The sequence below is a fragment of the Genypterus blacodes genome, unplaced genomic scaffold (assembly GCF_046128005.1).
Source record: "Genypterus blacodes isolate CSIRO-AG114 ecotype Tasmania unplaced genomic scaffold, CSIRO-AGI_Gbla_v1 ptg000083l_1, whole genome shotgun sequence".
NCBI lineage: Eukaryota > Metazoa > Chordata > Actinopteri > Ophidiiformes > Ophidiidae > Genypterus > Genypterus blacodes.
In genome coordinates this window covers 1-288,358 of record NW_027466888.1, presented here as the reverse complement: position 1 = coordinate 288,358, position 288,358 = coordinate 1, and the positions used below count along the sequence as shown (strand labels likewise).

Genomic DNA, 288,358 nt, shown 5'->3' with positions numbered 1-288,358 from the left:
CATGGCACCAGGATTCTTTGGTACAAGTTTGGAGTCATTTTGACAATTTTGACCAAAATCCAATTGCTTTAAAAGCCCATATCTTGGACAAGGAAGAAGCTAAAGAGCTCAAAAAATCCACACACACACTCTGGGGGGCACGATGATTCATCGGTATGAGTTTAAAGAAAATTTAAATTTTGTTAATTTTTTTCAGAGGAGGTAAGGGGGGACCCTTATCCACTTTGACTTTTTTTTTGATGGGCCATATCTTGGCCTAGGAAACACACAAAAAGCCCCAAATTCACACACAACATCCCCATGGCACCAGGATTCTTTGGTGCAAGTTTGGAGTCATTTTGACAATTTTGACTGAAATCCAATTCCTTTAAAAACCCATATCTTGGACAAGGAAGAAGCTAAAGAGCTCAAAAAATCCACACACACACTCTGGGGGGCACGATGATTCATCGGCATGAGTTTAAAGAAAATTTAAATTTTGTTAATTTTTTTCAGAGGAGGTAAGGGGGGACCCTTATCCACTTTGACTTTTTTTTTGATGGTCCATATCTTGGCCTAGGAAACACACAAAAAGCCCCAAATTCACACACAACATCCCCATGGCACCAGGATTCCTTGGTGCAAGTTTGGAGACATTTTGACAATTTTGGCCCGAAATCCAATTTCTTTAAAAGCCCAAATCTTGGACAAGGAGGAAGCTAAAGAGCTCAAAAATACACACACACACTCTGGGGGGCACGATGATTCATTGGTATGAGTTTAAAGAAAATTTAAATTTTGGTCATTTTTTTCAGAGGAGGTAAGGGGGGACCCTTATCCACTTTGACTTGTTTTTTGATGGGCCATATCTTGGCCTAGTAAACACACAAAAAGCCCCAAATTCACACACAACATCCCCATGGCACCAGGATTCTTTGGTGCAAGTTTGGAGTCATTTTGACAATTTTGACTGAAATCCAATTCTTTAAAAGCCCATATCTTGGACAAGGAAGAAGCTAAAGAGCTCAAAAAATCCACACACACACTCTGGGGGGCACGATGATTCATTGGTATGAGTTTAAAGAAAATTTAAATTTTGGTAATTTTTTTCAGAGGAGGTAAGGGGGGACCCTTATCCACTTTGACTTTTTTTTGGATGGGCCATATCTTGGCCTAGGAAACACACAAAAAGCCCCAAATTCACACACAACATCCCCATGGCACCAGGTTTCTTTGGTACAAGTTTGGAGTCATTTTGACAATTTTGACCGAAATCCAATTGCTTTAAAAGCCCATATCTTGGACAAGGAAGAAGCTAAAGAGCTCAAAAAATACACACACACACTCTGGGGGGCACGATGATTCATCGAAAGAAAATTTAAATTTTGTTAATTTTTTTCAGAGGAGGTAAGGGGGGACCCTTATCCACTTTGACTTTTTTTTGGATGGGCCATATCTTGGCCTAGGGAACACACAAAAAGCCCCAAATTCGCAACATCCCCATGGCACCAGGATTCTTTGGTGCAAGTTTGGAGTCATTTTGACAATTTTGACTCAAATCCAATTGCTTCAAAAGCCCATATCTTGGACAAGGAAGAAGCTAAAGAGCTCAAAAAATCCACACACACACTCTGGGGGGCACGATGATTCATCGGTATGAGTTTAAAGAAAATTTAAATTTTGTTAATTTTTTTCAGAGGAGGTAAGGGGGGACCCTTATCCACTTTGACTTTTTTTTTGATGGGCCATATCTTGGCCTAGGAAACACACAAAAAGCCCCAAATTCACACACAACATCCCCATGGCACCAGGATTCTTTGGTACAAGTTTGGAGTCATTTTGACAATTTTGACCGAAATCCAATTGCTTTCAAAGCCCATATCTTGGACAAGGAAGAAGCTAAAGAGCTCAAAAAATCCACACACACACTCTGGGGGGCACGATGATTCATCGGTATGAGTTTAAAGAAAATTTAAATTTTGTTAATTTTTTTCAGAGGAGGTAAGGGGGGACCCTTATCCACTTTGACTTTTTTTTTGATGGGCCATATCTTGGCCTAGGAAACACACAAAAAGCCCCAAATTCACACACAACATCCCCATGGCACCAGGATTCTTTGGTGCAAGTTTGGAGTCATTTTGACAATTTTGACTGAAATCCAATTCCTTTAAAAACCCATATCTTGGACAAGGAAGAAGCTAAAGAGCTCAAAAAATCCACACACACACTCTGGGGGGCACGATGATTCATCGGCATGAGTTTAAAGAAAATTTAAATTTTGTTAATTTTTTTCAGAGGAGGTAAGGGGGGACCCTTATCCACTTTGACTTTTTTTTTGATGGGCCATATCTTGGCCTAGGAAACACACAAAAAGCCCCAAATTCACACACAACATCCCCATGGCACCAGGATTCCTTGGTGCAAGTTTGGAGACATTTTGACAATTTTGGCCCGAAATCCAATTTCTTTAAAAGCCCAAATCTTGGACAAGGAGGAAGCTAAAGAGCTCAAAAATACACACACACACTCTGGGGGGCACGATGATTCATTGGTATGAGTTTAAAGAAAATTTAAATTTTGGTCATTTTTTTCAGAGGAGGTAAGGGGGGACCCTTATCCACTTTGACTTGTTTTTTGGATGGGCCATATCTTGGCCTAGGGAACACACAAAAAGCCCCAAATTCACACACAACATCCCCATGGCACCAGGATTCCTTGGTGCAAGTTTGGAAACATTTTGACAATTTTGGCCCGAAATCCAATTGCTTTAAAAGCCCATATCTTGGACAAGGAAGAAGCTAAAGAGCTCAAAAAATCCAAACACACACTCTGGGGGGCACGATGATTCATTGGTATGAGTTAAAAGAAAATTTAAATTTTGTTAATGTTTTTCAGAGGAGGTAAGGGGGGACCCTTATCCACTTTGACTTTTTTTTGGATAGGCCATATCTTGGCCTAGGGAACACACAAAAAGCCCCAAATTCACACACAACATCCCCATGGCACCAGGATTCCTTGGTGCAAGTTTGGAGACATTTTGACAATTTTGGCCCGAAATCCAATTCCCTTAAAAGCCCAAATCTTGGACAAGGAGGAAGCTAAAGAGCTCAAAAATACACACACACTCTGGGGGGCACGATGATTCATTGGTATGAGTTTAAAGAAAATTTAAATTTTGGTCATTTTTTTCAGAGGAGGTAAGGGGGGACCCTTATCCACTTTGACTTTTTTTTGGATGGGCCATATCTTGGCCTAGGAAACACACAAAAAGCCCCAAATTCACACACAACATCCCCATGGCACCAGGATTCTTTGGTACAAGTTTGGAGTCATTTTGACAATTTTGACCGAAATCCAATTGCTTTAAAAGCCCATATCTTGGACAAGGAAGAAGCTAAAGAGCTCAAAAAATCCCCACACACACTCTGGGGGGCACGATGATTCATTGGTATGAGTTTAAAGAAAATTTAAATTTTGGTCATTTTTTTCAGAGGAGGTAAGGGGGGACCCTTATCCACTTTGACTTGTTTTTTGGATGGGCCATATCTTGGCCTAGGGAACACACAAAAAGCCCCAAATTCACACACAACATCCCCATGGCACCAGGATTCTTTGGTACAAGTTTGGAGTCATTTTGACAATTATGACCGAAATCCAATTGCTTTAAAAGCCCATATCTTGGACAAGGAAGAAGCTAAAGAGCTCAAAAAATCCAAACACACACTCTGGGGGGCACGATGATTCATTGGTATGAGTTAAAAGAAAATTTCAATTTTGTTAATGTTTTTCAGAGGAGGTAAGGGGGGACCCTTATCCACTTTGACTTTTTTTTGGATGGGCCATATCTTGGCCTAGGGAACACACAAAAAGCCCCAAATTCACACACAACATCCCCATGGCACCAGGATTCCTTGGTGCAAGTTTGGAGACATTTTGACAATTTTGGCCCGAAATCCAATTCCATTAAAAGCCCAAATCTTGGACAAGGAGGAAGCTAAAGAGCTCAAAAATACACACACACACTCTGGGGGGCACGATGATTCATTGGTATGAGTTTAAAGAAAATTTAAATTTTGGTCATTTTTTTCAGAGGAGGTAAGGGGGGACCCTTATCCACTTTGACTTTTTTTTGGATGGGCCATATCTTGGCCTAGGAAACACACAAAAAGCCCCAAATTCACACACAACATCCCCATGGCACCAGGATTCTTTGGTACAAGTTTGGAGTCATTTTGACAATTTTGACCGAAATCCAATTGCTTTAAAAGCCCATATCTTGGACAAGGAAGAAGCTATAGAGCTCAAAAAATCCCCACACACACTCTGGGGGGCACGATGATTCATTGGTATGAGTTTAAAGAAAATTTTAATTTTGGTCATTTTTTTCAGAGGAGGTAAGGGGGTACCCTTATCCACTTTGACTTTTTTTTTGATGGGCCATATCTTGGCCTAGGAAACACACAAAAAGCCCCAAATTCACACACAACATCCCCATGGCACCAGGATTCTTTGGTACAAGTTTGGAGTCATTTTGACAATTTTGACCGAAATCCAATTGCTTTAAAAGCCCATATCTTGGACAAGGAAGAAGCTAAAGAGCTCAAAAAATCCACACACACACTCTGGGGGGCACGATGATTCATTGGTATGAGTTTAAAGAAAATTTAAATTTTGGTAATTTTTTTAAGAGGAGGTAAGTGGACCCTTATCCACTATGATTCATCGGTATGAGTTTAAAGAAAATTTGAATTTTGTTAATGTTTTTCAGAGGAGGTAAGGGGTGACCCTTATCCACTTTGACTTTTTTTTGATGGGCCATATCTTGGCTTATGAAACACACAAAAAGCCCCAAATTCACACACAACATCCCCATGGCACCAGGATTCTTTGGTACAAGTTTGGAGTCATTTTGACAATTTTGACCGAAATCCAATTGCTGTAAAAGCCCATATCTTGGACAAGGAAGAAGCTAAAGAGCTCAAAAAATCCACACACACACTCTGGGGGGCACGATGATTCATTGGTATGAGTTTAAAGAAAATTTAAATTTTGGTAATTTTTTTAAGAGGAGGTAAGTGGACCCTTATCCACGATGATTCATCGGTATGAGTTTAAAGAAAATTTGAATTTTGTTAATGTTTTTCAGAGGAGGTAAGGGGGGACCCTTATCCACTTTGACTTTTTTTTGGATGGGCCATATCTTGGCCTAGGGAACACACAAAAAGCCCCAAATTCACACACAACATCCCCATGGCACCAGGATTCCTTGGTGCAAGTTTGGAGACATTTTGACAATTTTGGCCCGAAATCCAATTCCATTAAAAGCCCAAATCTTGGACAAGGAGGAAGCTAAAGAGCTCAAAAATACACACACACACTCTGGGGGGCACGATGATTCATTGGTATGAGTTTAAAGAAAATTTAAATTTTGGTCATTTTTTTCAGAGGAGGTAAGGGGGGACCCTTATCCACTTTGACTTTTTTTTGATGGGCCATATCTTGGCCTAGGAAACACACAAAAAGCCCCAAATTCACACACAACATCCCCATGGCACCAGGATTCTTTGGTACAAGTTTGGAGTCATTTTGACAATTTTGACCGAAATCCAATTGCTTTAAAAGCCCATATCTTGGACAAGGAAGAAGCTAAAGAGCTCAAAAAATCCACACACACACTCTGGGGGGCACGATGATTCATTGGTATGAGTTTAAAGAAAATTTAAATTTTGGTAATTTTTTTCAGAGGAGGTAAGGGGGGACCCTTATCCACTTTGACATTTTTTTTGATGGGCCATATCTTGGCTTATGAAACACACAAAAAGCCCCAAATTCACACACAACATCCCCATGGCACCAGGATTCTTTGGTGCAACTTTGGAGTCATTTTGACAATTTTGACTGAAATCCAATTCCTTTAAAAGCCCATATATTGGACAAGGAAGAAGCTAAAGAGCTCAAAAAATCCCCACACACACTCTGGGGGGCACGATGATTCATTGGTATGAGTTTAAAGAAAATTTAAATTTTGGTCATTTTTTTCAGAGGAGGTAAGGGGGGACCCTTATCCACTTTGACTTTTTTTTGGATGGGCCATATCTTGGCCTAGGGAACACACAAAAAGCCCCAAATTCACACACAACATCCGCATGGCACCAGGATTCTTTGGTGCAAGTTTGGAGTCATTTTGACAATTTTGACTGAAATCCAATTGCTTTAAAAACCCATATCTTGGACAAGGAAGAAGCTAAAGAGCTCAAAAAATCCACACACACACTCTGGGGGGCACGATGATTCATCGGTATGAGTTAAAAGAAAATTTAAATTTTGTTAATTTTTTTCAGAGGAGGTAAGGGGGGACCCTTATCCACTTTGACTTTTTTTTGGATGGGCCATATCTTGGCCTAGGGAACACACAAAAAGCCCCAAATTCACACACAACATCCCCATGGCACCAGGATTCTTTGGTACAAGTTTGGAGTCATTTTGACAATTTTGACCGAAATCCAATTGCTTTAAAAGCCCATATCTTGGACAAGGAGGAAGCTAAAGAGCTCAAAAAATCCACACACACACTCTGGGGGGCACGATGATTCATTGGTATGAGTTTAAAGAAAATTTAAATTTTGGTAATTTTTTTCAGAGGAGGTAAGGGGGGACCCTTATCCACTTTGACTTTTTTTTGATGGGCCATATCTTGGCTTATGAAACACACGAAAAGCCCCAAATTCACACACAACATCCCCATGGCACCAGGATTCTTTGGTGCAAGTTTGGAGTCATTTTGACAATTTTGACTGAAATCCAATTGCTTTAAAAGCCCATATCTTGGACAAGGAAGAAGCTAAAGAGCTCAAAAAATCCACACACACACTCTGGGGGGCACGATGATTCATTGGTATGAGTTTAAAGAAAATTTAAATTTTGGTAATTTTTTTCAGAGGAGGTAAGGGGGGACCCTTATCCACTTTGACTTTTTTTTTGATGGGCCATAACTTGGCTTATGAAACACACAAAAAGCCCCAAATTCACACACAACATCCCCATGGCACCAGGATTCTTTGGTGCAAGTTTGGAGTCATTTTGACAATTTTGACTGAAATCCAATTCCTTTAAAAGCCCATATATTGGACAAGGAAGAAGCTAAAGAGCTCAAAAAATCCCCACACACACTCTGGGGGGCACGATGATTCATTGGTATGAGTTTAAAGAAAATTTAAATTTTGTTAATTTTTTTCAGAGGAGGTAAGGGGGGACCCTTATCCACTTTGACTTTTTTTTGGATGGGCCATATCTTGGCCTAGGGAACACACAAAAAGCCCCAAATTCACACACAACATCCGCATGGCACCAGGATTCTTTGGTGCAAGTTTGGAGTCATTTTGACAATTTTGACTGAAATCCAATACCTTTAAAAGCCCATATATTGGACAAGGAAGAAGCTAAAGAGCTCAAAAAATCCCCACACACACTCTGGGGGGCACGATGATTCATCGGTATGAGTTAAAAGAAAATTTAAATTTTGTTAATTTTTTTCAGAGGAGGTAAGGGGGGACCCTTATCCACTTTAACTTTTTTTTGGATGGGCCATATCTTGGCCTAGGGAACACACAAAAAGCCCCAAATTCACACACAACATCCCCATGGCACCAGGATTCTTTGGTACAAGTTTGGAGTCATTTTGACAATTTTGACCGAAATCCAATTGCTTTAAAAGCCCATATCTTGGACAAGGAGGAAGCTAAAGAGCTCAAAAAATCCACACACACACTCTGGGGGGCACGATGATTCATTGGTATGAGTTTAAAGAAAATTTAAATTTTGGTAATTTTTTTCAGAGGAGGTAAGGGGGGACCCTTATCCACTTTGACTTTTTTTTGATGGGCCATATCTTGGCTTATGAAACACACGAAAAGCCCCAAATTCACACACAACATCCCCATGGCACCAGGATTCTTTGGTGCAAGTTTGGAGTCATTTTGACAATTTTGACTGAAATCCAATTGCTTTAAAAGCCCATATCTTGGACAAGGAAGAAGCTAAAGAGCTCAAAAAATCCCCACACACACTCTGGGGGGCACGATGATTCATTGGTATGAGTTTAAAGAAAATTTAAATTTTGGTAATTTTTTTCAGAGGAGGTAAGGGGGGACCCTTATCCACTTTGACTTTTTTTTTGATGGGCCATAACTTGGCTTATGAAACACACAAAAAGCCCCAAATTCACACACAACATCCCCATGGCACCAGGATTCTTTGGTGCAAGTTTGGAGTCATTTTGACAATTTTGACTGAAATCCAATTCCTTTAAAAGCCCATATATTGGACAAGGAAGAAGCTGAAGAGCTCAAAAAATCCCCACACACACTCTGGGGGGAACGATGATTCATTGGTATGAGTTTAAAGAAAATTTAAATTTTGGTCATTTTTTTCAGAGGAGGTAAGGGGGGACCCTTATCCACTTTGACTTTTTTTTGGATGGGCCATATCTTGGCCTAGGGAACACACAAAAAGCCCCAAATTCACACACAACATCCGCATGGCACCAGGATTCTTTGGTGCAAGTTTGGAGTCATTTTGACAATTTTGACTGAAATCCAATTCCTTTAAAAGCCCATATATTGGACAAGGAAGAAGCTAAAGAGCTCAAAAAATCCCCACACACACTCTGGGGGGCACGATGATTCATCGGTATGAGTTAAAAGAAAATTTAAATTTTGTTAATTTTTTTCAGAGGAGGTAAGGGGGGACCCTTATCCACTTTAACTTTTTTTTGGATGGGCCATATCTTGGCCTAGGGAACACACAAAAAGCCCCAAATTCACACACAACATCCCCATGGCACCAGGATTCTTTGGTACAAGTTTGGAGTCATTTTGACAATTTTGACCGAAATCCAATTGCTTTAAAAACCCATATCTTGGACAAGGAAGAAGCTAAAGAGCTCAAAAAATCCACACACACACTCTGGGGGGCACGATGATTCATCGGTATGAGTTAAAAGAAAATTTAAATTTTGTTAATTTTTTTCAGAGGAGGTAAGGGGGGACCCTTATCCACTTTGACTTTTTTTTGGATGGGCCATATCTTGGCCTAGGGAACACACAAAAAGCCCCAAATTCACACACAACATCCCAATGGCACCAGGATTCTTTGGTACAAGTTTGGAGTCATTTTGACAATTTTGACCGAAATCCAATTGCTTTAAAAGCCCATATCTTGGACAAGGAGGAAGCTAAAGAGCTCAAAAAATCCACACACACACTCTGGGGGGCACGATGATTCATTGGTATGAGTTTAAAGAAAATTTAAATTTTGGTAATTTTTTTCAGAGGAGGTAAGGGGGGACCCTTATCCACTTTGACTTTTTTTTGATGGGCCATATCTTGGCTTATGAAACACACAAAAAGCCCCAAATTCACACACAACATCCCCATGGCACCAGGATTCTTTGGTGCAAGTTTGGAGTCATTTTGACAATTTTGACTGAAATCCAATTGCTTTAAAAGCCCATATCTTGGACAAGGAAGAAGCTAAAGAGCTCAAAAAATCCACACACACACTCTGGGGGGCACGATGATTCATCGGTATGAGTTTAAAGAAAATTTAAATTTTGTTAATTTTTTTCAGAGGAGGTAAGGGGGGACCCTTATCCACTTTGACTTCTTTTTGGATGGGCCATATCTTGGCCTAGGGAACACACAAAAAGCCCCAAATTCACACACAACATCCCAATGGCACCAGGATTCTTTGGTACAAGTTTGGAGTCATTTTGACAATTTTGACCGAAATCCAATTGCTTTAAAAGCCCATATCTTGGACAAGGAGGAAGCTAAAGAGCTCAAAAAATCCACACACACACTCTGGGGGGCACGATGATTCATTGGTATGAGTTTAAAGAAAATTTAAATTTTGGTAATTTTTTTCAGAGGAGGTAAGGGGGGACCCTTATCCACTTTGACTTTTTTTTGATGGGCCATATCTTGGCTTATGAAACACACAAAAAGCCCCAAATTCACACACAACATCCCCATGGCACCAGGATTCTTTGGTGCAAGTTTGGAGTCATTTTGACAATTTTGACTGAAATCCAATTGCTTTAAAAGCCCATATCTTGGACAAGGAAGAAGCTAAAGAGCTCAAAAAATCCACACACACACTCTGGGGGGCACGATGATTCATTGGTATGAGTTTAAAGAAAATTTAAATTTTGGTAATTTTTTTCAGAGGAGGTAAGGGTGGACCCTTATCCACTTTGACTTTTTTTTTGATGGGCCATAACTTGGCTTATGAAACACACAAAAAGCCCCAAATTCACACACAACATCCCCATGGCACCAGGATTCTTTGGTGCAAGTTTGGAGTCATTTTGACAGTTTTGACTGAAATCCAATTCCTTTAAAAGCCCATATCTTGGACAAGGAAGAAGCTAAAGAGCTCAAAAAATCCACACACACACTCTGGGGGGCACAATGATTCATTGGTATGAGTTTAAAGAAAATTTAAATTTTGGTAATTTTTTTCAGAGGAGGTAAGGGGGGACCCTTATCCACTTTGACTTTTTTTTTGATGGGCCATAACTTGGCTTATGAAACACACAAAAAGCCCCAAATTCACACACAACATCCCCATGGCACCAGGATTCTTTGGTGCAATTTTGGAGTCATTTTGACAATTTTGACTGAAATCCAATTCCTTTAAAAGCCCATATATTGGACAAGGAAGAAGCTAAAGAGCTCAAAAAATCCCCACACACACTCTGGGGGGCACGATGATTCATTGGTATGAGTTTAAAGAAAATTTAAATTTTGGTAATTTTTTTCAGAGGAGGTAAGGGGGGACCCTTATCCACTTTGACTTTTTTTTGGATGGGCCATATCTTGGCCTAGGGAACACACAAAAAGCCCCAAATTCACACACAACATCCCCATGGCACCAGGATTCTTTGGTACAAGTTTGGAGTCATTTTGACAATTTTGACCGAAATCCAATTGCTTTAAAAGCCCATATCTTGGACAAGGAGGAAGCTAAAGAGCTCAAAAAATCCACACACACACTCTGGGGGGCACGATGATTCATTGGTATGAGTTTAAAGAAAATTTAAATTTTGGTAATTTTTTTCAGAGGAGGTAAGGGGGGACCCTTATCCACTTTGACTTTTTTTTGATGGGCCATATCTTGGCTTATGAAACACACGAAAAGCCCCAAATTCACACACAACATCCCCATGGCACCAGGATTCTTTGGTGCAAGTTTGGAGTCATTTTGACAATTTTGACTGAAATCCAATTGCTTTAAAAGCCCATATCTTGGACAAGGAAGAAGCTAAAGAGCTCAAAAAATCCCCACACACACTCTGGGGGGCACGATGATTCATTGGTATGAGTTTAAAGAAAATTTAAATTTTGGTAATTTTTTTCAGAGGAGGTAAGGGGGGACCCTTATCCACTTTGACTTTTTTTTTGATGGGCCATAACTTGGCTTATGAAACACACAAAAAGCCCCAAATTCACACACAACATCCCCATGGCACCAGGATTCTTTGGTGCAAGTTTGGAGTCATTTTGACAATTTTGACTGAAATCCAATTCCTTTAAAAGCCCATATATTGGACAAGGAAGAAGCTGAAGAGCTCAAAAAATCCCCACACACACTCTGGGGGGAACGATGATTCATTGGTATGAGTTTAAAGAAAATTTAAATTTTGGTCATTTTTTTCAGAGGAGGTAAGGGGGGACCCTTATCCACTTTGACTTTTTTTTGGATGGGCCATATCTTGGCCTAGGGAACACACAAAAAGCCCCAAATTCACACACAACATCCGCATGGCACCAGGATTCTTTGGTGCAAGTTTGGAGTCATTTTGACAATTTTGACTGAAATCCAATTCCTTTAAAAGCCCATATATTGGACAAGGAAGAAGCTAAAGAGCTCAAAAAATCCCCACACACACTCTGGGGGGCACGATGATTCATCGGTATGAGTTAAAAGAAAATTTAAATTTTGTTAATTTTTTTCAGAGGAGGTAAGGGGGGACCCTTATCCACTTTAACTTTTTTTTGGATGGGCCATATCTTGGCCTAGGGAACACACAAAAAGCCCCAAATTCACACACAACATCCCCATGGCACCAGGATTCTTTGGTACAAGTTTGGAGTCATTTTGACAATTTTGACCGAAATCCAATTGCTTTAAAAACCCATATCTTGGACAAGGAAGAAGCTAAAGAGCTCAAAAAATCCACACACACACTCTGGGGGGCACGATGATTCATCGGTATGAGTTAAAAGAAAATTTAAATTTTGTTAATTTTTTTCAGAGGAGGTAAGGGGGGACCCTTATCCACTTTGACTTTTTTTTGGATGGGCCATATCTTGGCCTAGGGAACACACAAAAAGCCCCAAATTCACACACAACATCCCAATGGCACCAGGATTCTTTGGTACAAGTTTGGAGTCATTTTGACAATTTTGACCGAAATCCAATTGCTTTAAAAGCCCATATCTTGGACAAGGAGGAAGCTAAAGAGCTCAAAAAATCCACACACACACTCTGGGGGGCACGATGATTCATTGGTATGAGTTTAAAGAAAATTTAAATTTTGGTCATTTTTTTCAGAGGAGGTAAGGGGGGACCCTTATCCACTTTGACTTTTTTTTGATGGGCCATATCTTGGCTTATGAAACACACAAAAAGCCCCAAATTCACACACAACATCCCCATGGCACCAGGATTCTTTGGTGCAAGTTTGGAGTCATTTTGACAATTTTGACTGAAATCCAATTGCTTTAAAAGCCCATATCTTGGACAAGGAAGAAGCTAAAGAGCTCAAAAAATCCACACACACACTCTGGGGGGCACGATGATTCATCGGTATGAGTTTAAAGAAAATTTAAATTTTGTTAATTTTTTTCAGAGGAGGTAAGGGGGGACCCTTATCCACTTTGACTTCTTTTTGGATGGGCCATATCTTGGCCTAGGGAACACACAAAAAGCCCCAAATTCACACACAACATCCCAATGGCACCAGGATTCTTTGGTACAAGTTTGGAGTCATTTTGACAATTTTGACCGAAATCCAATTGCTTTAAAAGCCCATATCTTGGACAAGGAGGAAGCTAAAGAGCTCAAAAAATCCACACACACACTCTGGGGGGCACGATGATTCATTGGTATGAGTTTAAAGAAAATTTAAATTTTGGTAATTTTTTTCAGAGGAGGTAAGGGGGGACCCTTATCCACTTTGACTTTTTTTTGATGGGCCATATCTTGGCTTATGAAACACACAAAAAGCCCCAAATTCACACACAACATCCCCATGGCACCAGGATTCTTTGGTGCAAGTTTGGAGTCATTTTGACAATTTTGACTGAAATCCAATTGCTTTAAAAGCCCATATCTTGGACAAGGAAGAAGCTAAAGAGCTCAAAAAATCCACACACACACTCTGGGGGGCACGATGATTCATTGGTATGAGTTTAAAGAAAATTTAAATTTTGGTAATTTTTTTCAGAGGAGGTAAGGGTGGACCCTTATCCACTTTGACTTTTTTTTTGATGGGCCATAACTTGGCTTATGAAACACACAAAAAGCCCCAAATTCACACACAACATCCCCATGGCACCAGGATTCTTTGGTGCAAGTTTGGAGTCATTTTGACAGTTTTGACTGAAATCCAATTCCTTTAAAAGCCCATATCTTGGACAAGGAAGAAGCTAAAGAGCTCAAAAAATCCACACACACACTCTGGGGGGCACAATGATTCATTGGTATGAGTTTAAAGAAAATTTAAATTTTGGTAATTTTTTTCAGAGGAGGTAAGGGGGGACCCTTATCCACTTTGACTTTTTTTTTGATGGGCCATAACTTGGCTTATGAAACACACAAAAAGCCCCAAATTCACACACAACATCCCCATGGCACCAGGATTCTTTGGTGCAATTTTGGAGTCATTTTGACAATTTTGACTGAAATCCAATTCCTTTAAAAGCCCATATATTGGACAAGGAAGAAGCTAAAGAGCTCAAAAAATCCCCACACACACTCTGGGGGGCACGATGATTCATTGGTATGAGTTTAAAGAAAATTTAAATTTTGGTAATTTTTTTCAGAGGAGGTAAGGGGGGACCCTTATCCACTTTGACTTTTTTTTGGATGGGCCATATCTTGGCCTAGGGAACACACAAAAAGCCCCAAATTCACACACAACATCCCCATGGCACCAGGATTCTTTGGTGCAAGTTTGGAGTCATTTTGACAGTTTTGACTGAAATCCAATTCCTTTAAAAGCCCATATCTTGGACAAGGAAGAAGCTAAAGAGCTCAAAAAATCCACACACACACTCTGGGGGGCACGATGATTCATTGGTATGAGTTTAAAGAAAATTTAAATTTTGGTCATTTTTTTCAGAGGAGGTAAGGGGGGACCCTTATCCACTTTGACTTTTTATTTGATGGGCCATAACTTGGCTTATGAAACACACAAAAAGCCCCAAATTCACACACAACATCCCCATGGCACCAGGATTCTTTGGTGCAAGTTTGGAGTCATTTTGACAATTTTGACTGAAATCCAATTCCTTTAAAAGCCCATATATTGGACAAGGAAGAAGCTAAAGAGCTAAAAAAATCCCCACACACACTCTGGGGGGCACGATGATTCATTGGTATGAGTTTAAAGAAAATTTAAATTTTGGTAATTTTTTTCAGAGGAGGTAAGGGGGGACCCTTATCCAATTTGACTTTTTTTTGGATGGGCCATATCTTGGCCTAGGGAACACACAAAAAGCCCCAAATTCACAGACAACATCCCCATGGCACCAGGATTCTTTGGTACAAGTTTGGAGTCATTTTGACAATTTTGACCGAAATCCAATTGCTTTAAAAACCCATATCTTGGACAAGGAAGAAGCTAAAGAGCTCAAAAAATCCACACACACACTCTGGGGGGCACGATGATTCATCGGTATGAGTTAAAAGAAAATTTAAATTTTGTTAATTTTTTTCAGAGGAGGTAAGGGGGGACCCTTATCCACTTTGACTTTTTTTTGGATGGGCCATATCTTGGCCTAGGGAACACACAAAAAGCCCCAAATTCACACACAACATCCCCATGGCACCAGGATTCTTTGGTACAAGTTTGGAGTCATTTTGACAATTTTGACCGAAATCCAATTGCTTTAAAAGCCCATATCTTGGACAAGGAGGAAGCTAAAGAGCTCAAAAAATCCACACACACACTCTGGGGGGCACGATGATTCATTGGTATGAGTTTAAAGAAAATTTAAATTTTGGTAATTTTTTTCAGAGGAGGTAAGGGGGGACCCTTATCCACTTTGACTTTTTTTTGATGGGCCATATCTTGGCTTATGAAACACACAAAAAGCCCCAAATTCACACACAACATCCCCATGGCACCAGGATTCTTTGGTGCAAGTTTGGAGTCATTTTGACAATTTTGACTGAAATCCAATTGCTTTAAAAGCCCATATCTTGGACAAGGAAGAAGCTAAAGAGCTCAAAAAATCCACACACACACTCTGGGGGGCACGATGATTCATTGGTATGAGTTTAAAGAAAATTTAAATTTTGGTAATTTTTTTCAGAGGAGGTAAGGGGGGACCCTTATCCACTTTGACTTTTTTTTGGATGGGCCATATCTTGGCCTAGGGAACACACAAAAAGCCCCAAATTCACAGACAACATCCCCATGGCACCAGGATTCTTTGGTACAAGTTTGGAGTCATTTTGACAATTTTGACCGAAATCCAATTGCTTTAAAAACCCATATCTTGGACAAGGAAGAAGCTAAAGAGCTCAAAAAATCCACACACACACTCTGGGGGGCACGATGATTCATCGGTATGAGTTAAAAGAAAATTTAAATTTTGTTAATTTTTTTCAGAGGAGGTAAGGGGGGACCCTTATCCACTTTGACTTTTTTTTGGATGGGCCATATCTTGGCCTAGGGAACACACAAAAAGCCCCAAATTCACACACAACATCCCCATGGCACCAGGATTCTTTGGTACAAGTTTGGAGTCATTTTGACAATTTTGACCGAAATCCAATTGCTTTAAAAGCCCATATCTTGGACAAGGAGGAAGCTAAAGAGCTCAAAAAATCCACACACACACTCTGGGGGGCACGATGATTCATTGGTATGAGTTTAAAGAAAATTTAAATTTTGGTAATTTTTTTCAGAGGAGGTAAGGGGGGACCCTTATCCACTTTGACTTTTTTTTGATGGGCCATATCTTGGCTTATGAAACACACAAAAAGCCCCAAATTCACACACAACATCCCCATGGCACCAGGATTCTTTGGTGCAAGTTTGGAGTCATTTTGACAATTTTGACTGAAATCCAAGTCCTTTAAAAAAACCCATATCTTGGACAAGGAAGAAGCGAAAGAGCTCAAAAAATCCACACACACACTCTGGGGGGCACGATGATTCATTGGTATGAGTTTAAAGAAAATTTAAATTTTGGTAATTTTTTTCAGAGGAGGTAAGGGGGGACCCTTATCCACTTTGACTTTTTTTTTGATGGGCCATATCTTGGCTTATGAAACACACAAAAAGCCCCAAATTCACACACAACATCCCCATGGCACCAGGATTCTTTGGTGCAAGTTTGGAGTCATTTTGACAGTTTTGACTGAAATCCAATTCCTTTAAAAGCCCATATCTTGGACAAGGAAGAAGCTAAAGAGCTCAAAAAATCCCCACACACACTCTGGGGGGCACGATGATTCATCAGTATGAGTTTAAAGAAAATTTAAATTTTGTTAATTTTTTTCAGAGGAGGTAATGGGGGACCCTTATCCACTTTGACTTTTTTTTGGATGGGCCATATCTTGGCCTAGGGAACACACAAAAAGCCCCAAATTCACACACAACATCCCCATGGCACCAGGATTCCTTGGTGCAAGTTTGGAGACATTTTGACAACTTTGGCCCGAAATCCAATTCCTTTAAAAGCCCAAATCTTGGACAAGGAGGAAGCTAAAGAGCTCAAAAATCCACACACACACTCTGGGGGGCACGATGATTCATTGGTATGAGTTTAAAGAAAATTTAAATTTTGGTCATTTTTTTCAGAGGAGGTAAGGGGGGACCCTTATCCACTTTGACTTTTTTTTTGATGGGCCATATCTTGGCTTATGAAACACACAAAAAGCCCCAAATTCACACACAACATCCCCATGGCACCAGGATTCTTTGGTACAAGTTTGGAGTCATTTTGACAATTTTGACCGAAATCCAATTGCTTAAAAGCCCATATCTTGGACAAGGAAGAAGCTAAAGAGCTCAAAAAATCCACACACACACTTTGGGGGGCACGATGATTCATTGGTATGAGTTTAAAGAAAATTTAAATTTTGGTAATTTTTTTCAGAGGAGGTAAGGGGGGACCCTTATCCACTTTGACTTTTTTTTTGATGGGCCATATCTTGGCTTATGAAACACACAAAAAGCCCCAAATTCACACACAACATCCCCATGGCACCAGGATTCTTTGGTGCAAGTTTGGAGTCATTTTGACAATTTTGACCGAAATCCAATTGCTTTAAAAACCCATATCTTGGACAAGGAAGAAGCTAAAGAGCTCAAAAAATCCACACACACACTCTGGGGGGCACGATGATTCATCGGTATGAGTTAAAAGAAAATTTAAATTTTGTTAATTTTTTTCAGAGGAGGTAAGGGGGGACCCTTATCCACTTTGACTTTTTTTTGGATGGGCCATATCTTGGCCTAGGGAACACACAAAAAGCCCCAAATTCACACACAACATCCCCATGGCACCAGGATTCTTTGGTACAAGTTTGGAGTCATTTTGACAATTTTGACCGAAATCCAATTGCTTTAAAAGCCCATATCTTGGACAAGGAGGAAGCTAAAGAGCTCAAAAAATCCACACACACACTCTGGGGGGCACGATGATTCATTGGTATGAGTTTAAAGAAAATTTAAATTTTGGTAATTTTTTTCAGAGGAGGTAAGGGGGGACCCTTATCCACTTTGACTTTTTTTTGATGGGCCATATCTTGGCTTATGAAACACACAAAAAGCCCCAAATTCACACACAACATCCCCATGGCACCAGGATTCTTTGGTGCAAGTTTGGAGTCATTTTGACAGTTTTGACTGAAATCCAATTCCTTTAAAAGCCCATATCTTGGACAAGGAAGAAGCTAAAGAGCTCAAAAAATCCCCACACACACTCTGGGGGGCACGATGATTCATCGGTATGAGTTTAAAGAAAATTTAAATTTTGTTAATTTTTTTCAGAGGAGGTAATGGGGGACCCTTATCCACTTTGACTTTTTTTTGGATGGGCCATATCTTGGCTTATGAAACACACAAAAAGCCCCAAATTCACACACAACATCCCCATGGCACCAGGATTCTTTGGTACAAGTTTGGAGTCATTTTGACAATTTTGACCGAAATCCAATTGCTTAAAAGCCCATATCTTGGACAAGGAAGAAGCTAAAGAGCTCAAAAAATCCACACACACACTTTGGGGGGCACGATGATTCATTGGTATGAGTTTAAAGAAAATTTAAATTTTGGTCATTTTTTTCAGAGGAGGTAAGGGGGGACCCTTATCCACTTTGACTTTTTTTTTGATGGGCCATATCTTGGCTTATGAAACACACAAAAAGCCCCAAATTCACACACAACATCCCCATGGCACCAGGATTCTTTGGTGCAAGTTTGGAGTCATTTTGACAATTTTGACTGAAATCCAATTCCTTTAAAAGCCCATATATTGGACAAGGAAGAAGCTAAAGAGCTCAAAAAATCCACACACACACTCTGGGGGGCATGATGATTCATCGGTATGAGTTAAAAGAAATTTAAATTTTGTTAATTTTTTTCAGAGGAGGTAAGGGGGGACCCTTATCCACTTTGACTTTTTTTTGGATGGGCCAAACCTCGGCCTAGGGAACACACAAAAAGCCCCAAATTCACACACAACATCCGCATGGCACCAGGATTCTTTGGTGCAAGTTTGGAGTCATTTTGACAATTTTGACTGAAATCCAATTCCTTTAAAAACCCATATCTTGGACAAGGAAGAAGCTAAAGAGCTCAAAAAATCCACACACACACTCTGGGGGGCACGATGATTCATTGGTATGAGTTTAAAGAAAATTTAAATTTTGGTAATTTTTTTCAGAGGAGGTAAGGGGGGACCCTTATCCACTTTGACTTTTTTTTGGATGGGCCATATCTTGGCCTAGGGAACACACAAAAAGCCCCAAATTCACACACAACATCCGCATGGCACCAGGATTCTTTGGTGCAAGTTTGGAGTCATTTTGACAATTTTGACTGAAATCCAATTGCTTAAAAAACCCATATCTTGGACAAGGAAGAAGCTAAAGAGCTCAAAAAATCCACACACACACTCTGGGGGGCACGATGATTCATCGGTATGAGTTAAAAGAAAATTTAAATTTTGTTAATTTTTTTCAGAGGAGGTAAGGGGGGACCCTTATCCACTTTGACTTTTTTTTGGATGGGCCATATCTTGGCCTAGGGAACACACAAAAAGCCCCAAATTCACACACAACATCCCCATGGCACCAGGATTCTTTGGTACAAGTTTGGAGTCATTTTGACAATTTTGACCGAAATCCAATTGCTTTAAAAGCCCATATCTTGGACAAGGAGGAAGCTTAAGAGCTCAAAAAATCCACACACACACTCTGGGGGGCACGATGATTCATTGGTATGAGTTTAAAGAAAATTTAAATTTTGGTAATTTTTTTCAGAGGAGGTAAGGGGGGACCCTTATCCACTTTGACTTTTTTTTTGATGGGCCATAACTTGGCTTATGAAACACACAAAAAGCCCCAAATTCACACACAACATCCCCATGGCACCAGGATTCTTTGGTGCAAGTTTGGAGTCATTTTGACAATTTTGACTGAAATCCAATTCCTTTAAAAGCCCATATATTGGACAAGGAAGAAGCTAAAGAGCTCAAAAAATCCCCACACACACTCTGGGGGGCACGATGATTCATTGGTATGAGTTTAAAGAAAATTTAAATTTTGGTCATTTTTTTCAGAGGAGGTAAGGGGGGACCCTTATCCACTTTGACTTTTTTTTGGATGGGCCATATCTTGGCCTAGGGAACACACAAAAAGCCCCAAATTCACACACAACATCCGCATGGCACCAGGATTCTTTGGTGCAAGTTTGGAGTCATTTTGACAATTTTGACTGAAATCCAATACCTTTAAATTCCCATATATTGGACAAGGAAGAAGCTAAAGAGCTCAAAAAATCCCCACACACACTCTGGGGGGCACGATGATTCATCGGTATGAGTTAAAAGAAAATTTAAATTTTGTTAATTTTTTTCAGAGGAGGTAAGGGGGGACCCTTATCCACTTTAACTTTTTTTTGGATGGGCCATATCTTGGCCTAGGGAACACACAAAAAGCCCCAAATTCACACACAACATCCCCATGGCACCAGGATTCTTTGGTACAAGTTTGGAGTCATCTTGACAATTTTGACCGAAATCCAATTGCTTTAAAAACCCATATCTTGGACAAGGAAGAAGCTAAAGAGCTCAAAAAATCCACACACACACTCTGGGGGGCACGATGATTCATCGGTATGAGTTAAAAGAAAATTTAAATTTTGTTAATTTTTTTCAGAGGAGGTAAGGGGGGACCCTTATCCACTTTGACTTTTTTTTGGATGGGCCATATCTTGGCCTAGGGAACACACAAAAAGCCCCAAATTCACACACAACATCCCAATGGCACCAGGATTCTTTGGTACAAGTTTGGAGTCATTTTGACAATTTTGACCGAAATCCAATTGCTTTAAAAGCCCATATCTTGGACAAGGAGGAAGCTAAAGAGCTCAAAAAATCCACACACACACTCTGGGGGGCACGATGATTCATTGGTATGAGTTTAAAGAAAATTTAAATTTTGGTAATTTTTTTCAGAGGAGGTAAGGGGGGACCCTTATCCACTTTGACTTTTTTTTGATGGGCCATATCTTGGCTTATGAAACACACAAAAAGCCCCAAATTCACACACAACATCCCCATGGCACCAGGATTCTTTGGTGCAAGTTTGGAGTCATTTTGACAATTTTGACTGAAATCCAATTGCTTTAAAAGCCCATATCTTGGACAAGGAAGAAGCTAAAGAGCTCAAAAAATCCACACACACACTCTGGGGGGCACGATGATTCATCGGTATGAGTTAAAAGAAAATTTAAATTTTGTTAATTTTTTTCAGAGGAGGTAAGGGGGGACCCTTATCCACTTTGACTTTTTTTTGGATGGGCCATATCTTGGCCTAGGGAACACACAAAAAGCCCCAAATTCACACACAACATCCCAATGGCACCAGGATTCTTTGGTACAAGTTTGGAGTCATTTTGACAATTTTGACCGAAATCCAATTGCTTTAAAAGCCCATATCTTGGACAAGGAGGAAGCTAAAGAGCTCAAAAAATCCACACACACACTCTGGGGGGCACGATGATTCATTGGTATGAGTTTAAAGAAAATTTAAATTTTGGTAATTTTTTTCAGAGGAGGTAAGGGGGGACCCTTATCCACTTTGACTTTTTTTTGATGGGCCATATCTTGGCTTATGAAACACACAAAAAGCCCCAAATTCACACACAACATCCCCATGGCACCAGGATTCTTAAGTGCAAGTTTGGAGTCATTTTGACAATTTTGACTGAAATCCAATTGCTTTAAAAGCCCATATCTTGGACAAGGAAGAAGCTAAAGAGCTCAAAAAATCCACACACACACTCTGGGGGGCACGATGATTCATTGGTATGAGTTTAAAGAAAATTTAAATTTTGGTAATTTTTTTCAGAGGAGGTAAGGGTGGACCCTTATCCACTTTGACTTTTTTTTTGATGGGCCATAACTTGGCTTATGAAACACACAAAAAGCCCCAAATTCACACACAACATCCCCATGGCACCAGGATTCTTTGGTGCAAGTTTGGAGTCATTTTGACAGTTTTGACTGAAATCCAATTCCTTTAAAAGCCCATATCTTGGACAAGGAAGAAGCTAAAGAGCTCAAAAAATCCACACACACACTCTGGGGGGCACAATGATTCATTGGTATGAGTTTAAAGAAAATTTAAATTTTGGTAATTTTTTTCAGAGGAGGTAAGGGGGGACCCTTATCCACTTTGACTTTTTTTTTGATGGGCCATAACTTGGCTTATGAAACACACAAAAAGCCCCAAATTCACACACAACATCCCCATGGCACCAGGATTCTTTGGTGCAATTTTGGAGTCATTTTGACAATTTTGACTGAAATCCAATTCCTTTAAAAGCCCATATATTGGACAAGGAAGAAGCTAAAGAGCTCAAAAAATCCCCACACACACTCTGGGGGGCACGATGATTCATTGGTATGAGTTTAAAGAAAATTTAAATTTTGGTAATTTTTTTCAGAGGAGGTAAGGGGGGACCCTTATCCACTTTGACTTTTTTTTGGATGGGCCATATCTTGGCCTAGGGAACACACAAAAAGCCCCAAATTCACACACAACATCCCCATGGCACCAGGATTCTTTGGTGCAAGTTTGGAGTCATTTTGACAATTTTGACTGAAATCCAATTGCTTTAAAAGCCCATATCTTGGACAAGGAAGAAGCTAAAGAGCTCAAAAAATCCACACACACACTCTGGGGGGCACGATGATTCATTGGTATGAGTTTAAAGAAAATTTAAATTTTGGTAATTTTTTTCAGAGGAGGTAAGGGGGGACCCTTATCCACTTTGACTTTTTTTTTGATGGGCCATAACTTGGCTTATGAAACACACAAAAAGCCCCAAATTCACACACAACATCCCCATGGCACCAGGATTCTTTGGTGCAAGTTTGGAGTCATTTTGACAATTTTGACTGAAATCCAAGTCCTTTAAAAAAACCCATATCTTGGACAAGGAAGAAGCTAAAGAGCTCAAAAAATCCACACACACACTCTGGGGGGCACGATGATTCATTGGTATGAGTTTAAAGAAAATTTAAATTTTGGTAATTTTTTTCAGAGGAGGTAAGGGGGGACCCTTATCCACTTTGACTTTTTTTTTGATGGGCCATATCTTGGCTTATGAAACACACAAAAAGCCCCAAATTCACACACAACATCCCCATGGCACCAGGATTCTTTGGTGCAAGTTTGGAGTCATTTTGACAGTTTTGACTGAAATCCAATTCCTTTAAAAACCCATATCTTGGACAAGGAAGAAGCTAAAGAGCTCAAAAAATCCACACACACACTCTGGGGGGCACGATGATTCATTGGTATGAGTTTAAAGAAAATTTAAATTTTGGTCATTTTTTTCAGAGGAGGTAAGGGGGGACCCTTATCCACTTTGACTTTTTTTTGGATGGGCCATATCTTGGCCTAGGGAACACACAAAAAGCCCCAAATTCACAGACAACATCCCCATGGCACCAGGATTCTTTGGTACAAGTTTGGAGTCATTTTGACAATTTTGACCGAAATCCAAGTCCTTTAAAAAAACCCATATCTTGGACAAGGAAGAAGCTAAAGAGCTCAAAAAATCCACACACACACTCTGGGGGGCACGATGATTCATTGGTATGAGTTTAAAGAAAATTTAAATTTTGGTAATTTTTTTCAGAGGAGGTAAGGGGGGACCCTTATCCACTTTGACTTTTTTTTGATGGGCCATATCTTGGCTTATGAAACACACAAAAAGCCCCAAATTCACACACAACATCCCCATGGCACCAGGATTCTTTGGTGCAAGTTTGGAGTCATTTTGACAGTTTTGACTGAAATCCAATTCCTTTAAAAGCCCATATCTTGGACAAGGAAGAAGCTAAAGAGCTCAAAAAATCCCCACACACACTCTGGGGGGCACGATGATTCATCGGTATGAGTTTAAAGAAAATTTAAATTTTGTTAATTTTTTTCAGAGGAGGTAATGGGGGACCCTTATCCACTTTGACTTTTTTTTGGATGGGCCATATCTTGGCCTAGGGAACACACAAAAAGCCCCAAATTCACACACAACATCCCCATGGCACCAGGATTCCTTGGTGCAAGTTTGGAGACATTTTGACAACTTTGGCCCGAAATCCAATTCCTTTAAAAGCCCAAATCTTGGACAAGGAGGAAGCTAAAGAGCTCAAAAATCCACACACACACTCTGGGGGGCACGATGATTCATTGGTATGAGTTTAAAGAAAATTTAAATTTTGGTCATTTTTTTCAGAGGAGGTAAGGGGGGACCCTTATCCACTTTGACTTTTTTTTGATGGGCCATATCTTGGCTTATGAAACACACAAAAAGCCCCAAATTCACACACAACATCCCCATGGCACCAGGATTCTTTGGTACAAGTTTGGAGTCATTTTGACAATTTTGACCGAAATCCAATTGCTTAAAAGCCCATATCTTGGACAAGGAAGAAGCTAAAGAGCTCAAAAAATCCACACACACACTTTGGGGGGCACGATGATTCATTGGTATGAGTTTAAAGAAAATTTAAATTTTGGTAATTTTTTTCAGAGGAGGTAAGGGGGGACCCTTATCCACTTTGACTTTTTTTTGGATGGGCCATATCTTGGCCTAGGGAACACACAAAAAGCCCCAAATTCACACACAACATCCCCATGGCACCAGGATTCTTTGGTGCAAGTTTGGAGTCATTTTGACAGTTTTGACTGAAATCCAATTCCTTTAAAAGCCCATATCTTGGACAAGGAAGAAGCTAAAGAGCTCAAAAAATCCACACACACACTCTGGGGGGCACGATGATTCATCGGTATGAGTTTAAAGAAAATTTAAATTTTGTTAATTTTTTTCAGAGGAGGTAAGGGGGGACCCTTATCCACTTTGACTTTTTTTTGGATGGGCCATATCTTGGCCTAGGGAACACACAAAAAGCCCCAAATTCACACACAACATCCCCATGGCACCAGGATTCCTTGGTGCAAGTTTGGAGACATTTTGACAACTTTGGCCCGAAATCCAATTCCTTTAAAAGCCCAAATCTTGGACAAGGAGGAAGCTAAAGAGCTCAAAAAATCCACACACACACTCTGGGGGGCACGATGATTCATTGGTATGAGTTTAAAGAAAATTTAAATTTTGGTCATTTTTTTCAGAGGAGGTAAGGGGGGACCCTTATCCACTTTGACTTTTTTTTGATGGGCCATATCTTGGCTTATGAAACACACAAAAAGCCCCAAATTCACACACAACATCCCCATGGCACAAGGATTCCTTGGTGCAAGTTTGGAGACATTTTGACAACTTTGGCCCGAAATCCAATTCCTTTAAAAGCCCAAATCTTGGACAAGGAGGACGCTAAAGAGCTCAAAAAATCCACACACACACTCTGGGGGGCACGATGATTCATTGGTATGAGTTTAAAGAAAATTTAAATTTTGGTAATTTTTTTCAGAGGAGGTAAGGGGGGACCCTTATCCACTTTGACTTTTTTTTTGATGGGCCATATCTTGGCTTATGAAACACACAAAAAGCCCCAAATTCACACACAACATCCCCATGGCACCAGGATTCTTTGGTGCAAGTTTGGAGTCATTTTGACAGTTTTGACTGAAATCCAATTCCTTTAAAAGCCCATATCTTGGACAAGGAAGAAGCTAAAGAGCTCAAAAAATCCCCACACACACTCTGGGGGGCACGATGATTCATCGGTATGAGTTTAAAGAAAATTTAAATTTTGTTAATTTTTTTCAGAGGAGGTAATGGGGGACCCTTATCCACTTTGACTTTTTTTTGGATGGGCCATATCTTGGCCTAGGGAACACACAAAAAGCCCCAAATTCACACACAACATCCCCATGGCACCAGGATTCCTTGGTGCAAGTTTGGAGACATTTTGACAACTTTGGCCCGAAATCCAATTCCTTTAAAAGCCCAAATCTTGGACAAGGAGGAAGCTAAAGAGCTCAAAAATCCACACACACACTCTGGGGGGCACGATGATTCATTGGTATGAGTTTAAAGAAAATTTAAATTTTGGTCATTTTTTTCAGAGGAGGTAAGGGGGGACCCTTATCCACTTTGACTTTTTTTTGATGGGCCATATCTTGGCTTATGAAACACACAAAAAGCCCCAAATTCACACACAACATCCCCATGGCACCAGGATTCTTTGGTACAAGTTTGGAGTCATTTTGACAATTTTGACCGAAATCCAATTGCTTAAAAGCCCATATCTTGGACAAGGAAGAAGCTAAAGAGCTCAAAAAATCCACACACACACTTTGGGGGGCACGATGATTCATTGGTATGAGTTTAAAGAAAATTTAAATTTTGGTAATTTTTTTCAGAGGAGGTAAGGGGGGACCCTTATCCACTTTGACTTTTTTTTTGATGGGCCATATCTTGGCTTATGAAACACACAAAAAGCCCCAAATTCACACACAACATCCCCATGGCACCAGGATTCCTTGGTGCAAGTTTGGAGACATTTTGACAACTTTGGCCCGAAATCCAATTCCTTTAAAAGCCCAAATCTTGGACAAGGAGGAAGCTAAAGAGCTCAAAAAATCCACACACACACTCTGGGGGGCACGATGATTCATTGGTATGAGTTTAAAGAAAATTTAAATTTTGGTCATTTTTTTCAGAGGAGGTAAGGGGGGACCCTTATCCACTTTGACTTTTTTTTGATGGGCCATATCTTGGCTTATGAAACACACAAAAAGCCCCAAATTCACACACAACATCCCCATGGCACCAGGATTCTTTGGTGCAAGTTTGGAGTCATTTTGACAGTTTTGACTGAAATCCAATTCCTTTAAAAGCCCATATCTTGGACAAGGAAGAAGCTAAAGAGCTCAAAAAATCCCCACACACACTCTGGGGGGCACGATGATTCATCGGTATGAGTTTAAAGAAAATTTAAATTTTGTTAATTTTTTTCAGAGGAGGTAAGGGGGGACCCTTATCCACTTTGACTTTTCTTTGATGGGCCATATCTTGGCTTATGAAACACACAAAAAGCCCCAAATTCACACACAACATCCCCATGGCACCAGGATTCTTTGGTGCAAGTTTGGAGTCATTTTGACAGTTTTGACTGAAATCCAATTCCTTTAAAAGCCCATATCTTGGACAAGGAAGAAGCTAAAGAGCTCAAAAAATCCCCACACACACTCTGGGGGGCACGATGATTCATCGGTATGAGTTTAAAGAAAATTTAAATTTTGTTAATTTTTTTCAGAGGAGGTAAGGGGGGACCCTTATCCACTTTGACTTTTTTTTGGATGGGCCATATCTTGGCCTAGGGAACACACAAAAAGCCCCAAATTCACACACAACATCCCCATGGCACCAGGATTCCTTGGTGCAAGTTTGGAGACATTTTGACAACTTTGGCCCGAAATCCAATTCCTTTAAAAGCCCAAATCTTGGACAAGGAGGACGCTAAAGAGCTCAAAAAATCCACACACACACTCTGGGGGGCACGATGATTCATTGGTATGAGTTTAAAGAAAATTTAAATTTTGGTCATTTTTTTCAGAGGAGGTAAGGGGGGACCCTTATCCACTTTGACTTTTTTTTGATGGGCCATATCTTGGCTTATGAAACACACAAAAAGCCCCAAATTCACACACAACATCCCCATGGCACCAGGATTCTTTGGTGCAAGTTTGGAGTCATTTTGACAATTTTGACTGAAATCCAATTGCTTTAAAAGCCCATATCTTGGACAAGGAAGAAGCTAAAGAGCTAAAAAAATCCACACAAACACTCTGGGGGGCACGATGATTCATTGGTATGAGTTTAAAGAAAATTTAAATTTTGGTCATTTTTTTCAGAGGAGGTAAGGGGGGACCCTTATCCACTTTGACTTTTTTTTGGATGGGCCATATCTTGGCCTAGGGAACACACAAAAAGCCCCAAATTCACACACAACATCCGCATGGCACCAGGATTCTTAGGTACAAGTTTGGAGTCATTTTGACAATTTTGACCGAAATCCAATTGCTTAAAAGCCCATATCTTGGACAAGGAAGAAGCTAAAGAGCTCAAAAAATCCACATTCACACTCTGGGGGGCACGATGATTCATTGGTATGAGGTTAAAGAAAATTTAAATTTTGGTAATTTTTTTCAGAGGAGGTAAGGGGGGACCCTTATCCACTTTGACTTTTTTTTGATGGGCCATATCTTGGCTTATGAAACACACAAAAAGCCCCAAATTCACACACCGCATCCCCATGGCACCAGGATTCTTTGGTGCAAGTTTGGAGTCATTTTGACAATTTTGACTGAAATCCAATTGCTTTAAAAGCCCATATCTTGGACAAGGAAGAAGCTAAAGAGCTCAAAAAATCCACACACACACTCTGGGGGGCACGATGATTCATTGGTATGAGTTTAAAGAAAATTTAAATTTTGGTAATTTTTTTCAGAGGAGGTAAGGGGGGACCCTTATCCACTTTGACTTTTTTTTGATGGGCCATATCTTGGCTTCTGAAACACACAAAAAGCCCCAAATTCACACACAACATCCCCCTGGCACCAGGATTCTTTGGTGCAAGTTTGGAGTCATTTTGACAATTTTGACTGAAATCCAATTGCTTTAAAAGCCCATATCTTGGACAAAGAAGAAGCTAAAGAGCTAAAAAAATCCACACACACACTCTGGGGGGCACGATGATTCATTGGTATGAGTTTAAAGAAAATTTAAATTTTGGTCATTTTTTTCAGAGGAGGTAAGGGGGGACCCTTATCCACTTTGACTTTTTTTTGGATGGGCCATATCTTGGCCTAGGGAACACACAAAAAGCCCCAAATTCACACACAACATCCGCATGGCACCAGGATTCTTTGGTGCAAGTTTGGAGTCATTTTGACAATTTTGACTGAAATCCAATTCCTTTAAAAACCCATATCTTGGACAAGGAAGAAGCTAAAGAGCTCAAAAAATCCACACACACACTCTGGGGGGCACGATGATTCATTGGTATGAGTTTAAAGAAAATTTAAATTTTGAAAATTTTTTTCAGAGGAGGTAAGGGGGGACCCTTATCCACTTTGACTTTTTTTTTGATGGGCCATATCTTGGCTTATGAAACACACAAAAAGCCCCAAATTCACACACAACATCCCCATGGCACCAGGATTCTTTGGTGCAAGTTTGGAGTCATTTTGACAGTTTTGACTGAAATCCAATTCCTTTAAAAGCCCATATCTTGGACAAGGAAGAAGCTAAAGAGCTCAAAAAATCCCCACACACACTCTTGGGGGCACGATGATTCATCGGTATGAGTTTAAAGAAAATTTAAATTTTGTTAATTTTTTTCAGAGGAGGTAAGGGGGGACCCTTATCCACTTTGACTTTTTTTTGGATGGGCCATATCTTGGCCTAGGGAACACACAAAAAGCCCCAAATTCACACACAACATCCCCATGGCACCAGGATTCCTTGGTGCAAGTTTGGAGACATTTTGACAACTTTGGCCTGGAATCCAATTCCTTTAAAAGCCCAAATCTTGGACAAGGAGGAAGCTAAAGAGCTCAAAAAATCCACACACACACTCTGGGGGGCACGATGATTCATTGGTATGAGTTTAAAGAAAATTTAAATTTTGTTAATTTTTTTCAGAGGAGGTAAGGGGGGACCCTTATCCACTTTGACTTTTTTTTGGATGGGCCATATCTTGGCCTAGGGAACACACAAAAAGCCCCAAATTCACACACAACATCCGCATGGCACCAGGATTTTTTGGTGCAAGTTTGGAGTCATTTTGACAATTTTGACTGAAATCCAATTCCTTTAAAAACCCATATCTTGGACAAGGAAGAAGCTAAAGAGCTCAAAAAATCCACACACACACTCTGGGGGGCACGATGATTCATTGGTATGAGTTTAAAGAAAATTTAAATTTTGGAAATTTTTTTCAGAGGAGGTAAGGGGGGACCCTTATCCACTTTGACTTTTTTTTTGATGGGCCATATCTTGGCTTATGAAACACACAAAAAGCCCCAAATTCACACACAACATCCCCATGGCACCAGGATTCTTTGGTGCAAGTTTGGAGACATTTTGACAACTTTGGCCTGGAATCCAATTCCTTTAAAAGCCCAAATCTTGGACAAGGAGGAAGCTAAAGAGCTCAAAAAATCCACACATACACTCTGGGGGGCACGATGATTCATTGGTATGAGTTTAAAGAAAATTTAAATTTTGGTCATTTTTTTCAGAGGAGGTAAGGGGGGACCCTTATCCACTTTGACTTTTTTTTGGATGGGCCATATCTTGGCCTAGGGAACACACAAAAAGCCCCAAATTCACACACAACATCCCCATGGCACCAGGATTCTTTGGTGCAAGTTTGGAGACATTTTGACAACTTTGGCCCGAAATCCAATTCCTTTAAAAGCCCAAATCTTGGACAAGGAGGAAGCTAAAGAGCTCAAAAAATCCACACACACACTCTGGGGGGCACGATGATTCATTGGTATGAGGTTAAAGAAAATTTAAATTTTGGTAATTTTTTTCAGAGGAGGTAAGGGGGGACCCTTATCCACTTTGACTTTTTTTTTGATGGGCCATATCTTGGCTTATGAAACACACAAAAAGCCCCAAATTCACACACAACATCCCCATGGCACCAGGATTCTTTGGTGCAAGTTTGGAGTCATTTTGACAGTTTTGACTGAAATCCAATTCCTTTAAAAGCCCATATCTTGGACAAGGAAGAAGCTAAAGAGCTCAAAAAATCCCCACACACACTCTGGGGGGCACGATGATTCATCGGTATGAGTTTAAAGAAAATTTAAATTTTGTTAATTTTTTTCAGAGGAGGTAATGGGGGACCCTTATCCACTTTGACTTTTTTTTGGATGGGCCATATCTTGGCCTAGGGAACACACAAAAAGCCCCAAATTCACACACAACATCCCCATGGCACCAGGATTCCTTGGTGCAAGTTTGGAGACATTTTGACAACTTTGGCCCGAAATCCAATTCCTTTAAAAGCCCAAATCTTGGACAAGGAGGAAGCTAAAGAGCTCAAAAATCCACACACACACTCTGGGGGGCACGATGATTCATTGGTATGAGTTTAAAGAAAATTTAAATTTTGGTCATTTTTTTCAGAGGAGGTAAGGGGGGACCCTTATCCACTTTGACTTTTTTTTTGATGGGCCATATCTTGGCTTATGAAACACACAAAAAGCCCCAAATTCACACACAACATCCCCATGGCACCAGGATTCTTTGGTACAAGTTTGGAGTCATTTTGACAATTTTGACCGAAATCCAATTGCTTAAAAGCCCATATCTTGGACAAGGAAGAAGCTAAAGAGCTCAAAAAATCCACACACACACTTTGGGGGGCACGATGATTCATTGGTATGAGTTTAAAGAAAATTTAAATTTTGGTAATTTTTTTCAGAGGAGGTAAGGGGGGACCCTTATCCACTTTGACTTTTTTTTGGATGGGCCAAACCTCGGCCTAGGGAACACACAAAAAGCCCCAAATTCACACACAACATCCGCATGGCACCAGGATTCTTTGGTGCAAGTTTGGAGTCATTTTGACAATTTTGACTGAAATCCAATTCCTTTAAAAACCCATATCTTGGACAAGGAAGAAGCTAAAGAGCTCAAAAAATCCACACACACACTCTGGGGGGCACGATGATTCATTGGTATGAGTTTAAAGAAAATTTAAATTTTGGTAATTTTTTTCAGAGGAGGTAAGGGGGGACCCTTATCCACTTTGACTTTTTTTTGGATGGGCCATATCTTGGCCTAGGGAACACACAAAAAGCCCCAAATTCACACACAACATCCGCATGGCACCAGGATTCTTTGGTGCAAGTTTGGAGTCATTTTGACAATTTTGACTGAAATCCAATTGCTTTAAAAACCCATATCTTGGACAAGGAAGAAGCTAAAGAGCTCAAAAAATCCACACACACACTCTGGGGGGCACGATGATTCATCGGTATGAGTTAAAAGAAAATTTAAATTTTGTTAATTTTTTTCAGAGGAGGTAAGGGGGGACCCTTATCCACTTTGACTTTTTTTTGGATGGGCCATATCTTGGCCTAGGGAACACACAAAAAGCCCCAAATTCACACACAACATCCCCATGGCACCAGGATTCTTTGGTACAAGTTTGGAGTCATTTTGACAATTTTGACCGAAATCCAATTGCTTAAAAGCCCATATCTTGGACAAGGAAGAAGCTAAAGAGCTCAAAAAATCCACACACACACTTTGGGGGGCACGATGATTCATTGGTATGAGTTTAAAGAAAATTTAAATTTTGGTAATTTTTTTCAGAGGAGGTAAGGGGGGACCCTTATCCACTTTGACTTTTTTTTTGATGGGCCATATCTTGGCTTATGAAACACACAAAAAGCCCCAAATTCACACACAACATCCCCATGGCACCAGGATTCTTTGGTGCAAGTTTGGAGTCATTTTGACAATTTTGACTGAAATCCAATTCCTTTAAAAGCCCATATATTGGACAAGGAAGAAGCTAAAGAGCTCAAAAAATCCACACACACACTCTGGGGGGCATGATGATTCATCGGTATGAGTTAAAAGAAATTTAAATTTTGTTAATTTTTTTCAGAGGAGGTAAGGGGGGACCCTTATCCACTTTGACTTTTTTTTGGATGGGCCAAACCTCGGCCTAGGGAACACACAAAAAGCCCCAAATTCACACACAACATCCGCATGGCACCAGGATTCTTTGGTGCAAGTTTGGAGTCATTTTGACAATTTTGACTGAAATCCAATTCCTTTAAAAACCCATATCTTGGACAAGGAAGAAGCTAAAGAGCTCAAAAAATCCACACACACACTCTGGGGGGCACGATGATTCATTGGTATGAGTTTAAAGAAAATTTAAATTTTGGTAATTTTTTTCAGAGGAGGTAAGGGGGGACCCTTATCCACTTTGACTTTTTTTTGGATGGGCCATATCTTGGCCTAGGGAACACACAAAAAGCCCCAAATTCACACACAACATCCGCATGGCACCAGGATTCTTTGGTGCAAGTTTGGAGTCATTTTGACAATTTTGACTGAAATCCAATTGCTTTAAAAACCCATATCTTGGACAAGGAAGAAGCTAAAGAGCTCAAAAAATCCACACACACACTCTGGGGGGCACGATGATTCATTGGTATGAGTTAAAAGAAAATTTAAATTTTGTTAATTTTTTTCAGAGGAGGTAAGGGGGGACCCTTATCCACTTTGACTTTTTTTTGGATGGGCCATATCTTGGCCTAGGGAACACACAAAAAGCCCCAAATTCACACACAACATCCCCATGGCACCAGGATTCTTTGGTACAAGTTTGGAGTCATTTTGACAATTTTGACCGAAATCCAATTGCTTTAAAAGCCCATATCTTGGACAAGGAGGAAGCTTAAGAGCTCAAAAAATCCACACACACACTCTGGGGGGCACGATGATTCATTGGTATGAGTTTAAAGAAAATTTAAATTTTGGTAATTTTTTTCAGAGGAGGTAAGGGGGGACCCTTATCCACTTTGACTTTTTTTTGATGGGCCATATCTTGGCTTATGAAACACACGAAAAGCCCCAAATTCACACACAACATCCCCATGGCACCAGGATTCTTTGGTGCAAGTTTGGAGTCATTTTGACAATTTTGACTGAAATCCAATTGCTTTAAAAGCCCATATCTTGGACAAGGAAGAAGCTAAAGAGCTCAAAAAATCCACACACACACTCTGGGGGGCACGATGATTCATTGGTATGAGTTTAAAGAAAATTTAAATTTTGGTAATTTTTTTCAGAGGAGGTAAGGGGGGACCCTTATCCACTTTGACTTTTTTTTTGATGGGCCATAACTTGGCTTATGAAACACACAAAAAGCCCCAAATTCACACACAACATCCCCATGGCACCAGGATTCTTTGGTGCAAGTTTGGAGTCATTTTGACAATTTTGACTGAAATCCAATTCCTTTAAAAGCCCATATATTGGACAAGGAAGAAGCTAAAGAGCTCAAAAAATCCCCACACACACTCTGGGGGGCACGATGATTCATTGGTATGAGTTTAAAGAAAATTTAAATTTTGGTCATTTTTTTCAGAGGAGGTAAGGGGGGACCCTTATCCACTTTGACTTTTTTTTGGATGGGCCATATCTTGGCCTAGGGAACACACAAAAAGCCCCAAATTCACACACAACATCCGCATGGCACCAGGATTCTTTGGTGCAAGTTTGGAGTCATTTTGACAATTTTGACTGAAATCCAATACCTTTAAATTCCCATATATTGGACAAGGAAGAAGCTAAAGAGCTCAAAAAATCCCCACACACACTCTGGGGGGCACGATGATTCATCGGTATGAGTTAAAAGAAAATTTAAATTTTGTTAATTTTTTTCAGAGGAGGTAAGGGGGGACCCTTATCCACTTTAACTTTTTTTTGGATGGGCCATATCTTGGCCTAGGGAACACACAAAAAGCCCCAAATTCACACACAACATCCCCATGGCACCAGGATTCTTTGGTACAAGTTTGGAGTCATCTTGACAATTTTGACCGAAATCCAATTGCTTTAAAAACCCATATCTTGGACAAGGAAGAAGCTAAAGAGCTCAAAAAATCCACACACACACTCTGGGGGGCACGATGATTCATCGGTATGAGTTAAAAGAAAATTTAAATTTTGTTAATTTTTTTCAGAGGAGGTAAGGGGGGACCCTTATCCACTTTGACTTTTTTTTGGATGGGCCATATCTTGGCCTAGGGAACACACAAAAAGCCCCAAATTCACACACAACATCCCAATGGCACCAGGATTCTTTGGTACAAGTTTGGAGTCATTTTGACAATTTTGACCGAAATCCAATTGCTTTAAAAGCCCATATCTTGGACAAGGAGGAAGCTAAAGAGCTCAAAAAATCCACACACACACTCTGGGGGGCACGATGATTCATTGGTATGAGTTTCAAGAAAATTTAAATTTTGGTCATTTTTTTCAGAGGAGGTAAGGGGGGACCCTTATCCACTTTGACTTTTTTTTGATGGGCCATATCTTGGCTTATGAAACACACAAAAAGCCCCAAATTCACACACAACATCCCCATGGCACCAGGATTCTTTGGTGCAAGTTTGGAGTCATTTTGACAATTTTGACTGAAATCCAATTGCTTTAAAAGCCCATATCTTGGACAAGGAAGAAGCTAAAGAGCTCAAAAAATCCACACACACACTCTGGGGGGCACGATGATTCATCGGTATGAGTTAAAAGAAAATTTAAATTTTGTTAATTTTTTTCAGAGGAGGTAAGGGGGGACCCTTATCCACTTTGACTTTTTTTTGGATGGGCCATATCTTGGCCTAGGGAACACACAAAAAGCCCCAAATTCACACACAACATCCCAATGGCACCAGGATTCTTTGGTACAAGTTTGGAGTCATTTTGACAATTTTGACCGAAATCCAATTGCTTTAAAAGCCCATATCTTGGACAAGGAGGAAGCTAAAGAGCTCAAAAAATCCACACACACACTCTGGGGGGCACGATGATTCATTGGTATGAGTTTAAAGAAAATTTAAATTTTGGTAATTTTTTTCAGAGGAGGTAAGGGGGGACCCTTATCCACTTTGACTTTTTTTTGATGGGCCATATCTTGGCTTATGAAACACACAAAAAGCCCCAAATTCACACACAACATCCCCATGGCACCAGGATTCTTTGGTGCAAGTTTGGAGTCATTTTGACAATTTTGACTGAAATCCAATTGCTTTAAAAGCCCATATCTTGGACAAGGAAGAAGCTAAAGAGCTCAAAAAATCCACACACACACTCTGGGGGGCACGATGATTCATTGGTATGAGTTTAAAGAAAATTTAAATTTTGGTAATTTTTTTCAGAGGAGGTAAGGGTGGACCCTTATCCACTTTGACTTTTTTTTTGATGGGCCATAACTTGGCTTATGAAACACACAAAAAGCCCCAAATTCACACACAACATCCCCATGGCACCAGGATTCTTTGGTGCAAGTTTGGAGTCATTTTGACAGTTTTGACTGAAATCCAATTCCTTTAAAAGCCCATATCTTGGACAAGGAAGAAGCTAAAGAGCTCAAAAAATCCACACACACACTCTGGGGGGCACAATGATTCATTGGTATGAGTTTAAAGAAAATTTAAATTTTGGTAATTTTTTTCAGAGGAGGTAAGGGGGGACCCTTATCCACTTTGACTTTTTTTTTGATGGGCCATAACTTGGCTTATGAAACACACAAAAAGCCCCAAATTCACACACAACATCCCCATGGCACCAGGATTCTTTGGTGCAATTTTGGAGTCATTTTGACAATTTTGACTGAAATCCAATTCCTTTAAAAGCCCATATATTGGACAAGGAAGAAGCTAAAGAGCTCAAAAAATCCCAACACACACTCTGGGGGGCACGATGATTCATTGGTATGAGTTTAAAGAAAATTTAAATTTTGGTAATTTTTTTCAGAGGAGGTAAGGGGGGACCCTTATCCACTTTGACTTTTTTTGGATGGGCCATATCTTGGCCTAGGGAACACACAAAAAGCCCCAAATTCACACACAACATCCCCATGGCACCAGGATTCTTTGGTGCAAGTTTGGAGTCATTTTGACAATTTTGACTGAAATCCAATTGCTTTAAAAGCCCATATCTTGGACAAGGAAGAAGCTAAAGAGCTCAAAAAATCCACACACACACTCTGGGGGGCACGATGATTCATTGGTATGAGTTTAAAGAAAATTTAAATTTTGGTAATTTTTTTCAGAGGAGGTAAGGGGGGACCCTTATCCACTTTGACTTTTTTTTTGATGGGCCATAACTTGGCTTATGAAACACACAAAAAGCCCCAAATTCACACACAACATCCCCATGGCACCAGGATTCTTTGGTGCAAGTTTGGAGTCATTTTGACAATTTTGACTGAAATCCAAGTCCTTTAAAAAAACCCATATCTTGGACAAGGAAGAAGCTAAAGAGCTCAAAAAATCCACACACACACTCTGGGGGGCACGATGATTCATTGGTATGAGTTTAAAGAAAATTTAAATTTTGGTAATTTTTTTCAGAGGAGGTAAGGGGGGACCCTTATCCACTTTGACTTTTTTTTTGATGGGCCATATCTTGGCTTATGAAACACACAAAAAGCCCCAAATTCACACACAACATCCCCATGGCACCAGGATTCTTTGGTGCAAGTTTGGAGTCATTTTGACAGTTTTGACTGAAATCCAATTCCTTTAAAAACCCATATCTTGGACAAGGAAGAAGCTAAAGAGCTCAAAAAATCCACACACACACTCTGGGGGGCACGATGATTCATTGGTATGAGTTTAAAGAAAATTTAAATTTTGGTCATTTTTTTCAGAGGAGGTAAGGGGGGACCCTTATCCACTTTGACTTTTTTTTGGATGGGCCATATCTTGGCCTAGGGAACACACAAAAAGCCCCAAATTCACAGACAACATCCCCATGGCACCAGGATTCTTTGGTACAAGTTTGGAGTCATTTTGACAATTTTGACCGAAATCCAATTGCTTTAAAAACCCATATCTTGGACAAGGAAGAAGCTAAAGAGCTCAAAAAATCCACACACACACTCTGGGGGGCACGATGATTCATCGGTATGAGTTAAAAGAAAATTTAAATTTTGTTAATTTTTTTCAGAGGAGGTAAGGGGGGACCCTTATCCACTTTGACTTTTTTTTGGATGGGCCATATCTTGGCCTAGGGAACACACAAAAAGCCCCAAATTCACACACAACATCCCCATGGCACCAGGATTCTTTGGTACAAGTTTGGAGTCATTTTGACAATTTTGACCGAAATCCAATTGCTTTAAAAGCCCATATCTTGGACAAGGAGGAAGCTAAAGAGCTCAAAAAATCCACACACACACTCTGGGGGGCACGATGATTCATTGGTATGAGTTTAAAGAAAATTTAAATTTTGGTAATTTTTTTCAGAGGAGGTAAGGGGGGACCCTTATCCACTTTGACTTTTTTTTGATGGGCCATATCTTGGCTTATGAAACACACAAAAAGCCCCAAATTCACACACAACATCCCATGGCACCAGGATTCTTTGGTGCAAGTTTGGAGTCATTTTGACAATTTTGACTGAAATCCAAGTCCTTTAAAAAAACCCATATCTTGGACAAGGAAGAAGCTAAAGAGCTCAAAAAATCCACACACACACTCTGGGGGGCACGATGATTCATTGGTATGAGTTTAAAGAAAATTTAAATTTTGGTAATTTTTTTCAGAGGAGGTAAGGGGGGACCCTTATCCACTTTGACTTTTTTTTGGATGGGCCATATCTTGGCCTAGGGAACACACAAAAAGCCCCAAATTCACACACAACATCCCCATGGCACCAGGATTCCTTGGTGCAAGTTTGGAGACATTTTGACAACTTTGGCCCGAAATCCAATTCCTTTAAAAGCCCAAATCTTGGACAAGGAGGAAGCTAAAGAGCTCAAAAATCCACACACACACTCTGGGGGGCACGATGATTCATTGGTATGAGTTTAAAGAAAATTTAAATTTTGGTCATTTTTTTCAGAGGAGGTAAGGGGGGACCCTTATCCACTTTGACTTTTTTTTGATGGGCCATATCTTGGCTTATGAAACACACAAAAAGCCCCAAATTCACACACAACATCCCCATGGCACCAGGATTCTTTGGTGCAAGTTTGGAGTCATTTTGACAGTTTTGACTGAAATCCAATTCCTTTAAAAGCCCATATCTTGGACAAGGAAGAAGCTAAAGAGCTCAAAAAATCCCCACACACACTCTGGGGGGCACGATGATTCATCGGTATGAGTTTAAAGAAAATTTAAATTTTGTTAATTTTTTTCAGAGGAGGTAATGGGGGACCCTTATCCACTTTGACTTTTTTTTGGATGGGCCATATCTTGGCCTAGGGAACACACAAAAAGCCCCAAATTCACACACAACATCCCCATGGCACCAGGATTCCTTGGTGCAAGTTTGGAGACATTTTGACAACTTTGGCCCGAAATCCAATTCCTTTAAAAGCCCAAATCTTGGACAAGGAGGAAGCTAAAGAGCTCAAAAATCCACACACACACTCTGGGGGGCACGATGATTCATTGGTATGAGTTTAAAGAAAATTTAAATTTTGGTCATTTTTTTCAGAGGAGGTAAGGGGGGACCCTTATCCACTTTGACTTTTTTTTTGATGGGCCATATCTTGGCTTATGAAACACACAAAAAGCCCCAAATTCACACACAACATCCCCATGGCACCAGGATTCTTTGGTGCAAGTTTGGAGTCATTTTGACAGTTTTGACTGAAATCCAATTCCTTTAAAAGCCCATATCTTGGACAAGGAAGAAGCTAAAGAGCTCAAAAAATCCCCACACACACTCTGGGGGGCACGATGATTCATCGGTATGAGTTTAAAGAAAATTTAAATTTTGTTAATTTTTTTCAGAGGAGGTAATGGGGGACCCTTATCCACTTTGACTTTTTTTTGGATGGGCCATATCTTGGCCTAGGGAACACACAAAAAGCCCCAAATTCACACACAACATCCCCATGGCACCAGGATTCCTTGGTGCAAGTTTGGAGACATTTTGACAACTTTGGCCCGAAATCCAATTCCTTTAAAAGCCCAAATCTTGGACAAGGAGGAAGCTAAAGAGCTCAAAAATCCACACACACACTCTGGGGGGCACGATGATTCATTGGTATGAGTTTAAAGAAAATTTAAATTTTGGTAATTTTTTTCAGAGGAGGTAAGGGGGGACCCTTATCCACTTTGACTTTTTTTTGATGGGCCATATCTTGGCTTATGAAACACACAAAAAGCCCCAAATTCACACACAACATCCCCATGGCACCAGGATTCTTTGGTACAAGTTTGGAGTCATTTTGACAATTTTGACCGAAATCCAATTGCTTAAAAGCCCATATCTTGGACAAGGAAGAAGCTAAAGAGCTCAAAAAATCCACACACACACTTTGGGGGGCACGATGATTCATTGGTATGAGTTTAAAGAAAATTTAAATTTTGGTAATTTTTTTCAGAGGAGGTAAGGGGGGACCCTTATCCACTTTGACTTTTTTTTTGATGGGCCATATCTTGGCTTATGAAACACACAAAAAGCCCCAAATTCACACACAACATCCCCATGGCACCAGGATTCTTTGGTGCAAGTTTGGAGTCATTTTGACAGTTTTGACTGAAATCCAATTCCTTTAAAAGCCCATATCTTGGACAAGGAAGAAGCTAAAGAGCTCAAAAAATCCCCACACACACTCTTGGGGGCACGATGATTCATCGGTATGAGTTTAAAGAAAATTTAAATTTTGTTAATTTTTTTCAGAGGAGGTAAGGGGGGACCCTTATCCACTTTGACTTTTTTTTGGATGGGCCATATCTTGGCCTAGGGAACACACAAAAAGCCCCAAATTCACACACAACATCCCCATGGCACCAGGATTCCTTGGTGCAAGTTTGGAGACATTTTGACAACTTTGGCCCGAAATCCAATTCCTTTAAAAGCCCAAATCTTGGACAAGGAGGAAGCTAAAGAGCTCAAAAAATCCACACACACACTCTGGGGGGCACGATGATTCATTGGTATGAGTTTAAAGAAAATTTAAATTTTGGTCATTTTTTTCAGAGGAGGTAAGGGGGGACCCTTATCCACTTTGACTTTTTTTTGATGGGCCATATCTTGGCTTATGAAACACACAAAAAGCCCCAAATTCACACACAACATCCCCATGGCACCAGGATTCTTTGGTGCAAGTTTGGAGTCATTTTGACAGTTTTGACTGAAATCCAATTCCTTTAAAAGCCCATATCTTGGACAAGGAAGAAGCTAAAGAGCTCAAAAAATCCCCACACACACTCTGGGGGGCACGATGATTCATCGGTATGAGTTTAAAGAAAATTTAAATTTTGTTAATTTTTTTCAGAGGAGGTAAGGGGGGACCCTTATCCACTTTGACTTTTTTTTGGATGGGCCATATCTTGGCCTAGGGAACACACAAAAAGCCCCAAATTCACACACAACATCCCCATGGCACAAGGATTCCTTGGTGCAAGTTTGGAGACATTTTGACAACTTTGGCCCGAAATCCAATTCCTTTAAAAGCCCAAATCTTGGACAAGGAGGACGCTAAAGAGCTCAAAAAATCCACACACACACTCTGGGGGGCACGATGATTCATTGGTATGAGTTTAAAGAAAATTTAAATTTTGGTCATTTTTTTCAGAGGAGGTAAGGGGGGACCCTTATCCACTTTGACTTTTTTTTGATGGGCCATATCTTGGCTTATGAAACACACAAAAAGCCCCAAATTCACACACAACATCCCCATGGCACCAGGATTCTTTGGTGCAAGTTTGGAGTCATTTTGACAATTTTGACTGAAATCCAATTGCTTTAAAAGCCCATATCTTGGACAAGGAAGAAGCTAAAGAGCTAAAAAAATCCACTCACACACTCTGGGGGGCACGATGATTCATTGGTATGAGTTTAAAGAAAATTTAAATTTTGGTCATTTTTTTCAGAGGAGGTAAGGGGGGACCCTTATCCACTTTGACTTTTTTTTGGATGGGCCATATCTTGGCCTAGGGAACACACAAAAAGCCCCAAATTCACACACAACATCCGCATGGCACCAGGATTCTTAGGTACAAGTTTGGAGTCATTTTGACAATTTTGACCGAAATCCAATTGCTTAAAAGCCCATATCTTGGACAAGGAAGAAGCTAAAGAGCTCAAAAAATCCACATTCACACTCTGGGGGGCACGATGATTCATTGGTATGAGTTTAAAGAAAATTTAAATTTTGGTAATTTTTTTCAGAGGAGGTAAGGGGGGACCCTTATCCACTTTGACTTTTTTTTGATGGGCCATATCTTGGCTTATGAAACACACAAAAAGCCCCAAATTCACACACCGCATCCCCATGGCACCAGGATTCTTTGGTGCAAGTTTGGAGTCATTTTGACAATTTTGACTGAAATCCAATTGCTTTAAAAGCCCATATCTTGGACAAGGAAGAAGCTCAAGAGCTCAAAAAATCCACACACACACTCTGGGGGGCACGATGATTCATTGGTATGAGTTTAAAGAAAATTTAAATTTTGGTCATTTTTTTCAGAGGAGGTAAGGGGGGACCCTTATCCACTTTGACTTTTTTTTGATGGGCCATATCTTGGCTTATGAAACACACAAAAAGCCCCAAATTCACACACAACATCCCCATGGCACCAGGATTCTTTGGTACAAGTTTGGAGTCATTTTGACAATTTTGACCGAAATCCAATTGCTTAAAAGCCCATATCTTGGACAAGGAAGAAGCTAAAGAGCTCAAAAAATCCACACACACACTTTGGGGGGCACGATGATTCATTGGTATGAGTTTAAAGAAAATTTAAATTTTGGTAATTTTTTTCAGAGGAGGTAAGGGGGGACCCTTATCCACTTTGACTTTTTTTTTGATGGGCCATATCTTGGCTTATGAAACACACAAAAAGCCCCAAATTCACACACAACATCCCCATGGCACCAGGATTCTTTGGTGCAAGTTTGGAGTCATTTTGACAATTTTGACTGAAATCCAATTCCTTTAAAAGCCCATATATTGGACAAGGAAGAAGCTAAAGAGCTCAAAAAATCCACACACACACTCTGGGGGGCATGATGATTCATCGGTATGAGTTAAAAGAAATTTAAATTTTGTTAATTTTTTTCAGAGGAGGTAAGGGGGGACCCTTATCCACTTTGACTTTTTTTTGGATGGGCCAAACCTCGGCCTAGGGAACACACAAAAAGCCCCAAATTCACACACAACATCCGCATGGCACCAGGATTCCTTGGTGCAAGTTTGGAGACATTTTGACAACTTTGGCCCGAAATCCAATTCCTTTAAAAGCCCAAATCTTGGACAAGGAGGACGCTAAAGAGCTCAAAAAATCCACACACACACTCTGGGGGGCACGATGATTCATTGGTATGAGTTTAAAGAAAATTTAAATTTTGGTCATTTTTTTCAGAGGAGGTAAGGGGGGACCCTTATCCACTTTGACTTTTTTTTGATGGGCCATATCTTGGCTTATGAAACACACAAAAAGCCCCAAATTCACACACAACATCCCCATGGCACCAGGATTCTTTGGTGCAAGTTTGGAGTCATTTTGACAATTTTGACTGAAATCCAATTGCTTTAAAAGCCCATATCTTGGACAAGGAAGAAGCTAAAGAGCTAAAAAAATCCACACACACACTCTGGGGGGCACGATGATTCATTGGTATGAGTTTAAAGAAAATTTAAATTTTGGTCATTTTTTTCAGAGGAGGTAAGGGGGGACCCTTATCCACTTTGACTTTTTTTTGGATGGGCCATATCTTGGCCTAGGGAACACACAAAAAGCCCCAAATTCACACACAACATCCGCATGGCACCAGGATTCTTAGGTACAAGTTTGGAGTCATTTTGACAATTTTGACCGAAATCCAATTGCTTAAAAGCCCATATCTTGGACAAGGAAGAAGCTAAAGAGCTCAAAAAATCCACATTCACACTCTGGGGGGCACGATGATTCATTGGTATGAGTTTAAAGAAAATTTAAATTTTGGTAATTTTTTTCAGAGGAGGTAAGGGGGGACCCTTATCCACTTTGACTTTTTTTTGATGGGCCATATCTTGGCTTATGAAACACACAAAAAGCCCCAAATTCACACACCGCATCCCCATGGCACCAGGATTCTTTGGTGCAAGTTTGGAGTCATTTTGACAATTTTGACTGAAATCCAATTGCTTTAAAAGCCCATATCTTGGACAAGGAAGAAGCTAAAGAGCTCAAAAAATCCACACACACACTCTGGGGGGCACGATGATTCATTGGTATGAGTTTAAAGAAAATTTAAATTTTGGTAATTTTTTTCAGAGGAGGTAAGGGGGGACCCTTATCCACTTTGACTTTTTTTTGATGGGCCATATCTTGGCTTATGAAACACACAAAAAGCCCCAAATTCACACACAACATCCCCCTGGCACCAGGATTCTTTGGTGCAAGTTTGGAGTCATTTTGACAATTTTGACTGAAATCCAATTCCTTTAAAAGCCCATATCTTGGACAAAGAAGAAGCTAAAGAGCTCAAAAAATCCACACACACACTCTGGGGGGCACGATGATTCATTGGTATGAGTTTAAAGAAAATTTAAATTTTGGTCATTTTTTTCAGAGGAGGTAAGGGGGGACCCTTATCCACTTTGACTTTTTTTTTGATGGGCCATATCTTGGCTTATGAAACACACAAAAAGCCCCAAATTCACACACAACATCCCCATGGCACCAGGATTCTTTGGTGCAAGTTTGGAGTCATTTTGACAGTTTTGACTGAAATCCAATTCCTTTAAAAGCCCATATCTTGGACAAGGAAGAAGCTAAAGAGCTCAAAAAATCCCCACACACACTCTTGGGGGCACGATGATTCATCGGTATGAGTTTAAAGAAAATTTAAATTTTGTTAATTTTTTTCAGAGGAGGTAAGGGGGGACCCTTATCCACTTTGACTTTTTTTTGGATGGGCCATATCTTGGCCTAGGGAACACACAAAAAGCCCCAAATTCACACACAACATCCCCATGGCACCAGGATTCCTTGGTGCAAGTTTGGAGACATTTTGACAACTTTGGCCTGGAATCCAATTCCTTTAAAAGCCCAAATCTTGGACAAGGAGGAAGCTAAAGAGCTCAAAAAATCCACACACACACTCTGGGGGGCACGATGATTCATTGGTATGAGTTTAAAGAAAATTTAAATTTTGGTCATTTTTTTCAGAGGAGGTAAGGGGGGACCCTTATCCACTTTGACTTTTTTTTGATGGGCCATATCTTGGCTTATGAAACACACAAAAAGCCCCAAATTCACACACAACATCCCCATGGCACCAGGATTCTTTGGTGCAAGTTTGGAGTCATTTTGACAGTTTTGACTGAAATCCAATTCCTTTAAAAGCCCATATCTTGGACAAGGAAGAAGCTAAAGAGCTCAAAAAATCCCCACACACACTCTGGGGGGCACGATGATTCATCGGTATGAGTTTAAAGAAAATTTAAATTTTGTTAATTTTTTTCAGAGGAGGTAAGGGGGGACCCTTATCCACTTTGACTTTTTTTTGGATGGGCCATATCTTGGCCTAGGGAACACACAAAAAGCCCCAAATTCACACACAACATCCGCATGGCACCAGGATTCTTTGGTGCAAGTTTGGAGTCATTTTGACAATTTTGACTGAAATCCAATTCCTTTAAAAACCCATATCTTGGACAAGGAAGAAGCTAAAGAGCTCAAAAAATCCACACACACACTCTGGGGGGCACGATGATTCATTGGTATGAGTTTAAAGAAAATTTAAATTTTGGAAATTTTTTTCAGAGGAGGTAAGGGGGGACCCTTATCCACTTTGACTTTTTTTTTGATGGGCCATATCTTGGCTTATGAAACACACAAAAAGCCCCAAATTCACACACAACATCCCCATGGCACCAGGATTCTTTGGTGCAAGTTTGGAGTCATTTTGACAGTTTTGACTGAAATCCAATTCCTTTAAAAGCCCATATCTTGGACAAGGAAGAAGCTAAAGAGCTCAAAAAATCCCCACACACACTCTTGGGGGCACGATGATTCATCGGTATGAGTTTAAAGAAAATTTAAATTTTGTTAATTTTTTTCAGAGGAGGTAAGGGGGGACCCTTATCCACTTTGACTTTTTTTTGGATGGGCCATATCTTGGCCTAGGGAACACACAAAAAGCCCCAAATTCACACACAACATCCCCATGGCACCAGGATTCCTTGGTGCAAGTTTGGAGACATTTTGACAACTTTGGCCTGGAATCCAATTCCTTTAAAAGCCCAAATCTTGGACAAGGAGGAAGCTAAAGAGCTCAAAAAATCCACACATACACTCTGGGGGGCACGATGATTCATTGGTATGAGTTTAAAGAAAATTTAAATTTTGGTCATTTTTTTCAGAGGAGGTAAGGGGGGACCCTTATCCACTTTGACTTTTTTTTGGATGGGCCATATCTTGGCCTAGGGAACACACAAAAAGCCCCAAATTCACACACAACATCCCCATGGCACCAGGATTCTTTGGTGCAAGTTTGGAGACATTTTGACAACTTTGGCCCGAAATCCAATTCCTTTAAAAGCCCAAATCTTGGACAAGGAGGAAGCTAAAGAGCTCAAAAAATCCACACACACACTCTGGGGGGCACGATGATTCATTGGTATGAGGTTAAAGAAAATTTAAATTTTGGTCATTTTTTTCAGAGGAGGTAAGGGGGGACCCTTATCCACTTTGACTTTTTTTTGATGGGCCATATCTTGGCTTATGAAACACACAAAAAGCCCCAAATTCACACACAACATCCCCATGGCACCAGGATTCTTTGGTACAAGTTTGGAGTCATTTTGACAATTTTGACCGAAATCCAATTGCTTTAAAAGCCCATATCTTGGACAAGGAAGAAGCTTAAGAGCTCAAAAAATCCACAAACACACTCTGGGGGGCACGATGATTCATTGGTATGAGTTTAAAGAAAATTTAAATTTTGGTAATTTTTTTCAGAGGAGGTAAGGGGGGACCCTTATCCACTTTGACTTTTTTTTTGATGGGCCATATCTTGGCTTATGAAACACACAAAAAGCCCCAAATTCACACACAACATCCCCATGGCACCAGGATTCTTTGGTGCAAGTTTGGAGTCATTTTGACAATTTTGACTGAAATCCAATTCCTTTAAAAGCCCATATCTTGGACAAGGAAGAAGCTAAAGAGCTCAAAAAATCCACACACACACTCTGGGGGGCACGATGATTCATCGGTATGAGTTAAAAGAAATTTAAATTTTGTTAATTTTTTTCAGAGGAGGTAAGGGGGGACCCTTATCCACTTTGACTTATTTTTGGATGGGCCATATCTTGGCCTAGGGAACACACAAAAAGCCCCAAATTCACACACAACATCCCCATGGCACCAGGATTCTTTGGTACAAGTTTGGAGTCATTTTGACAATTTTGACCGAAATCCAATTGCTTTAAAAGCCCATATCTTGTACAAGGAAGAAGCTAAAGAGCTCAAAAAATCCACAAACACACTCTGGGGGGCACGATGATTCATTGGTATGAGTTTAAAGAAAATTTAAATTTTGGTAATTTTTTTCAGAGGAGGTAAGGGGGGACCATTATCCACTTTGACTTTTTTTTTGATGGGCCATATCTTGGCTTATGAAACACACAAAAAGCCCCAAATTCACACACAACATCCCCATGGCACCAGGATTCTTTGGTGCAAGTTTGGAGTCATTTTGACAATTTTGACTGAAATCCAATTGCTTTAAAAGCCCATATCTTGGACAAGGAAGAAGCTAAAGAGCTAAAAAAATCCACACACACACTCTGGGGGGCACGATGATTCATTGGTATGAGTTTAAAGAAAATTTAAATTTTGGTCATTTTTTTCAGAGGAGGTAAGGGGGGACCCTTATCCACTTTGACTTTTTTTTGGATGGGCCATATCTTGGCCTAGGGAACACACAAAAAGCCCCAAATTCACACACAACATCCGCATGGCACCAGGATTCTTTGGTGCAAGTTTGGAGTCATTTTGACAATTTTGACTGAAATCCAATTCCTTTAAAAACCCATATCTTGGACAAGGAAGAAGCTAAAGAGCTCAAAAAATCCACACACACACTCTGGGGGGCACGATGATTCATTGGTATGAGTTTAAAGAAAATTTAAATTTTGTAATTTTTTTCAGAGGAGGTAAGGGGGGACCCTTATCCACTTTGACTTTTTTTTTGATGGGCCATATCTTGGCTTATGAAACACACAAAAAGCCCCAAATTCACACACAACATCCCCATGGCACCAGGATTCTTTGGTGCAAGTTTGGAGTCATTTTGACAGTTTTGACTGAAATCCAATTCCTTTAAAAGCCCATATCTTGGACAAGGAAGAAGCTAAAGAGCTCAAAAAATCCCCACACACACTCTGGGGGGCACGATGATTCATCGGTATGAGTTTAAAGAAAATTTAAATTTTGTTAATTTTTTTCAGAGGAGGTAAGGGGGGACCCTTATCCACTTTGACTTTTTTTTGGATGGGCCATATCTTGGCCTAGGGAACACACAAAAAGCCCCAAATTCACACACAACATCCCCATGGCACCAGGATTCCTTGGTGCAAGTTTGGAGTCATTTTGACAATTTTGACTGAAATCCAATTGCTTTAAAAGCCCATATCTTGGACAAGGAAGAAGCTAAAGAGCTCAAAAAATCCACACACACACTCTGGGGGGCACGATGATTCATTGGTATGAGTTTAAAGAAAATTTAAATTTTGGTCATTTTTTTCAGAGGAGGTAAGGGGGGACCCTTATCCACTTTGACTTTTTTTTTGATGGGCCATATCTTGGCTTATGAAACACACAAAAAGCCCCAAATTCACACACAACATCCCCATGGCACCAGGATTCTTTGGTGCAAGTTTGGAGTCATTTTGACAGTTTTGACTGAAATCCAATTCCTTTAAAAGCCCATATCTTGGACAAGGAAGAAGCTAAAGAGCTCAAAAAATCCCCACACACACTCTGGGGGGCACGATGATTCATCGGTATGAGTTTAAAGAAAATTTAAATTTTGTTAATTTTTTTCAGAGGAGGTAAGGGGGGACCCTTATCCACTTTGACTTTTTTTTGGATGGGCCATATCTTGGCCTAGGGAACACACAAAAAGCCCCAAATTCACACACAACATCCCCATGGCACCAGGATTCCTTGGTGCAAGTTTGGAGTCATTTTGACAATTTTGACTGAAATCCAATTGCTTTAAAAGCCCATATCTTGGACAAGGAAGAAGCTAAAGAGCTCAAAAAATCCACACACACACTCTGGGGGGCACGATGATTCATTGGTATGAGTTTAAAGAAAATTTAAATTTTGGTAATTTTTTTCAGAGGAGGTAAGGGGGGACCCTTATCCACTTTGACTTTTTTTTTGATGGGCCATATCTTGGCTTATGAAACACACAAAAAGCCCCAAATTCACACACAACATCCCCATGGCACCAGGATTCTTTGGTGCAAGTTTGGAGTCATTTTGACAATTTTGACTGTAATCCAATTGCTTTAAAAGCCCATATCTTGGACAAGGAAGAAGCTAAAGAGCTCAAAAAATCCACACACACACTCTGGGGGGCACGATGATTCATTAGTATGAGTTTAAAGAAAATTTAAATTTTGGTCATTTTTTTCAGAGGAGGTAAGGGGGGACCCTTATCCACTTTGACTTTTTTTTTGATGGGCCATATCTTGGCTTATGAAACACACAAAAAGCCCCAAATTCACACACAACATCCCCATGGCACCAGGATTCTTTGGTGCAAGTTTGGAGTCATTTTGACAATTTTGACTGAAATCCAATTCCTTTAAAAGCCCATATCTTGGACAAGGAAGAAGCTAAAGAGCTCAAAAAATCCCCACACACACTCTGGGGGGCACGATGATTCATCGGTATGAGTTTAAAGAAAATTTAAATTTTGTTAATTTTTTTCAGAGGAGGTAAGGGGGGACCCTTATCCACTTTGACTTTTTTTTTGATGGGCCATATTTTGGCCGAGGAAACACACAAAAAGCCCCAAATTCACACACAACATCCGCATGGAACTAGGATTCTTTGGTGCAAGTTTGGAGTCATTTTGACAATTTTGACCGAAATCCAATTGCTTTCAAAGCCCATATCTTGGACAAGGAAGAAGCTAAAGAGCTCAAAAAATCCACACACACACTCTGGGGGGCACGATGATTCATTGGTATGAGTTTCAAGAAAATTTAAATTTTGGTCATTTTTTTCAGAGGAGGTAAGGGGGGACCCTTATCCACTTTGACTTTTTTTTGGATGGGCCATATCTTGGCCTAGGGAACACACAAAAAGCCCCAAATTCACACACAACATCCGCATTGCACCAGGATTCTTTGGTATAAGTTTGGAGTCATTTTGACAATTTTGACCGAAATCCAATTGCTTTAAAAGCCCATATCTTGGACAAGGAAGAAGCTAAAGAGCTCAAAAAATGCACATACACACTCTGGGGGGCACGATGATTCATTGGTATGAGTTTAAAGAAAATTTAAATTTTGTTAATTTTTTTCAGAGGAGGTAAGGGGGGACCCTTATCCACTTTGACTTTTTTTTGGATGGGCCATATCTTGGCCTAGGGAACACACAAAAAGCCCCAAATTCACACACAACATCCCCATGGCACCAGGATTCCTTGGTGCAAGTTTGGAGTCATTTTGACAATTTTGACTGAAATCCAATTGCTTTAAAAGCCCATATCTTGGACAAGGAAGAAGCTAAAGAGCTCAAAAAATCCACACACACACTCTGGGGGGCACGATGATTCATTGGTATGAGTTTAAAGAAAATTTAAATTTTGGTAATTTTTTTCAGAGGAGGTAAGGGGGGACCCTTATCCACTTTGACTTTTTTTTTGATGGGCCATATCTTGGCTTATGAAACACACAAAAAGCCCCAAATTCACACACAACATCCCCATGGCACCAGGATTCTTTGGTGCAAGTTTGGAGTCATTTTGACAATTTTGACTGAAATCCAATTGCTTTAAAAGCCCATATCTTGGACAAGGAAGAAGCTAAAGAGCTCAAAAAATCCACACACACACTCTGGGGGGCACGATGATTCATTGGTATGAGTTTAAAGAAAATTTAAATTTTGGTCATTTTTTTCAGAGGAGGTAAGGGGGGACCCTTATCCACTTTGACTTTTTTTTTGATGGGCCATATCTTGGCTTATGAAACACACAAAAAGCCCCAAATTCACACACAACATCCCCATGGCACCAGGATTCTTTGGTGCAAGTTTGGAGTCATTTTGACAATTTTGACTGAAATCCAATTCCTTTAAAAGCCCATATCTTGGACAAGGAAGAAGCTAAAGAGCTCAAAAAATCCCCACACACACTCTGGGGGGCACGATGATTCATCGGTATGAGTTTAAAGAAAATTTAAATTTTGTTAATTTTTTTCAGAGGAGGTAAGGGGGGACCCTTATCCACTTTGACTTTTTTTTGGATGGGCCATATCTTGGCCTAGGGAACACACAAAAAGCCCCAAATTCACACACAACATCCGCATGGCACCAGGATTCTTTGGTGCAAGTTTGGAGTCATTTTGACAATTTTGACTGAAATCCAATTCCTTTAAAAACCCATATCTTGGACAAGGAAGAAGCTAAAGAGCTCAAAAAATCCACACACACACTCTGGGGGGCACGATGATTCATTGGTATGAGTTTAAAGAAAATTTAAATTTTGGAAATTTTTTTCAGAGGAGGTAAGGGGGGACCCTTATCCACTTTGACTTTTTTTTTGATGGGCCGAATCTTGGCTTATGAAACACACAAAAAGCCCCAAATTCACACACAACATCCCCATGGCACCAGGATTCTTTGGTGCAAGTTTGGAGTCATTTTGACAGTTTTGACTGAAATCCAATTCCTTTAAAAGCCCATATCTTGGACAAGGAAGAAGCTAAAGAGCTCAAAAAATCCCCACACACACTCTTGGGGGCACGATGATTCATCGGTATGAGTTTAAAGAAAATTTAAATTTTGTTAATTTTTTTCAGAGGAGGTAAGGGGGGACCCTTATCCACTTTGACTTTTTTTTGGATGGGCCATATCTTGGCCTAGGGAACACACAAAAAGCCCCAAATTCACACACAACATCCCCATGGCACCAGGATTCCTTGGTGCAAGTTTGGAGACATTTTGACAACTTTGGCCCGAAATCCAATTCCTTTAAAAGCCCAAATCTTGGACAAGGAGGAAGCTAAAGAGCTCAAAAAATCCACACACACACTCTGGGGGGCACGATGATTCATTGGTATGAGTTTAAAGAAAATTTAAATTTTGGTCATTTTTTTCAGAGGAGGTAAGGGGGGACCCTTATCCACTTTGACTTTTTTTTGGATGGGCCATATCTTGGCTTATGAAACACACAAAAAGCCCCAAATTCACACACAACATCCCCATGGCACCAGGATTCTTTGGTGCAAGTTTGGAGTCATTTTGACAGTTTTGACTGAAATCCAATTACTTTAAAAGCCCATATCTTGGACAAGGAAGAAGCTAAAGAGCTCAAAAAATCCCCACACACACTCTGGGGGGCACGATGATTCATCGGTATGAGTTTAAAGAAAGTTTAAATTTTGTTAATTTTTTTCAGAGGAGGTAAGGGGGGACCCTTATCCACTTTGACTTTTTTTTGGATGGGCCATATCTTGGCCTAGGGAACACACAAAAAGCCCCAAATTCACACACAACATCCCCATGGCACCAGGATTCCTTGGTGCAAGTTTGGAGACATTTTGACAACTTTGGCCCGAAATCCAATTCCTTTAAAAGCCCAAATCTTGTACAAGGAGGAAGCTAAAGAGCTCAAAAAATCCACACACACACTCTGGGGGGCACGATGATTCATTGGTATGAGTTTAAAGAAAATTTAAATTTTGGTCATTTTTTTCAGAGGAGGTAAGGGGGGACCCTTATCCACTTTGACTTTTTTTTGATGGGCCATATCTTGGCTTATGAAACACACAAAAAGCCCCAAATTCACACACAACATCCCCATGGCACCAGGATTCTTTGGTACAAGTTTGGAGTCATTTTGACAATTTTGACCGAAATCCAATTGCTTAAAAGCCCATATCTTGGACAAGGAAGAAGCTAAAGAGCTCAAAAAATCCACATTCACACTCTGGGGGGCACGATGATTCATTGGTATGAGTTTAAAGAAAATTTAAATTTTGGTAATTTTTTTCAGAGGAGGTAAGGGGGGACCCTTATCCACTTTGACTTTTTTTTTGATGGGCCATATCTTGGCTTATGAAACACACAAAAAGCCCCAAATTCACACACAACATCCCCATGGCACCAGGATTCTTTGGTGCAAGTTTGGAGTCATTTTGACAATTTTGACTGAAATCCAATTCCTTTAAAAGCCCATATATTGGACAAGGAAGAAGCTAAAGAGCTCAAAAAATCCACACACACACTCTGGGGGGCACGATGATTCATCGGTATGAGTTAAAAGAAATTTAAATTTTGTTAATTTTTTTCAGAGGAGGTAAGGGGAGACCCTTATCCACTTTGACTTATTTTTGGATGGGCCATATCTTGGCCTAGGGAACACACAAAAAGCCCCAAATTCACACACAACATCCCCATGGCACCAGGATTCTTTGGTACAAGTTTGGAGTCATTTTGACAATTTTGACCGAAATCCAATTGCTTTAAAAGCCCATATCTTGTACAAGGAAGAAGCTAAAGAGCTCAAAAAATCCACACACACACTCTGGGGGGCACGATGATTCATTGGTATGAGTTTAAAGAAAATTTAAATTTTGGTAATTTTTTTCAGAGGAGGTAAGGGGGGACCATTATCCACTTTGACTTTTTTTTTGATGGGCCATATCTTGGCTTATGAAACACACAAAAAGCCCCAAATTCACACACAACATCCCCATGGCACCAGGATTCTTTGGTGCAAGTTTGGAGTCATTTTGACAATTTTGACTGAAATCCAATTGCTTTAAAAGCCCATATCTTGGACAAGGAAGAAGCTAAAGAGCTAAAAAAAATCCACACACACACTCTGGGGGGCACGATGATTCATTGGTATGAGTTTAAAGAAAATTTAAATTTTGGTCATTTTTTTCAGAGGAGGTAAGGGGGGACCCTTATCCACTTTGACTTTTTTTTGGATGGGCCATATCTTGGCCTAGGGAACACACAAAAAGCCCCAAATTCACACACAACATCCGCATGGCACCAGGATTCTTTGGTGCAAGTTTGGAGTCATTTTGACAATTTTGACTGAAATCCAATTCCTTTAAAAACCCATATCTTGGACAAGGAAGAAGCTAAAGAGCTCAAAAAATCCACACACACACTCTGGGGGGCACGATGATTCATTGGTATGAGTTTAAAGAAAATTTAAATTTTGTTAATTTTTTTCAGAGGAGGTAAGGGGGGACCCTTATCCACTTTGACTTTTTTTTGGATGGGCCATATCTTGGCCTAGGGAACACACAAAAAGCCCCAAATTCACACACAACATCCCCATGGCACCAGGATTCCTTGGTGCAAGTTTGGAGTCATTTTGACAATTTTGACTGAAATCCAATTGCTTTAAAAGCCCATATCTTGGACAAGGAAGAAGCTAAAGAGCTCAAAAAATCCACACACACACTCTGGGGGGCACGATGATTCATTGGTATGAGTTTAAAGAAAATTTAAATTTTGGTAATTTTTTTCAGAGGAGGTAAGGGGGGACCCTTATCCACTTTGACTTTTTTTTTGATGGGCCATATCTTGGCTTATGAAACACACAAAAGGCCCCAAATTCACACACAACATCCCCATGGCACCAGGATTCTTTGGTGCAAGTTTGGAGTCATTTTGACAATTTTGACTGAAATCCAATTGCTTTAAAAGCCCATATCTTGGACAAGGAAGAAGCTAAAGAGCTAAAAAAATCCACACACACACTCTGGGGGGCACGATGATTCATTGGTATGAGTTTAAAGAAAATTTTAATTTTGGTCATTTTTTTCAGAGGAGGTAAGGGGGGACCCTTATCCACTTTGACTTTTTTTTGGATGGGCCATATCTTGGCCTAGGGAACACACAAAAAGCCCCAAATTCACACACAACATCCGCATGGCACCAGGATTCTTTGGTGCAAGTTTGGAGTCATTTTGACAATTTTGACTGAAATCCAATTCCTTTAAAAACCCATATCTTGGACAAGGAAGAAGCTAAAGAGCTCAAAAAATCCACACACACACTCTGGGGGGCACGATGATTCATTGGTATGAGTTTAAAGAAAATTTAAATTTTGGTAATTTTTTTCAGAGGAGGTAAGGGGGGACCCTTATCCACTTTGACTTTTTTTTTGATGGGCCATATCTTGGCTTATGAAACACACAAAAAGCCCCAAATTCACACACAACATCCCCATGGCACCAGGATTCCTTGGTGCAAGTTTGGAGACATTTTGACAACTTTGGCCCGAAATCCAATTCCTTTAAAAGCCCAAATCTTGGACAAGGAGGAAGCTAAAGAGCTCAAAAAATCCACACACACACTCTGGGGGGCACGATGATTCATTGGTATGAGTTTAAAGAAAATTTAAATTTTGGTCATTTTTTTCAGAGGAGGTAAGGGGGGACCCTTATCCACTTTGACTTTTTTTTGATGGGCCATATCTTGGCTTATGAAACACACAAAAAGCCCCAAATTCACACACAACATCCCCATGGCACCAGGATTCTTTGGTACAAGTTTGGAGTCATTTTGACAATTTTGACCGAAATCCAATTGCTTAAAAGCCCATATCTTGGACAAGGAAGAAGCTAAAGAGCTCATTAAATCCACATTCACACTCTGGGGGGCACGATGATTCATTGGTATGAGTTTAAAGAAAATTTAAATTTTGGTAATTTTTTTCAGAGGAGGTAAGGGGGGACCCTTATCCACTTTGACTTTTTTTTGATGGGCCATATCTTGGCTTATGAAACACACAAAAAGCCCCAAATTCACACACAACATCCCCATGGCACCAGGATTCTTTGGTGCAAGTTTGGAGTCATTTTGACAGTTTTGACTGAAATCCAATTCCTTTAAAAGCCCATATCTTGGACAAGGAAGAAGCTAAAGAGCTCAAAAAATCCCCACACACACTCTGGGGGGCACGATGATTCATCGGTATGAGTTTAAAGAAAATTTAAATTTTGTTAATTTTTTTCAGAGGAGGTAAGGGGGGACCCTTATCCACTTTGACTTTTTTTTGGATGGGCCATATCTTGGCCTAGGGAACACACAAAAAGCCCCAAATTCACACACAACATCCCCATGGCACCAGGATTCCTTGGTGCAAGTTTGGAGACATTTTGACAACTTTGGCCCGAAATCCAATTCCTTTAAAAGCCCAAATCTTGGACAAGGAGGAAGCTAAAGAGCTCAAAAAATCCACACACACACTCTGGGGGGCACGATGATTCATTGGTATGAGTTTAAAGAAAATTTAAATTTTGGTAATTTTTTTCAGAGGAGGTAAGGGGGGACCCTTATCCACTTTGACTTTTTTTTTGATGGGCCATATCTTGGCTTATGAAACACACAAAAAGCCCCAAATTCACACACAACATCCCCATGGCACCAGGATTCTTTGGTGCAAGTTTGGAGTCATTTTGACAGTTTTGACTGAAATCCAATTCCTTTAAAAGCCCATATCTTGGACAAGGAAGAAGCTAAAGAGCTCAAAAAATCCCCACACACACTCTGGGGGGCACGATGATTCATCGGTATGAGTTTAAAGAAAATTTAAATTTTGTTAATTTTTTTCAGAGGAGGTAAGGGGGGACCCTTATCCACTTTGACTTTTTTTTGGATGGGCCATATCTTGGCCTAGGGAACACACAAAAAGCCCCAAATTCACACACAACATCCCCATGGCACCAGGATTCCTTGGTGCAAGTTTGGAGACATTTTGACAACTTTGGCCCGAAATCCAATTCCTTTAAAAGCCCAAATCTTGGACAAGGAGGAAGCTAAAGAGCTCAAAAAATCCACACACACACTCTGGGGGGCACGATGATTCATTGGTATGAGTTTAAAGAAAATTTAAATTTTGGTAATTTTTTTCAGAGGAGGTAAGGGGGGACCCTTATCCACTTTGACTTTTTTTTTGATGGGCCATATCTTGGCTTATGAAACACACAAAAAGCCCCAAATTCACACACAACATCCCCATGGCACCAGGATTCTTTGGTGCAAGTTTGGAGTCATTTTGACAATTTTGACTGAAATCCAATTGCTTTAAAAGCCCAAATCTTGGACAAGGAAGAAGCTAAAGAGCTAAAAAAAATCCACACACACACTCTGGGGGGCACGATGATTCATTGGTATGAGTTTAAAGAAAATTTAAATTTTGGTCATTTTTTTCAGAGGAGGTAAGGGGGGACCCTTATCCACTTTGACTTTTTTTTGGATGGGCCATATCTTGGCCTAGGGAACACACAAAAAGCCCCAAATTCACACACAACATCCGCATGGCACCAGGATTCCTTGGTGCAAGTTTGGAGACATTTTGACAACTTTGGCCCGAAATCCAATTCCTTTAAAAGCCCAAATCTTGGACAAGGAGGAAGCTAAAGAGCTCAAAAAATCCACACACACAATCTGGGGGGCACGATGATTCATTGGTATGAGTTTAAAGAAAATTTAAATTTTGGTAATTTTTTTCAGAGGAGGTAAGGGGGGACCCTTATCCACTTTGACTTTTTTTTTGATGGGCCATATCTTGGCTTATGAAACACACAAAAAGCCCCAAATTCACACACAACATCCCCATGGCACCAGGATTCTTTGGTGCAAGTTTGGAGTCATTTTGACAGTTTTGACTGAAATCCAATTCCTTTAAAAGCCCATATCTTGGACAAGGAAGAAGCTAAAGAGCTCAAAAAATCCCCACACACACTCTGGGGGGCACGATGATTCATCGGTATGAGTTTAAAGAAAATTTAAATTTTGTTAATTTTTTTCAGAGGAGGTAAGGGGGGACCCTTATCCACTTTGACTTTTTTTTGGATGCGCCATATCTTGGCCTAGGGAACACACAAAAAGCCCCAAATTCACACACAACATCCCCATGGCACCAGGATTCCTTGGTGCAAGTTTGGAGACATTTTGACAACTTTGGCCCGAAATCCAATTCCTTTAAAAGCCCAAATCTTGGACAAGGAGGAAGCTAAAGAGCTCAAAAAATCCACACACACACTCTGGGGGGCACGATGATTCATTGGTATGAGTTTAAAGAAAATTTAAATTTTGGTCATTTTTTTCAGAGGAGGTAAGGGGGGACCCTTATCCACTTTGACTTTTTTTTGATGGGCCATATCTTGGCTTATGAAACACACAAAAAGCCCCAAATTCACACACAACATCCCCATGGCACCAGGATTCTTTGGTACAAGTTTGGAGTCATTTTGACAATTTTGACCGAAATCCAATTGCTTAAAAGCCCATATCTTGGACAAGGAAGAAGCTAAAGAGCTCAAAAAATCCACATTCACACTCTGGGGGGCACGATGATTCATTGGTATGAGTTTAAAGAAAATTTAAATTTTGGTAATTTTTTTCAGAGGAGGTAAGGGGGGACCCTTATCCACTTTGACTTTTTTTTGATGGGCCATATCTTGGCTTATGAAACACACAAAAAGCCCCAAATTCACACACAACATCCCCATGGCACCAGGATTCTTTGGTGCAAGTTTGGAGTCATTTTGACAATTTTGACTGAAATCCAATTGCTTTAAAAGCCCATATCTTGGACAAGGAAGAAGCTAAAGAGCTCAAAAAATCCACACACACACTCTGGGGGGCACGATGATTCATTGGTATGAGTTTAAAGAAAATTTAAATTTTGGTAATTTTTTTCAGAGGAGGTAAGGGGGGACCCTTATCCACTTTGACTTTTTTTTTGATGGGCCATAACTTGGCTTATGAAACACACAAAAAGCCCCAAATTCACACACAACATCCCCATGGCACCAGGATTCTTTGGTGCAAGTTTGGAGTCATTTTGACAATTTTGACTGAAATCCAATTGCTTTAAAAGCCCATATCTTGGACAAGAAAGAAGCTAAAGAGCTCAAAAAATCCACACACACACTCTGGGGGGCACGATGATTCATTGGTATGAGTTTTAAGAAAATTTAAATTTTGGTAATTTTTTTCAGAGGAGGTAAGGCGGGACCCTTATCCACTTTGACTTTTTTTTTGATGGGCCATATCTTGGCTTATGAAACACACAAAAAGCCCCAAATTCACACACAACATCCCCATGGCACCAGGATTCTTTGGTGCAAGTTTGGAGTCATTTTGACAATTTTGACTGAAATCCAATTCCTTTAAAAGCCCATATATTGGACAAGGAAGAAGCTAAAGAGCTCAAAAAATCCCCACACACACTCTGGGGGGCACGATGATTCATTGGTATGAGTTTAAAGAAAATTTAAATTTTGGTAATTTTTTTCAGAGGAGGTAAGGGGGGACCCTTATCCACTTTGACTTTTTTTTGGATGGGCCATATCTTGGCCTAGGGAACACACAAAAAGCCCCAAATTCACACACAACATCCCCATGGCACCAGGATTCCTTGGTGCAAGTTTGGAGACATTTTGACAACTTTGGCCCGAAATCCAATTCCTTTAAAAGCCCAAATCTTGGACAAGGAGGAAGCTAAAGAGCTCAAAAAATCCACACACACACTCTGGGGGGCACGATGATTCATTGGTATGAGTTTAAAGAAAATTTAAATTTTGGTAATTTTTTTCAGAGGAGGTAAGGGGGGACCCTTATCCACTTTGACTTTTTTTTTGATGGGCCATATCTTGGCTTATGAAACACACAAAAAGCCCCAAATTCACACACAACATCCCCATGGCACCAGGATTCTTTGGTACAAGTTTGGAGTCATTTTGACAATTTTGACCGAAATCCAATTGCTTAAAAGCCCATATCTTGGACAAGGAAGAAGCTAAAGAGCTCAAAAAATCCACATTCACACTCTGGGGGGCACGATGATTCATTGGTATGAGTTTAAAGAAAATTTAAATTTTGGTAATTTTTTTCAGAGGAGGTAAGGGGGGACCCTTATCCACTTTGACTTTTTTTTGATGGGCCATATCTTGGCTTATGAAACACACAAAAAGCCCCAAATTCACACACAACATCCCCATGGCACCAGGATTCTTTGGTGCAAGTTTGGAGTCATTTTGACAATTTTGACTGAAATCCAATTGCTTTAAAAGCCCATATCTTGGACAAGGAAGAAGCTAAAGAGCTCAAAAAATCCACACACACACTCTGGGGGGCACGATGATTCATTGGTATGAGTTTAAAGAAAATTTAAATTTTGGTAATTTTTTTCAGAGGAGGTAAGGGGGGACCCTTATCCACTTTGACTTTTTTTTTGATGGGCCATAACTTGGCTTATGAAACACACAAAAAGCCCCAAATTCACACACAACATCCCCATGGCACCAGGATTCTTTGGTGCAAGTTTGGAGTCATTTTGACAATTTTGACTGTAATCCAATTCCTTTAAAAGCCCATATATTGGACAAGGAAGAAGCTAAAGAGCTCAAAAAATCCAAACACACACTTTGGGGGGCACGATGATTCATTGGTATGAGTTTAAAGAAAATTTAAATTTTGTTAATTTTTTTCAGAGGAGGTAAGGGGGGACCCTTATCCACTTTGACTTTTTTTTGGATGGGCCATATCTTGGCCTAGGGAACACACAAAAAGCCCCAAATTCACACACAACATCCCCATGGCACCAGGATTCTTTGGTACAAGTTTGGAGTCATTTTGACAATTTTGACCAAAATCCAATTGCTTTAAAAGCCCATATCTTGGACAAGAAAGAAGCTAAAGAGCTCAAAAAACCCACACACACACTCTGGGGGGCACGATGATTCATTGGTATGAGTTTTAAGAAAATTTAAATTTTGGTAATTTTTTTCAGAGGAGGTAAGGCGGGACCCTTATCCACTTTGACTTTTTTTTTGATGGGCCATATCTTGGCTTATGAAACACACAAAAAGCCCCAAATTCACACACAACATCCCCATGGCACCAGGATTCTTTGGTGCAAGTTTGGAGTCATTTTGACAATTTTGACTGAAATCCAATTCCTTTAAAAGCCCATATCTTGGACAAGGAAGAAGCTAAAGAGCTCAAAAAATCCCCACACACACTCTGGGGGGCACGATGATTCATCGGTATGAGTTTAAAGAAAATTTAAATTTTGTTAATTCTTTTCAGAGGAGGGGGGGGACCCTTATCCACTTTGACTTTTTTTTGGATGGGCCATATCTTGGCCTAGGGAACACACAAAAAGCCCCAAATTCACACACAACATCCCCATGGCACCAGGATTCCTTGGTGCAAGTTTGGAGACATTTTGACAACTTAGGCCCGAAATCCAATTCCTTTAAAAGCCCAAATCTTGGACAAGGAGGAAGCTAAAGAGCTCAAAAATACACACACACACTCTGGGGGGCACGATGATTCATTGGTATGAGTTTAAAGAAAATTAAAACTTTGGTCATTTTTTTCAGAGGAGGTAAGGGGGGACCCTTATCCACTTTGACTATTTTTTGGATGGGCCATATCTTGGCCTAGGAAACACACAAAAAGCCCCAAATTCACACACAACATCCCCATGGCACCAGGATTCTTTGGTACAAGTTTGGAGTCATTTTGACAATTTTGACCGAAATCCAATTGCTTTAAAAGCCCATATCTTGGACAAGGAAGAAGCTAAAGAGCTCAAAAAATCCACACACACACTCTGGGGGGCACGATGATTCATTGGTATGAGTTTAAAGAAAATTTAAATTTTGGTAATTTTTTTCAGAGGAGGTAAGGGGGGACCCTTATCCACTTTGACTTTTTTTTTGATGGGCCATATCTTGGCTTATGAAACACACAAAAAGCCCCAAATTCACACACAACATCCCCATGGCACCAGGATTCTTTGGTACAAGTTTGGAGTCATTTTGACAATTTTGACCGAAATCCAATTGCTTTAAAAGCCCATATCTTGGACAAGGAAGAAGCTAAAGAGCTCAAAAAATCCACACACACACTCTGGGGGGCACGATGATTCATTGGTATGAGTTTAAAGAAAATTTAAATTTTGGTAATTTTTTTCAGAGGAGGTAAGGGGGGACCCTTATCCACTTTGACTTTTTTTTTGATGGGCCATATCTTGGCTTATGAAACACACAAAAAGCCCCAAATTCACACACAACATCCCCATGGCACCAGGATTCTTTGGTGCAAGTTTGGAATCATTTTGACAATTTTGACTGAAATCCAATTCCTTTAAAAGCCCATATATTGCACAAGGAAGAAGCTAAAGAGCTCAAAAAATCCCCACACACACTCTGGGGGGCACGATGATTCATTGGTATGAGTTTAAAGAAAATTCTAATTTTGGTCATTTTTTTCAGAGGAGGTAAGGGGGGACCCTTATCCACTTTGACTTTTTTTTTGATGGGCCATATCTTGGCCTAGGAAACACACAAAAAGCCCCAAATTCACACACAACATCCCCATGGCACCAGGATTCTTTGGTACAAGTTTGGAGTCATTTTGACAATTTTGACTGAAATCCAATTCCTTTAAAAACCCATATCTTGGACAAGGAAGAAGCTAAAGAGCTCAAAAAATCCACACACACACTCTGGGGGGCACGATGATTCATCGGTATGAGTTTAAAGAAAATTTAAATTTTGGTAATTTTTTTCAGAGGAGGTAAGGGGGGACCCTTATCCACTTTGACTTTTTTTTTGATGGGCCATATCTTGGCTTATGAAACACACAAAAAGCCCCAAATTCACACACAACATCCCCATGGCACCAGGATTCTTTGGTGCAAGTTTGGAATCATTTTGACAATTTTGACTGAAATCCAATTCCTTTAAAAGCCCATATATTGCACAAGGAAGTAGCTAAAGAGCTCAAAAAATCCCCACACACACTCTGGGGGGCACGATGATTCATTGGTATGAGTTTAAAGAAAATTCTAATTTTGGTCATTTTTTTCAGAGGAGGTAAGGGGGGACCCTTATCCACTTTGACTTTTTTTTTGATGGGCCATATCTTGGCCTAGGAAACACACAAAAAGCCCAAAATTCACACACAACATCCCCATGGCACCAGGATTCTTTGGTACAAGTTTGGAGTCATTTTGACAATTTTGACCGAAATCCAACTGCTTTAAAAGCCCATATCTTGGACAAGGAAGAAGCTAAAGAGCTCAAAAAATCCACACACACACTCTGGGGGGCACGATGATTCATTGGTATGAGTTTAAAGAAAATTTAAATTTTGGTAATTTTTTTCAGAGGAGGTAAGGGGGGACCCTTATCCACTTTGACATTTTTTTTGATGGGCCATATCTTGGCTTATGAAACACACAAAAAGCCCCAAATTCACACACAACATCCCCATGGCACCAGGATTCTTTGGTACAAGTTTGGAGTCATTTTGACAATTTTGACTGAAATCCAATTCCTTTAAAAACCCATATCTTGGACAAGGAAGAAGCTAAAGAGCTCAAAAAATCCACACACACAGTCTGGGGGGCACGATGATTCATCGGTATGAGTTTCAAGAAAATTTAAATTTTGTTAATTTTTTTCAGAGGAGGTAAGGGGGGACCCTTATCCACTTTGACTTTTTTTTGGATGGGCCATATCTTGGCCTAGGGAACACACAAAAAGCCCCAAATTCACACACAACATCCCCATGGCACCAGGATTCCTTGGTGCAAGTTTGGAGACATTTTGACAATTTTGGCCCGAAATCCAATTCCATTAAAAGCCCAAATCTTGGACAAGGAGGAAGCTAAAGAGCTCAAAAATCCACACACACACTCTGGGGGGCACGATGATTCATTGGTATGAGTTTAAAGAAAATTTAAATTTTGGTAATTTTTTTCAGAGGAGGTAAGGGGGGACCCATATCCACTTTGACATTTTTTTTGATGGGCCATATCTTGGCTTATGAAACACACAAAAAGCCCCAAATTCACACACAACATCCCCATGGCACCAGGATTCTTTGGTGCAAGTTTGGAATCATTTTGACAATTTTGACTGAAATCCAATTCCTTTAAAAGCCCATATATTGCACAAGGAAGTAGCTAAAGAGCTCAAAAAATCCCCACACACACTCTGGGGGGCACGATGATTCATTGGTATGAGTTTAAAGAAAATTCTAATTTTGGTCATTTTTTTCAGAGGAGGTAAGGGGGGACCCTTATCCACTTTGACTTTTTTTTTGATGGGCCATATCTTGGCCTAGGAAACACACAAAAAGCCCAAAATTCACACACAACATCCCCATGGCACCAGGATTCTTTGGTACAAGTTTGGAGTCATTTTGACAATTTTGACCGAAATCCAACTGCTTTAAAAGCCCATATCTTGGACAAGGAAGAAGCTAAAGAGCTCAAAAAATCCACACACACACTCTGGGGGGCACGATGATTCATTGGTATGAGTTTAAAGAAAATTTAAATTTTGGTAATTTTTTTCAGAGGAGGTAAGGGGGGACCCTTATCCACTTTGACATTTTTTTTGATGGGCCATATCTTGGCTTATGAAACACACAAAAAGCCCCAAATTCACACACAACATCCCCATGGCACCAGGATTCTTTGGTACAAGTTTGGAGTCATTTTGACAATTTTGACTGAAATCCAATTCCTTTAAAAACCCATATCTTGGACAAGGAAGAAGCTAAAGAGCTCAAAAAATCCACACACACAGTCTGGGGGGCACGATGATTCATCGGTATGAGTTTCAAGAAAATTTAAATTTTGTTAATTTTTTTCAGAGGAGGTAAGGGGGGACCCTTATCCACTTTGACTTTTTTTTGGATGGGCCATATCTTGGCCTAGGGAACACACAAAAAGCCCCAAATTCACACACAACATCCCCATGGCACCAGGATTCCTTGGTGCAAGTTTGGAGACATTTTGACAATTTTGGCCCGAAATCCAATTCCATTAAAAGCCCAAATCTTGGACAAGGAGGAAGCTAAAGAGCTCAAAAATCCACACACACACTCTGGGGGGCACGATGATTCATTGGTATGAGTTTAAAGAAAATTTAAATTTTGGTAATTTTTTTCAGAGGAGGTAAGGGGGGACCCATATCCACTTTGACATTTTTTTTGATGGGCCATATCTTGGCTTATGAAACACACAAAAAGCCCCAAATTCACACACAACATCCCCATGGCACCAGGATTCTTTGGTACAAGTTTGGAGTCATTTTGACAATTTTGACTGAAATCCAATTCCTTTAAAAACCCATATCTTGGACAAGGAAGAAGCTAAAGAGCTCAAAAAATCCACACACACAGTCTGGGGGGCACGATGATTCATCGGTATGAGTTTCAAGAAAATTTAAATTTTGTTAATTTTTTTCAGAGGAGGTAAGGGGGGACCCTTATCCACTTTGACTTTTTTTTGGATGGGCCATATCTTGGCCTAGGGAACACACAAAAAGCCCCAAATTCACACACAACATCCCCATGGCACCAGGATTCCTTGGTGCAAGTTTGGAGACATTTTGACAATTTTGGCCCGAAATCCAATTCCATTAAAAGCCCAAATCTTGGACAAGGAGGAAGCTAAAGAGCTCAAAAATCCACACACACACTCTGGGGGGCACGATGATTCATTGGTATGAGTTTGAAGAAAATTTAAATTTTGGTCATTTTTTTCAGAGGAGGTAAGGGGGGACCCTTATCCACTTTGACTTTTTTTTGGATGGGCCATATCTTGGCCTAGGGAACCCACAAAAAGCCCCAAATTCACACACAACATCCCCATGGCACCGGGATTCTTTGGTGCAAGTTTGGAGTCATTTTGACAATTTTGACCGAAATCCAATTACTTTAAAAGACCATATCTTGGACAAGGAAGAAGCTAAAGAGCTCAAAAAATCCACACACACACTCTGGGGGGCACGATGAATCATTGGTATGAGTTTGAAGAAAATTTTAATTTTGGTCATTTTTTTAAGAGGAGGTAAGGGGGGACCCTTATCCACTTTGACTTTTTTTTGGATGGGCCATATCTTGGCCTAGGGAACACACAAAAAGCCCCAAATTCACACACAACATCCCCATGGCACCAGGATTCTTTGGTGCAAGTTTGGAGTCATTTTGACAATTTTGACTGAAATCCAATTCCTTTCAAAGCCATATCTTGGACAAGGAAGAAGCTAAAGAGCTCAAAAAATCCACACACACACTCTGGGGAGCACGATGATTCATCGGTATGAGTTTAAAGAAAATTTTAATTTTGTTAATTTTTTTCAGAGGAGGTAAGGGGGGACCCTTATCCACTTTGACTTTTTTTTTGATGGGCCATATCTTGGCCTAGGAAACACACAAAAAGCCCCAAATTCACACACAACATCCCCATGGCACCAGGATTCTTTGGTACAAGTTTGGAGTCATTTTGACAATTTTGACCAAAATCCAATTGCTTTAAAAGCCCATATCTTGGACAAGAAAGAAGCTAAAGAGCTCAAAAAATCCACACACACACTCTGGGGGATGATTCATTGGTATGAGTCTAAAGAAAATTAAAATTTTGGTAATTTTTTTCAGAGGAGGTAAGGGGGGACCCTTATCCACTTTGACTTTTTTTTGGATGGGCCATATCTTGGCCTAGGGAACACACAAAAAGCCCCAAATTCACACACAACATCCCCATGGCACCGGGATTCTTTGGTGCAAGTTTGGAGTCATTTTGACAATTTTGACCGAAATCCAATTGCTTTAAAAGCCCATATCTTGGACAAGGAAGAAGCTAAAGAGCTCAAAAAATCCACACACACACTCTGGGGGGCACGATGATTCATTGGTATGAGTTTAAAGAAAATTTAAATTTTGGTAATTTTTTTCAGAGGAGGTAAGGCGGGACCCTTATCCACTTTGACTTTGTTTTGGATGGGCCATATCTTGGCCTACGGAACACACAAAAAGCCCCAAATTCACACACAACATCCCCATGGCACCAGCATTCCTCGGTGCAAGTTTGGAGACATTTTGACAATTTTGGCCCGAAATCCAATTCCTTTAAAAGCCCAAATCTTGGACAAGGAGGAAGCTAAAGAGCTCAAAAAATCCCCACACACACTCTGGGGGGCAGGAGGATTCATTGGTATGAGTTTAAAGAAAATTTTAATTTTGGTAATTTTTTTCAGAGGAGGTAAGGGGGGACCCTTATCCACTTTGACTTTTTTTTGATGGGCCATATCTTGGCCTAGGGAACACACAAAAAGCCCCAAATTCACACACAACATCCCCATGGCACCAGGATTCTTTGGTGCACGTTTGGAGTCATTTTGACAATTTTGTCCAAATTCCAATTCCTTAAAAAGCCCATATCTTGGACAAGGAAGAAGCTAAAGAGCTCAAAAAATCCACACACACACTCTGGGGGGCACGATGATTCATTGGTATGAGTTTAAAGAAAATTTAAATTTTGGTAATTTTTTTCAGAGGAGGTAAGGGGGGACCCTTATCCACTTTGACTTTTTTTTGGATGGGCCATATCTTGGCCTAGGGAACACACAAAAAGCCCCAAATTCACACACAACATCCGCATGGCACCAGGATTCTTTGGTGCAAGTTTGGAGTCATTTTGACAATTTTGACCGAAATCCAATTGCTTTAAAAGCCCATATCTTGGACAAGGAAGAAGCTAAAGAGCTCAAAAAATCCACACACACACTCTGGGGGGCACGATGATTCATTGGTATGAGTTTAAAGAAAATTTAAATTTTGGTAATTTTTTTCAGAGGAGGTAAGTGGGGACCCTTATCCACTTTGACTTTTTTTTTGATGGGCCATATATTGGCCTAGGGAACACACAAAAAGCCCCAAATTCACACACAACATCCCCATGGCACCAGGATTCTTTGGTACAAGTTTGGAGTCATTTTGACAATTTTGACCGAAATCCAATTCCTTTAAAAGCCCATATCTTGGACAAGGAAGAAGCTAAAGAGCTCAAAAAATCCACACACACACTCTGGGGGGCACGATGATTCATCGGTATGAGTTTAAAGAAAATTTAAATTTTGGTCATTTTTTTCAGAGGAGGTAAGTGGGGACCCTTATCCACTTTGACTTTTTTTTTTATGGGCCATATCTTGGCCTAGGGAACACACAAAAAGCCCCCAATTCACACACAACATCCCCATGGCACCAGGATTCCTTGGTGCAAGTTTGGAGACATTTTGACAATTTTGGCCCGAAATCCAATTCCTTTAAAAGCCCCAATCTTGAACAAGGAGGAAGCTAAAGAGCTCAAAAATACACACACACACTCTGGGGGGCATGATGATTCATTGGTATGAGTTTAGAGAAAATTTTAATTTTGGTCATTTTTTTCAGAGGAGGTAAGGGGGGACCCTTATCCACTTTGACCTTTTTTTGGATGGGCCATATCTTGGCTTATGAAACACACAAAAAGCCCCAAATTCACACACAACATCCCCATGGCACCAGGATTCCTTGGTGCAAGTTTGGAGACATTTTGACAATTTTGACTGAAATCCAATTCCTTTAAAAGCCCATATCTTGGACAAGGAAGAAGCTAAAGAGCTCAAAAAATCCCCACACACACTCTGGGGGGCACGATGATTCATCGGTATGAGTTTAAAGAAAAATAAAAATTTTGGTAATTTTTTTCAGAGGCGGTAAGGGGGACCCTTATCCACTTTGACTTTTTTTTTTATGGGCCATATCTTGGCCTAGGAAACACACAAAAAGCCCCAAATTCACACACAAAATCCCCATGGCACCAGGATTCTTTGGTACAAGTTTGGAGTCATTTTGACAATTTTGACCGAAATCCAATTCCTTTAAAAGCCCATATCTTGGACAAGGAAGAAGCTAAAGAGCTCAAAAAATCCACACACACACTCTGGGGGGCACGATGATTCATTGGTATGAGTTTAAAGAAAATTTAAATTTTGGTAATTTTTTTCAGAGGCGGTAAGGGGGACCCTTATCCAATTTGACTTTTTTTTTCATGGGCCATATCTTGGCCTAGGAAACACACAAAAAGCCCCAAAGTCACACACAAAATCCCCATGGCACCAGGATTCTTTGGTACAAGTTTGGAGTCATTTTGACAATTTTGACCGAAATCCAATTCCTTTAAAAGCCCATATCTTGGACAAGGAAGAAGCTAAAGAGCTCAAAAAATCCACACACACACTCTGGGGGGCACGATGATTCATCGGTATGAGTTTAAAGAAAATTTAAATTTTGGTCATTTTTTTCAGAGGAGGTAAGGGGGGACCCTTATCCACTTTGACTTTTTTTTGGATGGGCCATATCTTGGCCTAGGGAACACCCAAAAAGCCCCAAATTCACACACAACATCCCCATGGCACCAGGATTCTTTGGTACAAGTTTGGAGTCATTTTGACAATTTTGACCGAAATCCAATTGCTTTAAATGCCCATATCTTGGACAAGGAGGAAGCTAAAGAGCTCAAAAAATCCACACACACACTCTGGGGGGCACGATGATTCATCGGTATGAGTTTAAAGGAAAATTAAATTTTGGTCATTTTTTTCAGAGGAGGTAAGGGGGGACCCTTATCCACTTTGACTTTTTTTTGGATGGGCCATATCTTGGCCTAGGAAACACACAAAAAGCCCCAAATTCACACACAACATCCCCATGGCACCAGGATTCTTTGGTACAAGTTTGGAGTCATTTTGACAATTTTTACCGAAATCCAATTGCTTTAAAAGCCCATATCTTGGACAAGGAAGAAGCTAAAGAGCTCAAAAAATCCACACACACACTCTGGGGGGCACGATGATTCATTGGTATGAGTTTAAAGAAAATTTAAATTTTGGTAATTTTTTTCAGAGGACGTAAGTGGACCCTTATCCACGATGATTCATTGGTATGAGTTTAAAGAAAATTTAAATTTTGGTCATTTTTTTCAGAGGAGGTAAGGGGGGACCCTTATTCACTTTGACTTTTTTTTGGATGGGCCATATCTTGGCCTAAGGAACACACAAAAAGCCCCAAATTCACACACAACATCCCCATGGCACCAGGATTCTTTTGTACAAGTTTGGAGTCATTTTGACAATTTTGACTGAAATCCAATTCCTTTAAAAGCCCATATCTTGGACAAGGAAGAAGCTAAAGAGCTCAAAAAATCCACACACACACTCTGGGGGGCACGATGATTCATCGGTATGAGTTTAAAGAAATTTAAATTTTGTTAATTTTTTTTCAGAGGAGTTAAGGGGGGACCCTTATCCACTTTGACTTTTTTTTGGATGGGCCATATCTTGGCCTAGGGAACACACAAAAAGCCCCAAATTCACACACAACATCCCCATGGCGCCAGGATTCCTTGGTGCAAGTTTGGAGACATTTTGACAATTTTGGCCCGAAATCCAATTCCTTTAAAAGCCCAAATCTTGGACAAGGAGGAAGCTAAAGAGCTCAAAAATACACACACACACTCTGGGGGGCACGATGATTCATTGGTATGAGTTTAAAGAAAAATAAAAATTTTGGTAATTTTTTTCAGAGGCGGTAAGGGGGACCCTTATCCACTTTGACTTTTTTTTTTATGGGCCATATCTTGGCCTAGGAAACACACAAAAAGCCCCAAATTCACACACAAAATCCCCATGGCACCAGGATTCTTTGGTACAAGTTTGGAGTCATTTTGACAATTTTGACCGAAATCCAATTCCTTTAAAAGCCCATATCTTGGACAAGGAAGAAGCTAAAGAGCTCAAAAAATCCACACACACACTCTGGGGGGCACGATGATTCATTGGTATGAGTTTAAAGAAAAATGAAAATTTTGGTAATTTTTTTCAGAGGCGGTAAGGGGGACCCTTATCCAATTTGACTTTTTTTTTCATGGGCCATATCTTGGCCTAGGAAACACACAAAAAGCCCCAAAGTCACACACAAAATCCCCATGGCACCAGGATTCTTTGGTACAAGTTTGGAGTCATTTTGACAATTTTGACCGAAATCCAATTCCTTTAAAAGCCCATATCTTGGACAAGGAAGAAGCTAAAGAGCTCAAAAAATCCACACACACACTCTGGGGGGCACGATGATTCATTGGTATGAGTTTAAAGAAAATTTAAATTTTGGTAATTTTTTTCAGAGGCGGTAAGGGGGACCCTTATCCAATTTGACTTTTTTTTTATGGGCCATATCTTGGCCTAGGAAACACACAAAAAGCCCCAAAGTCACACACAAAATCCCCATGGCACCAGGATTCTTTGGTACAAGTTTGGAGTCATTTTGACAATTTTGACCGAAATCCAATTCCTTTAAAAGCCCATATCTTGGACAAGGAAGAAGCTAAAGAGCTCAAAAAATCCACACACACACTCTGGGGGGCACGATGATTCATCGGTATGAGTTTAAAGAAAATTTAAATTTTGGTCATTTTTTTCAGAGGAGGTAAGGGGGGACCCTTATCCACTTTGACTTTTTTTTGGATGGGCCATATCTTGGCCTAGGGAACACACAAAAAGCCCCAAATTCACACACAACATCCCCATGGCACCAGGATTCTTTCGTGCAAGTTTGGAGTCATTTTGACAATTTTGGCCCGAAATCCAATTCCTTTAAAAGCCCAAATCTTGGACAAGGAGGAAGCTAAAGAGCTCAAAAATACACACACACACTCTGGTGGGCATGATGATTCATTGGTATGAGTTTAGAGAAAATTTAAATTTTGGTCATTTTTTTCAGAGGAGGTAAGGGGGGACCCTTATCCACTTTGACTTTTTTTTGGATGGGCCATATCTTGGCCTAGGAAACACACAAAAAGCCCCAAATTCACACACAACATCCCCATGGCACCAGGATTCTTTGGTACAAGTTTGGAGTCATTTTGACAATTTTGACCAAATATCCAATTGCTTTAAAAGCCCAAATCTTGGACAAGGAGGAAGCTAAAGAGCTCAAAAATACACACACACACTCTGGGGGGCACGATGATTCATTGGTATGAGTTTAAAGAAAATTTAAATTTTGGTCATTTTTTTCAGAGGAGGTAAGGGGGGACCCTTATCCACTTTGACTTTTTTTTGGATGGGCCATATCTTGGCCTAGGGAACACACAAAAAGCCCCAAATTCACACACAACATCCCCATGGCACCAGGATTCTTTGGTACAAGTTTGGAGTCATTTTGACAATTTTGGCCCGAAATCCAATTCCTTTAAAAGCCCAAATCTTGGACAAGGAGGAAGCTAAAGAGCTCAAAAATACACACACACACTCTGGGGGGCATGATGATTCATTGGTATGAGTTTAGAGAAAATTTAAATTTTGGTCATTTTTTTCAGAGGAGGTAAGGGGGGACCCTTATCCACTTTGACTTTTTTTTGGATGGGCCATATCTTGGCCTAGGGAACACCCAAAAAGCCCCAAATTCACACACAACATCCCCATGGCACCAGGATTCTTTGGTACAAGTTTGGAGTCATTTTGACAATTTTGACCGAAATCCAATTGCTTTAAAAGCCCATATCTTGGACAAGGAAGAAGCTAAAGAGCTCAAAAAATCCACACACACACTCTGGGGGGCACGATGATTCATCGGTATGAGTTTAAAGGAAAATTAAATTTTGGTCATTTTTTTCAGAGGAGGTAAGGGGGGACCCTTATCCACTTTGACTTTTTTTTGGATGGGCCATATCTTGGCCTAGGAAACACACAAAAAGCCCCAAATTCACACACAACATCCCCATGGCACCAGGATTCTTTGGTACAAGTTTGGAGTCATTTTGAAAATTTTGACCGAAATCCAATTGCTTTAAAAGCCCATATCTTGGACAAGGAAGAAGCTAAAGAGCTCAAAAAATCCACACACACACTCTGGGGGGCACGATGATTCATTGGTATGAGTTTAAAGAAAATTTAAATTTTGGTAATTTTTTTCAGAGGAGGTAAGGGGGGACCCTTATCCACTTTGACTTTTTTTTTGATGGGCCATATCTTGGCCTAGGAAACACACAAAAAGCCCCAAATTCACACACAACATCCCCATGGCACCAGGATTCTTTGGTACAAGTTTGGAGTCATTTTGACAATTTTGACCGAAATCCAATTGCTTTAAAAGCCCATATCTTGGACAAGGAAGAAGCTAAAGAGCTCAAAAAATCCACACACACACTCTGGGGGGCACGATGATTCATTGGTATGAGTTTAAAGAAAATTTAAATTTTGGTAATTTTTTTCAGAGGACGTAAGTGGACCCTTATCCACGATGATTCATTGGTATGAGTTTAAAGAAAATTTAAATTTTGGTCATTTTTTTCAGAGGAGGTAAGGGGGGACCCTTATCCACTTTGACTTTTTTTTGGATGGGCCATATCTTGGCCTAGGGAACACACAAAAAGCCCCAAATTCACACACAACATCCCCATGGCACCAGGATTCCTTGGTGCAAGTTCGGAGTCATTTTGACAATTTCGGCCCGAAATCCAATTCCTTTAAAAGCCCAAATCTTGGACAAGGAGGAAGCTAAAGCGCTCAAAAATACACACACACACTCTGGGGGGCACGATGATTCATCGGTATGAGTTTAAAGAAAATTTAAATTTTGGTCATTTTTTTCAGAGGAGGTAAGGGGGGACCCTTATCCACTTTGACTTTTTTTTGGATGGGCCATATCTTGGCCTAGGGAACACACAAAAAGCCCCAAATTCACACACAACATCCCCATGGCACCAGGATTCTTTGGTGCAAGTTTGGAGTCATTTTGACAATTTTGGCCCGAAATCCAATTCCTTTAAAAGCCCAAATCTTGGACAAGGAGGAAGCTAAAGAGCTCAAAAATACACACACACACTCTGGTGGGCATGATGATTCATTGGTATGAGTTTAGAGAAAATTTAAATTTTGGTCATTTTTTTCAGAGGAGGTAAGGGGGGACCCTTATCCACTTTGACTTTTTTTTGGATGGGCCATATCTTGGCCTAGGAAACACACAAAAAGCCCCAAATGCACACACAACATCCCCATGGCACCAGGATTCTTTGGTACAAGTTTGGAGTCATTTTGACAATTTTGACCGAAATCCAATTGCTTTAAAAGCCCATATCGTGGACAAGGAAGAAGCTAAAGAGCTCAAAAAATCCACACACACACTCTGGGTGGCACGATGATTCATTGGTATGAGTTTAAAGAAAATTTAAATTTTGGTAATTTTTTTCAGAGGAGGTAAGGGGGGACCCTTATCCCCTTTGACTTTTTTTTTGATGGGCCATATCTTGGCCTAGGGAACACACAAAAAGCCCCAAATTCACACACAACATCCGCATTGCACCAGGATTCTTTGGTGCAAGTTTGGAGTCATTTTGACAATTTTGACTGAAATTCAATTCCTTTAAAAACCCATATCTTGGACAAGGAAGAAGCTAAAGAGCTCAAAAAATCCACACACACACTCTGGGGGGCACGATGATTCATCGGTATGAGTTTAAAGAAAATTTAAATTTTGGTCATTTTTTTCAGAGGAGGTAAGGGGGGACCCTTATCCACTTTGACTTTTTTTTTGATGGGCCATATCTTGGCCTAGGAAACACACAAAAAGCCCCAAATTCACACACAACATCCCCAAAGCACCAGGATTCCTTGGTGCAAGTTTGGAGACATTTTGACAATTTTGGCCCGAAATCCAATTCCTTTAAAAGCCCAAATCTTGGACAAGGAGGAAGCTAAAGAGCTCAAAAATACACACACACACTCTGGGGGGCACGATGATTCATTGGTATGATTTTAAAGAAAATTTAAATTTTGGTCATTTTTTTAGAGGAGGTAAGGGGGGACCCTTATCCACTTTGACTTTTTTTTGGATGGGCCATATCTTGGCCTAGGGAACACACAAAAAGCCCCAAATTCACACACAACATCCCCATGGCACCAGGATTCTTTGGTACAAGTTTGGAGTCATTTTGACAATTTTGACCGAAATCCAATTGCTTTAAAAGCCCATATCTTGGACAAGGAAGAAGCTAAAGAGCTCAAAAAATCCACACACACACTCTGGGGGGCACGATGATTCATCGGTATGAGTTTAAAGAAAATTTAGATTTTGTTAATTTTTTTCAGAGGCGGTAAGGGGGGACCCTTATCCACTTTGACTTTTTTTTTGATGGGCCATATCTTGGCCTAGGAAACACACAAAAAGCCCCAAATTCACACACAACATCCCCATGGCACCAGGATTCTTTGGTACAAGTTTGGAGTCATTTTGACAATTTTGACAGAAATCCTATTGCTTTAAAAGCCCATATCTTGGACAAGGAAGAAGCTAAAGAGCTCAAAAAATCCACACACACACTCTGGGGGGCACGATGATTCATCGGTATGAGTTTAAAGAAAATTTAAATTTTGGTCATTTTTTTCAGAGGAGGTAAGGGGGGACCCTTATCCACTTTGACTTTTTTTTGGATGGGCCATATCTTGGCCTAGGGAACACACAAAAAGCCCCAAATTCACACACAACATCCGCATGGCACCAGGATTCTTTGGTGCAAGTTTGGAGTCATTTTGACAATTTTGACTGAAATCCAATTCCTTTAAAAACCATATCTTGGACAAGGAAGAAGCTAAAGAGCTCAAAAAATCCACACACACACTCTGGGGGGCACGATGATTCATTGGTATGAGTTTAAAGAAAATTTTAATTTTGGTCATTTTTTTCAGAGGAGGTAAGGGGGGACCCTTATCCACTTTGACTTTTTTTTTGATGGGCCATATCTTGGCCTAGGAAACACACAAAAAGCCCCAAATTCACACACAACATCCCCATGGCACCAGGATTCTTTGGTACAAGTTTGGAGTCATTTTGACAATTTTGACCGAAATCCAATTGCTTTAAAAGCCCATATCTTGGACAAGGAAGAAGCTAAAGAGCTCAAAAAATCCACACACACACTCTGGGGGGCACGATGATTCATTGGTATGAGTTTAAAGAAAATTTAAATTTTGGTCATTTTTTTCAGAGGAGGTAAGGGGGGACCCTTATCCACTTTGACTTTTTTTTGGATGGGCCATATCTTGGCCTAGGAAACACACAAAAAGCCCCAAATTCACACACAACATCCCCATGGCACCAGGATTCTTTGGTACAAGTTTGGAGTCATTTTGACAATTTGGACCGAAATCCAATTGCTTTAAAAGCCCATATATTGGACAAGGAAGAAGCTAAAGAGCTCAAAAAATCCACACACACACTCTGGGGGGCACGATGATTCATCGGTATGAGTTTAAAGAAAAATTAGATTTTGTTAATTTTTCTCAGAGGAGGTAAGGGGGGACCCTTATCCACTTTGACTTTTTTTTTTGATGGGCCATATCTTGGCCTAGGAAACACACAAAAAGCCCCAAATTCACACACAACATCCCCATGGCACCAGGATTCTTTGGTACAAGTTTGGAGTCATTTTGACAATTTTGACCGAAATCCAATTGCTTTAAAAGCCCATATCTTGGACAAGGAAGAAGCTAAAGAGCTCAAAAAATCCACACACACACTCTGGGGGGCACGATGATTCATTGGTATGAGTTTAAAGAAAATTTAAATTTTGGTAATTTTTTTCAGAGGAGGTAAGGGGGGACCCTTATCCACTTTGACTTTTTTTTTGATGGGCCATATCTTGGCCCAGGAAACACACAAAAAGCCCCAAAATCACACACAACATCCACATGGCACCAGGATTCATTGGTACAAGTTTGGAGTCATTTTGACAATTTTGACCGAAATCCAATTGCTTTAACAGCCCATATCTTGGACAAGGAAGAAGCTAAAGAGCTCAAAAAATCCACACACACACTCTGGGCGCACGATGATTCATTGGTATGAGTTTAAAGAAAATTTAAATTTTGGTCATTTTTTTCAGAGGAGGTAAGGGGGGACCCTTATCCACTTTGACTTTTTTTTTGATGGGCCATGTCTTGGCTTATGAAACACACAAAAAGCCCCAAATTCACACACAACATCCCCATGGCACCAGGATTCTTTGGTGCAAGTTTGGAGTCATTTTGACAATTTTGACTGAAATCCAATTCCTTTAAAAGCCCATATATTGGACAAGGAAGAAGCTAAAGAGCTCAAAAATCCCCACACACACTCTGGGGGGCACGATGATTCATTGGTATGAGTTTAAAGAAAATTTTAATTTTGGTCATTTTTTTCAGAGGAGGTAATCATCTTATCCACTTTGACTTTTCTTTGATGGGCCATATCTTGGCCTAGGAAACACACAAAAAGCCCCAAATTCACACACAACATCCCCATGGCACCAGGATTCTTTGGTACAAGTTTGGAGTCATTTTGACAATTTTGACGGAAATCCAATTGCTTTAAAAGCCCATATCTTGGACAAGGAAGAAGCTAAAGAGCTCAAAAAATCCACACACACACTCTGGGGGGCACGATGATTCATTGGTATGAGTTTAAAGAAAATTTAAATTTTGGTCATTTTTTTCAGAGGAGGTAAGGGGGGACCCTTATCCACTTTGACTTTTTTTTTGATGGGCCATATCTTGGCCTAGGAAACACACAAAAAGCCCCAAATTCACACACAACATCCCCATGGCACCAGGATTCTTTGGTGCAAGTTTGGAGTCATTTTGACAATTTTGACTGAAATCCAATTCCTTTAAAAGCCCATATATTGGACAAGGAAGAAGCTAAAGAGCTCAAAAAATCCCCACACACACTCTGGGGGGCACGATGATTCATCGGTATGAGTTTAAAGAAAATTTAGATTTTGTTAATTTTTTTCAGAGGAGGTAAGGGGGGACCCTTATCCACTTTGACTTTTTTTTGGATGGGCCATATCTTGGCCTAGGGAACACACAAAAAGCCCCAAATTCACACAGAACATCCCCATGGCACCAGGATTCCTTGGTGCAAGTTTGGAGACATTTTGACAACTTTGACCCCAAATCCAATTCCTTTAAAATCCCAAATCTTGGACAAGGAAGAAGCTAAAGAGCTCAAAAATACACACACACACTCTGGGGGGCACGATGATTCATTGGTATGAGTTTAAAGAAAATTTTAATTTTGGTCATTTTTTTCAGAGGAGGTAAGGGGGGACCCTTATCCACTTTGACTTTTTTTTTGATGGGCCATATTTTGGCCGAGGAAACACACAAAAAGCCCCAAATTCACACACAACATCCGCATGGAACTAGGATTCTTTGGTGCAAGTTTGGAGTCATTTTGACAATTTTGACCGAAATCCAATTGCTTTAAAAGCCCATATATTGGACAAGGAAGAAGCTAAAGAGCTCAAAAAATCCACACACACACTCTGGGGGGCACGATGATTCATTGGTATGAGTTTAAAGAAAATTTAAATTTTGGTAATTTTTTTCAGAGGCGGTAAGGGGGACCCTTATCCAATTTGACTTTTTTTTTCATGGGCCATATCTTGGCCTAGGAAACACACAAAAAGCCCCAAAGTCACACACAAAATCCCCATGGCACCAGGATTCTTTGGTACAAGTTTGGAGTCATTTTGACAATTTTGACCGAAATCCAATTCCTTTAAAAGCCCATATCTTGGACAAGGAAGAAGCTAAAGAGCTCAAAAAATCCACACACACACTCTGGGGGGCACGATGATTCATCGGTATGAGTTTAAAGAAAATTTAAATTTTGGTCATTTTTTTCAGAGGAGGTAAGGGGGGACCCTTATCCACTTTGACTTTTTTTTGGATGGGCCATATCTTGGCCTAGGGAACACACAAAAAGCCCCAAATTCACACACAACATCCGCATTGCACCAGGATTCTTTGGTATAAGTTTGGAGTCATTTTGACAATTTTGACCGAAATCCAATTGCTTTAAAAGCCCATATCTTGGACAAGGAAGAAGCTTAAGAGCTCAAAAAATGCACATACACACTCTGGGGGGCACGATGATTCATTGGTATGAGTTTAAAGAAAATTTAAATTTTGGTCATTTTTTTCAGAGGAGGTAAGGGGGGACCCTTATCCACTTTGACTTTTTTTTGGATGGGCCATATCTTGGCCTAGGGAACACACAAAAAGCCCCAAATTCACACACAACATCCGCATGGCACCAGGATTCTTTGGTGCAAGTTTGAAGTCATTTTGACAATTTTGACTGAAATCCAATTCCTTTAAAAGCCCATATCTTGGACAAGGAAGAAGCTAAAGAGCTCAAAAAATCCACATACACACTCTGGGGGGCACGATGATTCATTGGTATGAGTTTCAAGAAAATTTAAATTTTGGTCATTTCTTTCAGAGGAGGTAAGGGGGGATCCTTATCCACTTTGACTTTTTTTTTTATGGGCCATATCTTGGCCTAGGAAACACACAAAAAGCCCCAAATTCACACACAACATCCCCATGGCACCAGGATTCTTTGGTGCAAGTTTGGAGTCATTTTGACAATTTTGACTGAAATCCAATTCCTTTAAAAGCCCATATATTGGACAAGGAAGAAGCTAAAGAGCTCAAAAAATCCACACACACACTCTGGGGGGCACGATGATTCATCGGTATGAGTTTAAAGAAAATTTAAATTTTGTTTATTTTTTTCAGAGGAGGTAAGGGGGGACCCTTATCCACTTTGACTTTTTTTTGGATGGGCCATATCTTGGCCTAGGGAACACACAAAAAGCCCCAAATTCACACACAACATCCCCATGGCACCAGGATTCTTTGCCGCAAGTTTGGAGTCATTTTGACAATTTTTGACTGAAATCCAATTCCTTTAAAAGCCCAAATCTTGGACAAGGAAGAATCTAAAGAGCTCAAAAAATCCCCACACACACTCTGGGGGGCACGATTATTCATTGGTATGAGTTTAAAGAAAATTTAAATTTTGGTAATTTTTTTCAGAGGAGGTAAGGGGGGACCCTTATCCACTTTGACTTTTTTTTTGATGGGCCATATCTTGGCCTAGGGAACACACAAAAAGCCCCAAATTCACACACAACATCCGCATGGCACCAGGATTCTTTGGTGCAAGTTTGAAGTCATTTTGACAATTTTGACTGAAATCCAATTCCTTTAAAAGCCCATATCTTGGACAAGGAAGAAGCTAAAGAGCTCAAAAAATCCACATACACACTCTGGGGGGCACGATGATTCATTGGTATGAGTTTCAAGAAAATTTAAATTTTGGTCATTTCTTTCAGAGGAGGTAAGGGGGGATCCTTATCCACTTTGACTTTTTTTTGATGGGCCATATCTTGGCCTAGGAAACACACAAAAAGCCCCAAATTCACACACAACATCCCCATGGCACCAGGATTCTTTGGTGCAAGTTTGGAGTCATTTTGACAATTTTGACTGAAATCCAATTCCTTTAAAAGCCCATATATTGGACAAGGAAGAAGCTAAAGAGCTCAAAAAATCCACACACACACTCTGGGGGGCACGATGATTCATCGGTATGAGTTTAAAGAAAATTTAAATTTTGTTTATTTTTTTCAGAGGAGGTAAGGGGGGACCCTTATCCACTTTGACTTTTTTTTGGATGGGCCATATCTTGGCCTAGGGAACACACAAAAAGCCCCAAATTCACACACAACATCCCCATGGCACCAGGATTCTTTGGTGCAAGTTTGGAGTCATTTTGACAATTTTTGACTGAAATCCAATTCCTTTAAAAGCCCATATATTGGACAAGGAAGAATCTAAAGAGCTCAAAAAATCCCCACACACACTCTGGGGGGCACGATTATTCATTGGTATGAGTTTAAAGAAAATTTAAATTTTGGTAATTTTTTTCAGAGGAGGTAAGGGGGGACCCTTATCCACTTTGACTTTTTTTTGGATGGGCCATATCTTGGCCTAGGAAACACACAAAAAGCCCCATGGCACCAGGATTCTTTGGTACAAGTTTGGAGTCATTTTGACAATTTTGACCGAAATCCAATTGCTTTAAAAGCCCATATCTTGGACAAGGAAGAAGCTAAAGAGCTCAAAAAATCCACACACACACTCTGGGGGGCACGATGATTCATTGGTATGAGTTTAGAGAAAATTTAAATTTTGGTCATTTTTTTCAGAGGAGGTAAGGGGGGACCTTAGCCACTTTGACTTTTTTTTGGATGGGCCATATCTTGGCCTAGGAAACACACAAAAAGCCCCAAATGCACACACAACATCCCCATGGCACCAGGATTCTTTGGTACAAGTTTGGAGTCATTTTGACAATTTTGACCGAAATCCAATTGCTTTAAAAGCCCATATCGTGGACAAGGAAGAAGCTAAAGAGCTAAAAAAATCCACACACACACTCTGGGGGGCACGATGATTCATTGGTATGAGTTTAAAGAAAATTTTAATTTTGGTCATTTTTTTCAGAGGAGGTAAGGGGGGACCCTTATCCACTTTGACTTTTTTTTGGATGGGCCATATCTTGGCCTAGGAAACACACAAAAAGCCCCAAATTCACACACAACATCCCCATGGCACCAGGATTCGTTGGTACAAGTTTGGAGTCATTTTGACAATTTTGACCGAAATCCAATTGCTTTAAAAGCCCATATCTTGGACAAGGAAGAAGCTAAAGAGCTCAAAAAATCCACACACACACTCTGGGGGGCACGATGATTCATCGGTATGAGTTTAAAGAAAATTTAAATTTTGTTAATTTTTTTCAGAGGAGGTAAGGGGGGACCCTTATCCACTTTGACTTTTTTTTGGATGGGCCATATCTTGGCCTAGGGAACACACAAAAAGCCCCAAATTCACACACAAAATCCCCATGGCACCAGGATTCCTTGGTGCAAGTTCGGAGACATTTTGACAATTTTGGCCCGAAATCCAATTCCTTTAAAAGCCCAAATCTTGGACAAGGAGGAAGCTAAAGCGCTCAAAAATACACACACACACTCTGGGGGGCACGATGATTCATCGGTATGAGTTTAAAGAAAATTTAAATTTTGGTCATTTTTTTCAGAGGAGGTAAGGGGGGACCCTTATCCACTTTGACTTTTTTTTGGATGGGCCATATCTTGGCCTAGGGAACACACAAAAAGCCCCAAATTCACACACAACATCCCCATGGCACCAGGATTCTTTGGTGCAAGTTTGGAGTCATTTTGACAATTTTGGCCCGAAATCCAAATCCTTTCAAAGCCCAAATCTTGGACAAGGAGGAAGCTAAAGAGCTCAAAAATACACACACACACTCTGGTGGGCATGATGATTCATTGGTATGAGTTTAGAGAAAATTTAAATTTTGGTCATTTTTTTCAGAGGAGGTAAGGGGGGACCCTTATCCACTTTGACTTTTTTTTGGATGGGCCATATCTTGGCCTAGGAAACACACAAAAAGCCCCAAATTCACACACAACATCCCCATGGCACCAGGATTCTTTGGTACAAGTTTGGAGTCATTTTGACAATTTTGACCGAAATCCAATTGCTTTAAAAGCCCAAATCTTGGACAAGGAGGAAGCTAAAGAGCTCAAAAATACACACACACACTCTGGGGGGCACGATGATTCATTGGTATGAGTTTAAAGAAAATTTAAATTTTGGTCATTTTTTTCAGAGGAGGTAAGGGGGGACCCTTATCCACTTTGACTTTTTTTTGGATGGGCCATATCTTGGCCTAGGGAACACACAAAAAGCCCCAAATTCACACACAACATCCCCATGGCACCAGGATTCTTTGGTACAAGTTTGGAGTCATTTTGACAATTTTGGCCCGAAATCCAATTCCTTTAAAAGCCCAAATCTTGGACAAGGAGGAAGCTAAAGAGCTCAAAAATACACACACACACTCTGGGGGGCATGATGATTCATTGGTATGAGTTTAGAGAAAATTTAAATTTTGGTCATTTTTTTCAGAGGAGGTAAGGGGGGACCCTTATCCACTTTGACTTTTTTTTGGATGGGCCATATCTTGGCCTAGGAAACACACAAAAAGCCCCAAATGCACACACAACATCCCCATGGCACCAGGATTCTTTGGTACAAGTTTGGAGTCATTTTGACAATTTTGACAGAAATCCAATTGCTTTAAAAGCCCATATCTTGGACAAGGAAGAAGCTAAAGAGCTCAAAAAATCCACACACACACTCTGGGGGGCACGATGATTCATTGGTATGAGTTTAAAGAAAATTTAAATTTTGGTCATTTTTTTAGAGGAGGTAAGGGGGGACCCTTATCCACTTTGACTTTTTTTTGGATGGGCCATATCTTGGCCTAGGGAACACACAAAAAGCCCCAAATTCACACACAACATCCGCATAGCACCAGGATTCTTTGGTGCAAGTTTGGAGTCATTTTGACAATTTTGACTGAAATCCAATTCCTTTAAAAACCATATCTTGGACAAGGAAGAAGCTAAAGAGCTCAAAAAATCCACACACACACTCTGGGGGGCACGATGATTCATTGGTATGAGTTTAAAGAAAATTTTAATTTTGGTCATTTTTTTCAGAGGAGGTAAGGGGGGACCCTTATCCACTTTGACTTTTTTTTTGATGGGCCATATCTTGGCCTAGGAAACACACAAAAAGCCCCAAATTCACACACAACATCCGCATGGAACTAGGATTCTTTGGTGCAAGTTTGGAGTCATTTTGACAATTTTGACCGAAATCCAATTGCTTTAAAAGCCCATATATTGGACAAGGAAGAAGCTAAAGAGCTCAAAAAATCCACACACACACTCTGGGGGGCACGATGATTCATTGGTATGAGTTTAAAGAAAATTTAAATTTTGGTCATTTTTTTCAGAGGAGGTTAGGGGGGACCCTTATCCACTTTGACTTTTTTTTGGATGGGCCATATCTTGGCCTAGGAAACACACAAAAAGCCCCAAATTCACACACAACATCCCCATGGCACCAGGATTCTTTGGTACAAGTTTGGAGTCATTTTGACAATTTGGACCGAAATCCAATTGCTTTAAAAGCCCATATATTGGACAAGGAAGAAGCTAAAGAGCTCAAAAAATCCACACACACACTCTGGGGGGCACGATGATTCATTGGTATGAGTTTAAAGAAAAATTAGATTTTGTTAATTTTTCTCAGAGGAGGTAAGGGGGGACCCTTATCCACTTTGACTTTTTTTTTGATGGGCCATATCTTGGCCTAGGAAACACACAAAAAGCCCCAAATTCACACACAACATCCCCATGGCACCAGGATTCTTTGGTACAAGTTTGGAGTCATTTTGACAATTTTGACCGAAATCCAATTGCTTTAAAAGCCCATATCTTGGACAAGGAAGAAGCTAAAGAGCTCAAAAAATCCACACACACACTCTGGGGGGCACGATGATTCATTGGTATGAGTTTAAAGAAAATTTAAATTTTGGTAATTTTTTTCAGAGGAGGTAAGGGGGGACCCTTATCCACTTTGACTTTTTTTTTGATGGGCCATATCTTGGCCTAGGAAACACACAAAAAGCCCCAAATTCACACACAACATCCACATGGCACCAGGATTCATTGGTACAAGTTTGGAGTCATTTTGACAATTTTGACCGAAATCCAATTGCTTTAAAAGCCCATATCTTGGACAAGGAAGAAGCTAAAGAGCTCAAAAAATCCACACACACACTCTGGGCGCACGATGATTCATTGGTATGAGTTTAAAGAAAATTTAAATTTTGGTCATTTTTTTCAGAGGAGGTAAGGGGGGACCCTTATCCACTTTGACTTTTTTTTTGATGGGCCATATCTTGGCCTAGGGAACACACAAAAAGCCCCAAATTCACACACAACATCCCCATGGCACCAGGATTCTTTGGTACAAGTTTGGAGTCATTTTGACAATTTTGACCGAAATCCAATTGCTTTAAAAGCCCATATATTGGACAAGGAAGAAGCTAAAGAGCTCAAACATACACACACACACTCTGGGGGGCACGATGATTCATTGGTATGAGTTTAAAGAAAATTTTAATTTTGGTCATTTTTTTCAGAGGAGGTAAGGGGGGACCCTTATCCACTTTGACTTTTTTTTTGATGGGCCATATCTTGGCCTAGGAAACACACAAAAAGCCCCAAATTCACACACAACATCCCCATGGCACCAGGATTCTTTGGTACAAGTTTGGAGTCATTTTGACAATTTTGACCGAAATCCAATTGCTTTAAAAGCCCATATCTTGGACAAGGAAGAAGCTAAAGAGCTCAAAAAATCCACACACACACTCTGGGGGGCACGATGATTCATTGGTATGAGTTTAAAGAAAATTTAAATTTTGGTCATTTTTTTCAGAGGAGGTAAGGGGGGACCCTTATCCACTTTGACTTTTTTTTTGATGGGCCATATCTTGGCCTAGGAAACACACAAAAAGCACCAAATTCACACACAACATCCCCATGGCACCAGGATTCTTTGGTGCAAGTTTGGAGTCATTTTGACAATTTTGACTGAAATCCAATTCCTTTAAAAGCCCATATATTGGACAAGGAAGAAGCTAAAGAGCTCAAAAAATCCCCACACACACTCTGGGGGGCACGATGATTCATCGGTATGAGTTTAAAGAAAATTTAGATTTTGTTAATTTTTTTCAGAGGAGGTAAGGGGGGACCCTTATCCACTTTGACTTTTTTTTGGATGGGCCATATCTTGGCCTAGGGAACACACAAAAAGCCCCAAATTCACACACAACATCCCCATGGCACCAGGATTCCTTGGTGCAAGTTTGGAGACATTTTGACAACTTTGGCCCCAAATCCAATTCCTTTAAAATCCCAAATCTTGGACAAGGAGGAAGCTAAAGAGCTCAAAAATACACACACACACTCTGGGGGGCACGATGATTCATTGGTATGAGTTTAAAGAAAATTTTAATTTTGGTCATTTTTTTCAGAGGAGGTAAGGGGGGACCCTTATCCACTTTGACTTTTTTTTTGATGGGCCATATTTTGGCCGAGGAAACACACAAAAAGCCCCAAATTCACACACAACATCCGCATGGAACTAGGATTCTTTGGTGCAAGTTTGGAGTCATTTTGACAATTTTGACCGAAATCCAATTGCTTTCAAAGCCCATATCTTGGACAAGGAAGAAGCTAAAGAGCTCAAAAAATCCACACACACACTCTGGGGGGCACGATGATTCATTGGTATGAGTTTCAAGAAAATTTAAATTTTGGTCATTTTTTTCAGAGGAGGTAAGGGGGGACCCTTATCCACTTTGACTTTTTTTTGGATGGGCCATATCTTGGCCTAGGGAACACACAAAAAGCCCCAAATTCACACACAACATCCGCATTGCACCAGGATTCTTTGGTATAAGTTTGGAGTCATTTTGACAATTTTGACCGAAATCCAATTGCTTTAAAAGCCCATATCTTGGACAAGGAAGAAGCTAAAGAGCTCAAAAAATGCACATACACACTCTGGGGGGCACGATGATTCATTGGTATGAGTTTAAAGAAAATTTAAATTTTGGTCATTTTTTTCAGAGGAGGTAAGGGGGGACCCTTATCCACTTTGACTTTTTTTTGGATGGGCCATATCTTGGCCTAGGGAACACACAAAAAGCCCCAAATTCACACACAACATCCGCATGGCACCAGGATTCTTTGGTGCAAGTTTGAAGTCATTTTGACAATTTTGACTGAAATCCAATTCCTTTAAAAGCCCATATCTTGGACAAGGAAGAAGCTAAAGAGCTCAAAAAATCCACATACACACTCTGGGGGGCACGATGATTCATTGGTATGAGTTTCAAGAAAATTTAAATTTTGGTCATTATTTTCAGAGGAGGTAAGGGGGGATCCTTATCCACTTTGACTTTTTTTTTGATGGGCCATATCTTGGCCTAGGAAACACACAAAAAGCCCCAAATTCACACACAACATCCCCATGGCACCAGGATTCTTCGGTGCAAGTTTGGAGTCATTTTGACAATTTTGACTGAAATCCAATTCCTTTAAAAGCCCATATATTGGACAAGGAAGAAGCTAAAGAGCTCAAAAAATCCACACACACACTCTGGGGGGCACGATGATTCATCGGTATGAGTTTAAAGAAAATTTAGATTTTGTTAATTTTTTTCAGAGGAGGTAAGGGGGGACCCTTATCCACTTTGACATTTTTTTTGATGGGCCATATCTTGGCCTAGGAAACACACAAAAAGCCCCAAATTCACACACAACATCCCCATGGCACCAGGATTCTTTGGTGCAAGTTTGGAGTCATTTCGACAATTTTGACCGAAATCCAATTCCTTTAAAAGCCCATATCTTGGACAAGGAAGAAACTAAAGAGCTCAAAAAATCCACAGACACACTTATGGGGGCACGATGATTCATTGGTATGAGTTTGAAGAAAATTTAAATTTTGGTCATTTTTTTCAGAGGAGGTAAGGGGGGACCCTTATCCACTTTGACTTTTTTTTGGATGGGCCATATCTTGGCCTAGGAAAAACACAAAAAGCCCCAAATTCACACACAACATCCCCATGGCACCAGGATTCTTTGGTGCAAGTTTGGAGTCATTTTGACAATTTTGACTGAAATCCAATTCCTTTAAAAGCCCATATATTGGACAAGTAAGAATCTAAAGAGCTCAAAAGATCCCCACACACACTCTGGGGGGCACGATTATTCATTGGTATGAGTTTAAAGAAAATTAAAACTTTGGTCATTTTTTTCAGAGGAGGTAAGGGGGGACCCTTATCCACTTTGACATTTTTTTGGATGGGCCATATCTTGGCCTAGGAAACACACAAAAAGCCCCAAATTCACACACAACATCCCCATGGCACCAGGATTCTTTGGTGCAAGTTTGGAGTCATTTTGACAATTTTGACCGAAATCCAATTCCTTTAAAAGCCCATATCTTGGACAAGGAAGAATCTAAAGAGCTCAAAAAATCCACAAACACACACTCTGGGGGGCACGATGATTCATTGGTATGAGTTTAAAGAAAATTTAAATTTTGGTCATTTTTTTCAGAGGAGGTAAGGGGGGACCCTTATCCACTTTGACTTTTTTTTGGATGGGCCATATCTTGGCCTAGGGAACACACAAAAAGTCCCAAATTCACACACAACATCCCCATGGCACCAGGATTCTTTGGTGCAAGTTTGGAGTCATTTCGACAATTTTGACTGAAATCCAATTCCTTTTAAAGCCCATATATTGGACAAGGAAGAATCTAAAGAGCTCAAAAAATCCCCACACACACTCTGGGGGGCACGATTATTCATTGGTATGAGTTTAAAGAAAATTAAAACTTTGGTCATTTTTTTCAGAGGTGGTAAGGGGGGACCCTTATCCACTTTGACATTTTTTTTGATGGGCCATATCTTGGCCTAGGAAACACACAAAAAGCCCCAAATTCACACACAACATCCCCATGGCACCAGGATTCTTTGGTGCAAGTTTGGAGTCATTTTGACAATTTTGACCGAAATCCAATTCCTTTAAAAGCCCATATCTTGGACAAGGAAGAAGCTAAAGAGCTCAAAAAATCCACACACACACACTCTGGGGGGCACGATGATTCATTGGTATGAGTTTAAAGAAAATTTAAATTTTGGTCATTTTTTTCAGAGGAGGTAAGCGGGGACCCTTATCCACTTTGACTTTTTTTTGGATGGGCCATATCTTGGCCTAGGGAACACACAAAAAGTCCCAAATTCACACACAACATCCCCATGGCACCAGGATTCTTTGGTGCAAGTTTGGAGTCATTTTGACAATTTTGTCCAAATTCCAATTCCTTTAAAAGCCCATATCTTGGACAAGGAAGAAGCTAAAGAGCTAAAAAAAATCCACACACACACTCTGGGGGGCACGATTATTCATTGGTATGAGTTTAAAGAAAATTTAAGTCTTTTTTTTCAGAGGAGGTAAGCGGAGACCCTTATCCACTTTGACTTTTTTTGGATGGGCCATATCTTGGCCTAGGAAACACACAAAAAGCCCCAGATTCACACACAACATCCCCATGGCACCAGGATTCTTCAGTGCAAGTTTGGAGTCATTTTGACAATTTTGACTGAAATCCAATTCCTTTAAATGCCATATCTTGGACAAGGAAGAAGCTAAAGAGCTAAAAAAAATCCACACACACACTCTGGGGGGCACGATTATTCATTGGTATGAGTTTAAAGAAAATTTTAATTTTGGTCATTTTTTTCAGAGGAGGTAAGGGGGGACCCTTATCCACTTTGACATTTTTTTTGATGGGCCATATCTTGGCCTAGGAAACACACAAAAAGCCCCAAATTCACACACAACATCCCCATGGCACCAGGATTCTTTGGTGCAAGTTTGGAGTCATTTTGACAATTTTGACCGAAATCCAATTCCTTTAAAAGCCCATATCTTGGACAAGGAAGAAGCTAAAGAGCTCAAAAAATCCACACACACACACTCTGGGGGGCACGATTATTCATTGGTATGAGTTTAAAGAAAATTTAAATTTTGGTCATTTTTTTCAGAGGAGGTAAGCGGGGACCCTTATCCACTTTGACTTTTTTTTGGATGGGCCATATCTTGGCCTAGGGAACACACAAAAAGTCCCAAATTCACACACAACATCCCCATGGCACCAGGATTCTTTGGTGCAAGTTTGGAGTCATTTTGACAATTTTGTCCAAATTCCAATTCCTTTAAAAGCCCATATCTTGGACAAGGAAGAAGCTAAAGAGCTCAAAAAATCCACACACACACTCTGGGGGGCACGATTATTCATTGGTATGAGTTTAAAGAAAATTTAGGTCTTTTTTTTCAGAGGAGGTAAGCGGAGACCCTTATCCACTTTGACTTTTTTTTGGATGGGCCATATCTTGGCCTAGGAAACACACAAAAAGCCCCAGATTCACACACAACATCCCCATGGCACCAGGATTCTTCAGTGCAAGTTTGGAGTCATTTTGACAATTTTGACTGAAATCCAATTCCTTTTAATGCCATATCTCGGACAAGGAAGAAGCTAAAGAGCTAAAAAAAAATCCACACACACACTCTGGGGGGCACGATTATTCATTGGTATGAGTTTAAAGAAAATTTAGGTCATTTTTTTCAGAGGAGGTAAGCGGAGACCCTTATCCACTTTGACTTTTTTTTGGATGGGCCATATCTTGGCCTAGGGAACACACAAAAAGCCCCAAATTCACACACAACATCCCCATGGCACCAGGATTCTTTGGTGCAAGTATGGAGTCATTTTGACAATTTTGACTGAAATCCAATTCCTTTAAAAGCCCATATCTTGGACAAGGAAGAAGCTTAAAGAGCTCAAAAAATTCACACACACACACTCTGGGGGGCACGATGATTCATTGGTATGAGTTTAAAGAAAATTTAAATTTTGGTCATTTTTTTCAGAGGAGGTAAGCGGGGACCCTTATCCACTTTGACTTTTTTTTGGATGGGCCATATCTTGGCCTAGGGAACACACAAAAAGTCCCAAATTCACACACAACATCCCCATGGCACCAGGATTCTTTGGTGCAAGTTTGGAGTCATTTTGAAAATTTTGTCCAAATTCCAATTCCTTTAAAAGCCCATATCTTGGACAAGGAAGAAGCTAAAGAGCTAAAAAAAAATCCACACACACACTCTGGGGGGCACGATTATTCATTGGTATGAGTTTAAAGAAAATTTAGGTCATTTTTTTCAGAGGAGGTAAGCGGGGACCCTTATCCACTTTGACTTTCTTTTGGATGGGCCATATCTTGGCCTAGGGAACACGCAAAAAGCCCCAAATTCACACACAACATCCCCATGGCACCAGGATTCTTTGGTGCAAGTTTGGAGTCATTTTGACAATTTTGACCGAAATCCAATTCCTTAAAAAGCCCATATCTTGGACAAGGAAGAAGCTAAAGAGCTCAAAAAATCCACACACACACTCTGGGAGGCACGATGATTCATTGGTATGAGTTTAAAGAAAATTTAAATTTTGGTCATTTTTTTCAGAGGAGGTAAGGGGGGGACTTATCCACTTTGACTTTTTTTTGGATGGGCCATATCTTGGCCTAGGAAACACACAAAAAGCCCCAAATTCACACACAACATCCCCATGGCACCAGGATTCTTCAGTGCAAGTTTGGAGTCATTTTGACAATTTTGACTGAAATCCAATTCCTTTAAATGCCCATATCTTGGACAAGGAAGGAGCTAAAGAGCTCAAAAAATCCACACACACACACTCTGGGGGGCACGATGATTCATTGGTATGAGTTAAAAGAAAATTAAAATTTTGGTAATTTTTTTCAGAGGAGGTAAGGGGGGACCCTTATCCACTTTGACTTTTTTTTGGATGGGCCATATCTTGGCCTAGGGAACACACAAAAAGCCCCAAATTCACACACAACATCCCCATGGCACCAGGATTCTTTGGTGCAAGTATGGAGTCATTTTGACAATTTTGACTGAAATCCAATTCCTTTAAAAGCCCATATCTTGGACAAGGAAGAAGCTAAAGAGCTCAAAAAATCCACACACACACACTCTGGGGGACACCATGATTCATTGGTATGAGTTTAAAGAAAATTTAAATTTTGGTCATTTTTTTCAGAGGAGGTAAGGGGGGACCCTTATCCACTTTGACTTTTTTTTGGATGGGCCATATCTTGGCCTAGGAAACACACAAAAAGCCCCAGATTCACACACAACATCCCCATGGCACCAGGATTCTTCAGTGCAAGTTTGGAGTCATTTTGACAATTTTGACTGAAATCCAATTCCTTTAAATGCCATATCTTGGACAAGGAAGAAGCTAAAGAGCTAAAAAAAAGTCCACACACACACTCTGGGGGGCACGATTATTCATTGGTATGAGTTTAAAGAAAATTTTAATTTTGGTCATTTTTTTCAGAGGAGGTAAGGGGGGACCCTTATCCACTTTGACATTTTTTTTGATGGGCCATATCTTGGCCTAGGAAACACACAAAAAGCCCCAAATTCACACACAACATCCCCATGGCACCAGGATTCTTTGGTGCAAGTTTGGAGTCATTTTGACAATTTTGACCGAAATCCAATTCCTTTAAAAGCCCATATCTTGGACAAGGAAGAAGCTAAAGAGCTCAAAAAATCCACACACACACACTCTGGGGGGCACGATTATTCATTGGTATGAGTTTAAAGAAAATTTAAATTTTGGTCATTTTTTTCAGAGGAGGTAAGCGGGAACCCTTATCCACTTTGACTTTTTTTTGGATGGGCCATATCTTGGCCTAGGGAACACGCAAAAAGCCCCAAATTCACACACAACATCCCCATGGCACCAGGATTCTTTGGTGCAAGTTTGGAGTCATTTTGACAATTTTGACCGAAATCCAATTCCTTAAAAAGCCCATATCTTGGACAAGGAAGAAGCTAAAGAGCTCAAAAAATCCACACACACACTCTGGGAGGCACGATGATTCATTGGTATGAGTTTAAAGAAAATTTAAATTTTGGTCATTTTTTTCAGAGGAGGTAAGGGGGGGACTTATCCACTTTGACTTTTTTTTGGATGGGCCATATCTTGGCCTAGGAAACACACAAAAAGCCCCAAATTCACACACAACATCCCCATGGCACCAGGATTCTTCAGTGCAAGTTTGGAGTCATTTTGACAATTTTGACTGAAATCCAATTCCTTTAAATGCCCATATCTTGGACAAGGAAGGAGCTAAAGAGCTCAAAAAATCCACACACACACACTCTGGGGGGCACGATGATTCATTGGTATGAGTTAAAAGAAAATTAAAATTTTGGTAATTTTTTTCAGAGGAGGTAAGGGGGGACCCTTATCCACTTTGACTTTTTTTTGGATGGGCCATATCTTGGCCTAGGGAACACACAAAAAGCCCCAAATTCACACACAACATCCCCATGGCACCAGGATTCTTTGGTGCAAGTTTGGAGTCATTTTGACCAAAATTCCAATTCCTTTAAAAGCCCATATCTTGGACAAGGAAGAATTCAGAGAGCTTAAAATATCCACACACACACTCTGGGGGGCACTGGGATTCATTGGCATGAGTTTGAAGAAAATTTAAATTTTGGTCATTTTTTCAGAGGAGGTAATGGGGACCCTTATCCAATTTGATGTTTTCTGGATAGGCCATATTTTGGCCTAGGAAACACACAAAAAGCCCCAAATTCACACACAGCATCCCCATGGCACCAGGATTCTTTGGTGCAAGTTTGGAGTAATTCTGACAATTTTGATCGAATTTCAATTCCTCTAAAAGCCCATATTTTGGCCAAGGAAGAAGCTAGAGAGCTTAAAAAATCCACACATAGCCTCTGAGGGGCACAATGATTAATTGGCATGAGTTTAAAGAAAATTTAAATTTTGGTAATTTTTTTCAGAGGAGGTAAGGGGGGACCCTTATCCACTTTGACTTTTTTTTTGATGGGCCATATCTTGGCCTAGTAAACACACAAAAAGCCCCAAATTCACACACAACATCCCCATGGCACCAGGATTCTTTGGTGCAAGTTTGGAGTCATTTTGACAATTTTGACCGAAATCCTATTCCTTAAAAAGCCCATATCTTGGACAAGGAAGAAGCTAAAGAGCTCAAAAAATCCACACACACACTCTGGGGGGCACCATGATTCATTGGTATGAGTTTAAAGAAAATTTAAATTTTGGTCATTTTTTCAGAGGAGGTAAGGGGGGACCCATATCCACTTTGACTTTTTTTTGGATGGGCCATATCTTGGCCTAGGGGACACACAAAACGCCTCAAATTCACACACAACATCCCCATGGCACCAGGATTCTATGGTGCAAGTTTGGAGTCATTTTGACAATTTTGACTGAAATCCAATTCCTTTAAAAGCCCATATCTTGGACAAGGAAGAAGCTAAAGAGCTCAAAAAATGCACACACACACTCTGGGGGGCACCATGATTCATTGGTATGAGTTTAGAGAAAATTTAAATTTTGGTCATTTTTTCAGAGGAGGTAAGGGGGGACCCTTATCCACTTTGACTTTTTTTTTGGATGGGCCATATCTTGGCCTAGGGGACACACAAAAAGCCCAAATTCACACACAACATCCCCATGGCACCAGGATTCTTTGGTGCAAGTTTGGAGTCATTTTGACCAAAATTCCAATTCCTTTAAAAGCCCATATCTTGGACAAGGAAGAAGCTAGAGAGCTTAAAAAATCCACACACACACTCTGGGGGGCACTGGGATTCATTGGCATGAGTTTGAAGAAAATTTAAATTTTGGTCATTTTTTCAGAGGAGGTAATGGGGACCCTTATCCAATTTGATGTTTTCTGGATAGGCCATATTTTGGCCTAGGAAACACACAAAAAGCCCCAAATTCACACACAGCATCCCCATGGCACCAGGATTTGTTGGTGCAAGTTTGGAGTAATTCTGACAATTTTGATCGAATTTCAATTCCTCTAAAAGCCCATATTTTGGCCAAGGAAGAAGCTAGAGAGCTTAAAAAATCCACACATAGCCTCTGGGGGCACAATGATTCATTGGCATGAGTTTGAAGAAATCTAAATTTTGGTCATTTTTTCAGAGGAGGTAAGGGGGGACCCTTATCCACTTTGACTTTTCTTTTGGATAGGCCATATCTTGGCCTAGGAAACACACAAAAAGACCCAAATTCACACACTGCTTCCCCATGGCACCAGGATTCTTTGGTGCAAGTTTGGAGTCATTTTGAACGAAATTCCAATTCCTTTAAAAGCCCATATCTTGGACAAGGAAGAAGCTAGAGAGCTTAAAAAATCCACACACAGCCTCTGGAGGGCATGAGGATTCTTTGGCATGAGTTTGAAGAAAATTTTCATTTTGGTAATTTTTTCAGAGGAGGTAATGGGGACCCTTATCCAATTTGAAGTTTTCTGGATGGGCCATATTTTCGCCTAGGAAACACACAAAAAGCCCCAAATTCACACACAACATCCCCATGGCACCAGGATTGTTTGGTACAAGTTTGGAGTCATTTTGACAATTTTGACTGAAATCCAATTCCTTTAAAAGCCCATATCTTGGACAAGGAAGAAGCTAAAGAGCTCAAAAAATCCACACACACACTCTGGGGGGCACAATGATTCGTTGGTATGAGTTTAAAAAAAATTTTAAATTTTGGTCATTCTTTTCAGAGGAGGTAAGGGGGGACTTATCCACTTTGACTTTTTTTTGGATGGGCCATATCTTGGCCTAGGGGACACACAAAAAGCCCCAAATTCACACACAACATCCCCATGGCACCAGGATTCTTTGGTACAAGTTTGGAGTCATTTTGACAATTTTGACTGAAATCCAATTCCTTTAAAAGCCCATATCTTGGACAAGGAAGAAGCTAAAGAGCTCAAAAAATCCACACACACACTCTGGGGGGCACGATGATTCATTGGTATGAGTTTAAAGAAAATTTTAATTTTGGTCATTTTTTCAGAGGAGGTAAGGGGGGACCCATATCCACTTTGACTTTTTTTTGGATGGGCCATATCTTGGCCTAGGGGACACACAAAACGCCTCAAATTCACACACAACATCCCCATGGCACCAGGATTCTATGGTGCAAGTTTGGAGTAATTCTGACAATTTTGATCGAATTTCAATTCCTCTAAAAGCCCATATCTTGGACAAGGAAGAAGCTAAAGAGCTCAAAAAATCCACACACACACTCTGGGGGGCACGATGATTCATTGGTATGAGTTTAAAGAAAATTTAAATTTTGGTCATTTTTTCAGAGGAGGTAAGGGGGGACCCATATCCACTTTGACTTTTTTTTGGATGGGCCATATCTTGGCCTAGGGGACACACAAAACGCCTCAAATTCACACACAACATCCCCATGGCACCAGGATTCTATGGTGCAAGTTTGGAGTCATTTTGACAATTTTGACTGTAATCCAATTCCTTTTAAAGCCCATATCTTGGACAAGGAAGAAGCTAAAGAGCTCAAAAAATCCACACACACACTCTGGGGGGCACCATGATTCATTGGTATGAGTTTAAAGAAAATTAAAATTTTGGTCATTTTTTCAGAGGAGGTAAGGGGGGACCCATATCCACTTTGACTTTTTTTTGGATGGGCCATATCTTGGCCTAGGGGACACACAAAACGCCTCAAATTCACACACAACATCCCCATGGCACCAGGATTCTATGGTGCAAGTTTGGAGTCATTTTGACAATTTTGACTGAAATCCAATTCCTTTAAAAGCCCATATCTTGGACAAGGAAGAAGCTAAAGAGCTCAAAAAATGCACACACACACACTGGGGGGCACCATGATTCATTGGTATGAGTTTAAAGAAAATTGAAATTTTGGTCATTTTTTCAGAGGAGGTAACCCCCTTACCTCCTCTGAAAAAAATGAAACACAAAAAGCCCCAAATTCACAAACAACATCCCCATGGCACCAGGATTCTTTGGTGCAAGTTTGGAGTCATTTTGACCAAAATTCCAATTCCTTTAAAAGCCCATATCTTGGACAAGGAAGAATTCAGAGAGCTTAAAATATCCACACACACACTCTGGGGGGCACTGGGATTCATTGGCATGAGTTTGAAGAAAATTTAAATTTTGGTCATTTTTTCAGAGGAGGTAATGGGGACCCTTATCCAATTTGATGTTTTCTGGATAGGCCATATTTTGGCCTAGGAAACACACAAAAAGCCCCAAATTCACACACAACATCCCCATGGCACCAGGATTCTATGGTGCAAGTTTGGAGTCATTTTGACAATTTTGACTGAAATCCAATTCCTTTAAAAGCCCATATCTTGGACAAGGAAGAAGCTAAAGAGCTCAAAAAATGCACACACACACTCTGGGGGGCACCATGATTCATTGGTATGAGTTTAAAGAAAATTGAAATTTTGGTCATTTTTTCAGAGGAGGTAACCCCCTTACCTCCTCTGAAAAAAATGAAACACAAAAAGCCCCAAATTCACACACAACATCCCCATGGCACCAGGATTCTTTGGTGCAAGTTTGGAGTCATTTTGACCAAAATTCCAATTCCTTTAAAAGCCCATATCTTGGACAAGGAAGAATTCAGAGAGCTTAAAATATCCACACACACACTCTGGGGGGCACTGGGATTCATTGGCATGAGTTTGAAGAAAATTTAAATTTTGGTCATTTTTTCAGAGGAGGTAATGGGGACCCTTATCCAATTTGATGTTTTCTGGATAGGCCATATTTTGGCCTAGGAAACACACAAAAAGCCCCAAATTCACACACAGCATCCCCATGGCACCAGGATTCTTTGGTGCAAGTTTGGAGTAATTCTGACAATTTTGATCGAATTTCAATTCCTCTAAAAGCCCATATCTTGGACAAGGAAGAAGCTAAAGAGCTCAAAAAATCCACACACACACTCTGGGGGGCACGATGATTCATTGGTATGAGTTTAAAGAAAATTTAAATTTTGGTCATTTTTTCAGAGGAGGTAAGGGGGGACCCATATCCACTTTGACTTTTTTTTGGATGGGCCATATCTTGGCCTAGGGGACACACAAAACGCCTCAAATTCACACACAACATCCCCATGGCACCAGGATTCTATGGTGCAAGTTTGGAGTCATTTTGACAATTTTGACTGTAATCCAATTCCTTTTAAAGCCCATATCTTGGACAAGGAAGAAGCTAAAGAGCTCAAAAAATCCACACACACACTCTGGGGGGCACCATGATTCATTGGTATGAGTTTAAAGAAAATTAAAATTTTGGTCATTTTTTCAGAGGAGGTAAGGGGGGACCCATATCCACTTTGACTTTTTTTTGGATGGGCCATATCTTGGCCTAGGGGACACACAAAACGCCTCAAATTCACACACAACATCCCCATGGCACCAGGATTCTATGGTGCAAGTTTGGAGTCATTTTGACAATTTTGACTGAAATCCAATTCCTTTAAAAGCCCATATCTTGGACAAGGAAGAAGCTAAAGAGCTCAAAAAATGCACACACACACACTGGGGGGCACCATGATTCATTGGTATGAGTTTAAAGAAAATTGAAATTTTGGTCATTTTTTCAGAGGAGGTAACCCCCTTACCTCCTCTGAAAAAAATGAAACACAAAAAGCCCCAAATTCACAAACAACATCCCCATGGCACCAGGATTCTTTGGTGCAAGTTTGGAGTCATTTTGACCAAAATTCCAATTCCTTTAAAAGCCCATATCTTGGACAAGGAAGAATTCAGAGAGCTTAAAATATCCACACACACACTCTGGGGGGCACTGGGATTCATTGGCATGAGTTTGAAGAAAATTTAAATTTTGGTCATTTTTTCAGAGGAGGTAATGGGGACCCTTATCCAATTTGATGTTTTCTGGATAGGCCATATTTTGGCCTAGGAAACACACAAAAAGCCCCAAATTCACACACAACATCCCCATGGCACCAGGATTCTATGGTGCAAGTTTGGAGTCATTTTGACAATTTTGACTGAAATCCAATTCCTTTAAAAGCCCATATCTTGGACAAGGAAGAAGCTAAAGAGCTCAAAAAATGCACACACACACTCTGGGGGGCACCATGATTCATTGGTATGAGTTTAAAGAAAATTGAAATTTTGGTCATTTTTTCAGAGGAGGTAACCCCCTTACCTCCTCTGAAAAAAATGAAACACAAAAAGCCCCAAATTCACACACAACATCCCCATGGCACCAGGATTCTTTGGTGCAAGTTTGGAGTCATTTTGAACGAAATTCCAATTCCTTTAAAAGCCCATATCTTGGACAAGGAAGAAGCTAGAGAGCTTAAAAAATCCACACACAGCCTCTGGAGGGCATGAGGATTCTTTGGCATGAGTTTGAAGAAAATTTTCATTTTGGTAATTTTTTCAGAGGAGGTAATGGGGACCCTTATCCAATTTGAAGTTTTCTGGATGGGCCATATTTTGGCCTAGGAAACACACAAATAGCCCCAAATTCACACAACAGCATCCCCATGGCACCAGGATTCTTTGGTGCAAGTTTGGAGTCATTTTGAACGAAATTCCAATTCCTCTTAAAGCCCATATTTTGGACAAGGAAGAAGCTAGAGAGCTTAAAAAATCCACACACAGCCTCTGGGGGGCACAATGATTGGGTGTGGGGCCCAGAGCCAGAGGGGTGATCAGTAGACATCAGGAGACATAGAGAGTAAGGTGAAACGAATAGAGAGAGAAGATCAGCTAATGTGCCTCATCCTCTTACTACACTTACACTGTCACTACCCAGAGTGTATTAAGTCTAACTGGGCCCTGATTTTAACCTGGGTTAGCTAATCACTTTCCTGCAGGTAGGAGACTGTGCCACCTGCCCATTTAGCAGTTATCAAAGTTTGCTGAAAACAGTTGTGTTTTCAAGCGGGATATGAAAGCTTCTAGAGAGCCTGAGTGCAGGAAGTGTGTTCCAGAGCAAAGGAGCGCGATACGAAAACGCTCTACTACCAAAGGTTTTCATCTGGATCTTTGGAATAACAAGCAGGCCTGCTTGCTGGGATCTCAAAGGTCGGGCGGGAGTGTACCTGGAGAGAAGGTTAGACAAATACACAGGGGTTAAGTTATGCAGTATTTTGTAAGTAAGAAGCAAAACCTTGAAGTCAGCCCTGGCACTGACGGGAAGCCAGTGTAGCGACGCTAGAACCGGTGTAATATGGTCGAATCTCCTGGTTCTCGTTAGTAGTCTTGCTGCAGTGTTTTGAACAAGCTGCAGTTTCTTAAGGGCAGAGGAGTTCAAACCTGAGAAGAGAACATTACAGTAGTCCAGCCTGGAGGTGAAAAAGGCATGAATTAAGGTTTCAGCATCTGCTTTGCTAAGAAATGGTCTGATTCTGGCTATGTTACGGATATGAAAGTAAGCAATCCTTGTAACATTGTTAATATGGCTGCTGAAAGTTGGATCCTCGTCAAATGTTACACCCAGGTTCCTTGCCACTGCGGAGCGCCAGATTGGACCATTGTCAAAGTTAACAAGTAGATTCTACAGTTTCTGTTTCTGTTTCTTTGGTCCCATGATCAGCATTTCTGTCTTATCAACATTAAGAAGTAAAAAGTTGTTAGTCATCCAGTTTTTAACAGCTAGAAGACAGGACTCCATATTGGAGATCCCAGAGTGATCAGTAGGGTTTATGGAGACATACAGTTGGGTGTCATCAACATCAAACGAATAATTTTTTGGATGGGCCATATCTTGGCCTAGGAAACACACAAAAAGCCCAAAATTCACACACAACATCCCCATGGCACCAGGATTCTTTGGTGCAAGTAAGGGGTAATTATGACAATTTTGACAGAATTCCAATTCCTTTCAGATTTAAGATTTAAGATAGTTCATTCAAGTCATTTTGCATGCAATTGACAGCAATCACACACAATTGAAATTTGTCTAGCACCCCTACATATCACACACACAAACATATGCACTACAGAGGGGGTGCAGGGCAGCCATTTTTCGGCGCTGATGGAGCAGTTTGGGGGTCGGTGCCTTGCTCACTTGCAGCTCAGCAGTTCTCTGGAGGCAGACTGGCAACTCACCAGTTACCAGTCTGCTTACTTGGTCCACACGGGGGACTTGAACCGGCGACCCTCCTGTTCCCAGCTGTCTGGCCCAGTGGACTGAGCTACTGCTCAGGGGCGGCAGTAGCTCAATTTGTCTTGCAGTAGCTTGTCCTCTTTTTTCAGGACGTTACTGTTGATGAAGGCTCTTCTAAACACCTTCAAACTGCACCTAGTTACCCCATTTAAATTCCATTGAGTGCAGTTAATGTGTCTCAAGTGATTGTAAGTACAACGACACCTGTGTCTGGGAGGTCCAGTCACTGGTTCATCAGTATTCCTGCTAGAATTACACAATGAAGACAAAAGAACTCTCCAAGCAAGTATAAATCAGGGGATGGCTACAAAAACAATTCCAACTCACTGCGCATCCCCCAGAGTTCATTACAATCCATCATCAGAAATGGAAGGAGTATGGCCGTCCTCACAAACTGAGTGACTGGGCAAGAGGGAGACTGGTGGGGGAGACCACCAAGACACCTACGACCACTCTGAAGGAGTTAAAACCTTCAGTGGCTGAGATTGGAGAGACTGTGCATACAACTGTTGCCCGAGTTCTTCACTAGTCGAAGCTGTATGGGAGAGTGGCAAAGAGAAAGCCACTGTTCTCGATCTGGAGTTCGTCCAAAGGCATGTGGGAGACTCCAAGGTCAATTTGGAAGAATGTTATTTGATCTGATGAGACAAAAATGTAGCTTTTGGGTCATCAGATGTTTCGCTCTGTTTGGCCATCACGTAAACACTGCACATCTCCACAAACACACCATCCCCACACTGAAGCATGGTGGTGGCAGCATCATGGTGTGGGATGCATCTCAGCAGCAGGCCATGGAAGGCTTATAGAGATAGAGGGGAAAATGAATGCAGCAACATTTTGTGAAATCCTGGAGGACAATATGACTCAGTCTGCAAGAGAGCTACAACCTCGGAGATTTACTGTATGTTCCAGCAAGACAACGACCCAAAGCATACAGCAAAAGCTACACAGAAATAGTTTGAAGATAACCCTGTGAATGTTCTTGAGTGGCCGAGTCAAAGCCCAGACCCCAATCCAATCGAGAATGTGTGGCTGAACTTGAAATGAGCGATCCCCAAGCAACCTGACAGAGCTTGAACTTTTTTGCAGAGACCTCTCCACACAGACTCAGTGCTGTGATTGCAGCCAAAGGTGCATCTACTCATTGGCTTGTACCTGTACTCTGCTCGGTGACAATAGAGTTGAATCAAATCTAATTCAATCGTGTAGCCATACTGACACCTACTGGTAATTAGCAGATATTGCTGCATAGTAATGACTGGTGATCAAAACACATCACACACATCATTAAACCCACATAACACAAAACAAAAATATAAAGGAAACCTCTTATGAACATTCTTTCAAAGGAAATACGATTGTCTACCCTAAACATGACATCTGCGCCACATTGAGGTCACAGACATTCCTTTTGTCACCCTTTGTCCTTTTGTCACCATGGAGAGTATTATCATTCTTGATTTAATCAGTGTAACATATCAGCAACATACACCAATCTATACCCATGTGTGAGTGGCGTACGACGGGAGACCGTAAGCGTCCGGTTGGAACGGGGTCCGAGGCTTTTGTCTTTCATTGGCCAGAAGAAGGAGGAGGCTGACCTGACCCAAAGACAGACTCAAACTCTGGGCTTTGGAGGAGGAGGTGGCGGTGGCGGTGGCAGCAGTGGTAGTAGTCGCCAGAGTTGGAAAGGAGGAAGACAAAATCTACCACCAGACCTGCCCCCAGTCCAGTATGTGTGATGTGGCCCAAGATGAGTAGTGTGGAAATACACATTTCTATATGTCACATAGAAGATTGGGAGATTAAAACCACTTATTCTCACTTGTGTAATTATTCACAGCTACGACACCAGTCAGCTGAAATGACACCAGCATGGCAATGCCAGTGATCAACTGCCTCTGTGGCCAATTGAGAATTCAAGTTTCAAGTTTCAAGTTTCAAGTTTCAAGTTTATTTGTCATGTGCGTAGTAAAACACAGGTCATACTGAACATTGAAATTCTTTATGACCAGATGGGAGAAGGGTAAACAGTGAGGGGTGGCTGAGGTCTTTGGTGATTTTCCGTGCTTTTCTAAGGCATCTTGTGTGATAGATGCCTTGCACGGGGGGAGGTTGGAGCCAATGATGCACTCCCCTGTTTTTACCACCCTCTGGAGGGCCTTGCGGTCCTCAGCAGAGCAGCTGCCATACCACGCAGTAATGCAGCCTGAGAGGATGCTCTCGACGGAACCCCTGTAGAAGTTGGTGAGAGTTTTTGTAGACATGCCAAACTTCTTGAGTGTCCTCAGCAAGTATAGGCGCTTCTGGGCAGTTTTCACCGCCGTAACAGAATGTCTAGTCCAGGTGAGATCGCCGCTGATGTGCACACCGAGGAATTCAAAATGGGGTAACTCTCTCGACCTCAGCCCCATTGATGTGAATAGGTGCGATGGTGTCGTCGGTGCACCTGTTACGCCGGTAGGCGAATTGAAGGGGGTCCAGGGTGTCAGGGAGGGAGGAGCAGATGTGGGTTCTGACTTACCTTTCAAAGCACTTCATGATGGAGGATTGTCAATGCTACAGGGCGGTAGTCATTCAGGCAGGTAATGGAGGGTTTTCAACCAGCCTATATACTATAACAGCATAATAGAATTCCTGAAATTCAGTAACGGCTTTTGGTTTAGTAGGGGGTTATCCCAAGATTTTCAGTGCCATCTGGATGCCATCTGGATAGATGGCATCTTGGAACAATTTCTGGAGGCACCATTGGCCTGTAGGCCTGAAAAAGGCCTATGTGTGTATGTGATACTAGGGTATACAAATAAATGTTATTTGATTAGTAGACATTTTATATATTAAATGCTGTTGACTTTGAAATCAGTGTTGTTTCTTTTTCTGCATTTACAATTGTCATACACAATGTATTAACTTGAAGCAGTACACACACACAATCACATACTGTGTGCGCGCACTCACATATTCAACCAAATATGCGCACACCACAAGTTGAAAATACTTCCGATTTTTCAGGTTTTGGGGATTTTTTGCCATTCCTATTAAAATACGTTTACATTTCCTTCAGACCTTCCAAACCTTCAAGCACTTGTAGGCTTCAATCTATGAGGCATTTCAGCAGCGTTCAGCTAAAATTCAGCTCACCAAGAAGAGGCTCTTTCGGCTCCCAAACAGCTCTTTATTAGTTTTCAAATTTTATTTTTAAAGATATGTCTAGTACACGGGTTGCCATCACGTCGCTCGCGAGCTACCAGTCGCTTGCAAAGCCTTTCCGGGTCGTTTGCTGAAAGGTTCAAAGAATACTTATATTTGACAACATACGTCACTTGGTAAACTGTTTAAATTTCTATCCAATCAAATTCAAATCCTGCCTCCTTTGTCACAAAACGATTATAAGCCAATCAGCTGTCAGTCCAACAAATGACGCTGCTGTCATGTTTGGTTACGTGACACCGTAACATCCGGCCAGCGAGCGCACACCTAATTTGCCGATGACCGCCCCGAAAACAGCCCCGATAAAAGGCAACAAATTACGAATGTGAATGGCAAGTGTATACGTGTCTCATTTGCGGTGCGGACGCAGATGTGGCGTGCCACTTCACTGAAGTCCACGGCAACTTTTCACAGGACTTTCCGGCTGCAACCAGGGCATCATGTGTCTTTAGCGAACGCACCGGCTGCAAGAGTTCCCCGTGGTTCCCATATCATCTCTTTTAGCTCTTTTAGGTGAACGATGGGAGCCGATTAACGTCGCCCGTCCGAGAGAATTTTTTCTGCAATTTAATACAAGACAGAATGATAGGATGGTCTCGGTCTGCAGTGCCTCGAAAAGATGAGTGACAGCTGGGGGGGAAAAAAGCAGCATTTGGATGCATTTTAATAATTGTGACAACATAAAGGCAGAATTTGCAGAATTAAGCTGTCATGTCGAGCAGGGTCCATAAAAAAACCTTCACAGACATGAGAACTGTGCATCCAGTTCAGTTGGAAGAAAAAATAAGCTCCACCCAGGCTCTCAATCCAGTGTATGTTCTTCCAAACAGGAAAACTGTACGACGGAGAACTGCTTCACTGCAAGAACAATCCAACACTATTTAATTCCTTGTGAAAACAGTACCACTGTCATCTCACTAACATCAGAACAGACTGAATGCATTTGAAGCACAGATGATATGGGAACTACAGGGAATTTACTCTTTTCTGTACTTTTACTCTTTTTTGTACTTTTACTCCTTTCTGTACTTTTACTCATTTTAGTAACTTTACTCTTTTTGGTAACTTTACTCTTTTCTGTACTTCAAGGAAGTCACGAACGATAACAAACTAACAAAGAACACACAGAACACATGGGTATATAATTTACTTAAAAGCCCATATCTTGGACAAGGGAGTAGCTACAAAGTTAACATTTCAGACACAGTCTCCAGGTTGCATTGGCACCAATCTGTGTGAATTTGGGGCAAATCTGAGAATATTGAGAAAATCATGAAAAAGTTGACCCTGTGGTCATCGTTTTGTAAGACTAGAGAAATACTTAAAAGCCTAATCTGAACAAGGAAGGAGCTAGAGCAGGGGTGTCAAACTCAAATACTCAGTGGGCCAAAAAAAAAACAGGGACTCAGTCGCGGGCCAGACTCCATATCTCTTGAAAAATGGACTACAATTGTGTTTTCCCTTCTCTCCAGATATATTATGATTAACTTTTTCAAATGGAAACATGCTAAAGTTTAGCTTAAACATTAAATCTGGGACAAGCACAGTTTGATATTATAAACACATGAGAAATAGATTTTCAAATAAGAGATACATCAGTGGCATTCGTTTCTTATTTTTATCTAAATAAATAAAAGAAAATAATTATTATGCCTCTCTCTATCTGTATCCTTTCAAGTTCATTTTCAATGGCAACCTTTTTTCACAGAACAATAGAACAACCCAAATAAAATAATATTTTCCCTCAATGAAAATCCAACAATTCAACTATTCTAGGTCAGGCAAGACAAAAGTGCAGAAAGAAAGGCTCAGTTTGCTAAACTCTGATTTACTCTGACGCACATAGATATGTGCTGCCAAACATAGAGAGCATTTGAGCGGCTTGGGGACGGAGTTGGGGAATTGTGTCTGGGATAAAACGAGGAAACAGAGTCATACTTTGACTTGAGCGTGTCACTACAATGGAGTTCAATCAGCTCCATTTCTGGGCTTCAAAATCGGCAAATCGGCGCATAAACTCGGCGCTGAGTACAGAGAGTTTTTCAGCGAACTGTGCACTTGGCAACACGGAGGTAGAGATCTGCTCTTTCATGGTTTGGCGGCACGCAAAATGGCCCGAGTTTCCTTGCAGCGTCCTACTCTTCAACACGCACAACTTAGTTTGAAGAGCCCTCACCACAGCGTACATGTCTGTGATGACACGGCCCGCCCCTGAAGCTGCAGGTTGAGCACATTGAGATGGCTCATGATGTCACAGAGAACGCACTCGCAGAGCATTCTGGGATGTGTAGTATTAGCGGTGCATGCGCTATATACCGGTGGGCCAGCTCTAGCAGACATTTGACATTATCTTGCGGACTAAATGTAATTACACTGCAGGCCAGATTTGGCCCGCGGGCCTGAGTCTGACACCCCTGAGCTCGAGTGTCAACATTTCAGACACAGCCTCGGGGCTGCATTGGCATCATTCTGTGTTAATTTGGTCCAAAATCTGAGAATATTGAGAAAATCATGAAAAAGTTGTAATTTCCCTCGGGATAATAAACTTTCATCTTATCTTATCTTAAAATCCCTTATCTTGGACAAGAAAGGAGATACAAAGTTAACGTTTCAGACACAGCCTCCAGGCTGCATTGGCATCAATCCTTGTGTATTTTGGGGCAAATCTGATAATATTAGGAAAATCATGAAAAAGTTGACCTCGCGGTCATCATTTTATAAGATTAGAGAAATGTCCTAAAAGCCCATATCTTGGACAAGGAGGGAGCTACAAAGTTAACATTTCAAACACAGCCTCCATGCTGCTTTGGCATCAATCCGTGTGAATTTGGGCCAAATCTGAGAATAATGAGAAAATAATGAAAAGGTTGAGCCCGCGGTCATTGTTTGTAAAACTAGAGGAAAACTTAAAAGCCTTTATCTTGGACAAGGAAGGAGCAGGAAAATGAATATTTCAGACACAGCCTCCAGGCTGCATTGGCATCAATCTGTGTGAATTTGGGGCCAATCTGAGAATATTGTGAAAATAATGAAAAAGTTGACCCCGCAGTCATCCTCTTATGAAACTTGATGAAGACTTAAAAGCCCATATCTTGGACAAGGAAGGAGCTACAAAGTTAACAATTCAGACACAACTACCGTGCTGCATTGGCATCAATTTGTGTTAATTTGGGGCAAATCTGAGAATATTGAGAAAATCATGAAACAGTTCACACCGCGGTCATTGTAATGTAAAACTAGAGAAAACCTTAAAAGCCCATATCTTGGACAAGGAGTTTAAATACGTAGTTTAAATAACGCGGACACGCCAGTATCTCTGAAAAGCCGAAGTCATAACACAAATGGTAAACCGAGATAAATCAAAGTTGATGGAGCGTCACAGAGCAGCTGCTGAACCTCCCTGCTCTGCAGCGTCCACAGCACCGGCACACATTCATGGCTCTGTACAACACACGCATTAACAGAATATTAACAGAACTCTACACTAGCTCAGGAGTGTCACTGTATTTAGAATTCAAATCAAATCAAATATTGATCAGACAGATTCCGACATCGCTCGGATCATTAATTACAAAACAGCCACGTCACTGCAGTTATGAGGAGATTCTTGGACTGCGAAAATCAAGAGATCTTTGCAGAGGCACAAGGGTTAAATTGAGCTTTTATGACCTCAAACCTATATGTGCTGTTTTAACCCAAAGAAGTGTAAAGCACGTCGCATTTCTTATGTAGGTTGAAACTTGCAACTCCTTTGATATTAAAGATGTGTTAATCATCCCGAGTCAAATGATACAGTTTAGAACTGTAACTCATGTCTGTAAGGAAAGCCAAGTGTAGATATTTTATTATTGATATGCTCAGTGATTTGCATCCACAGGCATGTTGATTGAACTCATGTGTGCATTCTTACCATCATTTCTAGTTCTGTCAATTCAAGAAGCAGAACAAATTCAAATGGCTAGTTTCTGGATTTCTTCAGAGGTCCCTGTACATTTTGTTTGACTTGATGTTACACTTTTGTTTCACAATTTTCTAATGACTGTTAACCCTGCAACAGCACAGACATACACAGACCTAAGATGCTACATGCATATTTAATAATTCATTTTTTATAATGAAAAGTTCCAAAGCATGACAACCTTTAGGGCTGATTTTGATAAATCAGAGCACTTTATATATAGAGGTACATCTCAAAAAATTTTAATATCATGAAAAAGTCCAATATTTTTTGTCACTCATCTCAGAAAGTGAAACCCATATATTATATAGATTAACAACACAGAGTGAAATATTTTAAGCCTTTATTTCTTGAAATTCTGATGATTATGCTTACAGCTATCAGAAACGCAAAATTCAGATAATTTGAATATTACATAAGATCAATCAAAAAAGGATATTTCAAACAGAAATCTACCAGTAAATTTGATGATTGATGATTTCATGATTCCTTCTCATGACAAGCTTTATGGAGATGCTTCGCTTCATTCATCATTGGTCGGTGTTTACATTCCACCGAGTGCCAATGCGCAAGAGGCTCAACGCGCACTTGCCGACCAGATTCTGTCTGTGGAATGAACCAATCCGGACTCCTTAGTAATTGTCCTCGGCGACTTTAACAAAGCGAATCTCACCCATGAACTCCCCAAACACAGACAATTCATTAAATGCCCGACCAGAGAGGAGAACACCTTGGATCATTGTTACACCACAGTCAGTGGGGCTTATCACGCCGTCCCCCGTGCACCACTGGGTCACTCAGACCATGCTGTGGTCCATCTGATTCCCGCATACAGGCAGAAACTCAAACTGTGTAAACCTGTTGTGAGGACATCTAAGATGTGGTCCAGTGAGGCTCTGGAGAACCTTCAGGCGTGCTTTGACTGTACTGACTGGGACGTTTTCAGGTCTGGCACCGTTAGCCTGGACGAGTACACAGAGGCTGTGACGTCATATATCAGCTTCTGTGAGGACAGCTGTGTACCGACACGCACCAGGGTGAGCTTTAACAACGACAAACCCTGGTTCACAGTTAGACTCGTGCAGCTCCGCTGGCAGAAGGAGCAGGCATTTAGGAGCAGGGACAGAGACGGGTTTCAAGAGGCTAAGTACAGATTTAGCAAGGCAGTGAGAGATGCTAAAAATCTGTACTCTGAGAAACTGAAGCAGCAGTTTGCAGCAAATGACACTCCATCTGTGTGGAAGGGTCTCAGAAAAATCACAAACTACAAGCCTAAACCCGCTCAGTCCCTAAATGATCTGGGCCTCGCCAACAGGCTGAATGAGTTTTACTGTCGCTTTGATGGTCAAGCTGCCAGTTCTGACACCGTCCCCCTCGACACCTACAGCCATCACCAGCCCCCCCTCCCTCCGACCTCCCCCTCCACCTCCTTATATATGGCCCTCACAGTGGCCCCCTCCTCCCCCACCTCATCAACGACCCTCTCACTTCTAGAGATGGACGTTAACAGGCTGTTTAAGAGACAGAACCCCCGCAAAGCTGCCGGTCCGGACTCTGTCTCACCCTGCACGCTGAAGCACTGTGCCGATCAGCTGTCTCCGGTGTTCACCGACATCTTCAACACCTCATTGGAGAAATGCCACGTACCAGCCTGCCTCAAAACATCAACCATCATCCCCAAGAAGCCAAGGACCACAGGACTTAACGACTACAGACCCGTTGCTCTTACCTCTGTAGTCATGAAGTCTTTTGAGCGCCTGGTGCTCCCCCATCTGAAATCCCTCACCGACCCCCTCCTGGACCCCCTGCAGTTTGCCTACAGAGCCAACAGGTCTGTAGACGACGCTGTCAACATGGCCCTCCACTTCACCCTCCAGCACCTGGACTCCGCAGGATCCTACGCCAGGATCCTGTTTGTTGACTTCAGCTCTGCCTTCAACACCATCATCCCCTCACTGCTGCAGGACAAGCTCTCCCAGCTCCATGTGCCCGACTCCACCTGCAGGTGGATCACAGACTTCCTGACTGACAGGAAGCAGCACGTGAAGCTGGGGAAACACGTCTCTGTCTCACGCTCCATCAGCACCGGTTCCCCTCAAGGCTGTGTTCTTTCCCCTCTGCTCTTCTCCTTATACACAAACGATTGCACCTCCAGTCATCAGTCAGTCCAACTCCTGAAGTTGGACGACACCACCCTCATTGGACTCATCTCTGATGGGGACGAGTCTGCCTACAGGCAGGAGACTGACCATCTGGTGAATTGGTGCATGCGTAACAATCTGGAGCTTAATGCTCTGAAAACAAAGGAGATGGTCGTGGATTTCCGACTGAACGCAGCCCCACCCTCCCCCATCACTCTGTGTGACTCCCCAGTTGACACTGTGGAGTCCTTTCATCTCCTTTCATCTCCTTTCATCTCCATCATCTCCATCATCTCCCAGGACCTCAAGTGGGAGCTAAACATCAGCTCCCTCACCAAAAAAGCCCAGCAAAGGATGTTCTTCCTGCGGCAGCTGAAGAAGTTCAGCCTGCCAAAGACATTGATGGTACGCTTCTACTCTGCCATCATTGAGTCCATCCTCACCTCCTCCATCACCGTCTGGTACGCTGCAGCCACTGCCTAGGACAAGGGCAGGCTGCAGCGTATCATACGCTGTGCGGAGAAGGTGATCGGCTGCAACCGTTAACTTATTTAATTTAGTGTGTTTTTAATTTAAGTATTCACCAAGCTGCTGTTTGTACATGTTGTTTTATGTTGTTTTATATGTTGTCTTCTGTTGTCTTTTTCTATATGTTATACGTTCGCACCCAGAACCACAGCAAATTCCTCTTAAGTGCAAACTTAATTGGCAAATAAAGTGATTCTGACAATGGTGCATGTTTTCCCTTCTCTCCAGATACATAATGATCAACTTTTTCATGTGGAAACATACTTAAGTTTAGCTTAAACATTAAGTCTGGAACAAGCAAAGCAAAATATTATAAACACATGAGAAATGGATTTTCAAATCAGTAGCATGTTTCTTATTTTTATTTAAATAATAAAGAATTCTTATGCCTCTCTGGATCTGTAACCTTTCAAGTTAATTTTAAATGGAAACCTTTTTTTCACAGAACAACAAAACAAACTAAAAAAAATAATAATTTCCTTCAATGAAAATCCAACTATTTAACTATTCACAGTCCATGCCTTGGAGTAGCAAGACAAAATTGCATAAAGAAAGGCTCAGTTTGCTACACTCTGATTTACTCTGATGCACATTGGTCCAAGCCAGATACCTGATATCTCTTCTTAGATGCTAGTTCATCCATGTTTGGGATCAGGCTAAGGAAATCCTCAGGAATTGAGTGAAGGTGTTCATGAGTGAGACGACTCGTGGGTGATATTTTGTTCATCTTCATCAAAGAGAATAGTTGTTCACATAGATGTGTGCTGCTAAACATGGAGAGCATTTGAGCAGCTTGGGGACGGAGTTGGGGCATTGTGTCGGAGATGAAACGAGGAGTCATACTTTGACTTGAGCGTGTCACTACACTGTAGTTCAATCAGCTCCATTTGGAGATTGGTTGGTGCTCGTTCCACATCAACTGCAAACGGATTACTCAGCAGTCCAAACCTGGGCTTCAAAATCGGCAAATCGCCGGGTAAACTCAGCGCTGAGTACGTAGAGTTTTTCAGCAAACTGTGCACTTGGCAACACGGAGGTAGAGATCTGCTCTTTCATGGTTTGGCAGCTCGGGAAATGGCCCAAGTTTCCTCGCAGCGTCCCAGTCTTTCAACTTGGTTTGAAAAGCCCTCACCGCAGTATACATGTCTGTGATGACACGTTCCTGCACCTAAAGCTGCAGGTTGAGCACATCGAGATGGCTTGTGATGTCACGGACAATGCACTCGCAGAGCTATTGGGATGTGTAGTTTTAGAGGTGCATGAGCAGTATACAGGCGGGCCAGCTCTAATAGACATTCGATATCATCTCGTGGGCCAATAATAATTACATTGCAGGCCAAATTTAGCCCACGGCCCTGAGTTTGACACCCCTGCGCTAATGCTTTACACTGTCAGGCTTGTGTGTTCATGTTAATGAGGTACCATTTAAACTTTGAATATCAATGACTTCTTAAAGTCCCTAGTGTTTTTTGGTCCATGTAAACCACAATTGAAAATTGTCCACACAAACCACCAAAATCATGTCTTCCTGTATCTATGTTCTATGTAGAGCTCTCTATGTATCTCGGTTTTGAAGCTGTAGCTCGTTGAATCCTCATTGAAGCAGTGTATGTTCTTCCTGCGGCAGATGAAGAAGTTCAACCTGCAAAAGACAATATTGGTGCACTTCTACTCTGCCATCATTGAGTCCATCCTCACCTCCTCCACCATCTGGTTCGCTGCAGCCACTGCCAAGGACAAGAGCAGGCTGACTCATCCGCTGTGCAGAGAAGGTGATCGGCTGCAACCTGCCCTCCCTCCGGGACCAGTACGCCTCCCGGACCCTGAGGCGGGCAGGCAAAATTGTAGCCAACCCCTACCACCCTGGACACAATCTGTTTGTAACCCTCCCCTCTGACAGGAGGCTTAGGTCCATCAGGACCGAAACCTCATGCCACGAATACAGCTTCTTCCCTTCTGCAGTGGGCCTCATCAACAAAGCCCGGGTCTTCCACTGACCATATAATCAGAACCCCCTGAAAAATCGCTGGCCCCCCAGTGGCCCCCCCACCGGCCACTTGACCTTCCATCACTCACACTATCTCGCGCAGTTGCCGTTTGCCGGCGGGTGCGCTGATAGTGTGCCGGCGCACTAACCGGCACACTCAGCGGCGCACTCAGCGGCGCATTCAGCGGCGCATTCAGCGTTGAACTCACTCACCACACACAGTACACCCGGCGCACTTTCGCCACGTGTACAAGTGCGCCGGGTGTACTTTCACTTACACTTTTCCTTGTAAGTAAAAACTTACTTTGCAATAAAGCTTTTCTGATTCTGATTGAACCACTGGCCATCTCGTTACAGTCTTCCACTCTTTTTAAAGGCGTTATCCATAACGGTGTCGAACTGACTATCGCTTTATGCAGATGATTTGTTGCTCTACTTAACTGTCCCCATATCTAGTCTTCCAGCTGTCCTGTCCATCCTTGATTCATTCAGCAGTTTTTCTGGGAAAATAATCAATATTTCAAAGAGCGAATGTTACCCCATTAATACTGTAAGTTTGCAGCTCTGCCAAACAGACTTCCCCTTTAATCTCAGTAGCTCGGGGTTGAAGTATCTTGGCATCAATGTGACTCGTACATTCTCAGACCTCCTGCCCGCCAACTACACCACGCACACCACAACCCTGAAATCTGACTTTCTGAGATGGAACAGTTCATCACTCTCCTTAATTGGGAAAATAAAGGTGATCAAAATGAAAGTTGTGCCTTGATTTCTGTACCTGTTTCAATCTCTTCCTCAATTCCTACCTAAACATTTCTGTGACCGTTTAGACAAAATGATCAGCACCTTCATTTGGGGTGCGAAGCTCCCAAGGATCCGCAAACCACTACAACAAAGATGTAAGATCAGTGTGGGTCTCGCCCTACCAAACCTCCAATCCTACTACTGGGCAATGCATATCGATAAATTACACTACTGGGTAAATTCTCCTGAGCTACCCTGGTGCAGGCTGGAAGCCCAATCCTGCTCCTACTCCTCCTCTGCCGCTGCCCTAATCTACCCCTCTCCCAACAAAGATCTCTCAGTTCACCAAAAACCCTGTTGTTCTTTATACTCTAATGACCTGGTACCAATTCAGGAAACACTTTAAATTTGTAAGCGCATCCCCCCTGGGTCCAATTCGCAATAACCACATGTTCCCCCCCTCATTCTTGGACTCTTCTTTCTCAGCATGGCACCACAAAGGCAAACAATGTTTTCTTGACCTGTACTCAGACGGCAGTTTTAACAGCTTTTCCAATCTGTCATCTCAATATAGACTGCCTGCTAACCAATTCTTTAAATACTTCCAAATCAGACACTTTGTCTCCAGCAATTTCCAAAACTTCCCTTCCCCCTCAGCTCGTGTGGGAAGACCTGCTAATGTTCAAGACACCACTAAGAGGGACCATCTCTGAGCTCTATTGCCGCATTCTGGGAGGCTGAGCTGGAACTCGATCTAGACATAGACTGGTGGGACGAAGTCATACGCAATCTACATACTGTCTCGTCGTGTGCTCGTCTCGCTTTCATAAAGATTTAAGGTCGTACACAGGGTCCATTTGTCTAAATCCTCACTGTGACCTTAGCCACGTTTTCTCTGCCCAAGGCTGCACAATTTCTGGTCTGGTTACTTCAACACATTGTCTACCATATTGGGAATGCAAGTTCAACCCTCCCCTCATATTGCCATCATCGCTACCCCATTTGACTCACGCCAATTTAACACCTCACAAAAGGAAATTGTATCTCTGCTTGCTAGACGCCGCCTGATCCTGCATTGGAAATCCCTCACCCCTCCCTCTATTTCGCAATGGCTGAGGGATATGATGTACTTTCTTAAACTCAAGAAAATCAAGCACACTTTGAGGGGCCACACTGACAAGTTCCATCAGAGATGGCAACCATTTCTCTCTTACTTCACAGATCTACAGGCTTTGCCAGACCAATGACTGAAAACCTGAACACCGAATAGTTTATTTTATTTTACATCCCAGGCTGGCCAGGGCGGGGTTGTATGAATTTGGGGTTGTGTGACTGCGGGGTTGGGTTGGGTCTTTGGGTGGGATTTCTCTTTGTTTTTCTCCTCTCTTTACCACAGCGTATGATGCGCTTTGTAATAGCCTACATCGCTGTTTGACATCATCCTGTAAAAACTGAATTTACCCTATGAGATCATCGCATAACATCACTGACTGATGCCATCCTGGACTCTGCGTCCACACTATTGTGCCATGCTCTCAGAACCTCCAGCGGCCGTGGCTTCCTGCTGTTTCAATTTCAATCTACTTGTATCTCATATCGCCTATTTTACCTCAGGGTCTACGAAGAAAGCCAATCAACCACAATTATAATAATAATACAACCCTCTTTCTTTCATTCCATCTCTCTCCCATAACCTGGCAAAGGAAAGAGCTAGAGCTCTAGCATCTAGATGGCATTAGGATCCATTGCTGTAAGTTTGCATGAAAATTTGTGCTAGAATTTAGTATATGAAACATTTTCATCTTATTTAAATCATTCTACAAGAAATTGTTCACCCTCCAGTAAATAATTACTCTGAACTTAATAGTATATTTTCTGAAAACAAAAAAGTAATGGTAATTATATTTTGTACACTACACATTACTGATTGTTATTATGTTGATATTAATGTATCGATAATTTAAGTCAACATTCTTGATCAGTATCCATGTTTTTCTTGTTTACAATGTACTACATGTACCACTTTAGATTCAAATTAGCTACATCAATTTAATGTAGTCAATTTAAGTATATTCATTTGGGTGAATGAGCAGAAGATCCTGGGATCCCACACTTTACAACTCAACCACACATTTCTCTCCAAGGGATCGAAAAACCACAAAATTCGTGGTCTCTCCTATGCAAAGAGAACAAGGGATACACTTTCTACAGGTTTTTACAGGATTTAATCATTTCTCCTGTTGAAATCAAACTTATTCCTGTGTGAGAATGGTTGATAGTCATGATCAATAGGCTTCATGGAGATATGTGACTTCTCCTTTGGGCTCTCCTGAGCAGGTAGACCAAACCCTGAGCCACAAATGGCCAGAACAGCAGAAGTAAGATGGTTTGACCAGTTGAGTGAAATGGCCACCATTTCTCCACCTGAAGGGGAAGAATGAGATCTGTAATTATCCTAAAACAACAACAAATGCCCACTGTTTCGACAGCTTCACACTATAAAAGCACTATATAAATGGAGTTACATTCTGAACAAGAAAGAAATCCTTTTTTGAGGTATTTCTTGTAATACAATGTCATGCTATTTGAAAAACAGCAAAATATTTAAAATGCTGAACAAGTGCCAGAAAGATTGAAGTTTCAAGGCCTAAAAAAAAGTTAGAATGATTTCTGTACCTGAAAATATGAGTAAGTTAGAAAGGCCGACAAGCCTGAATGACATCGATAAAAATGAAGTGTATGGTGATGAATTATGGGCTGACTTGTATTTTTTTCAGGGTTATTGAAGTGAGAGAATTACTGACTGCAAAAAGGATGATTCGCGAAAAACATTCATAGCGAGAGGAAAAGTGCAGAATCTTGCCACAAACTTTCACAAGCCAGTTCCTTGAATTACCTGAAGTAGTTGGGTGATCATTTGTAGGGTTTATTAAAATTGCAACCATATAACTCTCTGGCTTTTCAGTGAACAAGTGTAAACTAAGGTTCTGTTCTTCCTATGGGCCTCCTGTGCAGATTAGTGTGTGCAGTGAGAGTATGACGCACCTCTTGTTCTGAGGCTATGGCTTCATACTCTTGGCAGAGTCTCCATTCTGAAGCCTGGACCTGTCACACATAAGGCAAAAATGAGGGTGGGGGGATTATAATCATAGTATAATTATTTATTACTTGTTAATCATGTTAAACAATGTCAGCTCAGAACTGTCTGCAAGCCATATGCCGTCATCGTATGAGGCATAATTGGCTCGCAAGCCATAGGTTCCCAACCCGATTGTCTCCCGGGCCGATCAAACAGCCTCGCGGGCCGGAGGTTCCCCACCCCTGCCTTAGAGTGTGACACAATCTGCAAAATGTCCCATAACTGTATGCTCATTGTCATGTTAAATGCTTTCTTCAATAATAATATTTAACAGAAAAATAATATAGTATGGAACTTGCAGCAGTCTGTGGTTTTGTGTCCCCTTTTCAAATTTCCAGAGCTAGAAATGTGAGACAAATGACTAAGGAACTGTAACGTTGCTTGTTGACAATTGAAGACACAAAAATATGCAACTGAGCTGCAAACCTTTTTTAACTTTAACTGAATCAAGATCAATCAGTAAACATAAATTCATTTCCACTTTTAAAAGCAATGACTGTTTTAATGGAATTAGCAGTGAATCAGGTACCGTAGTCCTTGATGTGTATGTGGCAGACAGCCTCTCCACCACCTCCAGTCTGTCCATGACATTCTTCATGTTCTCTCTGAGCTGTTGTAGAGCTCGGATGATCTGCTGCTGTAACTGGGCATCATGTAGCCTCTTGGCTCTATCCTCAGACCCATCCCCTCCTCTCCGTCCAGCCCCACCGCCACCGCCAGGCACCCCTCTGTTTGCCCTTATAGGCATGCTCTGGCGAAAGCCACCTACAGATGAAGATAAGAGACCAGAACTCGAAGCTGATCAAAGTCTTAACTGACAGTCTGGAAAAATAGATTAGTAAGGCGTTTTATATTTTGTTAGCAGCTCACATTCTCTCCAGTTGTGGTTTGAACCTTCATTTCCAGCGTCTCGACTCCTTCTGGTGGACCCTGGACCTCGTACATCCTCTGCACCCTCTCCACCTTTACCTGCTCCGGTCTGTCTTGCCTCAGGACAAGTTTGTGGGTGAAAGCATTGAGCTGGAGATGATACAAACTCAGCAGGACTCTGTAAATGGAAATCAAAACTTTGAAAATTCTTTCATCCTTTCTTGAATAAAGGATGACAGAATTTTCCCCATAATCTTCCCCATCTATAATCAAATAAAGTTTATTTGATTTATGGGGAATATTATAATTTGAGTCAGATGTGCATTTTTGATTGATCATGCCCTCATAAACACTGAATCCTGACCAGTAGCTGTATAATCTAGGGCAGAAGAAAAACTCTCCAGAGATTCGTTATACAGAGTAATGGTGCCGCTTTCTCTAAAACTCTAGAGGAAATCCATTGGAACCTGAGGCTTTATTTTAGTTTTTATTGGATATTGCATAGCTCTAATTGGGGAGTGTACTCCTGTGAGCGAAAGTGGGGAAACCAGAACTGTTACACTGTCGACATCAACATTTGGAATAGAAGGGAAGACGTGACCTGAGGTAAAGCAGAGAGAACAACGTAGAAAACCAACAAATACCAAGTCAAGATTTCTCAGATGCTTAAAAGGAAACAGTTCCACCTATCCGGAGAAATAGGAAACTAGTGTGAGAGATGATAGTTTGGTGCTACCTTGGTGTTGCTAAGTTGCTCCACAGAATCACAGGAGATCTCACTGTCCGAGTAGCTAATCGACACCACGCCATCAGATACACCAGAGTCTATCGGTCAAACGAGCAAAAAACATCAGATACAGTCATTGACCACTTTGTTAGGTTCATTGATCATATATCAGCGATAAGCATGTTGGACTGACAAAGTTGAAAATGTATTGAGCATCTGATTTAGTAATGCAGCAGCTACTTAATCCACTGACACTACCATCCAAGCACATTCTGTGAATTAATCAGAACTTATGTCTGGAGTCTAAATTTACATCGAAGAGAACATACAACACATAACAGTATGAACCATATATGATTAGCTCTTTCAATCCCAGACCCTTATGTCCACTGACCTTCTTTGACTGGGAGCATTGAGTTCAGAGGCCGTGGCATGTCATCAATCACTACGTACAGAGGTTCGAAGTAGTGAAAGAGTGAAGCAGTCTTCTCATTCATCGGCACGGTGTCTATGACCTGCAGCATCAATCAAACATTTATTAACTGGAAAATCAGTCCCATGTAAATCAGTCCCATAAAAATAAAAAAAAGATAACAGATACATTGACGTGCACCGGCAGTTTTATGGTCAACCGACATGCAGAAGTTTTGTGCTACCAGCAGTCACAAGCACTGGTTCAGATTGCATTTTTTGAGAGGCTGTTCACAGTAACAGCATAACTATTCTTCTATAGTCAGCCCCTCAGAATTATTTTATAAGCGTTTCCCAAGTGGGTAGAAAAAGTGCTGGTGTAGCAAATGTATTTGAATTATATTTGTAATTTTTCCCCCCTGCCAATTGAACTTTTCTTCTGTTCAATCTTGGGTCAATTTTCTTCTTGCAGCCACATCCAGCAACAATGGTCTAAGAAACATCATGTTGCTTGGAGGTGGTCTTATTAGGCTTATATTCTCAGAAAACTCTTTTCCTTCTCGTGTCCATGTTCACTACTGTGCACATTGATACCAAACAGCACAGGGAGTATTTTTTTCAATTTGAATAGGATAATAAGATTGAAGAGACCAGTCAATAGTCAGCTTGAAATAGCACAATCAAATGATCACTTCTAATGGGTACCAACAATTTTGTCCAAGCAATTCATTTTTTGAGAATGGTGCTCACTGTATTGACAGACATACTGCGCACACTACACACACACACAGTTATCCAATGTGCTTGTTGGTTTGTACAGTTATTGTGTGTCATGAATTCTGTGACATTATTCATAATTCCAGAGTAGTGTGGCAACAAACATTCATGATTCTGTTCATGTCGCCCATTTCCCACTGCTATAATTCTAATTCAAATAAAAATAAATGAAATTAAATGCACTTTATGCAAATTGCACTATGTCTCTGGCAAGTTTGAAAGAATGGTGTTTGTTGTATTACACACATGTTCAAATACTCTCCAATTTTAGGAGTAATAAGAAAAGACAAGACAACACAAGACAAACTGATTTGTTAAGTAATTACAATTAATTATTTAGTACATAACTTTTATTTATATATTATATGGCTGACGCATTAAACTGAGAAAATTTGCAATCTGCCAAATGTAAAATGTGATAATTAAGAGAAGTGAGGTGACTTACCTCCTGTGCTACTTTTTTCATCTCGTTTACATATGCAGCCATGGCGCTCTCACGGGTCATCTCACCCAAGAGGCTCCAAGCATGCCTAACACACACACCCCCAGTTAAATATACCAGATGTGATCAAACTGTGAAGCAAATTCCCATCAGTTATGCAATGTCTCAAAAATTACAATTCAAAAACCAGGGACATATAAGGGCTGATTTGAAAGCCCCTTCTCAGTCTGATGAAGTTAATTAACAGGACAGATAATAGTTGTTTACTTCACATCACACACACCCATCACATTTTCATATCATGTGTCTCAATATGGACTCGTACATTGCAGCAAAAACAGTGTGTAAAAACAACGGATTTTGAAGAATGCGCCATTTGAATGACCTCTCTTCATGGTGGTCTCTTTGTTCTGTGCTAAAGAATACAAGAGTGTAGGGAAAAGATCCATTTATCAAAAGCACACTGTATGTAAAGGTGGATCAATTACTTAAACATCATGGAAACACACACACCATTTGTAACGACCCACTGGATCCCAGAAGGGAGGTTGAGGCACTGCACAGGGTCCACACAGCGCCTGCTTGTACAGACTGTAGAAACGTAGCATTACCTCATAGGAAGGCCGGTAACAGCCTAGAAAACAAACAAACAAACACACACGCACGCTCATCATTTCTGTTGTAGGAAAACTCTAATTTAAAAATCATTTCTTGATTTATAAGATCATTTACAATAATACACAGCTTGGTTTGATACCATTTCTGGGGAGGTTGTGAATGACATCTACAGCAACCTGGAACTGTTTGTGGTGGTCAGGTTCTGCCATTGCTGGAACACTTTCACCCTGATACACAACTGAGATACAAACAACTGAGACACAGGATTAGTGGCAGCATTCATTGTTGACAAATAAAAAGTAAACTTCTATTAAAATAACATAATTAACAAGTTTACTGCAGTTTGGTTGGAGTGTACTGTGTGTGTGTGTGTGTGTGTGTGTGTGTGTGTGTGTGTGTGTGTGTGATGATGTTATTAACAACTGTGACATCGTTCATGAAGTAAATAAAAATAACGTTTCTGCTATTTGCTATATGCTATTTGGCGTGCTTTCTCAAATTATAGTAGTTAGATTACATACAAACAATACGAAAGAAGTACCTGCTGTTAGGTCACTTGGAAGTATGCAGATTTGGAGGAACACTTAAGTTCTCGTCACACTGTTACACCTGAACCATTGTAAGAGTGACACCTGGTCCAAACCCTTTGCTTGACAACAGAGACTGCAGCAGATTCCTAGTTGTTGTTTCGTCTTCCGTACCCGCAGACGCTTAGCAAAGTTAGAAGCACTCAACCAAATTCGGTTTTCGCCTCACTTCACGCGGAACATCATAACACAAACAAACACAGCGGATGCTCTGGCTAAAGTTTCTTCTTCTCGTTGAGATTCCCGGCTTACTAGACGTTTTAACGGCGTTTTGGTGCTACCCACCGGTACATATGGGTACTGCATTAGAATGGAAATTCTAAATTCCTCATCCCTCATTCCCAGTCCCTTCGTGGAGAAAATCGACGATTTCACGAGTAATCTTGTTGTGTTCTAGAGCAAATAGTTATGGATTCAATTTATGCAAATCTAAAGGTAAAAGCAAAAAAACAAGATAAAAAGGTATGGATAAAACTAGAGAATTAGATTAGATTAGATTAGATTAGATTAGATTAGATTAGATTAGATTAGATTCAACTTTATTGTCAATGAAATGCAGTTAGCATCCAACCGGAAGTGCAAAAGTGTACTATATTATATATACAGAATACAGAATATATACAGAATAACTATATATACTATATATACTAACTATAATTATAAATTAATAAATATGTAAATAAATAGTGCAAGGAGTCTGATCAGTGCAAAACACAAAGTTGTGCAAGTGGCAGTGGAAGTGAAATGAAAAAGATCAGTGAAAAACAGGAAGTTGTGCAAATGGCAGTGGAGTGCAAGATGATACTAGTGGGAGGATGGAGTTGAGTGGGGGAATGGGGTAGAGTTCAACAGGGTCACCGCTTCGTGGAATAAGCTCTGCCTAAGCCTGCTGGTGCGAGAGCAGAGGTTTCTGTAACGCCTGCCGGTTGGGAGGAGGGTGAAAAGTTTATTATTGGGGTGGTATGAGTCTTTTATAATGTTCCTGGTTTTGCCCAGACAGCGTCGACGGTAGATCTGTTCGACGCTGTCCAGCTGTGTACCGGTGATCCTTTGGGCGGTTTTCACCACCCGCTGGAGTGCTTTCTGGTCTGATGCGGAGCAGTTGCCATACTGTTACAGTTAGTGAGAATGCTCTCAATGGTACAGCGGTAGAACTTCACCAGGATCCTGGGACAAAGGTTAGCTTTCTTAAGGCTCTGAAGAAAGTAGAGGCGCTGTTGCGCCTTTTTAACCAGGGTGAAGGAGTTTATGGACCAGGTGAGATCATCAGAGATGTGGATGCCAAGGAACTTAAAGCTGGGCACACACTCCACTGCAGCTCCGTTAATGGAGATGGGGGTGTGTGCATGGCTCCCGGCCCGCCTGAAGTCCGTGATGATCTCCTTGATTTTCTTGGTGTTGAGTGCCAGGTTGTTGTCAGCACACCAGGTGGTCAGGTGCCGTACTTCCTCCCTGTAGGCAGAATGATGACGTTTTGCAATTGATTTCACTTTTATGAGTCAGTTAAGGCAGTGTTTGTAAACCTCCTTGGAGCTTTGCTGGTGTATACACTCCACCACCCACAATGTAAACCTGCTTAGATATGCAGTGATGATGGTCGTGGGTTATTTTGCCCCCCATGTGCAGCCCTGGCCCTGTATGACGCACACCGCATTCAAATTTATGGATTCCTGTCAGAATGTAATGACAGTTACAACAAATTCTACAAAAATCTGTTTTTGTATACTGTGTTATGTGAAAGAGACAGGCCCTAGGAACACGTTTTAAAAAATATGGATGTTTATCTGATATGACTTTAACAAGCATAATTGATTTGCATTATGTTCAATAGGTTTAACACACAGGCTACATTAACACAGGCTACATCCAAGTATGAACAGTGGATTGCTGTATCTGTTATCAACAGGGGTGAAAGTAGATAGAAGGTCTTGTCGGTGCTACTACTACTACCCTCATCACTTCATTGTTCTCCTCCTGCCCCCAGCTTCACGCATCCCTGAACATACATTACATTATTCAACCCCTGTATGGTATACAGGTGCAGCTCAATAAATTATAATCTGGTCGTCTTCCCCATGATTGTGTAGCTGACTGAACCAGACTGAGAGACAATTGAAAGGCTAAGGAAACCTCAGCAGGTGATTTGAGTTAATGAGCTGATTAGAGTGACACCGTGAGGCTACAGTATTGAACTTTTTTGAGATTGAACACTATTCTAATGTTCTGAGATACTGAATTTGGGTTTTCGTGAGCTGTAAACCATAATCATCAAAAATTAAAACAAATAAAGGCTTGAAATATTTCACTTTGTGTGTAATGAATCTATAATATGAGAGTTTCACTTTTTGAATTGAATAATTGAAATATAATATATATATATAAACATCGAACAAAAAGTTTGGAAATGTGTGTTTAGTAGATTTGTTCTCTGTTGTAACAACGCTTCTTGGCAATACATTTTATACCGTTGGAAAGCCTGTTTTGTCCCCTTTTAGATGGTCCCCCATTTGTAGGGAACATGCATTTGTGGGATGAGCAGCACAGCTGAGTATGTGGGTTGCACTCATGAAAAACCACCACCATCACCAGCCTGGTCACACACTGCTGATATCGAGATGAGATTCTGCAACCAGGGGCAATCCCATATCTCCACAATCTGGGACCGCACTCCATCCTCCAAGATGACAATGCTCACCCCCACAGAGTGGGGTTTATCAGAGACTGGTTGAGGAGTGGAATACCACCCCACAGCACTGTGTGACCAGGCTGGTGACCAGCATGAGGAGGAGGTGCCAGGCTGTTGTGGCTGTGTATGGTTTTTCCACACGCTACTTTGGCTCCTGACTGTTTGTTAAATGAATAAATTGTAAAATTGCCAACATGTCTTGCTTCTTACTTGTTACTGATAGACTTCAATCATCCAATCCACCAAACAACACCAAACAAGAGTCAATAGCAACAGCAGAATAAACTGTTTGGCAGAGAAGATTTGGCAAATTTTTTTTTCACGAGTGCAACCCACATACTCAGCTGTGCTGCTCATCCCACAAATGCATGTTCCTTACAAATGGGGAACCATTTAAAAGGGAACTAAACAGGCTTTCCAACGGTATAAAATGTATTGCCATTGTTACAACAGAGAAATAATCTACCAAACACAAAGTTCCGAACTTTTTGTTCAATTTTTATATATATATAAATATATATCCACCATATTCTAATTCATTGAGCTGCACCTGTAGATATTAGAAACCTTTGACATCATGTTTAGCGAATGGTTTATTTAAATGGTTCAAGTGCCACAGAATGTGTGAAAACATTGAAAATCATAATGATTTGTTTTGATTTAAATTAGACGTAAGTTACAATTTAAATCATCAAAACCCTTTTAAAAGCAACAAAGCAAAACTCTTAAAACATTTACCATAGAGGCCTTAAGTTGTTGTCCTCTTCTGAGTATGCATAGTGGTCCCAAATGGCTGATGCAGAAGAGATTTGTTGCATTGGTTGATGTTTTTTTGCTCCTACTGTATACTCGATGAAAAGCAATCATAAACATGATGGTAATGTATCAGTCAAACACAAAAATCATTTATTATTCATTCTTGGCTCTTGCCTAGTGTCAATTACATCCGTAGTGTGTGGGTTGTTGTGCTAAAATCCAAATAAAAGTACAGGAACAGTAAATCAAACGCACCTTTCCATGCACTGTTTGTGTTCAGGAAGAAAAGATTCTAGAACTGTATTCAGAATAGCACAAATAGTGGGTTTTTACTAATTTCATACAAATATTTAAAAAATAGTTTTCAGGAAGAAAACAAAAACAGGTTACATTGCTGTCTCCATGTCTCTCCTCTGCGTATCGGCACTTTCACCCCTGCTGATCAATCACACATTCATTCACTTCTCATTCTACAAACGATTTTGAAAAACGCAGTATAGTATTACTTGTCATGGTTAAGTGGGTTTCTATTTAAATTCACAAAATGATTATTTATAGCCGTTTCCCTTGAAAGAATCAACTGCAAACTGTTTAATACGAACTCCATCCGGCAGTCCATAAGACCTCTAGAATAGCTTATTTACAATCTAATGGAAGCAAAACATTATAGAAAAAAAATATAAAACCTGCCATTGCGTTAATTACAAAACTAACTAGCCATTACTAATCAAACCAAGAACAGAAGACGGAAGATAACGTTTGAGTTGATTGTGCTTTATAATACATAAACCTACTTTGAGATTAGAAATTGAACATCTATCAGTTTATGGTGGTGAGTAGGACAGGGTATATAAATAGTAAGTTTATTAATATATAATTATCATGTTATTACAGCCTCATCCTGGCCATCATCACCTGTGGTTGCATTAAAGTCATGGAGGAATCCAACCTTGTGTTTAAAAAAAAGGTGATAGATTTGTTGCCCCAATAAAGCGTGGACCAGACAGAATGAGTGTCTTTTTACAAAACAAAGGCCATTTAAGGCATCAGCCTATTGGATGATTAATCCGGACAGTAGAACGTTATCTGAACAATAGCCATCCCATATACAGGTTACACACACCTGATTTGAGGCCCTGGCTGAAGGCCAGTGTATGCAGTACAGTGTAGATCGTTGTTCCGGTCTCTCAAAGTAAGCTTGTGGACATTTTTGATTGAAATTTGTCGAAGCCATGAACTTCTGGTTGTTTTTGCAGGGGACCTCAGTCAAATGAAGTGAGATCACAACCATTCTACTGTAACGTATACCCACCCATCTCAGTGAGCATCCAAGCCACACAAGAGTCAGTGTTGTCAGATCTCAAGAAACAAACAAGCAACAAGGTCCATGAAAACAACTCCAAAGTAAGTGACCATGGAAAAGGACAGAGAAAGGAATTATTTTCTTGTTCTTGCTACATTAGAACTACTACTACTACTACTTCTATTATACTACTACTATTAATTCCATTCATTACTTTCAGAAAGGTTACACACAACCTAATGGCCAACCAAACTACTAAGTGAAGTAGCTGAATAAATTGAAACACAAATATCATTATGGCTCCTTTGTACCCTGGCATAAATATCCTTTTTCTTTTTCAATCACAGTATGTCCTGTTAGAATAATTAGAAAAAACAAATATACTGCTTCTACATTATGGCATTATTCCTTGTTATCACGTCTTTTTCCACTTTAAGATGTGTACATGTTACACAGACGCACGCACGCACGCACGCACGCACGCACGCACGCACGCACGCACGCACGCACGCACGCACGCACGCACGCACGCACGCACGCACGTATATGCTCTATGGTTCACTTTCCTGCTTTGTTTCCATATGACTTTGACTGCAGGTGGACAATAGCCATTAGGTAACTCTGGTTTAAGTCTCTTTCCCTCATGAGATGTGTTTTTGTACATGGTTCCTGACAAAATAATAAAATAATAAACTAAACTAAATGAAACTGCCAGTGAATCTGTAAATATCATCCAACAGAACAGTCTGATGGGTCCATGGGGTCAAAGGACACAACCCAATAGTGGAAACAAGGCCCACAATTAACAAACGTAAGCAGACTTTGCAACAATGACATTGCTTCTTCCTGGTTGACAGAGACTCCATTACACAGTCACTTCAGTCTTACTGCCTGTACGGTAGTGCTGTTGCTGTTGGTGGTGCTGTGGGATGTAGTGGAGCTGTTCCACAGTGTGGGTCCGTCTGGAGGCAAATGCCTGCCTCTTGGATGCTATCTGATTCATGGTTAAGGTGTGGGAATGTGTGGCTCCTCCTCCACCGCCATTGCTAGAGGGACTAGGATGGGAGTGCATTTTGGTTATTTTGTAGCAATCCATAAGAGGGGTGGTTGGTATGAACACATCTGTGTGTGAGATGGCGCGTGACTTTAATTTTTCACTACCAGGAAAGCCACCTGAGATGCCGCTGACTATGCCATGTTTGAGCGACATCATCAGCCTATCTGGTGAAAGCAAAGGGTCCTGGGAAAGGAGTCGATCTTGTGAGTACAGGCGATCATGTGAATAGAGACGTTCTTGAGAGTAATGGTGGTCTTTCAAGTAGAGGTAGTCCTGGGACAGTAGTCGGTCCTTGGAGTACAGCCGATCCTTGGAGTAGAGTCGTTCATGGGAGGTGTGACGGTCCTGTGGAAGAAGACGCTCTTGGGACCTGAGACGTTCAGCAGACAGCAGCTGTTCATCTGAGAGGATACGGGCTCCATACAGGGGCATGCCTTTGGGAGACAGGGTATAATCCTGGTGAGGGGCCCTATGCGGGGACAGGGCGCGGTCCTGTGACATGGCCCTCTGGACACGACGGGGCCTCTGCCTTTGCTGAGAAGGCTGCTGAGAGGACTGCGCCTGGAGAGGGGCCTGAGGGATGGCAGGCTGGGGGGCCTGGGGGTTCTGCAGCTTTTCTCGATGCTGTGGAAGAAGATAAATGAGGTGCATTTATTCACAGCTAAATGAATAAGATGCTTTGCCACCCACAACCACACACAGCACAAAGAGATGCATACTGTATATCTGTGTCACACTGACTGTCTGCACAGAATGTTCTTTTTTTATGGTGCCCTCCTGAGCAATGTGGCATAGCGTCCAAGAAGCATTGAAGTGATATAATGATGATTATGCAAAATATAATGATTTTCAAGCGACATTGATTTCTTTGTAAGTTGGGACGTTTTTGCCAATATTTGCCGTTGACATTTCCAGATCATTTGCCTTTGAATGGACCTGGACCCCTTTGCTATTCGTCATATTATAGCACAAACACAGGATTTGTCCTGTGAGAAGGCATAAGGCATAACAAATACAATTCTTTGAGGGTCAATGACATAGGAAAACACTTTTGCAGACAATGGTGATCAGAGTTAAAGGCTTTCCACATATTCCATGGAATGTGTTCCGTCAAGTAAGTGAATTTTGCATAGCATTTTGGACTACAGGCCAATATCTAACCTTCCCTTTCCCTCCAAGCTTCACTTCACCTGGAGGTAGATGGATTCCCATAGCTAGGAACTCATCCTATACACTTAAGGGCAGCAAGGTCAGTTTTTAATAATATCTGGCTGGGAGGTTAGGTATGATCACTTGGCCAATATTTGATCATTTAAGTTAGATTTATTGCCTTGATCAAAGTAGAATGGTAATTGTTAACATACTGAATAGTCTTATATATAATACAACACATTTCACTTTTTTGTAATGAATTGAAACCAGGGAACGATCAAATAAATGAAATAATAAATGAATTATGCCCACAGTTCTGCCCACCTGGTCTTGACCTGTTTTGAGAATGTGTAAGGGAAGAGTGCCTCTAGCTGCCAGGTCAGGTAGGTGACGTTTTCGAGTGTAGAAATCGTCTACTTCTTTATCTGCTGCAGACAGGCAAAGGGAAAGGGAGAAGGGGGGGGAGGAGGAGGGGGGAGATTTAGAGGATTGCAGAACATCACACACAATGCAAATAATACAATTTTCAAGCCATTTGTTAATTTTTCCCAGCCCGCGGAGGGGAATAGAGGGAAGTGCAGTCAGACCAGATTACATGGTAAACTCATACTGTAACATCTGGTATTCTACAGGCATCTCTGGGTGTGGGGACAAAGTTTCCAAAGGTCATGTGAAAGACTATAAGCACACAGGTCTAGACTAAGCCTCTTGTGTTTGTTTGTGGCACAGTTTTGAGACATTCTGCTCAAAAAACAAATGTCATGTCCTAAACAGGCACACACATTCAATAACTGTGCAAACTGTTAACAGTTAAACTCAAGGGAAACTGGGCTTGAAGTACTGTCCATGACACCAAGTGCCGTACAATCGCTTCTGACAGAGCCTGGCAGATGAAATCGTGCACCACTTGGAGGCATTACCTCAGCAGTAAGGAATAGTCACTTGTCACAAATCTCTGGTTCAGGTGGGCCCCCTAACACCAAATCCAATGGAGTCCGAACCTCCAGACCAAACATCAGGTCAGCAGGCGTGCACTGTCTCTCACTGACTCTCTGTCCCTCTCTTTTACACACAAACATCCACTGTCTATCACATTAACCACCTTTTTTGTTCGCATTGTCAAACAATCCATGTCACATCTCTTTGATCCATAATCATTCAGTTTTCCCCTGTCACTCTTCTTGTTTCAGATTCTCTTATCTTGTGAGCTGTGAGTCTGTCAGGCAGTGCAGAGCACCAGTATGGGTGCTGCTCCATCTTTCAGTGGACAGATAAAAACTGAATCTGCTGCAGAATAGAGAGTGGAGGAAAGAAGACAATCTAAAGGAGAAAAGGAAAGCTGAGACAAAGGGAAGGGTGATGTGATGGTGGCAGAGGACTGTCTGCCACACACAATTAATAAGGGACAAGCCACTCAGACATGCTGTTATTGTCCACTGCTGCAACGCAACACACACACACACACACACACACACACACACACACACACACACACACACAAGCTCAGTTTATCACAAGTATTTGTTAAAGTAACTATTTTAATACAGTTTTTGTATTGTAATGTTACAGTGTATTTACCTGGGTCAAAGGTTCCCCACATTTTCTTGCACTTAACCAATCAATGTTAAAAGAAATTGCCATAAGACTCATCAGCAAATGGTCTTTCAGGCAGAAAAGGACAGGATACACAAGACATGGGCTGGTGTGTGTTGTATGATACAATGAGTAACTGTGGAATGTAGTGAAAGTAAACACATGAATGCATGACTTACCATGTCTCAACGATCTGTGAGCTATTAAAAGCAAGAAAAGACATATTTTAGAAACATGTTGATGGTGGAAAAAAGATGAACCACACAATTTGATATTTAACAGGACTCATACAGTACATAGGTGGTAAGGTGGCTGAATCGCCAAATTTGCAGAGCTCCTCTGACAAAACTACATTCAATTCAGTAAGGAATAGTGGGAAGAAGTCGGTACATACTGCCTTGTCTTGTGCTCGTGTGGCACTCATTCAGGTTGTTCAAGGTTATACATTCATTTTTCAAAACGACACTATCTGAAATAATTGGGAAAAGGACTTCATATGCTGTCGGCCAAAAGACATGATAACCTCAGTAGAATATTAAGTTGATCCTCAGCCAATTGTACAGAATTTTGTGGAGAGAGACTGGAGCCCTATCTCCATTTATTCATACCAAGGAAAATGTTCTTGACTATGAGATGTGACACCTTTATTATCAAAAGCCTCATTCTCATTCATGACATCATTGCAACTCCAGTTCACTTGTACTCTACCTCAGGGTCTATGTATAAAGTTCAACAACAATAGTAGGGATAACTTTCCTCCCTTCTCTCTACGACAAATGATCTCCAAAATATCCTACACCCGTATGCACAATGTCATGTACAATGTCTGCTTCAATAAAAACAGATAGCAAAAAAAAAAAAAAAAGACTCATTCTCAATTCCGCCACCTTCATACTGGGTAATGCGCTTTTCTTACCATTCTTGGGCGTGCGTGTTGGGCTACCTGGAGCCACGTGGTTGTAGTTGGGTTGATGGGAACCTGCAATAGAAAGAAATAAAAGATTCCTTCACTTGGGTTGCGTTTCACAATTTGCGCTGCGTTATGACACAGGGATTATAATCACAGTATAATTATTTATATGCCGTCATAGAAAGAGCCATAATTGTCTCGCGGGCCAGAGGTTCCCCACCCCTGCTCTAGACAGTGTGGGATTTAAGCTCCACCTCCAACAACATTTTGTTTTTGGGGACCTTATTCTGCAGCTGCAACATTTTGCATAACTTGCCAGTAAGTAAAAACTGACAATCACATTCAATTAACAGCTCTAAGCACTTTCTCATGACTACAGCACTGAGTCAGTAGCAGTGAATTCAACAGCATTAACATGTGTGGCGGTTGAGAGAGCGAACACCACATGTTCATCATCAATTTGACGACAAGCAACATTTAATTGATGTGCACAATTTGCATCATTGTTGTAAACAAGCCCACCAGTTTAGGTGTTTTATGTTTTATTGGCATGTGAATTCCACAAAACAGCATCAAAATAGTCAAGTATTGGCAGATTAATGGATCAACTGATCATCTGGAACTGCTCCTGGGCCTGAAGAGGGATGAGAAAGAGGTCATCAATATGACATATAATGTAGTAAACTGCATCATGTTCATGTTACATAGTTACATTAAAAACAGAAACGGAAAACATTTTGACCGCTCAGTAAGAAAAACCGGCTCCTTATTAACCACAACAATAATTTCCATAAAACAGCTGTATTGTGTGGTGAGCAAGTGAGAACCCCGACACTACAAATACAAATACAGTATATCCTATTACATGTGAATTTAATAATCAAAACATTAAAGCTAAAACATACTTACTTACGTCCGTGTTTTGTTTTCCAAAATTTGTGAGGTATCCTGCTATGAAATCCCGTTAAAGTTCCATTGCGTTGTCGTTCATTCTAATGTGTTGTGGCTCGCTGCTTCTAATCTAAACTTTACATGATCAAAGCCACTGCTGTCTAATCACACAATGTGTTGGTCATATGTGATTGAAACCAACAGGTTCCCATCTAAATTTCAAAATTGTTTGTCTGTCAGATTTACTGGCTGAATTAACTTTATGACTCCATGACATCACTATGAACAACTGTGACCCTGTGTGAAAAGACAATACAGGGTTTGATTAAGTAGGGCTGCATTAAGTCTTTGTTATACTGTCTTTATTCAGACTGAGGTGAAAGAATAATGTGACTTTGATCTCCAGTCACAGTTCAATAATGATGTCCTAATAAGAAGACACAAGAACACTCATACCAACCCTTTCCATTTTGTAGGCTGTTGCAAAGGTGATTTCCTTTGAGAGAAGTGGGTGGACGAGTAGAGGAGGGTCCCTATATTGTAAGCAAGGATAAGCACAGATTTATCTGATGTCTTCTTAAAACAAAAGAAGTAACATCATCAAAACTGCCTTTATCCGTGCCTTTATAGACCAGCCCTCCAGAGAAACACACTTGAAGACGCCAGAAAGATAAAGATCAAGGCTTTTCATTTTAGTACACAAAAGCTGAGGTGCAACAGTTGCAGATTTGACGGGAATCAAACTGACAAGTGGACCGGGACAATATAGATGTCAGGCAGAACACAATGAAAAAAGTACAGCGTGGGCCAGCTACAAAAGATGAAGGTACACAACTGTTAAGTCATCCTAAGGTGGTTTCAGATTTCTCTGTAGTTGGAAATCAAGAATAGTGCAGAAAATGTGCGATGGATGAATGAAACTTATTTTACAATGTTTCCTTGTAGGCAACCCCGCACACAACGCACACAAGTACTCTTAACAAAGACACACACACACAGAGCTAAATATCAAAACTCAATCCTCAAAACTCAAGGTGTGGCTTAAAGATAGAGGTCACAGCTCTACAACGAACATTGTGCACCAGGTATAAGTCAGCACCAAACAATGACAAGATTTCACCTCAGATAATTCATATTAATTATCAGTGTAAGTGGTTAGAGGCTACTTTGACCATGAAAACTAATCCGTGTTCATGCACGTCTCTAAAGACTCTCCAGTTGGTCCAGAATGCAGATTATACCATTTTAGCTTTGCTGCACTGGCTTCCAGAAAAGGCCACAAAAGAATTTAAAGTCCTCTTGCTCACTTCTAAAGCTCTTAATGGTCAGGCTCCATCAAACCATAAAGGGCTCATGGTACCCCATTACCCCCCTAGAATGCTGGACTCCCAGGCTAAGTATTATCAAAACTTTACAAAGTTTGTAAACTTGATATAATAAGTATAACTGTACTAGAGAGATAACATTGAAGGTAGTCCTATTCCAGTTGATTCATAATCACACTGTGGAGCCATACCCTTCTGTGATTTCACATTATTATACATTACATACATACATACATTATATTATTATATTCTCTACCAGCCTCAGTCTATGGGAGGTTAGCAGGCTGGCTGGGGGCAAGTGAGAATAGCTCACTCAATCTGACACACCGCCTTTCCCAGCTTCTGACGGTTGTTGAAGGGGCCTTTGAGTAATAATACCTCAGACTTTTGTCTAGCACTCCGTCTGGAATGTACTTTGTTTGAATAACTGTAGCTTCAATAAGCACTAATTCAAGTGCTGTTCAATATGGAACGTTCACAGAACTTGTGCCATTAACAACAGGCAGGCAATTTGCAGCTTTGGTCAGAAAAGGCTGAGAACACCGAGCCATAATGTGGAATGTGGAGTCTGTGACAGCTAAGAGTAGACATGGCTATGTTTCCCCACTACAAAAGTTTTATCAGTTAGACAGAGCTTGTCTCAGCGTGTCATTTCTCTCACATCTAGTCTGATTTCCAGTTTAAAGACAGACGGCACGTTTTTGACAAGGTGTTGACTCCTCATCCCTCCAGCTTGTGTGTGCAGGCACGATGAACTGGACATCCAGAATACAGAATACAGAGATTTCCCTGGGTGGGTGAATACAGCAACCACAAGTCATGTGTCAACCTGTATATACTGTAACCAGGCTGCTGGACCGGCTTGTGGGACTGTTTGCAAAAGGAGGGTCCCTCTAAAGATGTGGCTAAAGCTGTGGGTGTGTCCATTACCTTTGTTTGCCCACATCACTTGCCCAGAGGATTGACTATAAGCTCTTACAAGTCTTTCAAAGAACAAGAAAGAACAGACTAACCCACAAACTGAAACACCCACTCGCTTTTCAAATTTTAACCTGCTGGAAATACATTTTGAGAAGAATCCTGCATCAATATTTGCAAAATAAAACTGAAAACTGATAAACCCATAGTTTTTGTCAGTTCCTCCAGGATTTCAGTTTTGTTTGCGATCATAATCACTTAATTTGCTAAGTTTTCAGATTTTTGCAGCAATTTCTTTCTTTGTGTCATTATGCATTACTATTTCAGACACAATATCAACATTTTTATCATCATCTAGGGTTAATGTTAACTAGTTTAGACAAACAAATGAAGAAGATCTATTGAAAAGGCAATGTTTACAAAAGTCAGCCAGATTTCAACACTCCAGTACAGCATGATAGTCAGCTTTTATTCATTAGTGTGAAGAAGTCCTCACATTACAAACAATGCAGAAATTATTTGCAATTATTATAATGAGAAGCCATTCTTTGCAGTGGGTAGCATCTTGCATACCTTTACCTACACTGACATCACCCTTATCAGCCATTGGCCCCAACTACTAATGACAAGGATTTTCTATCTCTATTCCTGTCACTTCACCTGTCTTTGCCTCTTTTCTTCTTCAGCTTTCTAATTTTTTTACCACTAAAACATTGAGGACCAGATGTACGTACATGAAAGACGACAAGAGACGAGAGAGTGTCACTCTGCGTTCACAATTAGAGTGAAATGAATGTCTAATTTACTTTACTTTTAGGTTGCAGCTAATTACGCAATGAATGTGCCTGTCGCTTACCAAGCAATGAGAGTTGAAAAGGCACAGATGAATGATGGAATCCGTCGAACACAAAGCCCTCAACAAGTTTGGAAAATAAATAAAAATCTAAACTCAGTGATGTTGAAATCAATGTGGTCAGACAATATCAGACAATTAAACCTCAGCTGGTAAAAACTGAATTAGTCATCAAATCCATGCAACTGGTGACACCAGAGGAACTACTGAGGACATTGCACAACACATTTGTAAATTCAACCCAATACGTAATTAACCAGACAAAATCCCCGCCCCCGTCCTGGCGATGACTCATGGTGCCGACATGCAAACTTGCGCTTTCTGGCCCTACAGAATGTGTCAAATCTGCATCTGGTCTGTCTTTCTCTTCCCTCCCGCACACCTTGCTTCCAGACAAATAGCTCCACTTGCTTTCAAAATGGCTACAACAGAGGAAATGATGATTAGAGTGCTGCCTCTCCTACTGCCATTTCTTCTCTGTGCGCTCACATCTCACATCACTGTAATTGACTGCTCGTGTATCTGGGAGTGCTACAGTTCCTCAGGATGCCCGAGAGTCTTGTTAGATATTGTTGTGCGGCTTGACAGTCACTTGAACTGAATGTATTTGTGCTACGAGGGGTCCACTAAATGACTAATTTCCTTACCACTCCTCACTTTTCCTACAAACTCTAAAGGATAAATCCTTCGGTTCAAATCTGGTTGGTTAAATGTTAAAAGTATGTTTTCATAATTTTTTGTTTGTTTGTCTTGTTTGTTAGCAAGATTATTCAAGAAATTGGTGGCCGTGATCCAGAGAAGAAAACTGGAATGTGTGTAAAATGTTTCTTTTTGTTTCTGTGATAAAGCAGAAGCACAAAATTAAACCCTGGCCATCAAGGAGAGAGGAAGAGAGAGAGAATACTGTGTGTGTGTGTGTGTGTGTGTGTGTGTGTGTGTGTGTGTGTGTGTGTGTGTGTATAAACAGTTTGTCTAATGGGCTAATGGAGAGAAGAAGCAGAGCATATTGCAGCAGGTAAGACAGATTTTTAAAGCTCCTCTTGGAGATTTTATTGGTTGGCAGACTTTTGTTTGGTATTACGTGTGAGTGTGAACTGTGGAGCAAATTGTGTATAATTCTGTTGGGAGCAGTAATTTTTAGGGTGTTAAGGTAGCCAGAGTGTGTGGAAGTTAATGATCAGACACACAGAGCTGTGCTGCTGCATTCACAGGGTTGTTTATGGGGAAATGTGATTTGGGATGTTCTGGATCTAGATAAACGTTTTTTAGTGACGGCAGTGCTCAAAGCCAAAGCTCAAATTAGTTAAATATGTGCTGAATAACCAAAGTTCAACCTCCACATCATCTATGAAGGGAAATGTGTGAAGTGATCAACCAGGTCCCTTAAATAGCTCAGAAATGCAGCTCATGAATTTGCCAAGCATATATAGACAGAGCACAACAGTATTAAAATGTCTGACAATGGCAGAACAACAAGGAAATGAACAGCCAGGTAAGAAGAAGAGGAGTAAGGCTGCATGGTGAAAGGGTAGGAAGGCAAAACAGATGAGGAGGTAGAAGAGGCCAAGGACGCGGGCATGTTCTCCATTAAATAAGCCACAACTGTGTCTCCAGGCTCATCAGCCGTCGTGTTGATTACAAACCATGATACAGCCTGTGGGCTTGTTGTGTTCAGTGGCTTCTGATTCATTCAGAGGGACAGCAGATGACTATCACAATCAGCTGAGACCTACTGGACTGAAACTCACAAAAGCTTTTTGAAAGAAAAGGACAAAGGAAAGCAAAACATTCACACTCTCACAGTGGGCGTGACCAGTGTGTCATTAACGGGTCTGAGAATGGATTAAATATACGTACCTGGGTTTGTCTTCAACCTCCTAACATAAACAGTGCTACAGCCACTAATTTGTGTGTTTATAGATGCAGTCAGACTACAAAAAAGGTACTATAGTAAGAAATCTGCGGTAGGAATAAAGAATCAATAACAGAGCAAACAAATATATAGAAATATCTCTGTTACAGCTGATTTTGTCCTTTTGTGAGTTTCAGTCCAGTAGGTCTCAGCTGATTGTGATAGTCATCTGCTGTCCCTCTGAATGAATCAGAAGCCACTGAACACAACAAGCCCACAGGCTGTGTCATGGTTTTAATCAACAAGGCGACTGATGAGCCTGGAGACACAGTTGTGCCCTTATTTTATGGAGAACGTGCCTGCGTCCTTGGCCTCTTCTACCTCCTCATCTGTTTTGCCTTCCTACCCTTTCACCATTACTCCTCTTCTTCTTACCCAGCTGTTCATTTCCTTGTTGTTCTGCCATGGTCAGACATTTTAATACTGTTGTGCTCTGTCTATATATGCTTGGCAAATGACGGTTCATGAGCTGCACTTACGAACTATTTTAGGGACCTGGTTGATCACTTCACACATTTCCCTTCATAGATGATGTGGAGGTTGAACTTAAGTTATTCAGCACATATTTAACTAATTTAAGCTTTGGCTTTGAGCACTGCCGTCACTAAAAACGTTTATCTAGATCCAGAACTTCCCAAATCACATTTCCTGAAAAACAACCCTGTGAATGCAGCAGCACAGCTCTGTTTGTCTGCTCATTAACTTCCACACACGACGGCCGTTTCCTCCAATGGGAGAACTTCTAAGCTTCTGAATGACACCTTGCTTGTACCATTTGGCCGATCCTGGACAGAGAAATGAGGCCGCTGAATGGATACAGGCGGTTTACCCGTGAAAATGAACTTAGTATAAGGTTTTGAGCTTTGTTTCTGTAATTATATGACTTATAAAACTAATTTTAGCCTTCCTGAATTTTTACACCACCAACTCACAGAAAATGACCACAATTTAGTACCAAATATGATCCACTTGGTCTGGATGGCTGAGATTCAGTACAGATTTAGACAGGAGCAATAGGAACACAAATAGTTTTGCATTGTTTCTACGAATCCTGTGGAAAGTTATTGATATAAAACAATAACTCTCTCTAAATGCATACACACACCGACTCTGATCTGTAGAACCAATCTGAATGGAAATAAATCACAAGAGCACGACCCACATGCCTGCATACTAATCACTGTTATAGCTATCGGTAAACATGGCTATGTGTATATGTGCGTGCGTGCGTGCGTGCGTGCGTGCGTGCGTGCGTGCGTGCGTGCGTGCGTGCGTGCGTGCGTGCGTGCGTGCGTGCGTGCGTGCGTGCGTGCGTGCGTGCGTGCGTGCGGCCGTTTGACACACAATGTCACTTCCTAACCACAAATGCAACAGTTCATGGGATCCTACAATATTTCATTCATTCATCATTTCATTCAGGGCATTATACAGCACAGTGTATGGTGATAAGAGAATTATTGCAGTCTCATGTGTGCAAAAGCAAAGCAAAGCAAAGAGTAATCTACCTTTCTGGTGGCCTCGACCCAATGTCACAAAGCCAGAAGAGATGAAGCTGTGAAGGTCTGTGCCTCCAGTGCTCCTCACACTGTCCTTTCCATAGTGGAGACCTGTTTTCACACACACACACACACACACACACACACACACACGCACACGCACACGCACATACACACAAGATCACAAATGAGTCGAACCATTCGTATCCACACATTTATTTATGACCTGTTTTCACACACACACACACAGACACACCCACACACACACACACACACACACACCACTTGGTTACCACTCTGGTTTATAGTGTTTCTGCTTTTGTTTTTTTTTCATTATTGTATCAAATGGGAAACCTTCATTCTCCCACTGCATGGGTGAAAACATGTGAACCAGCATGTAAACACATCATAATGACTGAACCACCCACATACCAATGCATTCAACTCAATCACACTTCTCCCAGTACTCCTTTCATAAGATGGAGAATGTTATGCAATAGCTGCTACTGTCGTTTTTCTGTCACACACACAATTCTGTGACATAAATGAACAATATTGTTGTCTTTTTGTCTCAAACTTTGAAAGTGAGAGATCCCTCTTCCACTTCCATTCCCATCTGATGAAGGTGAGACAGCATGAGGAGACTGCAAGGGGGAAGGCTACCGATTAGGAATTTATCGTCCTTGATACAAAGGAAATTGTGACTTTCACCTCAACAATGTGCCACGAAAACGAGTGGGCCGGAAGAAGTGGGTGCAGATGATTCATATGGTTGTAATAAAAACCCCTTAGAGGAAGAAACAAATATGATACCACAGCTTTTTAAATGCCATCTTAGCAAATACATGCCACCTTTCCTTGTATACTAAGGGCCAATAATGAGATCTAGGGCAGGAGACAATTACGTGTGTCTCTAAGATGCTGAGGTTGAACACAGGCTGCACTCAGGAGGAAGCTCCTATTAAACATGTTGATCCTGCCTGCATAGAAATGGTGTTTTTAACATGTGGGAGATGATTATCTGGTCAATGGGGAGCCGGCGAGGTCACTGTGGAGAGGTTACAGCTGCACTGTTTTAATTGAGGCGAGTTGCAAGAGAAGAGCGGTGTTATTATGTGCATGTGTTTGCGTGTGTGTGTGTGTGTGTGTGTGTGTGTGTGTGTGTGTGTGTGCTTATATGTGTGTGCTTATGTGTGTGTGTGTGTGTGCTTATGTGTGTTTGTGGGTGTGTTTGTGTGTGTGTGTTTGTAAGAGATGAGGCAAAGTGCTTGACTGAATATCATTACAAAAGTGCTATTGGCAAATTAGGGATATGAAATCATTTTCTTCTTATGTAGGCCACGTACACCTGCTTTAAAAACACCCAAAGGTCCTATCATCATGACCCGACCTCTAATTGTTCAGTAGAAGTTGACCTAGTTTACTCAGGAAGCAGCTTATCTCAAACGTTACTGCAGAGAACACAACCTCATAAGTAAACATTCAAATTACCAGTTTATTTTGCAAGTGGTGTATACTCTGCTTTCGAAAGTGTCCATAAAGGAAACCAAGCAAGCAAGTTTCCATAACAGCAGAGGTTGTTGTTATCTGCAAAGGGAGCTGTGGGTTAAACCGCATTACTTTGCAAAAGAAACTATTGTTTACTTGAACCAAATGGGCGCTCCTGTAAAGGTATCCAACTCTTCGTGTGTTTACACCCCAACCTAGAAGAGAATGGAAGCTCAACAACATTGCAGAATGTATGTGAATAGAAATACCTGCACTTGAACTGTTATTAGATTGTGCTGTATGGACCATTTTTGCTTTGGGTTCCATCTTTTGAGTTTGTAATATATTTCAAAAATGCAGGGATGAGTTTGTTGGGGCACCAGGATTACACAGTACTTTACCATCATACAAGTGCAAAAGTATAATATAAGGATGTTCTTCTCTTATCCTTCTGAAAGCGTCTGGGCATCACTGTGTACAGGATCAAACAGTAAAGGGTAGGAAGGAATTATTTTTTCTCTTAAAGTAATTCTAAAGTGTTTTTTAACACCGCAATGATCCCTGGTGTGCTTGGCTTGGCCTCATACCAAATCCCACACAGGTGTCTTGTGGTCTCCAAGATAGAAAACTAACAACAATATATGAATCGTGCAAATGCAAATGCAGCATTTTCAGGTCACGACGTGCTCAGTTTCAGAATCTCTGCAAAATGAAAATACGTGAATACCTGTAATGAAACAGATTAATTTACTAACCCCCTATACTTCATCTGGGTATTTAAGTCCTGCCTCATTTGTGTTTGATTATTGATTAATTAAGATCAAGAGAAAAGGGGGGTATGTTCGAGGACATTGGCTATTTCAGACAAGACACAGAAGACAGTGTTTCTCTGCTTCATGAATAGGGAATTTGTCATGTATGTAAGTGCACAGTTTGATCGGCCAGTGGCAGTACTTTGGACTCAGCTACCACAGCGACCGCTTGCTATCAGTTCCCTGTCTGTATGACTCCATAGAAAGATTTTCTTTAGGTTATTTTTTGGCATCACTCCATTTTTCACTCTGCTGCCTTGTATCCTGTGTGGAATATGTGTGAATAGCGCTATCCTGCAGTGCATACTGGCTATGTGTCCGCAAGTAAAATATACCCGGCCAAGCAGAGAAACTGATAAAGGTCCCTGTATGGACGCTGCTGCCTGCCTTAGTTAACCTATTACAATAAAACTGATACAGGGATTTGACCAAGGTTTAGTTCAACAAATGGCGATGGGCATGTTGCACATATGTGTTGTCACATATACATCTGCATTTTAACATATAGGAAGCATCAGTCTGTGCTGTGAAGTTCCTGCTTCCCCTTCACACCTTCTTGTCATTTTCTTTCACAGTCTCTACCTCCTTTGTGGTTCTCATGCCTCATTGCTTTCCATTTGTCTCCATTTTAAGACCTGTTTCGCCTTAGAACCTCTTGACTAACCTCCTCTGTTTTTCTTCAGAGCAGCCCTATATATTTACAGACTTATGATCCCTGTCTGTTTCCTTATCTTAGAGGTGAATTATGTTGGGTTGATTGGTTGTTTGTTTGTGCCTGGATGTGAGCTGCATCTGATTCACCCACAGAGCAACTCAAACCCTTTTCACACATAGATAGTGTGATATTTATTGACATAACTTTTCAGGCATCGCTGGTGAGTTTCAGTCTTCACACATGCAAGTATGTGCTCGATAATTCCACCTTGGGTTGCCTGGGAGGGTGAGCTCGGACTCCAACTTGATGTGGAACGGGGGGAGGAAGTTGTAGGTAGACTACATGCTGTCTCATCTCACACTCATTCAGTTAGATCTTATACAAAGTGTCCATTTCTCGAAAGTGAGTATTTGAAAGGTACCCAGAGGTAGACGACAAATGTGATAGATGTTTGAACCCACATTGTCTTCTGCCCACGGTTACACAATCACAGGTCTAGTTACTTTAATATGTCTACCACATTGGTTACGTATTTCACAACACTGCCCATTTATTGGCATTTTTGGATAACAAGGAATTATCCGTTTTACATCCTTACTTGCCAGCCATCCTCTCCTCTTACAATAGGCATACCCCTTTGTCTCACAATGGCAGAAAGACACCATTTGTGAGAAGACACACTGTTACATTTTTTTCTTCTTTCTTTTCTTTTCTCTTTTCTTCCCTTCCCTTCCCTTGTTTTACTTTCCTTTTTTGTCTTTTTCTGTAGCTTGTTGTGTCAATGATCTGTTCTGTGGCTGCTCTTCCCTCTCCCTGGGTGTGTGTTTGTGTGTGGGGGGGAGGGGGTGCCTTTCTCACGTGTATTACTAATTATCAATGTTTTTTCCCCAAAATGTATTATAACCGCATGCTCATTGTTATGACTTCAGATGCTTTCTTCAATTATACAACAGTATCTCCTACAGTTCCAGACAGCTGGCGATCTATTTTCCGCTTTCCGCTTCAGTCCACTTTGCATAATTTGCAGTCATTCTTGAAATAAAAATTAACAACAACACTCCAATTCTTATGCCAAAGCAAGGCAACCTGTCACTGATTCAAATATGTAATCAGGGTAGTCTTGTGATTAGTTTGCTCACTCCACATGAATGTGTCCCATGTGGGCATTATCCCTGTATTATTACTTGCTCTTGGGGTGGGATGAAGCCTGGACAGAATATACCACTGCATGTGGGAATGGGGCTAAAGAGGCCATCACGTCCACCCTGTCAGAGATGGCAGGACAGCATTACCTCACCAACCTGCCTCTCTAGATGTTAACTTTTAGAGAAATTATGCTGAAAGTGTGAAGTAGGTGGCAGCAATATCTATGTGGTGTGGATGTCAGAAGACAATTTTGCACAAGGAATAAAAATGAAGTACCAAACGCTTTAACATTAAACATTCATTAGTGTAAAACGATAGGAATTTAAGTAGCTGAGAGGAAAGAGTTCTTACCATGGTTGGATTTGGAGGAGTGCACAGGTGTGTAGTGATTCTTGGATGAGGTTCTGACTGGTGGGTTGTCTTTGGGTGAACCGTTCATTGCTGAAAAGTTCTCACATTCATAATGTGATATGGGTATGGGCCCCTGCTGCCTCAGGATATCTGCCAGAGCCCTGAGAAGGAAAAAAGAAGAAGAACAAACCTTTTAATGAGGTACCGTTGACATTTCTCCCATCATCTCTCTCAGTGCAGTGGTGAAGCCACATCCATTAGTACATCACAAGCATACAAATATACAAATGTATCACTCTCAAATCTCTTTTTTGAGTTTAATTGGGTTAAATTTGAAACTTTTTCAGATCTAATCAGGTGCATATGGAAGGTTGAAGTCCTCATGGGGAGGGGTGGAAGTGAAGTCAAACAGCAAACAGACAAATGTATCAGGAAAATTACTTGTATTTAAATTAAGGATAGTTGTTCCAAGTCTGATGTGCTTCTCTTGACCTTGTTTATGAATAAAACATCTGTTAGATTCAAAGTTAAGAGGCAACAACATCAAATATAAATGTGGATCATTGGGCCATCTACAAGTAACTCCCCTCCCCCCACACACACACACAAACACAAACACACACACACACACACACACACACACACATCTTGGTACCCAGAAGATGAATCTAGTAAAATTCTTTAAGCTCTTATTTCCCTGAAACAGATTGTCAAACTGATTTTCTTCCCATTTCTCACAGAAAAGAAAATGCATGAATATTTTAAGATGTGCTGTGACGTCAAAAACTATTAAATTCAGCACCACCGGTATTCTGACAAACACCCCCACGTAAACATCTCCATCTTACCTGTGTATATTCATTTCCTGAGGCGGCTCGGTGGCTTTGTCATACGCAACTTTGACCGACACTCCCAGCACTATGATGAAGGCTATGATCCCACAGGTGATGTAGACCGCCGTGTTGGTCTGATCCATGCTCGGATCGTACGTTTCGCCGGTCGGCACCGGAGACGGGGCAGCGGTCTGAAACCACACCGGCGTCTGGTAGTTCTTGCAGGCTTTCTGATCCAGTCGGTCTTTCTTATACTCGCAGCAGAAGCGCAGGTAGCACGTCCCGCAGCAGTACCGGTGATCCGTGTTGTTGCATTCAAACATCTTGTCGTACTGGCCGCTCACGTCGTAGTAGCCTCGGCAAGTGTCATGGTTGCTCACGGGCAGCGGCGGCGTTGTCCTCGGCTCCGCGACGACCGTGGGGACCGCAGTGGTTTTGAGGATCTTCCTCAGCGCCGACTTCGGCTTCTTACCGGCCGTAGTCGCGCTCAAAACGCTAAGCGGGTCCGAGTATATCAGCAGCAACAAAAGATGACTTATCATGGTGCAGCGAGCTCTTCAAGTTACCGATGTGATGTTTGTCAGACACTTCAACCCCCCGGTTCATTAAGCATGCAACGGGCTCAGTCTTGCGTAAGCTTTGACATCGATTCCTGCCCTGTTCGCTTTGGCGCCTCTGTCATGCTAAATACGAGGGGATAGGCAGCGACATTTCTTGGTTCTTATGATGCGATGGACAAACCAAAGTCCACTGCAGCAGGTCGGGGGTGTTCGTGACCGGAGAACAGCGGATCCGGACCGGGTAGGGGGGGAGATAATTGATGCCGGGTTCTGTGTTCCTCTCCTGCGGTTCGGAGGCGTAAGGAAGCCCCCTTTGGTGTATGTCGCTGTCCAAGGTGCTGATTCTGGAGAAGCCGCTTCACGTTGAGTTTCTGCTGCCTCCAAAGGAAAGGAAAACAAGCCAAAGTGACTCATTAGGTATTATCCTCACGTCAAAAGGGGGTGACTGCGGTTACAGAGATTAATCATGGAGGGAATAATAATTCTATTCACGGTGTCAGCTCTGAGGAATTGTTCAACGAGCACCACGATTTTGTGCCATCCTTATTTAATAAACGTGACAGCTAAGCACCACAAATATGTCATTAAGGCTCCCAGCACAATGTGATATGTGTCATGTGTTCGTGTTAAGCTCCCCTCCTTAGTATTGCGGGGCTGAGATGGAATGTGAATCATGAGAGTCATAAATATTTTGCAGTCATAGCAGTTGAAAATGTAGGATTTTCAAGAGAGAGAATTAATGGAGCTAGATTGTCATTGCGCTGTCATATTTAAAAGAGTGGTAAAGACAGCCTACCTCTGATACCCAGTGGGGAGTTGTTCTCTGCCTGCATGGGTCTCCAAAACTGAGGAGAATATTAGTGCTGTGAATCTCTCTCTCTCTCTCTCTCCCTCTCTCTCTCCCTCTCCCTCTCCCTCTCTCTCTCTCTCTCTCTCTCTCTCTTACATCACTTCAGTGCTGGCGTCAGAAGTCGGCCAAGTATTAGTAAATAGCAAAACCCCCCACCTCCTCTTTAAAAACCAGCCTCGTTTTAAGTCTTAATGCTTCTAAATTAAATGGATGCACAGACCTCTGTCAGCAGAACATGGACGCTGCTTCTGTCTATAGCAACTACTTCTTCCCATTCCAGTTGTTTCTCAACATTTTCATTGTTATTTGCAGCCACACCTTCACAGTTTCTTGACCTTTTACACACACAACCATCATCATCTTTCAATTGCATGCAAGAAAACAATCATTGTTTTCAGGATTAAGCTGTAATTGCCATTGCATTCTCAGGTAATATTCCGTCATTCAGTCAGATAGAAGTAAATCATATTGGTCTGCAGCCAAGCCCATGGCACCTAGGGGATTACGCAGAACTGATAGGGCTAAATTACCACTGAAGTGTGTTTCAACACTGCTGCACTAAAATGAACCAAGCTCCTACACACTCCTACACACCGCTCTGTGCTTGTTACAAATCCCTTTTCTTCATCAGCCATCTTCAGTAAAGCCATTCAGTTACCAGTCACATACAATTGGAAATGATGACTATGCAGGCATTATGTCCACCTAAACAAGTCCAAACAAGGAATTTCAATAATTTCACACGCATATAATCAACCGTGGTATTGAAATTAGCTTGGTGAACAATTATTGTGATGCGAAAATGCGTTCATATAGTTGGCACAATCCAATAGTTGAGGACTCCGTGAGAGCAGTTGGAGCTGTATAACGAGAATGGGGGCATAGGAGAACTACAGACATATTTCAGGAATACCTTTCTCTTATATATATATAATTATGCAGTGAAAATTTGATCAGATGTCAATTCTATGCATAATAAGGGGTCCAAACACAAGTGCTGGGAACCCTCTTGGGATTGCTCTGAATTTTGTTTTTATACAGTTTGAAACAATCGGATCTTGAAAAACTAACCAAACTCAAAAGGTACATTTTAAAATAAATAAAAAAAAATTTTAAAACGTATCCCACAATCTGTACACTGGTCAGCCTGATGGTGGCGCAGTAATAAACTGTTTTACATTTTGCCGATAACTTTTGAACCCTAAGTAATACCAAAACCAATATTTCACCTCCTACATGCATCAACCCTTTTTCAGCATTCCCACAATAGTCATTGGTCAAATCTAAACACATTCATGAACCCTGCCATTTTCAAATTAGGGCTATACTTAAAATTGGACAGGGTTTAAATTAAGTTCATTTAGTGCAGTCCATGTAGTGTTTAGGGTTAGACCTGCATTCAATCCTGTGGTGTTTATCTCTGAACTATATTGATTTATTACAGCTTTACTCTCACTACTCTGGAGCAGGGTTTATATTAAAAGTTGCCAGAATCCACCCTCATCAGCACCGCCTGTAAAAACTTGCTAGAGCAGGAAGAAGTGCCAGAGGAGGTCCCACAACTTAGGTGTGTCACATTATGAAGGTATAGCATGGCAGCTAGTAAGGAACAGTAAGGGGGGGAAACACGGGCATCCTCCCCCCTATCATAAGTACTAAAATGTTCTAATTAACTTCAAACTTCAATTATGAACCTCTTCTGAATGGCTTTTATGACAGGTTGGAGGTGTCTGACAGGTTGGAATTTGCCCTTCAGGAGAGCAAACCTACCTACCAAGTACTTGAAATAAAATCTTGTTGTGTGTAGAATGAGTACAGGTTGAACAAACAGAGAGACGGAGAGAAAAGAGAGAGTGGGATTATGAGTGTAGCTGGATCTCGTGCTGACAACGCCGCTGATTGGGCAGCAGAGAAGCAGTTGCTTAGTAACCACGTTTTACAATGTCATCCATACTTGTCATAATGAAAAATTTAAACTCTTCACTACTAAACCATTCTCTGGAACTTGAATATGAGATATAGATGAGCTCGTAGACGTATGGATGGAACTAAGAAGCCCCAGTGCCATATGAAAGCAGAGAAGAGAGGAAACATAGAGGAAACATAGACCTTGGTACATCTCCAAATTCATGACACCCATTATTACATCTCCAAATGCATAAATAGCCTGAAGATGCTCTGTAACCAAGTGAAACCCATAGACAGAAGGTAATGTTGTTGCCCCAGCCCTCGGCATCTGTGTGCTGTGGTTTGTGACCAACTGTTCTTCTAATGTCTCAGATCCATTTCTGTTCCCTACAATAAACAGGATTGAGGACGCATCCTTTCAAGACGCTGCACTCACAATCATGACCGCATCGCCTGTATCATTACTGTTATTGTTTTTCACAGTGATCTGGATTTAGTTTGTGTTATTTTTGAGATCGGGTATTCTATTCTATTCTACAATCAAGACACCACCCTTATATTTATTCATATAATATATAGGAATCAGAAGTTTATGTGAAAATCATCTGGGGGAAGAATACGGACAGGCATGAGATCATTGTATAGAATTAAATGTATATTCGTTTGAACTATCTACACATAGTGTTAGATCTATAGCTATAGGGAACCTCTTAGCTGTGTGCCCCAGGGAAAAGAGCCTTATATTACACTCAGATGGAGTTAAATATAAGGGGGAGACGTAATAGTGGACAGGGCAACGATGCACGGCCCTTCTCAGCAGATCATTGTTCTGGACGCGTCTCCTGAAAATGATCCTTCATACTCTACATGTTCTTCTGCCTTTACTATAATCCATTTGCTTTCTAATATAACAGAAACATTTCCATCAAGTGTAACTATGATTATGATGATGAAATTTCATATAGGATTTCTGATACTCCTTGGCCCACAGCAGATTTTCTTCCATTACATGTATCATGCTATCGCCTCCCAGTCTTTCTAAGAAGGTGAAACATTTACACATTCTTATATAGAGTCTTTTCTGTGGAGTACTCTGACCCCAAATCAAACTGATGTGTAATGTATTACAATCGCTACATCATTTTCTAAGTGTTAAAACATTGTTGTCGATATCCTCTAGCTTTGAGATAGTTGCCAGGTTCCCTCTCAGGATGAATTGTAATGTCAAGTCAGGGGTAATTCACCATTCGCCAGCCTGCTGTCATCACTTCCCCATAACTATCTTCGCGGCTGGCATGCTAATAAATTCACAGCCAAACTTGCAACTGACTGTGGGGATGTTTGATTTCAGCTCCGAGGGCCGGCGGCTGCGTTGTTGAGTGAATGAATATTTACTGTAATGCTGGTTTGTAGACCTAATGGGTGGGAGTTGGTGGTGTCATAGAGGATGGGACTCTCATAGAGGATTTGGAACTTTCAAAATGTGATGATTAACGGGCAATTAGGAGAAAAGTCACCTGGAGAAATCGTATGCCGTGTTCAGAATCTAAAAAAGATCAAATGCTGTGGAGTCACGATGTGGGAAGACAGAACGGCGTTCAGTTATCACCTCAATTAAAACCACAATTAAGCACAACATTTAAAAATAAAACATAATAGATAGTACCCCTGACTGTCTAATGGAGGCTTGTGAGGGACATGGACATGTCACTCCCAATATGTCCAAACAAGATCTTGTTCAAATAAAGTTCATGGATCAGTTTTTAGATTGCAATAATAATAAATTATTGTAAAAAAATATTGAGTTTTCTTTTTTATTCTTGATGTTTTTCCAATTTTGCATAGGTGAGTCATTACATGTAGGTTAGGTGAATTGAATGAATTCGTGATCGGATGTCTTTACCTTTCTTTATGCGTCATCACAATGATGGACTTGTGAGCTGTCCAGATGAAGCCCCGCCTCTCTCCCGATGAACATAAGGAGAAGCTCCATCCCCTGCATAAGTGTGTATAAAGAATAGATATAGCAAAAACTGAAAACAAGCACTTTATCCTGCAACAACTATGAAACGGTCCATGAAAAGTATTCTGGGCTCTGGCGAACGCAGAGACACATCAAAATTTCACGAGCATCAATCAGGATTACATGCATTGTCTTTCAGGACAGCGACATGAACAACATATTAGAGACTTCAGAAACCATCTGACAGAACAAGGAGTCCCACTGGAGCTGATACTGTACATATTTGTTAGCCACAGAGAACCTAAACGTTCTCCCACAACTTCTGGGATGACATTTAAAACACAGTTAACCATTGATGTGCCATTATTAATACATTTTGTGGTCTCGCAAGCTTTTACGAGCATAAGTACAGTGCTATACATTCATCAACTGCCGTCGCTCATTAGCTGCAAGAGTGAACACACACACACACACAGAGAGAGAGAGAGAAGTCACCTACCAGAGTGCTGCACAACCAAAGTAGTGATGGGAGACGCAGTGAGCCCCCACAAATCATATCAATGCCTCCCAGAGGATGACTTTTCCAGCTGCCTGTTTTCCTCTTCACTGGTGCATTAAACTGTGTGTGTGTGTGTGTGTGTGTGTGTGTGTGTGTGTGTGTGTGTGTGTGTACACACCACACACCATTGTCCCTCTTAAATATAAATGTGTAAAAGTGGGTCTGGGGCTTTTCTCCAGCATAAAGGGGAAATGAAAGAGAGCATCGAACTTGCCCTTCCTGCAATGTGTGAATCTGTATAAAGTCTGCTGAGTTCCCAAACTCGTGGTCCACAGACCCAAAGCGTCCTTGATTCTCCAGCGGTTTTTTTTCTGGAGCCACCCATTGGAGTACAGCAGCAAGGTGTCCCAGATGTCCTCTCACATGAGTCATCCTGCGCCAACAATATACGTATGTTTTGTTTTAAAATTCTTATATTTACGTTACTTTGGATAAATGCATTTTCCATATTTAGGGAGAGGGGGCATGCAGGCAGACATTCTCTCTCTGCCTGATCTCTGTCAACAGTCATCATCATCATACTAACCTGCAGGGTCACATTTGTATAACAATGACGACCAGAGGAATCGCCCCTTGTTGTTTGTTTGTTTGTTTGTTTGTCTGCTTCAATAGACGCTCAGCTTTGACCAATCTAAGCCCTGAACTCAGAGTCATTTAGAGACCGGGACAAATTGCTCGGTCTATTTTCTGCTGTCTGGAGTGGAACAAGAATTAAATCCTGCTGAATTCTGCCATGCATTCTCTCACCACCGTGTCTTTCTCTTACAATCCCCTCAAACCTCCCTTCTCGCTATTATCTCATGCTTCCATCTGTCCACATCCCTTTCTTGTCTCTCAACCCTCCCCTCCCTTATAGAATTACTCAGAATCGCAGGTGCTTTCCATTTGGAATGTAGAATGTTGTCGTGCTCTGTCAAAGCTTTTGGTTCTTGATAAATTCTTGCATTTAGCTGTGGCTTTCTATCTTCTACAACTGGAGCTATTTTCAAGACAAGGTACCTTTCTTGTAGCTTACCTACAAGTAGTGGTGTAACAAGGCCAAACGCTTGACAAGCAAGGTCAACTATGAGCACTGTGTGTGTGTGTGTGTGTGTGTGTGTGTGTGTGTGTGTGTGTGTGTGTGTGTGTGTGTGTGTGTGTGTGTGTGTGTGTGTGTAAACTGTTGCCAAACTCTCAAACACCAGCATCCATCACTCTTCCTTGTCACCTCACTTAGCTTTATTGGGAATTTAGTGCAAACACACACATTTGTCACAATTGTTTTTTTTTACCTTGATAATGAAATTGCATATAAAATCTCTCTCTCTCTCTCTCTCTCTCTCTCTCTCTCTCTCTCTCTCTCTCTCTGGCCGATAATCAAACCCACACCTGCCTGTTTGACCCTTTCAACAGCAAGCCCCATGAGAAATTCAACACACACCCACACACACACACACACACACACACACACACACACACACACACACACACACACACACACACACACACACACACACACACACGCCTTCCTGGGCATAAATTAGTGTTGATGCTCATGTTGGAGCAGCGCACAGCACAGCAGTGCTGAGAGCATAAACACACTCACTAACACATTGGCGAAAAAAAACATAGAGAGACTCATCACGAGTCCTGCAACCCAATTTTATCAGTATGCTGGCTTATTGTTGCCAGGCAATATCAAATCAATGGAATGACGAGTCCTGTCTGCATTCATCTAGGTAATCGCAGCTGAAGACTCGCTGTCACACACTCCCAAAATGTTTGTTTGTGCAGCATCATCCATGATTTTATTTTCAGGGGGCAAATTAAAGGACAAGCTTAGTTAATTGTGTGTGGGAATGCTTTGCTACATAGGATGTTAAGGGTGATGGTCTGCTTTCTTTCCTTATCCGGTCCACACCGATACAGACCCACACACCAGAGCGTAGAGTCACAGCGCAGAACATCCATGATCAAAAGAAACAATTGTATCCTAAAATAAGCCCACCTCACACCTTAGCGTCTCTCTCATCCCCTCTTTTTCAAATGGGAACACATGAAAACACACCAGCACATGCAGCAAACATGTGACCGTGTGTGTATATGTGTGTGATTTTGTGCTTTTTTTTATCATTTATTCTTTCCATTCTTTCTCCAGTTATTTATGTTTTAAATGCCATTCTTTAATAATAGTCGGTTACTTTGATGACCCCTTTTTTCTGAAACTTGGTCTGTTACCAATCTAGAAATATGCAGGTAATATGTCAACAAAATATTACACAAAAAAGTGTCTGGAATCTTGGTGGAATCGTTTATCATTTGTCCTTGCACAGTGCAAATTAAATTAAGTGCAGTGCAAATTAAAATAAAGGCCCACCCAAACCTTTAATCTCAACTCGGATCATCACATCCATCGAAAATAACATATCAAGTCAAGTCAAGTTTATTTATATAGCCCAATATCACATAAAAGAAATGTCTCAAAGGGCTTTACAGACCAACACAACATCAGGAAAATTCCCACCCAGCCCAAAGCTCTCAAGGAAGACGAGGAAAAACTCCCGAGAAAACCCAAAAGGATAAGGTAAAAAATGAAGTTAGATAAAGGAAAGGGCCATACTTACGAGCGAAAAAAATATTAACGCTGATCGCTGCTACCGTTGCTACTGCTGATCAACGCCGCTCCGTAAAAGCTCGAGAAGGCGTTCAGGAAGTTGATAAAATGTTCTCCTTTTTTTTCTGGAGGCTTTCTTTTAGCTCTCTGACAAGCTGGCGATGGCTCCACTGACGATTAAGACTAGACTGACTGATTTTTAATGCTAGACTGACTGACTGACTGACTAACTGATTTTACAGATTTAAACTTTAAACTTTAATCACTCGTCCGTGACGTACGTCTGATCAGCAGAGAGTCCGGAAGTGTCAATCGATATCATTTAAATCCCATGGCTTTGTTTTATGAGTTTTAATACATTTTTAATATCTATATTTAACCATCAATATTTATGGGAAAATACAATTTCAGATAGAAAAACCTTTTATTATTAAGAATGACCCTGTGGTACCTTCACGGCCCAACGTTGAGTTTAAGTCCCCCGTTTTGAGGTCGTCGGTTCATTATGGTCGGAAATGCCCTTTCAAAATATCGGCGGCGTATTCTAACAAAGAGATGGCTGCGGTGGAGTAGGATCAACCAGAGAGAAAGAAAAGGAGGAGAGCAAAGCAGGTAAGGTGAGCAATCAATGATCACGTGTGTGGCGCTTGTGTTTACCTCACAGGCAAAATTAGGCGAGATGGCGGGCTCCCACTTCCTCCTTAAATTAAGAAGGAAGCTCCATGAATGACTGCATTTAGGAGCTAAATGCAGTCATTCATGGAGCTAGGCGCCTCCCTGTGGCCGGCCCATGGCCAATTTGCGCTTCATTGCCGCTTGGGAGCAGAGCCTGCATCCATCTCCATGGGTTTTCACAGGAAAGCGAGAAGCTTGGATGTGGATTTGATGCCATCAGGTGGCTAATCGTTAGCACACACTGCCCAAGTGAAACAAACAAGTGTTTGAGGCCTGTAAGGGAACTCCACCCCGGGGGTTTTGGGGCAGCCGGATCCAATGGTGGCACCCTCGAGTCCCCACGACATTGGCAAGTGCCCCTAGTGGCGTTATGGTGCCATTTGAAGTGAAGCTTGAACATCTGATGAGAGGCAGCTGGTAGAGGTATGAAACTCGGTTTGTTAAAGCAAAACAGACACATGATTTGCCAATAGACTTTTATTTTTACTAGTAACAACACAAACTGCAAATGTTACATTTTGAGAGATAACAATATACCATCACGTCCTCCTCCTTTATCACTGCAACCACACTTGACTCCAGTCACCCGACCCTTCATGAACCTTGGTTGGAGGCCTCAGAGGTCAAATTAGGTGTTGCATTCTGGAACGTACCCCATTGCTGGGAATCAGACAGTCAAGCGGAAAGGTCATAGGAGTCAGAGACAGCAACAGGAAGCTTTTCAGCAACTATGTCAGAGGGTGCACACATGAAAGTGGCTGTTAATTCAAAAAATTATATAATGTGCAAAACCAGAGAGAGAGAGAGCGGTGAAGCGCCACTAGGTGACAGCAGTTGTATTCAAAACATTTATAATTACACATGAGGAAATTGGAATCATATATATGTAGAAAAAAAAAACAACGGTCATGGATCCACACAGGAGCGAAATACTGTATGAACAATACTGTACCAGAATGTCTACAACACAAAATCCTACTCTTGGTATACAACAACTTAACAATCACATATAATGACATCATGAGACCAAACCAAACCATGGTAATATTTTTCCTTTCATTGACTTCAGATGAAAACAACACAAAGATAGTTGCTGCTTTGCTGAAAGGCAATACAACTAATAAACACAATGAGAGAACCTCCGGATCGTATGTTTACATGCACATTATACTCTGTAATGTGATCAAGGCTGTCTATTAAGTTGCCTCATTGCCTTAAATCACATTTAAGAGAAAGTTTGAATGTGCATGAAAATGTACCGAGCGACTCAATGTAAATATTGCTGAGGTTTTTTGGGGAATACTTTGACCTTACCATGAGTCTTTAATATTTAATATCATGGCAGTTACACGGGTGGGTATGCATTTACAGCAACTATGTACAGAGTAGCAGAGGCCTTCCATCTGCATGAGTACAGCTTCACTTAAGGACAAACACACACAGGCCTGTGGAATCGTTAAACGCACCAGACTTGGGTCCCCCCCCCCATCACACAACAACTTAATCATAGGACAGGACAAGAGTGGCATTAGGGTGACAACTGCTGTATCACAGTTCACAAACAGTAAGATGATGTTAATAATGTGCACTCTACCAACCAAAACAGTAAAGCATTAGGACACAACTCCAAACCTATGACTTAATATGACCTAACATATTGATATTGTGGGAAAGGGGACAGTGATGATTTATATATCCTGCTATATAATTTTTCACCTTCATGTTATTTGATTATACAGTCAAGTCGTCTTCTTCAAACTGGGGAATGTTTAACTGTCTGTTGGAGTTGGAGTGCATTCTCAAACATGATGTCACGGTGGCAGGATGGAACAATGAAGAAATTGCAAAGTATGGGATGATAACATGACTGTGGGAGAATGTGCACCTGCTCTGACGCTACTTGTGTTAAGTGTCGTTTGTCTCAATTTCCACAGCAACTGATGCGTACGATCATCTCATCTCAGTAAGATATGAACTCTGGTGTGTTGCGCCGAGGCTCCCAGCGCAATTTGATGACGCGACAGAAATGGGAAGACAAACACTACAGAGCTGTGACAAGACTGCGGGAGTGTCCAATGCAAGAACTGACCAATGAGCTCTTTAAGGTGCAGGAGGAATTAGGGGCATTTGGGATATTAAGGGCAAGTTAACACATTAGATGTGACGTGTGGAAAAATATGCCTTATTCTCATTGTATATGACACTAAGTCAGACTTTATGAAGTCAATTTCTATCGGGACATCCTAAGCTAATTCGTAGAGGAAAACTTCCATTTTGCTGATGATGTGGAAGTTGAGTGAGTGGTTGTGGTGACGTCGGACCGAGTGCGTCTAGCCTTCCTTTGCGGTGACCCGTGGTTCAGCCAATGAGCTGTTGATGATGCTCTTCATGGACTCCGCCCCCTCTCCTTCCAGAAAGGTGCGGTGGTCGCCCTCAATGACATGGACCAACACCTTGCCGTCACACACCTGAGGAAAAGACGTGTTACTTAAACTTCAAACTGTACATCATCATGTTACAAATGTCGGTTAAACTTCCTGTGCAATAATGTATACGGTGAATGTAATGACCTCGTTGAGCTTGTAATCGGCTCCCAGGCTGGCTCCGTATTCACTGCTGGTTTTAGCACGCAGGAGCGTCACGTTGCCATGGTATTTTGTCGCCGGCACGTATCCATCAGCAGCCTTCAGTTTGTCGTAGAATGTGGCTGCGGCAAAATGTAGCAAGCCTCGGCTGACGTTCTTATGGGTGGAGGCGATGAGGTCGACCGCCATGTTGACGCGCGTGTCAAAGTCCGACAGTGGCAAGAGCATCGGTAACAGCTGGGGAAGAGGAAGGAAAGATGAGAGCCGAGCGGTTTGATATGGAAATTGATCCGTTACTGTGGCAACCGTCTTACTAATAAGGACAGAGAAAATGATTATCAAAAGTCAGCGGTATCACTCAAAGTGTGTGGAAAACATCTCAATGAGTGTGACACAGCATGCAGCATTTGTATAAACAATAGAGGACAATAAAAAAGAAAATAATGTAAATATGTGTAGATATAAGATGATTGACAGGTGGCCTTGGCAACATCACCAACAACCTCAACCAAGAGTCCAAGAGGTTTAAATGCATTTCCCAAATTTTGCCATGAGTTGTCCATAATTTTAACCTTCGCTGCCATGGTGATGCCATGAGACAATTCATTGTCTCTTAGCATTATTGCGGATTACGGTCTGAGGTTCTAGCTTCACGTGTTATGGCACATATTTCAGTGGCTTTGTACCTTTTTGTACTCGATGTCGGTGAATTGCTGGATGAAAGCACACAGGGCTTCAGTCTCTGCCTCCGCCTCTTCTCCTGGCGTCAACTTGGCCCTGTAGCTCTGAACACCAAATAATATTCATGGGGTTAATTCTCCATGGCAAAGCTGCATTCATATTCATTCATTAACTACATGAATATTCAGGGTAAGATAGAAACACGCATACTTTACATACATTACAGATTAGCCTCTCACCTGTGTATACGCTGCCACATATGAGTGTGAGCCATCAAACAGGAAGAGCTGCTCCACAGGCTGATTCTGGGTCTGCAACTGAGACACCATCTCAAATGCCACACAGGCTCCAAAGGAGTAGCCGGCAATCCGGTAAGGTCCGTCTGGCTGAACCTGTCTGATACAGCCTACATAGTAGGCTGCCAGGGACTGGATGCTGTCCAGAGGAGCAGCTAGAGGAGGAAATAAAGATGAGCCTGGTGGCACTTTGTGGAACCTGTTTGTTTAAATGAAATACACACACATGCAGTCTCTACCTTTAGTGCACTGCAAGCCATAGCAAGGCACACTAAGCTTGGAGGTGAGGGTCTTAAAGGCACTGATAGAGCCCTCTATGGGATGAACCAGGAACAGCGGCCTCTCCTTGTTCTGTAACTTGTTGAGCAGTGTCACTGAAGGGTCATCTGGGTTGACCAATAGAAGGTTGAGTTCAGACTGCAACAAAGAACGAACACTCCCCTTCTTGGCTGGAGCCTGATGGGATTCTGGAATAAATGGAAGGTTTTTTATTTGTAACAATAAATGGGAAATACAGTTAAAATCAGTGTAGGGTAGCCAATAGATTTGTCAAAAGGGTTTTACACTTGAGCTCTTTCTTGTACCTTCTGATCTACTTGACGTGCCCTCTGCCAGCTCTTTTAGATTTTTGATGGTGAGGTTGCGGATTTCTCTCATTGACATGACGATATTGTAGTCACGCTCCAGAGTCTGGCGAACCTCCACACCCATAAGGGAGTCCAGGCCCAGGTCAGCCAGTGAAGCGTCAGCGTTCAGGCTGCTCACATCACGCACCCCTGAAAAGGAGGGGCACAGTAAGTAGTAAGCATGAGGTAATATGGTAAAGATTGTTTACAGTAGGATGGCAAGAATCACTTCTACTTAAGAGCCCAAAATAAATGTATTTATGATAAAAGTATGGACTGGGTCATTTTTCACCAAGCCTATGTAATCCCTTCATGTTTGAATCCATAAGCATCTAATCAGTTATTACTAACCGCATCAGGGACAGTGTAAATTTGATCCATTATGATGTCAAACTACTCTTTAGATATAAGGATATGTAGTCTAATCTGGATTTGTTTAGCTTGCGTCTTACCTAGAATGTTAGCTACAGCCTCCACTAAGGTTTGGCTTCCTGCCTCTTTCTTCACCACAGTTCTCTCTGCCAGCACAAAGCTGGACATCACCGGCTTCTGCTGGCTCAGGAAGCGGTCGAGCACCTCCAGGCACGATGCAATGCGCTGCGGTAGGGTGCCGCCAACCACCGTGTCGTTGCTACCCATGGTCTCCAGCACCACGCCAACATCCCCTATCGCACCCCACTGGACCGCCAGAGCGGGCAATTTGTCGTGGCAGCGCTTCTCACACACGCGCTCCATGGCAGAGTTTGCAAAACCGTAGTTACTCTGCCCGGCATTGCCACGCCCGCAGCTCACTGAGGAGAAGACCACGAAGTAGCTGAGGTCCTGACACAGCTTCCTGGTCACTCTGTGAATGAAACCAACTATTTTAAAACCACATTCAGGACATAAGCTGCCCGCACTGCTTAGTCAAATGTAACCAATATAAATGGAGGCGATGTTGGGAGCAATTTAGAAGCACTGTGCCAGATTTATTGTGTCATTAAAGGCAAATTCTGTCACAAACATGTTCAATCAAATTCAATCATAAACACTGGCTGCATTGAAAGAGGCCTTACAGCAATATTTCCTCCTTTAAATGTTGGGAATGTTAGTTTGTGTGATTTGTCTATGAATTACCCCCATTGACCTTTAATTAGAAATGTCAACGTGTGTGAGTGTGTCTGTGTTATCTTACTTGTCCAGGTTTATGGTGCCATCATTTTTCGGTTTGTTAACATCAAGGAAGAGCTGAGGAGTGAGGTTCTCCAACATGCCATCTTTTAACACCTGATAGGTTGAGGCACAGAAGAGTAAACACAGGTTGGTTTAAGCATGACAGTAAGCAAAGCAACAGCTGCAACCCACCAGCTAAGTAAATGAAATAACAGTGTGGATTGTAGCACATCCGTAAAACAGTGGGAAGAGAGATCAGGAGATCACTTACCATGGCAAGGTGAAAAACTCCTCCCACTGGGCCCAGCCTGCAGGCCTCAGTGACGAGTCGCTCGGTTCCCTCCAGTGTGCTGACATCATTGGTCGATACCAGCACCTCCACACCCTGGCTCTGCCAATCACCCACCCTCTTTGCCTGGTAACCTAGCAATATGTAAAGAGTATCACTGAACAGCAGCTGGTTACAGTTCAATTCTACATGAATCTGGATATAATGAAATGATAAAGCCTTGTTAGGTGCAAGTCACACTTACCATTCCTAATGCCCGATCTGGAAGTAAGCACCAGTTTGCGGGCTCCTCTATCTGTTAACCACTGAGCAAGCTCCAGACCGAATCCCCCTAGTCCACCTGTGATGATGTACGAGTGTGACTCTGGGCAGAAGGTGCGACAGATAGCTGGAAGAGCCAAGGGGGAAGCACTCTGGACTTCACTCTGGTCCTTCTCCTCACTACGGATCTGCATGATGGGGGTACAATATCTATATTTGAGCATATTCCAAGTAGTATAGGCAATGTACATATTTCAGTAATATCATGTATCATGTACATGAATAACAGCACACACATACTGAAATCAAACCAATGAAGATTCGGGTGAAACTTACCTGTAGCACAACTTTGCCAATGTGTTTTCCCTGAGCCATGTATCTGAAAGCGTTCTCCACATGGTCCCTGTTAAACACCGTGGTCCTCAGAGGCTGAACCACACCTCCCATGATGCCCTCCTTTAGCAGGTGGGACACTTCCTCCCATTCCCGGTTGCCCTCTTCAAATAAGGCGTCCAGCAGGATGCCGTGGAACGCCACATTCTTCAGGAACAAAGCCATGCCTAAAGAAACACAGATGGACACAGCTCAACTACAGGCATAGAAGCACATCTCTCTGAAATGAAAACTGGAATTCAGACTTACACCACTTGTTACAGGGAATCGAAAAAGAGCTTTGCACAACCAGATACGATATCAGCTTTGAGCCCAAAGTGCAGCGTAGCTTTAAACTGACCTAGTGGCGAGTTGTTGGATAGGTCATATTTGCCGATCTCCAGGAATCGTCCGTGTCTGGCAAGGCAGCGAAGACTGGCCTGCAGCTTTTCGTCAGCAAGAGAATTTAGCACCAGGTCCACACCTAAAACGCACACACATCCACACAAGCACAAGCATTTCTTCAGTATAAGGCCTTCATATCGTATTTTTTTTGTCATGTTGTGCAACTTGTGTGAAGCCACCATGTGTTACGAAAATCTAGAATAGCACATAAGATGTGGAAAAGTGTGTATTACTGACCTTTGCCGTTTGTCTGGAGCAGGATGTGCTGCTCAAAGGTGGTGTCTCTGGAGTTGGCGAAGGATTCTAACGTGAGCTCAGGGAATCGCTCCTGCAGGTAAGCTCGCTTTTCCGCTGAGCCTATTGACAATACACAGATGATTGATATCAGAAATAACAATTTACAAACACAATCTAATACTATCTAATACGAATATTATCCAAATATAATCGTCACTTATCCTTTCCTTTCTTCCCTTTATGAGCTAAAATCATCTTGTTGGTACTAAGGGGTGGAAACTGTACAACTATTCTGACTCTTCTCTGTTACACATAGTGTTTGTGTTCAGTACTAACCAACTGTAGTGAAGACTTTGCACTTCTTGCTGAATGCAATGGCGATGGCAGCCTGGCCGACACCGCCTGACCCTGAGTGGATAAGGACGCTCTCGCCGGGTCGGAGCCTGCCGCGCACCACCAGAGAGTAGTAGGCAGTAGCGTACACCACTGGCACCGTGGCTGCTTGCTCCAGAGTCCTGCACAAAAGAAAACAGTTGCCAAGTTCACTTTTAATAATATTCACTTAAACAGAGTACAAACAAAATTGTACTTGGTGCAATCATCCTTGATGCTGCTTTAGAACTGAAGCATGTAACGTTTTACGATGCAAAGTCCTGCCACTGACCAGCTGGGGGGAACATCCCAGAGGAAACGTTTATCAGCATCCACACAGGTTGCAAGACCTTTAGCTGGCAGCAACCCCATCACACGCTGACCGCTGGGATCACGACCAGAGAACTCCATACCCAGCATGCAATGCTGTCGAGCTAGGTCACCTACAAGGTGAAATCAATAGAACATGTTAGCATTTTACTTGTCCGTGGAAGCTTTATAAACAATTTTACACCTGTATTTGTTATTGTTAGGTAAGCGCCAACTAGTTACACAAATCACTCGATGTACGTTTAAATGAGTTTTGCCTGTACCTGGAATTGCATCAGGTGGCAGTTTGCCAGTGGCCAGCATGATATCTCTGAAGTTGAGTGAGCTGTAGTACACACGACAAAGCTGTGTGTTGGGGTTGGTGGGCACAAAATGGCAGAGTGGCGAGGCGAACCAGCGTAGAGAAGCCAAGTCCCCGCGAGTCAACACGTTGATGTACGCCTGCTCGGTCATTTTTTCCACAGGAGCTGATGCAACAAAACAAAACAGAACAAAAATATAAGTGGAAGGATGATGTTTGCATCATTGCATAACACTGCACTAAAATCTTCCCATTGCACAATCTTTACGGCCAGTACTTAGTAAATTTCATACCTTTGTTGATAACCTGGTGCCTGAATACACCCCAATGTCCGTCTCTGAACACATTCATTACCAGATCCCCCTCCAGCACAGGGCGCATGGAATCATCCGCTGGCTGTAGGCCCGGTGCTTCGGACAATTCACTTAGATTGGACACAAATGCGCAGCTATAACAAGGGGAAAAGAGAAAAGGTCAAGAAAATGAGAACACAGAACAGAAAACATAAATACTTGAGTACCAACTGTTCCTTTAGTGAGTACAAACCTACGTGGATAACATGTCTGTGTCTGTCAATACCTGTTGCTTATTCACAGCACTTCTTCGTCAGTGAAGATGGGCCTACCTTGTGGCAGGCCAAAGTTTTTACATGCTGCAAAGCCTCACACAGGTACCTTGACATGGTGGCATTCTGGTGGCCTACCGTATTCTGTTGCCACCGGGCTCCTGCCGTAGACAGTTGACCATTCCTACGATGCCAGAGTGGGCGTGAGAAGCAGTCAACCAGACTGGAGAGTCTGAGGACTCAGCCAGTAAAGCCTGGATGGGAGGTTGACACAGTAACACACATTTAGAACTAGAGTCACATTTGTAAATGGTGACACAAGGGAAAAGCTCATTAGGGGCGAGTTCCTTTTGTTATTAGATCAGATATGTCAACGACGTAATGGTTAGACTCACCTTGAGTTTTTCAACCCACTGGTAGTCAGTGTTGTCAACAGACAGGAAAACAGGCTCTTTGCTGGGTAACCGACGGCGACACAGGAAGAGGGCAGATCCATAACAGGACTTCCTGACGGTTACCAGGTTGAGCGAGGCCTCAGAAAACACCTTCTCCCACCCATTCTGGCAAGAAGAAGGTGATAATATCAGCATCTCCTCTCCTTTGAAGGTGTTAATATTAATGCCAATATGATAAGAGTGAGTCTATGATGCATCTGCAATGTCACGACTAAACATTGATTAAATTCAGTTTACATAATTATAATGGACATATTTACTATACAAATGAAAACATTTTAGGCGGACTAAAAAAGTGTGATGAATAGAACTTCACTGACCTGTGTGAGCAGTCCATTCCGGCTGGTTTGTGTCATGGTGGAGAGGAATGCAACCGTCTCACCCAGAGTCTCTCCCTTCAGCAGGGTGTGGATAAGAATGAATCCCCCTTCCTTCGCCCCAGAGGACAGATTTGCCACCAGTTGACCAGCTTCTGTCCTTAGAGGACCCCAGGCATGGTTACACACCACCAAGTCTGCCCCTCCTACACTGCCTCCAGCTGGGTTCACCTGGGGGTCCCACTGGTCAGAGGACACTTTCAGCTCCTCCAGGGTATCCAGGAGGGGTGTCAGGAGTTCGGGGTTGGTCACAGTAGCAGTGTAGTCTACATTGAGCATGGGCTGGATGTTGAGGAGGGTCAACACCCGAGAGAAGAGTTGGCCTTCACTGGAGAGAGCCTGAGAGGGGTTGAAGACAGGAAGAATATGTAATCCAAGACCAAGAAAACCATGAACTAATTTTAGACCAACACTACATTGCCACATTTTGTCTTGTTTATCTCTTTAAGTAGATCCAAACATTGATTGTGATCACTATATAACATATGAAAAGACGGTGGTGGTGTTACATACAGACTTGGAAATGACTCCATCTCTTTCTGTGGTGTATGAATGTGCTGAATAAAACTCACTGTTACTTGTGTTTTTCTTGTTATATTCTAATCGATATGTCCTCATGACATGTTACTGCAGATCATTAGAAGATTCTACATTTGCAACATCACAACAACTTTGTGTTTTGATTAGAGCCTACATTCATATTTTGGTTGCAGTTGTCGCTTTTGCTCTGTAGTGTCATTCTTACCTCCAGGACTTTGATCTTGCCGGGTGTGTTGTTTTCCATTGCAATGTCAAGGCAGTGTCTAAGGGCCGGATCATCCAACAGGCCCTGCAGCAGGCTGTCCTGCAGCAAACACGCCTTCTCCTTCTCCACCAACTGTTCCAGCTCAGATTGAAGGTTCCCATTCAATTCCAAGCCACAGAGCAGGGCAAGCAACCGTACCAGGCCAGGCTCAGTGGGCTCTGGGCTTGGCAGAGGGCAGTCTGACACTGCCTCCACGCCAGGGATGATGAGCTTGATACCTTGGGTAGTTAACTTCTGCTGCAGTCTGTGGATGAGGCCTTGATGGAGAGCAATGTGGAAAAATAAAGGAGATGCTTAGTTGCTATTTGCTGTACAGATCTTTAATATCATTTAAATTGCAGTGTCTCCACTGCTGCCTTCAGCATGACTGTGTGAATGCTGTTTTTTTTTTGTTTTGTTTTTTACCTGTACAGAGACTGAGCTGGTCTGCCAGTTTTGTATTGCCTTCCAAACAGTCCATCTTTGCATAGGGAACAAAAACAAACTCCTCCAAAGTAGGCAGGATCTGCTGCTGTTGCCGACTGGGTGCCACAGTGGTGTGATGGCCGCTGAGCTGGACTCCACCAGCAATCGCGATGTTAAGGCAATGGTTAGTGTGGACATCCACAGCTGAGAAATTTAAGAAAAAAGGAATGAGAGATAGAACGATTGTGTCGTGTAATGTGTGGATAGATATCGTTAAAGTGAGCTCACATGTAAATCCATGTATAAAATGTAAGGCGCACCTTGCTTTCCTTCTGTGTATTCAGAGACCTTTTCCAGGTGGAGGGCTGGATCAATACACAGTGAGCGAATCCTGGTTGGCAAAACCAAATTACGCCCAGACAGGCTCAATATGCCGATCTGTAACATTGTGTCAAGGAAGGTCACCCAGTTTCCAGTCCACTCCAGCTTTCCAAAGTCACCTGAGGGGATGAAGAGTACAACAACATTTCACACACTCACAACTTTTTCAGATTAGAGGATTAGTAAAACATGTGATATCTCTATTTCTGATACTTATAGGCTACTTTACACCAAAAAAGGGAAAAGAGTTAGGATTTCTGTTACAAAGCCCACCTATCTAATGTTAAGCTTTCAAACATCATTCATATATGGTAACAGTGACAAAGAAAGAAAGAAACATTACCTTTACTGCTGGACTCTAAGATGCCCTGGAAAGGTTTCCCATACTCATAACCAAGCAGCCGCAGCTCCTTGTAGATATCATTTGTATAGAGCTTAATTCTAGGATCCTCACTGTCTGTGGCAACGTCTTTACTTAATTGACTGTGGAACGTCTCCAGCGCGGCATCCTGAAGAACGCTAACCTTGCCTAGAAATAAAGGAACAACAGCATAAGTCGGAGAATGGATGATGGAGGGTGGTGCCTGTTTAGGCAGACGCATCAGTGCTACAGTCGAGCATTATGGAATGAAATGCCAATATGCACAGCATATTACATGAAAACTCCCTGGCAGAATCTGACCCCTCTTCTTGTAAGCATCTCCAACTACTCATTTTTATGTACAGTATATACACACATATACACAAGCGTACTTACCGCTTACAGTCAGGTGACCATTCTCTGATACCTCAAACCTGCTGGTGGCTGCCATAAGCTGCACCTCCAACTGAACAGAACCTGAAGGAAGCCGAAAAATGTCACAGAAAAACAAGGCAAGAAGAGATCAGCGCTCAATAAGAAACGTCATCAAATTATCATTATCACCTCAGCTTTTACACACTCTTACCACTCGTAGGCAGGATGGTGGCCCTGTGGAGGGTGACATCCTCAAAGATCACAGGAGTTGTTTCCATAACAATTCCTAATTTTTTCACCAAGGTGCGCCAGGCCAAACACAGGTAACCTGTTGCTGGGTAGAGGACTCGCCTGTCGATGCAGTGACCAATCAGGTAGTGGTCTGGAGACTCTGGGTTTATGTCTGGTGGGGATAAGGCGGGGTGGATTACATGCAATTTCTTTACTTGTAGTGTAACAGCATAATGTGTGCGTGTCATCTGGTTTATCCACCACTAGATGTCCCCTCTATGTCTCTTACCGATGTTGTATACAGTGGTTGACGCAGATCCTCCTGAGCCAGAGGGAAAATCTTCAGCTTTAGGAACATCCCAGGTCTGGGAGTGATCCCACTTCACCAGGGGGGAGATCAGAGGCGTACCGGTGGGCACTGGGTACTTCACTGCTGGGCACAAACTATTTGCAGCCACATTAATGCTGCGGAGAGAGTGAAAAAAAAGTTATATTATTAATCAGAAACCACCTATCCTAAATACATACCTACATTTACCTAATGGTGAAACAGCTACATACCCATTCATGTAGACTTTTCCAACATTTGAGAGAAAGAACTCAAGGTTGTTAGCGTGCCCTCTCTTCATCAGGGGCAGGATGCAACATGTAGGTTTCAGGGTACGCTTGAGGATTGCCTAGAAAATAATAGGTTGGTTAGTTAGGTTTGTATCACGTAAGATCAGCTCGTCACTTGTAAAACTCGATTGATAGTACCTGCAGCAAAGCATGTGGCGCAATCTCCACAACAATGGCGTTGTCTGGCACCATGATGAGGCCCTCGTGGAACAGCACGGGGCTCACCAGGTTGTTGACGTGGTACTCTGCTGAGCTATGCAGGGCCAGGGGGAGGTTCCAGTCAGACTGTGGGATACTTGTGCTAAGCCAGCGGGGTGAACGCTCTCTGGGATTCTTGATTACCTGCAAATTGTGTCAAATGTATCAAATATTGACTTATATTTAGATCTATTATTTACTTTTGATGACTAAACTGATCCGAATGGGTATATTGTCACAGAACAAAGAATACAGAGTACAGCAAAGCAAAAATGAAAGAAAAAAAGAATTAAAACACTAAGATATACTGCAGGTTTCTTCACTCTCAGTTAAAAAACATTTAGAGGAATCCTGCAAGCATGCAAATAATGTGACTGGTGAAAAATAATCAGCTGTTCCTGTGACGGGAGATGGCATTTCACAGTCTTACCAGTAGGTGTCATTGCAACACCACGGGCTGAAATATAGAGCCAAAACAGTATAGGACAGAAGTACAAACCTTCTTGAGAGCATCCAGCAGGGTTGAAGCAATGGAGGCCATGTAGTAGGAGTGGAAGGCGACACCAGCACTGCGTACTTCCTTCGCAAACACTCCACTCTCCTTCAGCTCAGTCACAAACTTACTCACAGCTTCCTGAAACATACATTTCACAACAACCAGTGTAAGACCTCATCAGTTTAAGATTTCTGGCTTTCTTTTGTATTACTACTGAGAGTTTAGAAGGCAAATCATAGCATCATTATTTTCCAACTCACAGCTGATTATCTAATTGGGTATAAGGGATACAAAAATAACGTGCTATTCAAACTCTACTGTTTATTTGAAATGGGTTGCATGAAACAACAGAGTCATAGAGCAGGGATTTCCTTTACCTGAGGTCCAGAGATAGTAACTGTATCCTCAGCATTGTGGCAGGCAGGGACGACTCCCTCAGGACACTGGACCTTGCACTCCTCCCAGGTTAGACCTGAACAGCAGGTATAAAGGCAGGAGTGACTGTTACTGACAGACAAAAGATTACTCTCTTATGCAATACTGAGGTTTGCTCTCTCAAACAATGCAAAGGATCACCTTCTGTTGACCCTTTTATATTATGTGTGGCAGCCCAAAATTGCCTGTCCTGAAAGCAGAGGCAGTTATCTACTTACCGACTGCAGCCATGCCTCCAGGAGGAAGGTTTGCCTCCTTGATGCAGCGACCTCTCCAGTAGGCAGCCAGGATGGCTTCACCGTGGCTCAGGGAGCCATCAGCATAGCCGCAGGCCAGTTCTCCCACTGAGTGGCCAACAATGCCATCAGGCTTCAGACCCATCTTACTGAGCAGGTCAATCTGGGCTATCTGGAATGAGAAGGGATGGAGAACACAGTTACATCCTTGAACCTACATCCAACATCAAAGGTAGTGTTTCTACCACACCTGTATGGCAGCAAGGCCAACAAAGGCATGGACAGTGTCTTCTAAAGTGGTCTCGTCAGCCTCCATGAGTAGGCGAGACACGACGAGGCCAGTCTCTTTCAGAGCAGAGTCTGAACGCAGGATGGACTCCCTGAACTCTGGCAGCTGCATCAGGCTGCGACCCATACCGGCCCACTGGGTGCCCATACCTAGAGAGGGGAAACAGAGGAGAGTCAACTCACAGTCACAGGGATTCACAGTGAGCTGGAAGACACAACTGCATCTGAGACAACAGGGTATTGAAGTTTGCCAGCAGTAAATTTAAGACTGCCAATAAATTACCATTATTATTGTTTGAGTGGAGTGGATCTTCATATTTGAACATCCAATTAAAATGTGGCATCAATTCAAATGTTGCCACACACAACCAATGCAGTATTAAATATTTCTTTATCAGTTCTCCAGACCCTAATTACTGTATATAATTTAACTGAAAATATTGGCAAAACCCATAAGCATTGGATAATAATACAGTATGTGCCTTTGATTTTTCAATGGTTTGTGAGCAACTACCCAGTTTTTTCACTCTCCCCCTTAAATCCAACATTCTTATCCCACATTCTCACCTGAGCAGATGTACCAGAGTGGCCTTGGAGCGGCCTGCACCTGCTGCACCTCCGTGATGTCACCCTGAGAGCCAATTACAGTGTAGCCTCGGTAGGGCATACTGACAGTGGGACTCCCCGATACGCCATTCAGCAAAGAGAGGAAGTCGTCGTCTGCAGAGCGTTCCTTCGCCTTGTTGAGGAGGGTGGTCACTGCTTCCTCTGTACGGCCGCAGGCCTGAAGCACCCTGGGAACTGCCCTCGGTGATGTAGCTGTATCAACTGCTTTGTTGGTGGCCTTGTCAGCTGGACGAAGGATCACGTGAACATTTGATCCCCCGAATCCAAAGGAATTGATGCCAACGATGCCACCGCGGACGGGAACAGGCTTGTCGACGACTGTGATCCGGCCATCAGTTAAGGAGGGGATGTCAGGGTTGGGGCTGTTGAAATGCAGGTTCGGAGCCCAGACTTCTCGTTGCAGAGATAGCACAACCTGCAGGGAATTAAATAAAAGCTGTTTAATGTTTTCCATCATTTATGTTCGCGTTAAAAAAGAAAGGAAGTGTCGGTGACGTTCTGAGACCTGTACCAATAAAAGAGAAGAAGTCATCTGATACTATCATAAATGCCACTTCCTGTCAATGCTGACTGTTTGGATTTGCATTACTATCAGTCTCACCTTAGCGAGAGCGGACAGACCAGAGGCAGGCTCTGGATGGCCCATGTTGGACTTGGTGGAGCCAATGAGCAAAGGCTCTCGCTTCGATTGACAGAACACACTAGCGATGCCATTTACCTCCTGTGGATCACCGACCTGTAGATGAAGAACAAACATATCATAGTGAGCATTTGAATGAGGTCTGCAACAACTGCACGGCGATTTACAGATGGATCTTCGTGTGTTTAACACGATGACTGCAACGAGTAGAACATAACGTCAACCACTGTTTAACATTGTTTTGTGTTCCTGGCACAATGATGCGTTTGATTGTCACCGCCCCGAGACATTTCTGACCAATAATGGCTCCATCTTTCTCACATGGGTTTTGTTCATGTATATAGCTTGGAACCAAACTGAACCAAGAGATAAAAGCAGCTTTTTTGACTATTTATTCTGTGAATCAGAAAAAAACAAACTACAGGTTGGAAAATGCCTTGAGGTTCTATGAACATTGGTGTTAATAATTGATATCAGTTAATTTCCCTCCTTAGCTATACATTAAACGTGAATCATGTCATTTTATTGGAATGTATTACATATTGCTGAATTACCCGTTTCATGAGACATTGAGATAACAGACTAGTATCACAAGTTATGATAATAACACATTGTTGGGCATAAATTGCTCTGGCGTATCGGAACTCACCTTAGTTCCGGTGCCATGGGCCTCAACGTATTCCACCTGGTCAGTGGAGATGTTAACCTCCTGGTAAAGAGAACGAATCAGCCTCTGCTGCATCTCACCTGAAGGAAATGTTACACCTGCAGGATGAAGAGGATTGGAATGAGACAAACCCTACAGGCAGGCATGGGACACATTGAAATTAGTGGCCAACAACATTTAGGTCAGTACCAACTTCTTCTACTTTCGAATTGCCCTTTTGTATCAGTTTATTCACAACATGTACAGTGTTCAGTTTGTGTTTGGAGCTAAGAGTGACAGTGCTTTGAGAAAAGGGAGTGGAGTGCACTTGTGCAGTCAGTAACCCTGTGTGAGTGCTGTGGTGTTGTCGTGTGTCCTGACTCCGCTACGTATACGCCACAGGGTTGACATTTCATCTTACTTATCTTCACTTACCCGACTCGTGTCGGGTAAGTGAAACCTTTCCCATCCTTTATTCACTGACTGGACGAGGCAGTAATGACTCATCAACATTTGCTTTCTTCCTCACCCTGCTCTTTGAATCCATCTGTGTTGCTGCCTGCATTAATCACGGTGGCGTAGACCCTCTTCGCCATGGACCGCCTCGTCAGCAGCACGGCCACTGCTGCCTCTGAACGGCAGTATCCATCTCCTAGGGAGAGGGGACAATAGAAAATGGTGTGTAGCACAAAATAGAGTACACCAACAGCTGCAAAATAATATATGCATATCAAAATATGACTGAGACATGAAAGATATACCGTATGATAAAACTTAAATAAAGCAAATGGGAATTGAATGTCTTTTACCTGAGGAGTCGAAGGATTTGCAGGTTCCCCCTGGACTGAGCATTCCCAGCTTCATGAACTGCACCGACGTGTTTGGCTTGAGCAACAAGTTGACCCCTCCTACCAGGGCAGAGTCGCATAGGCCAAACCGAATGGCTTGAAATGCATTTTCCATAGCCAGGAGGCTGGATGAGCAAGCTGTATCGATGGCCGTGCTGGGACCTGGTGAGGAAATTGGGGGTGAAGGGGACTGAGCATCAGGCCCGGCGCTTTGGACACCACAGAGCAAAATCTCCATCAAAATTCAATTTAAAATGTTTGGCAATAGAGCCGTGCTGGTCATACCGGAGAAGTCAAAAAAGTAGGAGAGTCTGTTGGCAAGCATGGCACGCTGGCAGCCCGTCATGCTGTAGCCTAGGAGTTCCTCTGGGTCTCTGCTGAAGGCCTCGCTGGCTTCTGAGCCGCTCACCCCGATGTATACACCAGTCCTGCTCCCACGCAAATCCACTGGGTTTAGTCCTACAGGGATGTTAAGAATGAGACAATTGTTTATTTCAAAAGTCACTGTTTTCATCTAATCTGACAATCCAGGACTTGTACAGCTGTGTTCTACGTGTATATAATTCATCTAAGCTACTTCCCATTGTCTCTCATGTTCTGTGATTCATCATCAATACATTTTTTCAACCCAATCCACCGAAAGATCCTCACCTCCATCTAAAATGGCCTCATAGGAGACCTCCAGCATGAGACGGAGCTGGGGGTCCATGGTGTGGGCCTGTTTGGGGTGGACGCCAAAGAAGGCGGCATCAAAGTGGCTGATGTCCTTCAGTTTCCCATTTCTCTGTGGCAGACCGTACAGACCTGGATATGAGGAAGAATAAAGCAAATCATTCTCACAAAGAAGTCCCAGTATAGATACAGCACGATGAGAATGCTTTATTGGAAGTTACACATGATGGGAATTCCCAAAGTTCCCATCATTTGAAATCAAAGCACTTCTATCAATATTTAGTATGCTTAGCCAGTGCAGGGTCACAGGGAAAATACTTTACTCTGTTCCACAGCACAAATGTAGCTCACGTGAGAGGAACTTCAGTCCTCAGGTTAGTGAGAAGTATGCATGCGGCGGTGCACAGTTACGGATGTCTGTCAACACTTGACAACTCTGACCTTTTGCCATTTAAGAACTGTGATCATCAATGCAGAGGAATGCAAAATCTTAGGTCATGACAAGAAGCTGGAACTCTCATTTGGAACATTTCCATGCACATTCAAACTGTTTGTACGATTGTGCTGCTATGAACACGATAAACTGATTTGTTCAAACAAGTATTAAATCACAGACTGGAAATGTTTACAAACTGGTTGATGCTGCCTTATACCTGATAAAAACCCTCACTTGTGTAATTCCAAAGCAGTGAGGTGTTTCATCCTATCACTCAGACTGACCACAAATGTGTTAGAATACACTGATAACTCCTTCAAAGTCGTGAGAGACACTCGAGTGTGAAAATTGAAACCAGTCGAACCTGTGCTCGTCCTATGACTACCCAACCCTCTGTGACACAAAGAATCTTACAGCCACATTTGTCAGCGTGAGCCATCATTGAAATCGAGCTTCCGGAGCTTTCTCACCTGGCTTCCATCGGCGGTCATCCTCCGTCACCATGTCCACACCATTGATGAGGTTTTCCCAGAACTCCTCCAGGTTATCAGCTTCAGGCAAACGGCCTGATATCCCTGCTACAACTATGTCATCCATACTGGATTACTGTGGACAGAGAGAAATAAGAGTGTACTTGTTCAAAAGCAAGAATAAAAGCAAACCACAGTAACATTTTATGCATACTGGCAGAGGAAAATGTAAATAATTGAACATATTTTTCAACTGGAACTGCAGGTGAAAGCGGTTAAAAAGAAAACTAAAGCGTACAATGATACTAATATTCAGCATCTGCTCTTGAAACTGGTCTTTTGATATTTTAACTGTATTCACATCGAGAAAACAATCTGCCAGTTATTTCTGGCTAAAATTGGATGTGTGTATTGATGATTGATGTAAGTATTCAGCATGGGTGTGTATTTACTCCTCGTTTCTGGGGTCATTTTCTGCCAGCATGGCTTGTTTAGGGACAGACTCACAGACACTGTTGGTAAATGAACTCCATGAAAAGATGAGAGAAGAAATGTTTTATGTCCTGTGTTGAATTTAAACATGATGCTTCCTTCATTCATAAGAACACAAGCGTGTTTAGTGATGCAAGGCAGGTTTAAACACATGAACACTTGGTGAATGACCTCACTGACAGGTACTCCAAAACTCTCAACTCCGTCACTAAATCTATCTCTGTGTGTGTGTGTGTGTGTGTGTGTGTGTGTGTGTGTGTGTGTGTGTGTGTGTGTGTGTGTGTGTGTGTGTGTGTGTGTGTGTGTGTGTGTGTGTGTGTGTGTGTACATAAAAATAAGACAAAACACTAGAATTGGGATTGCCAGTGTCTTAACATGTAGCTGTTCTGGTAGACATGGGGGATGTATGTTTTTGATGAAGTATTATGTCATTGTCTGCCCACAAACAGGTATCATGCTACACTCACACCACTCCCTACAACACAGGAGTGGTGTGTTTGAGAGAAATGAGTCAACAATGCCGAGACCAGATAACCCATAATGCACTCTGCCAGCTGTTAACCGACAATGCAGCTCTATTCACATCATACTGAATAAGTAGAACAAATCCAACAATCAAAACAAATCAGAGCAAACCTTGGCTGTTGTTTTCACAGTTCACAGTGCCAGGCTTGCCTTGGTCCACTCCGTTTGTCAGTACTGCCCATGGGCCCTAAAGGGATTTCGCGTCAAGGATATAGCCTCATCTGCCCTAGATCACACTTAATAACTTAATATCCCTGAAGGGACAACAGACTACAGTGCTGAGGGAGTTAGTGAACCTTTTGGGATGATCTGGATGTTTCTACAAATATTTAATCACTCATAAAACGTCCACTGACCGTCATCACGTTTACAATTACTGAGACACACAAGCTGCTAAACAGGTTGACAGAGAAGTAATTGTTCATTCCAATAGTGAAGACACCATTGTATTTAACATTGAAAATTAAATGAATGTGTTTGGAGTCAAATTAGACTGTAGCTGTGCCTTGATTTCCTGGAATGCATCCTTTCATGTAGTCAATCTTGACTACTGCTAGACTGTTCAATTTAGGAGCCTCCTGTGAATGCAGCAGAGAAATTCAGCCTTCGTTTGGGACATTTTGGAAGACACAGCTTTCATTGGAAGTAAACAAGCATACTTTTTGCACGAGGTTACACGATGACAAGAGAACTTTGGTAACATGCTGTCTCATTTATGCTTAGACCAAAGCTTCTGCCCTATACAGGCCACATTCCTTCAAAGATGCTTCCTATGACATGAGAGGAGAGTAGAGATGCCGGTTATAAAACTGATCGACTCCGTGTGTTCAATAATCAACACAGCATGACAAATGATCATTCATGAATATTACAAATAGCGGAACGGTAACACTATTCACGACCGAGTAGTGCCTCTGCAAGGATAGCACAGCTTAAAGCACACTGAAGCTTGGATTAGGTTTAAGACAAGTAAGACAGTGAAAGAAATCGACTCAACAAGGAAATTTAAGTTTTGGAAAGACAAAGTCAGAGTCCAGACCTGAAGCCAAATGAGACACGTGGTGACTTTCGTGTTTTATCAGAGGAAGAATGTGTATCTACAGTGGGTTCAGTGAGTTTGCTTGCCACTGTATCCAACTGTTGTACACTGAGAAAGATAAACACGACAACATTAAGCGTCTCTTCCTCAACCATGCCCTCTTTGGCTTAAAACTGAACGACAAAGTTGGAATTCAATACAAACATTGCTTTTCACAGATTTCCCTATTGCAAAGCCTTTCAACTCCAACATACATGAGGTGTCGTGACTCGCCCTGTAACCCTCCACAACAAGACCTGACCTGTTTCAGTCTGTAAACAAGAAAATGGGAAAGGTAATGACATACAGTACACTGCATGTTACGATTAGCACAGCACGCAAGAATTTAAAGCTTGCACTCTTGATTGGCAGGTCAACATCCTAGAAGGCGATGTTGAGGGGGCGTTAACACCTGAGAGAAAGAAACTGAATAATAAGTGTGAGAAATTCTGTAATTTCCTTTGTCTTCTACAGATTTGGAAGATCAATACAATAAACACGAACCCTTAACCCTTGTCTACTGTACCCAGACTGGATCCTGCTTCTGGAATATGTGCACTGTACTCATACACACTTTGATGCACATATACACTGCAAACTACAACAAAGGATGGGCTGCCAGCCACTACAGGTCATATTTTGATAAATACTATTTATTCTTTGTTACATGCCCATGAACTGTAACTAACAGGGAGCCCCTCAACCCCCAAACTGTCACACACACACACACACTGCAGTGTAGCAAAGCAGGAGGATCGCCAAATGGGTTATGGACCTCAGCACGTGCCAAATTCTGCAAACACTCTCCAAAATGCCACATTGATTTCATTAGGGTGTCTTCACATTCACTCACAGGTCTATGTTTACATTTGATCATAAGTTGTAAAGTCAATACAATTCACAGCATCTGACTTGTTTCTGGTGTAGCAACCATATACCATATAAGTGAAACACACAACACAAGACTTCCTGTTTATCCTCACTAGTGTATCATTCCTCTTATTAGCAGAACAGCCTGAATATATAAAAGAAATGACAGCATCATTATGGCCGCTTTTCAGGCCATAGCAGAGCACTGGGCAGCTTCCATCATGCAGCACAAGCATGGACACACAGGCTAACTCTTTATGCCAAGTCACTCAGCTTCTAAAAGGTACCAGGGGCTCAATTTAAACTAACCTCAGATAAATAAATTACATTTTCGGCCTAACTTTGAATGCAACAACCTTTTATAGTCACGCTGCATAGAGAATACGATGTTTTATGCGCGTTACTGGGAGCAGAGTGTAATGAATTACAGTGTTTCAGGGAGCTGTTGTGAAATGGAAGTCGACAACTTTATTTAAAATGTAATTAAAAAACTTTATTGCAGTTGCTTATTGACACAACAGCCGGCGCTGTGGTGTGGAGGTAGAACTAATGGCTGAACCTCAACCAAACATGCATTTTAAGTGTTGGCAATATTACGTAGCCTTGCTTATGGCTTCTGGTTTCTATACCATAGCACAGTTAGATGATATAACCGTCATTTGGAGCACATTAATGTCCAATAAAGATGCAGATACTGTATGCACTGCTTGGGGGGGACATGGAAGGACAACTGTTCCAAGTCAAGCTAGTATTTGTTACTTCGCAAAACAAACAATCAGACGCTGAAATAACACACTGCGTCACATTAAATTACCACCTTAAAAAAAACATTGTATCTACTATCTGCCCCAATGTAAAATAAACTACAAGCCTTAGTACAAGTGTAGTTTTTTGGTGAACTTACCGGCGTTTTGTTGAAGTAATATTAGCAAAATGGTGCTTAACCGTCCGTAATCCCCCGTTAGTCTCTGCGTACAGGAGCTACTGTCCCGGTCTCTTGTCTCTGTGTTCCCTCACTTGCCAACAAGATGCACGTTTGGCTCTCCTCTCCGTCAAGTCGCTTTCTCTGGTAACGATTTTTTTTTAAATGTCTCCCATCCTGCTGGCCACGCCACATGGGCTGATGGCCTGGCCTCGCTGCTCAGTCCAATGAGAAAGGAGGCAGGGCGCTTGTATCCAGTCAGTGATGGAGTCATTCGTTGAACGCCCCTGGAGCTACAAAGAGGAAAGAGACGGTGATCCAAACCGACGGGGGGTTACTAGGGTTCACACTCCGCCGCCGACGCTTCCTCTTTCTCCGCCACACCGGGACGATCAGACACCGTTGGTTTATCGTCAATAATCGGGAGCTTTTCCCGGGGAGGATTTACTTTGATTGCCGGATCGAGGACCCGTTAGCGTGTGATGGGGAAAACAACAGAATCGCCTGTTAATTCACTTAAAAAAGGCGATAAATGTTCAAATGTTATTAGAATGTTTATTCAGGGAAGCCTAGTTTGTTAACTCTTCGGTCCGCTGCTGTGTCCCATCGTGGGAAACTGTCATCTTCATCAGTCTGTGTGTGTGCATCCATCATCACCAGAAAAAACAAAACGACTGGAGAGATAAAAGCTCTTTTATTTGTAAATCTTTTGTATAATACGGGTCACAGCACACCCATGCTTTCACTTAATCAGCTCAGGTTGAAACAGTGCATCACCACAACCGAGGCTGTTATTGAGTGACGTCAATGTAAGAGTGATGTGGGCAAAGCCTGTTTCTCAAAATGCGGTGCAGGACTAAACAAAAGTTGCACAATTTAAATGTTAAACCGATCCCGTTGAGTACTTATGAACTATCTTTGTCCATTCTTGTTGTGTTTTCTTTTTGGACGTATTTCGGCTGTGTAATTTTTAGTAACTAAAGCTCAAATACACAAGAGTAGATCAGTTTCATCCTCGATCTCAGACAGCGGCCGGTTAGACTAGTGCATAATCTGTCAGTGCGACCGGCTAGCACGCGGTTCAGTTACACAATTTCCACTGAAGGGCGCATGAATAGTCCGACATTGTACACATGTGTGTGCACGTGACTAGGTATGCTAATGAGGGGGTGAACTGTCCAATCAGGGAGCGGGGGTGTGAAGTTTCGTCAAATCAAATGAAGCTGGAAAGGGTTGTTGGGACATAGGGTGATTAAGAGGCGAGGCTTGTGTGGTGACGTCACAGTCATGCTTGTTCGACTTCCTGGTGTTACTATAGTTCATTGTTACAAATGACATGATGTGCACAGGTAAATGAACCCGGGCTTCCCCCACTGACCCATAAAGGGAAAGCTAAACAGTGAGCTTATAATGAACAAATGGAGCTTTATTGGTTTACATAAAGCAGTAAAAAATAATGAACATTTGTACAAAAACAATAACCACATCAATACAAGGTGTATGTTTAACAATTTCCACTATGGAAATAAATGTTATTGCCCACAACTTAAGACTCTGCTTTGTATAAGAACACATGTAGATTTCCAATATAACGTAAATCAAATATGTTATTAAATTTAAAAAAAAGAATTGTAATAGTATGCTTATGCCTTGTGCCAAGTTTGTCCAGTGTCACAATTAGGTAATAAGATGCTGATCACTGCTTCTCAGCCTCATCTGGCTGCTGGTCTGCACTGAGGAATCTGACCTGTGGAATCCATTAACCAGGCCACACATTAGGCAACGGCCCTCTGTCTAGTTGATCAAACTCATGACATGTCTCTGTCCCTACTGTACATAACTGGACTACGCTCTGTTGTGTAATTAATCAGCAATCGTTGCCCCTGGCCCCTTTTATCACGTTACTTTTATGTGGAGGTAAGTTTACCACTTAATCAAGAGTGGATCTATTCATTTTTTGACGGGTGTAAAATATAAATGATCACTATAAACAGGAAAACAAGTGTCACGGCTTGGCCATGGCTCCTGTGACGTCACTAGTGTTCCCCTTTCCCCCCCTGTCTGTCTCTCTGTGTGTTGGTGGTGTAGGCGTGGCTTCCCCCATTACGCCTCATTCATCTCACCTACCCAGCCTGCACACCTGCCTCCCATTGTTCCAGCCCTATTTAACTACATGTTTGACTGTCCTTAGCAGAAACTCAATATGACTGAACCACCCTTCTGCATTTGTTCTGCTGATAAGTCTTTAGGAAAGGCTGAAATGCAAATGTATTCAACTAAGAGTCACACCTAAGGCCCTTCAAAAACAGGTTAAAAAACAGGTTAAATGTGGTTCTCCAATGCAGTGGAACTGGAAAGTTCCCCCTTGATCACCTTGTTGTGATAAAGTGATCAGGTGAACTGGGCTTGTTTGTTTGGCTAGAGGCATCTGCTAAATAGCTAAAAGTAAAGTCATTTATTGTGTTTATTAGTAGTTTTGTGCAGTAAGTGTTAGTCTGTTTATGATGAGCTGGTTTTTCTGGAATGTTTAATTTTGGGAAGAATTGATGAGACATTTTCAATTTGTTTTTGAGGGCAAAAATATTGGGCCGTGCTTAAAAATCATGTCCGTTCATTACTTGTGACACTGTTGCTTAGTTGGTTATTACAAGCAGAAGAGTTCATGGTCACTACTTGCCAATGTGGCATCAGCTCAGGTTCAAGCAGTGCATCGCCACCACCAAGGCTGTTATTGAGAAACATCTTTGTACATGTTCTGGTCAAAGCCTGCATTTCAAAATGCTCTACACAACTCAGCAAAATATTTCTCAAATATTTGTTGAAAGCAAATTATGCAGGGGCCAGATAAGTGACCAATCAATATCCCGGATCAACTAACTGCATTTCTTTTCATAACAGGACATGGACATAATCTAAAGCACAATAAGCTTTAAGTAACCTTTGCCATTTTCCATGTTTGATGTATTTCAGATGAGCAGGGTACAGTATATATATATATATATATATAGATGTACTTTATTGATCCCAAACTGGGAAATTGTTCAAATGGTAGATTTCTCTTATTGTAATCAAAGTTCTTTCACATCGATGAGCAACTATTGTGAAAAATTACTTAAGCAAGGCATCTAAATGCACAAGACTAGAACACTTTGATCCTTGATCTCGAATAGCGTCCGGTTAGCCTCTGTTCAATCAGAGTGGCGGATAAGCTGTCGGTGCAGCCAGAGAACAAGCGGCCCCTTTTTCACAATTTCCACTGAAGGAGCATGAACAGCCAGACATGGTACACATGTGTGTGCACATGTTTAAATATCTATCTATCTATCTATCTATCTATCTATCTATATGCTAATAGCTGGTAAATTGTCCATTTTGGAAAACGGGGGTGTGAGGTTTTGGCCAATCAAAATGAAACTCGAAAGTTATTGGGAAATGGGACGAATAAGAGGCGGGGCTTAGTTGGTGACGTCATAGTAAAACTTGTTCGACTTCCTGGTGTTACTATAGTTCATTGCTACAAATGACATGATGTCCACAGGTAACTGAACCTCGGGGATTAAGTAAAATACTTACTTACACTAAACAAGCCTATTTTAAACATATATATCCCCAGAACATGGACGTTAAAACCACAAAACTCATCCAGCTCCAATTAAACTCATGGCATGTGACTGACTGAGTGGCGGATGTGGACTTGTACTTGATGACCCTGCACCCCGGGGTTTGGGTGACACTTTGTGCCAGACTATTTTTGTATTCAGCACAGGTCCATGATTTTCTCACTGCCAAAACCAGACCAGCACAAATGGAGACAAAGTTGTTCAAAAGAACCTGACTTCCAGGCATGTTGACCTCCACGTCTCTCCTCCAGATATTCTGTTGATCACTCTTTGATATTGTAGTTTCTGATCTTGCAAATCTTGGTCTTGGTCATGTTTATGGATGTCCTAGAGGGATTTTTCCTGTCCTGCTGGGTTTGAGGCTTCAAATGCACGGGAGCCCTGTTACCATGCACATTCAAACGGACTCCAGGATCATCCGGGCCACGCATGTCCCCCCTGTTCAGCTCCCCTACAAACAAGAGATATCATTTATTTATGACTCTTACATTTAAGACATTTGTGGTTAATTAATCAAATTAACCAGCCCCACCCACCTCACGCCAATTTAACACTGCGCAAAAATGAATTATCATCTTCATCCCTCTGCTTGCTAGCAACACCTGCCTTTGCATTGGAAATCCCTCACTATTTTACAATGGCTTTTTTTTTTAACTGGAGAAAATCAAGCCTGTTGGGGTGAGGGGTGGGTCGGTTCTTTGGGTGGAATTTCTTCCCTATTTGTTTTTCTCTTCTCTCCCTCCTCGTGTCTCTTTTTTTCCTCCCAGCACAGCCTATGATGCGACCTGTAGCTGCCTGCACTGCTGTATGATGTCATCCTGTAAAAACTGTACCTATGAGGTCAACAGTGATGTCATCCAGAGCGATCTCCAAAATGTCCCATAACTGTATGCTCATTGTCATGACAAATGCTTTCTTCAATAAAAATATATTTAAATAAATAAATAAATAAATAAATAAATGGAGGTGGTGATGAGATGATGAAAAACAGCTGGGGCTATAAGAAGGTGAGAAGATAGAGAAGACACATAAAAGAACAGATTTAGACAGGGGAGGAAATGGCGACACTAAGTGACCAGAGAAGAGAATGCAGGATGAGTAAGAGTGAGGCATGTGAACATCAAATTAATGCAGAATGCATCGAAAAACTTGGACCTGCCCTGTTTACCTTATGTGTCCCTGCAAGAAACACTTTGTCATCACATAAAATGGTTTAAACTCCTTCAATATTGTCTCAGCATTATAAATCCATTGGTTTGATCACTCTGCAGTTACCTTCTGAGAGGATTGATGGACTGTTGCCAGCACAGTCCAGCATTTCCCACACCTCCTTCAGCGACCCCAGTGATTCTTCTGATGACAACAGATGAGCAGGCGGGTTTGAATATGGCTGCGGCTGCTTGTCCAGATGTGGTACGCTCTCCGACTGTGTTTGCAGCAGAGTGTTCTCTTTGCTCCTTGAGCTCTGAAGAAGAGATTTTCTGCATTTGTCAAACGCTCTATTCCTACTCCTACTCCTCCATCTCCTACTTTACTACATTACCTTGATAACACAATAGAGGAAAATGTGAAAAAAGTCTAGGGCTAATTCTCTACATGGAAGTCCACACACACAAACACACACACAGCTTAAACACAAAACATTTCACTAAGCTCAGAGTACTGTTATTTTGGAATGCAGTAAGGAAGACATTGTGCGTACGTCAGGCCTGGCTGTGGTTTTGCGCCCCTGGGACCATCGGATGGCCGCCCCGTCTTTGTCCGGACCTTTGCTGTTAGTTGATGAGAGGTGTTCTTTGGTTATCTGGGGAGCCGCCTGCCTCAGAACGTACTGCAGCTCCTGAAGGCACAATTACATTACTGAACCCTCTACACCAGCAGGGATTGCAGAGGGAAATACATTGGATTTATGTAATTACCTCCTATGTGATCACAGTCTTCAACACTGGGTCTCTATAGATACATATATAGATTATACCTATATAAAGCCTCTCACCTTCAACACCACTTGCTATTAACCTTCAACCTTCTTTTCTCAGTAGGCATGTTATTTGGCAAAGCATGGCGGGGGGGAGCCAATGAATTTTAACTATCTGGAAGAAGACAGAGTTTGGTGGCAAGGAAAGGAAATGAGAGCAGTGACCTGTGTAGTGAGTTGGTACTGCAGTTGTTCCAGAGCAGACAGCTTGCTTTGTTGATCTCCTGGTTTCTCTTTGGGGGAGTCCCTCACTGAATTCTCCGATTCTCTTGGCGGTTCTCTAGAGAACTGGGGGCCTACGTAAGAATACAGAAAAATGTTAGGAACAATTGAAATGGTACATATTCATTCATGCATAATAATCTTTCACAGACTCGTGGTGCCCCTTGCTCTGTGATTACACGCACCTTGGTCATGCATGTAACGTATCATTATATGAATTTGAATTACATGTGACAGTGATTGTGATTATCCGGTCTTGTTTGATAATGTTGGTATGATATTTTCATCATCAATCATCTGGTAACTTATTGTTGAAATGAGATCAATTCAATAACTGAAATAACCAAAGAAATACTAATTGGCAATGAAAGTGAATAAAGCCACAACTGAAATTTGATGGTAAATATTGTCGTCTAGTTGTGCAGATTTAATCCACTAGATGGCGATATGAGGTAACCCTACAAAAGAAAACCGTAGGTGTGTTATGTGCCAAGAAAGTGTTTTAAATTTAATTCCAATAGTCAAAAGGTCAGATAACTAACTTCCTAACTAACTCTAAAATGACAACCTGAAAGAGTATTCAATATAAAGCTAAAATCACCATGCTTAAACTGCAACTGAGTAAAAAAAGAAAGAAAAGAGGTAGAGAGAGATAGAGAAAGAGAGAAAGCAATAAACCCCATAAACCACATAAATGCTGACTTTATACTATAGTAGTTGGGGGACAGTGTGTGGTAGTGAGTAAGCTTGTGGTTGCACCTTGTATTCGAGTGGTGATGATCTGAGCACGGAGGCTGTTGCCCATCTCTATCAGCTGCTGCTTTTCTATCCTTAGATGTGCAATAGAGCGATCTGCCTGCTTCAGCTTGGTCCGCAGGAGAGGTGCATTGGATTGATCGCATTGGACAGCAAACGTACCACGGGATTTTAAGCCCAAGGTCAGCTGCTGCTGCAACAGATGCAGGTTCTCCTCATAGAGCTGTCGCATTGTCTCACTCTGGAATAAGATAAAACAAAACATGAATAATCCCTGTTAGAAAATTGGAAAGCTTAAAAGGTCTTTCCTTCATTATTCAACTCTCCATTTACCCTTCATTTACACCAATTTACACTTGAGAGCATAGGCGCTTTGACTCAATGCATGTTCGTGATAGTCATCTGGATCCGGCAGGTCAAGGTTCAACTTCAGAAAGATTTCCATCAATACCTTTTGTGTGACTTTTGGGAGGTCAGACTGCAAATGTGTCCCTCTGAGCTTGTGCCTATTCAAAGCAGAGGTGCTGTCTTCTTTCTCTGTAATCAACCAACAAAAGCCCATGAGGAAAAAATGCAAGAAAGAAGACAACGGTTCCAACAAAGGCCTTTGTCACATATATTTCATCAATCAATGTATTCCTTTTAAACGTAGGACTTTGTTAGTTGTTTATAAAGATCAGTTCACAAAGTTTTCACAGACTCTGTTAAACATTTTGCTGAAGCTACAGCTAAGCGAGCATCACTTGAACAACTGTTTATCCGTATATATAATTGACATATTGTAACACAGCTAAAACTAAAGTTCGTCCATCATGATCATGAAATTATGCTGACCATCTTAATTAAAGGGAAAGTACTGACCGAATTTATTGCAAATTCGTATACCAGTATTCATCTTTACCGTTTTCTAACATACCAATAGCTTCCTTGTGTTTGTGCAGGTTTGTCTTTTCTGAAGCTGTATTGTTCAGCTCTGTTGGTTTGTCTGCGGTCGGTCCTGTTGTGTCTTCTAGCTGTCTGCACCGAGCCTTTAATAGCAACACCTCTTGTTCCACAGCCTGCGTGTACTCTGGATTACATGTTCCTAAACAACAAACGTGACGTTACGAGGATATATTTCCAGGTGCCAAATAGCATTAAGCATTGACATTAAGCTATCCAGACAGAAGTGTCAAGTTTACCATTTAGAACACGCATCACTGAAAGGTTATAGGGCTAACATGAGGAATGACCACATGCTGGATATACCCCATTGCAATCATCACATCTTTAGCTTGCCAACGACAACTGACCACGTAATAAAGGGCAATTGAAACAAATCTGTCTGTGTACTCATGGACACATATAATTAATGAAATAATGTATTTACATGGAGTCTTAGCTTGAGATGGATGGATTTAAAACACATTTCACAACAAGCATATACTTTAAAAGTGACCGAACACATTTTAATGGTATTCATGCTGTTTATACCTGCTGGGCTGGGTTTGTAGGAGTTCCCACTGGGCCGGGCTGGAGGTTCAGTGGTTGTTGGAGTGCTAGCAGTATGGGAATTAGGAAGATCAAAAGGCTGAAGGAAAGAGGACTTGGATTGGGATTGTGGGAGGAGACGGCCAAGACTCTCCATGTCCTTTCTCATCTGGGCAACCACAGCCAGTAGGGTGTTGTTCTGCTGCTGTAGACGGCTCATCTCTTTCAAAGCAAGATCATCCACGTTTGGGGCGAGACCCTGCAGGTTGCCAAAAACAAACAAATCAAGAAAGTGTAATATACTGTTTGTGCAGGATGAATTTTCTGTGTCACACAATGTAAATGTAAACATTGCAATGTAGCATAGTGTACACGTATGTACATAGCAATATTTGTACATACTGTATATGTCAGCTGCAAAAGAAGCCTGGACACTCTAACGTAATTGGTTTGCAGGGATTTAATCATTCTTTCTCTTTGGTTCCATTTTGAACCACAAATTGACCACAAATGGCACTCATATACTGAACCAACACCACAGATCAATAATTGTGTGTGATTGTGTGTAATAAGTCCCTCCTTGTGGTTCATAGAATCTCAAACCAGCTGCAAGCTTCCAGCAAAGCCAATGCGACTATTTGACAACCAAACTAAGATCTGATGTATCTACCATTATGGATACGAAGAAAATAAATAACTAAATATATTTTCCAATGGCTTATATTAGTAAACAGCTGTATGTGACAAAAGTTGTAGCCCACACTTTGGGGAATGTGTAAATTCAGTGTGATTGCTGACTGGTTTGAGAATATTTGTATCTTCTTGTTTTTAACTGAACACTGGTATGCTTTGGAAGACAGCTGACTGCTTTGCAAAATTTAGACTGCAGTTGAAAAAGTTTTGAGGCCATTTACATGCTACCAGATACCAAGGCGAGACAGACTGGATCCAACATGGATACTGTTTGTTGCTGGACAATGGCAAGGGTGGTGGAGGAGGAGGAGCAGCTGGAGACTGGAGCTGCGGGCTTTCCGGTGCCCTTGTGTCCCAGTGTGTCTGAGACAAAGGCTTGTTTACCTGGGTGGTAAATCAGCTAGATGCATGCTCTTGGGTGGAAATGGGTGGAAGGTGATCAATTGCAGAGAGATCCATCTAAATTATACATTTTCTTGTTACTCTGTTACTGCATATATGGAAATATGTGGTCTGAAGAGGAGGATCCACTCTGGTAGGTGGGCATAATGATGAGAAAGATAAGTGGAGATTGTTTTGGGGTATTTTTGAATAAGTCCAACTGTCAAAATGTACCAAAAGATTGACCTTGATTTTCTTCCTTTTCTGACAAAGTGACCTTAACTATTCAGTTCATTCCAGTTAATCAGTACAGTGTTTCTGCTCATGCATAGTGCCAACAAAGGCCAACATGTGTTCACAGGGCACCAAGCCAACCTAAGTGGCCAACATACCTCTCAGAATGCTTGAGGAAAAGGACAGAGCCTCAAACAGCTTGACACTGAAGGCAGCCTGCAAGAGCAGACAGGTATCAGCTGAAAGTGAAAGACAACACTTCCATGTGGCGCGGTGGGTGGGTGGGTGGGTGTGTGTGTGTATACTCTGACTCCAGGATGATTTCCATCTTCTTGTACATAAACAGGAAGTGTTCCCAATACCTTTTACAGTCACCATCAGTCGATTTAAGCATATTGAACTACTTTTAAGGCCTTTCTGTTGTGTATTACCAACGATTGCTAGATTTCTGGTGGAAATGCAAAGTCACTGTAGTAACAATAAAAAAGGAAGTGCGCGGTGACACTGATAAGTGAGAGAACCTCCTCAAACTGACTCTCATATTATGTTCCGTCATATAAGGCAGTGGCTCAGTGGGTAGTGCTTCCGCTTTGGAACCAGAGGGTCGCCGGTTCGAGCCCCTGCCAAGGTGCCCCTGAGCAAGGCACCGAAACCTTAATTGCTCCCCCCTCTGCGAAGGGTGGTAATGTAATGTAAGTCGCTTTGGATAAAAGCGTCTGCCAAATGATCGTAATGTAATGTAATCAGTTCAGAAATACAGAGAGAGGAATAACTTATAAACAATCAAAACCAATCAGACCACACACACAAGAGCACTCACCACACAAGCCCTCAAGTCACATGCTGGCTGACTGGGATCAGTATGAGGTTGTGGGACTGTGTGTATTTGAATGTTGAAAAAGGAAGGTGTGGCTGGCTGCTGGCATGCCACAGGCTCTATTGGACTCTCTTTCAAGTGTCTTTACATGTTAAATGATAAATGACCACCCAAGGCGGATTCTGTATCAGTCAAGTTACTGCCAATGGCCAATTGGCAGTGGGGTTTTCCAGCTGTAGGACTGTTGACATGAACAGATTAACACGTTGTCAGTGGTTGAAAATTTTGCCATTCAAATATAAGCTTGGTGTAACTCTACCTGTAGTGCCTGGTCTCTCTCCATTTTCGTGCTATGTAGTAAGGTAGTCAAGTCCTGAAGCTCTCGCTCTCGCTCTCCCAGCTCAGCCTTAGCCTGAGAAACAACACGGCTAGTCTGTTATTCTTATTATCTTGTACTGCATTACTAGCCTGGGCCTACAAAGAGAGAGGAGCAGATTTTCAAACAGTTTGCTTCAGTCAAATGTAGGTGTATTATAGGGTTATGAGAGAGGGTCACCTGGTCTCTCGACTGGGTCAGGGTCTGTATTAATTGCTCGCTAGCCAGATAGCGTTCAGCCTTGGTGTCCTCACAGCGTGTTTGCCAGTCCAGCTGCACCTGGACTTGCTTCTGTTCCAGAGCCTTCTCTCGCTCCAAACCAGCACTCAACTTCTGCTTGTACCTGCAACACAAAAAAACAAATTATACTGGGTCATTTAAATTAGACAGTCTTTTCTTTTTCGGCTGGGTGGAAAGTTATTTATGCATTGTCACGGTCACAGTTAAGAATGAAGACGTTTGATTTCTAACAGCACATACCTCTCTAATGATGAACCTCCCTTTTCGCTCTACATCCTCTTAAATATTAAAAAACTGATATTTCTCTGTAATTGTTAAGGTTACAAAACTAAGGACCTTGTATTCCTCAAATTGATCATTTTCTGTCATGTCTTTATATGGACCTTCACCCACACCAACCACCTTCACCTTTCAATCTCCTCACTGCCCCTCTCCAGTTCCGCCCTGAGTTTGGCCTCTCTCCTCTGCAGGGCCAACATCTCTGCATCTTTGGTTACCATCTCTCTAGAGGCCTGACCGATGGACTGGTCCAAGGCAGCCTGCAACGTTTCCCCGTCTTTGCGAAGCCTTCCAACAAACGCAAGAACACAAATACTGAGCAATGCAGACAACATTTGAATTGCATTCAGGCCAATCCAAACAGATGTCAATTTTTCCGCTAGGTTTCTTTATAAAGCCCAGGAAATAAGGGTGAACAATCTTATTGCTTCATGTCTAAAAACAGGGATGACTTGCTGAGCCCTATGACAGGTTATTATGACAATCCAGCATGCGTACCAGACGGGACAGCCTTTTGAATCCACTCCACACTCCCCAGTCCTCCCAAAAGGTTAGTATGAAATTCAATATCTCTTTTTATATGACTGTTGAAAGCAGACCACTCACATAATGTACAAAACAAACACACACGCATACCGGCAGTCATCAGCCAAAGTCATTATCTTTATCATATTAACTGCCATAGTGCTGCTTTTAGATATTAACATATACTTTAGGTATCTTCCTTCAGTTGTGTAATAACATAACATATATGTATTGCACTACTTGGAGTTGTACTAGAATCACACACGGTAAAAACATGATGATAAAAACAAAGACCTGTTTGTTAAGGCTGATTTTGTGTCATTCTTTATTCATCCTTACATCAGAGTCCGTCTCACCTCTGAATCATCTTGTCTTTCGTATTTAGTTTGTCCTGCTCCTCTTTATGTGCACAGCTTGCATGTGCGGCCTGAACCTCCATGTCTTTCTGGAGTTTAGCTATGTGGTCTTTGGCTTTCTGCAGCTGCTCGGTGTGGACGTGCCGCTGAGCCTGCTTTTGATCACCACTCTCCCGCAAAGCCTGATCCAGATCCTTATGTCTGGGAAAAATCATCATCATTGATCATCGATCATTGACACAATTGCTGCACCGGATGACATATAGGCCGACTGACAGTAGGATTTCTGTCAGACGAGGAAACACTGAATCACAACATGTGAAGTTATCTATGAATGGAGCATGAACTACTCACTTTTTTATATGTTCATCATCACTCTTCTTCCAGTTTGCCTCGATCCTTTTCAGATCTGCTTCAAGCTCCTTTATCCTGAGAAAAAGTGTATATACCTCAGTCACAAACACATATAAGACAGACAGACAGACAGACAGACAGACAGACAGACCGATAGACAGACAGACAGACAGACAGACAGACCGACCTGTTTTCCTTGACAGTGGTGAGGTTTTTTGATTCACACTCTTTGTGCTGTAGCTGGGCTTGCAACTGCTGACTGAGCTGGTGAGATTGCTTGAGAGCCTCCTCAATCTGTAGCTGCACCTGGCGAAGGACCTCTACCTCTTTACACATCAGCCTTGTCTGGAGAGTGGTGCACACACAGCACACACAGCGTCAAAGGACAACGACACTGTCTGCATCTGTCTGAGCCCAACCATTTGCAGGCAACATTTAATCAATTACCTTGCAGTGGCTCCCAAACTTTTTCTACAGGGCCGGGGAGACGACATAAAACAATACGGATCGGCTGGTCGGTTTTATGGGGGGGGGATCCTGTGCCGCGCCCCCCTTGCAGTAGCTCTGCGTCCCCCCTAGGGGTGGCGCAACCATTTTGGGAACCACTGACTTGAGTGAAATAGACACAGCTACCTTCTCATTGTTGTAAACCACAAACATTCCTCACCTTGAGGTCATGAGACAACACAACAGCTCGCATCTCATCCATTTTCAAGTTGAATACGTGTTCCTTCCCTTTCAGCTCATTATTAAAGTCTGCCGTCATGTCCTAGTGACCAGAGAAAGGTGGTTTGTTATTTAAATGCACTACATGTATCTTTTTAACCAATTCAATAACTGTACTGTAGTATAATTGAGATATTTGCACAGCTGTCATACACAAACATTACAAAAAACAATGTCAGTCTACCAACATGTCCAGTACATTTTGCATCATGCGTCAGTGGTTGTGTGTCTCTTTACCTGTTTCTGTAGGGTCAATTCTCTTTCCAGGCACTCATTCTCTTGCCTTTGCCTTTGAATTTCATCTATTAAGGATCTACAACACACCCACACCCACACACAACACCAACACACCATTCAAAGACTTTGTGAGGATAATCCATTTAAGAGATAGCAGTTACATCTGGATTATACATTCCCTATGTGTAGCAGTTTACACTGATGCTTACACTGACTGATCATACCTTGACTAGCAGCAAGACACAGCAATAAATCAAGCACATCCTATGTTCTATTTCCTATTTGAAAGCCAATGTTCAAATAAGATAAAGGCCGATGCAATGAACTTACAGTATTCAGTAATTGCTAAACGTGCTCTGTAACAGTTAAGTCTCATAAGTGAGTAAAGTAAGTAAATCATGTGTATTCTCCCATGATAAAGGGCATAGTGTGTGTGATAGTCCAGGACATGGCTTCACTGTTTCAAAACCACAAACAAACAATATTCAGTTCAGTAAAAATGGATACTGGATAGCACTTAATAGTTTCTGCAAATCATAATCAACTTATTAGTCTTTGTGTTTTCTATTTATTCCCTGTGAAAGCCAAGAGTCGAGCTGAAATGGCAAAAATTCAAAATAGTTACTTATAATGAATGAGCTGAACTGGAACTGCACAAAATCTAATTCAAACAACTGAAAATCTCAATACATAGGATTTTAAGAAATGTATCATAACCCATATAAGTAATTCATTATAAAGCACAAATCTGAAATAGAAACAAACGGAATTGTCCAATGGGTTGTAAAAACTACAGAGAGCATTTAAGGCCATAAGTCCATGCTGACTCTTTTCACACAATATGACAGTTTATTACTAACTTCATCTTCCAGACTCACCCCTGTACCTCCTCCAGAAGAAGCTTTTGGTGAGCAGCCTGGTCCTGACTGATCCTAAGCTCCTCCATCCTCTCCGTGGCCTCCGAGGCTCTCAGCTTCTCCAGTCTGGCAACCTGCCGACGAAGCTGGCTCAGTTGTTCTTGCCTGTAAATTGCAGCAGTATATTCGGTGTTCAAGACAGTCACAGTGTCCCCTGGGGTCATTTCGTTGCCATTACACAGGGTTAACATGATACGTTAGCAAGGTGAGATCTGGTTCCACTGAGTCATTCATTTGTGTCCTATGAAGATGCATTAGAAGGAATCCAAATTAATTCCTGAAAGATGTCAATATCCAATGTGATTCTTCTCTCTTGGCTTCTGTTTCTGTTTCCACTGTCCTTTACCAGAGGCTACCCATAAGCAACTTTACTACTTTGAATACCAACTGCTTTGTTTACTTTCTTTACACTTTCTTCTTCTTCATTCCTTTCTTAATTATCCTGAGAACTAGTTCACTCAATTGTTTATCCAAGCAATAAATGCTCCGTTCCGTATAAAAGCAAGACATTTATTAGAATTTTAATCGAGAGGGTATCACACAGACTTGTTACATGTCTATGGAGACACACTGAGGACAAAGGCAGGTGGATCCCAGGAGACGACAGATGCCTTACTGGAATTTGGCAGAAGACACCAGATAAGACAATACAACCGACTGCTACTTGTACTTGTTGATGAGAAGAGATCAGTTTCCGGGTACAACCCGACGACTCTTAGCCTTTATGGAGATCATTATTATTATGTCTAATCTGTATTCTGGGTAGGCACAGTCTAAATGGGAATATACACCTCACTTTGATGAAGAGCTTGAATTGAGCCTGATGTTTTGAGACTGACCTGGGACTTAAAATCTATAATTAAACAAACATCCATAAAGGAGGTCAAATGAACCACACTACCTGTTGCTTTCTTCAGTCAGAGCCCTTGCAGTCACGGCATCGTATCTCTCCAACTCTCTATCTCTTTCATCCAGGACAGCTAGATTGAATTCGTAATCTTCCCTCAGATGCTGGAATCGTTGCCTGAAGATTAATGTTCATGAAACATGACATGACATGAGCGCCAGAAATATAGCCTGATGTGTTTCTTGTAGGTGCTTTAACCTCAATGATGGTCAAGTTACTTTTGGCTAACCAATAACCTCAAAGGTAAAATAACTTTTAGATGTTTTACGATATGTTTAAACATTGACGCTATTTTCTGCTCGCTACATAGCAAACAAAACATTGTCTGGTGACCTACAAACAAAGAATTCAGCAAACAGATAAAACTTTTTTTAACATCTCCCACTTAATTACAGGTAGTTCCCCGCTGGTAGTATCAGAATCAGAAAGTCTGATAATTCTGGGTCCACCACAAAATCGAACCTAGACTATATTATAATATTCTTGACCATATCCCACGTGAATATCTGAGGTGCGATATTAAAGCAAGACATTTATTTTTCCTCTCATTCCTGTATGAAGTCTTTATAGATGTGGTACCTTAAGGCAGAGAGCTCATTTTGGGCCTTTTTGAGAGAACTCTCCAGCTGGTGGACCCTTAGATACTGGAGCTCCTTCCATTCCCTTTCCTTGATAGTCAACTCTGCCTGCAGATCTACCGGTTTACCCTCATCATCAGATAGCATGACACCAACACTGGGATATATCTAGAGCACACAGACGGCATCAAGTCAACTTTACCACTAGGATGCACAGCAAAATAATTTCTATACCACACAACATCTGAGTGAACAATGGTCAACTTGTGACTTTTCTGTTCTATTAATTGATTTATTATCATCATCATTGTCATTATGATTATTATTATTACTACTAGCCGTAGTAGTGGTGGTTTGTTTTGATCTCAATAATAGTTTAATACATTACAGACAGTTATACGTTTGTGTCCCCATTATTACTGAATCTTAACGGGCAAGTGAAAAATGTTTGAAAATGTTACAACTGAATCAACAGACACCATGCATTGTTTGTCAAAACTAATCGCGGAAGTCTGACAACCAGGAAAGGTTTCACAAAACATAACATAACATAACAAACATTAGATACACAAATTTAAAAAAAGTAAAGTATCTGCCGTGAAAAGAGTTTTTACATTCATGTGGAAACGAACACACACTCGTCTCTCATCTCTCTCTCTCACTCGCGCACATAAATAGATCTTACCATGGCACCGTAGCTTTAGCCTCTGATGCTAGCTACAATTTAGCCAACTCCAAAATGTATCGCGTTGGAGCCCAAAAGTCGAAAAGAACGTCAGCCTTCACACACATACGCCATTACTTGCAACGCATACACATATAATGTTGGTTCGTAGTCGTACACTTAGCGTTAGGGAGCTGACAGTTTAATCAAAACGCGCCTCTACTGTAGCTGGTTACCATGGAAATTGTTCGTCTACTAAACAGTCCCCCGGCGCCAATGACATCAATAAGTTCCTGGTCCTACGGCACGACGGGACTGGAATATAATATTAATAACAATACATTTAAATGAGGTCGCCTGTCAACACACCCAAAATGAGTAAATAAACATTTACATACTATATCTCTTATTAGACAGCACGTTGTATTCTTTATTCAGAGTTTGTCACCGGCCGCCATAAATGAGGAGAACCGCATACTGACATGAATGGCCATTGATCTATAATAGCGAGACTCGGCCCAATCGTTAGTAGTGAGGTTTACGTAAGGTGCATCAGAGTGACTGTAGTACGAATCCACCCTGGAGTTTCCTAACTGCGCGCCGCCGATGTCATAAAGACCGGGGCAGACGCGCGTACACACTTGTCTCGTAAGCGACTCTGAGAGAGCGACAGCATCTCCCCAGGTAAGAGACTCCATTTCTTCATTTACATCCTAAAACAAGATGTGACATTGAATTTTTGTGTATGTGGCGGTGTAAACTGCTTTCATGGACTGTCATTTTCTAATTTTGTTGACACCAGACGAAGTAACAGGTTGGATGAACGTCACTTGGGTAGTAACAGCGAGGTCGTTTAATGTACACTACAAGGTATGAGAACAATAATGAGGATGCTTGTGTGTAGCTCATTGTAATTATAACGATCGTAATGTTTAGGCTTGGTAAATCCAGGTCAAAGCTCAGTGATGGAGACAGAGATACGCCTCTGCCATGCACGTAGGCCACCGGACCGGTCCATTCACATCTATTTACAGCCCCGACAGAAAATACATTTAAGACTTTTATCTATGAAATATTTATTGAAATGGATTCTCGGATCCAGAGTTTGACGTTTTGCTATTGTCAATGTGAAACCGGACATTATAGATAGATGTAGATGAGGATGTAAAGGACTCTTACGTGATGATACAACGGTAACAACATCATAATACTTTTATCTATTTTACCCACATTAGAACAAAACATTACGCTATGTGCAGTAAGCCCATTTTCTGGTTTTACAAATATTTTAAATACAAATGGTTTGAAAAATATTCAAATCACACACGAAACTTCTCAGATGTGGGTTGGCACGCGCGATCGTCACGTCACAGGAGGAAACGCACTGCCTACGTGCTGCCGGCTGCATCCCTGATGACGTCAGGGGTTTCGCCGTCACATTGTCCCTTTATATTACATATTGCGTTTCAAACCTCACTATCCCCGAAAGCGTTACTGAAAAGACTGTATTTAATGTTTACTACCTGTTAGTTGCTGCAAAAATTGTTTTTGAGACAATTTATTTCGTCTGTCCTACCGTGAGTTAAGACGATTAACATTATTGTTATAATGGATTTGTGTAACCTAGGCGATTATTGTATGACATGAATGTACTGGTTACCAATGACGATGACAGAAACCTTTGAGGAACAGAAACTAGTGAGCAGTGATACTCCATAATGACATTAACGATTGCATCAACACAGGAAGTAACAGTAGGTCATATTGTGATTCAGAGCACACTGAGGAAGGCAAAGTGCGGAAACGTGTCTGCCTTTTCTTCCTCCTGGGGTATGAAAGATTAAGAAAGAGCCTAGTTTGGTTTTTGGATAACAATTCAAGCATTTTTCAGTCAATTGAACAGGATTTTTTTATCTGTGTGGAAAGGTGCCTGTTTTGTCTGACCTACAGTATTATCTAGTATTGCATCATTTCACTTGTTAAGAGATAGTTAAGATAAGTTCTCAACTTCATTGTATGTCCATTGACATAAGAATTGCCAAACATTGCAACGTGAAATGGCTTGCTCTATTTGATCCCCCTGTTTCAGCAGAGGGAGAGAGAATAGGGAAATGCCTTTGTCTTATTTTAACAGGGCTGATTGGAGTACTGCATGGGTCACACTGGGGTCAGTGGGAAAGTTGGCATTTAAGTTGAGTGAATGTGAGAGGATACTTTGGGAGGCATACTGTGTCAGTGCCAGGGGTGTCTCTAAACATGTACGTGTCATGCGTATGCATACAAGGCAAAGTAAGACACACACACACACACACACACACACACAATTCAGAGCAATTATATCTGTATATCCGATGTCAGCAGTTGTGTTTACACCTTGGATCTCAGTAAGTTGATCCTTGTTGTATAACGCCTTTAAGTGGTTATTGTTCAACGGCACTTAAGCCAACTTCTCCCACACCGCTGTTCTGCCATCTGCTTGCCAACCCCTTCATAATCTGGCCTATTCCTGTAACAGCATCAGTCTTTTGTTGAACAGTATCGTACCCTCATATTGCTAAAGCCCATGTCCCTCCTTTTGCTCCATGCATAAGCGTCATCCATTGTTATAAATACACCAAATAACCGATTTTATCTCACAGACGTGTCTTACCTTTTGCAACCTTGTGTCAACATTGGCTAAAGTTCACTTGCTGTGTTTCCTGCCACAGTGCGGATAGCCACTAACCTCAACACAGCAGCCACAGGAGGATCATGGGAGGAGCAGTGGTGGACGATGGGCCCAGTGCGGTGAAGGCTCCAGACGGAGGGTGGGGATGGGCCGTGTTGACGGGCTGCTTCGTCATCACAGGGTTCTCTTACGCTTTCCCTAAAGCCGTCAGTGTCTTCTTCAAAGAACTGATCCGAGAGTTTGATGTGGGTTACAGCGAAACCGCTTGGATCTCTTCAATCCTGCTGGCCATGCTCTACGGCACAGGTAGAATATGGAATTATGACACTTAGAAGCCATCGTCCATCATTGAAAAAGATCTCATGTTCTTCTTTTGTATCTAAATGGTGTGTTCTGGTGTGTTCTTAGGTCCCCTGTGCAGTGTCTTGGTGAACAAGTTTGGCTGTCGGCCAGTGATGATCATTGGAGGTCTGTTTGCCTCTCTGGGAATGATCCTGGCCTCCTTTGCCACCAGTATAATGCACATCTACCTTACCACTGGAGTAGTTACAGGTACAGTCACACACACACAGGAAAGGATGTGATGCGTATTGTCAATATTTACATGCTTTATCCGTCTATCTACCGAGCTTTGTCTCTCCAATTTGTGAACACGGTTTAGTTACATTAGCATTAGTTGCTGATAATATGATTAGACCAATTTTTTTTTCTGTGTATATCCCTTATTTCCCACAAAGGTCTGGGCCTAGCATTGAACTTCCAACCCTCTCTCATCATGCTGAACCGCTACTTCAGTGAGAAGCGTCCTCTAGCCAATGGCTTGGCGGCAGCGGGCAGCCCGGTGGCCCTGTGCTGTCTCTCCCCACTTGGACAGGTCCTGCAGGACAGGTTTGGATGGAGGGGCGGGTTCCTCATACTCGGAGGGATTCTGCTCAACTGCTGTGCCTGCGGTGCCCTCATGAGGCCCCTGCTGCCCCCTAAGAAGCCTGCAGACACGGAGGAAAGCTTTGGCAAAGGGGATCAGGGAGAGAAAGAGGCTCCGGCTAAGAAGCAACTCTTGGACTTCAGTGTATTCAAAGACAGAGGATTTCTCATCTACACCTTTGCTGCGTCTGTGATGGTCCTGGGCCTGTTCGTGCCACCAGTGTTTGTTGTTAACTACGCTAAGCATCTGCAATACGGGGACACTCAGTCTTCTTTGCTGCTCACCATCCTGGGATTTGTGGATATGTTTGCTCGGCCTGCGTCGGGAGTGGTGGCGGGGCTGAAGTGGGTGCGACCCCGAAGTGTCTACCTGTTCAGCTTCGCTATGATCTTCAATGGATGCACTGACCTAATAGGATCACAGGTGACAGAGGAGTTACACACACACACGCATATTACAGCCATAAGCTCTGTTACACTAAGAAAGGGATTGATTCGTGAAAAATGCTACAATGACCAATTAATATAGTGGTTTATAGTTTTAATTTTCTGCCAATCGTGCCATAATCCAGGTTCAGGGAGGAGCTGGCTGTCTTCAAATAAGAGCCTTGATCCCATTTACCCGATTGTATGAATATCAAAGCTAAGCCATACACGTCTAATGTTAAAGGATCATGAATAGTTGCTGAATTTGTAAAACAACCAGACTTACTGAATCAACTGAGTTTACTGCTCAACCAAGACCAATCTGTGTGTGTGGGTGTCATCTCATTCATTCCTATGAGTAAACATGAAGACTCTGATGGGAGGGATGAGTATTTATAGCCTTAGTATTGATTCCAAAAGTCATTAAGCTTTGCCTGAAAGTGGTGTGATGTCTAACCTCTGCTTGCAGGTCAGTACTTACAACGGGCTGGTGGTGTTCTGTATCTTCTTTGGGATCTCGTACGGCATGGTGGGAGCCCTGCAGTTTGAGGTTCTCATGGCCATCGTCGGTACAGAGAAGTTCTCCAGCGCCATTGGACTGGTGCTGCTGGTGGAGGCTATGGCTGTGCTGGTGGGGCCTCCTGGAGCAGGTCAGTGCTTAGAACATCGATGTAGCTGCCTAACAGAATGTCACAATCAGATTTACAATATGCAGCACCTCTGAATTTCATGTCCACTTAAACTGTCCCTTGACACAGACACGGGGACAAATCTTTCTTATTTGAATACTGACAACTGCTGACATACTGTGTTTTGCATTAGATTGAAAGTATAGAAAATGCACAATCCGTTCAAATGTAGAGTTTGAGGGGTTTCATCCTTATATAGCAGCCAATAAGAGAGAGTGCTGTTCATTTGTTCTACTACTACTGAGCCTTGCCAGACCACAGATTGTGAAATGAAATGTGTGGGTTTACAAGGCTGCAGCTTTCCTTGGTGTTGTTTTTATCGTCATGTATAGTAGCAGTGGAAGTGGAAGAGTTTAGAGTCTCTCAAAGAAGAGGTATTGATAAAAAGACTATTCTCTCTCTCTTTCTCTAGGTCACCTGTTGGACAGCACCGGCAAGTACATGTATGTCTTCCTGTTGGCAGGCTGTGAGGTCACTCTCTCAGCTGTTATCATTGCAGTCGGTAACTTCCTGTGCATCAAGAAAAAAGAGGAACAGCCAGAGGCCAAGATGGAGATGGCGGTGATGACTGCCGAGCAGGAAAAACAACCATTAGGAGAAATGTCCTCAAGAAGACTGAAGTGAAGAGGAGCTGCTGGGAAAAGAGAATGGAAAAGTGGCGCCCGTGACAGGAGGGGAGGTGATGAAAATGATGACGGAGGTACAGAAAGAGATTGGAGACGAGAACCCGGAGACATCATTACAATGAAACAAATGAGGAAGTTGACACAGTGACGCCAAAAGGGCTGCAGACTGCAGAGAGCAGCAGAAAGCAGTACAATACTGATCAAATGGTAGACACTGTCATTCAACTCATATTGGATAGGACTAATTTGAATGAAATAATTTGAATGCAACACAATCAGGTGGCATCATAACGAGATTAGGATTAAATATACTTTCACTGTCATATTGTCACATTATGGCCCAAATGATTCAGATTCCTCTGTCACAAAATTCACGTCTCACGTCACTCAAGTTTTAAAGTTTTAAAAATACCTGATGAACACCTGATACTGCAGATACTGTGTCTGCTCACACACATGTAGAGCCACACAAACACACATTGTGATGTCTGTATGACTCTCATTGTCTTCACCAACCAGCACTGCATTGTAGACATAGTGCATTCTAAAGTTTCAAATGTATTTATTGTTTCTTGCACTTTTTGATTTATTTATTTACTGTAATTGTTTAGGTTTATTGTTACAACAGGTTTCTAATGCTGGTCGTGATAGAAAGTTATGGCTCTTGATTTGCACCCTGGCACCTTGCTGTTGGGCTGTTTGTTATTGTTCCTCAACAAAAGTGTGTAGGACACACTTTCTAAGAGATTTCCAGCAACTGTTTGATGGATTTGTACCGCGAATAGTTGATGTGGTGTTTGAACAAGCTTGGATTCTGTCTGTAAATGCAATGTTGTCAAAGCTTTAAGGTGAACATAATACAGTATTTGACGTCCTGTGGGATTTTTACGTCCTGTAACATCGTGCTTGCTTGTGCCAGGTGATTGATACATGTTGCTGTTACACCAATGATCCTAAATGCTGGATGCCATGTTAAGTGTTGAGCACTGCCTGTACAGAGTGTCTGTGAGATCTATGTCAGTGTCGTGGGAGAAGAAATGCAACACACATACTGAAGATAAACTTTGAATTATTCCTAATACAATACAATATATTTTGATGCCTAGTTTACAAGATAAATGCGTTCGTTTTCTGTAATTAAAGATTCGAATGATGTCTTTGTTCTTCAATCAGCCCGACTGCTAACATTCACACATTGGTTTCATAGAATCTAGGAGTATCTGATCGGTTATTGTAGATAATGTAGTTTTCCTAGGTGATATTTGATGAGAAGAGGACAGGTAAACAACCCTCAAGAAAGCTTTTGGAAAAATCAATACGCGGTTGGGTTCACTGACATCTAACTGAGACAGTGATGGTTTCAATTATGTATTAAGTATTGTCAAGTACATACCATTGCTTTATATTATGACTTAAAGCTGGTGTGTTGCAACTTGCATGAAGATCCAGCCTGAGTTTTGAGTAACTGGTGCATAAAAGGAGGTAATTCCATGAAAAATGCTACGATTTCATGCAAGCATAAAGGTCTAGTGTGCAAATTAAGAGTTTGAAAGACTAACATAATCATTAATTCAACATGAAGGGGGTCTGATAGTGTAAAATCGCTCCAAAATACCCGTTTATATATTGGTGTATTTGAAAATGATCACATCCTGACAATTAATGGTTAGGTAGTTTTTTAAGTTAAATTTATGTTATACATTTCATCTTTGACCGTAAATAAAAGGCGAGATGAAACATTTAGGACACTAGTGCACGCTGACAGGCCAACCAATTGCTCTTTATACACCCAATGTTTTAAATTAGGAGTTTGATATAACTCCCCCTGGTGGTTCAATTAAACACCACACTATTGGTTGCCGACAAACACTGACACCATTTTACACCATCTTGTCTGACATTGAACATGCAGTTATGGAATATTTTGGAGATTTAAAATGTATCCATGTTATTGTTTTAAACCATATACAGTTTTAATGCTCTCCATTTTAAAGTACCTGTTCTTGTTGGTTTTATAGTCACTGATGTTAGGGCAGGCAGCGCATCATTTGCTGCGCAGAGAAGGTGATCGACTGCAGCCTGCCGTCCCTCCGGGACCTGTGCGCCTCCCGGATCCTGAGGCGGGCAGGCAAGATTGTGGCCGACCCCTCCCACCCTGGACTTAACCTGTTTTTAACCCTCCCCTCTGGCCTCTAACCTCACGCCACAAATTCAGCTTCTTCCCTTCTGCAGTGGGCCTCATCAACAAGGCCCACAAGGTCTTCCACTGACCATATAATTGCCTTAGTAACTTGCACGTTTAATTAAGCTATTCTGATTCCGACTCTGATTGGGAGACTGTGTGTGATGTTCAGGGGTCTGACATTTCCATGGGGTGCTTTTAATTTCATTTTACTACTATAAATGGAGAGCGGTGTGTAAACCAAATTGCAGCAATTTGCAAGCTGTGCTGAATAATTTTGTTTTGAAAAGACTTAACAGACTCAACACAGCACACTGCAACATCAACAATGACAACACTATCCTACTACACTTCCTGTGAGGGAGAGCAGGCTGCCTGACTCGCATAATAAAAAACAAACTCGTACCAATGACAAAAATGTACAAGTAGTTCATTTATTTACAGTTTACGTAGACAAATACAGTGTCAAATACAAATGTGAGAAAGTAAATCTTGCAGAGTTGGTTGCTTACATAATTCCATAGGTGTTGAGCGGCTGAACAAACAGGCCGGTTTAGAAAACAGTTGAAAGAAATGAGCAGTAGCAAATGAGCAGTAGCAAGACTGAATTTATCACAGGCTTATTCATTCCAAGACGCATGGCAGTTATAATTCAAAGCCATTTTTAAGTCTTAGGTAATTGCCTCGACACCATTATGGATTAAGTAAGTTAAATATCAAAACACAGCTAACGGTGAAGCTTGTGAGAGACGTGATCAGTTTGCCCCTCAGCAGATTTCAGGATCGTGGCATTATTGCCGACGTCTCCACAGTTAGCGAGTAGGGGGGGGGGCGTGGCCACTCAATGACCCACATCAAGAGGAGCCGGGATAGCAAAATATGGTTGGTCTCATCATTCAAAGTGTCTCACCTCTAGTACAACAGCTCAACTGCCTGCCAATGATTGTTTTTATCATCATCATCATACTGCACTGCAAACTACATGGCTCTATAAAGGACTAATGGAAACTACCAGATCTATGACTACCTAAGCTTGCAGCAGCTAGGTTTTGGACCGAGCCATTAATAGCATTGTTCAAAGAAAAGAAAAAGGGAAAACATTTACATTTATATATTACAAGTATTTCACAGCTTAGAAATGATACAAAAAAGAGAATGAAAATGACAATAGTGAACTGACAATCTGGTTAAATGTGCCATGTGACACCTTTGCTCCCTGTGAAGTGCACCCTCCTTTGTACAAGAACACTAGGAAAGGAACAAAGACCACTGACGATATACCAGGGAAAGCCTGTAGCTGAATAGAGACAAGATCTCACCGAGAAGGAAAATCTTGCGAATCAACAACCTCCTGAAACGTATGATACCAAAGCGGCGTTTTGGTATCGTCACTTGGCTCTGGTGGAGCCAAGAGGCAGATCCTGAATCATGCAAAGAAGTGGTTTCTTTTTTTTGGCCCACACTATTAACAGCTAGTTAATGGAAAAAGGAAGAAAAAAAAACATTGATGGTGGTGATCAATAACAGAGAAAGATAGGAAATTGGCTGGTGGTCGGAGTGACTGAAAACTGCAAACACAAATGAAAAACATCACACCCCAAAAACTACCCATACACACATACATGTATATAAAATGAAGGGCTATTGATTCAGCTTGATATATTTTTTTACTGTAAAAGAGAGTTGAGGAGAAAAGGCTGTTTTACTGATCAGGTAAAAAGTAGCATACGTCGACAGTATAACTGCTGAGTCGTAACTGAGGAGTGACAAAAGAGCCACAGCATTTAACAGTTGTGTTGTCAGGCTGTAAATGGCTTGAAGATGGCCAAGGTTGCCGTGTTTTATGCAGGACAGACTGTCCCATTCAGAATCTCTCATACTTTTAAAAAGTAGCAAAGACCTAGAAGGGCCAGTATGGAGGTTTGTGCAAATGTCTCCGGAAAAAGTGAACAGAGAGTAGTCCAATGCGCTATCAAAATGTTCAGGGGAGGACAGAAGACTAAGACTCACAGTGGGGGAGGAGGACGAAGCGAGTGACAGAGGGAGATTTTGGAGGAGACAAAAAAAAAAATATTAAGAGCAAAAGCCAGCCAGAAGAGTGTGCAGAGTCAAAGCTGGCTGCCAATCATAGCTGTAGCAGTAGTAATATTGGTGGTGGTGGTCGTATTAATGTGCGGTCACTGAAAGGTTAATTGTTGCTGAACGAGCAGAGCTTGGTCCACCAGGTTGCTTTGTGGGGTCTCATCGTGGAGCTACAGGATGAAGGCCGGCAGGTGTCATGCCAGACACCATCTGTAAAGGAAACACATGACAGGATAGGGTGTCAAACATGCAGATGTCTGTGGTATTTGATACACAGCTGTGCACATTGCATCCGTGTCTGTACAGGCGTGTGGCATTTGAAAGCACAACGCCAAATTAGGTTTTGTATCTAGAATCGTCAAACTATCTGGGACATTTCTGGCATGTCAGAAATTTTGCGATCATGTTTCCCTACAATTCATAACAAAGTTACCAAAGAGCATCTGTGCAAGTCAACGACAACGTTACCAACATGTTTTTCCAGCCATCTGCAGGTACAATGTTTTCACTTTCTGAGCAATGCAGAGATATATTGTAATTTCCCTTGGGATAATAAACTTTTATCTCATGTTATTAGGACCATTTGAGGGGTCTGCTTTGTTGTTAAATTGTCTTTCCAGACACAGAACAAATGAATGTATACGCTTCAATATTGCTCAGAATCAAAAAAGAAAAAGACAGTGAATTGAAATAGGATTTGTTATTTAAAAAGAGGAGAAATTCAACTTGTGCAGCTACGTGCAGGTGGAGGTGATAACTTTAAGTGTACCTTTGGAGATTGTAGAGTTAAGAGATGGTTTATAGTCATGCATATGATGAAATGCTACGTTAATGATAATCTTTTTTTGACAGACAAGTCTTATTAGCCATCACACAGACGGCATGACATGGCCAAGTCTCACAATGCAATGCCAAATTAATAAACAGGTATGCTTACTGTACATTTTGTCAATGACTTTCATTTATGACTGTTCAATAATTAATTTAGGTTTACAATCTTCAATGGCTTGTCATTGAAAACTCAGTTCAACATTGTCATAGTATGGCAAAGAGCAGCAGATCATCCGTCTCAGGCTGCATGTTGCCACTCATCAGCTCCTGCTAAACTCTGGCCCAGTGTTTCTTTAAGTGAGGGCTGCTCCCTAGTGGGCATAGAAGGTACTGCGGGGCCGCAAGAGGTTATTTACATGCATTTTAAAAAGGTTTTAAATGTTCAATATTGTAGTTAAGTTTAAAAATTACCATAAAATATTTAGTAATCAGAACTAATAAAACAAAACCATGGGATTTAAATTGTGCGTTTGGGTTGGTTTAAAAAAATAAATCTGGAACGTATCTGATCTGAATCAGTAATTTCCCTCGGGATAATAAACTCTTATCTTATCACGTTCACACAGAATTAGTCTGTTTATGAAAAACAATATATAGGGAAATATTTCATCTTAATCCTGTGTGTTTAGATTTCAGGTTTGGGTCGGCCGCAGAAGACTTTCAGTCACACTCATGCTGACTGCCACAGTGAGCTGAGTAAGCATTACAATCCATACCACTCAACGGCTCTGTTTGTTTTTATCAACAAAGCAAAGGTAATAAATATCACAGCACTATGCGATAGTCACATTGCACAAATGACTTGCATTGCTCAGCCCCTTTTTTTACACTATCAACTCATAAATCAAACAGCTCAGCAGCAGGCAAAACTGGCATTTTGCAAGTAAGTTCGTCTATTAGTCCACTGTCATAGTAAAGTGTACGATGTGTAGTCTAGCTTTAATCGAGAGTGGCAAACACGTGAGGTATGTTACAACACAAACAAAGGGCAGGTCAAGGAGGAAAATAGCCACAGCTAAGAGAAAGCTGAATGCCAAACTACATGGGCAGCATAATGCCATGCAAGAGTTAAGTGGTAAACAAACAAAAGAACAGGAAAATTGCAGGGTAGGATAGCATTCAACTGCACAGCTCACTACGCAAAGCTCATTATGTGGTGTCTTGTGATTGTCTGTGCTCGAGCACTCGGCCTTCATGCTGACCTCTGTGGTTGCGGCCTTACAGGATCAAATCAACAGCGCAGGAAACAAGCAGCAGGCACAGAAGTGACTGAAGGAGCACTGCGTACACCGGGAGGTTGGCAATGATGGGTAAGTTTAGGCTTTGGTTTCACTGTGATGCATTATCCACTCCAGTTCCAAAAGGACTTCTGCCTCTTCCTCAAAATGTCTGACGGTCTGACATTTCAGCAAGCCTGGCCAGTATGATGCAATAGTGATGTCGTCAACATTCCATTAAGTGCAGTATCTTTCCGTGATCGTATTGTGTAAATCTATAGCATCAATATCTGCCTAGTCAAATGTTAGAAAGCAGAAGTCTGGCTCATTGTTGGATAACTAGATGACTGAAACGCCACTGAGTGGTATTCAATCAATTTCAGGAAGCAGACCTAAATACATTTGTACCACAGTGATACTGTGACACAAACCTGTTAATTTTGGTTTTACTTTTCTACTTTGCATCAGAGAAATGACAAGACACGAAGCCGCTATAGAAGTACTTTCGAAGCAGGCATAATTGAATGCAAGAGATTGAGGCAGACTGGGGTAGAACTGAAGTTTGGACCAATGCATCCATGGTGCTTCAGGGTTCGGGACTCACCCAGTGTTGCCGCCGTCACACAAGGACGTGGCGAGCGTCTACTTGGCGTGATGCTCGTAAGGAATGCTATTCTGAGGTTGGGGGAAGGAAAGAAAAGGCCGAATATAATCACATCAGAACCCAAAACCTGTACCAACCACACAAGTGGGGAAAAACTGACTGTACAGGCTAGAGCAGTGTATTGCAACCTTTTTTGAGCCAAGGCACCTTTTTTTACATGCAAAACATCCTGAGGCACACCACGCAAACTTTTGAACGCAACACTTCTGTTGAGGGGGCGGGGGCGAATTTAGCGATCTTCTGGTCTGTCTCGCAGGCCGGATCACCGGATAGGCTCACGGACTAAATAAGTGAAGTTGGATAATTTCCCACGGCACACCTGACCATCTCTTACGGCACACCGGTTGAAAAACACTGGGCTAGAGCACTGGTCCAAATCCTCTACTTTGTGCCCTATGTGAGGCTCTACAGATCTCAACCTATACATGAAGAATGCTAATTCCCCACCCGGTGTTCCTTTTCAAGACGGCATTTTCTCATGATTTACAGCAGCTATTATAGCTTACATTTACAAGTACAAACACTATTAAAAAAGACAGACAAGGGCCTTCACTGAGGAGGAAATTCCAACTGTTTTTTGAAGGCACATGCTTGTGGACAGTGTGGTGCACGGGTGTCTTGTACCTGTGAGGTAGACATGCGGGAGGTGTCCTGCCGTCCAGTCAGATCTGAGGATGACACATTGACGGGAGCACCGCGGTGTAGACGCATGCTGACCTTCCTCTCACGCTCCATACCAGACACTTGTCGAGGCGACGTGTTTGCTAAAAGTCAGACAAATATGAGGTGATGAATATTACAACAGAATTAATAAAAACAGCTTTATCTTATATGTATGTATCATTTATGAGGAAGATGCCAATACCTGACCCGTGGCTAACTATTGTTACTGCTCTGGATTTTTTCTACATGTTTGAAATGGAGATTTAGTTGATAAACTTGTAGGGGTTGAAGTCAGTAAAGGTCTACTCATAAGGGGAATTTGGAAATGCCAGTGCAAACTGACCTGTGTGTGAGGTGGGTGTGAGTGGGGTGGGTGGTCCTCCATCCTGCGTTCCACGAGGTCTTCCTGATGCAGCAGGCATTCCTCTCGCGCCTGGGTTCCTGCCATGCCTCAGCCTGTCTTCCCGGTCCCGACGTTCCCTCTCTGCCTCCTCTGCGGCACGATTTGCACCCTGCACAGCAGAGGGCGCCATTACAGCAACAAGAAACAAGACAAGGCAAACAAGGCTGGTTCACGCATATTACCAAACCCCCCAGGTCCTAGCTTGACTTAGAAGATTACAATAATTACTTTAAAAAAGGACATTTTCAAAAAATGAGTACTCACAAACTTGAGCATGTTCCAGTCAAAGACGTAGTCATAAGAGAAGCCCTGTCTGTGGAAGAGGTTCCTGAACAATTGCCGCAAATAGGAGTAGTCTGGCTTGTCATCAAAGCGCAGAGAGCGGCAGAAGTTCAGGTAGGTCGCAAACTCAGCTGTGATAAAAGAGAACAAATATCAGCAAAAAGGACAGAGTAAATGTGGAATCATTTGAAAGGACTGAAAAACTAAAATAAGCAGAAACTCACAGGGATACCCTTTGCAAAGCACTTCAATGGGGGTGGACATTTTCTTTTCACTGATGCGTTCGTATTTCTGCCTCTTGGTGGCAGCTTTGAGGCCCTGCCAAGGCAGGGAGCCCAGGTTAAAGTACATGAGCACGTAGCCCAACGATTCCAGGTCATCTCGCCTTGACTGCTCTGTTAGGGGGGAGAGAGGATACCAAGTATGGGTGTAACTAAGAGAGGAAGCATTCTTCATTTAGGAAAAATAAAACTTCCATTTGATAATTTTCAGTGTAAGGCTAGTTTGATGAAAAGGCAATAATCGAAAAGTGTGCATCTGTCGCATTCATGCAAGGCCTGTTCAGAGATTGTGTGTGTGATTGTACCAATTCCCAGATGTGTGTTGATTGAAGCGTAGCGGGCAGTGCCAGTCAGGTTTTTGTTCTCGCGATAGGGGATGTGCTGGTGTGTGCGTGCATCACGATATTTCTTGGCCAAGCCAAAGTCGATGATGTAGACCAGGTTTCCTTTCTTGCCCAGGCCCATCAGGAAATTATCAGGCTTCACATCTCTGTGGATGAAGTTCTTAGAGTGGATGTACTCGATGCGACTGATCTACAGTGAACAACAAAAGAAAGAGATAAAGCAGGTTACTACAATGGTCTATGGGTCTATAATATATAATCAGCTGTGTGTGTGTGTGTGTGTGTGTGTGTGTGTGTGTGTGTGTGTGTGTGTGTGTGTGTGTGCATGTATGTATGTATACAAAGTGGGTTCTTACCATCTGGTCAGCAAGGAGCAGGACTGTCTTAAGGCTGAACTTGCGAGAACAAAAGTTGAAGAGATCCTCCAGGCTGGGTCCCAGCAGCTCCATCACCATCACATTGTAGTCGCCCTCTGCTCCACACCATTTTATTGTTGGTATGCCCACTGAAAATACAAAAATAATCAAATAAATATCCTATATCTAACACAAAACAAGCCCAAGTAAGCAGTTTAATTACACCCACAACTGATTCCAACAATACCAAGGCATTAAAGCAATTTCAATAATACCTGAGAAACGAATGATCAAGTCACAAGTCAAGCGTGTGATGATGCCTCACCTCCTCCTTGCATCATCTTGTAGATCTTGCTCTCGATGTGAAGCTGGGGGTGCTTGGTCTTCACACATTCTAGCTTGATTGCAACCTCTTCGCCCACTGAAATGTCCGTGCCTAATGATGAATACAGATAGAGAGCGGCTCGTCAATCATTTTATGGCGCCAGAAACTGCTAATGTTAAAGCACATTTTGAGATTGACCGCTGACCCCTGAGGAAGCAAAGAAACAACAAAACTGGTAAACATTTGATTGAAGACAAGTTTTAAGGCAGGGCTATGAGCATCCTAAATGAACGAGCCAATCCCACAATGCAACACGATAGAGCTTTTTGTGAAAATTTGCATCGATTGTGGCTGATGCAGTTGAGACAGAAGCAAGCAGCAAAGTATTAGTGGATTAATATTAGCAATTAAAGTAACTAAACAATTTTTTAAAGTATATTTATTAGTTATGAAATTCCTGAACAACTGTATGAAAACAAAGCTGTTTTGCTGGGGACGGTTAATGATGAAATCCCTCCCTAGCAGGCAGCTGATTACATGGACAGCTCACTAGGTATTGGACACAGCCATTGTACCTTAAATACTTTCGCCGTGGCACTATGATCAAAGAAAAACTGAACAAGACCATTGCTGCTTGAAAATATAACAAATCACAAAGGTAAACAATTATAACAATCCTGATTGAAATACAGAGAGGCACTAACCAGCTTGGTGTCACACACAGAAGGTTGTGAGCTATTACATAATGCTTAGCTTAAAGATTCAGAGTAAAAATGAACCTGTGTATTCACTACTGATTCAGCCTGTATGTATACAACAACGGTAGGATGTACAAAGAAGGAAGAGCGGTATAAAGCAAGTTCTCCACCGTATTCATCAGTAATTCCTCTTTTGTTATCAGAGTAATGTTCATAGATAATCAATAGGACAGGGAGACCAACTCAACAGTCTGTATATTATATATCAGTTTATGATGCAGAGCAACTGAACCAATTTGTGGAGCCGCCACAACACTAACACGCCCTTGTGTTCAACATCAGCCAAATCTTCAATTAATGTAAAGAAACCATTATTGGCCTCTGTATTTTCCAAATTCCAAATTAAACCAGAGAGGCTCCTTTTGGTTTTGACATTATCTGAAAAATGTTTGTGGTTTGTGTGGGCTTCGTCACGAATCAAGAAGATGCCTAAAATGTCCTGCATGGAGTTTGTCTTTAAGAGGGCAACTCTTTACCTCTGGTACCACAGCAGAATCCATGTACACAACCACAGCTTGACTTGACTCAGCATGGGGCCTCAGTGACACTTACTCTGCTACAAGACGCTACAAACTTACTTCTTCAGTGTCAAGTTTAAAATTAAAGGGAGATGTGGCACACAACTTCACCTCACATGAATTTCATTTCAAAAGAATAGACATATAGACTTGTATAGACTAACAGACCACAGACAGCTATGAGGCTATCAGGTTTGATCTATTGTATGCAAGATGAGTGATATATACTGTGTGTTATATACAAAATGTTACCAACAGGTACTTGGAATGGGTAGTTTGTGTATTGTTGAAAACAGATGGACGTAAATTCAACGATACCAATTAAGAAAAATGTGTAGACTGTGAGTAAGTGTATGCAGACTAAAAGGAAACCACCCTCAATAATCAAAATCACGTCAGCTGTGAAGTGCTGACAAACAACCACGAAGACACTTAGTAGAAGCAAGGGCAGTGCCTTAAAGGTCGGCTGCCTTGAAAACTATTCTCGTTTGAAGCTTGTTCTTCAGGTTTCCGATCGTCTTGGGTTAACCTTGAACCTTTACAGATACAAAAATTATGTTTTCGGCGTCATAGTATGTTAACTTTAATTATTTCTAAAACCAACTATTAACTAGCTTTTGTTATCTGGTGGCTGAAAAAAACACTTAATGTAATACCATACACAAACTGGCTAGTTTACAAGACTTCAAACTAAATGATCAGGTCATGTGAAGTGCTGAGAATTTAGTGTCTCCTTTATGTTGAGTTGTTGACTGGCGGTGTTTTGAGGTGAACCACAATCTTCTCACAGTCTTCAGACACCTAGGACTGGAGGTCATAACAAAGACAGCAAACACTAGGCCTCGCCAAAATCATAAACAACAACAGTGTTTTGTACAGCCTCACCAAGTTAGGTCTACAGATGGGTTGTGATATCAACAATCAGACGCCATATTACAAGGTCTAGTGAAAGTTGCCTACCATGATAAGATTTTGTGTTTTACAGCATTGAGCTGGTGCACAAACTAAGTAGACTTCAGTGAAAAAAAACACTTCTGAGATAAGATTGCATATCAAAAGTCATTTCACTGGGAGTTAACTGATGTCTCCATCAACTGGAAAAACCAGTGTACCCAGGCTTTGTTTGAGGAGAAACGCTCCCCCATCACTCAGGCAACGCAGAAAGTCAAACATAATTTCGGGTGATCGAAACTACAACAATTTTGTCAACATCATCAATTGTGGGCGATCATTGTAAGCAAACTTGAACACTATGCGTCATTATTACAGGAAACAAACGCAATCCTACAATGTATGCGAGTTCCATAGCACTATGGACAGGACATAAATGGCTAGTAGGGTAGCTAATATTATCTCCTGCCCTTCAGCAAAGAACTTGGCTAACAGATGGCAGAGACAAAGCTAAAGGTTTTCCCCTCTCTACTCAGTTGTTGTACCTGATTCATAAAGCCGATCAGTACGCCCTATTATCGAAACACGAAAGAGAGTGAAAGAAAGTGATTCAGTCTGCAATATCTTTAACGATGAGCAGTTATCGGGGTTATTATCGTTGTGTGCATTTCCACATACACCTGCAATGCCACAAATCAACCGATATACATTTCTATCCGTCTCTCGTTGCACATAAACACTCATTTATGTCATTGACTTTCGTAAATGATTTGGTTCAGTATAGTGTTGATCAACTGACTCGTTGGTTTTCTTGTCTAAGAAGATAGGCCAGCGGATTTGAGTGTCTTTATCGTTTTAGCAGCAGATTGCTAACAGTAGCTAACCAGGCTAGATAATGCAGAAGTACCAAGCCAGCGTCCAGCGAGATAAGAACACAAGCGGCAAAAACACAGCAAAATTGGGTTACCGTGTATTGTTATAAAAAACAAATACATTTTATCGAGATCACGAGATGTGCTCACCTAAATAGATGTCTCCAAAAGATCCACTTCCGATTTTTCTGCCGAGTCTGTATCTGTTTCCCACTCGTAATTCCATTTTCCTTGTGTCCTTCCTTCGTACCTTGATTTTAATTTAGTTTATTGTAAATTTAATTCAATTTCTACACTCCCTCGCCTCTTTGTTATCCTCACCTCGGGAGATATTCTACCTTCCTTAACTGATTTGCAACTCCCTTTTATTCACACTCACCCTCCCCCCAGTATCCCAACAGATCCAGTTCCTTCTGTAACAATCCAAATTTCACCATGCCTTTAATATCTTTCTGGAGAACGAAAACCTATAATATCGATATCATCCGATAATGCAGAGCGCGTAGTTTATGTTCCCCGTAAAATTTAAATCATTTTCCCTCAAAAATGGAAGGATGGACGCGGATTTAGGAAGATATGTAAACCCCGAAGCAGTACGCAGCTTGTCTCTTCAATGCGATGTTTCTCATTCACCGTGAAAGCTGTCATTTACCCATGACGTCACTTCCCATAGCAACCACGGTCAGATTAGAAAATACCATGAAACTTTCCTTTCTTTAAACGACGCTCAGTCACGTTATGAAGTGGAAATGTTTTATATTTTTTGGCTACAGTGAACGCATAAACACATCTACAAGACTGAATTTAAAGCTTTAGTAAACTTTGAAAAACACAAACCCCCCCCCAAAACAGAACAAACTTAGGCAGTGTCCTGTTGGAATATACAGAGATATAAATAATGACAGTGAACGCAAAAATTTTGAGGATCTACCATATTAATGCACATAAATACCACTGAATTAGCCTAATTTGTTTTGCACAGCAATTCTATGAATGTGCCCAGTGTCCAAGCAGGTGCATTTTAACCGTTGCAACATCTGTCTGAATTGGGTATCAAGTTGTGTAAATGTAACATAATGGTTTGATGAATTTTATGCACATATTTAAGCCTGTAGGCATGTGAACACCAGGTTCATCAGAATACAAATGCGGAATATATATACATTTTCTTGTTTTAAAACTGGAAGCTTCATTACAATATATAAAATGGTTTATTCAAGAAACTTCCCCCTGGCATTCAAACTTTAACCTCCAAACATTGATACGATCTCACAATGAATGTATTAATCATGTCTTTATCAATTCTTTAAGTCCAAGTAAAAGTGAGTGTGTTTTGACATCAGGTCCAGTTCCTCAGCATTTGCGTTTGTTGATCAGGCTCAGTCACAGCTGCTGGCCCCACCTACACCACATACCTCAGACATGCATGTCAAGGCATACGACTGCAGTCAGGGGAGCCAGAGGAAGCACAGCCCTCTAGTTTCCATGTTAGGTAAGCACTCAGCTCTGCAGCAACGCCCAGCAAACTCAACCGTGCTGGAGAATTTTTCTGATTGGCTGAGCGTGAAGCAGCCACAGGGATTTTTTTGATTGGTTACTCGTGGGCCAATGGGTGAAGCTGTGGAGGCGCTCACATGGCAGACCTGTTGTTGTTCAGATTGGGTAATCCCTTCAGCACGTGTCAGTCAATGCTCTGCATGCCGTGTTCCTAGCCTGATGGAACAATTATCAACTGCTGTTTAACAGTTGAAAACAACATCTTCGTCCTGTTCTAGGTGTGATTTATAAGATTGCAGTCGGTTTTCTTTTAGCTTTTACTTCTTGGTGAAACTACTTATATTCAATGCATGTTGTTAATTCGTTTGGTTTGGTGCTGTATAACCATTCAAAACAATAAAGTTAGCTTTAAATTCAACCAGTTCACATGAAAATTGTCTTGGCTAGTTGGAGTTGAAGATAACTTTTACAAGACAACAGCTATAACCAGGGTTCAAAATGTCCCTAGTTTGATTACAATTGATGCAATACTTCAGTAAGAACAAATATTTGTATACTGTGGTCACATACTCAACTACATACAACTACTTTGTGTTTTCACATGACAACACACACATGAGATTAAAGATAGCTTAAAAGTCAGTGCTGGTGTGAATTTATGCCATTAAATAATGAGGAAACTAATACATTTGAAAAGGAGTTGAGCATGCAAAGCTTTAGGACAGAGTGTTCTCACACTGGTTTAGTGGGTGAGCCTAGTCCTTTAAACCGGAGCAGTGAGACAGATTGAACAGAGCAGATGCCTGTAAACTCAATCATCTCACACACTAAGTGTCCACATGACAATCAGAGAGGATTAACAAAGCATACCAATTCCAAGGCAGTTAGAGTGATACAATTATCAGGACAGTAAAGGAACAAAGTATAGATAAGATACACCTTCATTCATTCATTCCACCACAAGAACATATCTAAACAATGTCACATTGTCAATAGGATTCTAACCTGTGCTGGGAGACCACAATGGATTTCTAGTCCATCGCCTTAACCACTCAGCCACAACAAGCTGCAAAAACACATCTGTGATCAGTAGTAAGATGTATACAGAAATACATGCAGAGTCCTAAGGTGGTGTAGTGAATGTTTTAAGACTTCAACAATACAATAGATGAATTAATGGGTATGGGACGAAGAGAGTCACTAGTATTGTGTGAAGGAACAATTTTGCACATCTGTGTTCAGGGATTTACATAACACCTTTGCCTGAGAGCTATGCTAATAGCGACATCTAGCGGCTGTTTGGAAACACTGCCATGTTACAGGTCATCACTTTTGATCACTTTTACATCCTGGACAAGGAAGAAAGATGGTTTGAAAGAGGAGTAAAAGAGGTTATCTATGTGAAGATAGAGAAACAATGTTTAAGCAGAGGAGAAGGTCTGCTACACCAAGTATCATCCACAAACAAAGCCGTTCTTTCATCCCTCCACAGGAGACTAAACAATCATTCAGCCTCTGATGACCATCGTTACAGCAGAAAGGAGAACCCCACCTGTGGCCATGATCCAGGTGAACCCGGCTGCAGTAGACTAATGGTTTCCTACATACGACACAAATCAAACAAACATTATAAGACAATTATAAACTGAAATTCTGCAAATCGTTGATGTCTTTATCATGACACCCAAGCTGAAAATACAGCTCAACCCACTCATCTATTGTTATTTTTGCACAGCACAATACAAATCACACATTTCTACCTACCCACCGAGGGGGCACTGTAACACTCACAATGTCTCTTTCGGTTATTTTGTTTGAACATTTTAATTTTACGTATTGTTATTGTAAGTAGTTTTTTAAATTCTCTTATTGTAAAAATGTGTGGATTACAGACCAAAATCAAGGACATCAGCTCAGCTCTAGTAGACTCAGTTACCGGTGAGGATGTGAAGGATACAGCACTGACATACAAATGCCTCTTAACACATCTCAGAAGACGGTACTGTATCATTGGAAGCCATCCTTGTGAATAACAGGCAACGTATTGCACATAGAAAGATATTCAGTGTGCTTTTCCTATTGCAGAGGTTTTGGCAATATTATAGGCAGATGCTTGTTTTGAAGGGAGGGACTGGAAATACTAAACAATCTCATTCTAAAAAAAAATTGACGCTCAAAGGCGTGAGGACTGGATGTGGTTGATTGTGCTGCCCAAAAATGTAGTTTAACTCTGCTTCTCAACTGAACACATGTAAGATTCCCTATGGATCTGCTTGACTTAAGCAGTAACCAACTCCGAATCGGGGCCATTGTGATCACAGGTGTTTTGTATGTTTGCGTATGAACCTGTGTATCCAGTGTGATTAGAATCGCTGTCACCATGATCATTGCTGTTGTCAGATTGATCAGCATCGTTTCTAGTGTGATCTAAATAGTTTTTTATATTTATGTTTTTTCATTGTGATCATAGGTGTTTTCTATATGATCAGACCTATTCCCATGTGATTGGGTGTTTTCACTGTGTTCGTATTGTGTTCATGCATGTTCTTGGTCATCAGAGCTGTTTTTGACATTTGTGTTTACAGTGTGATCAGCATTGTTTTTGGTGTGTTCAGAACCGCTGAGGTTTTTTCAATGTGGTCATTGTTTTTTGTCTTCCTGTATGATCAGAACATATGAAAAAGTGCTACAATCACATACATGAAAGGTGCTATTGGTGTGTCACAATGAAGATCAGACCACCGTTGACCACCATTGAATACGTAGATTGTAAATGGATAGTTAATACGAGCATAAATTAAATAAACAGACATATTGTGTTTTAGTATATTAGACTCTTGGTTTTGCTCTTTGATTCTGAGAAATCAACAATAGAAAATGTTGCAGATCATTTTTTATGAATACATTTAACTCTTTTGAACTTGATCATGTTGAAAGGCATATGCATATCTTTCAGAGGACTTTGGCATGTGTTTAATCAACATGTTGAAGCGTGAAGCACTAAATTGCGTCAGCATTCTAAATCCTTGGATCGTATCCATGACTCAAAATTAAAACATTGCTGCTGAGAAAAAAAAGGTCCCTGTTATCATGACTGAGGTTCTCGATCAAACATTTAGATAAGCCAAGCCAGATGTGTTCAAAATCTGAAGGCCAACTTTGTCCAACCAGTTATTGCTTCAGTGTATCTTATCCTCATCTCCCACACAACACTTTTCTTCTGTTTTTTGTTTCCCCCCCTTTCATCCCCTGGGTTGCCCTCAGCTCCTCCTCCCTCTCTTCTCCTTTGCTCTCTGTCCAAAGCTCTTTCTCCCTCCCATCTCCTTGATCCTCCTCCGCCCCCCACTCCTCTAGTTGTCTGGAGGAGCAGAAAACACACAGACACTGCTGCATGTCCTTGAGAGTGAAGAGAAGGAGAATGAGCTGAAAATAGAGCGATCAAGACAGCAGACAAAACAAGAGGCTGGAAAACACCACTGTGCATAAAAAGCGAGAGAAAAGGAGAGCTAGACCTTTACATTCCCAGAGGAGATATACTGGACCAGCAACTAAAGTAAGACTGCTCTCATTTACACTGAATTTCCTGTAAGGACACGTGATAGGCAGCTGTGGTTTATTGTTGTGAAATGATTGAGAATGAAAATCCAGCCTTGTTGGCAGTGTGTTGCTGTTGTTGTTGCTGTATACTGTCATTCATAATTATCTCTACAACTGACTTGCATACAACTTATGCGCACAGACTCGTTACTTCTACTACAATGGGACCCCTTCAGAGATGTTGAACCTTAAATCCCCTCTACTTCCTCTCTAGGGGACAAGTTAATGAGGCAGCATGATCAAAATAAACTAATGGTGCCTAACTGTCACATAAGGATCATTGGCTGATTCACTGATGTGGTGAACAGTTAGACTCTTAAAGTGCCTTTGAAATCATGCATCTGAATCATGTGGACAGAGTGTGTGTATGTGTTGCAGTTGTGAAGTCTGTTTTATCGTCATTCTCATGTTTGCATGCAGGGTGAACAAAAGGCACCTGCCAATATTATGAAGTCTATTACAACTCACGCACGCACACGTTCTCTCTCTCTCTCTCTCTCTCTCAAGGGTTCTAGCCTTGCTATTGTTACAATCCTACAGATGTCTGTACTACATTGAAGCAGAACCCATTAACCCCAAGAAAGTAGGAGCATTCTGTAAAATTCTCGTAAAATGTTACTGTCCCAGCGGTGCAGTCGACCACAGCATCGCTGACAGTTATTCAGTTACTCATCAGACTGTCCAATATGTTTTGATTGAGATGTGGGATGTGTGGCCTGAATGGAAGCAGTGGGCGCGCACATGTACACACACAGGATATCCCTACTCTGCCAAATTGCGTAAGCAGCCACGATCAGAGTCTATGATGTGATGTCCCTCGCCCCTTCCAGCTCTTCCTGTGGGATCCCAAGCCATTCCGAGGCGAAATGGGAATTATAATCACTCAAGTATTCAGGGTATGCCCTGTGCGCTCCTCACAGATGTACATTTACCAGATACCTAGTATCATTCCAGGGAGACAAGCAGGAGGTATCCTGATCAGAGGTGTGATCTGCCTCAGCTGACTCCTTTCAAAGGAGCAGCGGCTCTAATCTGAGCTCAGTGTCCAAGCTCCTCAACCTATCCTGTCAAGCCTACCCTCTTTTCCTTTAGGTGGCCTGTCTCATATCAGTTTATGATGATGAAAGTTTGGTTGATGTTGTGGACCATCACAGTTTGATCCTCAAACTTCCCAAACACGTTGTTATTAATGTTGTGGGTCATGGTGGTTATACTCAGCTGTGAGCACCCACACGGCCAACAATGTGTTTGATTGGACAAGCAGAAAATGGCCACCGAGGCCACACTAGGCTTAATCTGTTTGACTTGGTGAGAGAGCCTGTCAGAAGGTAAACAAACGTGCTTATGCCTTTCCTGAATGCCCACATGAAAGGTGAAGTGATAAGCCCACCATCATGGAAAAGGGAGGAGGTGGTGTTACACACACACAAACACACACATATACTGTACACATACAGTATATGTGTGTGTCCGTTTTGGCAATCTCAAAACAATTAATCTTATAAACTGGGCAAACAGCAAAAACTTTAGAAGAGGGGATGGCTTGTTAAACTGTGTTGTGTTTTTCTACTCCGCACATTGTTATGAATGTGGACATAAATGTGTATAACAGTGCACAGATTTTGTTTCAGTGCTCTCTGCGCGCACACACACGCACACACACACACACACACACACACACACACACACACACACACACACACACACACACACACACACACACAATTTTTGATGCATAAAGTGATACACTCAAGCATGTGTAGGCATGCAGGTAGTTATTCCTCACTCCCACATTCCCACAGCAGATCATTAATTTGGCTCCACTGTTATGTGATATCATTGGGTTTTGTACTGTTGGAATGCAGAAACTCTGCTTAAAATCTATTCTTGTAACAATATCTAGTGACCCTTTCTTTCATTATTATAATCAATGGAACTGTACAATGGCAGTAGAATATTGTCCATCCATCTGATTCCATCTATTGCGGTTTTCACACGGGCCCATGGATTGCATAATAACCATTCACTGTTAAAAATATCAGCTGAGCTCCTCTGAGCAGAATGAAGGCAGATTCCTGTTAGAATGAACATTGGGCTGACTTCAGAGCCTGAGATGTTTGACCTCACTCACCTGATGTTTTCTTGCAGATTAGAGATGGCGTGTATGTGTGTTCTTGCCTGTGTAAGTATCCATGTGAATGCAACGGTTCAGATAATTCATTTTTTTCTGTGTGGTTGTGTGTTTATGCCTATTCGTGGTGTACAGCATTTTTTTGATTGAATGCTGTAAGCAACACTTCACATATTAGCTAGTAATCAGGTAAAGCGAATGTAAAAAAGTGACGATTTGTTAATATGCAAGGACCGTTGCTCATACATATATCGATTTTCCATTGCTTAAGTTCCTCTACCTGGTCACATCTCCCAAAGCACTTCGGCCATATAGTGGTATTAAAATGCTCGTTTTCCTTACATGCTTCACACATTTTAGCCCAAATATGTAATTGCATCACAGCATTTATTCTATAAAGTTGTTCCAGTTTGTACTTGACACTTGGATCATGCAAATTGTTCTAATAAAGGAAGTTTGAGACTTGTTTCAAGACTGCATGCTCTAGTAATTTGGACAGAAGGAGCAAGTCTAGACAAGAAGTTTGTGGACTAAGTTGACTTGTGAGGGAACAGGTTCTCATGCTTATGCAGTCGTTTGTGAGGGAAGTATTAATTTCAGCACATGGCTGTAATAAATGATTAAAATCCAACAACAAACATCTTTTGAATCTGCATGGCTCATATACACATGGGTGTCTCTGGTTGTGGAGTTTTTCAGTTTTAACAATCTATCTCCTGCACATGGACTGACTGGACTGACATATAGTTACTCCTGTAATCTGAAGACATCTTTAATTAGACCTTAGTTATCAAAGTACAAGGAAAAGTACTGAATTCTATTTTGCACGGGTTGTAGGATAATTACATGCAGTAAATATGCAGCTTATTAAATTTATTTCACTGAACAACGGCTTTCATATCGCTCTGTATCTATCTCCTCATCTGATGAGCCTCCTGGCTCTTCTTCAGAACTCTCTGCTAGTTCATCAGGCGCAAATTTACTCTCTACATTTTACAGCAAAATATCAATTTTCCCTTTCTTCCCTCTAGATGAGCATGCCCTATGTGTTGGCCCTGCTGCTCCTCTGGGTCTGTCCAATTGAACAGTACCGCCCACCCGATGACCATAGACAAGACCCAGAACCTAACCAGGGCCGGGTTTATCGGGACTACCATCGAGAAACCAGGTAGTTACGCCTCTTATCTAGGAAGCCAGACCATAGCTTTGCTACCCCGCATTTCGGTCAGTTCTATGCCTTGATATGGTAATGCGGTCTTTGCAGGCACAGGGAGATGAGGGCGTGTCAACGTTGTTGCGACCCAGGAGAGGTACCGCCTCCTCAGTACTCCGGCCACCCCTACCCACAGTACCCGATATTACCACAGATAAACATCACTCTACTCAAAGGTTAGTTAGAATCTATACACACACAAACACACAAAGTGAGTTGTGACTCTGCACCATGTCTTTGAACATGTATATTTCCACTCTCCCTAGGTGACAAAGGTGATATTGGTGAGCGAGGACCCTATGGTAAATCAGGCAAAGCTGGCCAGATGGGCCTTCATGGTCCCAGCGGCATTAAGGGCAACAAAGGTAGCATGGGCGTCCCTGGTGAGCCCTGCAAGTCCTTCTTTGCAGCTTTCTCTGTGGCCCGCAAAAAGGGTCTGCAGTCCAATGACTACTATCAGACACTGATATTTGACATTGAGCTGGTCAATCTCTACGGCCACTTCAATATGTTTACTGGCAAGTTCTTCTGCTATGTCTCTGGCATTTACTACTTTAGCCTTAACGTGCATACATGGAACCAGAAGGAGACGTACCTGCATGTAATGCACAATGAGCGGGAGGTGGTAATCCTGTATGCCCAGCCCAGTGACCGCTCGATCATGCAGAGCCAAAGCCTGATGCTGGAAGTGGAGAGAGATGACCAGGTCTGGGTCAGGCTCTTCAAAGGTGAGAGGGAGAATGCCATCTTCAGTGATGAATTTGATACTTACATCACCTTTAATGGACACTTGGTAAAGCCTAAAAATGAGCTGTAGAAAGGAATTGGGACATGCATGAGAGGACAACTAAAGTAGGTGGAAGTATGAACAAGAAAATCACATGGAGGTATACAAAACTAATCTGCGTTGGTATTAAATATCACCTCATATATACAGTACAGTATAGTATGTACATTAAGAAACTCATGTGACTGATTGTGTTCAGATAATCTTTCAGGCAAATAGTATCACACTGATATTGATACATTCCAGGACTATTTTGCTGTAATTGTGATACATGGTGTTCTAGTGCTATTGGCCTACAGTGGGTATGTGGTAAAACTGGGACATTACGCAGCAAGTACAAGTGCAAGTACATTTTATTTTTTTTCCTCCTCCCTTCTCTGATTTTTTAATTTTTATTTTAAATCTCTGCCACAAAAGAAGAACATCTGATTATATCAAAACAATACATTTCACAATATTTATAGGCTGAGAGTTGAACACTGAATAATAACTCAAACTCACAACATGCATACAACACATCAGGGAGTCCAAGACCAAACAAGAAGGCGGGATGCGGCCCTTACAACCACTTAATCAGGTCACACGATGCCTGAAACGCCTGCTCTGCTTTTCAGTTCAAATCATTGAGTGGCGATCAGGGTGTGTCTCTCTTACTGCCATAATAGATTTACATTTTTTCTTCAGGTTTTACTGATGTTGAATCAAGTATAATTAGTAAGTGTATAGGCAACTGCAAGTCATGTTATGTCCACCTGATGTCAAGGAATTGCATGTTGCATTGCATTCCCCACACCTGAAAGAGCTAAAATGTCATAGCCATGGAAATGATAACGATCTTTTGTCATATTTAGAGTGTTTCAACTGTACAACTTCATGCTATGTATTGCATTATGTATGTATTTTGTATAATATGTAACCAAATGTGAGCATCTCCTCATCTCCTGTTGTATCGCACACCTACCCACATTTTCTTTACTCTCTATTGCCTCACATGTTTCTCAAATAGAATAATTCTTGACTGAAATTATTTAATATTGCTTTGTTTATTTATATAGGTGATAATAGCACTTAATGCAGCCACATAGGAATGAGGCACCAAGAAATAATCAATTGGAGTGGGTCACGCAGTTCCTTCACCTGGCCAAAAGATGAAGGCGTTAATGAAGCTAAAGCTGTCATGCCAACACTTTGCTATGACCCTATACAGGTGCATCTCTATAAATTACAATGTGGTCGTCTTCACCATGATTGTGAAGCCGACTGAACCAGCCTGAGAGACAATTGAAAGGCTCAGGAAACCTCAGCAGGTGATTTGAGTTAATGAGCTGATTAGAGTGTGACACCATGAGGCTACAGTATTGAACTTTTTCGCAATATTCTAATTTTCGGATATACTGAATTTGGGGTTTTCATGAGCTGTAAGCCATTATCATCAAAATTAAAACAAATAAAGGCTTGAAATATTTAACTTTGTGTTATAAATCTATAATATATGAGAGTTTCACTTTTCCACAATATTCAAATATATTGAGATGCACCCGTATGTTGATATGCTCGCTTGCTGATCCCATGCTACTTTAAAAGCACTTAATGGTATTAAAGTAGGGATGTCTTTGACCTGAAACTGCACAGTAAATTGTGTTGCCACTTGAGAAAGAACTGTCAAAATGTCAACAAAGGCCACATGCTTGGACTCTGAAGCAATTGATTGCAGTTGGCCTAATAAATATCAAACATGTGCTGTAATAGATGAGTGTGTGTATGTGTCATTATTTCACCACAATAAGATCCATCTGTCAGTGATTGATGATTGGTGATTGATGACAACTGATAACGTCACAGGCCTGCAGGGGGGTCTTCTTCCATGGAGGCCACTTTCATTCAGTCAGAGACAAATGGGGTAATTAGTGACAATTGCAAACAGGTGACAAAGGCGCAGGAAGCAAAAATAAGAAGTATCTCTGTATGAGAAGATAGGGGTCAAGTTTTGTCCATACTGTGTTCTTAAAAGGTCAATTATATCTAAAGCATATGTTTCTATATACGTTTAACGTTTGTTATTATCTGACTCTGACTCTTAATATCTGTTCTTTGACCTTTGCCTTATTTCTATCCCACAAATCACAAGTCTGTGTGAGGACTGAGCTCGAGCCTCCAAACAGAGCTGCCTCCTCCTGATTCTGCCAGTCTGTCATGGAGCACAGAATCAATCAATACCAAAACACTCAATTAAATTTATGAAATGCAATTAACTTAATTGTTTAGTCAAAGCAAATGTGTAGTACAGTGCAGACCCACATCAAATCTGTACACCAATCTCTTCATGCATAAACCTGTGAACAAATGCAAAGACTGCAGTAAGTAAGCATGTATGCATGGATGCATGTATTTCTATTTGTGAAAATAAAGTCTGTATTTGCTCATTATCCTTTTATACACTTCCTTAATATAATGGAAGAATATCCACTCAGTGAAATGTGAGTGTAAATCTCCTTTTTATACCAATAAAGATTTTAAATGTAATAAATCAAATAGTGCCTTGTATGGAGTGGCTATCCATTTAATCATCAATGTGCACCACTGTTGAGGTGAGCATTTCATCTTGATACAGGTGGTTCCTTTAACATTTAACCTGCATACATGTCATGCCGCTCTTACACCACATGATGGCACACTTGACTGCGTTTCTGAGTGTGATGCTCGGTAAAGCTGTGCTGATGCTGCATGGATTTTGTTTGTGATATTCTAAGGCTTCAGTATTGTTAGCCAACAACCACGAAAGTCAGTGTCCTTTAGCTGCAGCTCATCATCTCATTGGTGAAGAAGAACAAAGCTTAACTCCAGCCGGCGATCTGCTTCAGGGAAATAATCAATTTGCTTTTGTACTCCCTGAACAGAAAAACAAAAGCTTAGCCTCTCATCCAGTGTGACATGTATTATTGTAGTGTAGAACAGGCTTGTGGTGAATTTGGTGGATTCACTTTCCCTGTGTGTGTGTGTGTGTGTGTGTGTGTGTGTGTGTGTAAAAAGTTACAATGACAAATAAATGACAGTCAGCACTTTTTCAGCATTTAGTAGAGAGCTGGGAAGCACACGTACACATAATTTATCCCCTCAAAACTATTATTATTATTATTCCATCTATTACTTTGCTACAGAGGCAGGACCCAAATAAACACAACAGATAGCCAGCAAAGGTCAGTAAGTACAGTCAGTAAAAGATGTTCAATTTCAATATTCACAAAACCTAATTCATTAAACCTAATTTGATCCATTTGCTTCTTCAGTGCAACACACCACAGTCATATTGGTGTGAGAGTGATCAGTTGTACCACAAAATGTCTTGGCTCCATCTTCTGGAACACTAATGGTGGAGAAATACTGCAGCAGAAGTGTAACTTCTCCGAGTGGGAAAGACGCTCACTTAAAAACATCTACAACAATCCGAGCACCACATGGACAATCTGAAATGCATAAATCAACAATCATCCCATGTAGCTATGCTGAAAATAATCCTCCATACTTACGATAATGAAATGACCCATCAGAGCTTTGGGTAGAAATCTATATGAAGTCACAGCTGTGGTCACACACTCCACACCATGTGCCTCGGTTCCAACAACCAGCCATCCTTGTCCCAGGGGTGCTTGTGAAACGTAGCTATCAAGGTGATAGATATGTGATTCTGTATGTGAGGGCCACAAGCAATATCAATTTTTAATTCAGGCAGTACTTTGAGCTGCTACACATGTCGTCTATTTATTAGCATATGCCGATAGGAGACCTGCACTATGTAATCAACCTCCAAAGGGCTACCGGCATGGCATTAATATTTCATGGCAGAAGTTGTACCTAATACAGCATATACAGTATATATGCTGCATTTTTAAACATAAATTCTCTGTGCTGTTATTTTCATCATGTTTATTTGGTGTTATAAATACTGAACTCTGGGTCCCCCCTCGGCTTTCCAATTTGCATGAGAGGAGGGAGGAGGAAATGTTGTAAGTGACTGAGCTGGACTGACATGAGGAAAAAGAAAGGAAGGGAAGGCGGGTTGGGAGGAAGTAACGGAGAAGGAGAAATCCAGCCAAAATGGATTAAACATAGGATGACACACAAACAAAAGAAATGTAAGAATAAGCACAGAAAAAAGTTTCTGATTTTGTTCTAGAAGGGAGGATTTTGGAACAGAGGAAGGAAGAATGAATGGAGGGAGACAGACAGACAGAATTGAATTGTGTTGGGCCTGTAGTCAGATTCCAAGCCTGAAGACCATATGCTTAAGTATGGACTCCCTTTGTTCAAAAACAGACAAGAATCACAAATCCCAAGACTACCTGGGATCCACCTCCTTTTTCACACCTTGATGTGAAAATGTGACTGACCACCCTGCTGCGTATTTGGCTAAAAGGGTTAAGCCTGTAAGGTCCTTTGCAGTATGAAAGCCGAAACAACTTTGACTTCTTCCTCTCCCTGCAGAACAACTGACGTGGATAGGACACCTAAAATCCTGCCCTGGACTTTCCAGTCCAGTGAACACAGAACTTCCAAGGCATGCACATCCGTTTGCTTTCATCTTTTGTCTGACCGTGACTCAATTTGTGGACCAAGGAGCAATTTACTTTCCCTTTTTCCTCCACCTCACAAAGACAATTTTCCAACTTCTTCAAGCCCAGGACCCGAAGACTTGGAGCAAAGCTCACCACAACGGACAAATCATCGACTCACTGGACCCTCGGCGCAGCAGACCGCTCTATCCATTTGATGCAACGGAGAATCACCAAACGGACAGCATTTAGCATTTGGGCAGATTAAGATTTAGATTAATTTCTAACTAGATAAAGACACCGATGAAATACTATGTTTTCTATGATGAATGTTTCTGCTACTGTAAACTAATCCTTAATTGCTCCCATTTAATAAATGAATTAATCAATTTGATCATTTTAACTGATTTATATTATTTTTATTCTATTTTATTTTGATAGCAATATTTGATAAAGTGAAAACACCTAGTTTATTTGACAAAAGGAGGACAGAATAATTGTTAATTAGAACGTAAAGGAAGGAAACAATATAGTATATATGAAGGAACAAACACATGGAAGATCACTATGGATGTTATAAATGAGGAATCAATGGAAAGCACCCCACAATATGATGCATTAAAGCAGATTGAAATCAACATGGACAAGATCATCTCCCTCTCTCATCTTGTGGTGTCTTGGCTCTCTCTCTGCTCAGGCCAGTCAATGAAGGCCAATGGTGGCTGTGTCAGCACACACAGCACATCAATGCTTGTCTTCTCTCTCTCCCATCTATGTGTTCCTGTTTCATCCCTCCCTTTATTTCTACTTTGGGTAGTCTCATTGAGATAAAGAAATATTTTCCAGCAATAAAAATGTCAAAAAAAATGACACAGCATAGTCAATCAGAAGGCAAACAGACATCAGACAGGGCGATGCATAATATGAAGCAATTGCAAAAATCAAAAGAAGAAGGTGTGCAGTATGGTTGCTTTGAAATCATTGAAGGGGGCAATAACGTGTGATTTTAATTACAATTGTGTTACAAAAGCTGTGTTTGTAATATTGTTGTGTCCATTTGAGGAAGATTGGAGGAGCAAGCACTTGGCAAAACAGCGGCAAGGAAAGGGAAAGGTTAGTTTCTCTTTTGTTGGTATTCGTGGATGAGTCTTTGCATATTTTCTGAGGAATGTCTCTCATTAAAGATATGCTATGTTGTCTATATGTCTTTATTTAGCAGTGTTCATCTGATGAGGTATTCCAGTTACCATTTTGTGGCATTTGAGGTAATATAAGTTTCATTCTGGTGATTTACTGTTTGGCATTAGGTGTGCTGCTGCTGCACTTATTGGCTTATCTATGCTTGAGTTTTGTGTAGTTGTGGGCAGCTCAGAAAATCTGTGATTTATTCTGAGTAGTCAGTAGTATACAAATTGGAAGAGAAAGTTTATTCCAATAGTGTTTATTTCTGTGTGTTGCTTAGGTAGATTTGAGTTTTTCAGATTTATTGCCAACGTGTTCTCGGCAGAGTCTAAGGAGTTTTTTTATTGATGTCGCTATTTCAAAATAAAATGATTTCCACCTTAACCCAATCCTATAGTTTGCAAACAGATAAACAGGGTGTGTTGTTGGTTTCTAAAGGATGACCAAACTATTTTGCGGAATGTGGAGTGTCTGACTGACATGACCATCAGTGACTGAGACGCCACCTCTGTGACATGTGCGCCTTGTAATAAGCAAATGTCTGATTATAATTGTTGGAGGCTGTTCGGAATTTTTGTTCTTTTAGCTGGAGAGCTGATTTTTCTCATGTTCCTCGGGATTAAATTCATTGGTAGTGTCAAGAAGTTGTGAGGAGAGACATATGTAGCGCCTAAAGGGAAGGTTCCCTGAGCACCCGGACGTGCCTCACTTGAGGGGTTGAGGCGTTCCTTTGTCCCGCCAGTCGCTCCGCCTAAAAATTATATGGAAATCAGTAAAAGACGAGCTTAGTTCATTCTCTACACCTAACTTAGATGCTGTTGAATTCTCTAATAGATTACTTGGTAAAATAACTCATCTAAATACCCATTTGTTAATTTTGGGGGTAACTGACTCAATGATAGATGGTTCTAATCCTCACACTTTATCCCCATCAGCTGTCTAAATCTGTCGCTGATGTCATGACCCAGAGTGGTTTGGTGGGCCCTTGGAGACTTCCTAACCTCTCCTGGTACATCAATCATATTCAAGACTAGATTATGTCCTCATAGATAATGGTCTTGGCTCATGTGTTGTTTCCTCTAATTACTCATATGCCATCATGTCACCCCTCCCCCCCTTGGAGATTCAACACATTATTGCATAATTGTTTCAAATTATAATGAGTTTCTCTCATTAAATCAACATGATTCCAGTCTTATTCATTTGGACAATTGATGCTTTCAGATCTTACGTCTGCTATTAGTAACCTCAATCGAGAATGTGCATCCCATCCCGCCACAGAACTGTTTAATCATCCGGCGTCTTAATCATCAGGTGGAGTTCGATACCGTGCTGAGTGACAAAGAAACGTACTTATTGAACATAGTGACAAAGAAAATCGTTGACTGGCACATCAGTTAAACTTCAGTCTAACTCAAATTAATAATGATCACTGTTGCGGATCCTGTGGAAATGAATGCCACATTTAAATCATTCTATTCTTCCATGTACAGATGTGGATTCCCTACAGAGTCTACCCAAATGAATGAGTTCCTGGCCAATCTTGGAATCCAACCATTGATTCTGACCATGTAAAAGAACTCGACACCCCACTTTCTCCCCCATGACATGTTAACAAATTAAAGATATCAAAAACTGTGTGTGTTTAAAGGGTTTCACATAGTTAGATGACTGAGAGCTATGTATGAGAGCAAAAGAAGATAAAGTACATAAGCTTCTTCTTACAGTTGGTTGTCCCTGTTTGTGAGGAGAGAGCAGGATTTCCATCTGCTCCCCTCTGCTCTCATGCTGGGATCAGGAGTGGCAGCTCTGTAGTTGGGGTCGCACTATCTTGAACAGGAAAACAGACATTGCTGCAGCACTATTCTGCGTCCACACTGGTTTCATGTCTTTTTCGCTGTATTGTTGGTCAGAGGACCCTTCTGTCCTCCCCTCCCAACACATAAAAGACATTAAAGGCTTTGGAGAAGACAATCCTGTACCTGCTCTGATTGCTGTTGCATAATTAAAGGAATTGCTCAAAGCTATGCTGCCTTCTTCCTCCCCCCTTGTTCTCTTCATCCTCTACACTTCTGCATTTCATTCTGCACTTGTGATCTTTTCTCTATCAATGTACCTCCTCCTTTCATCCTCCTTCCCTTCCCCTCATTGTGCTCATCAAGTCTTTTGTTCTTTCCTGATCTAGTCCACCCTCTATCACTATGTCCTATTACACAACCAGGACTGGAATGTTCTTTTTGGTGTTAGCGGGCCAATTACAGAGGATGTATGGACAAATTACTCAAAACAACGTGAAAAAGATGAAAAGTTATTTACACAGACAATCTTTAAGTTGATTGGTAAGAGTATGTGTCAGGATTGAAGGAGCAACATTACTCATTCTTCATTATTTAATAAAGAATGGGTGAATTTAAGAACCTCACTGTCTTTGCATTTCCCTCTGAAAGAGCTTCTCAAATGTTACATCTAATCTCACCAGGTGTTTAATGACACACGTAGTGGCAATGTCTTTTCTTTTTTACTATTTGTTTCTATTGAAGGAAACATTTCACATGACATTGCACATACAATTAAAGGATATTTTGTACAGAAAGAGGGGGGAAAGGGAGAGAGAGAGAGAGATAGAGAGAATCCGATCTTCACACCGGCCTCTGGGACAACACTTCAATAGGCTGCAGCACCTCAGGGATACATCTGGGGATGAATCACAGCTAGACCCATGCATCACTTCCCTCTCTCCTAGTTCTCCTCATATTGGTCTTCCAAAGAAAATGGAAGGATTAGTATATTCTGGAATTAAGGTATCGCTCTTTGCTGCCAGTCCACAACTTTCATCCCGAACACACTGGGCCTCTCCACCTCTTCCCTCCACCTCTCAGTCTCTCAAAGTGTAACATTTTGCCAAAACACACTCGGATCCTGTGTGCAGGCCTTTAATAAGATCCCTGACCTGATTAGCAATAGAAAAGAAAAACTGTACTTGGCGAAATCGGTTAACATGTCAAACTGACAAGTCATTCCTCTGCAGCCACATCTTTCCCAAAGTTGTAACTCTAACACTCTAAAACATGTTTTGTTCATTGTAAGATCCTTGTCACACAAGCCATTTTTAATCAATGAGCTTAATACTGCGTACAAGCGATTTTATGTTTCTTAATGAGACATGGTTAGACGACAGTGGGGCTGTGTTAATTGCGTCCGACCCACAAGCTATACTTTCATGTGTTCCTCCAGCTGAGCCAAAAAGAGGTGAAGGAGTAGAAATTGTTAAAGATGTATTTAAATGTAAGCCGACATCATTTGGGGATTTTACCTCTTCTGAATAATTTTAATATTAATAGCTACTTGTCAGATTTTACACCTAAAAAAGAGTTAAGTTGAGTTTTTAACAATTTTTCTGAACCGCTGACAATTATCTGTATTGAATTTTAATATCAAGCTGGTAATATTCATTTGGATTATCCCAAGGACAATAGCTATTACACACCCTTGACCTGATTAGTGTAAAGTCAGCATTTCATCAATTTATGAGAAAGACTATTTTCTTAGATGTAAAAATTTGTCCTGTGATTCAAACAAAATCAAAAATGAAACAAAATGAAGAGGCTCTAGCTGCAATTCCCTAGCTGCTTAGATCGGGTTCTATAAATGATATGCTTTAACAGCTTCATTTCTAAAGGCGATGATGTCATTGATGTATTATTATTGCACCCATCAGAACTGAAGTAACATATAATCAAAAAGCTCCATGCAGAAAGACCATGTATGGCTCTGAGATGTAAAAGAGAGAAAGTACAGAAATTCTGAAAGAAAATGGAAAACTTCCAATTCATCGTAACATCTAAAAAGAAAAACCTCTTAGCTTCCATTCTGAATTAAGCAATGCTAGAAAATCATTCATCTCAGATCTTATTCACAGAAAAACACACATTTTACTTTCTACACTTGAGACCCTGATAAAACCCTCTGCACCGTTAGATTCTGAACTTCTCTCCAGCAACAAATGTATGTGTATGAGTTTGCTTCTTTCTTTAATTCTAAAATGATTTTTATTAAAACAAGCAGTAGCATCTTACACCAGATATAAGCACCTAAGAACAAGACAGTTATGTCACAGTTTAGCTTGATTGAACATCTAAACTCTTCTACATGTTGTCTTGTGTATGCATGTGTGCTATGTTCTGTCTAGCTGATGACCTACTATCAATACTTAATAGTTCTCTTCAGTTTGACGTTTTTCCCGGAGGCACTGAAAACTGCAAATCTCCATTTATTTGCTAAATAATTGAAGAGATAGATTTCAATCAGAGAAAGAAAGTTTTTAAAATCTTGATGGTCTCATGATGCGTGCCATCTGCTTTTCATGCTCATCAGAGCATTGAAACAGCTTTGATAAAACATCTAAATGACGCCCGCCAGAAGACAGATTGCGACAACAGGGATCGATCCTTGGACCTCTTGTATTCAGTGTTTTATAAGCTTCCACTGTAATTGTAGGGTCATATTCACACAGTTTGACCTGAATGCTGTGTATGCATGTGTGCTTGTGTGTGTGTGTATCACAGGACTTTGCTCTCTGAAGGCCGTCGATTGCTGACCAATTGTCTTGACACCCATAAGACGAAAAAGTGTGTGAACAAGAAAAATAAGAGAAGAAGAGAGACAGAAAACATGAAATAATCATCTCCTCCTTCTGTAGAACCTGGGAAACATAGAAAATGTATACACACACATCATCCCTCTGCCTTCTCTCTGTCTCCACAGTATCCCTTGCGCATATCCTTGGGGAGAAAAACTAATAAAGAGGAACAAAAATGCACAAATGATTAAAAGTTGCATCTATGCAAGGAATACATTACAATGAAAAAGGGCGGGGTGAAGAGAGCTGCTCAGACAGTGGAGACAGCAGAGGGATCAGGGGTCTGTCTCTCTCTTTGTCTCTGTCAACAGTTAATATTCCACTGGTTGGTTTAGCACCTTCACCTAATTTCTGTCAGCAAATATCTCTCACACACACACACACACACACACACACACACACACACACACACACACACACACACACACACACACACACACACACACACACACACACACACACACACACACACACACACACACACCTCAGTAGGGGGTGGAAAAAGGAAGCACACAGTGGGGAGATGTAAAGCAGAGTTGCCACTTACAGCCCTGTTTCAGCACCTATTTTATGGGTGTTAAAACAGGAAAATGGTCTTTTAATGCAGGCCGAGGCCAGATGTCGATGTTTGTCTCCTCCCTTCTCACATCCCTGTGTACTTCATTAATTGGGATGTTAAAAGATTTATCCATGTTTTCGCTTTGTCGTTTTACTCTTTCACTACTTTCAATCCTCCCTGTTGCCCCCTTTTATAATTAAATGGTTCCATATTATGTGCATGTGTGTGAGTGCGAGCGAGTGGACAATGTTTTCCCCCTCCTCTCTGCAGATTATTTTCCCTTTGCAGCATATGCTTCTGTTCTGCTTTAACAGCCAAGGAATCCAACTTAATTAACGCTAAATAATTAACTAAATAATTAACTAAATAAACACGCTAAGCACAGCAAACAGACACATGTGGATACACATATCCATCTTCAGGGAGCTGGTCATTCAAGGCTGTGAGAAGAGAGGAACAGTGCTGAAATGTTGGCAGATAAGGTTATTCTAATGAAACAAGCTCATTTTCTAATCAGTGAGGTATTTAATGTCCGCAATGTTTTCATTTATTGTATATCAGGTGGTAGTCTGACAGTGTAACTGTTTCCAGAGCCACAACTGTGTCTCAGCGTGCTTTCTCTAGACTGAGCAAAAACATTTTGGCAAGAAAAATACACATCTACTTGATAACAATGAATTCCTATGGTGACCAGTTTTCACAGAAGAAATGTATCTAGATACTCATAGACACTCCTGCAGTTTAGTTCCACGTCTGCTGTCCATCTGTATACATTACGGTCATTTAGCAGACGCTTTTATCCAAAGCGACTTCCAATAAGTGCGTTCAACATAGGTAGGCAAAAGAACTTCAGGTCACAAGACATCGTATACTTGCTGTATACCAAACAATCCTTATTACAGCGATTTATAACTACATATAACTTCTGAAAGAGTGCTGGAGCTTAGAGGCTGCTGATGGTGCCGCACAGAAGAATCGTATCTGGAACAAACCCGGATGAACTCAGCTCTGTCACTCTAGGTCACTCTGCTCATGTCTCTCTCCACTGGCTCACATTAGTTGTCTGTATCAAGCTTAATGTCATGCTTGCAGTAACCAGAACAGAACAGCAAAGCCCGAACCTGAACGTCCGCCATCCTCGCTGCTGCAGTGCAGTGAGGGTTCATCCTACATGCACGTAGCTTGGTGGCACTTGGCATCATTTGTTTTCCTCTCTGTCAGCAGGATATCTCACAGATTACCAGTGTTGGCGATTAATTAACTACAAGTAGCAAACTGACTAATTTGACAACTTGTTATAGCAGCTCGACAGTGTTTTCTAAACAGTATACTGTAGGTATTCCAAGTAGCCATGTAAATGCACTGCTATGCCCTTGTGTATATCCCAGCATGCATCACTTTTCCCAGCCAACTCATTTTGCCTTGTAGGAAATTAAGTCTATATAAATATTCATCACAATGCTAATTATTTCCCCCCTTGATATTGAAACTGTTTAAATACTGTTTTTCATTATTCCATGAATCCAAAATATGATGCTCATTTTCAGATAGAATCAGTGTGATAAACTCATACAGTAAAATGTTATGGAATACAGTGTAAAGAGAAACACAGCTTTAAACACTGTTTTACACATTTAAGAGAGTAACTTGTTGCAATTTAACTACTTAACTACTAAAAGAATAAATATAAAAGTCAACAACGCCCAATGTGTGAAGTGAAAAATGTACAAGTTTTGAGTTTTTGATCGCTTATATACTTGTAATCTTAATTGTTTTCTTAATGAAAACAACAGAAGCCATCAAAGATAATCCCAGATTCTTTCGCCCTACCACCCCTGAAATTATTTCATTAGTGAAATGAGATCAGATGTCACAGGCTTTTACAGTATACAGTACTGTGACAAGATGACGACATTCAGTTTGATAGATCACATGACCAACTTGACTCTCTGTAATGCTGTGCTGTGACCCGTGTGGCACTTTAATGGAAATTGTTACGCAATTTTTAATGTATACTCATGATTAGCCTTAATCTATTTTTGTCTTCATCTTTAGAATAATTTTCCAGATATTTTTGCACAGTATATGTGTATGTCTTTGGCGTGTGTATGTGTTTTCATTATCAGCGTGTGCCTGTATGAGTGCATGTTCGCTCCAGGGACTTGCTTTATCAGAGCTCAGCCAAGTGTGTCAAGCGGTGATGTGATCTGGTCCATGGTGACATGCCCTGTAGCCGCCACACACACACACACACACACACACACACACACACACACACACACACACACACACACACACACACACACACACACACACACACACACACACACACACACACACACACACACACACACACACACACACACACCTCTGTGTCAGTGTGGCCCAGAACAATAAGGGCTCATTTGGTGAAATGAATCTGTCTGCCACAGAGGCTCTTTCTCTGAGGAACCTAATCGCTCTGAAATAAATGACTAAACAGTGTGTATGTGTGTGCATGTGTTAGAGAGACAGACTGAAAAGAGAGACTGGAGGAAGAATGCATTATAACACAGCTAGTAGCAGTTGAAGCCTTTCATCTGGGAGGTTAAGGGACCACTGTCTGCCCTTATGCCATCCTTTCCATCCCTTATACAACATGCTCATCAGCCCAAGCAGCACCGGTCCAATTCCCAGTCCAACCTCCACTCCTACCAGTAATTCCTATAGTCCTCCCAGTCCTGCAGCTTCAGCAGCACTGGTGTTGGTGGCAGTAATTAATGGATTTACACATTGAGCTCTTGTCTAACACATGCCAAGGGCAGGGCGCTATCCCAGCACACCACAGTGATTTACTCCCTACACATACACACTCTTGTGAACATGGCTCTGAATTCCTCTGATACATTAAAAAACCTCCCTCTCAGTTACAAAGAGCCCACACACAGGCTATTACCTCCATCCAGTGGGTCGCACTGAGGCAATGGCGTGAATGTTGTATGCATGTGTGAGAGAGGGATTTAAGGAGACATTATGTCCTCTATTGGCAGGAATAGTAGGTCAGTAGGGTGAGTACACACACACACACTAAGAAGCAGACATACGTTAGACAAGCAGGACTGGTAAAGACTGTTTTACTAGACTAAATTTATCCAGAAATGGTCAGCCTGCTCAGGCCAGGTGTGTGTGTGTGTGTGTCTGTGTTTCTGCGTGTGTGTGTGAGCGGATGTGACTGTGATAGATGACCAGTGGTAAATAGAGCTATACCTCATAGCCACTGCTGCAAGGCCAGTGGTCACACAGCCTGCTACTGTACACTGTCTCCCACAGGACCCTAACGTCAACACATGTCAACGTGTGTACTATGTGTGTACTGGAAGGTTCATTTCTGTGTGTGTGTGTGTGTGTGTGTGTGTGTGTGTGTGTGTGTGTGTGTGTGTGTGTGTGTGTGTGTGTGTGTGTGTGTGTGTGTGTGTGTGTGTGTGTGTGTGTGTAGAGCATTTGTGTGTGAATGTTAGGGTGTGTAATTGTTTGCCAGGTGAGTGCACTCTCAGATCCCTGGAGCCCCTTGAGACCTATGTAATCATCACATAGAGTAATCCAGTTACACACACACACACACACGTCCACACGCACACACCACTATTACCTTACACTATAAACCATGTTCTTTCCTTTCCCTACTCACCCATTATCCATGCAGACTCTTATTCTCTTGTAACGTTGCTTCCTTTTTTGTTTAAACCTCACGTCTCTGCTTTGCAACACACGTCCTCTCTTTCTGCACTCACGGCTGCGGTTCGTTTCAAACACAATCCCCATTGATTCTGACTATTGGCTCAACACAATGATGCCAGTTGGCGCTCGGTTCACTTGAACCTGGAGTGACAGGAAATCATAGAATGTCAGGAGGAGTCAACAGTAATTGTCAGTAATTCCAACCTCTAATTGCCCAAAACTCACTGAAGAACACATTCAGCAGTTATCATCATTCAATTATATCAAATTATGAATAAATTATACAGCAAACAGTCCTGAGGCAATTTGCGGGTGGATTTAACCGCTAACCCCCCATCCCCCCCTTTGATGGGAAATTGGAAAATGGACAAGGTGGGTTTCACTTTTTCCTCAGGTATAAAATGTTTAATGTAATTGAGAGTACATCTATTATTATCCAGATCTTCTACTATATGCTTCTCATATAAAACAGGAAGTGTAACTGGGTAGTAAATAGCAGCAGAAAGGAAGGGACAGAGGTGCAGTAAACATGACTGATGGCTGACTGTGTTTGTGCACATCTCTTAATAACAATGCCACACAACTGGCTGACACGTCTTCCCCTTCCTCAGAAGAGACCATTTTTAGTGAGGATTTATTTTGTGGAATGAATTACCCGGTATAATTAAAAACCTTAATCTCTTTTTTCCCCTCAACAAAACAATTTTGTTCAAACCCAGAGAAGCAATCCAAAATTAATTTACCGCACCACTGAGTAGTATTAATGCTTTGCCAGTCTCACCCCCGCCCCCCCAACCAACGACGAACATCCTCATTCTTACATGGGTTATGTGATACGAGACGATAGGGTGTGTATTGTAACATGGGATGTTCGTGGTGTAATCATCTGGAGAGGAACAATACACAGATGATTGTGGCATTAGAGATAGTCATAAGAGGAACCTCCAACATTTCTTCTTGTGTGTGTTCAGCATGCTTGTGTGTCCTGCGTCACTGTTTGGCTTAGTCTTGTCACCAGGCGTAATCATTAAAGGACCGTGAAGGAAACATGTCATGATGCCAGAATTTGCAACTCTCTATAGTTCGTTTTGTAATGTAGCCAATTAGTTTAAATAATCATTAGTCAGTCATGTCTGGCACACTGGACCAAGTGACACAATCACTGTCTGTCCATGGACACATTTAGATACATTTGTAGACACAGATCAGCCCACAACAAATATTGAAGCACATGGTTTAGGCTCCAAACATGAGAAAAGCCAGAGAGAGAGAGCGAGAGCGAGAGACTATAATTGAAGAGACTGAATTTGGAAGAATCAAAATGTGCGTTTCTGTGTGTATGTTCATATCACCTGTGGACTGCAATATGGACAATAATGAATTGTCCATGTTAGTTTTAACAATTGACCTTATATATTGCACTTTACAATTGGAGACTAATAAAGTTAGTTAAACTGTGACACATTATTTTAAAATATTAATATTGTAATATATACACTATTCACAAAAAGTTTACGCTGGACGAGGGACCAGTGGGCCTCAGTACTGTTCTCTGATGAAAGTCGATTCACCTTGAGCAGAAATGATGGCCGCCAAAGATGTTGGAGACGTCAAGGAGAGCGCTATGCATCAGCCACTGTTGTCACCAGATGACCCTTTGGTTGTGGTGGTGTTACAGTGTGGGCAGGTGTCTCTAGTCAATACAGAACTGCCCTACACTTTGTGAATGGTACAGTGACAAGCCTATAAATGTGCCTGGAGTTGAGTGGCATTCATCATCCGGTTCTGCATGGCGCTGTTCATAATGAAGCGGTCATCAGTGTGGGATGTGGCCAAAGGACGTCCACTTCTATGCCTTTCTGTGACTCTTCCAGTCTCTCTGTACCTCTGTCGCAACCTGCTGATGACACTCTAAGCTCAGTGGCCACTTCCGTCTGAGAACATCCTGTTTGAAGCCTTGCAATGGCGAGGTACTGTTGATCAGTTGGTAGGTGTCGTCTTGGTCTCGTGTCAAAATGTGAAGAGCATGATGAGGAGGACTGTTCAATTCTGATTGAACCAGGACATTTTTTGGTCGATTCATGGATCAAACACCTGTTGTGAATTTTACCATTAAGCTCCTTGTTAGAGAACAGCAAGTTGTGCAAAACGTACTGAAACATTGAACAGTTGGACATGTGCATTCAAAAGTTTAGAGAAGGTCACATTAAGTCCACCTGTAAAAGGTTATAGTGCATTTTAGGTTCATCCTGAAATTTCACCCGAAAGCGAAATATCCCTAACTTTTTGTGAGTAGTGTATATTATATAGTCCTCCCAGAAGTGGATCATTTATGGAAGACTGAAAGGGGCAGTTTCATCAATGGTAAAGAGCTGTGATTGGGCAAATGAAGCACTTAGACACCACTGTAGCGCATGTAGAATTGTCCACTGAGAAAAATCCATAGGCCGTCTCTCTCTCTGCTCTTATCATTCCACCTCAAACAAGTCTGCATGCCCCCACACACACATATGAGGCACATAAAGTTTCCTTACCTGGACATTCCCATCCTGCTCCTCGGTCTATGGCCTCCATCAAGAGAAACCTCAAGCCCCTCACACACTGGCTCAGCTATCTGACGAAATCTCAGTTACCGTGGCCCTCTTATAAAGAGTTTATCTCACTTAGCCTCACTCAGACTACGACACAGTGTTCTCTAACCTCAACCAACAAACTTCATCCCCTCTCCTATCCCTGCAGTGGCACACATCAGTTTGCAGATGATGTTGCTTTACTTCCTGCCCTCGTGTTACCGGATTGTTTTCACCTGTTGTAATTATCCTCACCTGTTCCTTATCGTCATCAGCCCTGTGAGGATGTAGTCTGCGTCTCTCCCTCTCCTCTCATCAGCTCGTCCTGGTTTGACAATTACATCTTACTGGCAGCTCTACAGGCATGTACATTCAAACCGTTACAAACGATCCAGAATGCATTTTCACTGTTGGTACTGATCCACACTTACCCCCTTTTCCACTGGGGCTGAAGCAGTCAGATTGAGTGTTTTACACCACAAACACTGCTGCTTGGTTTGGTTCTGTTCTGGTTCAAAGGCGACAATGTCAAGGGTCGGATGACTGGGGATGCTAGTTGTTTACAAGAACCACCAATGTGAAAGCAATCAGTAGTATGGAAACTAAAACAATGCAGCTGTTGCCAATGCACTCTTGGTTCTGTGGTGCAGTCAGGAGTTGTTCACAAGTCTCTAACTCAAGAAGTTCATAAGTCTCTAGCTCAAGAAGCTAACCCAAATTGGTGGAAACAGAGATGAACTCGTACCTTCAGATGAAGATGTTGAAGGTCAGCATATGGTTGAATGTACTCAGTATGAGCTCAGTTCTGTTGTTGAGACGCCATTGAGGTTGCCCAGTATATTAAACACCTTTTGATTTTGTCACTCCTGTCATTACTGTCCAATGAAAGTGCAGAATTTAGCTCAGGCAATCTGATATATTGCATTACTGGGTATTTAAATAACCCGACTGCCGCTGAGTTGCTGTGTAGTGAGGAGGATGAGGTTAACGAGAGAATGCTGGCTGAGCCTGCGTGCGCTCTGCCATCAGTACCGTTACAGTTAGAGCGCTTTAGCCCCGTGGAGAACATAGACAAAGCTGCTAAAAAGCCAAAGCCTATTGTGTTAGACAGCAGTAAGACTTTACTCTCTGGTTGGAGGGATTGTTTTGTACACAATGGAAGTGTGATGACAAAGTGCTGTGGAAGGGGATCAATGCTGTGAGGCATACAAGACCGGTTGTTGCTGTGTCTTAGTGTTAGTGCAGTTCAGTGTGTGTGTGCGTGTGTGTGGCTGCTTCGTGAGCGTTCCCTGGACACGATGGTGGAAAAGGAATGGGGGGAATCAGGGGTGGGGAGGGGGATCGATGAGGCATTTGTTTTGTTTAGGTAAATGATTGTGGTGGAGAAGGACAGCAGCACTCCATCTTGTGTCCCTAAGGGGAGAGAAGACAAATGGCTATCAAAGTCCCATCATCTCTCTCTTTCACTGCCTGCTAGTCTCTGGGACAGGCATGCACGGCCTGCTGGGTAAAGCTGGAAGCTACATAGGTGGACAGTAAAGGTGTTCTTCTGCTACGTGTGAGCATGAGGCCGTAACTACAAACTGACCTCTGACCTATCACCACTTATTCCCCTATAGTGCGTTTTAATCCGACTTTAGTTATCACATATGAACTATATGCGTCTACATTTTAAGCTGTAAATTGACTTTTTTTTCCTTTTCACTGCATCTGTGCATGCGTCTTACTCATGTTTTTACCTTAATTGCAGTGCAGACACATGGAATGCTTTAATGATGCTGCTGCAGCTGTGACACGACCATGTTTCAGTTCTAAACCATGAAAGTAATTTGACTGTAGCTTTGTATTTGTAGTATTTAACAGGAATACGTCAGAAATTTCACACTATAAGGAGGGTGGAGGTGACAGAGGGACTCGCTATGACTTTCACTTTGAACCGAGGAACAGCCAGGGTCTCCAAACCAACCCACTATAGCAGGTGCTATTTATCTGTATATCACAGGGAGCGAGCATGAAGACACACGCACAAGCGTGCACACACGCACACGTCTGCGGTACTGTAATTGATTGCAAATAAGAAAATCAAATTAAAATGAACCTCAGTTCCTCATGTTGCATTCTCACAAGAACAGAATCAGTGCTTTTAATATATTTATGAGCTATGGGACATATTACAACTATCTCCTTGGTCCTTTCTTTTTGAACCTGCAATAGAAGAATCTTTCAAAAATGTAATATCTGTAACATCTAAGAATTTGCAATGAGAGGGAAACCATTTCTGAGCGTCACACATTATTAATTATTTTAACCACATTACCAGGAGATTTATTGAGGAAAGAAATGTTTATTAATAATAGTAAGTAACCATGGTAACTGCAATAATAATTGTGTTCATAATCTAACAATATAGTAATAAATAGTACTATTTCTTTGAAGCACATTGGAAGCATACAGAAATGAAAAAGGAAAAAAGAAACAACCAAAGAAAACAACCCAAACAATCTATCTATCTAATCTATAGGCAGACAGAGAGACAGATAAAAGAGTTTGAAAAGAAAAATGGTGAAACTATAAAGTGTTTGTTTGTACAGGTTAAATGGGATAAAAGAAGCCACACATGTCAAGTTTCGGTTGTTCTAATATACAATAACACAAGGTTGTGATTTTGACAGAGAGAAAAGTTGAGTCTGTACATATCGAATACAAAAACACACTGATAGAGAGAGACAAATACAAACTGAATGGGAATAAATCTTTCTTTCTCTTTCTGTTTTGCTCACTGTTCATCTTTCAGACCTTTGTGCTTTGGGGATCTGCATAGGGTGTTTGTTTGGGGTTCAGGGACTAAAGGGGGTGACAAGGCAACAGTATACTTAAAGCAAAGTCAAACTTGTCAAACACAGAGACACTGTTGTACTAGAAAATGATTTACACTGTTAATCATTGGGGTGCAGCGGGTTTAAGAGTATAAATCTCTAACTCGGGCTCATTCTAACTACAGGAGAATAGAGTTAAAAAAGCAGAAGTGAAATATTGTAGCCGCATGACTGGAAGAAAAACCAAAATAAAACATGGGAATATGATAACTCAGGGCCAGGCCATGTTAGGATTCATGGGATTGATATTTAGCTACAAATGAAATTTTTGAATTGTCAGTGGAAGCAGGTATGAGTGGTAATACATTGCAGTGGATTTGGTCTGACACTAGAGTGACTTACAGGTCAGCTGGATCAGAGCTTTACACAGCTGGTGAATGTGAGTGTGAACATGTTTGACTCAAATTGAGAGATACATGGTAAAAGCAAATTTCAACTTGAAGGACATTTTTTTTATTCTGATGAACTTCAGATCAGATAGAATAATAATTTAAAAAATCCTTAAAGTTGTTTTCAACTACTGTGGTTGAACTCTTCCTTTGCATTTGAAACCCCACAGAGAGGATCAAGGATGGCACAGCATGGTCAGATCAGGACCTGCTAGTGTGAGGCATAAGTTCTGTTAACTGCACTGCTGTGATGCCATAAAGAGAGGAAGAGGAGAAATCACAACAACAATAATAAGAGAGGATAAGCATCCATGCCCCACCCAGGCTTCATCTTCAAAATCAGTCCAGAATGTTTCTTCTGAAAGGTTCTTAGCTGCCAAAATACACAATATGTAATATTACTCATCATTTCAGACGATGATATGAGACCGCTGCAAACTGAGCTCATAACATTGCAACTGAATTGGATTGTTTGTAGAGAATGTATGGATGAAGAAAGGCTATATGTCTGTGATGGTCATGTATGGAAACTTGCACCCTGCACATATGACAATTATGTGTATATGTTCTTCAATTACAGAATGATGGTGCATTTCAGACATATGGCATCATTTAATTATACAAGTCTCCTGTTTCTAGTTCTTCAAAGTCATTTTAGTACTAAAATATGTATTTTTAGTTTGCACATTGAGCATAAACTCAAAAATAATTTCCCCCTTCCTTGTAGTAATTAATAGCAAAATATTTTTATAAGTCCTAGAAATAAGAAATGGTGGAGTGTATGAAGTGAAAGCTGTAATCAAACCCAAACCGTCAAAATAAAATAACAAAAAACAAAAGAACTTAAAAAAATAGCATTAGTATAATCCAAATATTTTACTGGCCAAAAACTCAAAACATCATCATATAGGGGCTGTTTACAGCTTTATCGGACAAAAACAGAATCTGTAGTCTAGGAAAAACTCAGGCTTTTATTTTTCATCGGCTGTGGTGTGAGCCAGAGTTTTTGGCTGTGAGAATAAGCTCATTTCAAAAAATCATTAGCAAAGAGATGTCATCAAGCCAATGAACCAGATATTTTAGACCAAGTGCAGATGGTGTGGAAAGAATTTAATTATTTTGGCCAACGCGCTAAACACGCTGCTGAGGCTAAAGCCACCGCGTTTTCTTTTGGAAACGTGTCCTGTATGTTTTACAAACTCTCCAAACAGGAAGGATACTGTGGCCTTTGAGGTGGAGGTTAGCGGGTTACTCGGGGGAGGTAGATGTGGAGCGTAGATGGGCTCTAACCAGGGAACAGGAAGTATAATGTAATATCTGCTATAGGACTTGCATCTGAGGTATATGAAATACAATAACATGCAAAGAGTTATCTGAAAACCACGACAGGTTTTGGTAGGAAGCTCGAGGATTTTACTCTAGTATTAAAAGTACTGTATATTTTGGAAGTGTTGGGGATTTGCTATGGTAACTTTAAGGTGTAAGGGATCAGGGTAAAGTAGTATGCACTCGCTAAAAGAGAAGTTGTGGGGGGAGGGGGGGGGGTCTTGGGGGTTACAGTAATCAGCCATAGAGAATACCACAGCTAGAATGAAAGCTGCTTTACACCTTTTTTTAATCTCTCCAACCAGTGATGGATGGACAGCATTTACATTACATGTAAACAGGACAAGAGTCGAACCAACAACGGAAAAAAACTGAAAATTTCAGAATCAGAAGAGCACAGCAGAGATCCGAGCAAATCCGGATCCATGCTTAGATTGACATCGTTAGTTGTTTTTCATGAGTTTGCTCTGTATAACATGAAGTCTCTTTTTTTTTCTCAGTCGTTATGTCTCTTGCTGTATCACCATCAAGGTCCCCAGTAGAGGCCATATGTCCACGTCTGAGTAGCTGATTAGTGAGTGGTGGTGGACAGGCTTTTCTTTTAAAATTTCAATGACAATAACACTGGATGCATGTGTGCGTTTACACACACGCATACACACATACACACACACACACACGCACGCACACAAATCCCACTTACTCTCAGTCTTTGCATTAGCTTTGAGGGCACTGGGTTTGTCGCTCCAAAGTACCATCATCTACTGTAAAAACATAAATGCAGCCCCTGTCCACAGCTCCACTGTACTTTGTACAACAGAGAGAGAATGAATACAGCATTGTGGGAGGTATATCTGGATCCTTTTCCAAAAAACAAGGAACATCTGCTGGAAGGAAACACCAGAGCAGTTCTTGCTAATTTGGGAAGCTTCTTCCTGGGAGAGAAAGGAGATTTTCCATGCTCTCTGCCTCAAGTTGAACAAGGCATCTTGAAAGTACGTCTGTGACTCAGCAGCACCACAAGCTGCTCAACTGTTACCACTAAGCTCTCTGTTCTACAGGAGATGGACAAAAATCACAGAAAGACAATATAAGCCACACAGGTCATTTCAGCAGTAAGCAGGAGATAACACTAATGTGAGTCTAGTGTGACTTCAAATGCTTAAAGAGGGAAAGGGACGCAAAGGTCACCATAGGTAAAAGCCAAAACAAAGAGCAGAAAATGAAGGTGATTACTGGTGTGTCCTTATTAAGTCCTTTGTTATGTGGAGTCCTTTGTCCATCTTGAAATGGAGATGCAGATGTTTGTTTCCTGTTGGACACGTACACAGCAGAATAATCATTTTATCATTATTATTATATGATTTTGTGAGTGAACTCTCCAGCATCACAATTCAAGGGATAATTCAATACCAATTGCTTAGTGTTCCTTTAAACTTAAAAAAAAACAACTTAAAGTAACACTAAGCAATTGGTAATGAATTTTCCCTTTAAAGTTTAAAGGTATCTTGACACTCGCTGCTTTTACATGACAGTCTAAAGAAACATGAGGCAAGTATTGGAAATCAAAGGAGGCCAAACAGACACACGACAACAAACACTGTAACGTCATGTAAAGGCCCACTGCAGAGGAAACCCTCCCTGTTCAACTCAAATAGAATGTTACAGACACAACTAACACAATAATATGACTAAGATGGTGGGATTTGATATTTTGATGAAGGATTTTTAACCACAAATCAGTCTATTTAGAAACTTTAATTTGTGTGCATACATTACAGTTTTTGGGTGAATTTTCCATTTTACACACACTTCCCAACTAATGAATGGATGGACCGGTTTGTGTTTGTGTCGGGGGGCATGTGGGTACAAAATAATCACACATACAAACACACATCTACTTAAACAAGATTTGAATTCCACTGAGAATATTTGGCAAGAAAAAAGATTCTAACTGGAAATCCCAGCTGCTGCAGTGGGGCTTTAACAAGGGCAACATTCTGGAAAACAATAATAGAAAAGGACAAATACATACAACTGCACAAGCAAAATGATTCACAGGGATGATTTAAACACAGCAAAAACTTCTTCTGAAGATATGATAATAAATGACTCATACTACAACAATCCCCAATTGTGTCCACCCCCTGTACTTCACACAAGACTGCACCCTCTCTGCCTTCTATGGCCCTGGCTCCTCCTCGCTCCCCACATCACAACTTGCCCCTGGTGCCTCAATTACACTAAGCTTGAGGGGAGAAAGACCCAAAGGGAGCAAGTGACCAAGAGAGAAGAGTCGAGGACAAAAAGTTGAAAAAGAATCAATATTTTAAAAATAATTCTTTATCTTCCCCCACTGCCCTGTGTGCGTCTCTGAGTGAGGACATGTCTCTCTCCCCCCCCCTCGTCCTTATCACATTTGAGAGGCCCGGCTGAGACAGATTGTGACTGATCCTGTAATCATGACACCTTCCTCTTCCTCACTCTGACTCCCTCCTGGCTGTGGGGCCTCTGTCGTGTCCTCGACTTAAATCCTGTCCTCATCTTTATGTCTTTTTGTTTTGCTTTTTTTGTTTGTTGGCCACATGACGCCTGTCTGGTTCATAAGAAGAAGTCCAGCATATTATCAGAAACATTTTGCTATATCATTTATACATGTATATCATTTACAGAGTACTGTGTGTTTTTTTTAAATATATATATGTATATATATATATATAAAACAACAACACCTACTTAAAAATTCCAAGAGTTTCTTAGTTACATTCAATAGCTGAACTGAAGGAAAAATCCAAACAAACAAATGTCAACAGAAGAAAAGATCACACTAGTAGAAACCTCATCATACGTCAAGTGCATTGAATCCTGCATGAAAGTTGTAAATCAAAGGCAAACTTATGTTCAAGAGTTGCAGATCACAAATAGATATATCTATGTTCATATATAAATGTTTTTTCTTCTTACTGGTAATACAATAAATACAACATTAGTAAATGGCTACAATTGACTCTGGAACCAGCATGTTATTAGTACAGTTTAAATATAGAAGGATGTCACTAAAGTAGAGATCCATATAAATAGAAAGGTTAAAGAGACTCTCAATAAAACTTTGTTTGCTCAGAACTCTTATTTTTAACTCCACAAACTGGCTTTCCTTCCCCCCCCCCCCATCTCACCATCCCCTCGCGGTGGTGTGAGCCAGGCGCTGTTCTCCCAGATGGACAGGGGGAGTTTGCTCCGAAGCAGACAGCTCCTGTGTTTGTACCCCACACTCCTCCTTCATCCCACCCCCAGCCCCAGCCCCACCCAACACAATGTACAAAAGCAGTTTACTACACAGCACAGCCACCTCAACCACAACACCAAAATGACATGTTTGGTAGTGACGCCGGGGATGGCGGGCCTCAGGTAGACATGACGTACCGACCTCTCAGCTCTCATCACAGACTTCAAACTCGCCCGAAAAATCATCAAATCATTACTTCATTTACTTTATGGTCCCTTTGATTTTAAAAGCATGATATGGGGGATCCTAATTTTTGTGTGTGTATTTAGTTCTTGGAAAATGAAGCCCACTGGATGTAACTAGGCAGAAAACAATAAGTAGAAAAGTCCATAAGTGTAAGACACAGCCTTTAGAGGCTTTGCGTAGAATTGTACGTTGTATGTACGTATTTTCTAAATCTTTCTCCGGATGCATTTTCCCGTGGTCACGTAGCGACATGTCTGTTAGACCGGCTATCCCTTCACCCCAAAGGTCCACCGAAGTAACACCCCCACCCAGCCCCTTGACGATGGAGGGGGGGCGGGGGGAGTAGAAGGGAGGAGCTGCTCCCCTCACTTCCGCTCCATCCTCCAAATTGTAAAGACACATAACATCTTTCAGCATGTTTTTCTTTTTTTTTTCTTTTAAACATAGTTATATTACACACATATAATATACTGTATATTATGTATATGTGTACATTAGTCTTTTACGTTTTTGTGGAAATCATAAACTTAAAAAAGTTTACAAAAATAAAATGTTTTATGTTTGACCTCTTCAATTGGTCTCATCCACTTAGCAAGGCTTGTTTTTAAGGGGTTAAAGCAAGCAGGCTCCACCCCCAACCCCCCAGCTCCCCCCCAGACTACAGCTTCCATGGTTCAGGCCCTGGCTAGGGTGCAGGGCCCACAAACATCCTCCGTCCAAACTTCCACATCCTTTTCATTCTGGATAGAATGGCTCCTTTACAAATCTTTTTGTGTTTTTCTTTTTTATCTGTCCGTCTGTATCCGTGTGGTTCTTGCCTTTTTTTTAGTTGAGGTCCATCTAGTCTTTTATTTACTAAAACGAGAGAGAAAACAAGCAAGTAAGTGTACATAAAAGCACAAACAGGGAAATCTTTGATAAGTTTTCACAGTAAAAAAAAGATAGCAAAAGCATTAGGCTGGAGTCCAATCCAATCAACCGTACCAGATGCTGATCATCTTTAAATCGACAACCAATAAGAGTGCATTTTAGCTTGTGTAAGCAGAATTATGTGATCGGTTGTGATAACAAAAACAGGAAAATATCCAAATCCTGAAAGCAGCAGCAAATTTCATGTGTAGTCCAGCGCCAACAACATCAGGTAACTTGTTCACTCAATCATACATGGTTGTTACCAGCCGCTTTGGTCTCTCAATGATGACCGTCATGAAGAGAGAGAGAGAGAGAGACAGCGAGAGAATAGGAGAGGGAATTCATCTGTATTGCTCAGTCGACAATCACACTGATAGCTGTGTCCTCTTGTCTTGGTTTAACAGATTCACTCCGTCCCAGACAAGGGGAGCACTTTGTATTTATAGCAGGGTCAGTGAGTGCGGGGGGGGTGGGGTGGGGTTGGGGGGTGGGGGGGCTAGAGGGGGGAGCTACTCAGACAGGCTGAGGCCACAGTATACAGAAGAGAGGAAGGAGAGAAGAGCTGAGTCGAGAGCAGAGTGGAGGTGACAAACATATTAATCACTTTGGGCAAATAAGTCCTGCAGAAGTTAATGGGTTGCGAAGCCTGTGTGCACTCCCTCCCTCCAGCCCCCTCCCCCCTTCCACCCAACTACATCCAACCCACAATAACTCACACAGAAACGCCTCCAGGCCTCCCATCGTTTCTCTCGACCTGCCTGTGAGTTACGATAGATTTGTGTGTGTGTGTGCCTGTGCGTGTGTGTATGTGTGTGTGTGAGATGTGAAACTAAGCGCTGGCCCCTCTGTGGGGCTCATCAGTCTGTTTCAAAAGCCAAAGCTTGATCAGCTTGAGTTTCTTTTGTCAGGTGAATGTGCATGAACACGTCTAAAAAGAACAAGATAAGTTCTTCTTCTCTTTTAAAGACAAAGTATATTGAGTTTTCAGGATGAACAATTAAATATGATATACAATTAAGTTGAACGGATACAATGAAATCAAATCAGGGGTGCATTCTTTGATATTGGGTTAACAAGGAGGTTGAGGTTATAAGTTATTGACCCAGCAGGAAATGAATGTGCATTCTGATAAATATTTATAACACACAGCCCAACAGTGGCATGTTCATATATCAGATCAAATGAGAAAGCAAAGCAAAACATAGGACTCCTAAGCACAGAAGTACACAGATTAAAGCTCTGAGATGATCACATACACAATTAGAGCTTTACAAAACCCAAAAGCACAAGCAGCATGTGAGTTTAAACTGTTTACTAGAAAGCATTTGACCTTGTTTGGTGATTTTTCAATAAAAAAACATTTTTCTCTAAAAAGATCCCTCGACGTGTAAAACTTGTAAAAGGAGAGCACACATTTAAAAAGTCACTCAGTGGTGAACTTATATTTAAAAACTCTCTGGAGATTGCTGATGCTGTTCCTCTCACATCTGCACCTCAGCGCTGCTTCTGCTGAGTGTCAGCTTGATACTACTATGGCTTTATGACAAATATGTGGCCTTTGAATTGGCTCCCCCGTGGCTCCTTTGACAGAGGAAACCTGCTATGCTCATACGTCTGTTGACTTTGCTTCTGTTATCCACAATCCCACGGAGAAAGTCTATCTGCGTTGCTTTCTGCTGGAGCCACAGTGCATTTTACAACACACACACACAGACTGACCAGAGCGACTACACTGATCACAACCGACGCTCAATATCTAGACTATTACATCTCCACAAAGAGCAGTGGACAAAGTGATGGAGCAACCTTAAGTTTGTGTTGGGACTAATGCCAAGCTCAGACTTTGTGACTCCAGTTAAAATATATAAGTCCCAGACAATTTTTTATGTGAGCCCATTGTCAGAGAGTGTCTGCGTGTGTGTGTTTCCTCCTGTGTGGTGTTGTCGAGACACAAGATTACAGGAGAGATTGTAGATTGAAGATCTTAAGCTTGGCAACAGTCAGAAACATGTTGCCTTACATCCTTTGGTGATGATTTGGTGTTTTATTTTGTGGTGTGCATCTTACACAGCTGGCGATTGTTGAGAATTCCTATTGCTGTTTTTTCTTGTATTTGGATGCTGGATGCACGGTGCCATCTTACAAATGACCGCATTAACAGCGCCAATCAAAGTAGCAATCACGTAATGGCTACCTACGCAGTCATGCAAGTCTTTTATCACATCAATCGGCAGAAACTAAGATTGTGTTAGACGCTGGTGGTCTGAGCACTGGGCTGCCTTCAACCTCACCACTGGATGCTTGAGTGAGCTGTTAACTAGCAGAGGAAGCAGATGATCCTCCTGGTCCGCCATAAAACACATCAGCCGCTGATGAGTTATGATTCCTGCAGCTTCAAAAAGGAATAAAATAACATGAAAGGTGATATATCAAAATGTTATAAGTGAAGGATTCTTTTCTCTGTAGGGGGGGTGGAAAGAAAAAGAAAGAGAGAGAAACATTCCACAAACTCATCCTTGACCAATCCGTCAATTTGGTGAGAAACATGAATACGGATCTTTTTCATGCCTCTCTGCCTTTGTTTGAATGTGTGCTCTCCATTCACCTACCCAAACAAGCCCAAATACAAAAAGCAAACAAAGATATCAGCGGATACATAATATAAAATAAAATAAACTGTCTTGCTGAGAAATGTAGAGGTCATTGTGGATACATTCCTATAGATACCGTAGCATAGTTGAACAAAGCACATCGTACACAGTAACGTGATGACAGATATATAGAAAGACATGTTTGTTTTCAAAATTTCAGATTATGCATAAAAACAAAATTAAAGCCTTTTTTTGTTGTATAAAATGTTGCCTTACCCCTAACCACTGATATTTACAGTACAGTAGAACTTTACTAAAGGAAAGACATTTTTCTTTTTTAATATATAATATTTCAGAACCTACTATCACTATAATCCATATGATCATGAAACAAATGATGACTATGGTGCACCGCATTTTCTATGACACAAATACGGACAAGTGACTTCTTAGGACATTAAAAAGGATGCATGAAAGAGTGATGGATACAAAAACAAACAGGTGCTTATTTACAATAATGTACAAGAAGAGCAGGAGACAACCCATCACCGCTGAAAAGACACTTTGTCCCCGAGGTTTTACTTTCAACACTTAAGTACATTCCTTATCAAATAAATATTTTTGATACTTAACTAAAATAAACACTGGATACATTTATACTTTTAATATACTATTTTTTTTCTCAATATTTCTCATTTTACTCATATGGGGCTTTGAGGTGCACCACAAAGGCTCGTCTTGGTGGCAGATTATAGCAACATTTTCGCTGCATAAATCGGGAAAAGGAAGCAGTGTGGCGAAGACAGGGAGTTGATCCGATCCATATTTACTATAACAATGCACTCATTCTCAGCAAGCCAGTGAGAGGGCAACAAAGATGGAGAGAGAGAGAGAGAGGGAGCGCGTGGGGAGAGAGGGAGAGATTCTTGTCAGCCTGGTGTATCTTCAAATGAGATCAGTGCTTATTGACTGAACTCTCTTATCTTTAATCTGAGGGGTAAATTGCCTCAGTTGCTGCTTCTCTTCACACTCTCCCTTTCTTCTACTTCTGACTCCTCCCTGTATGATCCCATTAGACGCAGCAGGAACAGATGCTATTTTCTAGTAGGAGAGATTCCGTGGGTGTGAGAGAGTGTGTGTGTGAGAGAGAGAGATGCGTAACTGAATGCTTTTGTGTTTTAAGCAGATCCGTCTGAACTGTTATTTATGTTTTATTTTTTCCCTTTAACATTGTTTTCAAGATGTCATTGTATATAAACAAATTACTTTACATTTCAATGTTTTTCCAAATCTATTTTTCTTAAGTTAGATAGAGAACACTCTGCCCCATAGCCGTTTAGGTCACATCCACTCTTTTCTGCCCTTTTATCAATATTTAGCACTTTAAATACATCCCTGCCATTAGTGATGGCAATAGATACTTCTACGGATGAAGAACGACTTGAGACCACGGATCCTGCATGTTTGGTTTGGTGGGGCTCAGCATGGCTCAGGTAGGATTCATGGAACAAAAACGCTTCATGTGACACATCAGACTATGTTCGGTGTGATTTCATAAAATGGATCCAAACAGCGCAACCAACATTTTGTGCTTGAAGAGATCCATCATTGTCTCTATGTGTCTCACTCCATTTACCTCCATTTTACTTTGACTTCAAATGGATTCACACCGACTCACAATGTTTGCATTGGAGCTGATACCATTTTATCTTTTCACAGAGATGATCATATCTGTAGCGTTTAAATGTTTTCAGAATAACCAGAAGTCTTATAGAATGATCTTTCATAATTCCATTCCAGTCTTAATTCAGTTAATCTGACAGCAGCAATATTTACCTTTATAGAGCAGCGGTCTTTGCTGTGTTCCAAATGTGAACAAATGATACAATTTTGCTGCCCTGACCGTAAACTTAGTTTAGATTAATATATACATCAAGGGGAATAATTGAAATTTTCATTCCCCATGGTTTAATTTGATGTTAAATGCTAAATTCTCGACATGATTGCATTTAAGAGGTCAGCAATTCAATTCAAAACGAATCCATATAAGTGATAAAAGATCAATGTGTTCAGGAGGTTCTTTATACAATATATTTAGAATTAGATTATTGTTCATAAAAAGTAAAACTCCTCACTGACCATGAATACAACATCTTTATTCACTCCTAATGATTATTATAGATTATTATCCTGGATCTCCATTGATGACCAAATTACTCAAATTGTGTTTCTCTTTTCACAGACCACTGACCTCCGTCTCTGCAGATTTTGGCTGATTTGCCAAAAAAATAAAAAAACCCAACTTTCCCAAACTGAAATTTCTCGTCTTTGATGTAGTTTGGCACATTCAAAAATCAAGATCAGTCTGGTGTCCCCCCCCCCACAGGTCCCCGTTATCACTGGTTGCTTTGTACTACGAGCAGCATCTTGGGGCCAAAACAGGACCCACATATTCAATGCCGGGCTCTTTGTTGCAGAAATGGGCGTTACTAGGCACCAGCTGTGGCACCGGCATGAGCACCGTCTCTAATGAATAGTACTCTCTCTGCCTTCAACAGCTAATCATATCGTTCTTCTCCCAAATGTAAATAACAGACACAATGGCACTACACAGAAACACCCTATAATAAATAATCACAAACAAACATTAGGTGTTGCAGCTCAGGCACAAACATCTTGGTGCTCAGTAAAAACCGACAAATGTTCGAGTCGTTTGTGCCTAAAAAGGGGCCATCAATTCTTAGTAAATCAACCTCTGAATAAAAGTCACACAACATCTCTCAGGTAAAAGCCATAATAATGAAACTCAGATGTGATTAAGGAAAATGATGCCAATAAAATTTAATGGCAGATTTTACAGAGTGAGTCATGTATTGTAGCTGTGGTCAGGCAGGAACCTTTAACTCGTCAGAGGTAAAGTGAGACTGACCAGCCAAGATCAGGGACAATCTGTCAATCATCCCAAGCTGTTTGTTTAAATGTATGTGTCTGGTACAACAAGTATTTCACTATTAGTTATTATGACTTAGTTTGTGAAATTATTCTAACTATTAATTATTAAATTATTATAATACATTATATTATATGCATCATTTATGTCCCAATGTTTTGCATGTGAGGAGTGACCAGGCAGATGAGTCAAACAATGCAGTTTAAATGTTAACTTTGCAAAATGCCTCCGCATGGATTAATCTCTTACATATTATAAATGTCAATAATTTCAGTGCAAGTGTGGTGGCTGTGTTGTAGTCAGGTGAGCTCACCTGCACATGTGTTGACCTGTTCAGATCATGTGACAAAGTCTTTCTCTTATTGGGTGATGAGGCTTTTTTGGGGGGTCGTTCTGACGAAGTAAAAGAGTAACCACCTCTGTGTCCATAATGGAATAGATATTGCATATGTTCCTTTCAAAATGTTGTACATTAAACTTTATTTTGGCCACCGGAAAAAATCTGTACTGTGTGTGAACAGGCCTTAAGCTTGTAAAATAATTTATAAAACACTAAGAGATGCAGCCAACACTGCAGCTACTCCACTGATATCAGCAGCCTGAGGAATTATGAGTGAAAATGTAAATCAATTTCAATCCAAGTTTTAACTGTACTATTTTATATATATATATATATATATATATATATATATATATATATTTATCAGGATGTTTTCTTGTATTCTTATAAATGCATAGCGAGTGTATGATTATTACTTAGTATGCACCGGATGTGAAGAGTAATTTCCTCAGCATTCAGCAGTGATGGGAATGCCTCCTGTCTCTGTAACATACTGCGGCCCATTGTGCACTCCACACTCTGCAATCCCTCATCCCCCTGCATTCACATGTAGTCATATATCACACTCTTCCTCTCACTTTCTGTGTTTCCTAATGCATTGCTTGCTGTTACATTTTGTTGCAGTTGCACCTCCTTCAGGATGAAGAGCATTAAATCCCATTAAGCCGGTTTGATACTTAGCTCCAGTTATCAGCTTGCATAGAATCAAGCCGATTCCCTCTCGGGGTGGAATGACTATCGTTTACTTAATAAATCTGGTCTGAAATGTGTGTCTTAAACTGGAATTGCTGAACATTACTTCCCTTAATGTATATGGGAGAAATAGCTAATTGACACAATTAGCCAGAATGAAAATGAGCACAAAGGCCACCCAAAAGGAGCTGAGTAAGAAACCTACGACTTAGAGGGAAAATCCACCCCCCCATGCACACTTTCAGCAGTACAGACATTTCAATGCAAAATACAGTCAAGTCACACAGAGTAAAAAAATGCTTTCTTTCCCACTCAAAATAAATACATACAATAGAACGGGTGGACTTGGAATGAGGATGTGAGGTGAGAAACAGTTTTCCACCCGGCGAGGTTTTGTTTTTTTAGTTTTCCATGATGAGGATGGAGATGTTTGTTTAGTGAATTTGTTTGTTTGCTGCTGTTGTTTTTTGTTTTTTCTGTTTTGCTGGGGGGCGTGTCTCCCTCTTTTCTAGTAGGGAGTGAAGCGACTGCACCCTCCTCTGTAAAGGCTAGTCTGCAACATCAAAGATGAAAAAGTGCCAATCAGTATTCAAAGTATTATTGAGTATATTGCTGATATTAAATTCTCTCTCTCCTCCAATGCAATGTTCCTCCCGTTTTCCTGATTTTCTATCTATTTATTCAGAATGAGGTTGTCAACTTGTGAGAAGACACAATCTGATGTCATCATAGTTACTCTATGGCAGGGGTGGGGGGCGTTTGATCCGGCCCGCGAGACAATCAGGGGTCGGGAACCTATGGCAGTTCTGAGCTGACATTGTTTCACACGTTGACAGGTAATAAATAATTGTAAGTTAGACCAGGTGATCGCAGCGCAAATTGCGAAGCGCGCACCCCCCCCCTCGATAGCAAAAAGGTTCCCTATCCCTGCTTTAAAGGATGTCATGCTATGAGGCTGTCGTGATTCTAGTGTAAGAAATAATTACAGTTTCATGATTATTTATCATATTTGCATGGTGACCAAACAAAACATACAACAGCATATAACATGTATGCTGCATAATCTTCAAGTATAATCCTAGACACACAACAACAAATCGATTGACAGAACCACTAATCACAAAAAAGAACTAAGTTGGAAAAGTTCTGTAAAGTCCTACTGACAGAAACACGATGGTTTCCTAATTGTACCTGCATCCCTATCTTGCTCATTTAATCAACTGGGGAGAATGTTGGGACTAAAATAACTAATTTCAGACACTAACGCACTAAATGTGCCTCTAAATGCTGCATGCTGTCATCTGAACAACTTGAATGCGTCCACAACTCAGCAAAACCTCACAGAACCTGATTAGAACTGAATTCCAGCAATAGAATCTCTCATACAAAATGACCTTTTAGCCTCATGTAAGGAGACAAAGTGGTGGAATTTGCCCAGTAGTTGAGGTTGTAGGTACAAAAACCTTTCTAATCCAAGCTAGTGTTCGATGTAGAATGACATTATTAACAAGTTTGGACTAGTTCTAGAGTAGGTCTTATTAATCTAAGGTCAGCGTCAGTGTTTAGGTATGGCTTGCATGTGGGAGGATGGAGGAAAAAGGGAGGACAAATTTTGAAGAAAAGAGAAGAAAAAGTGTCTAATTATAAGGAGGAAAACATGGGCCACCGTTTGAATTAAGTAAATGAAGGGGAAAGAATGGTCACAATTAATGAAGGCTTTTAGCTAGCAGCTGCATGGGGGAGGACAGGGGATTTTGGGGGGGATACACAGAGGAGAGATGGTGGGATGTTGGATTTGTACCACCACGAGCACGACAGCATTCAGCATCAACCCTTTATCTGTCTGCGTTCAAGCTGCTGCACCAATCAAAGTATTTCCAACTGTTTGCCTGTTGCCTTCTTATTGTTTTTCTTCTTTCTGTGGCCTATCGTTCTCTGGCGTTTCTGCTTCACTGTATTACTTTCATCTCCCAGAGAATCTACTAGATGAGGCGAGGTACTGATTTTGAAGATTTTCTTTTCTTTTTTCATCTTTGATGTTAGCTTTGATGTTAGCTGCAAAAGCTAGCTAAAAACAAACATTAACCATTTTGAGAGTCTCCCCTTGCAAAACTTTTAAAGACCGTTTCCTCTGTGTAAGGAGGAAGTCAGTCTCAGTTGGATTTCAAGCAACTAGCTTCAGGCCAATGAAATTGAATGGGGATTTTGAGAATAAGGCAACATCCCTTTTTCATTTACTGAAGTGGCAAAGACTCACATTAACCATAAACTGGCTCTCTCAAGAGAAAGCTGAGTCTCCATGCTGTCCAAATATTTACAACGTACCTTCAGACACTTCTCCGTTCAGTCACGTTAACTCACAAATAACATGGAATTATTATCTTGTTTGTAGGGAATTTAGTTTTGATGTTTATCATTCTCAGCACTCAATTCTAACGTGTCAACATCAATGTATCTAGGTGCCGCTGGGTCATATGTTATCAAGACAGGGCAGCAGCAGCACATTACGGGAAAAAAGATAGCAAATCTGAGACAATACCCAGACACTCAATAACTTCTACCTCTTCATAAATCACCATTACAAAGTCCTACATGTGGCCAGTACTGACTGAAGGAATAGGAAATAGACTTACCATAGTGCCCACACTGTACGTGGCTGCAGGACCAATCGTGTGGTGATATGGGTCTGCTGTTGCATAGACTCTGCCGTAACTATAGAACAAAAAATGCATATATTATTTTAGATTTTAAAGAAAACTTTAATTTGACCTGCTTTTCCACTATGGTCTTCATTATTGCGCTATAGGAGAGGGATAGTTACTGTCGGGTGCATATTGAAGGATATTTCCACTAAAATGTTGTACTTCTTTTTTGGTTATTATTGAATATGACCGCATAACTGAAAGAAATAGCACCTCACAGCCCAAACGCACAGCTTGAAGACCAGCAAATCAATGCTGCTAGAGGCTGTAATGAGTTTTCGCTCGGTAAATCAACAATCTACAAAATCCCTGACGTTAATGATTTGCTTCAATTTCAGATGTTTTCATATGTTTTTATGCAGAAAAGGCTTCCTTGTACCTTCTCATTATCTGGATTATTTGATTGGATCTCATCTCAAAAATAAATAGGACAAATCAAAGAGGAGCAATTAAATTCTTCTTAATTTGTCTCCCCCTTTCCCTAGCAACACTTGCGGGTGCTGGCTTTGATTGAACAGCTCAGATAACACAAAGGGATGGTCAAGTCAAATACAATGAGTATGCATGAGACACATAAGGCACTGGATCATCAAGTTTAACTAAGGTCCAGAGGACAGATCTATAATCATTTCCCCCTTTCATTCACGCAGAGGACAGGCCTATGGGATAAAAATGCAATCGATGTCTCCCTATAAATGTTAGTTGTAAAGGTGAGAGTGCTTGATTGCAATGATTTGTTTTACCGGTTCCAATTTATGAGAAAAAGGGGCAAGCGTTTTATCTTTCAGATGATAGAAAATGGATACAATAGATAAATAGCATTGGGCCAAAGTAAGGGGGAAGGGGAGTGGAAGATAGGAAAGAGTGATAAGGATGGCTAAAGGGAGGGGGAAATAAGATTATGAATGAAAGGAGAAATAACAAAAAGAATATGCTTTGGGGTGGGAAAAGACAAAATGCATATGGGGGAGAAAGTAGAAATAGAGAAAAAAAAGATTGATATGTAAAAGAAAGTTTCAAGTGAGCGACACAAACAGAGGAAAGAGAGACAATATGATGAACTAGTTTGTCTTTTGCTTTCCCACACTTCTTTACCTCCTCCTCTCCTCCTCTTTTTGTCTTGGTTCCCCCTGGCTGTCATCTCCATCCCCACTGTATCTCTCTCCGTGTGTCTCCTGAGGCTTATTCCCAGTCTTTTCACCAGCACTGGCTTGGAACTAATCCGCTTCTTTCCCGTCTATTTTTCTCCTCCAACTCCTCCATCCCTCCGTGCCATACTGCTTTATTTATATTCCCCCTCTTCCTCCCTTGTTTGTTTATTCACCTCCTCTAAAAACCAAAGGTAAGCCAACGGAGGGCTGGAGGGCAAAGATAAGATGCAGTATGGGTTCTCTACTATGTGTGAGGACTACCAGAGGAAGAAGACCAAAGTAAAGGACACAATTGTGAGTGTGTGTGTGTGTGTGTTTGTGCATAGGAGAGAAAATGATGGTGTGAGGACAAGGGTGAATCTCATGGGTCAGTGCTGATTGCTTTGAAATTTTTGCTTCCTTTTGCCTGGTCTAGACATTAGCACTGGTGTGTGTGTGCGCGCACCCTGGAGAAATAATGTATAGTCAGTCCGTCCAAAGCTCATTCACTGTCTAGAAGACTTATCCAACAATAAATAAAATGACCCCAAGCCCTTCCTCCATCCTCTGCACCGTCTGCTCCCTCTTCTCCCTCACTACTCAGGTCTTTAATCAGGAGAACACATAGGCACCACACAGGGGAACCTTCAGAGGTCTTGGTCCTCTTTAATGGGTTATGCATATTGTGAACCGGAAACAAACAATAGTCTAGCAGCCATGACAAGCCACAGGTGCAGTTGGAATTCAAAGGATATACAATTTCTACTGTAAATAGTGGCTAATGACTACTTAAGGAACAATAGAAATGGGAGGATTTCAGAGCACTTCCAAACTATGCTGCAAAAAGGTCAAAAGCTAAGAAAACGTTACATTATAGACTGCGATGGCCGTGCAGAGACGCAGTAGTTTGAGTGACAAAGACACACTTATATATTATGACATCTGTTCAGCCATTTGTACATTTGCTGCACCAGTAGTGCATTGGTAGGCTGGAATGCCATACAAATAACAAAATAACATTGCAAAACTGTGAGGTTGAGGAAACATTTTAGGAAGTGAATGACAAAATAAATGAGAGCACTTGATGCCCCAGTAGACTTTTGGACACTGGCTAACACTCATATCAAAAGTGGCACAGTTTAATGCAATTTTAAACCAACAGAACCAAACTGAAAAGATACAATGCAGCAAAAGGTCAAACTCTAGTGGGGCCTCTAGAAGTGCAAACACCCTCAGAAAAGTACAGAATGAAAAGAAATATAGAGAGCAATGGGATCTTCTCCACATGAACTACACGAGAGAACAAATAATGGCCACAGCCATTGTGAGAGGGGAAAAAAAGAAATAAGTCTTCTGGAGAGAGACAAGCCGCCTCACCTGCTCTCGTCTCCTCCTCTGCTATGTTCATAATTCCCCCCAGTGTGATGGCTGCTCTTCACCTCTGATAAATCTTGCATTATCTGAGGCCTACAGGCTCCAGCTGCAGCTGTTTCTTATCAGGCCTGACATGCTCAATCTCCCTAAGATTAGCGCCCCGAGCAACATCATAAAAACACAGCTAAACAGTGATGGTAGTGGCTACACGCACACACGCACATGCATGCACACACACAGTTTTCTATAAAAACGCATCACCTTTGATCTGGAGAAATCACTAGATGATTTTCAGGCCCCCAGAGTACTGAGGGCTGCTCGACAAGGAGGAGAGCAACAATCTTGGGTAGAGCAGGGCCAGGGGCCTGGGGCAGAGGCAGGGATGCTACCGTGCAAGCCCCACAAGTTTATGGGATTAGAGGTGAGGGGATGACATGGTACTACAAGGGAAATGACAATTGAAAGATGGAGTTGATTGAACTCCTTCCTCTCTGCCTGCTATCTCTATCTTGTGTGTATGCACAATGGGAATCATTCATGGTGATCTGAGGATCAGACCTGATCTCCACTTGTGTGTGTGTGCCCCAATTAGCACATTTGTGGGGTTCTTCAATATTTTCTCAAAAAATCCTATAAAATGTTGACTGATATGCTTGATATAAGATATCGAATTGCATAACACAAGTCAATATCTGATATCTGCAGTGAGTCCCGAGTGCTTGATCAGATCTGTTTTCACAGGCAGATGGTTTGCACAGCGCATAGCAACAAAGCCCTTTGTGTTCGCTGTTTGTTTACAATGTGCACATCTATACTTGCATAAACCCACACTGAAATAATACAAATCTTGTTAGGTTCGGCACTAAATCCACCACATGGTGTCAATATTATGATATGCTTACATACACCTATATATTGAGGCTCGCCGATTATACACACGTCAGATTAGGGTTCAATAGGTAAGCAAGTGCATGTGGTGGTGACCTACACCGATCACAACATATACAAGTCTGAGTATGCAATGTACAATAATCACACACTCTGTTACTCTGATTGCGTTTACAGGATTACTGAGTCAAGGCATGAATGACATTACAAGGAACAATCAAAACGACACCAGCGTACCTGTCACTGTAGGCAGCTGCAGCGGTGGCAGCTGGCTGAGCATATCTGTAAGCTGCATAGCCTCCCTGAGGAGAGAAAGACACATTCAACATCACTCCCATGTTTAACATCAGCACAAAGTCAAGCAGGAAACCTGGTAGATCTGGTGAAGTGTTGGGTCTAATGCACAAAACACTGCGGCAATTAAACACCACATCACTCTTTTGAAAGGGAAAAGAGTGAATTTGGTGAGGAGTACATAAGAATACGAATAAATATACATTGACTTACGTATATTTCTGCCCCATAAAAGCCATCCTGGTAGACCACACTGTTGGCAGAGGACAGTAAACATAAACCAAGATTATCTGTCGGCTGATGTTTGTAATTCAATAAGGTTTTGAGTTGAAGTTATGCATTTTAACTCGTAAACTGTGCCTTGTTACAAACTCATAATATAAAGGTGCATCGCAATAAATTAGAATCTGGTAGTTTTCCCCATGATTGTGTAGCTGACTGAACCAGACTGAGAGACAATTGAAAGGCTCAGGAAACCTCAGCAGGTGATTTGAGTTAATGAGCTGATTAGAGTGTGACACCCTGAGTCTACAATATTGAACTATTTCACAATATTCTAATTTTCTGAGATACTGAATTTGGAGTTTTCATGAGCTATAAGCCATAATCATCAGAATTAAAACAAATAAAGGCTTGAAATATTTCACTTTGTGTGAAATTAATCTATAATATATGAGAGTTTCACTTTTGAAATTGAATTACTGAAATAAATGAACTTTTCCACAATATTCTAATTGACTCAGCTGCATCTGTATGTAGCTGTTGTGTTTCAAGTTATACCAGGAACTGCTTCAGATATGTCTTCAGCAAGTTTCCTTAAATTTTGTAAATAATAGTGGATTTATTTACTTTCAATAAACAATGATGTAATATAGAAATAGAGTCAATTAATTAAATATTCTTGATGTAATTTAATGCAACTCTCAACACACAACATTTCTTTCTTTCTTTCTTTCCCTCCCTCTTGTTCCGGAGCTCTTTGGCTCTTTCTTCAGCGGGCCCGTTGGAGTGTGGAGGACAGGTCAAAGCACTCCATTCACAAACGAATAAAGAATGACAGATTAGAAAAAAGAGAGACAAATTTGGCCATTCTGGAATCAAAGAGCAATTTTCCGCTCTATTAGAAGGCAGCTCTTTTGTTTTCCACACACCATTCTTCTATTACTGTGTGTGTGTGTGTGTATGTATATATTTGTGTGCCTGCCTGTGTGTGGACATCAGGTTCACAGTGTGAGTAACACAGTGAATTAAATTTGTGCAGTAGTGTGTTTTTAGTCTAGGAGATCTGTCATTCTGTGTTTATTTGATTATTTGCAGTTGTCTCGGTTGAATGTGTGTGTGTGTGTGTCTGTGTGTGTGTGTGTGTGTGTGTGTGTGTGTGTGTGTGTGTGTGTGTGTGAGTGAGTGAGTGTAGGCAGGCACTCACGCTCCATATGTGGGGATGGGTGGTGGAGGAGGTGCAGCTCTGAACGTGTTATAGACGGCGCGACCCCTCCCTCTCAAATGGGCTCCTCTATATGCCACCGCTGCTCCTGTGCTGGGGTATGGAAACCCTGTGACTGCAGAGAGACAGAGGGAGGAGGCTCAATAAGGTCACTTGTAGCACAATATGGCAGCAGAGGCTCAGTTAAGCCAAAAAAAAAAAAAGTATCTCTGCCATCAAGGGAGCCAGGAGGCTGTTGAGATTGCAGTTCATCATTCTCTAACAAATGTATGTTGTTGTTCATCCTTCAAAATATTTCCTTTGTTATTTGTGGCTCACATCATGCTGTTTTTGGAATGTATCCAGTGGCATTCATTTTGGAGCAACACGCTACTGGTAGTGGGCTTTCTCACCACAGGGAAGGAGTTGATGGGTCACACTTGGAAGATCAATTACACTTGGAAGATGCAGTAAATTTGAATATATGTGTACAATTCACTTTAAAGTATCTAAATAGAACTGAAATAAATGTGATGGTGATAAAACAACTTGTTGATCCCTTTAGTTCAAATGTAAAATGCTATAACCTTTCTAATTCTAAAATAAATCCCAAAGGTAAACATATATGGTGGCTGACAAGCACAGAAAAACCTGTCACCAAACAGGCACAGGCAAGGAAAAAAAAAACGTTGGTCCCACTCAAAATGCGACTTCTTCAGCAGAACACTTCAGCTCTGCCTGTTACCAAAATAGCACATAAACCGGACCGTTTTGCCATTAGGATGCTTAAACTCTGAACCAATTTGTGTGAGGGTTTAAGGCAGTGCTGCACATTACAAACTTTGATGGCCCCAGAACAGTAATAATAGTAATAGTAATACAATAAAGATAATACTAGTGCCTTGGTCAAGGACAGAGGTAGGAGCAATCACCTCCCACATATCTGACAAGCCATAACACACAGAGGACATACTTCTCAAAGGTGCCGGTCGCTGAACGAGTGTAATGAGAATGTGGAAAATCCACAGGGAGGACCGGGCCTCACACGAGTGTACAACCCAGGACCATCTCCACTATTGTGCAGCCAATGGTGGGCAATATTTCCGGTTAATGTCTATGGATTTGAATCTGGGACCTCTCGTATCTATATAGACCGCACCTCTAGACTAATAACAATTGAAGCTTGTAACTGTAATGTGTTCTGTGTTTGGATACAGACCTTCTAATGCAGTGGACAGGGACACATTTGCAATACACTCTGCTTCCAATAGAAGTTTGAGCCACGCCCTCTCGTGACATTTCACGAGCAGCTGAATAATAGCAGGAGCTGATGTGGGAGATCCCTTCAGGCAAAATTTTAGCCTTCCTCTGTTGCACTCTGTAATCGCTTCCAAGCAGCACTGGCAGTTCATGCTATTGGACAGAACCATGCTGTGGATATCTGAGAGTAGCTTTACATCAAAGCACTGCTTAGCCAGCTGACAGACAGTAGAACAATCAGGGGGGGGGGGGGGGGGGATTCAGATGCAGTGATTGAGTGTGTTTGGATTCTTTGATGCTCATTGTACAGGACCATCAATGACAAGTTTTGATTTATCTCTGATAATTTGTCAAAATGTCACATGGTTTGTTGCGTAACTGAGGGGTCAGTGGGTTTGGATTTTGCTTTTAGAATTTCGGCTTGGTTTTTAGAAAAGTTGCTACTAAATATTGGTAGTCACAAGTTGTATTTTTGGGGGCTTTTCCACATTAAAGTTGCTAATTTTGTCCATTACATCAAAATAAAGTTTGACCGAGCCCAAGACAAGTTGTCAAATTTCCCCAACTACTTTCAGTATTTTTTACACCTGACAGTTACCTCTCTACTTATGTACATTTCCATTTCTACATTTCTATATCATATAATAACAAATGATCCAAGTATGTCAAATGTTTACCTTTATGATATTCAACATACGATAAAAATATTAGAAGATACATGCACTATGATACTGTGGAGATACTGTGCTGCCTGAATCTGTAACTGCATAGCGTACGGATGGCAGACACTAAATGAGCAAATATGGCTACCACACTTAAAAAAAATGCTGAATATAACAACAAAAAACCTCTCCCAACTCCTTCTTTCAAAACCAAAAATCACTAAATTGCCACTGCAACAAGACAAAACACACTTAAGCACTAACAGAAGCCAACCACAGCATTCAAACAGCCTGCTCACTCATTCAGAGGAACAATTATTTTGATACAAAGCTTCATCAGATTACTTGTCATACTTGTTTGGAAGCTTAAAATCGTGGCTATACTGCCTCATCCTGTGCCCGTCTCGCTCTCATCCAGTTCAAGGTCGTGCACAGGGTCCATTTTTCTAAATCCAGATTGGCCAAAATGTACACAGACGTAGATGACAAATGTAATAGATGTTCCATGCCTCACTGTAACTTAAGCCACATGTTTTTTCTCTGCCCCAGGCTCCTCAATTTCTGGGCGGGTTACTTCAACACACTGTCCACCATATTGGAAAATGCAAGTTCAACCCTCCCCTTATATCGCCATCTTTGGTACTCCTTTTGACCTACACCATTTTAACAGCTCGCAAAAGGAAATCATCACGTTCACCTCTTTTTATTTTATCTTATTTATCATTTCATTTTGCATTTTTAGGTAGTTCAGGACGGGGTTGTGTGACTGTGGGGCTGGGTGGGGTTTCTGGGTGGGATGTCCTCTCTGTTTTTTTTTCTTTTCTCTCTCTCTCTCTCTCTTTCTCTCTCTCTCTCTCTCTCTCTCTCTCTCTCTCTCTCTCTCTCTCTCTCTCACAACCTATGATGCGATTTGTACTGGCCTACATCACTGTTTGACATCATCCTGTAAGATCTGTATGTACCCTATGACATCATTGCAAATCCAATCTACTTGTACTCTACCCCAGGGTCTATGAATAAAGTTCAACAACAATGGTAGTGATAATACAGCCTTCCTTCCTCCTCTCTCTCTCTCTCTCTCCTCTTTCTATGTAAAAAATGATCTCCAAAATATCCTACAAGTGTATGCACAATGTCATGTACAATGTTTGCTTCAATAAAATCAAATTGCAAAAAATAGAATATAATCGTGGCTAGATGGTTAAATGGTTGGTTTACGCAGTCTGGTGGATGGATTTTGCATAAATGGCTATATTTCCCATGCTTCCTACGCCAACTTGGCCCTTTTCTTGTGTCTGCAGCTGATTCCTCCTCCATACTACATTTGACCAACAACTGTTTCAGCCAATAGAGAGGAATTTGAGCTTTTCAAAAAATACATTGCAAGCCCCAACTGGTTACAAAGAGCTGCACAAGCAAACAAAGAGCTGCACATTTCCCTTGTTGATGAGAGAAAGAAACTGATTGAAATGGCCCACAAATCAACCAGACATTAAAAATTATTATTCCACATTGATTTAGTGACTTAAGTTCACTTATTCAGTTTCACAGCCAAAATGCGTCTTGCCACCATTGCTGTATTATGCACAACATTAGGGCTTTTGTTTTCTGTTGTGTTATAGAGAATGTTCTTGAGTGATGGAGGGAGTATTTTTTTCAGATGGAGAAAACTTTTCTTTGCCCGTTCACCTAAGGGTTAAGGCAATGAAATGGTAAAACAATGGCCTCTGAAGAAATCACACTGATACAGAACATGGTATCCTTCTGAAGCCAAAATGTGTCATCACACAAAAACCTTAACACCGCAGGCAGCCAACAGTCATATGTGACTACACCAGCAAGTCAGGAGTATCAAGAAAGAGTGTATGCTGCTCTGAAAGCTTTCTCTGTCCTCCACGCTCTCCTCCATTCACCTCTCTCTCTCTGCTGGGGTGATGGAAAGCCCCTATCTTCTGCTATTTCTACCTCTGCCTGCTCTAAGTAGTTAGACAAGAGCATTAATATGCCATGTAGCGAGCACACAGTCCATTGGTGATATATTATGGGCAAAAGATCAATTTCCCCCAAGAGTGTTTCCCACATCTTCTCTCTCTCTCTCACACATCCATATATTCATTGCTGTCCATTTGTGTTTCCTTGCAACACAGGTTTCCGATTGTTACAGGCCAGTATTTGTGGGCATGTGTGCATGATACGTGAATCAGTGTTTCATGTATATGTGTGTCTGTGTGGACATGTGTATATGCATGTTGGCGGTAGCAAGACGTATATGAATGCACTCTGATGATGAGCTATGGCTTGTGCATGCTTCAGCGGCGCAGTAATAACCCATGAATCATGGCAGGGCCTCTGCTTGACAGCCAACAGGCCCATAAAACAAACAACAACAACATCTGAGGGTACAGGTGTGGAAAAGTAGACACATGATGTATTTGGGGCTGCACACACACACACAAACACACACACATATGCACACCTAATTAGGTAATGGAAGCCAGCTTGGTTGGATGGAAATGGTTCGCGTGGAGACAAAAAAACAACAGAAATCTGCAGTTATTTTTTAATAGTGTGATTGGAAAACATGAAATCATTTTTGGGGACAGCCTTTCTGTGAGTGGAGGTCAGGACAGTGAGCCAACTCTGGCTTTTGATGTAGTTACAATTTCAATCTAACAATCACTAAAGCTACATTACAATAGATCCAGTTCAACAACAATAGTAGGGATAACACAACCTTCCTCCCTTCGCTCTATCTTTCTCTCTCCTCTTTCTATATAAAACTCTCCAAAATATCCTACACCTGTATGCACAATGTCATGTACAATGTCTGCTTCAATAAAAACTAATTGCAAAAACAATAGATCCATTTCCAGTGGCTTTGTGAGTCACATTCATTATCAGTGAAGAGATAACAACACAGTATGACCCTGATAGAGCTTTATTTATATTATTACTATACTATATTATTAATAAACGCAGGCGCTGTTTAAATCCATGCATTACTTTCAATGAAGTCATTTGCAGTCACAGTGAAAAAGAAAGTGATTGCTATATATATCTTGAATTCAGCCATGAAACAATAGATACAATGTGACAAGAAAGGCATAAAATGGAACTACTGGATGAAACCCCCCAGTTATGAAAGGTGAGGTAAACAGCTGACAGTGACCTTCTCGGCCTTGGACCAATGATAGCGCAGCAATGTGACGGAGCCCAAAGTTGATCTGATGTTGCCCTTCCAACTTGCAAATTTCTCAGCATATGTTAAAAAGGCCAGAGCTGCTTGCTACTTCCCAGCCTAAGTTTTGCATTTTAATCTTATTTGTTGTGTTCTGGAGAACGACGATGCCAAGCTCTGCATACACTAACTTAAATCACAAGCACTCGTGTACACACACACACACACACACACACACACATATGCACACGCAACAGTCTCACACACACATTTGTCCTACTTTGCATATACCCAGCTAAGGATGCAGTCAATCAATCAGTATTACATTTCCCTCATTGTCCTTCATGGCCATGCAGTCTACTTTACTCAGTCACCCAAACACATCTACAGTGTAATGCATGCGCGCACGCACACACACACACACACACACACACACACACACACACACACACACACACACACACACACACACACTATATATCTAAATATCTATATATAGATACAAAGACAGATAGAGGATGTAAGGATGTATGTACAACTACAGTACATATGTGTACAACTACAGTACATATGTGTCTACGTCTATGTGGAAATGTGTGTTGGGGTCATCTGTCATTCTTCTGAATAGGATTTGAATTCAATAAAGCTGTAGTCGAGCCCAGCAATGGAGACAGAGTATTGCTGTCAGCAGACAAGGATTTATGGAGGCCAGCTGATGGGTGCTGGGAAAAAAACACCTGATAAAGAGTGATTAATTGCCCTTACATCCTGCTTTACATCCTGCTTTACTCCCCCCACCTGTTAACTACAATAAATGCAGTCATAATTATTCCGGAAGAAATCCCAGTCCCATGCAATTTCTCTTGAGGTGGAAATGTTTCATTGTTCAAAGCAAGGATTGCAGAGAGTAAACAGAGTAAAGAGGGAATTAGGAATGACTGGAAATGCACAGATACAAATGAAGCAGGGTAGGTTTGTGTCTACATTGCAATGTATCTACAGTATGTATAGATATCTGTCTGCTGAAAACCAAACTGCCCTAAGCCACAAAGCAAAAACAAGAACAACAAGGCCAGACATTAAATGGGCATAGCTGATTTTGTATGTTTCCTGAGGTACACTTTTCCCTCCATCCCTGTTTTTCTTCCTGGGAGAAAGGGAAGCATATGGTGTCGTTTAATCTTGGCAAACTTAAGTGGCACATTTTAGACCATTCCAAGTGTTGGCATTCTATAAATCTGTAGGCCGAGCGTGTGTGTCTCCAAGTTTGTGGCTAAAATTATACACTAAGTCTAATGTACTGTAATCTGTGACCTACAATGCATTGTGTTCCTGTATGTAAAATGCTCAAAACTAATTATACAAATAATTTGAACGTTTTTCTTGGGTCCACCCATCTATATATTATAGGCCCAGAAACCATACATATGATCAGAGGAACTACCTGAGCTTCAAGAAAAAAGCTTTAACACTTCATCCCTTCACCCACAAAAGGGCTCTCTCTCTCTCTCTCTCTCTCTCTCTCTCTCTCTCTCTCTCTCTCTCTCTCTCTCTCTCTCTCTCTCACACACACACACACACACACACACAGACATTCAGACACACAGACTCAGACACACAGACTGGACACACACGCACACATACATAGACTGTCTTGACACACACACACACACACACACTAACACACACACACACACACACACTCCCCCCACAGATACCTGACTGGAGGTGGGGCGATATCAATTGGTGAAGACCTGTCTGAGGTCTCTACTTTAGATCCATGATTACTATAGACATGCAGATTGTATTGTATAGTGGTTGCAACCAGGAGCATTCGGGAAAGAAAACACCTGTCCACACACAGCAGGACACTAATGACTAGTGATATTTGACTTTCAAACGTTCAAATAAATTGATGATTGATAAACTTTGATTTACCTCGGATTACCATTTATGTTATGATTTCAGTATTTTTACACCTGCGTTTCCGCGTCTTCAAACTGCGTGGAGCCTTTTCGGGTTTGCTTTACCCACCAGGGCGAAAACAGTGAATAGAAAGTAGAATCGATAAATTGTACTTGGAGAACCTTACCCGCACCATGCCACTGAATTGGTGAGAAAAGGATCTGATAAAAATAGAGAGAGAGAGAGAGAGAGAGTTCAACACGTTTTCAGGACAGCTACGTAGCTGTCCTAAACCATATTTCCTTTAACATCTCTGAGTTAAAGGAAAACCTTGTTAAACACGTGTGCATGGTAATGTAAATTTAACCTCTGCGTTAAGTAAAACATATGGCTTCATTGATCACGCTTAGTTGAAACCTCTGAGCTAGTTCAAGGGTATGACGAATATGACTTAATAGACACGTTTGTGCCCGCCGTAACGGGGACAAAGTCGTCGGCAAATTTATGAGAATATTTAGCCATTCGGGTACTCGCACCCAAAACTCCACCAGGACACATTAGAGAATTATTTACCTGGCCAGTAATCAATTCTTGGGAGATGTAAGAATTCTCGGTTCGATCGGATAACATAATCTTAAAGTAAATAAGAGCGTCAATTCAATACTAAATTAATCCCGAATTCCCACACTAATAGAATGATCCGAAACTAAAACATGCTATTCTAAGCACACAATTGGCGCATCTATTTACAGCATCAACCCATTAGAGACTAAATTATCACTAGCAATCAAATATTCTATCTTATGGAGTCAGATAAACGAGATCATTAAAATACAATAATAACAATAATATCATGTTGCCGAAGTGGAAATTCAAATGGCCTTCCCCGTTACTATTGGCTGCCGTCGTTGGACCAGAGGGCGGGACTTCTAGGTTTCACAGATTTGTTAATGAATCAGTGTTCATCCTCAGCATCTCTGTCTTCATGGTTGAAGTAAGAAGTTATTATACTGAAAATTCTCTGCACTATGTCTCACATTAAGGCTTGTGATGTGTCTCAAACACAGAAATGAATCTTGGTTGACAGGTTCTGGTTTGGATGAAGGTTCAGGCCCGATTCAAGCTCCAACAAAGTATTTAAAGAAACAGAAATTATGAATTCTGAGCAGGGTGCAGTCACAGTCAACGTATCTCATAGTGTGTGCTATGGATTCACGGCTCAGGAACAATGATTAAGACAACCTGCCTCTGTGGCGGCATTGGTCATGCTGCCAGAATATCAAAAACAATGTTGAATTGAATATTACATAATGTATTAAACTATGAAATCTAATCTAATCTAACATACAATGGCTTTACAGGCCTGAAATATTTGGTCTTCAGAAACATTTGCAATCTTAAAACAACATTGTGTGGCTTTGAACGCTGCTTTGCCTCACAAGATGCTTTGTAGCAATGTACCCATTAGTGGGCTCAGGGGGGCTGAAAAGATTACTCACATATATTTATATAAAACTGCGTTGTAATCAGTGGAAGGTCCTCATTAATGCATAATGCAGATGTGAGCATAAAGTCACTGACAGGAACAGTTGTGCAAAAATGCTGCAAATGGGTTTGTGTACTATCTGTGTGTGTGTGACCAGCATATACGTGCATAAACCACAAAAAAAAAAAATCAACCATTCAGTCGATATGGGAAAGATACACATGCAGAGGGGCCAAGAAATTGCCAAATATGGGTTGGGAGAGGTCATCTGAGGTTCCTGGTTGAATAGGTTGGTGGATGGGGGATGTATTGAAGCATAGTGGGCCAGTGTGATAGAAGGAGGGAAAGAGGGAGGGAGTGAAGGAGTGAAGGAGAAATAAAAGAGATAGATGGCCTCTGTGTCAGAGCGGTTATTTAGAGGAGTGCAGTAAAGCTGTCTGGGAATGAACAGATTTCAGACTAATGAGCAAAAAGGAGAGCAGGTAAGGGGAGCGGAGAGTCTCAGCATTTCTATCAAATTAAACCCAACTGCTGCGCACACACTAACCAATCGGGCCACCCACATCCCAATGCACACACCCAATCACACACACACACACTTCTGTGCAGCCAGGCATATACAGACCAGAAACATATACAAGAGCTTCACTGTAACAGCATTGCATTACTTCACACCCTTGATGCACACACACATTATCCTCAGAATTGTCTAAGTGCATGTGCAAGGCACAGCTTCGTGTCTGTGTGGCAGTGGAATCTTCTCCCCCTATTTCTGTGTCCAGTGTCCAATCTTAATTTAAACACCTAGGCATATACGATACATTTGCAATTTATGCTCAATCCTAATATTGATTTGTTATTGAGCTGGGGCCACGCCTCTTAATGGGGCCGGAAACATGCAGGTAAGATCGTCGCTATGAACAACTGAGAGTTCATCTGATTCAATCTCGCCCCGTTCAAAGTGGTTGGTTATCACTCAGTATGATTGAAAGGATTCGAGTTTATGCAGTGAAAATGTTATTGTCCTGATAATAATAATAATGATGCAGGTTAATATTCAAGACAAGTTTTACTCGGTCATATAAGGTTATACTAGGTATTAGTCGCAGTGATAAGAAGGGTTATTAAGCAGGTAGGCCAGTGAGTGTCACCAAGCAGTAAACTGCTTTATCATTCCAAGGTTGGCAGTGGTGACCTGACCTATTTGCTTTATCGCATTATCATTCAGCACAGAACATTTTCCATGTGGACACATTTCCCAGTAGGTGGCCAGAGGTATTACAGTCCCAAACTAATGCAATAACTTCATCCAAGATCAACTTATGTGCATCAACCGCAAAACCAGTGTGTGGTATTTGATTGTGTGTTCTGAATATAGGGCCCTACACACATACACATGCACACATAGACACAAACAAAGACGAGTTGAAACTGAAAGAAGATGATCTGTGCAAGTATGATCAGTGTTGTTTTGAGCAGTTTTGAGCAGTTTTAGTCGTTTTGAGAGCTGTGTGCATTACCTGCATAAAATTCAGGACCATATACTGCTCCTACCACTGGATTCAGCTTCCAGCCTGCACAAAAACAAACAAATATACACACACACACACATCCACAGGCACACACACACACAGGCACACAAAGGCGAGTGTTAGTGCACCGATATTGTGGCGTATCTGTGTGAGGAATCCAAAGCAACATCGGCAATCTCAGCCCGGAAATCAATTTCAGATTCACACATTTAACTGCAATACTTGTCGAATAACCAACATGGCTTAACGTCCTGTGCATATTGTAAACCATCTAATTGTGGAGTATCTGGGTATCAGTAGTGCAAACAATTCAGTAAGTTTACAAACAAATAAACATTTTACTATAATATGTATTCATTCTGATTCTTATTATTACTTTTCTTCCTGTTCTTTATTAAGTTGTCTTTTAAAGGTTTGGCAGCACTGCTCAACCACCACTGAAGCCAATAAATCACACTGAACAGTTGCACACTGAGTGGGAGAGGTGTGTGTGTGTGTTTATGTGTGCTAGTGTGTGGCCTGATGGCAGAGAAGAACCGAAAACCCTTCAAGTCTCATTCTGCACCCTCAAACTAGACGGGGGTTTGTATGTGTGTGTGTGTGTGTGTGTGTGTGGAGACTGGTGCTGACATGTTTGCCCAGTTGTTCGTCCATCCCCTACTCATCCCCTCACCCACTTTCTTCTCTCGCCTTCTGTAACTTTTTGCCATCTCTGTGCACTCTGAACACAACCTGAACTTGGAACCCTCCCCACCTCTTTTTCATTCCAACTTCTCATAGGGAGAGAGATGGAGGAGAGAAGCACACCCTAAAGGCCTCTCTCTCTCTCTCTCTGTATGAATGACTCCTCACTCTTTTTATTTGCTCCATTCACTTTCTTGTCCATCAATCAAATTTCTCCTACTTTAAACCAACCCTCCCTCTCCAGCTTTCCTCCAATCTCCCTTTTCCTTCTTTACCTTTCTTCAACCTTTTGAATGCCTTGTAAGAGAAGACATCGCACTGCTATTTGCATGGTATTTCAGACAAAATGGGACAGCCTCTTTTATCAAATATAAACAAATATGAACAGCTTTTTTGGTGTAAAGGTTTGCTATCCTTGCATTCAATGAACTTGGTAGAACTGGATGGCGATTATGTTTTTGTTTCTGCTCCTTTTTGATAAATATAACCACACAAGCTGTCATTTTGACACGTAGCCAGGTCCGTTACTGGCAGGGAAATGCAATGAAGGCCAAACCGATGACATGGATGAATCAGATGAATAAGGAGATGAATAAAACCTTACATAAAATACACATATCCGTGACATAATTTGCATACAAACAGACATTTTTCATCCTATCTCCTTCTGTGTGTATTAGTCGACTGGCATATACAGTCTATGGCTGCTGTTCCCAGGAGTTGGAAGAGGGAGAGAGAGGGAGGCCCAGTCCAGCACAATCTGTTAAATATTCTGGTATTTATAATAATCTGGCGTTGTTTCCTTATTTGAGGAAAAAGCTACAGCAGAGTCTACACATTCTTCATTCTGATACTCAGGCTGACAGACTGTTCTCTCCTGTTTGCTCAAATATCCACTAAACTTTTTCCCTCCCCACATTTTGACATTTCCCGCAAAATATTAGAACTTTATCCTGGAAATATCTCTTTTTTTTCTTTTCATAGTTTTGTCCTGGGGGAGGGATAACTGTGGAAGGTAGGGGAAGTGTTCCACATTCTGTTTTGAATGAAACTAAAAACTGCAAGAACAAAACTATATACAATTTTGTGAGCTGGCCGCCGACAAGCGCAAGGCGCTTGGGCAGGACTGGAGACTTCAGGGAGGGAAGCCTCAACTTTCTCTGGGGGGCTCTCGGGTCCCAGCATTTTGTTTAGTTTTAGCTGCATTTCTTCTACGACCGACAATCGCACCACATTAAAACCAAATTACTCCACGTCCCAGGCAAATTGGCATTATAACTGAATGAGCTGGGGATGTGTGAGATGGGGAAATGGGAGAAATAAAAATTACATATGAGAGCTCTTACCATTTGTGTAAGGGTTCACTACTTTTTTGTTCGTCATTACTCTGGCTGTGGCATTGTTGACCTGTAGCCAGACAGACAGAGGTTAGTGAGGGCGGACACCCACCCACCCACACACACACACACACAAGCAAAAGAATATACTCGATACACAGTTGATAATCAACATATCAAAGCCACTATTCATGCCATGCAAATATTTTTATGATTTCTTTTTCAAGCAAGGCTACATGCAGATCAAACAAACATCATCAAATCAAACAAATATGTATGCAAACATCGGCACTGCGGTTTATCTAAAAACATTTCGCATGATTTGAACTTGTGCCTCTTCACTACGTCTGCCTCACTACATACACACTTGACCTCACAGAGGAGGAACGCTCCCTACTCAAGGATGTACTACAGCTTATTTCTCAGCTTTTTAAGTATGGGGTTGTCAGTAAGCGTAGTTACAATACATACAATAATATTCCCTCGTTCATAAATGGGTGTCTTTTTGTATCTGCACTGAAAGAGGCGTAACTATGGTATTTGCTCATTCCATGTGAGGTAAGGTAAATAAAAAAATAAGACCTGCATCATCTTGACAGTAAATCTCATCGGTGATTGGTCAATGAAATGTGGCTGATAATAAATTTGATAGCTAACACTCCCTAAATTGATTAGTCTGTTCATTTAAATGGAAAATGGCACAAAGAGGAGGGTGATTTGCTTGAGGAAGATCTTGGAACTCTGCTGTAAGCAATGCAAAGAGTTGTGAGAGACAGAAGTTGACATCCTGTCTTGCTGCCATGGGGTTGCTGATTTTGAAGGTGAACACAGAACCAAAAGCAGTTCAACATATTTCCCAGTCTGCTGATTAAAGTATATCCCCTCCTTTGCTAATTCAGTCTAAACACCTACATTTCCAACAGGTCATCAGAGGTAATTTAGCCTGAGGTTACACTACTAGACTGTCCAGACAACATGATGAATGAGACCCATGTATTACGTCTTATAGAGATGATGCTGATTGGTGGATTGAAGTGGATGCAGAGGGTGAATGTAGTCCAACATCTACCCTGAGAGAGATACTGAAATAAAACGTCAGATATAAACCTGTTCTGAGTCTTTGGCAGGTATAAACACGTGATCGCACCAAACAAGCAAACTCTGGTCTGCAGCCTAGATGAGCTGTGTGTGCAGTTGGAATAGGGAAGGAATAGTGTCCAGTGTAAAAATAGGGTGATGACTATATTCAGGAACAACTGAAACAAAACAATGCAAAGAGCATCGTGATCTCTTCACAAACGTTCGGACAGCTGCTGCATCACCGTCAGCTGTTTGTAAGAGGAGCAATAACATTACAAGTGAGGTTCAGGAATCATTTAAGCCCTGACCAATCAGCTAACACCCACAGCAAATGTGTTACAGATTGATGCGCACCCTTTAATGCAATGTGAAACCAACGTAAAGTAACAAAAATGTGGAACTACTGTATAAAGCGAACTTGAAGTGTGAACGACCTTGTTCTAATGTGGCTCCTGGAGCTCAGATTCAATCTTGGACTTTATGACATCATCATAGCAGTCTGACACCTTTATGGATCTTGGTTAGTTTTCTCTCCACTGTCAACAAACACTCTTTCCTGCTGCTCTTTCAGGAAGTTCTTCTGCTTGGCCTGCTTCTCAAGATGCTGTCCTAGATATCCACCATTGCTGCAGTGATATTTCTTTGCTTTTGTCTTTGGCCAAGTTAATCAATAAAAACAATAAATGTAATATACAAAATTATTACCAAATGAATGTCCATTCGATACACGCACATGTTGCCCCCCCCCCAAGTCACCTCAAGAGGCGCAGCACACTCATTTGGGGACAAGACTTGAAAACGCAACACATACAATTCTATTCATATAGAGGTACAGACTTGGTATGGGAGTGTGTTCAAACTCTAAACTATAAGCCACTGCAGTCTCATGCACATGCCACACACTAAAGTATACATGACACATTGAGATAAATTTCAAAAACTACAAGCCTAAATACATCTGTACCTCTCTCTTTGGTACACACACTTACGGATCAGGGGTTCAGCATGCAGTGTTCAAGGTGCGGCAGGCAGGGGTAGAGAGGAGATGAATGGATGGAGAGATGAAAAGGAGGAAAGTATCGCACAAAATGTCAGGCAGATAGGTAGAGAGACAGAGAGGAAAGACAGAATCAGGGGAAGGGGGAAGAAGTATATAAAGGAGCGAAAAGGAGGGACAGAAGTTAAGGAGAAGGAAGAAAAGGAAGGCACCTCTATTTTGCGTCCCTCTACGATTGTACCATTTAGTTTCTCCCGCGCACGGTCGGCATCTGCGCTCGTTTCAAATGTTACAAACCCAAAGCCCTACAACAGCCGGTAGACGTGAGGCGGGGTGGAAAATCCAGAGAAATATAAGAGAGGAAGATGGAACACGGGGGGAAGCAGAGAGAGAGAGAGAGACAGAGACAAAGAGATGCAGGTCAGAAGCAGGTCTACATCTAGAAGCAGAAGCCAGAGAGATGCAAAGCCATTTAAAGAGACACTAGAATCATGGTTTTGGTTGAGGAAAGTGATGAACACAGAATATTACACGTGATGTATCTTGAACAATGGTTATTGTTCTGTCTCCCTGTGACAACTGCTGAAGACAGACAACAAAGGCCTGGCATACACAAAGACACTTTTTCTCTGTGCCTGTTCCTCCTGTGGTGTGAGGTCTGATACCAGTTTATTTTACTTCCTCCGATCACCCCATCGTGGCTGCACTTAACTATTAGAAATTTGCACAAGACAACTTTTGATCACGTCTGATCCAAGGACACAGCCGACGTGAATGTGAATGTGAGTAAAGCTGCCTGCAACAGAGGTAGAGTCATACATGCACAACAACCATGGCGACTCCTGCCTGAACAGCTAAGGGGCCAAACAAAAGAAAGCTTTCTTTATAATGTCTATGTCTGCAAACATTTTCAACACATTTTAGAATTTGAAAGGTTGTGTTGTGTGAAATTGGTTTAAAACAAGATTAAGGTCTTAGCTACTTTATTGAAACGAGCTCTTTATGGCAGCTGGTATCGTGTATAATACATTCAGGAGACCCTCAGTAATAAATGTGGAACATTGACTGTGAAGATTGCTGTGTCTGTGTTGATTTACCACTGACAACAACTCTGGACTGAAACAGCAAGTAGAGCTCTGCATACCGCTCTGCCTCTCTGTTCTTGCAGGCTGTGAAGCTCTTTTTCTACGTAAGGGGAGCTAGAGGATTAAGGCTTTATGGAGACACCTCTACAGGGGACAGCAGCTTTCTTTCCTGCGGGAGGGACTGCTCTCTCTCTGGGTAAGGACAGTAACTTTCCTCCCTCCGAGCCCTTCCAGTTGCCCCCATCAGACTCAGAATCAGCAAGCTTTTATTGCCAATTAAGTTATTGGTGCGATGAACATATAAACATATAAGACAACAACTATGCAACACAATTGAAATATATTAAAAAACACGCAAAATTAAATAAATTAGCTAAATTAAACAATTAAACGTGCAAGTTGCTAAGGAAATTATATGGACAGTGGAAGACCCGGGCCTTGTTGATGAGGCCCACTGCAGAGGGGAAGAAACTGGAATGGTGGAATGAGGTTTTGGTACTGATGGACCTCAGCCTCTTGCGAGAGGGGAGGGTTGCAAACAGTTTGTGTGCAGGGTGGGAGGGGTCGGCCACAATCTTGCCTGCCTGCCTTAGGGTCCGGGAGGCGTACAGGTCCTGGAGGGACGGCAGATTGCAGCCGATCACCTTCTCCGCACAGCGTATGATACGCAGCCTGCTCTTGTCCTTGGCAGTGGCTGCAGCGAACCAGACGGTGATGGAGGAGGTGAGGATCGACTCAATGATGGCAGAGTAGCAGTGCACCATCATTGTCTTTGGCAGGCTGAACTTCTTCAGCTGCCGCAGGAAGAACATCCTCTGCTGGGCTGCTGCATTTGGTGAAGGAGCTGATGTTGAGCTCCCACTTGAGGTCCTGGGAGATGGATCCGAAGAATCGAAAAGACTCCACAGTGTCAACAGGGGAGTCACACAGAATGATGGGGGCGGGTGGGGCTGCGTTCAGTCGGAAATCCACAACCATCTCCTTTGTTTTTAGAGCATTAAGCTCCAGATTGTTCTGCCTGAACCAATTCCCCAGACGGTTAATCTCCCGCCTGTAGGCAGACTCGTCCCCATCAGAGATGACTCCAATGAGGGTGGTGTCGTCCGCGTATTTCAGGAGCTGGACCGACTGATGACTGGGGGTGCAATCATTGGTGTATGAGGAGAAGAGCATAGGGGAAAGAACGCAGCCCTGAGGGGAACCGGTGCTGATGGTGCGTGAATCAGAGACGTGTTTCCCAAGCTTCACGTGCTGCTTCCTGTCAGTCAGGAAGTCTGTGATCCACCTGTAGGTGGAGTCGGGCACGTGGAGCTGGGAGAGCTTGTCCTGCAGCAGTGATGGGATGATGGTGTTGAAGGCAGAGCTGAAATCCACAAAAAGGATCCTGGCGTAGATTCCTGCGGAGTCCAGGTGCTGGAGGGTGAAGAGGAGGGCCATGTTGACAGCGTCGTCTACAGACCTGTTGGCTCTGTAGGCCAACTGCAGGGGGTCCAGGAGGGGGTCCAGGAGGGATTTCAGGTGGGGCAGCACCAGGCGCTCAAAGGACGTTATGACTACAGAGGTCAGAGCAATGGGTCTGTAGTCGTTAAGTCCTGTGGTCCTTGGCTTCTTGGGGATGGGGATGATAATTGATGCTTTGAAGCAGGCTGGTACATGGCATGTCTCCAGTGAGGTGTTAAAGATGTCGGTGAACACCGGAGACAGCTGATCAGCGCAGTGCTTAGGCGAGGGTGAGACAGAGTCCGGACCGGCAGCTTTGCGGGGGTTCTGACTCCAACGCACCGAGGCAGCCATTCGCGGCGCCATCTTGTTTCATCATGACAATACATATCATATACATATCAATCATTTAAATCTTAAACATGTGTCTCCAAACAGCCGAAAAGCCGTGATTTCTTAATTATCTGAACTTGAACCTCAACATATCTTCTACGCTATTTCAGACCATCACGCTACTTCCTATCTTAGGACAAAACAATGGCAGTGCAATACAATCTGGGAACACTAGCGGCCTGTAGTGCTGCTATCATGTTTTGAAGTATTTAACTATTTTGAATGCTTTGGTATACACACAGTTCTTGTTTTGAGATATAAGAGGAAGTTCTACAGTAGTTGATGATCTGGTCTTTCATCATTTGTTCCTATCACCTTACCAGAGTCTACCTCATTTAATAGTTCACTAAGCTTGGGTAATGTCGCCCAAATGCCTCCTGTACATTGCTTAAGTTGGACTGATTCTTGTGAATTAAATTACTATAAGATTAAACTTTTAGTGTTGCACAAGGAAGCCTTTGATCAAGAATCCCTGCAAGCCTAACTTTGAGGACACTTTTCCCATTGTTATGCCTAATTCATTATCTACATTAAGTGCTCATGTTCTCCCTTGATCTCTTCTGCCTTACCAGCCACCAATTTGTGAAAAGAGAACTACAGAGTGTGATATCTGTTATCATTTTGCCTGGCTTGCTTTGTAATTGTTAAAACTATAGTCTGACATGCCTGTTAAACCAACAGCCAGGGCCCTTAAGCTTATGGATACTGAGTCAGTCGTTGCTTCCTCGTATTAGATATGCTAATGGAAGAGGCCACCCTGAGCTTGTATGCATATACAAGATCCACTGCCTTCCACTGGGCATACAGTAAATAACTGAAGGAAGGAGGATATAAAAAATACATTTTAAAGAGTAAAGTGGGCATGGGTGGGTGAACCAGCATCTTTACAAATCTGCCTGTGTGAGACTATGCATTAGAAAATCCCTACGCTGATAGGAAATGATAAGTAAACATTACTCGACACGTGTTTTAACACACATGTTCCATACGCCCATACATAAGTATGTTGAACCATGGTTACCAACTTACTTGCACCCCCATCGGTGGTATGTAGGAGGGAGCAGCACATCTGTTGCCTTTCACACTTAAAACTGTAACAGGAGTTTGAATATTTATCTTATTGTGTTATTGTTCGTTCCCTTTGACTATATGCCGAAGTATTTCATATCTTTCTCCTTTTATGATATAATGGCCTGTGTTGCCTGAAATTCGAGTATTCAATTTCAATTTCAATCAACAGCAAAGTTATTTTTCTCCCCTTTTACTGAACTGTGAGATTTAATTTACAACCATACCACTGAAGCCTTCACTATATGGGTCTCCTGAGAGATACATTTTAAACTTTAGGTTGATGGCACATCTTGTAATTTCTGGCAAGAATCCAATATAGGCCATGAAAACCTTAAAATCGTTAAATATCTCAAAGGAGGATTAAAACAGGAACAATGTGGGCCGCATCAAGAGTTGAAATACGCGAGTGTAAGTCAGAGTTAATACCAAAATTGCACAGACTTCACTGGTTTGTGAGAATTTAAATCCTTTTAGTTAAATGTGTAATCAGACCTGTGTCAATTCTCAACAATGTTTCTGTTGTTTTGTAAGAGTAAATACAGGAAACGGGCGGTTCGAGTCCCATATGGAAGAAAGTGGAATGGCAGCTGGAGTCTGTGCCAGTTTGCCTCCAGGGCACTGCCGAGGTGCCATTGAGCAAGGCACCGAACCCTCAAAACTGCTCCACAGGCGCCGTATGATGGCTGCCGTGCGCTGACCCCTCTGTAGTGCATGTGTGTGTGTGTGTGTGTGTGTATGAGGGGCACACAAGACAAATTTCAAATTGACATGTTTGCATGTGATTTGACCCAATAAAGTTTCTTCTTCTTCTAATATTAGGGCATTTTCTCTGCTTGGAGCATCAAATGAACCAATTATTCATTGAGAACGACACTAAAATGATTGCTCAAATTGATGTATCATCATCATTTCTATCAATTACATCAGAGGCAATTGTGTATTTGTATCTTATTTTAATAAGTGCATGAATCTGCAAACTCAGAGGCTGGTTTAATAATCTGAAGGTTCAGGCCATAAACTCATGTCAAGTGCGCACACAGCGCAACTCTGAATATGCTTAAAGCGATATGCCTGCAATTTTACAAAATGTAATGATTTTCAGGAAAATTACATCTGAACTAGGTAACACTTACTGTTTTATTGTTTGGAACATTTTGGAGATACTTGGTGCTCGCTTACCAGGCTGTAGTTTGTAAAATTGCTCCATAAGGAGTCACAAAACATGATCAATGGAACAGGTGGAAAAGCCTGTACTCTACAAGTTCTACAATTAGTTGGATGCTAATATGTTCCCTGTATTTATTCATGCATTACTATCCTATAGTATTGTCTGGGTACCTTATCTTCTCAGTTTGCTGCTATGTCGCCCCATTATGTGGAGTAGCTGAAGAAAGGGTAGCTGGGATGTACAAGCCAGGTAGTAAGGGAAAATAGTTCCCTTCAATCATCAAACGTTATTTCAAACCCAGAATCATTACATTTTGTAAACTTGGCACTTTGGCATCACTTTGACTTTCTCTGCAGGTCTTTTGATGCAGTTCCACTTAACTTGTCTGCCGTGAATGAATGCATACTTGTTAGACTAGTATAGTATAGAGAACACAGAATAAACAACTGTATTGTTGGAATCTGCAAGTTCATCTAAAGTGTTTTTTCTCTGCACTCTCAAGAGAAGAGTGCAAAGCAGATCAAAGTGTCACCATCTGGGCATTTCTGTTGAGATCATTTTAGTGTCTTTAGGTGGCACTGTTCCTGGGCCCTCCACTTATAGTATTATGGTGTCAGACATTAGCATACAGATTATTTTTTACTTTATGGTACAATAGTTAGGGAACAAACTGGGTGTGTTCACAGACAGTGGGAATTCTGATGTCAGCATTGAGATAAGTGGGCCTGATTCATTGTAGTATGTCACAATGAATTGTATTGTATGTATGGTATGAGTAAGGTGTGTAAGGTGCCTGGAGGCAAGGGACACTGATAGGATTGTAATAATTATTAGACAGAGGAAGAGAGAGCGAGAGAGAAGGGGGAGAGACAGAAAGAGAGAGAGGTGTTCATGAACTTACCTTGGAGCCTCGCTCATTAAAAATAATCTCCACGTCTAAAATCTTGCCAAATTGCTGCAGAGAAAGAGAGATAGAGAGATAGATAGATAGAAATAGAGAGACAGGGGGGAGGATATAGGACAGGGAAGGGAAAAGGAGGACAGGAGATGAAGAGAAAAGCAGGAGGGAAAAGAATTAGAACATGCCATATACTACCGCAGCTCATTGCACTGTTCTATCCTACTTTACCACAAACAGAAAGCCTTACAGCAAACAGCTCCGCCGTCTAACGCTCCTCCCCCCTCCTGCTCAAAAAGGTCAAGCAGTCAATGTTTGGAATTAACAAACACCTTTTCACCCAACAATGGGATTAATAAAATGTCCATTTACTCTACTTGCTGTTTAATGCTGTGTTTGTTCTGTCATGGTAATAAAGACAGGCACAAGTGTACATGTGTGTTAGGGACTAGGGCGGTGATGTTAATGAACATTACCCCAGTGGATGCAAACGCCATGGTGGCACAACCTCTTGGCATGCACCACTGGTCTTAATGATGCCCATCATCTTGTTTTTCCCTTTCCGCATTCCATAAAAAAGGGAAATAAAGCGGGGATTATTTTTAGAGGAGGCAAAGGCCCTTTGTCAATTAAAACAGGAAATGGCTGCCGTAGGGGGTTGGGGTTGTGGGTGGGGGGTTAGAGGAAGGAGACCTAATGATAAACTATACATTTGTGCGGCTCACAATAAAGACCATTATCCCAATTACCTGTCGACCACCCACCCATCCCTATGACATTGCCATGCAGTTGGCGTCTATAGGTTCTTATCTGATCACAGCCTTAATGGCTTTGATTGGGTCCATGATTGGCCATGATTCAATATAATTGGCTATTTAAAGTCAGGTTGGGCTTGCTGGCCACACCTCCCGTTACTCTTGTGGGGGTTTATGACTGCGTAGTCGTCACACCTATGTTGTAAAATGGGATGACTGACTTAATGTCTTTTATTCATGGTAAACAATAGGACGTTGCACAGTATATGGCTACATCTTTTTATTGGAACACTCACCATGCGCTTGTATGTATAGTGGACATGCACCACTACATGGAAACAAGGTTAGGCCATTATAGCTGCTTATTATTTATTTTAGAGTGTGGCTGCAGAGCTAATGCCAATACCACAACTCCTGAACATTATAGGGTTTTATTCACACAAAAATCTAAACCCTCACAATAAAGACAACCATAACGCTTATATTATACGTCTAACTTTCAGCATTTGAGACAAACTGAGGAGCAGTTAAAGTTATTTCGCCCTGCAGACATGCTTAGAGTGCCACAATACTCTCAATTCCATTCCTGTTTCCATTCTTCGCTGAAAAGAAAACATTGGAAAAACCCTTAAAATGGACTACCTGTCATGTTTTCCATATTTTTACATTTAAAATTCTAGGTGCATTTAAAACAAATATCAGTACAAGCTGTCAAAAAATATATATGAGAGCGAAGCCCTGTGTGAGCAAGTCTTTCTCTTGCTGTTCGTAGCTGCAGGGGCTGGTTGATCACTCCTGGCTATCTGAAGAAGCACTAACCTTGCCAGACAACATGGTAATGTTCAGCCTTGTGCTCCCCATAACTAGACCTTGAATCAAGGAGTTGATTTCAATAAATAAATAAACATGGAGACAGCAGAGCAAAAGGCAAGGTCATCTCAATTTCTGCACCAGCACTGAAAACGAAGAGCAACTAAAGAGCAACATAAAATTCATGCTTTATCGATTCATTCATTTTATGCACATATGCTTTATAACTACACACCAGCTATTTCTGCCAAGTCTTGCAGTTAAGTAAGACATTTATCATCACCTCCAAGGTGTATTGTACGGAAGAATACATTACATCAAACTAATCAAAACCAAGACAGATCTGCCCATGGAACAAGTGGAATCATCTTTCCATTGGTAGTTTGAAGAAAACTCAGATCGGAGAGGAAGAACCATCTTCTAGTCATTGATACGAAGTAGCTAAGTTGCTCAGTTGTCTCCCTGCAGTGCTGACACAGCGTCTCCTCCTGTGTGTGCATGTGTGTAGCCGTACAAGCTCATGAAAGGGGGAGTGGGCTTCAGTATGATGCAGGGCTTGTTTGACTGTTGGTAGGGACGACTGATGTGCACAGTTGTGATCTTTTTTTGCTTCCTTTGCTAATTTATGTGTTTATTTATTTATTGACTACATAACCTGCACAAATAATGACAATAGCGTCACTCATTAGGTATGAGCAATCAGCTAAGTTCTTAAATTTACCCCTAAGAGTGATTTGAGAACTGTCGTGGCATCGCTTGATGGATGGTTTCTGGGTATAAAGGCACAACTGACATCTTCCATCTGACACTACTATCTTTGTGTGTTTAAGTATGTGTTAGCAGGATTATTTAAAAAGGTCAAAGCAGATTTTGACCAAATTTTGCAGAAAGGAAGAAGTCATTAACTCTTAGTTGTGATCCAGTCTTGCAAAGCAGCATACTTAATTTTCCATGGATATGGTAACATGGTCATCACTACTTTCCCCTCAAAAGATACTACCTTTTAGTCAAAAAAGTAGTTTTCTGTCCTCATCAAGTATTTGAATGAGAGAAAACAAGAGAAAGCCGTTCCCATATTGCACTCTCAGTGACTGAAGATGACACATAATTATAGGTTGCTTGGCAAGTATGTAGAGATACAGCTTACAGACAGGGATCACAATCTGCATCTTGTAATTTTCAACTTTGATAAAGCATGCATGTCTTCCCCGGTTCCAATTACTACAAAAGTTATGCTGTGCTCGTACCATGGCAGGACAGCAGGACACGGTTACCAAGTGTCAACACGCTTCTGTGTTTTGTTGCTGAGTTAAAGTTTGGGGGGGGGGAGGGTAGAGTTGACATTCGCTACAGCCGAGATCCATGATTTCATCTCGCTAAAATCTGCTCTTCATCCATCTCTATGCCAGTGTTTGGTCTGTGACGAAAGTTGTTTCCATTTTTCCAAATTAGAGATCTTTCCATTGGGAGACAGAGATTCAATAATCACACACAGCAAGAAAACACCAGGAGGTATTGTAAGAGATGAAGACTGCTTTTATACACACTGTGTGGGAATGCAAGGGTATTCCTCTGACTCTAAAAGACCGGGACGGAGTGTGTGATTATCAGAACAGAACTGTCTGTGTTCAATATGGGACTTATGCACTGTGCTAAATAAGTTATAGTACACATGTAATAATTTTAATAATCAAAAAAAGATATAAATACATACCATCGTTTACTTTTGTTTAGTCATCATCATCCAAAGGTTCATCATTCATATTGTGAATGTGAAATTAGTAGATTTTTAATCCCTGTACTCCCTGTATATTTTGTAACTTTTATCATAATAAAAAACATTCATATTGTGTTTAAGAAGCGATGGCTCCAACAAAAATGAGCATCTGTGCTGCTTTGACTGAATATTGAATGAACCTTTCACTTCTTTTTCTCTTCACTTATAAACAAACACCCTAATTGTCTTAATCAACATAAACACACTAGCACCGATGGGGGGAAAAGCAATGGCACAACACCGGCTTTCTAACTACCCACTCAGTGTAAAATGGCTCCATAGCTACACTGATATGTTGATGTAAATTACCTGATTTTTAGAGTATAATTACAGCTTGCCTCCTCAGAGGCAAAACAGGTTACAATGGAACCTTATGGAGTAATTGGGGAGGCAAATGAAAGTGTAGCAGTGAACAGGAGACATTAAAAAGAATTCCCTTGCTGGGAATGCTGGGCTACCTGGAACACTGGATGCCTCCAGAACAGGTGATTAGGCAGGAGTAGGTGTCATTAAAACTCCATTAGCACAAAATCCAACCCCCGATGCTCACCGCAAACACACACATGTACTGTTGAGGTAGACCATAACTGTGTGTGTGTGTGTGTGTGTGTGCGCACATGCGTGTGCGTGTGCATGTGTGTATGTGTGTGTGTGTGTGTGTGTATGTTAGAGAGAGAGAGAGAGGGAGAGAGAGAGAAAGAAACTGAGTGCACATATGTGTGTTGAGTATCTAATGACTCATTTAGGACCCTTACCTCTGGGAGTGTGACAGTAAGGACCCTCTTGCGGCTGGCTCACTAAGTGCCTGCTTATTAATTAAACATAGCTGAGGCTCAGGGACGGCAGCAGTTCTGCATATCATCTTGTCAAGTTTCACTCTGTGAGGCTAAATGAAAATGCTCCTTCTGTGAGTACCGCCCAGCTGGATCCACTGGCAGATATTTTGGTTCCATGCATCAGAAATAATTACAACAAAGTTATGAAAGGCAGACGCAAAACTCACAGAAGCGCACATATGGTCGGACTGGAATTGCTTCCCTACTGTTTGAGATATATAGAAATCCAACTAACCATAGGTGTGAGGGTAAATGACTGCCAGGAGTGTATGTGGACCCAGAAAATGAACTGAGGTGCGATCACAGATCACAGGTTTCAGCCACATTGTGAGAATGAGAGAATTGAATCAGTGAGGTGGTGCTGCAAATACTAATTATCATCCAACCATTAAAGTCCTCTGCCTAGCAATTTCCTCCAAATGTGTATTTCTAATTATGAATTAAATTCAAGCAAGGTTGGGTAATGAACCTGCATTTTCATTCTTATTTTTCCTTCCTTGTGTGTCTCCATTGCTGTCGCCGCACATAACAATCTGGCTGGTATGGAGGCATTATTTCTATGTCCTGAATAGGGATTCCGGATGTGTTTGAGTGAGTATTACTGTGTATTATTGTGTAATTCAGAGAGATAGACCTCCAGCTTGAGGCTGCATCGCCTTTGATTGAACTTCCTTATATGGCTTTGTTTAATGCTTTGGTATTGCTTTTCTATTACAGCTTTTGTTGAAATGACACAGAATTCCATTTGCTGTAATGCCCCAGCTATTGCCTTTGTTTGCATTGTGGTGGTAGTCTAGTGGAACCGTAATGGGAGATTGAGCCAGTTGCTCACAAGCGCCATTTAAAGGGAATGGAGGAGAGTGCCACTGGAGCCCATTGTGGTGAAGGCTGTGCTCAGATGGAATATGGACCAGAATGCCACGGCCCAGGCCACAGCCATTAATCCTTAAAGCTGGACCATTAACGTAGAAGAGGGTGTAGAAGGTGTGTGTGAGTATATAATGCATACGGAGGGGTCTATGTGTGAGTGTATAAGGCACGCAGGGGGGTTTGTGTGTGTGTATTTTACGCCACAGCTTTGTACTGCCTCTTCTAACAGAAAGCCATCAAACACAACTACTCTGTTGTAAGAAGAAAACAGAACTTGACGACTCAGTGGTAAAATCAGCAATAGTTTAAAATGTTTTTGTTATATTCTATGAAATTCAATATTGATAGTGTTTGTGTCTCAGGAAAAAAGAGCACGGATGAATAAATGTGCCTTTGTTTTGATGGATAAACTTTTTTTTGGCTGCAACTCTCTTGAGGCACAATGATTTGGCTCTTCTGTCTTTGTGAAGCGGCTCTAAACAGGGCTGGACGCGCTCTGAGCATCTCTGATTGTAGTCCGTGCGACCGATTGTCTGTCTCTTCCAATATCTCTGCTCTCTCTTGCTTCCCTCTTCCTTTCTTTTCTTCTTTCTACCGTTCACCACTCTGTACCCAATAGCACTGGTTAATTGTGGTGCACTGCACAGCGCCTTGGAGACCTCACTAAGTGACTGGAGATTGTTGGGAAAGAGTTTAGAGTAGCGGTCCTTCACCACAGCACATACATACTTGAAAACACAAACACAAATCCATGCAAAAACACACACTCGACAGCCTTAACTGGAGCTGTCACCCCACACACGCCTAATGAGGAAAAACTCCCTTTTAACCGTGCTGTGGAATCCTATTAATTGTGTCTCCACTGACGGGCCCCCTCCAATCCTCCATCTACTACCCTTACATCAAGGGCTCTGAGGCTGGGGAAGCTGAATAGGAAGCTTGGTCCCTTTCTCCTCACACCAAAGTATATGTGGGAGCAGATGTTGCATTTCTTTTGAGGAAGCACAGGCTCAATGGTTTTAGGTGGACGTCATGGTGGCAATGTATCCCCGAGCTCTTATGATATTAAATGTTAGTGCGAGCGTTGTGTTACTCAATCCAATCATGTTGTGTTCAGGATGATGCAGTACAAGTATCACACACCGCCAACTAACAAGTACTAAAAGGCACAGTGACGCCAAACCAAACACACCCTGCCTGTTTACTCACTGACCTAAATACCTCAGCCAAGGATGTTGTGTTTTTTCCTGCATGTGTTGATTTTCTGTTTGATTGTTAGCAGGATAGCTCAAAAAGTTCTCAGTGATCATTACATCATGACTGTGCCATAGTAAGACAAAAGTCAAATGTTATTATTATTTACTAGTTACTATCTTCAGGCATGGAAGTGAAACTATTGAAGCTGCTGTCTTTAGCTGGTATATGAACACCACACAGCTCAGTATTTGTAATAAGCTCTGCCTTCAAAGTCTGTTACATCCATTACTTACGCGTTAAAACCATCTTCATGTGCTTGCCAATAATGTTTAGTGGCATCACCATGACACTGGCAGCCTCTCTCTCTCCCCCCCCCCCCCCTTCTCTCTCTCTCTCTCTCTCTCTCTCTCTCCTTTTTTACCCCCATTTTATTTACTAATTAAAGATGGAGCAGTACAATTTTAAGATAGTCTTCAACAGATGTAGATTGCAAAATATTTTTTTTTGCTGTATATGCAGAATGACAAACAAATAGAATAGTATAACAGAGTGCCTTAAAGAGACAGCGACTGTATTGTTATTGGAGCCTGTGTTTATATGTATTATCATATTCCATTGGGTGTGGCATCTCTCACATTTTCAACATAGAAATGGATATGATTTGTCTGATCGAATTTGAAATCTAATCTAATATTATGATTATTTTATCTGTCAGTACAGTTGTACATTTTAAACACCATTAGGTATTTAACTCACATTTTGCCAGCAGAGTAGATCTCCAGTATAAAGCACATGAATACACAGATGCTTCCTTTGCACAGGTAGAACTAGAGCAGTTTACCCACCACCCTTACCTCTCAAAGGACCACTTAAGGATGAGCACGGCAGATGAAACATTAATAAACCCTGTCTTATTTGGGGTTGGAGCAGCGAGAGGTAAAGGTGTGAATTATTTACAGCTTAAAATATAAAAGGTGAGAGTGGAACATTCATCTTTGACGGGTACAGGATGGCCCTTAGTGATACATGATGTAACGTAAGCTAAAAGAGACTGTGATTAGGCAAAAACTTGTGCATTGGATTCTGTGTGAGCCTTTATCTGGTCACACCAACATGACCTAATAGATTAAATAGATTACGATATGCTAATGGATGGAATCAATAAATTGCTTTTGTTGTGTACTTAAAATAGCATTTCATACCATTCTTAACTGTAAATATCAACATTTAACATATCACAGCCTTGTTTAACTGCTTTATTTAATTTACTTCGAACTGCTATTCATTATTTAAATAAATCAGGGAAATTTCAAAACACAATTACTGGATCCCAACTGTTTGTTTCCAAGTTAAGATCCATTAGAATTGATGAATATATTTTAACTGTCTTCTCCAGAGTAGAAACTCATCATTAAAAGCTGATCAGTTCTTTCCTGTTAGAACTTCTGAAAATTTGCATCCTCTACAATTTTACTACATTGATTTTCAGGTCTGTAGTACATAAAATAGAACCTTTTATATCCCCTGTGCTATTTCTTCCACAGTACAAAGTTAGTGCATGCCACAGTAACTAAACATATCCACTGTACTAACAAATAGAACTGTGCTTCACTATAACGACTCTAACCTGTTGCATCATCAATTTTCTTTGGGTTCTTTATTTCCTTACAAAACTCTGCATGTATGTTACCACATATTCTCAGCTACTTCGTGATCAGTGGTCACATTTGGCCTTATTTTCCCGAAAATTACGACATTTTTTTCCAAATCGTAAAGGAATATTGCTTTCTATATATTTGCTTTCGCTGGAATTTCTATAACTTTATTTAATTCCCCTCAAACTAACTCATACAAGATCACACCAGCTTGTAGGGCGTTGCAAAGCGTGGTACACACTACCTCTGCTCAGTATAGTAAATAAGAGTGTGTGTGTGTGGTACAGATCTCATCTCTCACCCCAAACATTTGCCGGAGGTCAGGGTCCCGGAAACGGAAAGGGATGTTGGAGACATGTAACCTCTTGGGCTGCTGCTTCTCTGATGAATTGCTGGGCTGCAGATGGAGCTGCTGGGATCCCTCCGTCTGTGTGACCTCCTCTGCCTGCTACAGGGAAACACAATATGCCACAGGTTAGTGCTACTGGGGAAACAACGGGTACATTCTCAGACAAATCAATCTGCTCTGCTGCTCTCACAACAAAATCCTTCTGTTATATTTTTTAAGTAACTTTTTTAATCCCAAACTGCCACAGAGCTGAGAATACTGAGAGTGTGATGTGAAGCTAACTTGCAGTGACAAACTGCATTGTTTAACAGCATAAAACAGCAGGGATCCTTGTTTCACAGTATGGGACATCACAAACAACTTTCCCCTTAATTTTAGGGTTTGTTTCATTAACATTCATCCCTTTTTTGGGTCTATGTTGGGCAGTGGACCATCCACTCATTGGCTATGGGGGAAGGGCTCCTGGCTTTGTTTCAGCTGGCACACGATCACCTGCTCTGGTTTGAAACGATGTTTTAAGTGATATTGACAGGACAATAGCTGCTCAAATGTTGTGATAAAAAGGCTTGAGTTATACAAAATGGTCATGGAAGCTCAAAATACCTAAATTGTTTCATCTTATATATTCATTTGTATGATTAAATGTGATTTAAAGTGGCCCAGGTTCTCCTGAAAAAAGGGTATTTTGTTTGATCCTTAGTGAACCCATCCATCCTGCTTGTCCTGTTGAGGATCCCATAAGGCTACAGCCCATCCAAGCATTCAATCCACCCTGGACAGGTCATCAGCCTATCACAGGGCTCACACACAGAAAACAACAAACTCACTCAGATACATTTCTCCAGGCAATTTTGCTTTTCCAATTCCCCTCACTACAAATTACATCACACCAGATTATGCTTGAGCAGTAAGGATGTTCTACTTCTTCTGTCCTCAAATGTTTTCTGTGCATATTTTGGACTGTACCAAGTTACAAATGAGCAAGAGCAAACAAGGTGTCACAAGAAGAAGCAAGCTGAATACCGAGCTCAATCAAGTGAGATAGAACAGATTGTGAACAAAGGAAAGGATTGATGGAATAAAATGATAAAATATTCATAAGTAGCGAAGGTAGTGGAAAAAGAAAGACTGGGAGTGTGAATCAGAGATAGCCTTTTTAAACTTTATCCTTTTGTGTAGCTTTACAGGCACAGATCAGGATTTCCCTTGAGTATTACTGAGATATCCCCCCCCCCCCCCCCCATTGTCTGCTCCCACGGCATTGGTGCAAATCCTGGGAGATTACGGGGGCTGTTTTAGAGGAATAAGAAACATATTCTGTGACCTCAGACATGTCTAGAACAGACCATACATTATAATTGGCCGTAGAGAGAGAGAGAGAGGCCTCACACAGTGGGAGTGAATTACAGATGTAGGAGACAGGATGGGCGGTCAATTACAAGCTCGTCCACCATCTGGGAAAAAACTCTGTTCTTTCTTATTTAACACCGTGTTGTGTTGTAAGCTTTGTAAGGTCACAAGAATTAGTTGAACGTTAAATTGTTAGTTAATGTTGGCATGACAACATGTTTAATGTATTATGTGTATGTTAGAGTTTCTACACTTATCAAATGTGAAAACAAAAGTAGGCCCTAAAACCGCAGTAGAATTGAACGGGGAGCGGTGACAGTAAAAGGCAGCGATAGGGAGATTTGCGTTATTCAAGATTCCAACTATGACTGTTTAAATGCTTCTTTCATTTTGCCTTTTTCAGGGC

General features: G+C 41.3%; 8 protein-coding genes across 13 annotated transcripts; 2 read left to right on the top strand and 6 right to left on the bottom strand.

The window, feature by feature from the left end:
- Positions 1–114,845: 114,845 nt before the first annotated feature.
- On the bottom strand, positions 114,846–120,672 carry acbd4 (acyl-CoA binding domain containing 4). Of its 3 annotated transcripts, none has more exons than XM_076158537.1 (10): positions 120,394–120,672; positions 119,992–120,090; positions 119,748–119,868; positions 119,238–119,322; positions 117,999–118,119; positions 117,614–117,702; positions 116,878–117,055; positions 116,537–116,805; positions 115,914–115,973; positions 114,846–115,292 (listed from the first exon to the last, which is right to left on the bottom strand). In XM_076158537.1, exons 2-10 carry the CDS (start codon positions 120,059–120,061, stop codon positions 115,164–115,166), a joined length of 1,122 nt encoding a protein of 373 aa, XP_076014652.1. In that variant the 5' UTR covers positions 120,062–120,090; positions 120,394–120,672; the 3' UTR covers positions 114,846–115,163. The 3 variants fall into 3 exon arrangements, with proteins under 3 accessions (XP_076014652.1, XP_076014651.1, XP_076014653.1); XM_076158536.1 differs by having other exon boundaries at positions 114,847–115,292; positions 119,992–120,105; XM_076158538.1 differs by having other exon boundaries at positions 114,939–115,292; positions 116,537–116,772; positions 119,992–120,105.
- Positions 120,673–126,049: 5,377 nt separating this feature from the next.
- On the bottom strand, positions 126,050–143,118 carry LOC143007129 (protein shisa-6-like). Its single transcript, XM_076158548.1, has 7 exons — positions 142,592–143,118; positions 141,744–141,904; positions 137,301–137,402; positions 129,903–129,965; positions 129,166–129,186; positions 127,718–127,821; positions 126,050–126,865 (listed from the first exon to the last, which is right to left on the bottom strand). Exons 1-7 carry the CDS (start codon positions 143,116–143,118, stop codon positions 126,050–126,052), a joined length of 1,794 nt encoding a protein of 597 aa, XP_076014663.1.
- Positions 143,119–152,143: 9,025 nt separating this feature from the next.
- On the bottom strand, positions 152,144–174,304 carry fasn (fatty acid synthase). Its single transcript, XM_076158544.1, has 42 exons — positions 174,026–174,304; positions 170,157–170,292; positions 169,230–169,382; positions 168,864–169,037; positions 168,540–168,740; positions 168,260–168,382; positions 167,734–167,849; positions 167,046–167,180; positions 166,385–166,859; positions 165,780–165,967; positions 165,512–165,701; positions 165,236–165,330; positions 164,862–164,996; positions 164,303–164,506; positions 164,108–164,223; positions 163,836–164,011; positions 163,527–163,718; positions 163,337–163,417; positions 162,923–163,108; positions 162,519–162,698; positions 162,199–162,402; positions 161,734–162,050; positions 160,932–161,327; positions 160,552–160,716; positions 160,295–160,410; positions 159,885–160,039; positions 159,554–159,757; positions 159,253–159,403; positions 158,925–159,103; positions 158,589–158,708; positions 158,308–158,430; positions 157,911–158,134; positions 157,558–157,762; positions 157,296–157,447; positions 157,047–157,138; positions 156,325–156,716; positions 155,831–156,022; positions 155,486–155,713; positions 155,190–155,401; positions 154,956–155,054; positions 154,255–154,506; positions 152,144–154,152 (listed from the first exon to the last, which is right to left on the bottom strand). The coding sequence occupies exons 2-42, from the start codon at positions 170,281–170,283 to the stop codon at positions 154,015–154,017; spliced, it is 7,563 nt and encodes a 2,520-aa protein (XP_076014659.1). The 5' UTR covers positions 170,284–170,292; positions 174,026–174,304; the 3' UTR covers positions 152,144–154,014.
- A 1,144-nt stretch (positions 174,305–175,448) lies between these two features.
- ccdc57 (coiled-coil domain containing 57) lies at positions 175,449–190,639 on the bottom strand. The gene is made up of 20 exons (XM_076158543.1): positions 190,395–190,639; positions 189,711–189,877; positions 189,126–189,248; positions 188,186–188,329; positions 187,308–187,383; positions 187,012–187,113; positions 186,532–186,689; positions 186,345–186,419; positions 185,991–186,191; positions 185,239–185,397; positions 184,771–184,933; positions 184,534–184,626; positions 182,093–182,348; positions 181,536–181,703; positions 181,071–181,156; positions 180,623–180,860; positions 179,807–179,937; positions 179,366–179,503; positions 178,939–179,128; positions 175,449–178,114 (listed from the first exon to the last, which is right to left on the bottom strand). Exons 1-20 carry the CDS (start codon positions 190,395–190,397, stop codon positions 177,927–177,929), a joined length of 2,859 nt encoding a protein of 952 aa, XP_076014658.1. The 5' UTR covers positions 190,398–190,639; the 3' UTR covers positions 175,449–177,926.
- A 321-nt stretch (positions 190,640–190,960) lies between these two features.
- Positions 190,961–196,860, top strand: slc16a3b (solute carrier family 16 member 3b). Of its 3 annotated transcripts, XM_076158546.1 has the most exons (7): positions 191,064–192,203; positions 192,508–192,540; positions 193,082–193,347; positions 193,450–193,593; positions 193,779–194,389; positions 194,861–195,041; positions 195,493–196,860. In XM_076158546.1, the coding sequence occupies exons 3-7, from the start codon at positions 193,125–193,127 to the stop codon at positions 195,702–195,704; spliced, it is 1,371 nt and encodes a 456-aa protein (XP_076014661.1). In that variant the 5' UTR covers positions 191,064–192,203; positions 192,508–192,540; positions 193,082–193,124; the 3' UTR covers positions 195,705–196,860. The 3 variants fall into 3 exon arrangements, with proteins under 3 accessions (XP_076014660.1, XP_076014661.1, XP_076014662.1); XM_076158545.1 differs by lacking the exons at positions 191,064–192,203; positions 192,508–192,540 and adding an exon at positions 190,961–191,057; XM_076158547.1 differs by lacking the exon at positions 192,508–192,540.
- Positions 196,861–198,308: 1,448 nt separating this feature from the next.
- Positions 198,309–209,008, bottom strand: csnk1db (casein kinase 1, delta b). Of its 2 annotated transcripts, XM_076158541.1 has the most exons (10): positions 208,526–209,008; positions 205,337–205,447; positions 205,012–205,160; positions 204,617–204,845; positions 204,255–204,425; positions 204,013–204,161; positions 203,689–203,857; positions 203,307–203,446; positions 202,623–202,693; positions 198,309–200,180 (listed from the first exon to the last, which is right to left on the bottom strand). In XM_076158541.1, the coding sequence occupies exons 1-9, from the start codon at positions 208,599–208,601 to the stop codon at positions 202,661–202,663; spliced, it is 1,227 nt and encodes a 408-aa protein (XP_076014656.1). In that variant the 5' UTR covers positions 208,602–209,008; the 3' UTR covers positions 198,309–200,180; positions 202,623–202,660. The 2 variants fall into 2 exon arrangements, with proteins under 2 accessions (XP_076014656.1, XP_076014654.1); XM_076158539.1 differs by lacking the exon at positions 202,623–202,693.
- Positions 209,009–213,213: 4,205 nt separating this feature from the next.
- c1qtnf1 (C1q and TNF related 1) lies at positions 213,214–219,350 on the top strand. The gene is made up of 4 exons (XM_076158549.1): positions 213,214–213,425; positions 216,632–216,768; positions 216,865–216,989; positions 217,080–219,350. The coding sequence occupies exons 2-4, from the start codon at positions 216,632–216,634 to the stop codon at positions 217,628–217,630; spliced, it is 813 nt and encodes a 270-aa protein (XP_076014664.1). The 5' UTR covers positions 213,214–213,425; the 3' UTR covers positions 217,631–219,350.
- Positions 219,351–250,874: 31,524 nt separating this feature from the next.
- Positions 250,875–286,701, bottom strand: rbfox3a (RNA binding fox-1 homolog 3a; the record flags this gene model as incomplete). The annotated part of the gene is made up of 10 exons (XM_076158542.1): positions 250,875–250,919; positions 253,000–253,078; positions 256,698–256,762; positions 256,968–257,007; positions 258,181–258,313; positions 268,189–268,242; positions 270,231–270,291; positions 272,511–272,603; positions 278,357–278,410; positions 286,555–286,701. Coding segments are annotated over 10 exons (771 nt in total), but the record flags the coding sequence as incomplete, so codon positions are not given.
- Between the last annotated feature and the right edge of the window lie 1,657 nt (positions 286,702–288,358).

Excerpts from the sequence above, each read along its gene's own strand:
- fasn (XM_076158544.1), bottom strand. The coding sequence starts at position 170,283 with ATGGATGACATAGTTGTAGCAGGGATATCAGGCCGTTTGCCTGAAGCT. Across the intron at positions 164,507-164,861 it reads TGCTGGATGCTCTCAAGAAG|GTAATCAAGAATCCCAGAGA; the intron begins GTTTGTACTTCT and ends CACAATTTGCAG. Across the intron at positions 158,431-158,588 it reads GCTCCAGACAAACGGCAAAG|GTGTGGACCTGGTGCTAAAT; the intron begins GTCAGTAATACA and ends TGTGCGTTTTAG.
- slc16a3b (XM_076158545.1), top strand. The coding sequence starts at position 193,125 with ATGGGAGGAGCAGTGGTGGACGATGGGCCCAGTGCGGTGAAGGCTCCA. Across the intron at positions 193,594-193,778 it reads TACCACTGGAGTAGTTACAG|GTCTGGGCCTAGCATTGAAC; the intron begins GTACAGTCACAC and ends TTTCCCACAAAG. Across the intron at positions 195,042-195,492 it reads GGTGGGGCCTCCTGGAGCAG|GTCACCTGTTGGACAGCACC; the intron begins GTCAGTGCTTAG and ends CTCTTTCTCTAG.
- c1qtnf1 (XM_076158549.1), top strand. The coding sequence starts at position 216,632 with ATGAGCATGCCCTATGTGTTGGCCCTGCTGCTCCTCTGGGTCTGTCCA. Across the intron at positions 216,769-216,864 it reads GACTACCATCGAGAAACCAG|GCACAGGGAGATGAGGGCGT; the intron begins GTAGTTACGCCT and ends CGGTCTTTGCAG. Across the intron at positions 216,990-217,079 it reads AAACATCACTCTACTCAAAG|GTGACAAAGGTGATATTGGT; the intron begins GTTAGTTAGAAT and ends CACTCTCCCTAG.
- ccdc57 (XM_076158543.1), bottom strand. Across the intron at positions 187,114-187,307 it reads AATTGACCCTACAGAAACAG|GACATGACGGCAGACTTTAA; the intron begins GTAAAGAGACAC and ends TCTGGTCACTAG. Across the intron at positions 178,115-178,938 it reads TCCATCAATCCTCTCAGAAG|GGGAGCTGAACAGGGGGGAC; the intron begins GTAACTGCAGAG and ends TCTTGTTTGTAG.
- csnk1db (XM_076158539.1), bottom strand. The coding sequence starts at position 208,601 with ATGGAATTACGAGTGGGAAACAGATACAGACTCGGCAGAAAAATCGGA. Across the intron at positions 204,426-204,616 it reads CAACACACATCTGGGAATTG|AGCAGTCAAGGCGAGATGAC; the intron begins GTACAATCACAC and ends CCCCCCTAACAG. Across the intron at positions 204,162-204,254 it reads GCTTTGCAAAGGGTATCCCT|CTGAGTTTGCGACCTACCTG; the intron begins GTGAGTTTCTGC and ends CTTTTATCACAG.
- LOC143007129 (XM_076158548.1), bottom strand. The coding sequence starts at position 143,118 with ATGATAAGTCATCTTTTGTTGCTGCTGATATACTCGGACCCGCTTAGC. Across the intron at positions 137,403-141,743 it reads CTCCTCCAAATCCAACCATG|GTCTCCACTATGGAAAGGAC; the intron begins GTAAGAACTCTT and ends GTGTGAAAACAG. Across the intron at positions 127,822-129,165 it reads TCACAGATCGTTGAGACATG|CAGATAAAGAAGTAGACGAT; the intron begins GTAAGTCATGCA and ends GCCTGTCTGCAG.
- acbd4 (XM_076158537.1), bottom strand. The coding sequence starts at position 120,061 with ATGGCAGAACCTGACCACCACAAACAGTTCCAGGTTGCTGTAGATGTC. Across the intron at positions 118,120-119,237 it reads TGAAAAAAGTAGCACAGGAG|GTCATAGACACCGTGCCGAT; the intron begins GTAAGTCACCTC and ends TTGATGCTGCAG. Across the intron at positions 115,974-116,536 it reads CATACACATCAAGGACTACG|GTCCAGGCTTCAGAATGGAG; the intron begins GTACCTGATTCA and ends TATGTGTGACAG.